The sequence below is a fragment of the Schistocerca americana genome, chromosome X (assembly GCF_021461395.2).
Source record: "Schistocerca americana isolate TAMUIC-IGC-003095 chromosome X, iqSchAmer2.1, whole genome shotgun sequence".
Classification (NCBI taxonomy): Eukaryota; Metazoa; Arthropoda; class Insecta; order Orthoptera; family Acrididae; genus Schistocerca; species Schistocerca americana.
In genome coordinates this window covers 485,955,009-486,224,720 of record NC_060130.1, presented here as the reverse complement: position 1 = coordinate 486,224,720, position 269,712 = coordinate 485,955,009, and the positions used below count along the sequence as shown (strand labels likewise).

General features: G+C 39.4%; 2 protein-coding genes across 2 annotated transcripts; one reads left to right on the top strand and one right to left on the bottom strand.

Annotated features, from left to right (window-relative positions):
• Positions 1–49,420: 49,420 nt before the first annotated feature.
• Positions 49,421–146,633, top strand: LOC124555482 (adenosine 3'-phospho 5'-phosphosulfate transporter 1). The gene is made up of 8 exons (XM_047129406.1): positions 49,421–49,661; positions 50,015–50,241; positions 50,337–50,551; positions 65,392–65,616; positions 87,012–87,159; positions 100,886–101,100; positions 137,638–137,763; positions 145,261–146,633. Exons 1-8 carry the CDS (start codon positions 49,633–49,635, stop codon positions 145,426–145,428), a joined length of 1,353 nt encoding a protein of 450 aa, XP_046985362.1. The 5' UTR covers positions 49,421–49,632; the 3' UTR covers positions 145,429–146,633.
• Positions 146,634–244,542: 97,909 nt separating this feature from the next.
• On the bottom strand, positions 244,543–246,855 carry LOC124556087. The gene is made up of 2 exons (XM_047130113.1): positions 246,460–246,855; positions 244,543–244,983 (listed from the first exon to the last, which is right to left on the bottom strand). The coding sequence occupies exons 1-2, from the start codon at positions 246,469–246,471 to the stop codon at positions 244,543–244,545; spliced, it is 453 nt and encodes a 150-aa protein (XP_046986069.1). The 5' UTR covers positions 246,472–246,855.
• Positions 246,856–269,712: the final 22,857 nt, after the last annotated feature.

Sequence of the window (269,712 nt, the reverse complement as noted above, 5' to 3'; positions counted from 1 at the left end):
ATGAATGGAGTTGAGGTGATGCAGAAACTCCATTAATTTATCTTCTCCACGAGGCCACACTATGAAAGTGTCATCCACATACCGCCAAAAAACTGTTGGCTTCAGGGCAGTTGATTCAAGCGCTCTCTCTTCAATAAATAAATAAAGAGGAGAACATGCCGGAACAATCTTTAGCTTTTCTTCCTTTCGTTGGCAACACTTCGTTTAAAATAGCAAGAATCCTCCGAAAATTTCAGGTAAAAGTGGTTTTCTACCCATCATCGAAGATTGCGGACCTTGTGGGATCAGTTAAGGACAATCTGCCGGTGGGCAGTGTGGTTCAACTATCAAGTTTTCGACGCATGCGCAGAATAGTTACAGTACGCTATATATTGCGGAACGGAGGACGTTTTCGCCAGTCAGTGACGGCTCACCTGAAGATGACTGGCAGGTGTCCAGTTGAAATATCGTGCGAAGTATTGAACGACGACCGGCTGCAAGCCCGAAATTTGTTTGAACAGTCAATTCGCCGGGAAAATTTTAAAATTCACACCTCTTCATGAAATTGTATGGTGAAGCAGCAGGATTTAACAGCTGTCAGATACCGTGAGGAGATCTTGTGATCTCATGAGCGATTGTTGCGAGAAACTTCGTTCTGATGGACGATAATGCTCGACGTCATAGAGCACGGGTGGTTGATGTTTCTTTGGAAACGGAAGATATTGCACACGTAGAGTGGCCTGCTCATCTCCCGATTTGAACCCCATAGAGCATATCTGGGATGCACTAGGGAGACGGGTTGCGTCACATCAGCATCCACCAACCACTCTCCAAGACTTGTGAGCAGCTCTGCAGAAGGAATGGGTGTTATTGACTCAACATGAGATTGATGACATCATTCACAGCACATCCCGTCGTTGTCAGAGCTTTATTGGTGCCTGAGGTGATCACACTCCGTACTGAGCACACTGACCAGTTGTCAGAATGTGTGTGGAAATCTGTTAAGTTGAAAAAAAAAGAAGAACATTTTTGTCTACCGTTATGCTTGTTGCAGCTCATTACGTTCTGTATTCTTTACATTTTTTTCTACTTTACTGTCACCTGTCTATACTGTGTTGTGGCAAAATAAACGAAACCTTGCAAATTTTCCGTTTGTTGTTTCTATTTTGGACACCAGTGTATCTGCGTCCGACACTGTACGGGTTCTGTGTACAAGGGTTTTAGGACAGTCATGGTCAGGGATGGGATTGGGACCTCGAAGAGTGTAAGTACAAATCAGTGTGAGTGGGCTTACGATAAACAGATTGCCCCAGGGAGCCGTCACTCATCCATCCAATCAAAGCATCCAGAAATGAGAGACAACCATATTTCTCTAATTCCGTAGTAAATCGAATTTTCTCATGAATAGAGTTAAAATTATGTAAAAACTCCATTAACTAGTGCACTAGGTGTAAGCGCCAGTCATACTATTGTTAAGAAGAGGATTTGTTATACGGGACGAAGATTGGACGCCGTTTCAGAAGAAATGTTCCACCTACATCAGAAGGTTGTAGCCCTTCTATCTCCCGCATCATGGGATTGGGTTGAGCGAGTGACTACAGTCAAGTTTGATTGGATATATAAGGATACAAGTTATCAGCAGATGTCAAAATTTGATCGTTTGGTGCCACAACAGCCGTCGCCACAGAGAATTACTGCACGACGTTCCGTTGTCAACTTGACAGAGAAGAATTTGGACGATGTGATGCTGTCTGTATTGGGCACTAGCTTTGATAAGTTTTATGGGTGGTGTTGAAGAAGCTTCCAAGATGCTACTCCAGTTGGGTGTAAAATGAATGTACGCAACGGAAAATACTGAATGCGAAAATAAAGATTTGGCCATGTCTGACTACCCCCTGAAGCAGATCTTAGGATCTCTTAATTGTGATATTATTTCCTCCTTCTTGCTCTTTAACATATAAACTACAACCTAAACATCAATGAATGATTAAGGAAACTACTAAATGACAAATGTTGTTTCTGCTTATACATTTATTGTAGATTAAAAAACCCTTTATACTACACAAGGTTTATATTACCTAACTAATATTACTGATCGATTGCCCAAATCTGCCCCTTTTTATGGCTACGCGATCTACACTACTGGCCATTAAAATTGCTTCATCAAGAAGAAATGCAGATGATAAACGGGTATTCATTGGACAAATGTATTATACTAGAACTGACATGTGATTACATTTTCACTTAATTTTGGTGCATAGATGCTGAAAAATCAGTACCCAGAACAACCACCTCTGGCCGTAATAACGGCCTTGATAAGCCTGGGCATTTAGTCAAACAGAGCTTGGATGGCGTGTACAGGTACAGCTGCCCATGCAGCTTCAACACGATACCACAGTTCATCAAGAGTAGTGACTGGCGTATTGTGACGAGCCAGTTGCTCGGCCACCATTGACCAGACGTATTCAATTGGAGAGAGATCTGGAGAATGTGCTGGCCAGGGCAGCAGTCGAACATTTTCTGTATCTAGAAAAGCCCGTACAGGACCTGCAACATGCGGTTGTGCTTTATCCTATTGAAATGCAGGGTTTCGCAGGGATCAAATGAAGGGTAGAGCCACGGATCGTAACACATCTGAAATGTAACGTCCACTGTTCAAAGTGCCATCAATGTGAACAAGAGGTGACCGAGACGTGTAACCAATGGCACCCTATACCATCACGCCGGGTGATACGCCAGTATGGCGACGAGGAATACACGCTTCCAATGTGCGTTTACCGCGATGTCGCCAAATACGGATGCGACCATCATGATTCTGTAAACAGAACCTGGATTCATCCGAAAAACTCACGTTTTGCCATTCGTGCACCCAGGTTCGCCGTTGAGTACTCCATCGCAGGCGCTCCTGTCTGTGATGCAGCGTTAAGGGTAACCGCAGCCATGGTCTCCGAGCTGATAATCCATGCTGCTGCAAACGTCGTCGAACTGTTCGTGCAGATGATTGTTGTCTTGCAAACGTCCCCATCTGTTGACTCAGGGATCGAGACGTGGCTGCACGATCCGTTACAGTCAAGCGGATAAGATTCCTGTCATCTCGACTGCTAGTGATACGAGACCGTTGGGATCCAGCACGGCGTTCCATATTACGCTCCTTCACCCACCGATTCCACATTCTGCTAACAGTCATTGGATCTCGACCAACGCGAGCAGCAATGTCGCGATACGATAAACCGCAATCGCGATAGGCTACAATCCGACATTTATCAAAGATCTTCCTGTCGGTTAACATACATACAGCACTGCGTCGATACCGTGACATAATAGCCCTAGCGAAGGTACGCCGCAGCCTGGGGGCGTTAGCATCACTAGATTTTAGCCAAACTTTTGATCGGGTGGATCACGTGTACCTGAAGTCCGTTCTACAACACTTGCAGTACCCACAGCAATTTATAGACATCGTGATGCGCCACCGCCGAGGGGCAATCTCCAAGGCGCTCGTCAACGTGCGTCTGCCTCGATCCCTCCCGATTTTCTGATCGGTGCGTCAACGTCGGCGACCTTACTCTACGCCCCGGCATTGGAACCACTCCTCTGCGGCTTCCGTCAACGCCTCACCGGACTGACATTACGTGGCGTCACACTTCGCTGCTCAGCATATTCAGACTACCTGGTTCTCGTGCTCCGCAGCGGTGACAATGTAGCCAGAGCACTAGAACGGACTGACACATACTTTGTGGCTTCCGGCAGATGCCTCGGTGTCACCAAATCAGTCGCCGTTAACACAGAAGACGGCTTGGCCCCAACGTGTGTCGACCCGCTATAGCTATGTGGTATTGTCAGATACCTCGGTGTAGAGTTTCACAACGACATACGGCGCACTACAGCCCTTAACTACCGCCGCTTGTTAGAGCAAATTCAATTCAAGGTCACCAACCTTCGTCTGCGGACGCTCGACATTTTTCAAAGGACACACTTAGTCAATATTTACTAAGCATCACGCATTCCATACACAGTGCATGTACTTCCAGTACCGTTACTGATGGCTTAACATATATTAGCGGCATTTGGAGACTACGTCAGTACAGGCATGCTCCTGAAAATCAGTTATGAATCGCTAAACCTTACCCCAGACAGAGGTGGTCTTGGCCTGTCCAAAACCACGACAGAGCGATGGCCCTGTTTGCCATCTCGCATATCAAGCAGTGGCTCCACCACCCTGAAAGTTTGGCAGGTTTGCTGCTGTAGTCCCTGGCTCCCCTCTCCCCTTCGCCACCACTGACGACGCAAGACATGCACCTGCCTTTTACTACTTTGGTCAATTTTCCCTCAAATATAGTTATGCCCGTATCGCACTACCAACGACGAAACAGGCGGCGGCACGAGAGATATATCGCGTCCTACAACGGAGGCGTCCACCAAACGTCGTGGAGGCCAAGAACCACACGTTAGTTTGAATGTGGTGCGGCGGACGATATTCGCAGTTACACTGGATACAGACGTCCGATCAATATCGTACATTACAGTCAACGATAAACAGGTCGTTTGATCACGCCTTCGCACGGTACACTTGACGGACTCACCTCTATGTGTGTACTGCGGTGTATCAGACACGGGCGAAACAGAAGACATATGAAGCTTGGTGTGACAAATTTTTGTGTACTTTCTACGAGTTACCCCGGAACACATCGCACGTCGGCTCCTACTTTTTCCGGATGAACTGTATCCCATGCACCAAAAAAAAAAAAAAAAAAAAATGCAGTCATGTGAGTCTGTGAGCACGCGGTGAACAATTTATTTTACGATGGACCTAAAAATGTATTGCAGTTCTGGAAGTACCTACAAGAACGTCATTGTAAGACTGTCCGGAACCTAAAGTACAGGCAATTATTTTGTAATTCCTTAGGTAATGCCCTACGTGACCCTCCATGCAGCTGGATCATCAACCGGTAGGAGGAGATACCCACTGACTGAGCTGACGGCAACACGACCGGATACCTGTGGAATAACCTACGACATGCGTGAAGACATAGATGGATTTTCAAGCGTAAGGAGAGCAGCGGCGCACTCTTCTGCATCGTTCTACGAAGCATACTTTCTGTCTCCCCATATACAGAGTGATTTTTACAAATGTGTACAAACTATAGAGATTGATCGATCAGAGGATACGGAACAAAAAAGGCCTAATGAACTTATGTCCACAAATTCATAGGTTCCATGCTAGAGACCATTTATTCAATCATACATTGTTACAGAGACTGCAGCCTAATACGCGCTGTACCATGCAGCCACAGTTACAGTATGTTCTGAAAATGGTTTCCATGCATGTACGATCCATAGCATGTTATGTCTCATACGTTCACATCGCCCTGGCTGCACCCAAACAGTGTCAAAGGCAGCATGAATCCCCTGCTCCAGTGTCTCCACATCTGGAGTGGGCTCTGCACACAAGGTACTTTTGAGATGACCCATTACCAGAAATCGCACGGGATGACATCCGATGAACGAACAGGCCATGCAACTGGATCCCCTCGTCCGATTCTTTGACCAGGGAAAAGAGAAGTGAGATGCGTCCGGACATTAGCGGCGAAATGGGCTGGAGTACCACCATGTAGCAGCCACATTACCCTTCGAATCATCAATGGCACTTCTTCCAGTAGGTGAGGCAAAGTCACCCGCAAGAAACGCCGATAGGTACGGTCTGTTAGGCGACGTGGAAGGAAGGCTGGTCCCAAAGTACGGTCGCCAATTATCCCGGTCCACATTTTCCGACTGCTCCGATGCTGACTGGTTACGAAAGTTGAAAATACCACTCCGCGTAAAGGTGGCCTCATTTGTGTATAGGATGGATGACACAAATCCCGGAATTGTGGTTACCTGGTAAAGAAACCAGTGACAACGCTGTTCCCGATATGTAAAGTATGTCGCTAGTAAACCCTGCACACCTTGTAAGTGATAAGACAAACGGAGAAACACTGTTGCAAACATTGAATGCTGTGGTTGTTGTCGGCGGGTATAGGTCTCCTGATTAAACCCTGCTGCCCGCCACCCGTTGCCTTTTGCCTTTCTGTTAAGTAAACACCATGTTCGGAAGCTCTCGATTCGAATACGGAACCATTGTACACAACACTGTATCACATCCACTACATGGTGAGTCAGCACACAACATTAACAATTACTACGGCAGGAGAGTGCGCTAAGGTATGACGTATGAGAAACAGTTCCACCCTCTAGGAGGAAATCATGCATACTGTAACTGTGGCTGCATGGTACAGCTCTTATTAGACCGCAGTCTCTGTAACAAGATTTGATTGAATAAATGGTCTCTAGCATGGAAACCATGCATTTGCAGACACACGTTCATTAGACCTTTCTTGTCCCTTATCCTGTCATCGATCAATCGGTAAAGTTGGCTGCACGGTGGAAAAAATCACCCTGTATAATGCCTCGGCCTAGGAAAATCCGGGATTATTTGTTTTGTTTACTTAGTGCAGGATGCGGTGCTAGTTCTACGTATTCTAGGTGTGGTATAAAAGAAAATAAAAATAAAAAATAAAATAAGAAAAATAAACGAAAGGTCCCACTGTCTGACCTTCTCTCAGCACTCCTAATCCCGTGACGGCGAGGGAGACACAGCGGCCAGCCGTCGGGTTACGACCCCTGCCCACTCTGCCCTCCACACCCTCCTTCCCGAGCATATATACATATTTAATTTCATCATACAGAATATCATAAGACAGTATATGTCACACAAAATTAGTCAAAAATAGTCATTTTGGTTCAAATGGCTCTGAGCACTATGGGACTTAACACCTATGGTCATCAGTCCCCTAGAACAGGGCTTCACAACATACGTGCTCGCGGAGCAAGCTGAGAGCAGCAAGGCGCGAGCATGGAACAGCGCGAGCACGCTACCCCCACTACCGGACCAGAGCGGAGAGAGTCACGGACCAGAGCGGAGAGAGTCACGTGGGGCACACAACAGCTGCCGCCAGTCAATGTAAATCCCCGGCCACCTGCAGGGATATCACTCACGAATTATTACTGTGACAAATGAAACAAATAAAGGAGAATGTACACGTGCCACATAATTTTATTAGCTTAGTGAATGCCTCTACATTCGTATTAATTTGTGAACTGTTACACAATAAAAGGTGTCACTGAAGTGTGGGATTCTCTGTTATCTTGTACTTTTTGCCCTTTACAATTGCGTCTATGTTCGGAGTAATTGTTCTTGTGCATCGTAGGCGCAGCGTGCAGTTTAAATTTCGATCAGACGATGCGTTTCTCAGGCGCGTCTTGTTACATTTCATTGCAGAGAACAGTTATTCACAAACATACATGGAACCGAACATTGATATTATTGTAGCCGCCAGTTTGTGCAAATGAGGAAATCTATCCTGACGGAAGGGTCAGTAAAATTCCAAAATGTTTTTCTTGTTCTGAAATTTGTCTCTGTATTCTCTGTCACACTGCAGGTCAATAATTTCTAGTTGCAGCTCAGGACGAATCTCTTCAATATTCGCTGAATATGGAGAGAACAGATCAGAATCACTGTCTACTGCTGTCAGATCTTGAAAGCGTTGATCAAATTCTTCCTTAAGGGAAACTAAACTATGTAAATAACGTTCACAGTCTTTGTGAACATCTTGCATGGATGATAATTCAGGAAAATGAGCTAGATTTCCTGTTTCCAGCTGACTCACCCAAAGTGTCAATTTCATTTTAAAAGCTCGTACTCGATCTATGAAATGAGTAATTAGCAGATATTTACCTTGTAGTGAAATGTTCAAAGCATTCAGATGGCTAGTTAAATCTGCTAAGAACGCGAGATCACATTTCCATGAAGGCTCTTTCAATTCAGGAACACACATGTTGTTTATTTCCATGAACATATTTATCTCATCTAATAGGCAAAAATTCGATTTAATAATTCGCCACGACTAAGCCAGCGGACCTCGCTGTAATAAGGCAGGCTACCATACTGGCTTTCTACATCCTCAAGAAAGCTTTTAAATTGTCTGTGTTGTAGCCCGTGCTTCCTTATATAATTGGTTGTACGAACAACAACACTTATAAAATTTTTTAGAGTGATACTCTTTGCACATAAGTTTTCCTGGTGGATCACACAGTGAACGCCCCTTATTTCATTCGGCACGGTCAGTTTTTGCATTTTCTCCTTCAACAGCGCAACGAAACCTAATTTTTTCCCTGTCATCGCTGGTGCACCGTCTGTAGACACTGAAACTAAAGAATTCCACGACAATCCTATATTTTCAACACTTTCTTCAACACTACTTAAAATATCACCTCCGGCTGTAGTGTTCTTCATGGCTACTACATCGAGGAGCTCCTTCCTCACCTGAAGATGTCTGTTAAATATGGAAATCTGCGCTGTTCCAGTGATATCAACACTTTCGTCCAGAGCTAGAGAATACGCCATAAAATCTTTATAGATATTTGCAAGCTGGCTCTGGACGTTGTCTGCCATGCCCTGTATGCGACGCATAATGGTCATGTCAGACAATGGCACAATCCGAAACTGTTCAACTTGAGATGGACACAAATGTTCCGCTGCAACTACCAAACATCTTTTATTAAATCGCCATCAGTCAAGGGGCGCAGGGATTTTGCTAAAAACAAAGCAATTTTGTAGCTCACTCTGAGAGCTGCCTCAGTTGATTTTTCTTCGTCATCCAGATCTTCTTCGGATAGCTCCCTTTTAAGTTTAATAACTTCCTGTGCACGATCTGGTCCATCACATTTTCCACTTCCGTAGTCTTTTGCGTGGTACGACATATAATGTCGCTGCAAATTAAATTTCCTAAAAGAATTCAGCGTTTTGTGACATACTAAACGTTTTGCAACACCATCTTTTTCTGTAAACAGATACAATTCCTCCCAATGGGGGTTGAACTGCGAAAGCATGGTTGGGGTTACACAACGGCGACTTGACATGATTCTTAACCAGCGAAGCGACTGTTAGAGCTGATCGTAGTGCTTTTAACGTTACACAGTCGGCGCGAATTCAATAGGCACGCTGCAGTCCTATTCATACGTGCGCGCGCATTTCCCCTCCCTCCCCTCCCTCCCTACTCCGCGACCTTGCACCTGCTCGCGAGCACGTGCCTGAGCAGACGCGAGTACTCGCGCTCAAAACCGGCCAGTTGTTAAGCCCTGCCCTAGAACTTAGAACTACTTAAACCTAAGGACAGCACACAGCACCCAGTCATCACGAGGCAGAGAAGAATAGTCATTTTGCCGTAGTAATTTCGTTAATAGAACAATCATTACAGCAAACTTTCTTCAACTATGTATTCCGTTCGTTACAGATTGTCTTATTCGTTTCGTTTGCAGTGCAAGAACAGAATTCTGGATGGTATTTATCGTAGGAGCAACCGAAATACGCATTCGTAGAGCACCACGCACATTTAATGAAATCTACTGCCTTGCAGGCACACCGATTTTTCAGAAGCGACCGTGGAAAACACAATTCGTTTGAAGAGAAAAAGATTGTTCTTTCTGCGATCAACTTTGATGCAAATCACGCGTATTTCGTTATTCATGAGAAATCTGGAGCACTAAACTGGTGCAGAATGAAAGAATATATCTTTCTCGAATCTTCCCTCGAAGTGATTTCTCTGTTAGTCTTTTTTAGCAACTCGGGAGCATTTTGAATTTTTTTCGTGAACATTTTAGCCAGCCTGTAAAAATAAACACCACGTGGTTGGCAAAGTGGAGTACATTTTGGTGGAATAATTTTTACAGTACAGGTGCATCCTTTCTTTCATCTACAAAGATTTGATCGTAAAGTGTCTGGTCTGTCTGCCCTCCCCACGAATCAATATTGTAAGGAAATATGTCTTGTCCCACGTGCGAAAGAATGACAGATTTAAAAACTCTTCGTACAGCACTTTTGCGAACCTCCCTGATTCCGTGGAGGTTAAAATCACATTTTTCAATTGATGAGTCAACTAGTCAACTCTTTTCTGAACAATTCGATCAAATTTCCCGAATGGTTTTTGCTCACACAAGAAAACGTAAGAGAATAGCTTTCCTGATGCAGTTATAGTATACTGCGGTGTGAAGGAATGACTAATCTTGTTAAAATCTCTTTTCCGCTCAGGAACGGTTTTCGATCCTTGTTCCCCAAGGGACCTAGTGTACGTCGATTGGTACTGGCAGCCAGTCTGATCGGTATTAATTACATAATGGAGGTCAAAACCGGGAATGAGTGCTTTCACCCGCATCTGGAAACCTTCCACAGCTGCTATTACTTCGTCCATCGTCGCGAATTCTTTGGAACTGATACATTTTGTGATTTTCCTCTGCGTGACTGTGTGACTTTTTCTTTAATCGCTCACCGCAGATCGAGATTGCCTCGAAACTGAAACTGTCCAATGAAAATGGCGAACCAGAACTCATTGCCCATTGCTGCAGAGTCCACATTGTTACCTGATCATGGAAAAAACTGATGCTATTTTCACAAGCTATCCTCTTTTTTACAGTATGTGTGAAGTACACTATATTGTTAATATTATTTACCTGCTGCAAATTCTGCCCATCTTCGACGAATCGTTCGTACGTCTTACGATCAATAGTTTTCCAGGGTTCGTCCTTGTTTAACATGATCTTTCCATTGATAGAGAACTGCTTTGTGTTTCAATCGAGAGACTCCCTATGACTGCAGACTCTTCGAGCATCATCTTGGATGAGCTGCTGTGCTAGTGTCTGCGCTTGTTTTCTTAGATAAATGTGCATAATCCGCCGGTTCTCGTGCTAATTCTTCTGCGACGAAGTTGTCATCCACCCTTTTTTAATTTATCCGGAGGAAAGAAAACTACAAAAAAGTAGAACTTAAGGCGTCATATTCTTGCAATCTGTCTTTTGCACCAAAATCCGTTAAATCATCCGTGGCTGTGACTCGTCTTTCGGCGAACTGATCTTCCATTTCGCTCGATATCGCATTTCCAATACCTATGGAGTTAGCAGAAATCATGTTGCCATTCGCCCGCTCATCACACGACTCTGTTTCCGATGGATCTTTTTCTGGCTGCCCCGTAGAAACGTTTGCTTCTTCCACTTCACTGTACCCTGTTCTGGCGACGCATTGAGAACAGCTGATGCTGGTCACAAATGCTAGCTGGCAGTTTACAGGGCAAGCGAATTCCGTAACGCGTCTGAGGGAGAGGAGGAAAACAGGAGGCAAGGTCATGTCTAGTAATCGCAGGAAGCGATCGTTGTCCAAATATTTGGAATTTTAACTACGAACCACGAACGAAATACACATTTGAAGAAAGTTTGCTGTAATGTTTGACTTATTAATGAAATTACTAAAGGAAAATTGATTATTTTTGAATAATTTTCCACGACATACAATGTGAAACTTAAAATTTTTCCGGCGAATTAAATGGTAGAACAGACTGTGGGATTGCAGCCGGTCGTGGTAAACCTCTCTACATGATATTTCGACTGGACACCTGAAAGTCATCTTCAGGTGAGCTGCCCCATCTACGTAAGGCGCTGAGAGTATTGCCGCGCATGCGTCAGTCATGTTGATGGACCACAACGCCCGGTGGCAGCGCCCTCGCTGGTGGAACTGCGAATATGTGCTGTCTTCGGCGTTGCCGCTCGCCGCAGCCACCGGAGTATCCTGGTGTCTTCGTCTTAAGCAAATCTCGGAGATGACGGGATTGCACACATTATCCAGTTGGTAACCGCTGTCACGGTTCATTACATTTCAACAGATTCTCTTATAATGAAGTCCCAAAAAGGCGTTGCTTTGTCCAAAATTAATGTTATGTCATACTTCAACTTATGTGCGTTGGAGATATAAGGTTCCACAATTGCAGACTTGTTGGGTTGTAAAAGGATAGTGAAACGTTTATGTTCTGTGCAGCGTTCTTCCACTGTGCGTATTGTTTGTTCTACATAGGTCATACCACAATGGCAAGGTATTTTCTAAATTCCCACCTTCCGCAATAACAAATTATCCTTCACTGATCCCAGCAGGTCCGAAATCTTAGATGGTGGGAGGAAAACCCCTTTCACCCGAAAATTACTAAGGATTCTTTCTACTTAGAAGGAAATATTTCCAACGAAGGAAATTAAGGTAGGGACTTTGCTGGCGCGTTCTCCTCTTTATCCACGTCCCAGTTCTTGGATTTAGCTGAGAATGCTCTGCCAATTTGCCAGGTAGAGTTCCACTGTCTCTGAACACTGTCTTTAAATGAGAAATCTATTTAGGCAAACTACACTGGTGTCCAAAATTAGACCAAAAAACTGCTATTTCCCCGTCCTGTGTCTAATTCACTCTACAACCATACAAACTGCCAACAGATGCCGTTACGGTCGTGTTCTACACGGAAGATAGCACCCTGATCAACGGACAACCACGCCATCAGTGACGTCAGGGCACCTATCAAGAGGGGTAGTATTTTGCCGGGTAGTCCCACATCAGCAATCGCCGTGTGCACGGTCAGAGGCGGTGCAGTATGGCACAGAGAAGACGCCTACAGACTCTCTGCTGTGGAGGGCCGTAATAAGAATGGAAGCAAGGGAGTCGTAAACTGATATGGCCCGATGGCTTAATGTGAATAGTTCTATTACTTCTCGGATGAGACGACAGTTTATAGAGACCGAAACTGTATCCTGGAGACCAGAACGGGTCCAATCACGTGTGACATCAGAGAGGGTGGACCGCTAAGGGCACGACGGTACAGCCTTAGTACAGCACTACAACTGGTATCTGACCTCGCAGAACCCCCTGAACGTCTTGTATCGAGACAAACGATGTATAGAAGCCTTCAGCAGAGTGGCCTTTAATGTTGGAGATGTTTACCTCCGGCGTGTCTTCACGGAAGGGAACGTCTAGAGTGGAACCGTCAACATACCACCTAGACAGTCGAACAGTGGGTCAATGTTTTTTTCACAGACGAGTCCCGATGTTGTCTGGAGAGTGATTCTCGACGGATTCGCATCTGGAGGGCACGTGGAACACGATTTCGAGTCCCAAACATTGTGAAAAGAGACCGATATCGAAGAGGATCCCTAATGGTGTGGGCAGGGATTTTGTTGACCACACGAACACCTCTTCATGATCAAACAAATTTCGGGCTTCCAGCCGGTCGTCGTTCAATACTTCGCACGATATTTCAACTGGAGACCTGCCAGTCATCTTCAGGTGAGCCGTCGCAGACTGGCGAAAACGTCCTCCGTTCCGCAATATATAGCGTACTGTAACTATTCTGCGCATACGTCGAAAACTTGATAGTTGAACCACACCGCCCGCCGGCAGCGCCCTCGCTGGTGGAATAGCGGAACTCAGTCGCCCTCTGCGTTTCTGTTTGCCACGGCCGTCGACGCACTCTGTCGTCTTCGATTTGAGCAAATCGTGGAGATGATGGGATTCCATGCACTGTCCAGCTGGTAGCCGCTGTCACGGTTTAACAGATTTTCCACCAGTCGTATTTCTACGGATTCTTTAATAATGGAGTCCCAGAAAGACGTTGCTGTGGACAAAATCATTGTTTTGTCATACTCCATTGAATGTCCAGTAGAAATACAATGTTCAGCAATAGCGGACTTGCTTGGCTGCAAAATGCGGGTGTAACGTTGATGTTCAGTGCAGCGTTCTTTCACGGTGCGTGTGGTTTGACCTATGTAAGTCATACCACACTGGCACGGTATCTTGTAAATTCCGGCCTTTCGTAGTAACAGATTGTCCTTAACTGATCCCATAAGGTCCGCAATCTTCGATGGTGGGCGGAAAACCACTTTTACCTGAAATTTTCGGAGGATTCTTGCTATTTTAAACGAAGTGTTGGCAACGAAAGGAAGAAAAGCTAAAGATTGTTCCGGCATGTTCTCCTCTTTATTCACTTCCTGCTTCTTAGTTTTAACTGTTAGTGCCCTGTTAATCTGCCGGATGGAATACCCATTTTCGCTGAATACTGTCTTTAGATGGGCGAGTTCTTGAGGTAAGCTATTTAGATCTGAGACAGTATGAGCTCTATGAACAAGTGTTTTAAGCAAACTCATGGTTTGCGATGGGTGATGGCAACTCGATGCTTGCAGGTACAAATCAGTATGAGTGGGTTTCTGGTAAACTGAATGCCCTAGAGAACCATCATTCTTCCTTCGAACCAGGACATCCAAGAAAGGCAAACAACCATCTTTCTCTATTTCCATGGTGAATAGGATGCTGCTATGAATGGAGTTGAGGTGATGCAGAAACTCCATTAATTTATCTTCTCCACGAGGCCACACTATGAAAGTGTCATCCACATACCGCCAAAAAACTGTTGGCTTCAGGGCAGTTGATTCAAGCGCTCTCTCTTCAATAAATAAATAAAGAGGAGAACATGCCGGAACAATCTTTAGCTTTTCTTCCTTTCGTTGGCAACACTTCGTTTAAAATAGCAAGAATCCTCCGAAAATTTCAGGTAAAAGTGGTTTTCTGCCCATCATCGAAGATTGCGGACCTTGTGGGATCAGTTAAGGACAATCTGCCGGTGGGCAGTGTGGTTCAACTATCAAGTTTTCGACGCATGCGCAGAATAGTTACAGTATGCTATATATTGCGGAACGGAGGACGTTTTCGCCAGTCAGTGACGGCTCACCTGAAGATGACTGGCAGGTGTCCAGTTGAAATATCGTGCGAAGTATTGAACGACGACCGGCTGCAAGCCCGAAATTTGTTTGAACAGTCAATTCGCCGGGAAAATTTTAAAATTCACACCTCTTCATGAAATTGTATGGTGAAGCAGCAGGATTTAACAGCTGTCAGATACCGTGAGGAGATCTTGTGATCTCATGAGCGATTGTTGCGAGAAACTTCGTTCTGATGGACGATAATGCTCGACGTCATAGAGCACGGGTGGTTGATGTTTCTTTGGAAACGGAAGATATTGCACACGTAGAGTGGCCTGCTCATCTTCCGATTTGAACCCCATAGAGCATATCTGGGATGCACTAGGGAGACGGGTTGCGTCACATCAGCAGCCACCAACCACTCTCCAAGACTTGTGAGCAGCTCTGCAGAAGGAATGGGTGTTATTGACTCAACATGAGATTGATGACATCATTCACAGCACATCCCGTCGTTGTCAGAGCTTTATTGGTGCCTGAGGTGATCACACTCCGTACTGAGCACACTGACCAGTTGTCAGAATGTGTGTGGAAATCTGTTAAGTTGAAAAAAAAAAGAAGAACATTTTTGTCTACCGTTATGCTTGTTGCAGCTCATTACGTTCTGTATTCTTTACATTTTTTTCTACTTTACTGCCACCTGTCTATACTGTGTTGTGGCAAAATAAACGAAACCTTGCAAATTTTCCGTTTGTTGTTTCTATTTTGGACACCAGTGTATCTGCGTCCGACACTGTACGGGTTCTGTGTACAAGGGTTTTAGGACAGTCATGGTCAGCGATGGGATTGGGACCTCGAAGAGTGTAAGTACAAATCAGTGTGAGTGGGCTTACGATAAACAGATTGCCCCAGGGAGCCGTCACTCATCCATCCAATCAAAGCATCCAGAAATGAGAGACAACCATATTTCTCTAATTCCGTAGTAAATCGAATTTTCTCATGAATAGAGTTAAAATTATGTAAAAACTCCGTTAACTAGTGCACTAGGTGTAAGCGCCAGTCATACTATTGTTAAGAAGAGGATTTGTTATACGGGACGAAGATTGGACGCCGTTTCAGAAGAAATGTTCCACCTACATCAGAAGGTTGTAGCCCTTCTATCGCCCGCATCATGGGATTGGGTTGATCGAGTGACTACAGTCAAGTTTGATTGGATATATAAGGATACAAGTTATCAGCAGATGTCAAAATTTGATCGTTTGGTGCCACAACAGCCGTCGCCACAGAGAATTACTGCACGACGTTCCGTTGTCAACTTGACAGAGAAGAATTTGGACGATGTGATGCTGTCTGTATTGGGCACTAGCTTTGATAAGTTTTATGGGTGGTGTTGAAGAAGCTTCCAAGATGCTACTCCAGTTGGGTGTAAAATGAATGTACGCAACGGAAAATACTGAATGCGAAAATAAAGATTTGGCCATGTCTGACTACCCCCTGAAGCAGATCTTAGGATCTCTTAATTGTGATATTATTTCCTCCTTCTTGCTCTTTAACATATAAATTACAACCTAAACATAAATGAATGATTAAGGAAACTACTAAATGACAAATGTTGTTTCTGCTTATACATTTATTGTAGATTAAAAACCCCTTTATACTACACAAAGTTTATATTACCTAACTAATATTACTGATCGATTGCCCAAATCTGCCCCTTTTTATGGCTACGCGATCTACACTACTGGCCATTAAAATTGCTTCACCAAGAAGAAATGCAGATGATAAACGGGTATTCATTGGACAAATGTATTATACTAGAACTGACATGTGATTACATTTTCACTTAATTTTGGTGCATAGATGCTGAAAAATCAGTACCCAGAACAACCACCTCCGGCCGTAATAACGGCCTTGATAAGCCTGGGCATTGAGTCAAACAGAGCTTGGATGGCGTGTACAGGTACAGCTGCCCATGCAGCTTCAACACGATACCACAGTTCATCAAGAGTAGTGACTGGCGTATTGTGACGAGCCAGTTGCTCGGCCACCATTGACCAGACGTATTCAATTGGAGAGAGATCTGGACAATGTGCTGGCCAGGGCAGCAGTCGAACATTTTCTGTATCTAGAAAAGCCCGTACAGGACCTGCAACATGCGGTTGTGCTTTATCCTATTGAAATGCAGGGTTTCGCAGGGATCAAATGAAGGGTAGAGCCACGGATCGTAACACATCTGAAATGTAACGTCCACTGTTCAAAGTGCCATCAATGTGAACAAGAGGTGACCGAGACGTGTAACCAATGGCACCCTATACCATCACGCCGGGTGATACGCCAGTATGGCGATGAGGAATACACGCTTCCAATGTGCGTTTACCGCGATGTCGCCAAATACGGATGCGACCATCATGATTCTGTAAACAGAACCTGGATTCATCCGAAAAACTCACGTTTTGCCATTGGTGCACCCAGGTTCGTCGTTGAGTACTCCATCGCAGGCGCTCCTGTCTGTGATGCAGCGTTAAGGGTAACCGCAGCCATGGTCTCCGAGCTGATAATCCATGCTGCTGCAAACGTCGTCGAACTGTTCGTGCAGATGATTGTTGTCTTGCAAACGTCCCCATCTGTTGACTCAGGGATCGAGACGTGGCTGCACGATCCGTTACAGCCAAGCGGATAAGATGCCTGTCATCTCGACTGCTAGTGATACGAGACCGTTGGGTCCAGCACGGCGTTCCATATTACCCTCCTTCACCCACCGATTCCACATTCTGCTAACAGTCATTGGATCTCGACCAACGCGAGCAGCAATGTCGCGATACGATAAACCGCAATCGCGATAGGCTACAATCCGACATTTATCAAAGATCTTCCTGTCGGTTAAATTTCGCGTCTGTAGCGCGTCATCTACACGGTGTAGCAATTTTAATGGCCAGTAGTGTAATATAAATAACCCGAGATGACTGACACCATCTACGTACCAAGACTCTATTCTCAAAGATGATCTACAGTGGTGTGCAACCTCAGTGGAAATAAAACTTACGTGATCACAGCTGTTTAGCCTTATAGCCCCAATAAGCCAAAGCAATTAGCAATATGACCGTATGTACTGTGTCCGATGCATCGGAGTGATGGTTCTCGTACATATCTGCGACTCTTTCAAACACTAGGCCGGCAGCAGGCGGTCCTCTGACTAGTATTATTTAATACTGTCTTCTCCTCTCTGTGTTCTACAGACAAGAAACACGAACTCCCAACCACAAGGACGGAATTCAGATAACATCTCTACGTGAGTGTAGACAGAAGAAGTGCTCTCAATCACTGAACACTGCGTACTCAATGACGACTCGCTACCCGGAGCCAAAGTCCAGAATCGTATAAGTTGGCAACAGTACAGTACCTAACCGTTCTAACTATAAAATCTCCTGAGAGCATAGACAGCAAGTCTGTCTGTACCAAAGAAAGCTGATGCTGCGTGACTGTCAAACACGGGCGCTCAAAACGGAAGACCCCTTTCTCTCCACCGCTGGCTTCCCAGTAAACCTTGGCTCCCCTCCCTCTTAACTACAGAAGACGAATCATATGCTCGAAATCACGGAATATTTTCCCTCTCTACAGATTCTTCCAAACGCCGCCCAACCATATTTTAGTCTTTTTTCGCCCAGTGCGGAAAGTTTGTGAGGAAATACCTATCCCCGTTAATTAGGAATTCATATAATGGGATGCTTCTCAGAGTCAAAAGCCTCGGAAATAACCCAGCCTGCGTGATTTCTGAAGTAACGCTTCCTAGTTTCGCTCTGCTGCGTCCAAGATTTTCAGAGTTTCCGGTTATCCTTCCAGCCTAGCTCCATACCAGCACTCTATTGTGCTTCAGCGCTCAGGTGCCGCGACCGTTCGGCTAGGGCTACTTCATCTGTTAAGCAGGACAAACACACCTGTGCGGGTTTTTCCACCCAGGGCCTGAGTTACACCTGCCGTTTCATTTCAATTGGCGTTCCAACCTCTACTAGTATAGGCATAATTCATTATGCTGTTTTGATAATAAAGACACTCCGTCACCTTTCTTGCAATAAGCGTTAACAACTATTTACAAGGTGTACGTGACAATGTCATTCTTCTTTAAATATTCATATACACGATGTACAACCTATAAAATGATACCTAATTCCTGTTGTAAATCACGGCAAAGTATGTAGATGAGTGCTTGTAAGGTGCGAAATTACAGCCACCTTACAATACCCCCACCTAATGAACTATTTTCTAGTAGGATAGGGTAATTCTTATAGTATTATCTCATGCAGTACAAAATAATATAACGTTCAATTGTCTGTACAAGTGAAGTAATAAGAAAACGAGAGCAAAGGAACAATTGAATCATGATATGTTGTTCTACATTCTGCGTTCATTCATGTGCTTACTGCCATAAATTTATGTACTACATGTTTATTATTTAATCTGTCTGCTCCTTACGTTTGGAACAATTTTTCGAGTCATGACAGTTGTAATACACAATAACACGCAAAATAACCCATGTTAACTAACATTACAGATTTTTTTACGTTCTTTCAAAAATGAGAGTTCCCATCTTTCTTTAGGCTTACAGCCTAAGACATATGTTGAGGCAAGAAATATTTATACTCTTGGCTTGCATTCACAAATCTTATATTGCAGAGCGTTCTTTGACAGACTGCATTTACATGTACTGTGCTGTGACAACAAATTTTTGTAACAATAGTGTGGGTCGACCACCAATTTTAATTAATCTTCTTGTTCACAGTGTATAAAAATGTAATACATTAAAAGGTTGAAAACCCATATTACCATTATCAAAGAAAATGACAAAATATAATTTTACAAAATAAATACACAAATATTTAGAAACTTTGAAGCATATAGCATCATTATCAAAGAGAATGACAAACAATAATTTTACATGCATAAATAGCCAAATATTTTTTTAAGACTACCCTGAAAAATAAGTACAAGATTCTCAAATAACTTCCGGGAATTCAGCCAGGTAACACTTTCAGCGACCGCCGATATTTCGGCGGGAGAACACCCCGCCATTTTCAAGGCAAACTGCAACGGACAGGCGACATACATGCAAATTTAAAACCTCGGTTCTCGGACTGAAGCAGGAAAGATAACACACACACTGGACACTAGTGCCACCAAAGATGACCAAAGTCAGAGCTATCGATAGTGAGACTATGAATTCGCAGGCGAGGTAGCATTGACTCTGTCTCTCTGTTTTTTGACAAGGAAGAGAGCCAGATTCCAAACAGAGTTTAAACAGAAACCTCCATCCCTATTAACGAGGTTGCTCGCTAATTTAATCTCAACTGCCTCCCTAGTAACACTGTCCCAATAGCTGGACGTGCATGCCAGTATCTCTGTGTTATTATATAACATGGGGTGACCAGTATCCAAGCAATGTTCGGCAATAGCATATCTACTTGGCTGCTGTAATCGTGTGTGTCGTTTATGCTCAGTACATCGGTCCTCCACGGGCCTTATAGTTTGAACAATATATGCCTTGCCGCAGCTACAAGGAATACAATATTCACACGCCTTACGCAGTCCAAGATCATCCTTAACGGAACTCAAAATTGCTCTAATGTTAGATGGAGGTCGGTAAACACATTTCACATCGTATTTCCGTAAAATACGACCGATCTTGTTGGACGTGTTTCTTACGTAAGGCAAAAAGGCAGTGGACTTGGGTGTTGACTCAGAATTATCATCAATCACCCGATGTACAGTTGGTCGATAGCACAACGCACGTTCAGTCTGTCTATCACTATAACCATTTTGACGAAATGTAACTTCAAGATGGGACAGCTCAGCTGGCGAAGTCTCAGCGTCAGGAACGACATGTGCCTTGTGTACCAAGGTACGAAGTATCCCTTCACGCTTAGCCCGATGGTGACAACTATTAGCCTGTAAGTACAAGTCGGTGTGAGTACGTTTCCTGTAGACAGCATGTCCCAATGATCCATTATCCTTCCTCCTAACCAACACGTCAAGAAAGGGAAGGCAACCATCCTCTTCCACCTCCATCGTAAAACGAATGTTCGGGTGGATCGAGTTCAGATGTTCTAGAAAGACATTCAAATTCTCCCTACCATGAGACCAAACAACGAAGGTATCGTCAACGTATCTAACGAAACAGGCGGGTTTCAAAGGCGTCGACTCCAATCCACGCTCCTCGAAGTCTTCCATAAACAAATTTGCCATCACAGGAGACAACGGACTACCCATCGCAACTCCATCTGTCTGCTCGTGATACTAGTCATTAAATTAAAAGTAAGTGGATGTCAACACATGCCAAAAGAGATTAATTAATTCAGCACCAAACCTGGCCACAATTAACCGCAACGAATCAGACAGAGGAACACGAGTGAAGAGAGAGACCACATCGAAACTCACTAAAATATCAGAGTCATTCAACCGCAGTCCCCCCAAACGACGTAAAAAATCAGCTGAGTTCCTGATATGATGTTCACACCGACCTACTCGTGGACTCAACAGAGAAGCAAGATGCTTGGCTACGCGATATGTCGGAGCACCGATGTTACTCACTGTAGGACGGAAAGGAACCCCTTCTTTGTGAACCTTCGGAAGGCCATATAACCTAGAGGGAACAGCACTATAGGTGTTAATAGTGTCCTGCGACAAACCACTTTTCTTCAGGAGGCTGTTGGTCTTTCTCTCAACACTTTTTGTGGGGTCAGCATCGATTCTGCGATACGCTGAATCAGATAGTAAACGTTGCATCTTTTGTACATAATCATGTTTATTTAAAACAACGGTGGCATTTCCCTTGTCCGCAGGTAAAATAACAATATCAGGATCAACTTTGAGAGAGCGTAAAGCAGTCCTCTCTGCTGCTGTTACATTACTCTTGGGTGGACGAGCTCTAGTCAAAACACGGCATGCCTCCCTCCTAACCTCCTCTGGAGCGTCAGGAGGTAGTTTACAAACTGCCTGTTCAATTGAACTAATAAAATCAACTACCGGCAAACTCTTCGGGCCGGCCGGTGTGGCCGAGCGGTTCTAGGCGCTTCAGTCTGGAACCGCACGACCACTACGGTCGCAGGTTCGAATCCTGCCTCGGGCATGGATGTGTGTGGTGTCCTTAGGTTAGTTAGGTTTAAGTAGTTCTAAGCTCTAGGGGACTGATGACCTCAGATGTTAAGTCCCATAGTGCTCAGAGCCATTTGAACCAACCAAACTCTTCGGAGTGGGTGCAAAATTTAAACCCTTCCCTAGCACGGATAAGGTTGCGTCGTCAAAAGATTTCTCTGTGAGATTTATCACAGAACGTTGAGATATAACATCCGACTCCGCGCGATGAAAACGTCCAAACTTTGCCAAATGCCGGGAAGTGACGGAGTTGTATTCCCAGTCAGCTTGAGTCCATGAGGCACCGTCCAACCAATCCCAAATGAGATCAGACACTTCAGATGCAACCATTAAATGAAAACGATACAACTCTTTGGAAACAGAATCCAAAGGTCGACGGGTAAACGAATCCTTTCGCGAACAAGAGCCAAGCCAGCACGTTGCTTGATGCGATTGGCGGCACGAGAATTAATATGGTGCACAACTTTGGCAAATGTTGGGACATGATTTTCATCACGACACCTCAATAAAAACGACAAAGCACATTGCAGTCTAACTCGAAAGCTACGAAGTTTATCCAACTTACGTAAACACCGATACATTTCCTCCCCGTAGAGGTAAACAATGTGAGTCCTGAGTTTCTCCTGGCGTATACAACTTTCAAATAACTTCCGGGAATTCAGCCAGGTAACACTTTCAGCGACCGCCGATATTTCGGCGGGAGAACACCCCGCCATTTTTAAGGCAAACTGCAACGGACAGGCGGTGAAGGGGTACTTCGTACCTTGGTACACAGGGCACATGTCGTTTCTGACGCTGAGACTTTGCCAGCTGATCTGTCCCATCTTGAAGTTACATTTCGTCAAAATGGTTATAGAGATAGGCAGATTGAACGTGCGTTGCGCTATCGACCAACTGTACATCGGGTGATTGATGATAATTCTGAATCAACACCTAAGTCTACTGCCTTTTTGCCTTACGTAAGAAACACGTCCAACAAGATCGGTCGTATTTTACGGAAATACGATGTGAAATGTGTTTTCCGACCTCCATTAAAATTAGAGAATTTTTGAGTTCCGTTAAGGATGATCTTGGACTGCGTAAGGCGGGTGTAATCGTATTCCTTGTAGCTGCGGCATGGCATATATTGGTCAAAATATCAGGACCGTGGAGGACCGATGTACTGAGCATAAACGGCACACACGATTACGGCAGCCAAGTAGATATGCTATTGCCGAACATTGCTTGGATACTGGTCACCCCATGTTATATAATAACACAGAGATATTGGCATGCACGTCCAGCTATTGGGACAGTGTTATTAGGGAGGCAGTTGAGATTAAATTAGCGAGCAACCTCGTTAACATGGATGGAGGTTTCCGTTTAAACTCTGTTTGGAATCCGGCTCTCTCCCTTGTCAAAAAACAGAGAGACAGAGTCAATGCTACCTCACCTGCGAATTCATAGTCTCACTATCGATAGCTCTGACTTTGGTCATCTTTGGTGGCACTAGTGTTCAGTGTGTGTGTTATCCTCCCTGCTTCAGTCCGAGAACCGAGGTTTTAAATTTGCATGTATGCCGCCTGTCCGTTGCAGTTTGCCTTGAAAATGGCGGGGTGTTCTCCCGCCGAAATATCGGCGGTCGCTGAAAGTGTTACCTGGCTGAATTCCCGGAAGTTATTTGAAAGTTGTATACGCCAGGAGAAACTCAGGTCTCACATAAGTACAAGATTTTTACAAAAATGATAAATATTTCGGAAACTGTTTGTTTGTGGGTGTAACTTTTCAGTATTCATCAAATTATACTGCTTTTTTTTATATCCGGAGCCACACACTGGTTCGAATTTCCCAACACACTTTCTTCTTCATTTGTGTACGGGGATGGAAGCTACAGTTTTTTTGTGAAGTTTAGGAAGCGAAGAATGGTTCAAAAACTGTTTGAGATCGGTCATGGTGGCTTTCCAAGTCTGTCTTTGGACCCTCAGCCCATTGTTGATCCCGTCAGGTTACAAGTCTCTCGCAGAGTTGATGATGTGGAAGATCCTCAGAATATACAGGAAGGTAAGTGGGTGTATATTTTGAAGCAGCCAAGTTTTCGTCGAATTTGCACACGGTATGAAGAAGGTACAGTCAGGTAGGATCTTTATAGGTGACCTAAAATCCTTCTGCGTCTGTTAAGAGAAGTGTAATGGTATCTAGTCTTCAGTTCTTTGTGTTTCTTCTTTTTACTATGTTTGTGTTCCTACTTTTCTGTTCTTCGCGTCGCTTCTTTCTCTTGAGATAAATTTTGTATTTTGGATAAGGATATCGGTAACTGTGTCACTTGCTCCAAAAAGTGCGCGCTTACGGTCTATCCGATGCTGTTATATAGAAAGTTTTCTAACAGACAGGTAGCAGTATGTCGTCCTGAACGGAGTGACTTCAACAGAAACAAGCGCCAGGGCAGCGTAATAGGTCTGCTGCTTTCTACGATTTACATGAACGATCTGGTTAGTGATACTGACAGCGGCATTACACTGTTTGCCGATGATGCTGTAGTCTACAGGAAAGTACACTACTGGCCATTAAAATTGCTACACCACGAAGGTGACGTGCTACAGATGCGAAATTTAACCGACAGGAAGAAGATGTTGTGATATGGAAATGATTAGCTTTTCAGAACATTCGCACAAGGTTGGCGCCGGTGGCGACACCTACAATGTGCTGACATGAGGAAAGTTTCCAACCGATTTTTCATACACAAACAGCAGTTGACCGGCGTTGTCTGGTGAAACGTTGTTGTTATGCCTCGTGTAAGGAGGAGAAATGCGTACCCTCACGTTTCCGACTCTGATAAAGGTCGGATTGTAGCCTATCGCGATTGCGGTTTATCGTATCGCGACATTGCTGCTCGCGTTGGTCGAGATCCAATGACTGTTAGCAGAATACGGAATCGGTGGGTTCAGGAGGGTAATACGGAACACCGTGCTGGATCCCAACGGCCCGTATCACTAGCAGTCGAGATGACAGGCATCTTATCCGCATGGCTGTAACGGATCGTGCAGCCACGTCTCGATCCCTGAGTCAACAGATGGGGACGTTTGGAAGACAACAACCATCTGCTCTAACTGTTCGACGACGTTTGCAGCAGCATGGACTATCAGCTCGGCGACCATGACTGCGGTTACCCTTGACGCTGCATCACAGACAGGAGCGCCTGCGATGGAGTACTCAACGACGAACCTGGGTGCACCAATGGCAAAACGTCATTTTTTCTAATGAACTCAGGTTCTGCTTACAGCATCATGATGGTCGCATCCGTGTTTGGCGACATCGCGGTGAACGCACATTGGAAGCGTGTATTCCTCATCGCCATACTGGCGTATCACCCGGCGTGATGGTATGGGGTGCCACTGGCTACACGTCTCGGTCACCTCTTGTTCACATTGATGGCACTTTGAACAGTGGACGTTACATTTCAGATGTGCTACGACCCGTGGCTCAACCCTTAATTCGATCCCTGCGAAACCCTACATTTCATCAGGATAATGCACCAGCGCATGCTGCAGGTCCTGTACGGGCTTTTCTGGATACAGAAAATGTTCGACTGCTGCCCTGGCCAGCACATTCTCCAGATCTCTCTCCAATTGAAAACGTCTGGTCAATGGTGGCCAAGCAACTGGCTCGTCACAATACGCCAGTCACTACTCTTGATGAACTGTGGTATCGTGTTGAAGCTGCATGGGCAGCTGTACCCGTACACGCCATCCAAGCTTTTTTTGACTCGATGCCCAGGCGTATCGTGGCCGTTATTACGGCCAGAGGAGGTTGTTCTGGGTACTGATTTTTCAGCATCTATGCACCAAAATTACGTGAAAATGTAATCACATGTCAGTTCTAGTATAATATATTTGTCCAATGAATACCCGTTTCTCATCTGCATTTCTTTTTGGTGTTGCAATTTTAATGGCCAGTAGCGTAATTCCCTCACCATTACCTGATTTAATTCGACAGCATTCCATTATCCTCATTTGGCTTTTGTTAATGTTCATCTGATATCCTCCTTTCAAGACACTGTCCATCCCGTGCAACTGCTCTTGCAAGTCGCTTGCTATCTCTGACAGAATTAACATGTCATCGGTAATCCTCAAAGATTTTACTTCTTCGTCCTAGATTTTAATTCCTGCTCCAAATTTTTCTTTTGTTTCCTTTACTACTTGCTCAATATACAGATTGAGTAACATCGGGGATAGGCTACAACCATGTCTCGCCCCCTTCTCAACCACTGCTTCCCTTTCGTGTCTCTCGACTCTTCAAACTGCCATCTGGTTTCTGCACAAGTTGTAAACAGCCTTTTGCTTCTAGTGTCACATAAACGTCACTACGTCAGTTTCCGCCACTTTCTACAGTTTTTGTTGTTATTAGTCGTATGGTTGTGTTTTGCGCAGTAATTGTAAAAATTTCGCGTTGTGCGCATTTAAGTGTTACGTAATACAGGATATTAAATGTAGTTGAAATATATTGTTAAGCCTTCAGGCCCAGATCAGTAAAATGCTATATACACACATCAAAAAACGTTTTGCATCACCTCGGTTCCGAGAGTTCCGGAACCTGTACAGAAAACTGAAATAGAGATCAACTTAAACATCATTTCCGCCCTTTTTATTGATCGTGAAAATCACACATTGCATGTTGTACCACCATACAGCGAGACCTTCAGAGGTGGTGGTCTAGATTGCTGTACACACCGGTACTTCTAACACCCAGTAACACGTCCTCTTGCATTGATACATGCCTGTATTCGTCGTGGCATACTATCCACAATCTCATCAAGGCGCTGTTGGTCCAGATTGTCCCACTCGTCAACGGCCATTCGGCGTAGATCCCTCAGAGTGGTTGATGGGTCACGTCGTCCATAAACAGCCCTTTTCGATCTATCCCAGGCATGTCCGATAGGGTTCACGTCTGAAGAACATGCTGGCCACTCTAGTCGAGCGATGTCGTTATTCTGAAGGAGCTCATTCACAAGATGTGCACGATGGGGGTGCGAATTGTCGTCCATGAAGACGAATGCCTCGCCAATATGCTGCCGATATGGACGCACTATCGGTCTGAGGATGGCATTCACGTATCGTATAGCCGTTACGGTGCCTACCATGACCACCAGAGGCGTACGTCGGCCCCACAGAATGCCCCCCCCCCCCCCCAAAAAAAATAGCAAGGAACCTCCACCTTGCTGTACTCCCTGGACAGTGTGTCTGAGGCGTTCAGCCCGACCAGGTTGCCTCCAAACACATCTCCGACGATTGTCTGGTTGATGGCATATGTGACACACATCGGTGAAGAGAACGTGATGCCATTCCTGAGCGGACCATTCGGCATGTTGTCTGGCCCATCTGTACCGCGCTGCATGGGGTCGTGGTTGCAAAGATGGACCTCGCCATGGACGTCGGGAGTGAAGTTGCGCGTCATGCGGCCTATTGTGCACAGTTTGAGTCGTAACACGACGTCCTGTGGCTGCACGAAAACATTATTAAACATGGTGGCGTTGCTGTCAGGGTTCCTCCGTGACATAATCCGTAGGTAGCGGTCATCCACTACAGTAGTAGCTCTTGGACAGCCTGAGCGAGACATGTCATCGACAGCTCCTGTCTCTCTGTATCTCCTCCATATCCGAACAACGTCGCTTTGGTTCACTCCGAGACGCATGGACACTTCCCTTGTTGAGAGCCCTTCTTGGCACAAAATAACAACGCGGATGCCATCAAACCGCGATATTGGCATGATTGAACTACAGACAACACGAGCCGTGTACCTCCTTCCTGGTGGAATGACTGGAACTGATCGGCTGTCGGACCCCTCCGCCTAATAGGCGCTGCTCATGCTTGGTTGTTTACATCTTTGGACGGGTTTAGTGACATCTCTGAACATTTAAAGGGTCTGTGTCTGTGATACAATATCCACAGTCAACGTCTATCTTCAGGAGTTCTGGGAACTGGGTAATGCAAAACTTTTTTTGATGTGTGTATTTTAGAGCTGTTTATGTAACATGTTGACAGTTAACACTTAACTTCGTCGGTCGTGCACCATCTTGTCCCTTGTAAACAGAAGAAGGTCATTTACAATGGAACACACATCTGTTTTTATCGTGACGTTCCTAAAATTCACACAGTGCCAATCTCGGTTAAATTCAAACACTGAAGCGAGAACACTTACCAGCCTACACAGCACCGGAATCGGATCCCCATCACCACGAAAAACTCTGCGTCTCTTATCAGTCTGCATGTTGTCAACGACGGAGCCTCTATCCACTCTTCACCAGCCTCAGTTTCTTAATTTATACCTCTGCAGCCTCCGACCTCGAATGTCTTCTCCATCAAAATCGGTTCCTGAACACTTTCTGAACTTTTCGGCTCTCTAATTCTGGAGTCTCCCCAAAATGACGACCGCCAAAACCCGCATCAGCCAACCAGGGCTCATGGTTATTTTTTGACCTATCAGAGAAGGGAAAATAATCCCATCCTCTCTTCTGATGAGTGCCAGAGAAGTCCTTCGCAATATACTAGCCATCAATCGGAGCTCTAGTCTTGTCTTTAGCCTACGAGATAAGAGGAAATGCTCGCGACTTCCAGTTCCATTCGGAATATTTTCGAAACATCTTAACTGCGTCAAGAAGAAGAGCGCGCATATTCATGGGTCAGAGGCAACCACCACCGAGGCAGACGTGGGAGGTATCCCAGCGTCAATCACAAGGCTGTCTTCTCTAGCTCATTTTATCGTGACGGACTACTGCCATCCCTGAAAAGAGTGCGCGAGCAACCGTCCGACTCAGTGTTGCCTGTATACACTATGTGAAGGGAGTCACCACTGTCTGAGGAACACACAGGCCGTTCTGCCCAGGAGACACACGTCTCCAGTGAGAATCTTATCAGGCGAAGCATTACTCCAGACGAAAATACTATTATTTTAATAAAATCTGATCTGTTTATTCCTTGCCATGTTTAGATTACCATCGAATTAGATATATAAATGGGGCTGAAAAGGGATCTAGCTACTGAAACTAGATTAAGCTCCGTCCGAAGAAACCGCGGAAGGCCACACGGTACCGACCGCCAATGTGTCATCCTCAGCCGATGGAAGTCACTGGATGCGGTTATGGAGGGGCATGTGGTCAGCACACCGCTCTCCCGGCCATTATTAGTTTTCGTGACTGGAGCCACCACTTCTGACTCAAGTGGCTCCTCAATTGATCTCATAAGGGCTGAGTGTAGCCCGCTTAACAACAGCACTCGGCAAACCCGCATAGTGACCCGTACAAGTGTTAGCCAAGCCCAACAGCGCCTAACTTCGGTAATCTGACGGGAACCGGTGTTCCGCTGCGGCATCGTTATTAGCACTTCTACTAGGCTGATTGCAGTTAATTCTACTCTACTTACACTTACGTTGAAAAAACTGGCGGAAATTACACAACTTTTCATTACAGTAGGGGTAAGTGTCACTCGGAATAGTGGGACATACTCCAGCATCTTTCTGTCCCCTAATTAATTATTTATCTTTCTTATCTGTTTTCCGAATGAATTTCCTTATTAGCTGGCTCGCGAAAGGAGTAAGGGCTCCCATCATTCTTTCTTTATCGTGAAAACCTAAAGAATACAATGACATTCTTCCTTCGAGAGCCTGATAACACTCGCAAATTAGCAGCGAAAGGCATTAGTAAATGAACAGTCAACAAAGGCAGAAACATATGAGAGGAATCTAATGTACATCAGTCAATTTCCTCAGTTGGAACGCATTTGAATTAGAATCGAATATTTGTTCCTTTTACATTACCATGTTGTACCTAAGAATCTGTTTTCACATTTGGAAAAACCTTAACTTTCCAAGACAATTTTTGTAACTTCAGAAAAGACCATAACATCTAAAAAGGGAATTCCATCATGTAAATCTGGAATAAGAAAATATATTAAAATTCTATTCGGGGCTGACTAGAGGCGAAAGTTTGAAAAGTGTACCAAGGTGCAACACTCTCTCCTAATAAGGGAACGAGTCATATGCTGTATATCATAAATCGGTATCATGGGGTTGGTAATAACGACGGGAAGTTTGATCCTAAAGGTAACGTAATCCAGTGGTATTCATACAGAAATGTAGGCGTTGGGTACTAAGTAATTATACAGAATCGGAAAAAATTCGCCTGTTTGAGCAGAGTCTTGCTGGAGGTGCTCGAGGTTGGGCAGTTAAAGCACTGGAAGGATGCGATACTTTCAAAGAGTAAGTTAAGCTGTTTAAACCTAAATACTTGTCGAAAGATCGAAAAAGAAAGCAACGAAATTCTCGCGATTCCACGAAGGAATATTGTGTTAGATTGACTAGCATTTTGGATCTCATTGACCCACCGATGTATGAGGAAGATTTAATTTGGTCCATACACCAAAGGTTACCAAGGAAAATGCAAAAACACGTTAGTGTAACATACATTGACTTTGATCCGTTTTTGAGTCGAGTAAACGGGGTAGATACGTGGTATAGTAAGGAACAAAACCGGCATTATTGGGAAGGAGCGAGAGATAGAGACTGGAGACAGGACAATGAGTTTGGAATAAGATCAGTTTAGATGACTAGAGGGTGTTGTACAGAAATGAGAGGATAAAGAAATCGAGGATATGACTGAGGTGGTAGAGAATACAATGCGGAAAACAATTCATCGGTAAGGAGCTCAACTGGGGCAGAAATCCACCAGCGGCATAATAACGTTTACAGCCAATGTGTACTGATAAAGAGAAGGAGCAGATTAAAAAATCCCAACACCAAGAAATAATTAACGTAGAGTAATGAAATTTCGGGAATACATTTGTCTACGCAACATATTTAAGCGATCTACGCTGCAAGATCACAGGTTCATGTAAGCGCGAGAAAATCCATTGCAAATGTGAAATGGTGACATATTAATAACCGGTGTAAAAGACAACATGTTGAATGCAAGAATGCAAACGTGCATGCATTATGTCATACAGGTGCCGGATGTTAGTTTGTGGGATGGCGTTCCATGCCTGTTCCACTTGGTCGGTCAGTACAGGGACGGTCAATGCTGCTTGTGGATGACCTGAGGTTCGTCGGATGATGTCCCACACGAGATTGATTGGAGAAAGATCTGCTGATCGATCAGGCCAAGGCACCATGTCGACACACTGTAGAGCATGTTGACACACAACAGCGGTATGTGGAAAGCTGTTCATGAATGGCAGCACAATGGATAGAATCACCAGATTGACGTACAAATATGCTGTCAGGGTGCGTGCGATAACAACGAGAGTGCTCCTGCTGTCATACGAAATCGCACCCCAGACCACAGCTCCAGATGTAGGCCCAATGTGTCTAGGCCGCCGACAAGTTGGTCGCGCCTGGCCTCCTTCCCACCACCACACGACCATCACTGGCACCGAGGCAGAGCTGACTTTCATTCGAAAACACAACAGACCTCCGCTCCACCCTCCAATGAACTCTCGCTTGATTCCACTGAAGTTGCAAGAGGCGGTGGTTTTCGATCAGTTGCGTCTGGCTCGGAGCTGTCCTTGAAGTAACCGTTGGTTGACACCATGAGAGGGAAAAATTGGAGGGGTTTGGAAATTATCAAACAAACAAGAGTACTGAGAGATCAAGTCGTACAAAGGAATCATGAGGAAATGTCCCTAGTGCAGAGATAAATGAAAGTAATCGATATGAGATGCTAGAAAATGGTCTACTAGAAGAGGAAATTATGGAGGAAGAGCTGAATATATGTCAACCCGTAATTAATATAAAGGTATACAGCAAAGCAGACCATGAGTTAGTCGACTCAGCTAGTGAAATATCAAATATTCAGGACCTCTCTATGAAATTTTGAAAGACCAAGCAAACTTAACAGAAATGCTGGTAATCAATATCATCGTCACGGGGGTGACAGGAAAATTGAGTAAGCCCATTATGAACAGATATTGCTGGAGTTTGGACTAGGAGAACTGAGTTTTTTGCGTGAATTTTTAGTCATCCCTCTGTTGAATATGAATGTTACGTTAGGAAAGAACTGGATGCTCAGTACAAAGCACAAACTAACTGTGAGATCGGTTGTTTACAAGTTAAAGAGAAGGAAGCAGTAGCTGGGTGGATTTTAAATAAATAATAGTAAAAACAGAAGAATGAAAAAGAGTACAGTCGCCGAAATTATTGTCCATAAATTGAGGAAATGAAGATGTTTTAGAGTCGCAAAAAAATGAAACCTCTGCTCGACCCCACGAGCAATACTAGAGTCGAAGGCTGGGGTTCATCACTTAAAGGATCTCTCATTGAAACACCCAAGTGCATTCGGGAGGACGACGGTTCAATCCCGCGTCCGGCCATCCTGATTTAGGTTTTCCGTGATTTCCCTAAATCACTCCAGGCAAATGCCGGGATGGTTCCTCTGAAAGAGCACGGCCGAATTCCTTCCCCATCCTTCCCTAATCCGATGAGACCGATGACCTCGATGTCTGGTCTCCTTCCCCGAAAACCAACCAACCAACCAACACCCAAGTCAGGGACCAGAACCAAAAAAAATGGCTCTGAGCACTATAGGACTTAACATCTGAGGTCATCAGTCCCCTAGAACTTAGAACTACGTAAACCTAACTAACCTAAGGACATCACACACATCCATGCTCGAGGCAGGATTCGAACCTGCGACCGTAGCGGTCGCGCGGTTCCAGAACGTAGCGCCTAGAACCACTCGGCCACTCCGGCCTGCGGCCAGAACCAACAATCAACTATACCAAATAAGTCATTCACCCTTTACCGTTCTGGAAAACTTGAGATCATATGTGTTTCACCACGTACTTAGAAATGCATCCCTGGTCAACTTCAAATACGCTGAAGTATAACCTCATATGGAGACCAAGAACTACATACAGCAAGTGACCCGCTTTAACCATCACCTGACGTATCAGGCATTAGCTCCACCTCAATTTAGAATTGTCTTAAGGCCTTAAACATGAAGTGCGCAACCACTGCTATGTTAAAAAGCGAAAAGCAAGCGCAACAATACTAACACTACTACATACGTCATCTATAGCTGGGTACACCAGTGACTGTCTTGCTTAACAACTTCAAAAACTAGAGATCTACAGATAAAACTAACTGGAAAGCCACTGAAGCACAAATAATTACTCCAACTTAGTGAAAAAAAAAAAAAAATATGAGCAGCTGAACCTAGTGATGTATTAGAAAAATTTGTTGAACTAAGCCCACTCAACTCTGCGTGTGCTGCAATATAACACAGTGAAATGTTACCCCATTAATGTTTACTAACATGCTATTTAAGAAAATACTTGCGACCAAAGGCAAACCCCTTCAATGGATGTACTTATACAGGAATTGAACCCGCTTTTCATGAATATTTCTAACACCAAGATGGACTCGTACATGGTAAAATGATGATGACGTATCATCAGCACACCACACTTGATATGTACCAGGATAATCGGTGCAGCACTTAAAACTATATAAATATTTAAATAACAACTATACTAATGCAAACCACAGATTAACAAATAACAAACGAATTCCTCTCAAGGAAAAATACACAAGCACAACAACATATCACCAAGAGTAACAAATTATTAGAACAACATCTAACGCCAACAGAAAAACATAAGTTCATTGAACTCACAAACTTCAATGGCTGGAAGCTAAATAAGGCAGTCAGCGATCTCTAACTACGCAGTTCTTCAAGACTATCAACCAAAAAACCAAACCACTTGTAGCAACTCTCAAAGACGACAACACGTCGATGGCCTACCACACACACCACTGCGAAGGCTCCGTCGAACTCAACTGGCTCCTCGGCAGGCCCCCGCCAGCGCTCCCCTGATTATTGCTAGAGGGTTTGAGAGGTGGCATGAGCCCCCTCTCATATTTCTATCTTACTCTGAGTAATTCGATTTTCCTCTCTAAATGCATGCGGTGAAAAGTTGCTATTCCTTCACACGCGGACTTCCCACACAGCGTCTCTCGTCACCCGGGTGGTCCGGTGACAGGCGGATTCTGCTGATCTTGAAAGGGTTAAGCCGACAGTGGTGAGGGAGTCGGGTGGATGCTTTCCAGACGCTGACATTGTCATAAGAGCGGGGGTGACATGCCCACAGAGGCCTGACGGAGTGGCTGGGCTAGAGACTCCGTTACTTCGCAGAAACTTAGTGAAAACACTTTGTGGCGGGCTACCAGCGAGGCGTTGGAATGACTTGTGTTCCCAGGCAGTCTCGGCGGGCAAATTCCCACGTTTTCTGCAAAATCATGTCTGTGATTGGCTTGCTCAGGGGATAGCTCCGTGACGTAGCAAAATCGGCGCAGAAATTGGCGCCAAGTATCTCCATTGGTGGCATAGTAGTGCGTCAGCAATAGAGTGGAATTTTCCGCCGGTTTTCGAATTGGTGATTGGAACGTTTAACCACGGCCACTGTCGTGGGGGCGGGAATGTTCTGTGTTCGGCTTGTGCGGGTGCTCTTGAAGGTGTCGGTTCTCGCCTTTCGGTCAGAGTAGGTTACAAGACAGCTCTCGCTGCTCTGGACAGCCTGCTTTCCGTTGGCTGTCTAATATACTTTCATTTAATTGTTCCTGTTTGACTGAGTTGCTGAAGTTTCGACTTCAACGTAACTTTCCGAGTACAGTTGGCAATTGAGTGTTCTGTGTACAAGCGGCCTATGTTGTCTGTCTTGAGCAGTTTTGGCTAAAGTTGACTGTATCAGAGTTACTGTGTGACTTCGCTTGTTAAAATCAATCTCTGTACCGTCAGTGATTGTGTGGCGAGCCTTCTTCGTCTCCCTCAGAGGTGCATTTGTATTGAAAGGAAGTCTTTAGTCTGGATAATTTGTTTCAGGCTATACTCGTGACATTATCATCACCACGACTGGACGTCGAAGGAACCAGCGATCGCTTCTGGTACGCCAGATCGTGTCCTTGCAGTTAAGAAGACAGCTTGGTAATGTATGTCTGCAGCACCGGCAGATTAGGGAATTTTGCTCTGTGATAATCAGAGCTCAGCAGAGCGTGCCTGTTCCCATCTTTTCTTACGTGGTTCTGTCTTGGGTGTTCATTGTCTGAGTTCTGTAACAGCAATTAATGTTGGGTTGGGTCGGTGTTTCTCTTAAGATTTGAGTTGCAAGGAATTGGCTCCACGTACCACTTGGTCATAAACGTCACAAGCTAGTTTACCGACAATTTCACCTTCACAGGATTTATTTGAGTATCCAATTTGACGTATTGTAAATGTTTCATGTGTTGTGTTTATTACTTTGAGTTTAGTCATAATAAATCAAATTGTTATGTTGGACAGAACTTCCATTCTGTAGATCGGTAGAGCAACCCTTTCATTTCTCACCACGTTAATGAAACTTATTTATCAAATTAATTTCCATCAAATTAAATTACTGCAGGTGACAAACCCTTTTCTACTCCACTTGCAGGGCCGATTACAGTCAGTTCGCGTTTCTTCTTAATCCAGGTGCAACAGCAAAAGTCGGAGTTAGAAAAGGGGGGGCTTAGAGCATCATTTCCATATGAAGATTCTAGAAGAATTTAGTGTTAAATACACTGCTAGCCCCTGCACCTCGCAGGTTTTGCCTTCTTACCTGTTACACAAGATGTTGCAGCAGTAGGAAACACGTGGTCTAGGACAGCCGGCACGGTAGCTCAGTGTGTTCAGAGGGTTAGGTACCCCCTGTAATAAAAGACTGAGTGAATGGCTCAACGAAGAACCTGAACGGATGTCATCGGAAGTCCGCCCTGAACGAATTCAACGATCAATTTAGAACAAAATGAGATGAAAAAGAGGGGTAGCGTCTTTGATTCATAATCAAAACGTCTTCGGTCCCGGGTCGAATCCCATAGGGGCTTACATTTTGATTAATAATCAGCATTGGCGGCCGAAGACTTCCGGAATAAGAAGTCACCCTCACACTCCGTCAACGGCCTTGTCAAAGAGGGCGGAGAAGCGGACAGGGGTTCAGAGCACTCTCTTGTCCTATGGGTGGGAAACTGCCCCTAATGGCGAAAGAATCAACAATGATCAACGGCATGAGGATTCAGCAGGCAATGGAAACCACTGCATTAAAGACACGTAACGTGTATCCACAGGACATGTGGCCTGCAACAGAAGAAGTGTCATGATGTTCTCTCCATTGGCAAAAGATTCCGGAGTAGTGCCCCATTCGGATCTCCGGGAGGGGACTGCCAAGGAGGAGGTTACCATGTAGAAAAATATTGAATAATCAACGGGAGCTTGAACGTGGTAGGGAAACTAGAAAATCTGAGAAGGGAAACGCAAAGACTCAACCTAGATATAGTAGGGGTCAGTGAAGTGGAAAGAAGACAAGAATTTCTCGTCAGATTAGTATAGGGTAATATCAACAGCAGCAGAAAATGGTGTAACAGGAGTAGGATTCGTTATGAATAGGAAGGTAGGTCAGAGAATGTGTTTCTGTGAACAGTTCAGCAAACCAACACTGACAACGATAGTTCAGGTATATATGCCGACGTCTTAAGCTGAAGATGAAGAGATAGAGAAAGTGTATGAGGATATTCAACTACATCGTAGTTCATTACATGGCCACGGTGGCGCGTCGAGTAGTCCCCCGTTTGAAATGCCGGAGCATTACAATGTTGCCAATTTGATTTTCAATTAGAAGTTATGAAATATTATCCGGTCCTACCCTCGGAGCATGGCAGTTGGGTCCCTCGTGCCACTGGATATTGAAGGACCATTGAGTAGCATGTCGTAAATTACTGTTGTGTACACATTTCCTCTAATTACAGCGCCATCTCTGGTGTAACGAAGAAAATGCTCCAGACAGAATCCATGTACATTTTGTCATAGAATCGTAATCTGCAATAAAAAACGGGGGTTCTCATTGAATTTAAAAGTTGCCCCCCTCCAACCACGCCCGGGGTTGGGTGGGTGGGTCGAGTGTGGTATCGTATTTTCTCCTCCGAGACAAACAAATTAAATTATAACTATTTTTGACCTGATGTGTAGTTTTCAGTGCCTTCAATTAAAATAAACACCCTGTATAAGTAGACTATTTGGTTCCAGTCTAGTAGCCTGTATGAAGATGTATGAAAGCAAGGATTAATTTCTTTACTTAAACAAGAGACAGTTTCCAATTAATAAGTGAAATCTTAAAAAATTCTATAGAATTTACCACTGAAGCAGTGACATGCGAAAACTCATAAAATAATGTCGTAATATATGGACAGCGTATGAGCTTCTATGTAACATATGGTATGATACGCTGTGTTACATGGTGCCATCAGCAAAACAGACAGTATATATGTATGTGTAGATTTACATTTATTAGTTCAAATGATGATAATTGTTCTAACAATAGTACTTATACAATTCTTCGTGTGACCAGTAGGTGATTCAACGTGTTAGAATAATATGCCAATGTGAGACGTGAATCATCCATAGTGTAACTGATAAACAGATAACAGAGCCGGCCTGGGTGGCCGAGCGGTTCTAGGCGCTACAGTCTGGAACCGCTCGACCACTACGGTCGCAGGTTCGAATCCTGCCTCGAGCATGGATGTGTGTGATGTCCGTAGGTTAGTTAGGCTTAAGTAGTTCTAAGTTCTAGGGGACTGATGACATCGGAAGTTAAGTCCCATAGTGCTCAGAGCCATTTGAACACATGACAGAGTAATACTCAGTACAGGCGTTCCTTGAGCCTGCAGCTGCATCTCTTCGTATATGTTTTGAATTTTTCATCTCATGCTTTGTTAGCGGTAGGACGTGTCATAATATATTACTGGTGAGATGAAAACAATGATGTCCTAAGTATTACTACATGCATTTTTAATGACCAGAACAGTAGTCAAATCTGTAAGTATTAGGGTAGTGTTCATAAAGATAAGACACAGGGCCATACAGATCGAAAATCAAAAATTATATTTTGTTCACAAGGAATTTTGCAAATAATGTGAATACATCTATTCACAAAAGAACCGTAGGGGCAGAAGAGACAATATTCGTTCCCATGTGAAATGAAAATGCGGGACGTGAAATAAAACGCTAAATATGTGCGATGAGAATCCAATGGTAAAGTAACAAAATGTTCAAATGTGTGTGAAATCTTAAGGGACTTAACTGCAAAGGCCATTAGTCCCTAAGCTTACACACTACTTAACCTAAATTATCCTAAGGACACACACACACACCCATGCCCGGGGGAGGGCTCGAACCTCCGCCGGGACCAGCTAAAGTAACGGTACCGCTGTTTATTGAACTGGACAGTTGAGGTCGTATCACGAACGACATTAACAAGACGTGATACGTAATCTTTGAACATAAGAAAGTAAGTCATTTACCTTACTCAAGCTTCGCTTGCAGCGTAGTCGTGTGATTCATCCAATGACAGCCTCTGCTTTGGATGAACTCGGGATACTCTATGACACGAGCATATGTACACACGAGACAGTGAACGAATTCGGCAGTTGATCCCTTTGGTGTGCGACAATACCAGCTGCATCACACTTAATTGTCGTCTCCAAAAAAACTGTATGCATGTGTTCCACAAAAATTTCAAAAAGTGTGATGAAACAATTAATGACTATCTCTTCAGAGACATGTGTAATGAGCATTTAATTTCACCGAGCGAGGTGGCGCAGTGATAAGCACACTGGCCTCGCGTTCGGGAGGACGACGGTTCAAACCCACTTCCGGCTATCCTGATTTAGGTTTTCCGTGATTTCCCTAAATCACTTCAGACAAATTCCAGGATGGTTCCTTTGAAAGGACACGGCAGTCTTCCTTCCCCATCCTTTCCTAAATCGATGGGACCGATGACCTCGCTGTTTGGTCTCTTTCCCCAAACAACCCAACCCCAACTCAAAGCAGAGCAATGGCAACTATAAACAAAGCAACAACGGTTGCCGAAGTTGTCATTTCGTCAGAAAGGAACGCAAGGAATTTTGCTGAGTGAGAAAGAAATGGCAGATTAAATATTAGCGTTCCTGTAAGATGAGTCAGTAAACTGTGTCGGATGTAACATGTCAACGTAACTGTCTTTCACTTCTGTGACATATTACCCAGTCCATTCGCACGTCTTCATCAAATTTAATGGTTGGTTGGTTTGGAGGAGGGGACCTGATTGGTCCGATTTTAAAGCTGGCGCACAATAAGAAACCCTGGCAAATGAAGTAGGAATGAAAATAAAGTCCCCCAGTCTAACAAGGATGTGTCTAATACGCATGATCAATCAGTCATTTTTAATGTATTTCATAGAAAGTTGAACATAATAACAAATATTTATTTCAGAACCAATTACATTAAGCTAAATATTATGCATCCCTGATGTTGATGGACAAATTTCTCCTGCACAATGCTGATGAGCTGCCTGACGTCACTATGAATTTTCGACAACCCTGTCCTCCACTAGCGTATGCATCGCCTAGAGCCACGCCCTTCCATCGAGGGTCCTGAGATCGATTACCATCGAGCCCTCGCCGTAGGTCCACCTCACCTCATCACACCTAACACCACATGTCAGCAGAAGCCAAAAAATTATTTCAATACATTGTTAAATATCACTCAATTTAAATAAGCTGCAAAGTATTTATTATGAAATTAAGCATTTTTATGAATTTCTTTATCCACAAAACTCTGTACATGAACATGAAAGCTTTTATAAATTGTATCAATGAACTATCAACACCAACAAAGAAATATACATTTACCATATCTATTTAAAAACATATAATACACTACTGGCCATTAAAATTGCTACACCACGAAGACGACGTGCTACAGAAGCGAAATTTAACCGACAGGAAGAAGATGCTGTGATATGCAAATGGTTAGCTTTTCAGAGCATTCGCACAAGGTTGGTGCCGGTGGCGACACCTACAACGTGCTCACATGAGGAAAGTTTCCAACCGATTTCTCATACACAAAACAGCAGTTGACCGGCGTTGCCTGGTGAAACGTTGTTGTGATGCCTCCTGTAAGGAGAGCAAATGCGCACCATCACGTTTCCGACTTTGATAAATGTCGGATTGTAGCCTATCGCGATTGCGGTTTATCGTATCACGACACTGCTGCTCGCGTTGGTCGAGATCCAATGACTGTTAGCAGAATGTGGAATCGGTGGGTTCAAGAGGGTAATACGGAACGCCGTGCTGGATCCCAACGGCCTCGTATCACTAGCAGTCGAGATAACAGGCATCTTATCCGCATGGCTGTAACGGATCGTGCAGCCACGTCTCGATCCCTGAGTCAACAGATGGGGACGTTTGCAACACAACAACCATCTGCACGAACAGTTCGACGACGTTTGCAGCAGTATGGACTATCAGCTCGGAGACTATGGCTGCAGTTACCCTTGACGCTGCATCACAGACAGGAGCGCCTGCGATGGAGTACTCAACGACGAACCTGGGTGCACGAATGGCAAAACGTCATTTTTTCGGATGAATCCAGGTTCTGTTTACAGCATCATGATGGTCGTATCCGTTGTTTGGCGACATCGCGGTGAACGCACATTGGAAGCGTGTATTCGTCATCGCCATACTGGCGTATCACCCGGCGTGATGGTATGGGGTGCCATTGGTTACATGTCTCGGACACGTCTTGTTCGCATTGACGGCACTTTGCACAGTGGACGTCACATTTCAGATGTGTTACGGCCCGTGGCTCTACCCTTCATTCGATCCCTGCGAAACCCTACATTTGAGCAGGATAATGCACGACCGCATGTTGCAGGTGCTGTACGGGCGTTTCTGGATACAGAAAATGTTCGACTGCTGCCCTGGCCAGCACATACTCCAGATCTTTCTCCAATTGAAAACGTCTGGTCAATGGCGGCCGAGCAATTGGCTCGTCAGAATACGCCAGTCACTACTCTTGATGAACTGTGGTTTCGTGTTGAAGCTGCATGGACAGCTGTACCTGTACACGCCATCCAAGCTCTGTTTGACTCAATGCCCAGGCGTATCAAGGTCGTAATTACGGCCAGAGGTGGTTGTTCTGGGTACTGATTTCTCAGGATCTATGCACCCAAATTGCGTGAAAATGTAATCGCATGTCAGTAATAGTATAATATATTTGTCCAATGAATATCCGTTTATCATCTGCATTTCTTCTTGGTGTAGGAAAGTTAAGGCCAGTAGTGTAATTAATTCGATAAACATTAATTCAAAGTTGTACAAATGTTCATCCAGTGTATATCAGTTTCGCCATAGCCAATCCCAAGCCTGGATGAGAAAGGAGGTGGTGGAGGAGTAAAACCTCGTTAAAAAACCGTGTCTCACATGGGCCAGGTGATAGTACCTCATGAGGGACCGTTGCCGGGGTAACGGTGAAGACCTCAACGGCAGTGAAGACGAGGTTGAATATCGTCGGTACGGCGGATCTGGCGGATGAGGCAACTTTGCAATCCACGGTCCACGTCATAGGGGATGGTCAGCTGGCGAACTGGGTAGGCTGGTACCGCACAGCAGCGAGCATCAGTATCGACTTGATGCACAGAGCAAATGATACTTTAGATGGATTAAGATCAAAAACTCATAGGCGAAACCAATCATAGACTGGTTCTTCGGCCGTGATACAGCGATGTGGAAAGGAAATGTAAATACTACCACATTATTATATTTCCTGAACGTCGAAAGACAGAGAATGATAATGGCAGTTCCTGGAATAAGATATTGCGGAGGTAAAGCTATGACAAATGTCCACGAGAGGTGCCGTATATCCGGTGTCCCGTAAGCGATTGCCGAGTTAGCAGACGCGCACCCAGGTGCGTACGTGAGACGCTGCTCGGTGCACCGCCACTATTATGCCGTTCGGCTTTCCACGTGGGAAATGCCACCAAAAGAGATATCTATTTTAGTATCTCCAGGTGGGGAGTACTTCAGCGGGTGTCATCAAAAGAGATGGCTATTTTAATTTTGGGATCGGGACACGGAACGTTAAGAACACTTCGAACAGCAAGAAAACTGGAAAATCTGAAGAGACAAATGGACAAATGTGAAGTGAACATAATGGGTTTAAGTGAAGTAAGGTGGGCAGATAGTTGTAAATGGTGTTCGGTAATTACGCAGTGTTTTATGTGGGATAGGAATAGCGATGGGGAATCATGTAGTTCAAAGTGTGACTTAAGTTGGGTGCCATGTTTGTGAAAATAATTGCAGAACCAGTGGACTTTGTGATAGTTCAAGTGTACAGGGCAACATCAGACCATGATGACGAAGAAGTGGAGAAAATGTACGATGAAATAGAAGACATCATCCACTCTGAAGGCAGAGGAAGATAATCGTGGGCGACTGGAACTGTGTGGTTTGACAAGGCAGTCAAGCAAACATTAGGGGTCAATATGGGTCAGGAAGAAGAAACGGCAGAGGAGGGATGATAGTGGAATTCTCTCAGCGAAGTAAATTGGTGGTAATGAACATTTGGTTCAAGAAAAGGAAGTGTAACTTGTACACATGGAAGAGTCCAGGAAAGATTAACAGATATCAGGTAGACTACATACTCGTGAAACAGAGATTTTGGGGGCAGCGTGAAAGATGCAACCTTTTGGCTGCACACATCAGTACAAGCCTGAAGAAGATCCAACATGAGAGAAGAAAGCAGGGACGGGACCTGGAAAAGCTAAGCGAGAACAATGAGGCAGTACGAGAGTCCTTGGAGCAACAATTAGGTGAACTGAGAGATGAGTGGAGTTGGGAGGGAACCAAAGAGAGCGTGGAAACCCTGGATCACCAATGAGACGCTGGAGAAGATGGGGGAAAGAAGAAAATGTAAAAATGTTAATGAAGAAGAATACAAAAGACTTAACAACGCACTCAGGCCCGCATCTCGTGGTCGTGCGGTAACGTTCTCGCTTCCCACGCCCGGGTTCCCGGGTTCGATTCCCGGCGGGGTCAGGGATTTTCTCCGCCTCGTGATGGCTGGGTGTTGTGTGATGTCCTTAGGTTAGTTAGGTTTAAGTAGTTCTAAGTTCTAGGGGACTGATGACCTTAGAAGTTAAGTCCCATAGTGCTCAGAGCCGTTCGAACCATCTGAACGCACTCAGGAGAGAAACAGACAAAGTGAAGGAAAAGTACATAGAATAAATGTGCTAAGAAATAGAGGAACTGATGAGAAGAGAGAGGTAGGACCTCATGTACCAGAAAACGAAGGAACTGGGAGGGAGCGGGAATAAAGGAGTAAGGCCCTTTGGAATAGAGGACTCTAGAGAACAAAAGGTTACTGAGCAGGCGGAGGCGCTGGAAATATGGAAATAATACGTAAAGGAGTGCTACGATAAGGAACAACGTCCGCCAGCCATCGAATTAGAGATAGAGGAGACTATGGACAAAGACGAAAAAGAGCCCAACATACTGACAATGGAAGTAGAGAAGGCGATCAAGGACGTGAAGAGGAGGAAAGCTACCGGAGACTGTGACGTGGAGTTTTGCACAATACGGAGCAGAGACGCGGACCAAGATGAAAATAGAGAAAAAATACCTGGAAAGGCAACATGTTTTCAGTCAACAGTCCAATGTCGGTGATGACGGGCCCAGGCGAGGCGTAAAGCTTTGTGTCATGCAGTCATCAAGGGTACACGAGTGGGCCTTTGGCCCCGAAAGCCCATATCGATTATGTTTCGTGGAATGTTTCGCACGCTGACACTTGTAAATGGCTCAGCACTGAAATCTGCAGCAATTTGCAGAAGGGCTGCACTTCTGTCACGTTGAACGATTTTCTTCAGTCGTTTGTTCCGTTCTTGCAGAATCTTTTTCCGGTCGCAGCGATGTCGGAGATTTGATGTTTTACCTGATTCCTGATACTCACGGTACACTCGTGAAATGGTCGTACGGGAAAATCCCCGCTTCAACGCTACCTCGGACATGCTGCGTCCCTTCGCTCGTGCGCCGACTATAACGCCACGTTCAGACTCACTTAAATTTCGATAACCCGCCATTGTAGCAGCAGTAACCGATCTAACAACTGCGCCAGACACTTGTCTTATACAGGCGTTGCCGACCGAAGCGCCGTATTCTGACTGTTTACGTATCTCTGTATTTGAATACGCATGCCTATACCAGTTTTTTTTTTTTTTTTTTTTTTTTTTTGCGCTTCAATGTAATTTGAATGATTTTAGGGGCCTTTGTAACACTTATGTTCATGGCCAAAAGAATGTTTTTGAGAATTTTAGTGATGATGTGCAATAAGGCGTCAAGGGACCAAAACTTGATGTCTTAGTTGCAGTGGTGTCGTGCACCAAGTCCGGGGGGAAAAGTCGGTCCTGGCAACAAGCAAGAGGACAGTCAGTGGTGGAAAGATAGTGACGGAGTTTTAGATAGCATGTTTCTAAAGTTACTAAGGAGTACTTATAATGCTGAACTTAATACTGACTGCCGGCCGAAGTAGCCGGGCGGTTCTAGGCGCTACAGTCTGGGACCGCGCGACCCCTACGGTCGCAGGTTCGAATCCTGCCTCGGGCATGGATGTGTTTGATGTCCTTAGGTTACTTAGGTTTAAGTAGTTCTAAGTTCTAGGAGAATGTTGACCTCAGCAGTTAAGTCCCATAGTGCTCAGAGCCATTTGATTTTAATACTGACTAAGAGGGGAAAAGTAGATACTAATCTAAAATGGTAAATATGGAGTGTAAATTATTTCATAAACAAAGCAAGCTTACATGTATTAGAAAAACGGGTGGCCAAAACAACTAACCAATGAACTGGTGGGGGAAGCCTTGGAGGAAGCGACGTACGGTCGGCGCTAGTGAGAGAATTGCTGCGGAAATTCTGGTGGAATGTTGACAGTGTTATTTTCATGTTACAAGGTGAGCGACATGGGGTAGCGATGGACACTTCAGAGGGCTGCTACCATTCATCTCGGCCTCTAACAGAATGGTCCATAACGCAGTCATCAGCCGCCACCATTGGCTAAACGTCAGCTTTCAGGTTGGGAGACTCTAGCCAGAAGCATGAGAGAAATCAGCTCAAGGTATACAACCTGAATAAGGAAGCATTTCAGCCATAAAATGGTCAGCAGTTTATTCCAGCATAACTTCTTGTTGTTGGAAAAAGGGCAGTAATTCCAGAGAATTGCTGGGACATAATCTAATAACAGCCATTAACAGTGAAATGTCTTGCTTCGGTGTTATTTTTTCAATTAATGGAGAATGTGGTGTTCAGAATTGGTATCTTGAACTACTATATTTTATTTCCTCAACACTTTCTTATGGTATTAATAACCGCTTCAGCTGTATTTAGACCTTTATTACTGGGCCACGACCGTTTTCGTGGCACTAAAAGCCACATATTCACTGCCACGAAACCGGTTGTGATCCAGTAATAAAGGATTAAATGCAGCTGAAGCGGTTATTAATACCCAAGATGAATACTCATAGCTGTGGTTGCCCCCCCTCCCCCTTCAAGGTTGTCCGTAGTTTCTCGTGGAATTTTGCTTGGGGCACAAGGCAGGAGCAGGTAGAACACAGCCTGCTTCGCTGCATTGAGAGCTTCACCCTCAAGCTGACGAAAAGTAAGCAGACACTAACCTTCCTATAACTGCAGTCAGTTTCTTTCACTTCTACAATTCTCTTTCTGATGTGGCTTGCTGCTGGAGCCGTCATTACTCTCGTTGGCCTTTTTCTCAGCACTGATAGTACTGTAAAAACCAGTATATGCTATTAGTATATTTGACTCTTAGTGCACAAGTTGGGCTTGACTTCTTCTGTAGAGTCAAGATTGGTGTTCTGGCGTTACTATTCTGCCAATAGCGTACATCATTATTGCAGAGAACAAGAAATGATGGTTTTGCATGCAAGAAATTATGTGTTGCAGGTTAGCTGGGACAGGCCGGAAATATTTTAACGCTGTAAGAAAGTGAGAGTGTTCTGGCTGACTGTCTACGGACATACAGTGGGGTAGCTGTACCATTTTACAGCTCTGAGCGGATGGGCGAGGCACACGACATGCCGGCTATTCGGAAATAGGTACTGAGAGTCGCAATGTAGGCGACAAATGCGCCATGGTAGGAAAATGAAAGAAGGTTCAAATAGATCGAAACATTAGGAGTGAAGAACCAAATCAGCCACTAATTTCGATAGAATACTTGTTGGTATGTCGACCAGGCTCCCACACAGGTCAAAAGAAGAACATACAAAGTTACTGTGGATAGACCGGTGGACCCTGGTTTGACTTTTACAGAGGAGAAATAATGAATAACTTACGTGCTCATGTAATCATAATGGAAGATTGTAATTGTATTCAGCTTTGAGATGATCAGACGTAAAACTTAAATTACTGTGAGGTAGTCCAAACGTTAACTCAAGGACTAAAACTGGTCGATACAATCCAACATATGTGCAAAACGTGACACCATACGTGCACGTAACGGTAACGACAGCAAGTAGGCTCAACAGGCTATGTGTACAAGAAGATCTCAAATTTATCGTAGGAGACCGCCAACTCTGGCCTGTCAACACTCCACCCAACAGTGATTACTACACCCTGGTTAGTCACACTTCTCACAAAATATATGGATGACGAGGATTGTGGCAGTTTAGTCGAGAGCCTCTCAAAGAGTGAGTTTAGAACATGTACTGACTCTAGAATGGAATAAGTCTTTAATGGCACAAACAAAATACATTACATGAGTACCTTGGCGGACACGCCACTACAAGCACAAACTACTGAATCGCCTAAATCAATACGTAATCAAAGGGGCGACCAAAAAGTTTAGGTTTGAAGGCCATACAGTCCAAAATCTGTATGCCAGTCGGACAAAATGGCTATGAGTATTGAGGCAATCATTCTATCAACGCAAAAGGTTGAAGATACCCGTTTGATAACACAATGTGTCTTTCTGCGTGAAGAAGTGGAATCGTCGACCCTTCAAGACCTCTTTTAAGGTACCGAAGGCGTAGTAATTTCGTGGGAGGAGATCAGGAATACACGGCGCGCGTTCGAATGTCTCTCACTTGAGTTGACATATCTTCTGCTTAATGTGTGTTATCGCAATCAACATGAAACTTGGCTCACCATTTCACAATGGTGGACTTCAAGAGACATGCTGCCCCTTAATCATTCTTCATTCTTCGATGGATGTTTACTGGTGTTTGTCCTTTGCCAGCCAATAAAAGAATAACAGCACGTTGATCCTGTCTGGACTCATTTGGTAATAACGTCGGCATAGTTCACCTTTCCACATTTCCTACACATGTGTCAGGAAGACACAAATTCTACACTGATTCCTTAGCTACATGATGATGCTTATAAACTCTATCGAAATTGCGCTGCGTTGTGCGTACAATGCAGCATTGCTACCAGAGAGAAACTTTTGGATAGCCCCTTAATATTCACATACTTGTATACTACTTCATGGCATTGTATGTTTTAAGCTGTGCTGTTACCCTTACTACAAATGTGGAAATGATGTATGGTAAAACATAATAACGATTTATTGAAGATTTATACACTTTGAGGAGATCACTAGTAACATACAACTTTACAAGGCAACATCAAAAGTGAACTGAGATAAAGCTATCACTTCACACAACACTTAGCTCTGCGCTTAGTCGCTCAGTCGATCTTGTGGTCGCTACAGTAGCTTCACTCCCTTGAGAAAGTTGTAGAGGCTGCAGCTTGTACTAACGGCACGTTGCACTTCATCTTTCTTCTGCTCTCCCCAAGGACTTTAGGGGAGGTGTCCGACACATGCCCATGGCAGGCTGCCGCAGTGGGGACATGGATGTGCACCTTTCTCGAAGAAATTGTGGGTGGAAGAAGGGAGTGGCCGATAGTGCACATGTGGGCAATTAGTGCAGTTTTATTACCAGTCAGCTGGCCAACATCATCCTTCTGCTTCCTGTCCATGCGATAGCTTGGTGTGCCTGGGACATCTGGGAACTTGCTTTTGATGTATCTGTCTATGTGTATCATTGTAGGTGTAGCAGGGCGTGGGCCAGAAGTTACGCCTCCCAGAGCGGGTGTTGCTGGCTGCAGAGCAGAGTGAGGCACGGCCACTGGTGGTTATTGTGTAGGTGCAAGCGCCAGTGAACTGTTTAACCAATCATATGTTGAATTGTTAATGAAAGCCAGTTTAAGTCGCTCAGCTGAATCAGTCTCATTGGTGCTGCCTTTTCAGGTGACGAAAGTGTTTGTTCTTTTGATATCACTCGTACTCTTGTATGACAGATTCTCACAGCTGGCTATCTGCAGTCTTCGCCCAATCTACCATTGTTGCGCTGACTATGTTTCTAGAAAGACAGTCAACCACAGTATTGTCTTTGTCTTTTATGTATCGAATATCCGTTGTAAATTGTGTCACAGATTCTGTATGTCAGTATTGATGAGGCTGATGTGTTCAGTTGGCCACTGCAAAACAGAAATAAATAGCTAACAGTCTGTAAATACTGCAAAGTATTGGCCTTCTAAAATGTGTCAGAACTGTTTAATAGCTAGTTCTCTATCTATGGCGCTTCATTTAGTTTGTACTTCGGCAAGATGCCTGGAGAAAAATGCCACAGGTTGCCAAGATCTGAGGATCTGTTGCTGTAAGACAGAGCCCACTGCTACCTGCCTGCCATCAACAAAACGCCCTGCCAGTGCGCTAGGCCTCGGATGTGTTAGTAGTGTTGCCTTAGACAGTACTGTCTTCAAATCTTCAAACGCTTGAGATGCTTCCACAGATCACTCAATTTTTCTGTTGCCAGAAGTGTTTTTTGCTGGTGACAAGCAGATCGACAGGGTGTTGCACACCTGCAGCTTGTGGTAAAAGACACAGTTAAAGTTAATCATGTCAATAAATCACCGAAGGCCTCTGTATATAGTAGGGTGCGGCACATTTTGAATAGCTGAAACCTTTTCTTACAGTTGTGCCACTACAGTGCAGGAGACCTTGCAGCCCAGAAAAGAGATCTCCGCTTTTGCAAACACAGATTTCTGTGTATTAATGAGGATGTCAAAATCTTCAAGGCATCGAAAGAGTTGGCTTACATGTTGTAAACCGCCTTGCAAGGACTCAGAGAAAATCAAAATATCGTCAAGATAGCAAATGACAGGCAGGACGTCACGTAAAATATGGCATATATATCTCTGTCACGTCTGCACTGTGTTTCTTAATCTGTACAACAAAAAATTGTAATGGTATAGTCCAAATAGTGTCTTGGTAGCTGCTTTCTTCGTGTGTCCCTTGGCGACTGGAATCTGTGCAAAACACCTTAGCACAATCGTCGACACTAAATATAGATGCATAGCTAATTGCGAAGTTAAAATCGGTGGGTATTTAACGGTCTGTAATGCTGACGGTGATGTGACGTGACAGCCGTTCCATTTCGTTGAAGTCTAATATGACTCGGTATTTACATTTGATGTGTGCGTGTGTGTTGTTCTGCAGAACACATACGCAGATATCACATACAATACCAAGTTAAATAATTAACACTTGAAAATAGAAATAAATTTGTGAAATACGTCATACTCTGCATGCAAAATCGTATCTGGTACACTGTTTTATTATTTAAATCATTAAAAACAGTTTCATTGTTTTATTATTCAAATCATTAAAACATTTTAAACTGAGTTCAAGTTTTGATAAGTTTATGGGCCTGGAAATAACTGTAAAATTTAGGAAATATTTCAAGAAAATTGCCTGACCTGGAAATATCGATTCATATATCGTCACGTAGGCGTCGATCTTTCTGACGTTTTGGATTGTGGTTCTATCTTTGATTCTAGGCTGCGCGGTGATGTTTGCTTTGTTGTGGTTTGGTTTACGTGTGTGAGATGTGTGTTGTAAGTTGTGTGGTTGACAAAGTGAGGGACGGACGGCGAACAGTTAAACTTGTATGTAGTGATGTGAGCGTACACATAGCATTTATTTGCAAAACGTTTTAATGATCCCTCGTGTCCAGAGATTTTGTTTTCTGTCATTTTAATTCAAAATATAGTGTACAGTGCAAAGAAACAATGTATCGGCCGCTAGAATTGACTATAGGGCAAGTGCCTAAGCGTATTTTTTTAAAATTGTAGACATACATCGAAGAAATGCTTGAAATGAGAAAATCTATGTGACTTCGTGTATATCTCGTCTTTTACAGACCTGTTACCAGCGATGTAGTGTTTGTAATACAGTACACAATTCTATTTTGTGACAGTTTCTGAGCGTGTTCCGTCGTTTTCTACAATATTAGAAACTTAATCACCCGGTTAAATGTTACACATTACAAATCACCCTCTTAAATATTGCACGTCACATCAGTATCTCATTTCTAGTCATTACTCTCAATGGTTATTGCTGGTTACTGAGAAAATAACCATCTGTAGCTATCGTAAAATTCTGATTTTACAGGTTGTGTTTCGCTGCAACCATTGCTGTCTCATATCTAGCTTCACAGTTCCTAAAATCATTAATAGTCATGGATCAGCAAAGATTAGAGCCGTCAGGTCTTTATTTAACTTTAAGTGACAACTGGGTTACACGACTGATGTTAAACATTCTTGGGTATGCCACAGTGGTTGTCCCTGGATTTTTTATTTTTATGTATGTAAAGAGGAGCAAACATTTAGAACTAGAGGGTATGCCTGTTTATCAGAATATGCTATTGAAATGTGTGTTACGTAGTGTATCACAGCGATAATCTTCCTTATATCCTTCTTTTTTTGAAAACCAGGTAATAGTTGTGTAACGAGATTAGTGAAAGTGTGCTTTCTTGGGGCAGAACCATTACTAGGAGTAGATAACAAACAGAGTGGTCAGTCGGCATCGCATGCACCTCAGCCACCACGTACCATACTTCAAGAAACATTATTAATTGTTTTCTGCTTCATGGGACTTCAGACTACATATCTGACATGGGGAATTCTTCAAGAGAAGGTCATGACTCAGGTAATTTTCATTTATGTTCATAGTTATTCTTTCACCTATGTGGACAGGGTAGCTGTCTTGATATTAACCAGCCATAGCTTTGTGAGTATATTCAGCATGAGAGATCTATGTTGTATGAATATTTTGAGAAGCTACCATTGTTTCTAAAGCCTTTGTAGGTGTACAGAGATCATAGAGTGGTACCATTGTGTATCAGGTGTTTGTATAGAAGTAGCAAATACATTATCCTGACTTTTCCCCATTTTGGAGGATATGGATGTGGAAAGCTATTATGTTGTCGTATGACCAGTGATGCAGAGCTAGTTGGCATATAAACTTGTACTACTGTAGTAGGCGTGGGCTTCGTATCTATCTTGGCCACAATAATGCGTTCACTATGCTGTTTGTAGTAGCTTACCCGCATTCCTATTTTCCTATTCATTATTAAACTTACTCCTGCATTACCCCTATTTGATTTTGTGTTTATAACCCTGTAGTCACCTGACCAGAAGTCTTGTTCCTCCTGCCACCGAACTTCACTAATTCCCACTATATCCAACTTCAACCGTAGGAAAAGGGAGAGAAGGAAACATAGTAGGTGAATATGGATTGGGGGACAGAAATGAAAGAGGAAGCCGCCTGGTCGAATTTTGCACAGAGCACAACATAATCATAACTAACACTTGGTTTAAGAATCATGAAAGAAGGTTGTATACATGGAAGAACCCTGGAGATACTAAAAGGTATCAGATAGATTATATAATGGTAAGACAGAGATTTAGGAACCAGGTTTTAAATTGTAAGACATTTCCAGGGGCAGATGTGGACTCTGACCACAATCTATTGGTTATGACCTGTAGATTAAAACTGAAGAAACTGCAAAAAGGTGGGAATTTAAGGAGATGGGACCTGGATAAACTAAAAGAACCAGAGGTTGTACAGAGATTCAGGGAGAGCATAAGGGAGCAATTGACAGGAATGGGGGAAATAAATACAGTAGAAGAAGAATGGGTAGCATTGAGGGATGAAGTAGTGAAGGCAGCAGAGGATCAAGTAGGTAAAAAGACGAGGGCTAGTAGAAATCCTTGGGTAACAGAAGAAATATTGAATTTAATTGATGAAAGGAGAAAATATAAAAATGCAGTAAGTGAAACAGGCAAAAAGGAATACAAACGTCTCAAAAATGAGATCGACAGGAAGTGCAAAATGGCTAAGCAGGGATGGCTAGAGGACAAATGTAAGGATGTAGAGGCCTATCTCACTAGGGGTAAGATAGATACCGCCTACAGGAAAATTAAAGAGACCTTTGGAGATAAGAGAACGACTTGTATGAATATCAAGAGCTCAGATGGAAACCCAGTTCTAAGCAGAAAGGTGGAAGGAGTATATAGAGGGTCTATACAAGGGCGCTGTACTTGAGGACACTATTATGGAAATGGAAGAGGATGTAGATGAAGATGAAATGGGAGATATGATACTGCGTGAAGAGTTTGACAGAGCACTGAAAGACCAAAGTCGAAACAAGGCCTCGGGAGTAGACAATATTCCATTGGAACTACTGACGGCCGTGGGAGAGCCAGTCCTGACAAAACTCTACCATCTGGTGAGAAAGATTTATGAAACAGGCGAAATACCCTCAGACTTCAAGAAGAATATAATAATTCCAATCCCAAAAAAAGCAGGTGTTGACAGATGTGAAAATTACCGAACTATCAGCTTAATAAGTCACAGCTGCAAAATACTAACACGAATTCTTTACAGACGAATGGAAAAACTAGTAGAAGCCAACCTCGGGGAAGATCAGCTTGGATTCCGTAGAAACACTGGAACACGTGAGGCAATACTGACCTTACGACTTATCTTAGAAGAAAGATTAAGGAAAGGCAAACCTACGTTTCTAGCATTTGTGGACTTAGAGAAAGCTTTTGACAATGTTGACTGGAATACTCTCTATAAAATTCTAAAGGTGGCGGGGGTAAAATACAGGGAGCGAAAAGCTATTTACAATTTGTACAGAAACCAGATGGCAGTTATAAGAGTCGAGGGACATGAAAGGGAAGCAGTGGTTGGGAAGGGAGTAAGACAGGGTTGTAGCCTCTCCCCGATGTTGTTCAATCTGTATATTGAGCAAGCAGTAAAGGAAACAAAAGAAAAATTCGGAGTAGGTATTAAAATTCATGGAGAAGAAATAAAAACTTTGAGGTTCGCCGATGACATTGTAATTCTGTCAGAGACAGCAAAGGACTTGGAAGAGCAGTTGAATGGAATGGACAGTGTCTTGAAAGGAGGATATAAGATGAACATCAACAAAAGCAAAACAAGGATAATGGAATGTAGTCTAATTAAGTCGGGTGATGCTGAGGGAATTAGATTAGGAAATGAGGCACTTAAAGTAGTAAAGGAGTTTTGCTATTTGGGGAGCAAAATAACTGATGATGGTCGAAGTAGAGAGGATATAAAATGTAGGCTGGCAATGGCAAGGAAAGCGTTTCTGAAGAAGAGAAATTTGTTAACATCCAGTATAGATTTAAGTGTCAGGAAGTCATTTCTGAAAGTATTCGTATGGAGTGTAGCCATGTATGGAAGTGAAACATGGACGATAAATAGTTTGGACAAGAAGAGAATAGAAGCTTTCGAAATGTGGTGCTACAGAAGAATGCTGAAGATTAGATGGGTAGATCACATAACTAATGAGGAAGTATTGAATAGGATTGGGGAGAAGAGAAGTTTGTGGCACAACTTGACCAGAAGAAGGGATAGGTTGGTAGGACATGTTCTGAGGCATCAAGGGATCACCAATTTAGTATTGGAGGGCAGCGTGGAGGGTAAAAATCGTAGAGGGAGACCAAGAGATGAATACACTAAGCAGATTCTGAAGGATGTAGGTTGCAGTAGGTACTGGGAGATGAAAAAGCTTGCACAGGATAGAGTAGCATGGAGAGCTGCATCAAACCAGTCTCAGGACTGAAGACCACAACAACAACAACAACATGACCAGTGATAAAACTAACTTGAAATAAGTGAAATACACAGCTGTAGATGAATTTATAAACTACTGGGTGGCTTCGTAAGTCTGGGTGATTACAGAAATACCATTGAAATAAGGCTTTTCCATTTTAATACACTTGTTTAGGGTAGCCTACAGAATTTTTTTGTGTGTTCTTTTCATTCAACTTTTTTCTAAATTTTGTAAGGCCTTGTCACATCAAGCTTATGTTTGACTAACATGTTTTTTATGCCTTCAGTACTGCCTTGCCAACTCTCAACCACACTGTTACCTTTCAATCTAACCTTTACCTTGGGGTAAGCTGCAGATCAGTCTGTCAACACAGCCTGCACATGCCTCATCATGTCTAATAGACATTCAAGTTTTTATATGTTTGAAGCAGTTAATAACGAGAAACTTCCGAGCTCAAAATTGTATATTCCCGTGAAAGTGTTGTTAGTTCACTGGATTTTATTTTGGTAATGTTATCGTGCTAGTGGTGCTAGCTGTTGGCCATTTGTGAAGATGCACATCTCTGCCAGTGCTTCATCAATCTGTCACCCCTGCATTGAGTTGTTAACTAATCTGAACAATACAGTGTAAGCCACCAACCACAAGAAAAGAAATACAGGCCCATAGTACAAACAAAATATAAAATCAACATTTACAACTGAAACATACAAACAGAAACAGCCCAGTCCATACTTAACGTATGTAATAGCACTTCAAACAATGTACAGTTGGCTCATGTTGTTCGCTAGACCTCAGAGGTTCTGTTCTTGTTCACAGGGATGATGTAAAGCTTCAGTAATAGTGTTCTACATGTGTTAAAGTTGATTTTGAGTCCTCCAAAGGGTAAATTGTGCAAAGTTAAGCTTGGGGTGTGACTATTGTAATATATTTGGTTGTAGTTGGGTAAGATAGTCTGTGGCCCAAGCCCGTGGCCAGCCTATTGGCCTGACTTTAGGTAGTTCCAAGGCACTGGGAAGGTGGTGGGCCCTTCATGCTGGCTAGCTTATAGCCACAAAAAAGATCCCTGGCACTCTATCAACAGCATGCTGCGAATGGGCAGTACTGAAAGAACTGGAATTTCCATGTCCCTATCCCAAATTGAACCCAGGATGTTCAGGGCCGAAGTCTAGTGTTACCCACAAGACCACCATGGCCACCGTAGTTGTGTAATTTGAATTAAATATAATGTCTCCATCATATGTACTTTTTGCAGTATAATTGCAATACTTGTGGTAGTGAATTGTAGAAATCGTGACAATTAATGTCTACTACACAACTTAGGCACTAGAGGCACTGTTGTACCTCTATAAACTCCACTGCTGGCTGCCATTACAGCGTTATTTATGATAATTTCCTGTTGTAATTGGTAAAGGATTATTTTGCTGATGGAAGTAGCCATCCTTGACAGTTGCTGCAAGCAGTGGTATCAGACAGGCTTACTGTCTGTGCTGTGAGTATTATTGTCATAGACATGACATTTTTAATGAATTCGATAAATAAAATAGTATTATTGTTCAATTGTTACAGCAGTAGATAATTTCAAGTTGCGATTCTATATAAATATACAGTATATACACAAAAAATATTAGTTCATAAAACCCTAAATTACAATAAATTTCCAATGAAGTACAATATTTAAGCTAAAACAATTTGGTTAAAGTGTCTTACATTAATGCTGTTGAACAAATTATGGTGCAGTGTCCAAATGATTACCACTGTGTTGTCACATTTTCACATTCATAAAATTCATTAACTGAGTGATAATGATTAATTGATAAACAGCTGTACAGTATGTGATTAAATCAGTTGAATGGAGCTTCTATCCATTCTAGAGGCAGTTTGTTGAACATTTTCAACCCCCCACTCCATAGTTATTCGATGATTTAGATAGACTACAGTAAGGTATGTCAGTATGCCTATTATTTCTAGTGCCATTAGAGTGCAAATCCTATCTAAGCTGGAATTCTGATGCTCTTTGTATACAAGAGAGCAGAGTAAATATACAAGTTTATTACAATGAAATGATGATTAAATCAAGACCCTATGCTGCCTACAGGCATTGACACATATCAAGGGGGACAGTTGAAAATGTGTGCCCTGAGCGGGACTCGAACCCGGGATCTCCTGCTTACATGGCAGACGCTCTATCCATATGAGCCAGCGAGGGCACAGAGGATAGTGCGATATCCCTTGCACGCTCCCCATGAGGCCTACATTCCCAACTTCATGTCCACGCACTACATTCGTACTGCCCCTGCCCATTACACCCATTACTCACGGCAGACAACCTTACAGAGTCCCATAAGAGTTCGGGCAATACGTGTGCATCCGCACAGGAGGTCAATGGCTGATTAGCCTTAACTATATGAAGATGGTATCTGTTCTTTCGGACATGTCTGATACCATCTTCATAAAGTTTATTACAGTTAATATTTTTAAGTCTGATATTTCGATAGTCCTAATAACTTTCTTTTGTAATACCAAAATATGCTGAACATGTGTGCTATTACCCCAAAATAAAAGTCCGTACAATATAATATTGTCAAAAACAGCAAAATATGTGGATCTTACATAAGCTAAAGTGATTTTTTTAAAAAAAACTTCTTAGCAAATACACCACTCTAGACAACCTGGCACTAACATATATTCAGTGTGTGGATCTCAAGACAATTCACCAAGTGAGGTGGCGCAGTGGTTAGCACACTGTACTCGCATTCGGGAGGACGACGGTTCAATCCCACGTCCAGCCATCCTCATTTAGGTTTTCTGTGATTTCCGTAAATCACTCCAGGCAAATGCCAGGATGGTTCCTTTAACAGGGCATGGCCGACTTCCTTCTACGTCCTTCCCTAATCCGATAAGACCAATGACCACGCTGTTTCGTCTCTTCCCCCAAACAACCCAACCCCAACCTGACAAATTCTTATCAGTGGCAATACTAAAATACTTAACACTGCCTAAACAGTCATTTACTGGTAGATCTCTTAAGCTAAATACAGTTTGTTGAGTTTTACTCTCACTGGGCAAAAATCCATTAGTTTGAAACCAGACTGACAGACCCTACTTGCGATTGAATGTTGTTAGTTACAAATTGAAGGGTATCAAAGTCTGATCTAACATTGAAAAAAGTGGTATCATCAGTGGAGAGACTAGCGTGAGTGTTTATATAAAGTGGCAAATAATTTATCAGTAGATTAAATAATAAAGGTCCCAAATGCGAACCTTGTGATATACCACATATATTTCAGCTATCTGAGATCTCTCCTTCTCAAGACAGTTTGCTTGCAGTTATTAATAAATGATTCAGAAAAGTCATCTACAGTATTGTTAATGATTTCATAGTAAACTATTTTTTTGATAAGTGAATCATGCTGTACACAGTTGAAGGACTTGCTAAGGTCGCAAAAAGTAGCCTGAACAAAGTTTCTCTTTTCATAAGCATGAAGCACCTTTTTAATCAAAGAGTCATTAACATAAACAATAGATTTGCACATTCTACAGCCAAAGTGTGCAGCAGAAAGAATATTATGGTCCAAATAATAACATAACTGGTAACAGACGACATATTCTAAAACTTTAGATAAAACAGTGTCAGAGATACTGGGCGATAACTGGAGGGGCAATTTCTCTCTCCCTTCTTATAAATGGGCACAGCTCTTGCTAATTTGAACCTCTGGAAATACACCTTCATTTAAACATTTATTAATACAATAACTAAGGGGAAATATGATACAACCATTTGTCTAGATAAATCATATGTATCTACACCATCAGAAGGCCTAAAATTTTTCTGGTGTTACTTCTTAGAACAAAAATTTGTCTTTCAGTGCACAGCTTACATTATGACATTTTATGATATCAAATACAGTTTCACGAGCCTATCAGTGCTTTCACAAATTTTGTTAACAGGCTGTATACAAAAGTTATTAAATTCAGTTGGTGATACAGCTACAGTCTCTTTTTGTCTGCTTTTTGCCACTGAATTCATTACACTACATGCTTCCTTGCACTTATTTTGAAATGACTCTGTATTAAACAAGTTATGTTGTTTTGTAGCCTCATTGACTGTATTTTTATAATACTTTCATGCTCTTAAAGTATCTTAGCTTAGCCATATATGTTTAGTATAGTCCACAAAAATCTAAATACGTCAACACTGTGTTTTTCATATTGGCTAATTGAAAAGCATACCCTGTGTTCCTGTGTGAATGCTTATTTGTGTTACATGTGTTGAGATTGACTTTACATTTGTACTGAGGAAAGTTGGTCTCAAAACTATTTAAGAAAGCATGAAAAAATCTATTGAACATTATTGTCAAACAGATCTTTTCAGTCATGATTATTGAGTGAAACCATAAAATTAGAAATTTTTGTCATATATTATTGATCTTATGATTGCCAGTGTAGGCACTTTGAGCTCTTTAGACTATGTATTAGGCCTGCTTATTTCTACCCAAACTGAATCACAGTCTAAGAAAGCAAAAACCACTACATCAGAGCTCATTAAACTTCTACTAACATTTGTAAGTATATTCTCAACACAAGCAGTCTCTCTTGTGGTTTACAGTCAGTAAAACCAAAATCAAATTGTCTTAACAGATTTTTAAAATCATTTACATTCATTTGTGTCGCCACCAATCACTATACTATACTATACTTTCTTCGCTGAGAACAGTGAAAAGAAATCAATAATTTCTCAAGGTGGGTTTTTTTTATCTATATATACTAGTGGTTTACCATTAGGTGACCCATAAAGTGATACAATAACAATCTTAAATGCTCAAAATATATACCTGACACTTCAACGTGCAACTCGGTACACAAGAGACCTAGATCTAATACACTACTACTGAGAACTTTATTAATATAAATTAACAAACCCAATGAGTATGCTGCTCTCTGCTGAAACTATAAACTAACTGAAATCATCTAATACAGGAAAAGAAATTTAATTTCCTTTACACCAGTTCTTGCTCAGACGTAATGAATCGAGCATATTCTCGTTTGCAAAATCATTTAAAACTACACGTTTTCCACTCATACCTTCAACACTGAGATAGTCTGTCTCAAATCAGAAAGCTGATAAGTAAGTTGTATTACAAGGGCAATCATTATGCCTGCTATATTTCTCAGAACAGATTAGACCACATCATGTGGTGAGAAACTGTGTACAAAATTCCTTATGCAAAATTGGTTCTGACCTTTAATATTTTTCCTGGCCATCTTCATGGATCTAGTGCAGATATTTATGAAATCTTGCTTATTTTGAGCTGGTTTTACATTGTGAATCTGGGGAAACCACTTAGCTCCAGCCCTTCTTTGTTGCCTTTAAAAGAACTACTTTCCTGGACATTAAGTGTAGTTGAATCTAACCTATCAGTTTATGCTAAGCCTAACTTACCAGGTAGGTTTATGATTTCCTCGCCCACTTTTTACAGGCATTTACATGCTTATAGCTGAGTTTACAAGAATGGGTCAGATGCTCAGCTGTGGCCTTATGGCAGGAACTCTGCCAGCATCTACTTGAAGTAATTTAGGAAAACCACAGAAAACCTAAATGAGGATGGTCAGATGAGGATTAGAGCCTCCGCCCTCCTGAAAACAAAGGCAGTATGTTAAAAACAGTTTAACCCCATTCAGTTTATCCTTAGTCTACACTACAATACTGCTTTTCATACAGCTTTTGTGCAGTGTCAAGCAATTCTTCAGTGCTAAGTGTTTGTGAATTGCTCCTTGCGAAATCTGCAAAGACCGAGACGGTGTGCAGCCAGGGTCGGAAGCTTCATAATGCAGGTGTTTCCAGAGGATTACACCTGCTTCAGTACCCAAATTATTGAAGCATAATTTCTCCAAAGTGTTTAAGATGTATTATAGATGTGTGTGCCTTAAAAGGACTCCAACCAAGGACATGTAACTGTTTCATTTGCATAAGTGTTTTTTTGTCATTCCATGCCTCACACATGTAATAGAATATACTGTGGATGTTACACAGATGCTGTTCGTAGTAATATTATTAGTATCGAGAAGTCATTGTTTTGTTACTATCAGTATTTAAGTTGTAAATTTGATGTAGATCTACATACCTTAATGACAGTGTTAGTATAGAAGCAGGGATTAGTGATCATGATCTTGCAAAGTGTTGATGGTTACTAAAGTTAATTAATTTCATCAAGAAGGCTAGGAGAGTATTTATGCTAGAAAAAGTGGATGAGCAATTGTTAGCATCCTACCTAGACAAGGAGTGGACATTATTTAATTGCAATATGATAGATGCAGAGGAATTGTGGGCCAAGTTTCAACTGATAGTTAATTGTGCTCTGAACACATATGTGCCAAGTAAGTGGATTAAGGATGAAAAAGACTGTCCATGGTTTAATAATCAGATGCAGAAGATGCTGAAGAGACAGAGGTTGTTACACTTTCAGTTCAAAAAAGAATGCACAAATGTTGACAGATGAAAGACGATTAGAAATTCATGCATCTGTAGGAAGATCAATTGACAAAGCAAACAACAACTTCCACCATCCTACCTTAGTGAAAGATCTTGCTGAGAACCTGAGAAAATTATGGTCATATCTAAAATCACTAAGCAGGTTGAGGGCCTGTAATCATTCGTTGACCAATTTTGTGTGGCGACAGGAGACAGAAAAAGTAAAGCTGAAGTTTTAATTTGCATGTTTAAGAAACCATTCGTGCAGGATGATTGTACAACCATTGTGTGACTATTGCACAGACTCCTGCATGGAGGACATAGAAGTAGGCATCCGTGGCATAGAGAAGCAACTGAAGGAGTTGAAAACAAATAAGTCACCAGGTCCAGATGGAATCCCAATTAGTTTTACAGAGAGTACACTGTGGCATTGGCTCCTTACTTGACTTGCATTTATCACAAATCTCTCCCCCAGGACAAAGTCCTCAGTGACTGGAAAAAACTGCAGGTGACACCTGAATATAATAAAGGTAAAAGAATGGACCTGCGTAATTATGAATCAATATTGTTAACGTGGGTTTGCTGCAGAATTCTTGAACATATTCTCTGTTAGAATATAGTAAAGTTCCTTGCAGAAAAACTTCTCTCCATAGATTGACACGGATTTAGAAAGCATCACTCATGCAAAACTTAGCTGGCTCTTTTCTCACATGGTATTCTACAAACCGTGGATGGAGGACAACAGGCAGATTCCATATTCCTAGATTTCCGGAAAGCATTCAGTGTGTTGTCCTCAATGGTGAGTGTGCATCAGAAACAAGGGTATCGTCGAGACTGCCCCAGGGAAGTGTGATAGGAGCTCTGATATTCTCTGTATACATAAATAATCTGGCGGACTGGGTGAACATCAATTTATGGCTGTTTTGCTGAGGTCACTGTGTTGTAAGAGGAAGTGTCATCCTTGAATGACTATAGGGGGATAAAGATAAGTTGGACAGAGCTTGTAGCTGGTGTGATGAATGGCAGCTTGCTATAAATGTAGAAAAATGTAAGTTAATGTGGATAAGTCGGGGGGGGGGGGGGGGGGGGGAACCCTGTAACATTTGAATATGGCATTATTAACGTAATGCTTGTCACAGTCACAACAATTAAATAGCTAGGCATAATGTTGCAAAGTGGTATGAAATGAGTGTTTTAGATTGTTAGCTGAGAAGACAAATGCTAGACTTTATTTTATTTGGAGAATTTTGGGAAAGTGTAGCTCATCTATAAAGGTGTCAGATTGTAGAACAGTGGTGTGACCCATTCTTGAATATTGCTCGAGTGTTTGAATTCCAACCAGGTCAGATTAAAGGAAGACATAAAAGCAGTTCAGAAGCGTGCTGCTAGATTTGTTACTGGTAGTTTCAGTCAGCACACAGCTGTTAAGGGAATACCTTTGGAACTCAAATGGGAATCCCTGGAGGGAAGGTGAAGCTCTTTTCACAAGGAACTATTGCAGAAATTAAGGGAACCAACATTTGAGACTGAGTGCAGATCGATTCTACTGCTGCTGACATACATTTTGTGTTAGGATCATGAAGTTGAGAGAAATTAGTGCTTGTATGGAGTCTTATAGATAGTAGTTTTTCCCTCACATTATTTGCGAGTGGAACCGCAAATGAAATGACTAGTAGTGGTATGTAGTACCCTCCGCCATGTCTCATACAGTGGCTTGCAGAGTATGTATGTAGGTGTAGATTTAGATCTATTAATAGGCACTTGAGACTTTCTCGCATTGGCAATGTTGAACAGGATACTATAAACACACAGTTGTATTGTGTAAATTGAAGATGGCGGGAGGGGGGGGGGGGGTTGGAAAGGGAAGTAATTAATAATATCAGCTGCATCAGGACTTTTTGTGGAATCAGCAGCAACTCGAACGCAGTATCTCCTGCTTACTAGGCAGTTGCATTAATTGCTGCACCACCCAGACCCAGTATTTATCGCAAATGTGCAGACTGTCTAGGCACACTCCTGGTCGAATGGTCGAATCACTTTCCCACCTAGCGCAACATATTGCAGTCCATGTCCAACTTGGTTGCCAATTTTAGTCAGATTGCCACTGGAGGTCAAATGTAAATGTGAATCTGCATTGAAGATTGTGGACTCATTGCCTAAATGAGGCAAATCAGTTATGTATGAATGTGTGTTGTCTATTCTTTCTGACATCTCCAAAACCACGAATACCATGCATTTATACACAGTTGAACAACAGTAAAACATATAAAGCAGCTATTTAAAACGACTGTGGTATAAGCAACTTTTGTCCAGAGCAGTTGCCTTCCTTCTAATACTCAGTTAAGTTTAGCAGGTTTAAGTGTGTATGGTTTTAATAATATAATGTGAGTGTATTGTTAAGTCAGTGTACTGGTTGAGTTTCTGCAGGTTGCCTTCGTTTGTTAATATATAACTTAAATAAATCCTCCTAAATCCTGTAAGACCACCTCCTTGATGGGATCTGCCAAACGCTATGGACAACTAAATTTGAGGTGGAATTCTTGTATTCTGTGTTGCTTATGTGATAGAAATTGAAACTTCATGCAAGACCAGGGCTTGAATCCAGAAATCTGATTTTTTGGGCAGGGCAATTGTACTGTCTCAGGCTGTATCACAAGCGAATAAATGGGTTAAATTTGTTATATATTTTTGTGGAGCATGGAAGATTCCTGTGGCAAGTCAAATAGGGCCAGGGTTGGGCATCATTTGAATAACTTTCTACATAGATAACTATTTGAATAAGAAGTCCGTTGAAAATAATTATTCACAAGATAGTATTCAATGCTATGAATACAAATAATTATTTGTTATTTATTATTCATAACTTCAACTAATGAGTAATGTAGTCTACCACTGAATTATCTGTGTTTACTTCTGAATTAGCACTCTCTCACGTATATCCAATGTTTGTTTCTGTGGCTTAGTGCAGCTTCTGTTTGATAAATAACTTATTACTGTTATTTATAGAAGTGTGGATCATTGGATAAGAACCAGACTAGAAATCAAAAGGACTGAAGTCCAATCTCCTATTATTCAGTGATTTTTTTCTGTCACTTATTGGTGCTTTCATTTATGGCAATGATTTGTTAAAGCCTACTTTATACTAAAGTGAATGGAAGTGAACCCAAGTGAACAAGAATTCCCAGATAAATTGCCAGTATTAATTCACCACTATTCATTGGAACAGGTGTTTACACAAGAGGAAACAGAAGAGAACACGAGATAACAAGCATAGCCTATAACTGGTGGATTATTGTTTCTTGATGCTGATAGTCCACACACAAGATGCTACACCATACAGTTAGTCATGATACAAAACTTTGATGTTCAGAGACAATTATTTTGCATGGGGAGCAAACCAGTTTTGACATTAAGTCCCATAGTGCTCAAAGCCAGCCAGTTTTGACATCATAAGCAAAATTATGTAGGAAATGAAAATTTGTGGTGTCTGAATTTGTACATAAATGTGAAATGCTTGGCGGTAGTGCTCTTAACACTAAATTGTAGCTTTGGTTTAAACCAGACTTCATGTGAAAAATGCCTACTTGCGCTTTAGTTCGTAGTCCATGCTGAACATCTGGTCCACCTGTAAATCAGTTTAAAAGTCAGAGTTATACAAAAATTTACTACATTCATTAGGGCCATGCCTAGTAAAACACTGTGGAGTTCAAACTGATTTTTGAGTTCAGCATGAGTAAACTTACTGTACAGTGTAACAGATGAGCCATAAAAATGCTTCACAAGCGATTGGCCTCAGCAGTTACACACTACCAACATGACCCGTTTCAACTGACTCTGCACTTGCAAATACTTCCTCCCCTTCCTTGCTGTGTCAACAGTTGGAAGATGTGCTAATGGTAACAGACATGGATCACATTAATATAATTATGCAGTTCCCTTGTGTTTGTAGCGAACAAGATGCATAAATGAAGTAAGGATTCGTTGAATGGTAATAGACAACCTTCAGCAACTTACATGAAGGTAGTTCACTTGAAAATGGATCACCATTGTCACAGACCTTAATTGACAGTAAATTTTTCAGTCTTAATACTGAAGGTTCAAACTGAAAATGTATTGTGGTTATGTATTTAATGAATAATATTTTTTCTTCATTTGTTATTAGTCATTCGAATCAGTTTTGCTCAACTAGGGTTGGGGCGTGCTCGGCTAGCATATGTGATAACCCACAAAAGATAATTATCTGGGTTCAAGACTTGATCCAATACTTCACTTGAACTTGATGCATAACTCATGAACAGCTTAACATGTGAATGAATTCATCTGTAAATGACAGTTCTTATATTGTAGTGATCACAGAATGCCTCTCAGCTGTTTTTAAAGTGTGAATTCTGCCAAGGTGGCCATTTGTTTGTGTTTGGTCTGTTATGTAATGCTAAAAGTACAATGAGAATCTGAAAATGACTGAGACATTTGTGGGGTCAAGTCTTACTGCAGTTGGTTGAAAAACCATTTTTATATATATTTAATGATTTGGTGGTGCATTTAAAACTATGTATGCTTTTCATAGTAGGCCATGGCATTACTTGAACTGCTATTGAATGTAACTCACAAAGTCACAGTTCACATATAAAAATTATGTGACATATAGCCTGTATGTGATATGTTTCACTATGAGCAGAACAATGGATACTTCAGGGATATTCCATCCAGTTCATGTTCTGTTGCATTTATCGGAGGGTATCCGCATTTTTTAAAATATTTTTTTCCAGGATTACTGTGAGGGTGTACATTTTCCCAAAATTGCAGCACAGTAAAATGGTGTATTTATATCTGTTGCTCATGTCATTATGTGCAGAATAACAATATTGTTTACAGTTTCCCCTTCCCCAGTAATATACAACTCACAAAGTGTAGTGACTAAACGAAATTGTTAATTTTGCGCGGGCCAGCTGCAGCATCCAAATGACTGTTGATATTTTAACGACTTACCTACTGAAGATTCAAGTATGTATTACATCAATTGAAGACACATGATGGCCTGAAACACATATTAACATAAATAAATATACATAAAAAAGTGGCTGGTCACTATATTTCTTAAAATAAAATGATATTGTTCACAACAGTGTCTGTGTTGTGAATGTTGTCTTCACCTATATGAATGTTACCTCCATCTTCATAAATATTTGTTCCTACTCTTATCATACCACCATGTCAGAGTATTTGACTGTGCATTGTTCAGTATCTTGGTGGTATTTTATGTAAGGATGGTTACAAATGGGGTTTGCTTATTGGCATTGAATATTATGAGTGTTGCGTAGCATATATTTTATCAGTCATTTTACAATATTTTATTCTGCAGAGCTAGTACCAAATTTTTTATTCTTCTTGGTGTTTTATTTTCTTGTTGTTTGTATGTTTAAAATTTTCCAGGAATATGAAGCCAGTGATGGTACCAAAGGACATTTTACTGACTCCCAGTTTCTGGTATTTGTCAACCGGATACTAGCATTCCTTTTGTCAGGCACATATATACTTACAACAAATCAAACACGCCATGCAGCTCCAATGTACAAATATGTATACTGCTCATTTTCTAATATAATGAGTTCTTGGTGCCAATATGAAGCCCTCAAATATGTCAGCTTCCCTACTCAGGTATGTACTGTTGATAAATGAAACAGACAGCTCATGCACTAGAATAGAATAATTTTTTACATGATGTGTCATATAGAATCATTTGATTGAAATACTGGTGATTTATCAGTGAATATAGTTCTGTGCCTACACAGGTATATGTAGGAAGTACATATACATGTGTTAAAGGAAAACATGATTGCCCCCCCCCCTCTCTCTCTCTCTCTCTCTCTCTCTCTCTCTCTCTCTCTCTCTCCCCCTCTCTCTCTCCCTCCCCCCCTCCCTCTCTCCCCCCTCCCTCTCTCCCCCCTCCCTCTCTCTCCCCTCCCTCTCTCTCCCTCTCTCTCCCCTCCCTCTCTCTCCCTCTCTCCCCCTCCCTCCCCCTCCCTCCCTCCCCCCCTCCCTCCCCCCCTCCCTCTCCCTCTCCCCCATGCAATATAACAATTGTCAATATCTGCTGCTTCACCTCCTTGTTTGTAAAACCTTCCGCACTGTAATTACAGCTACTTTTTAATTACTTTGCTGACTTCTCTTGTTTTTAGTTTGTAGTCCTTGTACTTGGACCATATGTTATTGCTAAGATTCGATGCCTTGTGATAGATGGGCTATTTTCAAACCAGAAAAGTCTGTGACAAGCCTATGCATAGTCTGATCTATGTTCCGAATCATAAACATGTGTAAAAGAAATTTCTTTGAAAAAGTGAGCATTTTTTATTTCAAAGAGAAGTATTTCATATATAAAAATAAAATCAACTGTCATGAAGTGAAGGCTTTTGAATAATGGTTTCAATGATTGCCTGTTGTTTGTTTCCATCACAGCTCTGATGATTTTTGTAGATTAAACATTCAAGATATTTGCATTTTCATCATCCCAATAAATTATATCATATCTGAGAGCCGATATAAAATATGAATGATAAACATTTTTTCTTAACAGCTAAGTCAGTTACATTGTTTAGAACTCTCATTTCGTAAACAAAACGGTTTCATAGCCCTCCTATGCAATCTGTGTAATCATTCCATGGCAATCCGTGTAATCATTCCATGGCAAGTTTTTGTTTATAGTAACTCCAAGAAATTTTAATAATCTCCAGTGATCAGTTCCTTGCCGTCATAATTTAGCTGTGATACATATTCAGCAATTTGTTTTGTCCTGAAATGTACAATTTGTATTTTTTATAAGGTTCAGTTTCATAGCATCATTATTTATCCAAATTTCAAGTTCTTGATGAGCTTATTGTATAGTATTCTGTGCTAGCTCAAAACTGTTTTATAGCAAACATTTGCTCTTGCGTTGTGTGTATGCAGAATTAGTTGTGAGGTTATCTTGCATGGCATATCATTTATGTGATACAGGAGCAGTAATGGGCCTAGTGTGGATCCCTGTGATATGCCTGCTTGTGTCTCCTGCCAGCTGGAACACACTGTCTCATCTTTTTGTTGTGTAACCATCCTCTGTTATCTGTTTTTTAGATAGGATGAGGACAAGCTTTGAAGACTTTTCGTGGGAACCATAAGCAGTCATTTTGTGAAGCACCTTATGGTTTACCTTATCACTCGAGATACTGGATACACACAGCTTGTTATAAAGACATTTGCTTATTTTAGTTCATTAACAGTGTGCACAGTACTTTGTCCTTTCATGAATCCATGTTGATTATTGAGAATCAGTGTTACAGATTTTGTTATATTTTTCTGATTGATGACATATTGTTCACTATCATATTTTAGAAGAAAATTCACAATATTAGTACTAGGCAGAAATTTCGTATCTCATTTTGTCTGCCCCTTTTGTGGATGGGTGGAACTTCTTCCTAATTTAACCTGTCAGGAAAGTAGCTGTTGTCAAATGATAGATTTATTATGTGACAGAGTTGGGACTAAATATGACGTGCTGTTTTTATTGTAATCTCATCCCAGTTCACAAATTTAGGACTTTTTGAGGATGATATAATGCTAGCCACTTCATGACAGCCATTCATAGGTAAATTTAAATTCTCCATATCTGTGTTTGATTTATGAGAGGAGGAGAGAAGTCATCCCTTTATATTTGAAGTTATAAAGTATCTGTTGAATTGTTCTCAGATATATCAACTTTGCAGCAGTTCCCCCATAAATTTTTAATGTAAGGTTAAAATGAGTAGTTTTCTCAACTACTCCTTCAGTCTTGGCAATCTGCCATGCAGCTTTTGATTCCTTTATGTGGTTTGACATATTGTATTGTTTGCAATTAGTTTTGGTTGTTCAACAACTTTGTCCAATATTGTTTATGGCTGTTTACATTCATGAGAAACTCGGCATCATGGTTATTTTTTGCGTCAGTGTGCAGTTTCCTCTTTCTAATGCTAAAGATGTCAATGCCTTCAGTTATCCACATGTTTCTTACTGGATTTGCCATGTACTGTTATGAAGGGGAAACCTGCATTGAATGTGCTTGTGAATTCTGATACAAAATCACTCTATTTAGTGGTTACTGAAAACTAATTTTCAGTTTAGAGACAAATATATTCACATTTTGCTGGCTGAGGTTCCTAACTCTTTTTGCTGTATAGGTTTTACCTTAATTGAACAATGAGGCAAAAAGGGCTGATTAGTTGGACCTCCTTAAATCTAAAATGACACCATAATTCATACTGCTTACAATATTGTCTGTACATGTTACAGTCTCTCCTGTTACTTCAGTATATTTTCTGAAATTTAGTAGTAGGCCATTGGTAGATACCAAGTCCTTCAGACAAGTGGCAATGTCATCAGCTCTCATATCTATGTTGAAGTCAGCTCAAATAATGACTTTTTGATAAAACTTTTTTGTGCAACATATTCAACAAATTTTCAAATATGTTGAGCAATGCAATACCAGGGATATGGTGTATGTATGCTAACACAGGATGTATATGCCCCGGGAAATCTGGGAAGAACTCAGGAATTTTCTCATCCAGGAGAAAACCGGGAAAAACACAGGAAGTTATTAGAATTCCAGCATTTTTTTGTTGTTTTAGTTTTCAGTTAAAGTTTTGTGATTTTGACTGATAAGAACTGATAATCTAATAAAGAATTTTGCTTTGGCTCACTACAGCAAAATAATATGTAGCAATAAAACAAATGAGAGAAAAACACAGAAATAAAACTTAAGTTGCAAAGAAAATGCTCCATTTATGACAACAAAATACAGTGCGCTCATAAACGTCTGCTGACAGCAAAACATGCCAAAGGCTTTAGGACAAAGACTATGCAACACTTTGTAACAACAAGTTGCTTTCAAGTAGCATGATGTCACAACTGTCTACATTTCTAATAAGTCACAGGAAAATATTGTGAATGGTGATTTGAGAAGCGTTACTTTCAAAGTAAATTTCCTTTTGCGCAAGTTGAATTACGTTAAATGTGAGAATGTGTGATGACTTCCTTAAACCGTGGAGCATTTACTCTCATTCAAAACTTAACACTTTGAAGAACAGCCACTTAGCAAAATTTCAGACCCAGAAGACCAGACATTTATGTCATTATTTAAAATTTTACTGGCACATTTGTGTTTGATATATCTTAAAGGATAACACATGCAAAAAAAGATTTATATTATATGTGAAAACTTAGCTGTTTTTTGTAGCTAGGCTCTATGTACATAAACTTATAAAGAAACAGTGATGTTGCTATATGCTGACATCATCATATGTCCTATGCTCTGAATATCAGCTGTCTTGGCTGGTGAGATCACGTGACGTGAGCTGTGATTGGATGACAAAAATGCATTGACATCTCGATTTCATTGCTTTGGAAACTAATGTGCTTTGCTGGGTGGACTTTATATTTATACTTTGGTAATATCAAAAATGCAGTGTACATGTTTTTGTGCATCAAAGATCTTCCCAAAACATGTCCTTTTTGTGGTGGGTTCCATTTCCTAAAGTGCTGGGATGTGCTGCACCAGTGTATAAAACAGTTACTATTCAAAGGATTGAGAAATTTCCTAGTTCTGAGGGAAAGTATGCTGTCAGTTGAAATGGAAAAAGTGTGTTTCACCTGGGAAAAAGTGTCGTCTTAACTAGAATATCCATAAAAAACCGTGGAACTTTTTTTTCCTTGTCCACGTGTACATCCTGTAATATACCATCATCATCATCATCATCATCATCTTTTTCTGCCTTTCAAGGATTAGGCTGTTGCCTGTTCCAAACTGTCAAACAAAATCATTCCCTTCTTTTTCTAGGTCTTCCAATATCTCTTTTTCCCATTCGGCTTGTAGTTCAGGATCTTCAAAGGAATTCTGTAACCTGGCATTCACATTAGGTGTTGTTTCCAATCTTCGCAATATTTTTGCATTTGTTCATTCATGCTGTAAATATTCAATTCTGTTCTAATATCTTCATTTATAATCATATCTTTTCTTGTGCATCTTTCTTAGGAACCTCGTCTCTGCTGTCTGAATTTTATTTTCTTGTTATTTTAAAAAATGGTAACCCAGCTTTCATTTCTGTAGGCTAACACTGGAACTGCCTTTACTTTATAGAACTTCATGATGGTTTCTTTTTATACATTATGGTACAATGTTCTGCTAATGGTACCACAGACAGCTTGGAATTTGTATATTTCATTTTCAGTGTCAGGGTCCAAATCAAAACTTACAGCACAACCTAAATAAGAGATTTGACACACTTGTTGTAAAACTGAATTATCCTAAACAATTTTTGATCGACTGGATATTTTCCTCTGAATGCTATTATTTTTATTTTGTTACTAGAAATTTTGAAGTTGTGCTTCTCGCAAATTTTGTTTAGTTGGTATACTGATCTTTGCAGGTCTTCTTTATTCGTTTGAATAATAGCAATGGCACCAGTAAACAAAAGTACATTCAGATATTCCTCATTCATTATCTTAATTCCTTTGTTTACTTTACATTTCCATATGCAAAGAATGAAATCAGTGTAAATATTAAAAAGGGTAGCTTATAGTCCACATCCTTGTCTAATGCCTAGGTTAATAATTATTTCTTCTAACTGATTCCTACCTGTGTTTCGCAGAGACTTTTCACTACCTCTTTTAGGTGATAGGAATATCCACATTCAGATATAATCTTCCATAGACTATCACAGCTCACACAGTTAAACGCCTTCTTAAAGTCTATAAAGGCCATATGGGTTTCTATATTAAATTCTCTGTGTTTTTCTATGATGTTTTTAACTTCAAATGCATTGTCTGCGCATGAACAACCTGATCTAAACCCATTATGTTCCTCAGAAATAATAGCTTCTGTAATATTCTTCATGCAGTTATAGATGATCTTTGAGTATAGTTTGTAGCCATTGTTTAGAAAACTTGTACCATGATAGTTTTTACAGTCATTATGTTTCCCTTTTTTGAAAAGAGAGAGTACTTCTGGTGTATACTAAGGGTCTGGGATCTTGCAGTTAGACCAACATTTATTTATTAATTGTAAAAGTCTTTTATCTATTGGTAACCTTCTATATTTAATTAGCTCTGTGTTTATTCCATCTGTTCCACTAGCTTTTCTGCTTTTCATGCTTTGAAAGCCCGCTGTAGTTTGTCCATAGTGATTGGATCAACTGTGTCATTGTATGTACTTTCTCTAGTATCATCTTCGGCCTTCTGTGTATACCACAAATCTGTATAATGATTTATGTATTGTTCATTGGGTATAAGACAGTGTCTGTCTTCCTTGTTGAGAGCTTTCATGACCTTGTGTGCACATTGCTGTCTACCATGTACGTCGTGTTCTAAGACGCTTGTGAATGAGTCCCTCAACTCATGGTGTGCAGCTGATGCTCATTACAACATTCAAGAAAACACAGCATTCGGCATTTACATGTGTGGCCAGTACTGTAGCAAAATGGAGACTTAATGGCTACTAGGTTCTGATATGTTGCTTGAGGCAAAAACCACTAGGTGCCAGTAGCACCTGGCTATATAACTTATATAAAGTCTACATGTTCTAATAAGGTTTTAAGGAACAAGATGTGAAGGTATTTAAAGTTAGATCATTGAAATCTACATCTACATGGATACTCTGCAAATCAGATTTAAGTGCCTGGCAGAGGGTTCATTGAACCACCTTCACAATTCTCTATTATTCCAATCTCGTGTAACGCGCAGAAAGAATGAACACCTGTATCTTTCCGTATGAGCTCTGATTTCCCCTTATTTTATCGTGGTGATCGTTCCCCCCTGCGCAGGTCGGTGTCAACAAAATATTTTCGCATTCGGAGGAGAAAGTTGGTGGTCAGAATTTCATGAGAAGATTCCATCGCAACGAAAAACGCCTTGCTTTTAATGATGTCCAGCCCAGATCCTGTACCATTTCTGTGACACTTGCTCCCATATTTTGCGATAATACAAAACGTGCTGCCTTTCTTTGAACTTTTTCGATGTACTCCGTCAGTCCTATCTGGTAAGGATCCCACACCACGCAATAGTATTCTAAAAGAGGACGGACAAGAGTAGTGTAGGCAGTCTCTTTAGAAGGTCTGTTGCATCTTTAAGTGTTCTGCCAATAAAACCCAATCTTTGGTTAGCCTTCCCCACAACATTTTCTATGTGTTCCTTCCAATTAAGTTGTTCGTAATTGTAATACCTAGGTATTTAGTTGACTTCACGGCTTTTAGATTAGACTGATTTATCATGTAACCGAAGTTTAACGAGTTTCTTTTAGCACTCATGTGGATGACCTCACACTTTTCGTTATTCAGGGTCAACTGCGACTTTCTCCAAATTGTTTATGTAGATAAGGAACAGCAAAGGGCCTATAACACAACCTTGGGGAACACCAGAAATCACTTCTGTTTTACGCAATGACTTTCTGTCAGTTACTATGAACTGTGACCTCTCTGACAGGGAATCACAAATCCAGTCACATAACTGAGATGATATTCCATAAGCATGCAATTTCAATACGAGCTGCTTGTGTGCTAAAGTGTCTAAAGCCTTCCGGAAATCCAGAAATACGGAATCGATCTGAAATCCCTTGTCAATAGCACTCAGCACTTCATGTGAATAAAGAGCTAGTTGTGTTTCACAGGAACAATGTTTTCTATACCCATGTTGACTGTGTGTCAATAGACAGTTTCCTACGAGGTAATTCATAATGTTCAAACACAATATATGTTCTAAAATTCTGCTACATATCGACATTAACAATATGGGCCAGTAATTTAGTGGATTACTCCTACTACCTTTCTTAAATATTGGTGTGACCTGTGCAACTTTCCAGTCTTTGGGTACGGATCTTTTGTCGAGCGAACGGTTGTATATGATTTTTTAATATGGAGCTAATGCATCAGCATACTCCGAAAGGAACCTAATTGGTATACAGTCTAGACCAGAAGACTTGCTTTTATTAAGTAATTTAAGTTGCTTCACTACTTCGAGGATATTTACTTTTACATTACTCATGTTGGCAGCTGTTCTTGATTCGAATTCTGGAATATTTATTTTGTCTTCTTTTGTGAAGGCATTTCGGAAGACTGTGTTTAGTAACTCTGCTTTGGCAGCACTGTCTTCGATAGTATCTCCATTGCTATCGCACAGAGATGGCATTGATTGTTTCTTGCTGCTAACAGACTTCACATACAACCAGAATCTCTTTGGATTTTCTGCCATGTTTCAACACAACGTTTCCTTGTGGAAACTTTTGTAGGCATCTCGCATTGAAGTCCATGCTAAATTTCGAGCTTCTGTAGAACAACGCCAATCTTGGGGATTTTGCTTCTGTTTAAATTTGGCATGTTTGTTTCGTTCTTTCTGCAACAGTGTTCTAACCCGTTTTGTGTACCAAGGAGGATCAGCTCTGTCGTTTGTTAATTTATTTGTTATAAATCTCTCAATTACTGCCAATACTATTTCTTTGAATTTAAGCCACATCTGGTCTACACTTGTATTATTAATTTGGAATGAATGGAGATTGTCTCTCGGGAAGGCGTCAATTGAATTTTTATCTGCTGTTTTGAATAGGTATATTTTTTGCTTATTTTTCGGGGATTTGGGGATTACAATATTCGATCTCACTACAACAACCCTGTGTTCACTAATTCCTGAATCGGTTTTGATGCTCATTATTAACTCAGGATTGTTTATTGCTAAGAGATGAAGTGTGTTTTGACAACCGTTTACTATTCGCGTGGGCTCATGAACTAACTGCTCGAAATAATTTTCAGAGAATGCATTTAGCACAATTTCGGAGGATATTTTATGCATACCTCCGGAATTAAACATGTATTTCTGCCAACGTATCGAGGGTAAATTAAAGTCACCACCAACTATTATCGTATGAGTCGGGTACGTGTTTGAAATCAAACTCAAGTTTTCTTTGAACCTTTCAGCAACTGTGTCATCCGAATTGGGAGGTTGGTAAAAGGATCCAATTATTATTTTATTCTGGTTGCCAACAATGACCTTTGTCCATACTAACTCACAGGGAGTATCTACTTCAATTTCGCGACAAGTTAAACTACTTCTGACAGCAACAAACACGCCACCACCAACCGTGTTTAGCCTAACCTTTTGGAACACCATTAGGTTCTTTGCAAAAATTTCAGCTGAGCTTATGTCTGGCTTTATCCAGCTTTCAGTGCCTATAACGATTTGAGCGTCAGTGCTTTCTATTAACGCTTGGAGCTCTGGTACTTTCCCAACACAGCTACGACAATTTACAACTGTTATACCAATGGTTCCTTTATCCACATTCTTCCTGTGTTCAGCCTGCTCCCTTTGTGACTGAAGCCCTTCTTGTGTTTTCCCGAGACCCTCTAACCTAAAAAACTGCCCAGTCCAAACCACACAGCCCCTGCTAACCGTGTAGCCGCCTCCTGCGTATAGTGGACACCTGACCTATTCAGCGGAACCCGAAACCCAACCACCATTTGGCACAAGTCAAGGAATCTACAGCCTACATGGTCACAGAAGTGTTTGAGCCTCTGATTCAGACCCTCCACTTGGCTCTGTACAAGAGGTCCGCAGTCGGTCCTGTCGACTATGCTGCAAATGGTCAGCCCTGCTTACATCTTGCAAGCAAGATTGACAGCCTTTACCACTTCTTTTAGCCGCTCGAAACCAGAGAATATCTCTTCTGATCCAAAGTGACACACATCATTGGTACCGACGTGAGCAATCACCTGCAGTTGGCTGCACCTTGTGCTCTTCATGGCATCCAGGAGGACCCTTTCCACATCTGGAATAATTCAACCCGGTATGCACACGGAGTGCACATTGGTTTTGTTATCCTTCTTGTCAGCCAAGTCTCTAAGGGGCCCCATAACGCACCCAACGTTGGAGCTCCCAACTACCAATAATCCCACCCTCTGCGATTGCCCAGATCTTGCAGGCTGAGTGGTTTCCTCTGAAACAGGACAAGCGACAGCATCTGGCTCAGTGACATTGTCAGCCATAGACAGCACCTGGAACCTGTTTGTCAGACAAACCGGGGAGGCCTTATGTGCGGCCGCCTGGGAAGTCTTTTGTCACCTGCTTTGCCCCAGGGCGACCTCCCACTCGACCATAGGTGAGTGGTCAACCTCAGTGCGAGCAGTAACTGGGCTGGCCACTGGTGAGGACTGATCGGAGGACTCTGACACACTGGACATCCGTTGGATCCCCATGGCCAGCCCACAACAGTGGTGCCCATCCACTGCAGCCTCAAGCTGTGTAACTGAAGCCATCACAGCCTGAAGCTGAGAACAAAGTGTTACCAACTCAGCTCACATCTGCACACAACAATAGCAGCCCCTGTCCATAATAAAGACCGTGGAAAACTAAACTACGCAGATAAACAGACTATCGACTATCGGCACGTGCTGCGCAACTCTACTGTAGACCCTGACAAAAATGCACGAACTGTGTCTAGTAATATGCAGATACTCAAAAACCTAACTACCGAAGCACTCAGGTGAAACTAAATAGTTTGCCCCTGATAAGGAACTTGTAATATGTCACAAAATTGATTTACTTTTTGACGCAAACGAAAACGCGCGAACTGTGGCTATTAGATTTTAAATTTAAATGCAGAAACTCAAGAAACTAAACTATTGAAGCACACAGATATAATAAAATTCACTCCTGGTTAGGAAGTCATAAATGTCACAAAAGCGTTTACTTATCTGTTGCTGCGTCTGTCGCGGTCGGCTACTGCTGCCTGACACTATACAGCTCATCTTATATTTAAACCAACATGACTTTAATAGTAATAATGAGCAGGATTGAAGTCTGCTGGCACTATATGAACCAAACGATATTATTTGATGTAATAGTTTATCATGTTGATACATTTACAGTGGATTACCAGCCTTAGCCACTGTCTCAGTATATAAGGAATGTTGCCAACATACAATAATATGGACAAACCACAGTTAGGGTCAGACTAATGGCAGACAGTTTTTCCATCATTGTGACAGTAATAGGAAATAACAACAGATTATACAATTATTAACCTAAAAAGAGTATAAAATGTACGACATTGTACATGAGAAAACAACAACATTTTTTAATGTAGGACATGTAACATCACTTGGTTTATATAATACCAGAGACTTCTATAATGCTAGTTATTATCGTTAAAGCCTTGTTGGTTTAACTATAAGATGAGCTGCATTGATATCAACTATTTAGTTTTGAATATAGTTACATATTGTTCCTTAAAATCTTATTAGAACATATAGATTTTGTATACATCTTATAGCCAGCTGCTAAAAACTCCTAGCTGTTTCTGCCATTGTCGATTTGACCCCTTGTACTTATGTGAGTATTGTCTTGGTGAGTCATTTTGGTGATAGCCTGATGATGTGCCCATAGAACTTCAACCTCCTTTTTCTGACGTCTGCTGCCATGTTTGACATCTTCTCTGTAGTTTTCCTAGAGTGGAATCTGTATCCCTCTTCTGTCAGCTCTGGGCCGAGGATTTTCCTCGTGATTTTCTTTTCGTACTTCAGTAGACTTTCCATGTTACTTTTTGTATGGAGTGTTATCATCTCACTTGTACACAGTATTTAAGGCTTGATTACTGTGTTGTAGTGTCTGACTTTAGTGTAAATGGACATTCATTTTTTATTATATACATGCTGTGTCTTGCCACCGAACGCTCTCTTCATTTTTTGTAGTCTAATGTTCTGTACGATCCTGTAGGTTCAAGGATTTCACCTAGATAATTGAAGTGTGCATCTATGTTTATTTTGCCGTATTTTGTGTCTAATTTTGTTATGTTTAATTTTGGGCAGAAAAAAAACAGACTTCCGAAAGAGATTTGCAGCCTAAATTTTCTGTGCATTCTTTTAGTGCCTCTATTTGTTTGGTTGCTGTTGCTTTGTTGTCTGATAATATGACCAGGTTAAAGCTAGGTTTTGATATTTCTCTTTTGTCCCAGCATATTCCTTGTCATGTTGGTTTCCAGAGTCCTTGAGTTTTGAGTTCTTTTTCCCATTCTCTCATTACTTTGTCCAGGACCTGGTTGAATAATAGTAGGGATAATCTGTCATCTTGGCACACTCCAGTTTTGATCACGAATGGATCAGAGATTTCACCCATGAATTGTACCCCATATTCTCACATTATGATGGTTCACCTTTCCATTTAAATGGAATGTTGCCTTGTCACTAAACACTAAGTGTGGAAGAAAACTGTCATCCTCCATCTGGCCAAGAATGAAATTACAGAACTCCACATGTTGTTGCTTGTGTCACGTTCACGAAGAGTTTGCAGTAGTTGAATTTTGTATGGTTTCATGTGTAAACATCAATGCACCCGCCAGATGTACATCGGGCACATGTTGAGCTGTCGAGCTTCACGGCGAATGGATTTCTGTGGACTCCTTGTGAAACTATGGCGGATACCATCAACATCTGTTTCTTGGGATTGTTCATGTCAGTGTCTAATGTTCTGTGCTGTGGAAGGATCCACACCATACCTAGTACAAAAGTCACACTGAACAGTTATTACTGACCCACACTGAGTAAAACGTGGAACACAAAACACTTTCTCTTGTTCCTAAACCATTTTTAATAGAACTGAAGTGGGCGCACACTGTTGCTGTCTAGCGGGAACCATGTAAAACTCTAGAGTTTGCTCTTTTCAACAGTACATTGTTCACACGCATATTTCGAATAATATAATAGTTATGATTTTTTAAATTCAGATGATTCTTTTCATATTCTGTAATTAATTCATGCATATACTCTTGAACCCTGCTACAATGTTATGTTGCTAACATGAGAAAGACTCTGTTTTATATCTTAGATCTTAAAATGGCTAGATTGTTAACCAAAACTAGTAATCCATCCAAATAAAGATGATTTCATGTACTATTTTATCTTAATTGGTTTTCAAACCCCAATGTAAGTAAATAAAAATATGAACATTGATATTGATCAGTTTTAAGCTAGTGTTTATTTAAGCACATAACTTTTAAAGAATTTGTGTTACACGGGAATACTTCCAGTTCATGAGCCCTGTTGATAGGCCGTCTATGCTTGGATGCATTATGAAGCTATTTTTTACAAACTAAATTAATCAAATAACCTTACATTGCCAAAAATTTCTGTTACCTGTGCAAGTCTGTATTTCTATGTTACATTCCCACACTGTAAGCTTTTAAACAAAATGCAATGAGAATTGGTGTACTGCATTAATTTTTCTGTATAGGAGCACTGAGTGCAATAACATTTATTTCTGCTTTCATTAATGAGAGATATCTCCTCAAGAGTCCTTATCTCAAAAGCTAGCACTCTTTTGCCACATTTGTTGAGTAGCACACCATACAATGGGAAACAGTTCCTTTCGTAACTGCTAATGTTTAACAACTTAACATGTATAAATTTTGCGCAGAGGCTTTTCAGTTTCAAATTAGTCTATTTCTTTGTTTATGCATGACTAGTAGGTCATACCATAGAGGCAAAGTTGTTGCAATTACGTTGGTGAAATGCAGAAACTGAAACATGAGGAAGAATTTTTTTAATGAAGGAACTGTCTTCATTTCTGTAGATGTTATTAGCATCTTCTAAGAGAACAACACAAACATTTTGTGTGGGATCAGAGTATTCTTCGTTAACACTCATGGTGACACTGCCAAAATTTGCTACATGTTTTACAATGCTAGAAATATGAAACAATGTGATTAACATGGCTTGTCAATAATTCTGATATGTTGCGTGCATGACTGCCACAAAAAAATTCGACTTTCTTTTATAGCCATTTGTGGACTGCTGAAAAGCTGCTCATCGTGCATTTATCATATGCCTTTGAAAATCTAATATGACATACCTCTTGAAGACATGGATATAACTACGTGAAGTTGAGATGTCGTTCAAAGATTCCTGGTGATTAAAACTATTGTCTTTTTGACAAGATACATTTTGTAGAGTGAATCATCATGTCCATTTTGTTTGCACCACATTTTTGATTATGATCTTCTTTTGATAAAGACACATGTATTTTCTTTCCAAAAAATGTGACCTTATACCTCAGAGCAGTAATATATTTTATTTATAATTTTTTATGCTTACTTTGGAACATTTATCATGGGACCAACGTTAACAGTTGCTACACCAAATACCTTTTATCATTTTTGTGTCACATATCGTGCAGTTGTATGCACTTTTGGATTCATTTTTACTGGTGCAGTTTTCACTTAACACTTTCCCTTGCAATGATATCTTTTCTTAGTGGTATATTTCACTGTGCCATTTCTGAAAGTAATTGATTTAGTATATCAAATTAAACTATTCTGCAATTACTTGTATCATTCAGAATGTAAGACATGCAAGTTGTGGACTAATTAATCAAAATGCTAACTCTACATCAGCAACATGCAAATGAATATCCAATGCATTATAGTGTGTCCTCAGTTATTGAGCTAGTACTTTGTTGTCTTTGTATTGTTCACTGCAGAGTCTGTTGCTGTTATCACCTTTAATCTGAATAGTGATTTCATGCAGCTCTCCATGCTGCTGTACCCTGTGCATCTCTCATAATCTCCAAAAAAACTACCGCAGTCTACATCCGTTTGAACTTGCCTACTGCATTCATATTTTAGTCTCCCTCCACAATTTTTACCCCCAACGCTTCCCTCCTATACTAAATTTGTGATTCCTTAACGTCTCAAAATGTATTGTATCAATTGATCCCTTTTTTTTTTTTTTAGTGAAGTTGTGCTGCAAATTTCTTTTCTTCCCAGTTCTATTCAGTACATCCTCATTAGTTAAATGATCTACCCATCTCTAATCTTCAGCATTCATCTGTAGCACCACATTTCAAAAGCGTCCCTTCTCTTCTTCTCTGAACTACTTCTCATCCACATTTCACTTCCATACAAGGTCATACGCCAGACAGATACCTTTAGAAAAGACTTCCTAATACTCAAATTTATATTTGATGTCAATAAATTTCACTTCTATTCAGAAACGGCTTTTTGGCCATTGCCAGTCTACATTTTGTATCCTCTCTACTTCTGCAATCAGTTATTTTACTGCCCAAATAGCAAATCTTGTCTGTCACTTTTAATGCCTTATTGCCTAATGTAATTCCCTCAGTATTGCCTGATTTAATTCTGTTACATTCTATTACTATTGTTGTGCTTCTGTTGATAATCATCTTATATCCTTCTTTCAAGACACTGTCCATTCCGTTCAACTACTCTTCCAAGTCCGTTGCACTTCTGACGTGATTACGAGGTCTTGGGTAAAGCACAAAGTTTTTATTTCTTCCCCCTGAATTTTAATTCCTTCTCCAATTTTTTCTTTAGTTTCCTTTAATGCTTGCTTAGTGTACAGATTGAATGACATTGGGGATAGAATGCACCCTGGATTCTCTCTATTCTCAACTGCTGCTTCCCATCCATGCCCTTCAATTCATAACCACCATCTGATTCCTGTCTAGTTCTAAATAACCTTTTGCTACTTGTATTTTACCCTTGCTATGATCAGAATTTCAAAGAGTGTATTCCAGTCAACATTGTCAAAAGCTTTCTCTAAGTCTACAAATGCTATGACCATAGGTTTGTCATTCTTATAAGTCTTAGAATCAGCATTGCCTTGCGTGTTCCTACAGTCAACTGGAAATCAGACTGAGCTTCCCAGAGTTAGGCTCTACCAATTTTTCCATTCTTCTGTAAGTAATGTGAGTCAATATTTTTAAGCTGGTAGTTCGGTAATATTCACACCTGTCAGCAACTTCTTTCTTTAGAACTGGAATTATTACATTCTTCTTAAAGTCTGAGGGCCTTCCCAGTCTCATATCTTTCAAACCAAGTGGAATATTTTTGTCTTGCATGGCTCTCTGAAGGAAAGCAGCACTCCTGAGGGAATGTTGTCTACTGCAGGGCTCTTGTTTTGACTTAGGTCTTTCAGTGCATAATATTACTTTCATGTTCATTTTCCTTGTGTAGCCCCTCTATATACTCATGTCAGCTGTCTCTTCTTTGCTACATCCTGCTTTTTCAACTGAGCATTTGATATTCATACAGCTGCTACTCGTTTCTACAGAGGCCTCATTTATAGCTGATACAGCTTTCATCTGGTTATATATACTTCTGTAGTATTGCATTTGTCCTGTAGCCCAGGGGTGGGCAATTGTTTTGACTCAGGGGCCACACTGTGGAAGTGGAGTTTAGCAGAGGGCCACTCTTTCTAAAATGATTGCATTCATTAGTTAACATTTAATTTCAGGAAAAGTATAAATTTTACCGTAATTCAACAAATATAAATAAAATAGTGGCTGTTTTAACCCTTTCACTCTGGTGCTGTGATTGTTGCATCATGCACTGTGGACGAGCGCCAGGCCGTGCCTGCTGTACGCCACGTTTTTCGCACTGCCCGCGGCACTAGTCTGTCCTGCTTTCACACTCGCAGTGTTATCACAATTATTGGACTTTGTACTATATATTTATTTGCAAAAGTATTTATACAAATCACACGTTTTTGATATTGTGTGTTGTGTCAGTGCACAAATCCAAGTCGGGGGATGTCAATGGAACAGCTGGGGTAGCACGTGTACCTGATGAAGAAGCAGCTGCAATAGGTGTTTCATGTTCATAGTCAGATTTGATGATGATTTGCTTTCATCTTCAAAGTCACTACCCAGTATGAGAGAAAAAGCTTCCTCCACAGTATATCGCTTATCTGCCATGTCACTTCTAGTGGAAACTAACTGAGGTTAACAAAATGTCATTTCAGATTAGAAACAGGGCGGGAAATGAGCATTGCAACTCATGTGAAACCAACACTTTGAAACTGACTGCAACTGCCATCTAGTGACTCTGTTCTTAACTACAAACTTTGAACAAAGCTGCTAGGTCGTGCATAGGTCAAATTTCCACACAAGTCGAGCCTAGTGAAGTGGAGAAACATTATGTGAGGCGGAGCAGTCCACCAACTGGGCAGCATGGGCTGCACGTGATGTTTGCAGTAGTCCACAGGCTGAGCAGCACATTTGCTCCTGACCTTCTATAGAAGTTCACCGTAGTGAAAGGGTTAATTACTTTATTTATCATGCTAATGTAATATCATCTATAGCTGCAAGCAGATTTAATCTTAGAAACAATTTAATGAGGCAAATGTATCCTATTACTGTTTTCTACATTTTATTTTATTTTATTTTTAAATCATCAGTGAGATTGCTTGTTGAGATCCCCATCACAGCTTGCGAGTTACTGTCTGTCAAAGACCACCTGGGAGCCTACATTCACTCTTCTTCTTGTTGTTCTTTAAGCAAGAAAAACTTGCTTCACAAGTATATGCGAATCTAGATGTAGGAAACATCTTTCCAGCAAATTTCTTCATACATAGAATTCTTTAGCATAATACTAAAAGCCGCATAATGCCACAGCATTAAATATGTCTTTCACAGTGTGATCTGACTGCATGCCAATAATTAAATGGAAAATGCCTTTATAACAACTCACATAAGCTACTATGCCAAGTGTTGACTTTGTTTGTGTGATTAGTTTCTACAGTGCACATGTGTATTGACATGGCCGTCCAAGTGGAAGTCCTTGGTTGCACATGAGAAGGAAATCTGGTTCAAGGGTGATCTTGCTGATTGTCTTGGCAGGTCACACAGAAACCCTTAGTGGGCTGCACGTGGCCACCAGTTGCCCTCCCCTGCTCTAGTCATTTCTGCTTACCCATTTGAACTTTGTCAGCCCTATTTTTTAGACGTTTGTATTACTTTTCACCTGCTTCATTAGCTGCATTTTTATATTAATCCTTTCATCAATAAAATTAAATATCTCCTATGATATTCAAGGATTTCTACTTCACCTTGACTTTTTACCTGTTGCATCCTCTGTTGCCTTCACTATTGCATCTCTTAATCATCTTCCATTGAATTCCTTTCCCCTATTCCGGTCAATTGTTGCCTAGTGGTCTCTTTGAAACTCTCAACAACCTCTGGTTCTTGTTGCTTATCCAGATTCCATCTACTTAATTTTCTACCTTTTTGTAATTTAATCAGTTTTAATCTACAGTTCATAACCAATAAACTATGGCCAGAGTCCTCATATGCCTCTGTGAATGTCATACATTTTAAAATCTGGTTCTGGAATTGCTTTAAACACTTATCTTCCCTCCTTTCTTTTAAATCTCTGTCTTACCATTATATAATTGATCTGAAACCTTCCAGTGTCTCCAGAGTCTGCAGTGTCTATTCAGTTAATAATGTGCACTCTAGAGAGGATACAGTGTTTGGTTGAAGTATATATTTTCACAGCTTGTGTGTAATATGGACATAGTGGTTCAATAATATTGAGATTATTATTGTGCTAGAAAGAGGTGGTGAAGAATTTTATCATGTTCTTCAAACCACAATTGAAAAGCATGCAAGTGTTACATGCAAATGCACCATCTTCGTTCAAGAACAGTTTTTGTACAATTTTATATAAATTTTCCTTTATATATTTCCTCATAACTGCCAATAATTAATTGCTTAAAAGTAAAGTGTAGATTAACAGAATACTGTAATATTTTGGCCACATTGTTAGCAACCAGCATCCATGCATTTTAGTGGCAGTTAAGTAGTCCAATTCATAAGTATCAAGATTTATTTCCCTGTGCACAGTAATTTATTCTTAGATCATTGGATTTTAGTAAAATATTTAAAAAAGTTTTTGAGGCAATATTCTCAAGTGTGTAAGGGAAAAAAATCCTTCAGTCTGGCTACTGTACGCAGCCTGTATATCAGATAACATTTCAGAAGCTCCTGGTAACACTTGTCGACAGTCTGGTTTCAGTGTGACATTGTTCCCCGTTTTACATAAGGTACTTAAAACCACTTGCATACCAGTGATTTAAATAAACTGTGTATGATACAACACTGTATATAAAACCAGCATGATATAAAAATACTGTTGCAGTGAATGGTCATTCAAAACTACCAACTTGATGATAAACCTTTCCAGTAATAAACAGTCTTTATTATTTAATCAGTTCCCCATAGCTGATACTGCAAGGGAATAAAAATAGAATTTATCATCTCATTGACAATGAGGCCTTAAGAGACAGAGCACAAGCTAAGTTGGAGGAGGATTGAGGTGGATAGACATTGTCCATGGCCTGCTTAAGGTATCTTGACATTTGCCTGAAGTGATTTAGTGAAACAACGGAGAATCCAAATCATGATGGCTGGACAGGTATTTCAATCATTCTCCTGTCAGATAAAATGCCAATGTTCCTCTGTGATCATTAATAACAATAATAATAATAAATAATAATAAAGAAGAAGAAGAAGACAACTTCATCTTTGTTAGTGCAAGGCCATTGCCTTCCACCTGCAGTTTTGATTGCTGTATCATTTATTACATAAACTGGTGAACCCACACGTCATCCACAGTAATGAAATGGCTCACAAAAATACTCTGATTCTTTCTAAATATCCCATTTTATTCTCATGTATACTTTTGGCCAGCTTTCAACAAAGGCCTCATAGTGAATTCTTCTTATAAAATGTTCCATATGGTTTCTCCTGATATGCTTATTGTATCAGCTGTCATACAGCAAGGTTGGCCAGACTGTGCCCTCACACAAGTGCCGTAGTGCTCAGCCTGGCTGCTTCTTTCCTCCACCGCCATGGTTGGCACAGACTGTCAGCATATGGACAGACGCAGGCAATTTCACAGATTTTTGCACTCATCTTGCCACAGAATCATGACTTATTTAGTTTCAGAGTCATAAAAAGCCTCTCACACACACATGTGGCTGAAATATTTTATCATGATGCAATCTCTTTCAGGAGACATGGAAACTCTTCCCAAGGAAAACAATATAGAACTCCTGGACAGTTTTAATGTAAAAGAATTTGTCTTTTAAACAGTGATTACCTTGCAGATCAGTCAGTTCCATCTGCACATGTACAGGGATACTTTCTACTGAAATGGCAAATGGTTTCAAGAAAAGATGAAACATTGGCAGTGGCATCAAAATGTTTACAAAATTATTGTCGTAATTATTTCAAGGCCACACTCATTTCTTCAAACCTCGTGTTATCATTGACGCCAGTGAACTTGCAGAAATGTGTGGTATTTTCTGACAGAATTAGGCCCTTCCACATTGTGAGTTTCTTTTTAACTGCATCCTCATCAAACCAGAAGTAAATGGTTTCTCATCTTGTGCTCATTACTGTGGACAGTGTTCAGCCAAGTCCTCTTAAAATATGAGGTCTGTAATAAATACCGGCCATTCTAATTTCATTCCTGCTCTCTTTTTTCCTTCGTAAATTCAATAGTAGTGGATTTTAAATCAAATAATCATTCCAGGCATGTCTCTTGCATTAACCAATGTTCTTTGCAGTCATATTTAAAATCTCCGTACTCTTTATTTAATTCCATCAAAAGCTGTTGCAATTGACAGTGGAGTAATGTATGCAACTTCAGAAAATTTACTATTCATACCACCAATTGCATCACTTGCTCCATGGCTTGCAAATTTAGCACAAAGTGTTGATCGATGTACAAAATAATGTATCTCATCTGTCACTCATTGTAATTTTTTACTCTGTCATCATCTTTGTATTGCATAATAGATGTTGAGTGAGCATTCATATCTTTTCTCGTGTCATTACCATTTATTTTAAAGGCTTGTGATGATAGATTGCTAGACTCCCTCTTTTTGTGCTAACAGCTACTGGACCTGTGAACTTCTTTTATACAAATAGAGAAGGGTAAACAGTGCTAACACCGTGGTTATGCCAAACTACAGAAAGTTGTGCTGACCTAAAAATGGCCCATCGCAATGCTAAACGAAAAGTTGTGCTGTACCAAGTACTTCCAAGAGGTATGGAGCAAAGCTGAGACAAGCTGAGATGTGGACCGCACATTGTGCTCACCCCGTTTGGCACGCTGTGGCTAATTGTGTCACATAACTTTAATCACTGACTGTCCAATTCCAGTGTGTGCACTTTCTCAAGAGTTTTCGTCATAGTTGTGGTTTTAGAATTTCCTCCATAGATCATCTTCAAGGGAAGTATGGGCAAGTTGAATTTAGTTGTCAATTTCTTAATCATTGAAGATGATTGACCTGGATCCTAACAAATCCTCACCAACTTCGTGGTGACACTTGAGTTATTGTGCAACATATACCAGCATAAGAAAAACCAAATTCAATGATTTCAGATGTGGTGCATGGTTTGAACACTGGACCTGTGTTCTGGAGGAGCCGAGTTTAAATCCTCATCCAGGTATCCAGATTGTTTTCAAAAAATGGTTCAAATGGCTCTGAGCACTATGGGACTCAACATCTGAGGTCATCAGTGCCCTAGAACTTAGAATTACTTAAACCTAACGACAGCACACAACACCCAGCCATCACGAGGCAGAGAAAATCCCTGACCCCGCCGGGAATCGAACTCGGGAACCCGGGCGTGGGAAGCGAGAACGCTACCGCATGACCACGAGCTGCGGGCCGATTGTTTTCATCAGTACTCTTAATTGATTAAGGCAAATGCTGGGATGGTACGTTTGGAAAGGCTGCAGCTGGTTACTTCCCTGTCCTTGCCTATTTGATCTTATTCTTGGTGTCTAATATTGATAGTGTCATCAATGTGATGTTAAACACTAACGTTCCTCCCTTTCATTGATTTCAACACCATCTTCATGCGAGGCTAATAACATTTTCATTTCACTGTCATATCTTCACAAAGACAAATTAAGATCAAAGTTTGTGATTTAATTCTTCACAGAATTACTCAGATCCCAGTGTGTGTGTGTGTGTGTGTGTGTGTCAGGGCGATCCAACCAGTCTCACTTCCCAAGTTCCGACTGTGACTGAAATGGGAGAAGAACTTAACATATGGTACAATAATAATCACTGTCTGCCATTCACTTTGATTTGCAGATTGTACATGTAATGTAGAAATGTTCTGTTATGATTACTCCATTTTGACTGTTAAGATATCTTTTATGGTTCTATAAAAAGTTATTTTCATATTTCTTATAGGTACTGGCCAAAGCTTCCAAAATCATTCCAGTTATGATAATGGGAAAGATTGTTTCCCGTGCAAAATATGAATATTATGAGTATGTCACAGCATTCTTGATATCACTAGGCATGACTTTCTTCCTATTAGGAAGTTCAGACGATAAAGGTATATGTTTCATCATTCTTAGTTTATATTTAACATGCTGATTTTTAGAAATACAGTTAAAAGTTAGTTATTTTGGATGATTTTTTATTTTTGATGATTGGTGGTAGTTTTCCTGAATTTGCAGTTTGTAGCACTGAATTTGCACTTTGTAGCACCAGCTTTTGTGTATATTTTTTTGTCTTAAAAATTGCATGGACTGGGATGAACAGGTTTTGTGATAATTCCCTTCAGATATTTGGCTGACGTAAATGAAAGAAAAGACTCTTAGTGCTCCCATTTTACTTCCAGTTTTTATTCGACATGTAGCTAACCAGTTTTTGTTAGAACTCCAAGTTTAACACATATATTTCGGAACGACACAACAACACATATACGTCACAGAGTAAGTTGACAAGTAAGACATGTGTACACGTTAGCATTCGAATGAGCACTGAGTCCCAGTCTAGCGGCCGCTGCTCAGCTGGCCGCTTAGGTGGCGCAGCTGCTGCATGGCTGGCAGGCAGCGCCGCACGTAGAGGACGCGCGTAATTGCGCGGCGGCACTTTGAATGACCGGCGAGTCACAACACTTTTCCCCCCTTTGAAATTGTTGCACTGGTCTTGATGGAGGTGTCCTGGAGATGGTTAACGTCCATAGGTGTTGTTTGACTCACCGTAAAGTCTCGAGGAGGAGGCTTCCCGTACGGGCGGAAGTGTCCCCGATGATAACGGGTCGAGATGACAGGAGATGTAGGGGTCAAATCTGCTGGGGCCCCATGCACCAATCTGCCCGCTGTGGCAAGTCCAGTTGATATGACAGGAGACATGGGCGATGTGTCGGCGTCCGTTGGAGGAGGAGGCAAGTAGATTTGCTCTGACAGAGGATGGTCCTCCGGTTCCTGCATGGGCACGTCTCTTGGTGGCGTCCGTTCTGGTGCTGGCATCGCGATGACGGTGAGAGGGCTGCGTTGTGAGTATTGAGAGATGCCAAGATCTCGAGCGTCAGGTAGAGCCAAAGGTGGTGTGGCGGCATTCAGAACAGGCGTTGCTGGCACCCGAGGCCGAAGCTGGTCCGAATGACGCACTGCAACACCCGTGTCCGCCTGGATTTCATACAGGCGTCTGCCACGGTGTCTTAAGATGTGGCCCGGGCTCCATTTTGGCCGCCTGCCATATCCCCGTACCCAGACGAGGTCGTCGGTGGTGAACCGGCCAAGTGAAGGCACCCGCGGCCGTGAGGTGGGAGGCCGCAGAAGATGAAGTAGCGTGCGGGGCTGCAGGCCATGTAAGAGCTCAGCCGGGCTGTGGTCGCCCATGGAGGTGAAACGGTAAGACGCCAGAAATTGGAGAAGCGCATCATCAGCAGCAGAAGAAGTCAGAAGTTTCCGCATCTGAGCCTTAAATGTGCGGACCAGTCGTTCAGCCTCACCGTTGGATTGTGGATGGAACGGCGGGGCCGTGACATGCGTAACGCCGTGACGAGCACAAAAATCCGCAAATTCGGAAGAGGCAAATTGCGGACCATTATCAGTAACAAGAGTAGAGGGGAGGACTTCCAAAGAAAAAATGCAGGCGAGAGCACTGGTGGTTGCCGCGGTGGTAGGCGACGTGCAACAGACAATGAAAGGAAAGTTAGTGTAGGCGTCAATTACGAGGAGCCAATAAGTACCTAAAAAGGGTCCCGCAAAGTCACCATGAATGCGCTCCCAGGGCTTCCCAGGCGAAGGCCACAGTGACAAAGATGACTTCGGGGCAGCGGCCTGTGACGCACAAGGGCCACAGGCAGCGACCATGTGTGCTATTTCAGAGTCGATGCCAGGCCAGTACACATGACGGCGCGCCAGAGATTTTGTGAGAGACACACCCCAGTGCCCTTGGCGAAGGAGGCGCAAGACTGAAGCACGCAAAGACGCAGGTACCACAACACGTGGCGAAGCATTGTCAGTGGAGAGGAGGATAACACCATCCCTAGCCGTGAGGCGGTAGCGCAAAGTGTAGTAGTTCCGCAACGGATCAGAAGTCTTAGCGGACGGGCGATCTGGCCAACCCTTCTGAATACAGCGTAAAACCCGGGAGAGGGTAGGGTCAGAACCCGTAGCAGCCGCCAGCCTGTCCCCAGTGATGGGGAACCCGTCCACAACCCGCTGCTCGGCAACATCCAGGTGGAAACACAAAAGTTTGTCCCTATCAAATGCCTGATCAGGACCCATGGGAAGGCGAGACAGAGCATCAGCATTCGCATGTTGAGCCGTTGGCCGGAAATGAATCTCATAATTGAAACGGGACAAGTAAAGAGCCCAACGCTGGAGGCGGTGTGCAGCCTTGTCGGGAAGTGACGTTGATGGATGAAACAAGGAAACAAGTGGTTTGTGATCCGTAACAAGATGAAATTTTGAGCCATAGAGAAAAACACCGTACTTATGAAGAGCATAAATGATGGCCAAAGCTTCTTTCTCAATTTGAGAATACTTTTGTTCGGCATCCGTGAGCGTTTTGGAGGCATAAGCAATGGGTTGTTCCGAACCGTCCGAAAAATGGTGCACAAGGATTGCACCGACCCCGTATTGAGAGGTGTCTGTGGCAAGAACAAGGTGTTGGCCAGGTCGATAAGTAGCCAGGCACGGGGCCGGTTTCAGCATAGTCTTCAACTTCTGGAAAGCTGCTTCACATGACGCAGACCAGTGAAAAGGCACGTTTTTATGCAACAGGCGATGCAACGGCTGAGCCACCGAAGCCGCAGACGGTAAAAACTTGTGATAGTATGCTATTTTCCCCAAGAAGGCCTGCAGTTCCTTAACAGATGTAGGGCGAGGAAGGGCATCGATCACAGCGACAGTTTGTTGAAGCGGACGAATACCATCCCGAGAGAGTTGAAACCCCAAGTACGTGATAGATGCCTGAAAAAATTGTGATTTCTGAAGATTACACTTAAGACCGGCAGTCTGTGAGACATGAAAAAGTGTGCGGAGATTTTGAAGATGTTCTTCAGTGGTGGAGCCAGTGACAACAATGTCGTCCATGTAATTGATACACCCAGGGACAGGGAGCAATAATTGTTCCAAGAATCGCTGAAAGAGAGCAGGGGCGCTAGCAACCCCGAATGGCAATCGTTGGTATTGATAGAGGCCGAAAGCCGTGTTAAGGACCAGAAACTGCCGGGAAGCAGTGTCGAGAGGAAGCTTCTGACAGGTCAATTTTAGAAAAATACTGGCCTCCAGCAAGTTTAGTGAACAGTTCTTCAGGACGGGGCATAGGGTAAGTGTCGATGAGGCATTGAGCATTTACAGTGGCTTTGAAATTGCCACAGAGACGAATATCACCATTTGGCTTAGCAACGACGACGACAAGAGAGGACCACTCACTGGAAGGTACAGGAAGCAAGACCCCTGAAGTAGTGAGACGATCCAACTCCCGTTTTATCTGATCACGAAGGGCCACAGGAATGGGCCGAGCCCGAAAAAACTTAGGCCGAGCAGTGGGTTTGAGCGTGATATGAGCTTCAAAGTCGTTTGCACGGCCTAACCCAGGAGAAAAAAGGGACGAAAATGTCGTCGACAAGGAATCCAGTTGAGCATAAGGAATAGCATCAGAGACAATATTGACAGAGTCATCTATGGAGAACCCAAAAATGCGAAAGGCATCGAAACCAAAAAGATTTTCTGCGTTGCTCTGGTCGACCACAAATATGGGAACAGTGCGAATGACGGATTTGTAAGATACCTCAGCATTAAACTGTCCCAAGAGAGAAATCTTCTGTTTATTGTACGTCCGTAATTGCCGAGTGACAGGGGACAAGAGTGGAGAACCCAGCAGAATATACGTCTGAGAATTAATTATAGTGGCAGCAGAACCGGTATCCACTTGCATGCGAACATCTCGACCAAGGATTTGGACAGTGAGGAATAACTTCCCTGAAAGGGAAGAAGTGCAATTGACAGACAACACAGAATCAGAATCAGCGTCATGTTCATGAACATCATGTATGCGGTCGGATTTGCAAACGGAAGACACATGACCTTTCTTCTTGCAGTTGTGACACACAGCCCAACGTTGGGGACAATCCTCGCGTGAATGTTTCATAAAACACCGCAGACATGAAGGAAGTTGCCAGGGATTTCGCTGCAGTTTCTTAGCGGGTTGTTTACGGCTAGGCCGAGGCTGCGCGTGGGAGCGCACTGCGGCCACGTCGGCCGGCGGGGACGTGCCGCACGCATCGTCAACAGTGCACAAAGGTTGTATTTCCCCGACATCACGCCACGCCTCTATTTGCGCCCCAGCGGCACGAGAAATTTCAAAAGACTGCGCAATGGAGAGAACTTAATCTAGAGTCGGATTCCCCAACTGAAGGGCACATTGCCGAACTTCTTTGTCGGGCGCTGACCGGATAATAGCATCCCGTACCATGGAATCGGCATAGGATTCTTTGTGAAGGTCAGTAACAAATTGACGCTTTTGACTGAGGCCATGAAGTTCAGCAGCCCAAGCGCGATAGGATTGATTTGGTTGTTTTTGACAACGATAAAAGGCAACACATGCGTTTGCTTTTGAAAATAGACAGACAGAAGTGAGCACTTTTCAGCAAAGGACAAAGACGCAGGATCCTTCAAAGGAGCCAATTGCGACAACAACCGATACATATGAGGTGAAATCCAGGAAAGGAACAGAGACTTACATGGTTGTTCGTCCGTGACATGAAATGCCAAGAAGTGCTGTCGAAGACGTTTTTCATAATCGGACCAGTCTTCCGCCGTCTCGTCGTAAGGAGGAAAAGGAGGTACAGTGTGTAAACTTTTAGATGGCAGACCTCTCCCTAGTCCTAAATCGGTAGAAGTCGGTAAACGTCGGGAGGCTTCGGTAGGCACGCAGTTTAGACTGCTGCCAAAATTACGTAGCTGACTGTGTTGTACAAGGTAGCCATTGTCGTCTGCTTCGTTATTGTTTTGCGCTGTACTGTTCTGCGTGTTTTTATTGTGCAGTTCTGCTAAACATTATCAAAATGAGTGAAGAGGCAGTTGCTGGCCCATCTCGGGAGTCGCCAACAACCCCTACCGGTAGGCCTACGGTTAGAAGAAGCCTTTCGTCTGTTTTCGTGTAAGCATGACGCGCAAATTATAGTGCCAGCACTGGAACTGGTAGGTGTGCCTTGTCCCCCCCCCCCCCCCCCCCCCCCCCCACCCCAAAAGGGTCCACTCCCCTCCCCTTGCCATCCAATGCTTGCTTCCTCCTCTGCCCGCACTCCCCTCACTACTCTGCCGTCTTACAGCTAACACACTGTATAGCCAACGACGAGATACGCCCCGCATTTGACGCCGCGCCGAAATCGCGAATCGCCGCTGTTAGAAGCGTTTGCTGTTCAAGGAGATTTTGCAATAGTTGCTCAACAGTAGCCATGGAACCCTGTGAGTCAACGGTGAAAAGGAAAAATCCACTACCTCGTCGCCAATTGTTAGAACTTCAAATTTAACACATATATTTCGGAACGACACAACAACACATAAGTCACAGAGTAAGTTGACAAGTAAGACATGTGTACATGTTAGCATTCGAATGAGCACCGAGTCCCAGTCTAGCGGCCGCTGCTCGGCTGGCCACTTAGGTGGCGCAGCTGCTGCATGGCTGGCAGACAGCGCCGTACGTAGAGGACGCGCGTAATTGCGCGGCGGCACTTTGAATGATCGGCGAGTCACAACAGTTTTCATTCCTGTGAATTCACTGTCCTACTCCCTCTCCAACTGCTCATCACATTTTTTACCCATTCTTTTCTAGAGAGAGTTGGGGCAGGGTGGGTAGAAGTTATTTGCAAAGACTTTATTATGGGAACTCCAAAAATTGTTTATCACCTCAACTTTGAGTGTTAAATTTGTTTGATGACTGTACCATATAACACTACAATATACTGAAAGCAGCAAAGCAAACAAAATTATGGTGTTATGATAAGCACCTGTGAGCAATAGTCCCTTGCGCTTTTATCCCATGACTACAATATCATTGAGTCACAATTGGAATCAGTCAACTCATTCAAATGCTTGTGTGTAAAAATTTGTAGGGATACAAAATGGAACAATCACATAGCTTCAGATATAGGTAAAGCAGCATGCAAACTGTGGTTCAGTGGTAGGATACTGGGGAAAAGTACAAAGGAAATTTCTTACAGCACACTTGTGTGACACATTCTAGAATATTGCTCAAGTATATGGGACCCATACCAAATAGAGCTAACGGGGGATACTGAATGTATACAAAGGAGTGTAAATGGTCACAGGTTTGCTTGACATTCAGGAGAGTGTCACTGAAATGCTGAAAAACCTGAACTGGCATATGCTTGAGGAAGATAGATGCCAACTATCACACAAAAGCCAGCCTACATATTTTGAAGAACTAGCTTTAAGTGATGAATCTATGAAAATACTATTTCCCCCTACATATCAATCCCATAAGGACAGCAAACACAAGAGTGGACTAATTATAGTGTACACAGAGACATTTAAGCAATAATTCTACCTGCGCTCCATATGCTAGTGGAACAGAAAGGAAAGAGCCCTAATAAGTAGTATAATGGGAAGTATCTTCTGCCACGCACTTCACATTTGTTTTGCATAATGTAGACATAGATGTAGATGATTATTGCTGATTATGTGTGGGACATGTGGCCACTCCTGATTGGGAGCACATCATTCAGCAAAGGGGTGGGTGAGTATAACTTTCCTGAAATACGTATTCATAATGAATCTGAAGCCTGTGTTATAGGATTCACATTTAGGGGCTTGTCTTCCACAACATTTAAGAAATGATCTGATCTTGTAATATCTCATCCGCCAACTGATTTCTGTGGAGATACAAATGCAAAGAATTATCATTGGAATTAGCATACATCCAAATGAAAGGTTACTAAAATCTTCTTTGAGTAATTGCCACTGTTTGAATGTGAGTCCACAGTCATGAAATTACACTTGATTGTATTTTCCACTTGACTTACTGTCTTACTAATAACTGACTGTGTCATATAATACCTTTTTTCCTCTTACTGCAGTAATAATGAATGGTTATCTGTACTCCAAGCTGACAGACATGGTATTACTCTCGGTATGTTAGACATGGTATTAGCCTCGGTATGTGCCAGGATATCTCAACTGGTCTCCCAGTTGGTTTGGCCGGCTGGTGCTGATTCAGCCTGTGTTATATAGCTCAGTCTTAACAGTTTTACCCGTATACCCTGAAAGTTTGTCATTGTGTGTGAGAGAATTTTAAAATTTACCATATTTACCCGAGTATAAGACAACCCCCTTTTTTCCAAGAAGCTTCTTGAAAAAAAATTATTTTTAACATATTCTGACTAATCAGAATTACAAACTGTTTTATTGACATAAACTATCTGCCTAAGAAGTTGGCATAATACCTATCCTAAATTTAAGCCATTTATTGATTTCTACATTTTGACAACACAAGGAGAAATAAAATAAATGAAAAGGGATGGTGTACATTAATTTGCAGACCATTTTCTTTTCCCTATTTTTTGCTTACTGACCCTGTCATCTGTAGTATCACTATCTTTCACCATCATCATCATCATCATCATCATCATCATCCTTACAGCAGAGCTGGGAAGTTTGTTTCTTCATTGTCACAAGTATTGGCTATTTCTTCTGAATGTGTTGTGATTTCTGAGGTCTTGCTTACCATGGGACTTGAGAACACAGCTGGTTTCATCTGAGTACATATTGGATTTCATTTCTATACTGGTGTGAGAAAGTTACAGTGTCTCTTGTTTGCAAATATATCATCTGTTCGCCACTCTGTCATAAAACCAGCAGCTAACTCCCCACCACTCTGGTTGTATCTTATGTCACAATTGGCATTGACAGCACTGCAGATTAAAACATATAAGTATGCTACTGGCCCCCATGGAGACTTTCAACACCTCTTGCTGAAAGAAATACTCTTGTTGAGCATTTGTCCAGTTCTAAAGCCAATTCCACTCTGACTACAAATGGATTCAGGAAAACTGCGGTGTAAAGATAACAGATGTTCCTAAGAAGCCAAAGATGCAATATAGATTCTCATGGTTGGCCAACAAGACGTAGTTTGCTGCCCACTCTTTACTCCGCTTCCTGCACTCAAGTTCTCAGCCAAGTTGGTCTCACTGTTGTCCCTCCAAGCCTTTCATAGTGCTGCACTTGAGCAACTGTGAAACATAAACTGCAATATCTTCCAGGGTGCAAGTCATATATAACACTGCAACTAATATATAAATAAAAGATCACAATCACACTCACTCCAGTTCACAAAACTTGCGCTCATCCCACCATTTACTGATGTCTATTGGTACCATCTCCAATACAGGTCTTGCCACTGTCATTTATTTGTGTGACAACAATTACAGTCAGTTTAATAAGATTAATTTTTTTTTTGTTAGACATGTCATTCTTGATAAATTTTCGCTCTTGTTTAAACTGAATGTCAGCATCATGTTCTAAAGCTGGTAACATTTTTACCTGGTATTCTAATTTGTGAACAGTGACCAAATTTCTCATTTGCAACCCTTGTAATAAATCATTACAATCTCTCATAACCAAATAAAATATTGATCTAGGCTCAGAATCATATAATGTTTTTTGAAGGTCAACATTTTCTCTTTTAAATGTTACCTTTACTCCAAAAGCAGCATAATGTTTGTACATGTATGAGAACTTTTATTGCAAACTTGTTCAAATACAGCAGGAATTTGTAAGATGATATAATGTGGTGCTATTTCCTCCCATCTTTCATAAAATTGTCAAATATTAAGCTGAGCCATTGATTACTGTAGTGGCTTGTTCATAGTTTCTCGCATATCCCTTGCACTAGCACCACATGAGTCAGATTTCACGTGATTGTTTGAGCAATGTCAATAATGTGTCAAGTGCTTCAGGGCATTGGGAAATATTGAGGTTGTTTGAAGGTGAGTATCATTTGCGCAGCCCTGCCCTTCCAAATAAATCTTCATGTGACCTCAGTAGCCTAAGCTTCATCTGCAAATGTAAGACGACCCCTATATGCATTTTTAAACAATGTAAAAATGTTAACCTCAGCAGCAATAGTTTAATCTGCAAACATAGGATGACCCTGTCTCTTTCAAGTGACAAACTGAGGGGATAAAATCTAGTCTTATAATCACGTAAATATGGTACATGTATCTTTCCATCAACCAGAGAAATGCCAAATCACTAAATGAACAAACATACCAAATTTCACACAGGTGGAAACACAAAAAGAACATTTTTATCATCATCATCATCAGCAGCAGCAGCAGCAGCAGCAGCAGTATCATTATTGTTCTTATAATGGAATGTTTGTAATCTCCAACTTAGTTTTGCTTTGCTCTTATCTTGTGTGTATATTTTCTTCTCTTATGTAACATTGTATTTTAGTGGAAACACATTTTTGCAGATGTCTCCACATTTTATTACATTTTTTCACCAGATCTTTTCACTTTGTCTCTAGTTTCTGTTTTGTTTATAGTAAACCTTTCACATGCTTGAGCTTATTCAGCAGTGTATTTCAAAAGCTATTCTCACAAGAGTAATTCAGTCCCTCACTCTTCAATCTTTTACATTCACTGCTTACAAGAATAGCAATGTACTAACTCCACATCGAACTTCTATGAACTTCTCTTCCATATTACATTAGATCCCCATGTGGCACTCAGTTCAGTAGGAAGTTTCATGTCAGTGCATGCCCCACTGCAGAGTGAAAATTCATTCTGGAAATGATGCCCCAGGGTGTAGCTATGCCATGTGTCCACAATATTATTTTTTCCCTGAATGTTAGTCCTGCAAGCTACCCAGGAGAACTTCTGTGAAGTTTTGAAGGTAGGAGATGAGGTACTGGCGGAAGTAAAATCATGAGGATGAGTTGTGAGTGATGCTCAGGTTGCTTAGTCAATAGAGCACTTGCCTGTGATAGGCAAAGGTCTCAGGTTTGAGTCGTGGTCCAGCACACCGTTTTAATCTGCCAGCAAGTTTCATATCAGTGCACACACTACTGCAGAGGGAAAATTCATTCTGGAAACATGAGATCAGTTACAGATAATTTTTTCTGTTTTCAGAAAATTTACACCTGTCCTGTAAATCATCAGACAAGGTGGCAGAGTAGTTAAGAATTGTATTCAGGAAGTGCACTGTTCAAATCCCCTTCTAGCCACCCCAAGATAGATTTTTCTGTTGTCACTTCAACCAAATAGGGCTGTTGTTGAAACAAGCCAATTTGAGCTAGTGCTCAATCTCTGATGAATTCAACAGTACATTGAATTTTCTCTGATTCTCATAACTGTCTTGAGAATAATGCGAATGTCCATTTTCTTCGCCCACGTACAAGTTATCATCTTCTTGAACTGCCTCTGCTCTCTGCATTTTTTATGCAGACCATTACCCTTACTCCCACTTCTCTAATCATACTTCTGTTAAAATATGGAATTTCAATGTAACATTGTCCTTTAAAATTACCCAGGCAATTTTAATATGTTTGTTAAAAATTCATGTAACAGCAATCTTGAAGTATTGTATCTGTTTTTCTCTTTATATGGCTGACTGCAGCCAACACACAGAGAGATTATTGCAACTGATTACAAAAAGTCAAAAATGTATTCAAATCATTGAGTAAGTTAGTGGTGCCATTGAATCTCCATTTATTTAGGTCACAGTGTTATCAAGTGATGCACAAAAATTTTCACTTAGCAAATTCACATGAAACATGTGAACAGTAATTACCATCTTCAATACCCATTCTTTGTTGAAAATGTCAAACTCTTGCCAATCTATTCATGTGCAAAATTCTACAGATGGAAGGTTATTCAGAAGTAATCTTCATTCAGAAAAGAAGGTGTAAAGTTGTGTTGATGTGGGCTTGATTTTTTATTATGTAATATTTTTTGAGTTGCCATTTATTCTCTGTTGAGTAAATCTTGTCCTATTTGATGAGAACTAATCTGCTATATCTATCTAAACATATATAAATTCATGTCCCTGCTGTGGTTCTGTCTGCATGTTCAAGCTAATTTCAGGAACTACTGTAAGGATTTTGATACAGTGTTCATTAATAGATAAACTGATTCTGCAGCTACTGGGTGGTGCAGTAGCTTGCAGCTGCCATCATTTTGCATGAGAGACCACTCCAAATGCCAATTAAATATGGAACAGATAACATTCATACCTTCTGAGAACTTTCCTTGCATGCATGGATTAAATTGTTTAATTTATATTAAAGTGATGATATTTTGTTGTCTAACATTGTTCTCTGAATTCTGATCATAACTTGTGCAGTGGCCCATAAATAAAATTACCACCACGTCAGACAAGTCATCCAGCTGTAGGTACTTAATGCCACCCCAGTGAAGCTGGAGTGGCTTGATAAAGCCTCTCCAGTATAATTTGACCCGTCTTCGTGGCCCATTCTTAGCAGTCTCTTACTCGAAACTTTCATAAGTCTATATAAGCTTTCTTATCTGTCAAATGCTCCTCCACATGATCCATTGTTGGTACTATAGTACTTTTGATTGTTGGCCTTTCTCATGTCCTTTGTGCTGACTTTTCTCATATTGGCACTATCTGTCTCTCCCATTCTCTTTGTTTATTCTACTTTCATACATATTTTGTCATAGAGGTGGACCACGTGAAATAAATATCTTGACACAATGGTACTGAATACATTTCTCCTTGTTCTATATCATTTCACTCAGCTCTTCTTTTCTCATAATCAGTAGATTTCATCTAGCAGTAAATAAATGTCTAAAATACCTATGTTGAACCATAAACAATTCCTCTATTCAAACAAAGAAGGAAGGAAGGAAGATAGATTATGATTTAGTGTCAAGGTCATTAGACATACCACATTCTCAGAGTGGGGGAAAATGGGGAGGAATTTGGCCTTACCCTTTTCAGTGGAACCATGCCAGCATTCATCTTTATCATTTTAGAGGAACCACAGTAAACCTATATCTGGACTGCGGGATGGATTTGTACTCCCATCCTCTCAAAAATGAGGCCAGGACCTTAACCATTGTGCTATTTTGTTTGACTCTTCTTTTCTGACTGGTAAAGGCAACTGTAAAATCAACATTTCAGTTAATTCTTCATTTGTTACCAGGTCCTACAAATAGGAATTTTTTCCTTAATTTCATTTTTTATATTCCATTAATAAGCAGTTGATAGGTTAATGTGGTACTGAATTTAATGTAGTTTACTTCGCTACCCATTGTTTTGTTGACAACCAGTACTGCTGTTGGAAAAATGTGTCTACTTTTTGATAATTTTTACAGTATTATTATGCAGCCTTGATGCCCAAGAATTTGCTTTTTTCTGCAGGTATCCACCAACCAAGCCACTTTTCATTTTTTTGGTCCATAAACTCAAGAATGCACTGCAAAACTGTTTTATGAATGCTACAGGGTGATATTACACAGTTGCTTGAACTACTGAAGCTTTTGTACACTAAGATAACTTGTAGCTGCATTCTCGATTGACAAAATAGTGTGTCCCTGTTTGTATTCATCAATAATGACTTGCATTTCTTTAAATAAACCCTTCCACACATCTTACATTCTGTGGATGCTTCTCTACCATTACTCTTACTGCAGATATCTTTCCTGTTAATGTGTCTCCTACAGCCTTGCACTTCTTTTTCATGGCATCTTCAAAAGACTCTCACGTATATTTATTCTGTTTAATTTCCTGTTCTCGCTTTGTGGTTCTGAGAGTTCTCCATAAAAGTGTATTACTTCTGAGATGAGAGTCGTATGCCACCTTCTGGAGACATTGGTTTTGTTCCTCCAATTGTTAAGTTAAGGTTACAATGCCCTCATCAGTCTTCCCTGAAGTCCTTGCTAATTCAGTCTGGACAGACTTTATTTTGAACCTCTTCCTGTTGATACTGCAATTATTTCAGCTCATTACTTATACCTTTTTTCAGTTTTATGGCTTCCTTTCTTCTTGATTCAGTGTTCAGTGCTGAATCTGAAAACCTTGAGTTGCCAGTACAAAATTCTTTCCCTGAAAAAGTGAGGTAGTAGGCACTCTTCCAACCAGATAGATGTTTATACACAGATGTGGTAGACATATATCAGCATGTAGTTTATGAAACATTCAACCTTATCATGAAATGACTCTATTAGGTACTCCTAGAGACTGTAAAGGAACGTTATTGTAACTCAACTTTGAGTGAGGCATAACCCCCAAAATCTGTAACTTCCTAATTTGATAATTAGATCCCTCATGTGTAGTGCTTGTGGCATTGTATTTTAACCAGAAGTGTCAGATATACAGGGAAGAGAACAACTCTTTGATTTCCCAGTCATTTTAAATGATGGTAAGGTAAGTGTTTGATTTCTCCTTATATTATCAAAAGAGAAAAAGAAAAAAGGGGGGGGGGGGGACTTAGTACTACATCCCTTTTCATTTATTGATAACATATGAAGCTCTGTTGGAGTTTCATTGTACAGTCATTGGTGCTTGTACTTTTTTTCTTCTTTCTGTATTTTATGTATAAACTGCTATTAAATATTTAATTTGTGTAGTATATTACACACTCTCTCCTAAGAGTGATACTGCATTTAGTGTAAAGAGCACATAATGATGGGAAGGGCAGAAAAGTTAGAGGATATAGTAATAATAATAATAATAGTAACAATAACAATTCCATAACTTTTTGTCACTGACATTTTGTGTAAGTTATTTCTTTTGTATACTACCAACAATGTGTTGTTCTTTTCTGCGCAGGTACAACAGTTACTACATTTTCTGGAATTATACTGTTAGCTTCATATATGATCTTTGATAGCTTTACGTCAAACTGGCAAGGCTCTTTATTTGCTCAATATAATATGAGTTCAGTACAGATGATGTGTGGTGTAAATCTCTTCTCCTGCATCTTCACTGGTGTATCACTTTTTCAGCAGGGTGGATTTATCAAATCTGTCAATTTTATGGCACAGGTGAGGAACATTTAATGTATGATATTCTGTTTAATAATTAACATGTACGCTGCTAGCCACTGAACTTTCAACATCCTAAAAGCAGCATGCAGTAATTGTCAAATTGGCATAAAGTGCACTAACACATTTGGATGTGCAAATGATTATCATTTCAATGAAACTGGACAAAGTAGATAAGAGTAAACGCATCTATATTCTGCATATAAGAAAAAGACTTCACAAAATGTTTCTCATGCTGAAATTGTCCGCAACTCATGGTCTAGTGGCTAACATTGCTGCCTCTGGATCACGGGGTCCCGGGTTCGATTCCTGGCTGGGTTGGGGATTTTCTCTGCCCAGAGACTGGGTGTTTGTGTTTTCCTGATCATTTCATTGTCATCATCATTCATGACAGTGACTAGATTGGACTGTGTGTGTGTGTGTGTGTGTGTGTGTGTGTGTGTGTGTGTGTGTGTGAAAAAAAAAAAAACACTTTGTAAAAAATTGGGACTGATGACCGTGCAGCTGAGCATCCCACGAAACCAATCATCATCATCATCATCATGCTGAAGTTGCAGTTAAATGTTGAGGAAGATGGTGCTATGCCTCACGTAAGGAGGAGACACAGTTACTAGTTCATATCGCAATTTGACAACAACACACTCGTGACCTATCAAGACAATAGTTTATGACTATACAATATTGCTGCTTGTGTGTTTTGGTATCCCGTGGTCATAAGGTGAATATGGATCACTGTTTTGAGGAGGATTATACTTGGTGCCATTCAGGATCTCAATGTCACCAGATGACTAGCATCTGTGAGGACACACATGTTGTATGATTGGCTGTGCAGGATCATACAGGTACGTCATGTACCTTGAGTCAGGAAATGGTTTTGGTTGTAGAAAGACAAGCTCTCACACAGATAGTGTAACAATGTCTGGAACACCATGGACTGTCAGCAAGGTGACCATTGTTGCAGCTTCCCTTGACATGACAGCAGTGTGAGGTGTGCCAACATTGGTGCATCCCATGACAACATTGGACACTGGAGTGGTGCCATGCTGTCTCTTCATACAAGTCTCAGTTCTGTGTACACCATCACGATGGAAATACGTGTGTGAATGCTTTGAGGAGAATGAACATTGCCAGATTGCATCTTCTACATGATGGGCCTAGCACCTGCCATGGTGATAGGGGATACCATTTTGTACACAACATGGCGACTTTTACTTCAAATAGCTGTTTATTTGGGCAGCACCCAGTTCATATCTGACTTGTTAAGGCTGATGCTGCCCCCTACCTTCAAAGTATCGGTGAAGTTTATCTTTCAACAAGACTTCATGTTGCCTCTTTCTTTTGCTGTCCTGATTTACTTCAATGCAGAGGGTGTTTGATTGTTGCCATATCCAGCATATTCTCTAGTTCTCTCACCCACTAAAAACAACATGGGCATGGGTTGCCATAAGATTGGTGTGCCACGTCTCAACAGATACTATGATTGATGAATTCTAGCATAGAGTTGAAGGAGCAGGAAATACACACCTGTATCTGTCATCCAAGCTGAATTTGACTCTATAATTAGCCAGGTTATGGACATTGTTGCTATCAGAGGTGGAAGCTCTGCATACAAAATTTTGCACCATGTATACTCCCAAACCACCTACAAATTGAGTCATGTATTCTTCCTACTACGCTGTATCCACACAATATGAAATATTTTGTTCTTTGATGTCCTTCCTGGTATTGAAATTTTAAAGGCCAGTAGTGTGTATTGTGTTGGAATGACTCTGGGCCCTTTTTCTCTTGATCATTGTGAAAATTTAGTGTTCCTCTATCATTTTAGTTTATTTTTCTTAATGACTGGGCATATGATTCTGTATGTACTTTAATGCTTGTCCACTGAATCTAGAGTTTGGTACATACTGTTTTTATCTAAAAAGATAATGTTAATTTTATTGAATACAACATAACTTTGGACGAAGGTGTCCACTTCATTTGTATTTTGTTATAAAACATTATTTTGTGAGTGAATAGTTTACCATCCTTCATTCACAATTGTTCATGTCTTTTGATGAAATTTTCAAATCGTTTGAGTTGTTGTTTACGGAATGTGCCAAGAGAAGAATGAAATATTTATCTGTGAGTAATATTAAAGTTATTTTACATACTTTACTGTGTTACAGTTACAAAAAGCTCACTGTAGTTTTCAGTCTACAAAGAAATAAAAACAAAGTAAAATTCTCTTGTTCAAACTGTGAAATTATCATCCATCAGTTCATCAGCAGAATAACAATTTTCCACTAGAAGAGTAAAGAGAAATTTCCAGTAAAGCAAGTTCCATGTTGAATGTACTCTTGCCTTTATTTGATTGTCAATTTTTAACCCTGTATGCTCAGTTGTCTGAGCACAGAGTTTTAAACAGTGTGCAGAAAATCTGACATCTCTCTGTGGTGAGTGCTGTAATTGTTCTGAAAACTCAGTGTGTTTTTATATAAGAAAATAAAGATATCATAAATGTACATGGAAGGAATGGGTACTATTTTTAAGTTTTTTTTACAATTGAAGGATGATTTGTTTGATAATAAGCAAGTCCTTAATTGTTTTCTTCCCCCCTGCGGGTCCAGGGGTTAGAATAGGCCCGAGGTATTCCTGCCTGTTGTAAGAGGCGACTAAAAGGAGTATCATATGTTTTGGCCTTTATGTGATGGTCCCCTGTTGGGTTTGACCCCCATTCAAAATTTTCCCGAAGAGCGAGCCAATTGGGGAAGGGCACCTTACATGGTGCATCGTGTCCATCGTGCATTAAGATCTTTAGCCCACTTTCTCATCACATTACAGTCTCACCCATTCTCCATCTCTTGGGCGAGGACACCTTCCTGGTTGCATTTCCCACCATGCACTATGCAGTGTCCCTTTCTGCGTCAGTGATGACCATGGACTTCTTTGCACCTGATATCCAGCACGGTAGCCAGCCCGTTGTGGTGGGGCCGCCATGTACCCTGTTGGTTGTAGCCCCATGACCACACAGGGATCACTCTGCTGATGCCTGTGCTGTTAACTACCCATGTATTCCAAGGTGCCCATCCTGCTGGGGCATCGGAACTCTTGGCAATGGCCATCCTACCTATGGGGAGGGCCCTCGGTCGGAGTGGGTGGCATCAGGGCAGATGACATGCAATGAAGCATAGCCAATCATCTCTTGCTGGTGGTGAAACACCAGCAGTCTCTAAGCAGTCATGAGCTCAATTCAACACACGGAAGTATGACCGCCAATCATTCCCCTCCCTGGCCACACCATGGGAGGAACATCAGGCTAAGGAAGGCAGCGGATCTTATTTGTGCCGGTAGCTTGTATGTTTGAGAGATGATGAAGAATCTTTCATGACAATGAAGCCTCAGTTTTTTGTTGAGCATTTAGAGGACAAGTTTGGGGAGGTGGGGGGCTTGTCCAAAATGAGATCTGGTTCAGTCTTTATCAAAACAGCATCCTATTCCCAGTCACGGGAGTTACTCACTTGTGACAAGCTGGGGGATGTTTCTGTAACCATGACGCCCCAAAAGAGCTTAAATATGGTCCAGGGTATCATATTTCAAGGGACCTTCTTTTGCAGTCCGACGACGAGCTGCGTGCCAATTTAGAGCGGCGAGGTGTACATTTCGTCCGGCTTGTCCACCAGGGTCCGAGGGATAATCAGGTTGCCACCAGTGCCTTCATCTTGGCCTTTGAGGGTGATACATTGCCCGAGAAGATCAAGGTGGTCTACCACTGTAAAGCCCTATATCCCTCCCCTGATGTGGTGCTTTAAGTGCTGGAAGTTCAGCCATAGGTCTTCCCGCTGTAGTTGCAGCATCACATGCCGAGATTGTGGACGCCCATCACATCCCAATACTCCATCTGCCCCGCCTCCTATCTGTGTCAACTCCGGAGGGCACCATTCGCCTTGCTCACCAGACTGCAGGATTCTCCAGAGAGAAAGGAAACTCATGGAGTACAAGACCCTGGACCAACTGACCTACACTGAGGCTAAGAGAAAATTTGAGTAGCTGCATCCTGTGCGTATGACATTGTCTTACACCGCCGCTACAACAGTTTTGGCACCATCAGCTCTGCCAACCCAAGTCACCTCTTAGAGCTGGAAGACTATACCTGCCCCCTTGATGGTGGGGGACATTTCCCTCCCTGTTACTCCTGCACCACCTACTTCAGCAGGAACATTCCCCCAACCATCAGGGACATCCGTCCCCACTTCTCAGCCAGAGAAGTGTAAGTCTTCTTCGGTTTCTCTCACTAGGAAGGGCTCCCTTGGGTCACTCCCTTCCCAGGTTTCTGCTAGTGGGAAAGACGACACCCGCCAGCGGCTGAAGAGCCCAAAATCAGCTGGTCGTAGGGCTTCACGCTCATCCTCAGTCCCGGAGATTAAGCCAGTGAAGTTCTCCCAGCCAGGGAAACTTGAGGAGCAGTGAGAGAAATCCAAAAAGAAAACCCCTAAGAGCAAGGAAATTACTGTGTCACCCACACCACCGCTACCTACAAGCTCTGCGTCTGAGGATGGGGTGGAGATTTTGGCGTCCACTGAGGACCTAGATCTCACTGGATCCTCAGACACAATGGATATAGACAGCTCAGGCATTAAGTCAGTGGCAGCAGGTGACTCTGAGGCGTAAACTGCCTCATTGTATGTTCCATGCCTTCCCAGTCTCCCGATGTCATCCTCCAGTGCAATTGCGGCAGTTTTTTCGACCACCTGGCTGAGCTACGGCAACTGTTAAGCTTTACACCTGCAGTACCCCTGAATGGATTAGCTGCACTGATTGATCAACTCCCTAAACCTTTCCTACTTGTGGGAGATTTTAATGCCCATAACCCCTTGTGGGGTGGTACCATGCTTACTGGCTGAGGCTGAGATGTTGAAACTTTACTATCACAGTTCGACCTCTGCCTCTTGAACACTGGGGCCGCCACACATTTCAGTGTGGCTCATGGTAGTTACTCGGCCATTGATTTATCAATTTGCAGCCCAGGACTTCTCTCATCTATCCACTGGAGAACACATGACTACCTGTGTTGTAGTGACCACTTCCCCATCTTCCTTTCACTGGCCCAGCGTCAGGCCCATGGATGCCTGCCCAAATGGGCTTTAAATGAGGCCGACTGGGCAATTTTCACCTCTGCTGTCACTGTTGAATCTCCCCCACACGGTAACATCGATGTGATGATTGAGCATGTGACTACAACAATTGTTTCTGTGGCAGAAAATGCGATCCCTCACTCTTTAGGGTGCCCAAGGTGTAAGGCAGGCCCTTGGTGGTCACCGGAAGTCGCTGAAGCAATTAAAGAGTGTCGGCAAACTCTGCAGCGGCATAAGTGGCACCCTTCCTACCTTATCAAACAACGGAAGCAGGGGCATTGGGAAAGATATGTCTCAATCATTAGGTGCCATATGTCACCTTCCCAAGTCTGGGCGAAGATCAAACATCTTTTTGGGTACCAGGCCCCAACAGGTGTCCCTGGTGTTACCATAAATGGTGTGTTATCTAAAGTAGCAAATATGGTAGCTGAGCAGTTTGCTCGATCCTCTGAGTCGGAGAATTACCCCCAGCCTTTCGCACACTCAAACAGCGACTGGAAGGGAATGTCCTCTCATTCACTACACTCCGCAGTGAATCCTATTATGCCCCATTTACAGAGTGGGAGCTCCTCAGTGCCCTTGCACATTGCCCCGTCATAGGTCCTGGGCCTGATTGGATCCACAGCCAGATGATTAAACATCTCTCATCTGACTACAAGCGACATCTCCTCATCATTTTCAACCGGATCTGGTGCAGTGGCGTCTTTCCATCGCAATGGTGGGAGAGCACCATCATTCCGGTGCTCAAACCCAGTAAAAAGCCCCTCGATGTGGAAAGCTATCGGTCCATCAGCCTCACCAACGTTCTTTGTAAGCTGCTGGAGCATATGATATGTCGGCGGTTGGGTTGTGTCGAGTCCTGGAGTCACGTGGCCTGCTGGCTCCATGTCAGGGTGGCTTCCGCCAGGGTCGCTCTACCACTGATAATCTTGTGTCCATCGAGTCTGCCATCCGAACAGCTTTTTCCAGCTGGCAACACCTGGTTACTGTCTTTTTTGACTTACGTAAAGCATACGACACGGCCTGGCGTCATCATATCCTTGCCACATTGTATGAGTGGGGTCTCCGGGGCCTGCTCCCGATTTTTATCCAAAACTTCCTGTCACTCCATACTTTCTGTGTCCAAGTTGGTGCCTCCCATAGTTCCATCCATAACCAGGAGAATGGAGTCCTGCAGGGCTCTGTATTAAGTGTCTCTCTATTTTTAGTGGCCATTAACGGTCTAGCAGCAGCTGTATGCAGACGACTTCCGCATTTTGTACTACTGCTCTAGTACTCGTGTTGCTGAACGATGCCTACAGGAAGCCATCCACAAGACACAGTCATGGGCTCTAGCCCACGGCTTCCAGTTTTCAACAGCGAAGTCGTGTGTCGTGCACTTCAGTTGGCGTCGTACCCTTCATCCAGAACCAGCACTTTACCTTAATGGCGATCCACTCACTGTAGTGGAGACATATCGATTCCTAGGACTGCTTTTTGTCGCTCGATTAACTTGCCTCCCTCACCTTCGTCAGCTTAAGCAGAAGTGCTGGCAGCACCTCAGTGCCCTCTGTTGCCTGACCAACACTAATTAGGGTGCAGATCACTCTATGCTGCTGCAGCTCTACAGAGCCCTTGTCCAATCCTGAATTGACTATGGGAGTGTGGTTTATGGTTCGGCAGCACCTTCAGCGTTGCATTTACTCGACCCTGTTCACCACTGTGGCGTTCAACTAGTGACGGGAGCTTTTAGGACGAGTCCGGTGACCAGCGTGCTGGTGGTGGTTGGTGTCCCCCTATTGCATCAGACGTGCGCAACTGCTCGCCAGTTACGCAGCACACATTCATAGTTCCCCTGAGCATCCGAATTACCATCTCCTTTTCTCGCCCGCGGCAGTCCATCTCCTGCATCGACGGCCCAGGTCAGGGATAACGAGTGCAGTTCACGTGTGGTCCCTTCTCTTCGAACTGGAGACCTTCCCTTTACCACCTCTACTTGCGGTCCGTTCACATATGCCTCCATGGTGTACGCCTTGGCCGCAGCTTCTTCTGGACCTTTCACGTGGCCCTAAGGACTCCATTAACCCTGTGGCTCTCCGCTGTCACTTCTTCTCGATTCTTGACATGCTCCGGGGCCCTGAAGTGGATTACACCCATGGATCGATGGCTGATGGTCACATTGGCTTTGCCTACGTGCACGGCAGCCATATTGAACAGCATTCCTTACCCGATGGCTGCAGTGTATTCACTGCAGTGCTGGTGGCCATTTTTCGTGCACTTCAGTATCTCCGTTCTTACTGACTCCTCGAGCAGCCTGAAAACTATCGACCAGTGCTACCCTTGTCATCCTTTGGTAGTGTCCATCCAGGAGTCCATCTATACCCTGGAATGGTCCAGTTGTTCAGTGGCGTTCATCTGAACCCCTGATCACATCGGAATCCCAGGAAATTAACTTGCTGACAGGCTGGCCAAACAGGCTACACAGAAACCGCTTCTTTAGATGGGCATTGCCACAAGTGAGCTACTTTCATTATTACGCCGCAAGGTTTTTCAGCTTTGGTAGACAGAATGGCAAAATCTCAGTACGCACAACAAACTGTGAGCCATGAAGGGGACCACGAATGTGTGGAAGTCCTCGATGAGGGCGTCTCGCAGGGACTCTGTGGTTCTCTGCAGGCTCCGCATTGACCATGCATGGGTGACCCACAGCTACCTCCTGCACCATGAAGACCCACCTCAGTGTCGGTGCAGCACCCGGTTGACAGTGGCCCATATTCTTCTACTATGTCCTCCTTTGGCTGCCCTGCGACTTCATCTTCGGTTGTCGGACTTGTTATTGATTTAGCAGACAATGCCTCATCGGCTGATTTAGTTTTGTGTTTCAACCGTGAGGGTGGGTTTTATCATTTGATCTGAGTTTTAGCGCATGTCCTTTGTCCCTCAGTGTCCTCCACCCTAGTGCTTTTAGGGTGAAGGTTTTAATGTGTTGCAGGGTGGCTGTCTCTTCCTTTTAATTTTCGTTGTCGACCAGCCACTGTAATCTGCTTCCTTGTTTTACTCTCTTCTAACTGTTTCTTGCATCTCTTTGTTGTTCTCTTGTCCTCTTTCGTTCCTTTTAGTGTTCATCGCCTCTCCTTCATTCTTGTGGTCTTTCCTTTCTTTCAGTTTTGTGTTATATGTCTCATTTATTTTATTCTCACACTTGTGGCATTGTTTTATTAGGAACAAGGGACTGATGACCTCAGAGTTTGGTCCCTTTCCCCCTCTTTTAAACCAACCAACCAACCAATTGTTTTCTTTTGCAATACTCGTATCCTTGTGACATTTGTTAAATTCCCCTGTAAGATTATATCGTAATTAATAACTGTCTCAATGTGACAGTTACAGATTATCTTTCTGGTTTCTATGCTTGTGACAACTGACAAAATACACAATGCAGACGCTAAACTATAAAATTTATTTGCTAAATGGTCTATGTAGTCATTTCGGTTAAATATTTTGTCAAGATTTAGGCCTAAAAATTCACATGGTTTGCTTTTGCTATCTCCTGGGTGTTATAATTTGTTTTTATATGTGGTGTTTTTATTGATTCATTTGCAAATTGCATCATCTGGGTTTTAGTGATATTTAATTTTAGTCCTTTTTGCTGTAACCAGTATTCAAGTTTCTTGACACATTCTGAAATTTTTTCTGGTATCTCATTTTCAATTAGAACTAGTGTATCATCTGCAAATAAAAGTAAATGAACATCAGCAGCAATTGTTAGGTCATTTACATAGAACACACACAAAAAAGGGGCCCAATATCGAAAACTGTGAGACTACCAGGAAATTATTTTTCATCACAGGAATTTGATGTTACAATTACTCTTTATTTTCTGTCTGTTTAAGTATGAGCTTAACCACTGTAAAATATTGTCTCTGAGCCCATGCATCTGTAATTTGTGGAGAAGTAAGGAGTAAATCACTGAATTGAATGCTTTTGTCAGATCACAGTCTATTCCTATGACACTTTTTACCCTTACCTGATGTGGAGCATATATTTTAAGTAAGGCACTGATGACGCTGTAGTGCTTCTTCCTTGCTGGATGCCAAACTAGTGTTTAAAAATTGTGTCACTGTAACACATTTTTCAGTTTGTTTGGCTGCAGTGTCTGCAGCCACTGTAGAGAAAACTATCAAGAGAGATGTAATTCTCAATATCATCTGTTGATACATTTGAATAATGGTTTCATCTCAAGGAATAAAGCTAACAACTCACTGAATAGTAGAGGGAGGCATTGAATTGTTGACAGGTACACAAACAAAACTGAAAACTTGGCTGGCTTTCAGATGAATCCTTTTTCACAAAAAAAAAAAAAAAAAAAAAACCCTGAGAGGGGGGGGGGGGCATAATGAGTGAAGTTATGGTCCTCTGACAAGGTAGAGTTGGATGTGGGGGAGTAGACTAGTGGAGATTGAGGCCAGATAGATTACAGGAATGGAGCACATGGGGATAACTCCCATCATCATAGTTCAGAAAACCAGGTGCTGGGGAGGGCAGGAAAGGGGGGGGGGGGGGGGGGAGATGCAGACAGCATGGGTTGTAAAGCAGCTATGGAAATCAAACATGATGTGATTAGAATGTGTTCTGCCACTGAGTGGTCAGTACTGCTTATGGCCACAGCTTGCAGTGGCCATTCATTCGGGTGACGGTCGGTTGGGGACATGTCTACTTAAAATACTGTGCAAAAATTGCAGTATCAATGGGGTCTTCATTGACCACACACAGCGAACCATATGCCACTCGCTTCTCCGCAGGAAATGATACATTCAAACATATTGCCAGTGTGCCTCTGTGAGCTCTGCTCTCTTCAGCGTCCATCATCTGTTATGGGTGGCGCCATAGATGCTACCACAGGATGTCTTCACATCACTCACTGCATTCAACTGTTCCATCAGCAAGTTGTCTTATGACAACACACACTGAACTCCTTCCACAGATCTTGGTACACCTGCAGTGAGAATACGTAAATATAAATCTTAACAGCTAGCCAATGATTGTATCTTATAAACGCTATCAAGTGTACCAGTTTGGATAAAAAACCGTTCAGAAAATGATGTTTCACAGCAACACTGAAGGACTCATGGTGTACCTAAGTTATGTGTATCACATATTTCAACTTGTACATATTGTAAAGAAACGTGTTAATATTTTATTCATTTTGTAGATGTCTGATGTGTGCTACCTCATCGACTTAGGACCCAGTGGAAATTGCAGCAGTTCTGGTATATGACGTGACTGCTTTCACTGGTTGCCCTACTCCTGATGGGATAGAAAAAGCCAGTTATAGGCCTTGAGTAACATGTGCTGGTTGCATGGGTCGGACAGGTCTTGCATCTGGTTCTAAGACACAACCCATGTGGTGATTGGTTGGGAGCGGGTGTGGCATGGGGTATGGACCAGGATATTGCATAGATTGGGTGGGCCGCAGAATATTGTTCTTCATTTCTGGGCACAATGATAAATACTTGAAGTCAGGCAGAGGCTGTGATTGAATTTTTCCAGTCAGGGATGATTCTGTATGATGAGGTTGCTCCATTGCAGCTGGTTCTTAGGGGGGGGGGGTGATAGAGTAAGGGATGTGTGGGGATATGGCCCAGTGAATCTGTCTGGGAACTAGGTTTGGGCAATATGTGTATAAGGAATTAGGTGGTGGGTTTCGAGTCAGAAGTACATTGGGAAAGGTAGTGTTAGATAGCAGCACGGCTGTGGGCATGGAGGATGTTCGTGTGTAAGGAGGGGCCATCAGTAGTGATTAGGGATCCAAGTGATAATGAAGTGAAGTGCCAAGTGATAATGAAATAAGGTGGGGTTGGTTCAGACACAGTGAAGGAAGTGGTTTGTATCTTTAATGTGACAGGCTAGGTTGCAGGAAATTGGTTGGAGGTGTTGGTTGGCAAGAGCAGAGATCCTCTACATCTACATCTACGTTTATACTCTGCAAGCCACCCAACGTTGTGTGGCGGAGGGCACTTTACGTGCCACTGTCATTACCTCCCTTTCCTGTTCCAGTCGCGTATGGTTCGCGGGAAGAACGACTGTCTGAAAGCCTCCGTGCACGCTCTAATTTTACATTCGTGATCTCCTCGGGAGGTATAAGTAGGGGGAAGCAATATATTCGATACCTCATCCAGAAACGCACCCTCTCGAAACCTGGCGAGCAAGCTACTCCGCAATGCAGAGCGCCTCTCTTGCAGAGTCTGCCACTTGAGTTTGTTAAACATCTCCGTAACGCTATCACGGTTGCCAAATAACCCTGTGAAGAAACGCGCCGCTCTTCTTTGGATCTTCTCTATCTCCTCCATCAACCCGATCTGGTACGGATCCCACACTGATGAGCAATACTCAAGTATAGTTTGAACGAGTGTTTTGTAAGCCACCTCCTTTGTTGATGGACTACATTTTCTAAGGACTCTCCCAATGAATCTCAACCTGGTACCCGCCTTACCAACAATTAATTTTATATGATCATTCCACTTCAAATCGTTCCGCACGCATACTCCCAGATATTTTACAGAAGTAACTGCTACCAGTGTTTGTTCCGCTATCATATAATCATACAATAAAGGATCCTTCTTTCTGTGTATTCGCAATACATTACATTTGTCTATGTTAAGGGTCAGTTGCCACTCCCTGCACCAAGTGCCTATCCGCTGCAGATCTTCCTGCATTTCGCAACAATTTTCTAATGCTGCAACTTCTCTGTATACTACAGCATCATCCGCAAAAAGCCGCATGGAACTTCCGACACTATCTACTAGGTCATTTATATATATTGTGAAAAGCAATGGTCCCATAACACTCCCCTGTGGCACGCCAGAGGTTACTTTAACGTCTGTAGACGTCTCTCCATTGATAACAACATGCTGTGTTCTGCTCTCAGTTGGTGCACAGTAACTAGCTACAATTGGACAGTCAAGATTTTTGGGTTTATTGATTTTGGGAATCGTGTGGAATGCTGGTGCTTGGAGGGGGTTGAGATAGGTTTAAGGAGGGAGAAGAAATTGGATAGTTGGTATGTGCCTTCTGTCTGGTAATCATGACAGTAGTGGAGCATTTGTCTGTTGGGATGATGATTAAATCAGGGTTTTTCTTGAGGCTGTGGATTGCTGTCCTTTCTTCCTCTGGGAGTTTTCTGTTCTTGGGAAGGACCTGGAGAAGGATGGTGAGATCAGGTTAGAGGTAAGGTGGTATATCCATGAGTAGCCAGGTATCAGCATACATGTCAGATTGAAGGAGAGAAATAGGTGAAGTTGCAAGGCAGAAGGACCACCTTCGGAAGAGAACACAGTATGAAGTGGTAGTCGAGCTAAACATGCCAGACCGACAGTGGAAAAGACACAGACAAAGCCAAGCCCAAAGCAACCTGTGCCACAATAAGGTGCAAAGTGAAAGCTTTGGTTACAATGTCAGCAGGCCATGAACAAGGAGAGAGACACTCTAAAACATGACCAGATAGTAAACTGTAGTAATAAATGAGACCAGTCCAAGAACCACAAATATGGCTTTATTCATGAACCATGGAACAGTAATGGAAAATAGACACTAGTGGTTCCCCACATAACAAGACACAGTACACTACTGCGAATGGCACACTGGCAGGACATGAAAGAGGGTCAATTGGCGCTGCTCCACGCGTATATATGTACAAGTCACTGCCAGACGGCACAGCAGAGACAGCACCACGTGGACACCTTCCACAGGTGGCTGCCAGCCACTGGCCTGTGGTGATACAGTTGGCAGCTGATTCAAACATGTATGTGTGGTGACACCATTCTCGACTTGGCAAAGTTTTTTTTTAATTTTTGGAGGTTCTGGGTTTTGTGGGGCATTGGGAGGAGTTTTGGGGATGTGGTAGATGAAAAAGGTCGGCAAGGCAGGGACTGGGTGCTATTCGTGCCTCAAAGCACCACCACCGACGACACATACCTACCCCCAGTGAACCACCCCTCATCACAAGGGGGTTCACCAGTGGAACCCATACACTGATGTCCTGACTTTTTCCATGTGTCACAGTCCTCAAAATTCCTTTCCCAACATCACACAAAACCCAGAACCTAAACAAATCCAAAACACTATTGACAACCTATCCAATAAATACCTCAATATCACAGAAGTTTCAGTCCTATCCAAGAAAACGAGGAACGTCCTACCTACAATCCTTGCCACCCCTCCCTCCCCAGAGTAGTGCTCTGCTGCCCACCCAGTCTACACAATATTCTGTTCCATCCCTATGCCACACCCACTCCCACATGGGTTGTAACCCGTACCCAGGTGCAAGACTCATCTGATTCACCCACCCAGCACATACTACCACAGGCCTGTCACAGGGTTATCCCGTCCATCAGAGACAGGACCACCCATGAAAGCAGTCACATAATAAACCAGCTCTGCTGAAATTGCTGCATGACCCCCAAACCAACTGCCTACCCAAATGAATAACCCCTGCCAAACCGTAGCCAAGAGCAGTACAGACCAAGCAGTGACAGAACATGCTTCTGAGCACAACATGCTCAATTTTAATGGTTACTTCACAACCTGTGCCATGTGGATCCATCACTTCAGCATCATCTTTTCTGAACTATGCAGATGGGAGTTATTTTTGCAACACTCTCTTTGTTCCCTTAATTCACCTGGCTTCAATCTCTGCTAGCCCCCTGCCGCTCAAAGCCATTTCAACCATGCCACAGGACCCTAATTGCAATCATCTTGCATCCATACTCTCTTCTCCCTCCTCCCCTCCCCTGCTCATCTGCCCTTCACACTGTTCTGTCACACCATTCCAGTGTACTGCTCGCACATCATTGTTATCATGTGCTGCACAAACTCACCAGTGACAGTGCCCCTGCTACCTTCCTCCAAGATGTTAGCCAACCTTCCCCAACCTACACTCCCACACCTGGCCTCCTCCTTCCCTTCATATGGTCCGCCCGACATGGCCTCGCACACCCCAATCTGCCTGCAGATCACAGTTCTGCCATTGTGTATTCAGCCAGCACATTGTAGCTGTACAGGTGTGTGTGTGTGTGTGGGGGGGGGGGGGAGAGAGAGAGAGAGAGAGAGAGAGAGAGAGAGAGAGAGAGAGAGAGAGAGAGTCCTGCTTAAAGGGCTGCTTTCTAATAATGGACAGTGATAGTGGTGATATCATATGCATCCTTTACTACATACATGTGTGTTACATCTCATCCAAATGAATTTTTATTTTGAAGGGTGGTATTGTATTCTCCTCATCTCTTTGTATGACTTTTCAACCTTTTGTTCTTGTTTTTTCTTTACAAGATGTGTTCAGGTTGTCGTCCAAGCTTACGAAAATTACCTTGTGTGATAGAATGGAATTCGTTGAAACAATTTGACGTCTAAACAGGAATAAGTATAATATCATTTTGAAATGTAATTTTCAAAATCACTTGATTTTTGATTTTTATCTATTATTTGCTAGTTTCTTAGCTAGCAATACTACTTTGATGATGCTAGCCATCGCTGCAAGCTCAACTTTCTCCAGTCCTCCCAGTTCCCTGTAATTCTTTTTGTAGCTGCATATAATGCATTTATCCTGGTGTTGTCAGTTAACTTGCATCTTCTTCTACCTCTGGTCCTCTTTGTAGACACTGTTGATTCAAGTGCATGCTTCTTATCCAGTGTCATAACCAATTTCACTACCTCCTCTGAACTCTTCCATCATTAGTCTTTTCTCATTCACTCCTTGTAACAAAAGCTCATGTCTTATTTGATATGTCCATTTCACACCTTTCATTCTTCTGTAGATTGGCATCTCAAAAGTCACTAAGCATTTCTCCTCTCTCTCTCTCTCTCTCTCTCTCTCTCTCTCTCTCTCTCTCTCTCTCTTTCTCTTTCTTTCCACTGCAGTTTCTGTGTATTGGCGCCCTACAATACAGGGTAATGCTCTGTATGAAACACTTCACTAATCTTTTACTGGACCACTTAAAATACCCCTACAGTAAAACTTCATGATTACAGCTTTGTAGTGTTTAGCATACATATAAAATCAGGGTTTTTGTTAGATTTCAGCCCATTGTGGAACTCTGTTTCTAGCACTGGAGATTTTTATTACTGTTGTAATCCATTTATGTTTACTGTTTGCTTTCTCCTGCCTAGTTCGGTGGGGGGGGGGGGGGGGGGGGTGTCAGTTGAATACATGTAAGTCGTCATCCCCCACCCCCCAGGTATTGGGTACTGTTGTGAGTTGACTGATTCCAATTGTGACATTTTGGTACTATAGTCATAGGATACTATTTTTTTCATTTTATGAAGTTCATAGTGTTTCATTTTTAAGGGTTTAAAACAAATTTCTAATCTTTGCACCACTTTCGAATCTTATCAAGATCCAACTGAATATTTTTGTAGCTTTTTTCAGGCAGCACTTCATTGTAGATAACTGCATTATCTGCGAAAAGACTGAAGTTACAGCTATGTTGTCTGCAAGGTTGTGAATATAAAACGTGAACGGCAAGGGCCTAATACCCCTTCCTGAGGCACACCCGAAATTACTTCTACTTCTGTTAATGACTTTCCATCCTAGACAACTTCCTGTGTCCTCCCTACCAAAGAATCCTCAGTCCAGTCACAAATTTTTGCTTGATATCCTTTATGATCATACTTTGGATAATAAGCATTGGTGTGGTACAGAGTGGAATACATTTTGGAGAGGGGAAAACTCTGCATCTACCTGACTGCCTTCATCTGTGGCTTTCAGGGTGTCATGTGAGAAAAGTGAGAGTTGCGTTTTACATGACTGATATTTTCAAACTCCATGCTTGTTCACATGAGAAGGTCATTAATTCCAGATACCTCTTTATGTATGGCCTAAGAAGATTTTCTGAGATTCTACAATAAATGAATGTCAAGGATATTGTGAATCACTTTTGCTGCCCTTCCTGTAGATAGGTGTGACATGTGCTTCCGTCCAACTGCTGGGCACAGTTTTTACTTTGAGGGATCTGGGGTAGATTATGGTTAAAAGGGAGTAATTCAGTTGCAAATTCTGTATCAAATCTGATAAATATTCCATTGAAGGTTGGAGCTTTGTTCAGTTTTAGCAATTTCAGATGCTTCTTAATACCAATGACATTAATATCTAGATCACTCATCTTTGCAGTGATATGATAAGTAAATTGGGGCAGTACCCTTAGATTTTCATTTGTAAAGGAACATTTGAAAAGTGAGTTCATTGTTTCTGCTTTTGCTTGGTCCCCTCAGTTTCAGTCCGTCTCATCCATGAGTGTCTGGACACAACTTCTGTGCCACTAACAGCCTTTGGATATGACCAGAATGTCTTTGGGTTTGTGAGAGATTCTTTGATAATATTTTGCTACAGTAGTTGTTGAAGTCTACATGCTTTGTTCTCTAGCCAGCCAAACATTTCATTCATCATTGCTCTATCTATATTTCTATGCTTTTTTACATTTGTTATGCACTAGTCTCTGTTTCTTTAGAAGCTATTATTTTTTTACAGTGACTGTATGCCACAGAGATGCCCATCCAATTATGAACTGTTGTACTATGTACATATCTATCAAGTGCATGATCAATTATTCTTCTAAAACTGAGCCATCATTCTTCTATATGTTCCTCTTCAGTGCTAAATGTTTAGGTTTTCTAATTGAGATACAATACTGCTGCCTTTTTTTATCTATCCTGCTGAACATGTAAATCCTTCTACTTTCTGTAGTTGCCCTCTGTACTTCAGTAATCATTGTTGTTAAAACTGCTTCATGTGCACTGATGCCAGTTTCTATGTGTACATCCTCTAAGAGATCAAGTCTGTCTGTCGCTGTTAGATGTACATTCTTCAAGACTTTAGTTCATGCGCTTCCAGCAACTCAGTCTATATAGATTTTAGTGGTCAGAAACATTCAGGACTAAGCGTTAGTTACTTGTATTATCAAATTGATAGTTTCTAATCATATTATCAGTGCAGGTCACTGATCTCCTGTTTCCTCTAGTACCTTAATGAAACTTGACAAGAAACCTTATTTCTGAATTAAGTCATGAAATTTTATGGGTTCACTGCCCTCACTATCTCATTTGGGTTGAAGTCTGCTCTGTCGTTTTATTTACTGTTTGAAGTTTTTCTAGTAGACATTTGACTTCAGCTAAGAACAGGTTTGTTATAGCGTTCCTGAGAAGTCCATATATTGCTATAATTAATGTATTCAAATCACCTAATAGTACAGAGGAACTCTCAGCCACACTTTCTTCATTTGAATAATTTAAATCCTTTCATACTTTATAACTTTTTGTGGCATAAACAAGAGTTTGGGGGTTTCCATGAGATTTATTTCTCCTACAAAACCTGGTAGCTGCCTTAAAATCATTAATATCACTAACAATCTTTATACAATGCTCTATTAACAGGCGTTCATTTAAGCAGATTATTTTGATGTTTGCACACTCAGAAAGCATCAATTTTAGAATATATAAGGTTTGGAAGTTCTGCTGCTTAGATGTTAATATTGCAGTGCATCAATATAGAATTTTTGTTCTTGACTATGATTTAAAGTGCACCTTTCCTTTGATATATATGCTTTTCATTTTCAACTTGTATTTTATCTCCCCCAGTAAAATGCATCAGTTTCACTTGCTTTGTATGATTTTAGGCATGTCTACATTTTACTTAACCGTTCGGGTATAAGCCATCTTTTCTCAGACATTTGTCATTTAAAAATTTGTTCGACCCTGTGAATATTGCTTCAAGCCTTTTCCGCAGTACCCTAATGATACAATCTCCATCATCATCAATTTGTTTAAATCTGTTTTAAGAAAAACTGTTTTTGACCAAGTGACCTAGAACAAAAGTAATATTGCTTCAGTTAACTTGAACATTCATTGTGGAAACATGAACATAATTCTCTCAAAATTTATCCAGTTGAAATGTTTATGGTTGTTAGAATTTCAAATGAAACTGCTGGGTACTATAATAAACTGAGAAAGTAGCAGGTTATCGAGGTGATTCACTTGGCCTCTGCTTTTCGTACTGTTTATTATCTGTGCTCATTCAATTTTAGGTCGCTCCATATGGTTTCTCCTAGATTTTTTACGAATCATTGTTTTCAGTGAGTTGTTGCCAATAGTACAGTTGAACAGCAGTGAAGTCGTTTGTCTATTTATGCACAATGTTACACTTAAGCCGGCCGGAGTGGCCGAGCGGTTAAAGGCGCTACAGTCTGGAACCGCACGACCGCTACGGTCGCAGGTTCGAATCCTGCCTCGGGCATGGATGTGTGTGATGTCCTTAGGTTAGTTAGGTTTAAGTAGTTCTAAGTTCTAGGGGACTTATGACCACAGCAGTTGAGTCCCATAGTGCTCAGAGCCATTTGAACCATTTTTTTGTTACATTTAGCTACATTCTAGGTCAAAAGCTAGAACCTGTGCCACATGTCAATCCTCTGCAAGTCTTCCTGAATTTTGATGCTGTCTTCTGATGTTGCAACATTTCTATAGACAATAGCATCATTCCCTAATAGCCTTATGTAGCCTCCAACATTATTCACTAGGTCATTTTATCTGCCCGATAACACTCCCTTTACATACTCCCAAAATTACTGATGCCTTTGTTGAGTTTGTTCCATTAAAAATTACATATCTGCAGGGAAGTCCTGTATCCAATCACAAATCTGGTCCGATGCTTGATAAGCTCTTATTTTGTTCACTATATGGCAGAATGGCAGTGTACTGAGTGCCTTCTGGAAATTGAGAAACATGACATCAACCTGAATGCCTTTGTCTGTAGCACTGTGGATTTTGTGCCCAAGAGAGCAAACTGTAGATCTTATAATTAATTTTCCCCAAGACATTTAAATCTCATTTTTATCTATGGTAATGATGGAAGCTGAAGAAATGAATTAAAATTTGTGACATGGCTGGGACTAAAACCTGGGTCTCCTTGCTTGCTAGGCAGAAATGCTGACCGTTACACCACCACAGCACTATGGTTACCATTGCTGCACAGACTACCCAACTCCAGTGTCCTCTTCAATGCAAACTTCAGTTCATATCTTCAGGTTATTTTCCCCCTAAATCGTCACTATTGCCAGGGCTCTCCGGCATTGGAATAGCACCCCAGCATTGGACATAATGGGGAGGTCCTGTACCCCAGGTGATCGTATAGATATTATAATTGATTTTCCCCAAGACATTTAAATCTCATTTTTATCTATGGTAATGACGGAAGCTGAAGAAATGAATTAAAATTTGTGCCACAGTCGGGACTCAAACCCGGGTCTCCTTACCGGTAAAAAAGGAGTCCCGGGTTCGAGTCTCAGCTGTGGCACAAATTTTAATTCATTTCTTCAGCTTCCATCGTTATCGTGGAGCAAGCTATTTTTCGCTAGGTCTCTTGTTCGCAGAATCAATGTTGATCATTGTAGAAGAGATTTTCCTTCTCCAAGAATGTCATAATGTGTGAACATGTAACTTCTTCTGTAATTCTACAACAGATTTACATCTGAAATGTAGGCCTGTAATTATGCATGTCTGACAGCTTTTCTTGAAAGTGGGAATGACCTGCACTTTTTCCTAGTTGATAAGTACTCTTCATTGTTGCAGTGACCAGTGATGAACTGCTACTAGAAGGGGAGCAAATTCTTTCAAGTAATCTCTGTAGAACCTCACAGGTATCTGATCTGGTCCGGTGGCATTCCCGCTGTTGAGCAGTTTTAGTTTATTTTCTGTTCCAGTCACTTATCTCAATATCTGCCTTTTCAGCCATTGATTTAAAGAGGAACTGCATTAAGTTCTTCTGCAATGAAACAATTTCATAAGACTAAATTAAATATTATGCCTTTCCTCTGCCTATTTTGGTGCCAGTGTGGGCACTACACGTGTGAATAGACGATTCCGATCCACTTACTGACTTAAATAAGACCAAAACTCATTAGGATTTTTAGTTAGTCCATTTGGCAAAATTTTACTTCAAAATTTATTGAATGCTTCTTGTACTGCTGTCTTGGTTCTCATTTTGTTTTAATTCAGCATTTGTTTGCCTACCATGCTTTGACTTGTCATAAACTGGTGATCCTCTCTTTGCATTCACAGCAACTTTTTAACCCACTGTCCAGGTTCCACTTCCATACAAGGTTACATGCCATACAAATGCCTTCAGGAAAGACTTCCAAACGTTTAAGTTTATATTTGATATTAACAAATTTCTCTTCTTCAGACGAGACTTGCTACTGCCATCTGATTTTGTATACTTTCTCCTTTGGCCATTATCAGTTATTTTGTTGCCCAAATAGCAAAACTCATCTACTACTTTTAAGGTGTCATTGCCTAATATTATTCTGTCAGCAACAACTGATTTAATTCGACTATCTTCATTTTAATTTTGTTGATGTTCATTTTATAATCTCATTTGAAGAAATTACTAGTTCTATTAAACTGATCTTCTGCATCCATTGCTGCCTTGTACAGAGTTTCGATGTCATTGTCAAATCTCAGTTTTAAATACTCGTAATTGAATTTCAATTCCCTTTCCAAATTTCTACTTGGTTTCCTTTACTGTTAGCTCAGTGAACAGATTAAATAACATTAGGAAGAGGCTGCAACCGTGTTTTGGTCACTTCTCAGTTAATTATCCCCTTTCATATACTGTGACTCTTGTAACAGCAGTCTGGTTTCTGTACAAGTTTCAGATAACTTTTCAATCTCGGTATTTTCTTTCTATCTTCACAATTTCAGAGTGTGTACTCCAGTCACAACTGTCAAAAATCTTTCTATAAATCTAACTGATCTTCCCTAAGGTTGACTTCTACCAGTTTTCTATTCTTCTGTACATAATTTGTTTCAGTATTTTGCAACTATGATTTATTAAACTGATGGTTAGGTGATATCACACCTGTCACCACATTCCTTCTTTGAAATTGGGATTATCACATTGTTCTTGATGTCCGAGGGTATTTTTGCCATCTCATATACTTTGCGCACCATGTTGAGTAGTTTGATCATGGTTAGCTCTCCCAAATATCTGAATAGTTCTGAAGGAATGCCACCTACTCCATGTGCCTTTTTTGACTTGTTCTTTCAGTGCTATGTCAGTCTTCTTGCAGTATCATATTTCCTGTCTTATCTTCATCTGCTTCCCTTTCTCTTCTTTCTCTTTACATTTCCCTTGTATAGATCTTCTATATATTCCTTGCACCTTATTTACTTAATACAGGCTTGCTACCCAAACTCACAATATTCATACAGATGCTTTTCTTTTCTGCAAGGGCCCTTTTTAATTTTCCTAGAAGTGTAATCTGTACTTCCCCTGGTCATGCATGCTTCTACAGCCTTGCATTTCCTGTCTAGCCATTTCTGCTTTGCCATTTTGCACTTCCTGTCTGTTTCATGTTCTACATGTCTGGATGTCCTTTTTCCTGCTTCATTTGCTGCATTTTTATATTTTCTCCTACTATCAGTTAGATTCAATATATCATCCATTACCTGAAGATTTCTACCGAGCCTTGTCTTTTTCCACCAATTGCGACATGGTCGCGTATACAAACAGTGATCCAATACTGTCAATTGTTTTTTATTCCAGTCTTTGATCACAATATCAATTCTTTAGATGATGACCGGTTTCAGTCCATAATGACCATCCTCAGATCTATAATATACAAATATATGCACCTAGTGAGCAGTGTGTCTTTCAACATAATACAGCAATACGTATCACAATATACTATCGTACAACCAGGGAAATGTACAGATAAAATATGGTAAAATGTACCTTTTTTACACCATGTCGTAAAGTGATAAGGCCATAATGGCATCGTCAAAACATATAAATATAATCAGCACAGCATCATCACATAGATCTAAAATAAGGTGTAGAATAGGCATCATCATCCATGCAGTCATTATTGCAACTGGCTACTGAAGTACAGTAGCTGCCAGAAATCTGTTTGCCTACATCCTCCCTAGATGTCGCTACTGTGGGCTTAGATGTAGTCATCATTTACGCAAAAAACATAATCTGATAAAAACACATTATCTAAAATACATGTAGCAGACCTTTAAAATTGATAACTATCATGGAAACTAATTGTGATACATTAAATGACGAATACAGTTACCCATATAAAATTATTAAAAGGAAATATATGAACAGAATAGGACTGATACTTTTTATGGTGAATTTATGGTCAACAATTAATATACGTAATACATTGCCTGTAGCAACCTATAAATTGCCTATGAAAGATAAAATGTCAATATAACAGCTGAAAAAGGACAGATCAATGATCAGCACCCTCTGTTGGGATGGCCGCCAGGATGTTATTTAGGCACGCACCAATCTTAAGAACTTAACCACTAGAGGGCCTTACATAAAACGTAATATGTCTCCGACAGAAAACTTTTAAACAGCATATTAACAATCAATAAATAAAATTATATAGTCTGGTTATACATTCAGTTAGTAGGTGTGACATAATCAGTTAATGTTTGGAAGTAAGGCAAATGCCTACTGTTCTCGACATAAATCACCAAGTAAGGCTAGGTATAAATACGCGAGGCATTATTTGGTTATCGTAGTATGTTATCAAACATAGCAAAGTAGGCGTTGGGCACAAAATTGCTTTGTCCATTGAGTACCTTAGTGGGCTCATGCTTTTTCTCTTTGTAAATCTCTAACTCCTCCAACAAGTGAAGAGCGAGACCCTTCTCTGCCCTGTGTAGAATATGCATACAACTCTCGATATTGCCTATAGTGTGGCCAGTTTCTGCCAAATGCATTCCCAATGCAGTTTTGTTATGTGCCTGCAAATGCTCCCTGAATCTAATTTTAAAAGAACGGCCAATTTGACCGATGTAAAATTTGTCACAACTACTACAAACGATCTTGTAAACCCCAGACCCATCAAATTTATCAGAATCTTTACTCAAACTATGTTTTACACGGAGTTTCAGAGTGTTGTTAACTTGAAAACCACATCTAACCTTAGATTTATTCAAACACTTTTCTGTTTGTATGGACGTTTTTCCGTAAAATTTCATTGGAATAGTTTTCAGGTTTTCTTTATACTTTCTTTTTTCTAGATGACTGTGGATCTGCCTACTATTTGCTTTCTGTTTTTTTTTTATCCTATTGTATGGGCGCATAACATCTTTAGCTGAGAAATCGTTGGCTACTGCAATTTGCCTTAATATACCAAGTTCTTGGCGTATTTCATTGTCGGTCAATGGTAATTTAAAAGTCGGTGGATCATAGAGGTGAAAAAGGTCCTTTTATATTTTGGCGGATGGCATGGACTGGCTCCGATAATAGTATCTGTACATGTAGGCTTTCTGAAATCGAAAATTTGTGTCTGTTATCAACCTTCTTAATGATAAGGTCTAAATAGTTAATGGAGCCCGCTTCTTCTATTTCTGTAGTAAACACTATTTTTTGGTGCATGCTGCCTATGGCTTGAGCAAATGCAGTAACCTCATTCTTGTCCCCCTCTAACAGTAACAAGATGTCATCGACATAACATTTATAATATATAGTCTTGTCTTTCAGTCATGGAAACATAGCAAAGAACTTACATTCTAAGTGACATGAATTCATGGTGAACTACTACTTCAAAGTCAAAGAAAACTATGAGCTTGGCCTTGACATTTGATCTCATCTGACAAGCTTTTTTGGTCTTGGAGAACCTTTCAGACCCGTTGTGAAGGTTGAACCTTGGTCTGAACATCATAACCATAGACCCATATCTCATCATCAATTATGATTGTCTTAAGGAACATCTTGTTCTCATTTGTGTGATCCAGAACCTCTTCACAGATTGCGAGATGATGGTCTTCCAGGTCTAGATTCGTGAGTTATGTGATGAACTTGGCGGCAACACAATGCATTTCAAGATGCTGTGTCAGAATTTCGTGACATGATCCAACTGAAATGTTACATTCTTCTGCAATCTCTTGGACAGTCAGTCTTCGATTGGCATGCACAATTTCATTGACATTCCTGACATGAGCGTTGTCGGTAGACATCAAAGGCCATCCTCAATGAGGGTCATCTTTAACTCTGTCTGGCCATTTTTAAAGTGTATGAACCATTTGTAACACTGAGTTTGGCTTAAGCAATCATCACTGTTGACTTTTGCATCATTGAATGTGTGTCTGTAATGGGTTTCTTGAGTTTCACAAAAAATTTAATGCAGATGCATTGCTCCTCCAACTGTGCCACCTCAAAATTCGCAAACTGTGTGACGCAGCATTCTACTCAGTTTAGCACTGAACAATAACTAACAGATTTACAACAATGAAACTTCCAGCAGTAAGTGTATTTTCAGTCCATAGTGTCGTGCTGCATTGACAACCTCACCTTGAGATATGTATGCGATTGTGGTTTAAATGTGAATTTGTTGAGTGGGTACTTGAAAACATCTACATCACCATGGCTGCAATTAGGCAACATCAAAGCTGTCACGTACACAGACAGGAACCAGAATACAAGCAGTACATCATTCATAAGAATTGTATATTCAGGAGACAGATGGACTCCAAAACAGCAGTACAAGCCATCTACACATCAGGCATCCAGAGGTGTTTTTCCAGAGACACGGGCCAACCTTATGAAATGGCTGAAGGGATTTGACCAAATCACCAGATACAATAGTTGGGATGATGTGATGTGTTTGGCAAATGTGTTCTTATACTTCAATGGCACAGCTCAGCAGTGGTTCAGAACAGTGAAGAGAAGCTCAATATTGGGGTCAAATTCGGGGCCTAACTTGAGAAAATGTTCAGCGACAACAAGTAGCAAGTCCACTTATGCTACATCACAAATCCAAATATGGCAGAAGTGAAAAAATCTCACATCTGATGAAAGGAATGACAAAATACATGTACCAAGCTCTTCTGGTAAAGGATGTCATGACAACAGAGGAATTCATCAAGTGGATCCAGATAATTGAGGAAACAACAGAAAAAGAGTCAGACAAAAGAGATATGACAGACAGCCAAATGGTGTCACTGTGTTAGTTGCAGAAGACCACCATGAGCTTGCCTGTCTCATTTATCAGAGAATAAGGGAAGAGATTAAGCAGTGTGTGACATACAGAAATGTCTGACTGAGTACACAAGAGATAGCAGTCATGAATATCAACCCCATATGTCAAGAGATAATAGAGAATGTCAAAAAAGAGGTGTATCAATCTTTGGCACTAATCTCTGCCATTAGTTGAATGCTCTGTGAAGTCATTTTAACAGAATGCGGGCATAATGTTTTTCTCATGTGAGGTTCTTACAGGCATCACAAGCAGTCTGAGACTGTGGGAGCTCCAGATTGAGGAAGCATTTTGATGAGCACATATAATAAAGACTGCTCAGGAAGTTGTTTGTCATTGATGATGACATCTCACCATTATCAATGAGGTGAGTTCCGTAGAGACTCTCAATTAAACTTTCAAGCTTTTATTGATTGCAAAAAGCTACTCAGGCTCACAGAAGAAATCTACATACCATTGGCAGTCATAATCATTGTAGGTGGCCAAAGAGAACTTTGGACCACTAATTGTCATGGGGAGCTACAACTCATCTCTAAATGTGTGTTTAGGGATGACGGAACCAATCCAGGAAGGGTAGCTTAGTGTCACTGATGAAGAATCATGCTCTTCTACCACAGTAGCCAATGCAGGGGAGGGAGCTACTACCAACGGTGTATTGGATCTGGGCTGACTAAGGAACAGTATCAGCGAGTGGGAGCCATTCTGCATCGATTTTTGAATGTTGGCATTCATGTTGAGTGTCACAGGTAAATAATGAATAATATGGGAGGAAGTGGGGAAGACATGGCAACATGATGTTAGTGAACCGTCTGAGTGGCCTTGTTACTTTCCTGTGGTCCTTGTGAAGGAGAAGGATGGCACAGGGCATTTCTGCATCAACTACCGATAGCTGAGTAAAATCACGAAGAATGAAGTCTGTCCATTTCCACACATTGATGATACCATAGACTGTTTAAAAGGAGCAAAGTATTTTCCAACTATGGACATGCCATGGAGCAAATTATTTCCCAACTATGGACATGCCAGAAGCCTACTGGCAAATGGAGGTTGAAGAGGCTAACTGGGAAAAGACTGTTGTCGTAACTCCTGATGGCCTCTGTCAGTTTAAAGTAATGCGGTTTGGACTGTGTAATGCTCCAGCCACCTATGAACATATGATGGACGGCCTGCTTCAACACCTTAAATGGGCACTGTGTCTTCGCTATCTGGATGACATTATCATCTTTCCAAAGATATTTGAAGAATATCTAAGCTGTCTGACAACAGCATTGAAGTGTGTTCAGACTGCAGGTCTCCGCCTGAATGTGAGAAAGTGCTTCTTCGTTGCCCAAGAAATAAAAATCTTGGGGCACCTAGTGAATGGCAATGGAGTGTATGAGAATTTTTCATGGAATAGGCTCATACCACCAGCAGTTCATAAAGTACCCCTGTACGAAGGAGCATCTCTTTCAAGAACTACTGCAGGGAGACACCAAATTTTCCTGGAATGAAATACAAGAAGAATGTTTCCTCATCCGTAAGGAGGCATTACAACTAATCCCATTCTAGTGACGCATGGTGAGAATGCCATGATAAAACTTCATACTGATGCTAGTGGTTTTTGAATGAAGAAGTTTTTGTTCAACTTCAAGGTGGTGGTGCAAAGGTGATAGCTTATACTTACAGAGTACACTCCAAATACAAAATGAACTACTCTACAAACTAAAAAGAGTATCTTGCAGTTGTTTGGGCCATCAACAAGTTCTGCTCATATTTATTAGGCGAACTATTCACCATTGTGACAGACCACCATTCGCTCGACTGGCTGACTAGCCTGAAGGATCTGCTGGGTCAACTGGTGAGATGGGCACTGAGGCTTCAGGAGTACGTCGTCACAGTGGTATACAAAAGTGGATGCAAACGTAAGGACACCTACCGTCTCCCAAGAAATTTTTTGGCATAACAAAGCAGCATGGACAAAAATCTCAATCATCACTGCATTAAGACATTGCTGCTGAACAGAGGGAATATCCAGCACTGCTGAAAATTATATATGTCTTGAAAGAGGAGGAATCGCCCAAAGAAGAATTCCAATTAATTAACAAAGCATTTTATTAAAGGAACTATGATCCAGTAGGGCATAGGTGGTTGCTCATTACCTCAGCTCATCTGTGGCAAGCTCTCCTGAAGTTTTCCATGATGCTGCGATGTCTGATCACTTGGAATTCATGAGGACTTGAGACAGAATTAGAGGTATCTGTCACTGGCCAGGTCTCTACAGGTTTGTTAGACACTATATATGCCACTGTAAGGAATGCCATCAATAGAAGCACACGACGCAGTTACATCTGGGGCATGTGGTACGAATCATGCCTGCAGCAGCACCATTCCGTTGAACTGGAATAGGCCTCTTGGGGAGGTTTCCGATGTTGGCAAACAGGAATCGGTGAATAACAGTCTGCACTTACTACCTTGCCCAGTATGCTGTCGCAAAAGCTGTGCTGTCTATCAAAGCTCTAGAAATTGCAGAGATCCTTGTAGAAGACATCATTTTCAATCACAGAGCTCCCTGTGTTGATCTCTGATTGTGAAAAAGTTTTCTGGCTGAGACAAGTATCAGAGATAATTTCATGTTGTGACATAATCTACTGTGTGACAACTTTTTACCATCCTCACACAAATGGCATTACAGAACTCTTTAATAACCATCTGGCAAATATGTTTTTGATATATTTTGATGTCACACAAAGAGATTAGGATCCAGTACTGCCCATCATGACACTCCCATACAACACAGTGATGCAAGGCACTATAGGCTTCTATTGTTCTTTCCGTTCCATGGTTGCAAGGCTGAAATGTCAGTGGACACATTGTTCTGATTTCAAGTGGAGCAGGACAGCTGGCTCATACACACACACTGGATAAGGACTGAGAGCACTACTGTACCAAGCACTGACCCATGAGACACATCCCAAGAGATTTTGTTTGGCTTTTCACACCTGTGGAGAAAGTAGGATTATCAGAAAAATTTAGAAGTGCGACTATGGGCCATATCCTATCCTTTATCGTTTGACAAACAGCACACATCAAGTTAATGAATGTGACCCATCATCAAGAAGACAAAAGTGCAGAGACGTTGTCCATGTCCTTTGTATGAAGCGCTACTAGAGTCCAGATGCACAGATTGACAATGGGAGGTTCAAGAAAACTGAAGACCTGCGTGACGATCATGAAGCTTTGATGGGAGGGGCTACCTGCGATGCTCATCATAGTGAAGAGGATGTAATAGCACAACCAGAATGCAAGAATCTGCCAACGCCACCATACAGACGACTATTGGCACAACCTAGATCCATAGTATTGTAGTTGGCTCCTATGAGGACTTCCAGAACATTGGGTTGCCGCTTCTCCAGGAAAGGGAGCGTTGCTGTGAGCTCTGGTGAAAGCAGTGTGTTTTAGTGGTTAGAGCCACTGTCTGGTGTGCTGCAGTCACCAGTTCAAACCTGACTGCCAGCAAGTACTTGTTATTTAGTAATCATTTCTGGAATGTTCATGAAATATATTATATTTTTAATGTTTGTATATAATTGCACTCTCCATCAAGGAGGTCAGTTCTGTTCCGGTTGTATGTTAGTGTCAGTAATAAACATGCTTACAGTTCTAAATGTTGTATTTCATTGATGACCCTGCTTTCGGATTTGGACTTAATTGTGGTTTCAACATGATCTGAAAATTCAGTAGCAGAGCAATTATTTGAAGTAATTGTAATGCTGTATAAGAAATTCTCGTAGATTCCTCCTCGTGAAGTCATGTTATTGCAGATTAGTGATAAGGGGAAATCTCTCTATCTTCTACACCATTTGTGCTGCTATTGTATCAAGTTCAAAATGGTTGTGGATGTGCTGGTGATGGTTCTCTTGTTAAAAGTGTAAAAGGGGCAGTCTGCATATTTACCTTGAAGTGTATGTTAGCAATATGTAGCACGAGAAATAATGGGAATTAAGATAGCCGAATAAAAGCTCATTTTCAATAGGCTGTTTATTAATGAGACAATTTTCACTGTGCAAAGAATAACTGTTAGTTACTAAAATAATGACAACCTCAAAATAGCTGCCATCAACTTGTAAGCAAATCATGTATCAGATAAAAGTACAGTTTCTTCCAATGGAAATAGATATATACATATAGGAAATTAGTTAATACTGTTTGTATGCCCTCTAGTAATCCTTAGCTTTTGCAGTTCTAATATTCAGTTTATGCCTGTTCACACTGCTTCCCTCATTTCCGACAAATAAAACTATTCACCCCCCCCCCCCCCCCCCCCGACCCAACATAGAATTTGGGCTGTGCTACAGATCAGTCTGCAGCACAATAAGGATACTGTATTTCTGAGAAAACCATTCATAATGATTTCAAAGTAATACATGCAGAATTACGATGTATGTTTATAACAAAAATTTCACTTGGAGAAAATTGCGGAAAGTGAAGGAATGACCATCTGCACACAGTGAGGAATGCAAATTTGTTGTTTTGTAGATGTCATGTGGTTAAGAAAAAATTCAGCAGTAGAAAGTCCAGGATGGAATGTTTGACAATATTATGAAAAGGATAGCACAAATGCTGAGTCGCAGATAAGAACAACAAAAAGAAAGACTGTCAGAAAATGAACTTTCTTTTTGTTGTGGCCATCTGTGACTCAGAATCTCCTCTATATGATGAGTAGCAACTATCCTTTCCATAGTATTGTTGTCATGTGGTTAAGAGCTTGTCATTTACTAACCATTACCATCCTCCCATTGCCTGCCTCCAAAGTGACATAGTGACATATTACCAACAGCTGCTTTATATCAAATTAATGACCCTTATTAAAATTTTGGGATTGACTTCTTCCAGTATATCTTCTTACGTATACCAGATCAAAATATGTCATCTCCACTGCCCCCTCCCACCTCCCCACCCCGCCTCCCATAGTTAGTGTAGAAAAGTCCATCCTTCCTTTCTCGTTTGAGTGATGAATTTTCTATTTTTCTGAATGATAACTGGCATAACCACCAGATATGGTTCCTGGCTTGATTTTGGTCAAGTCATCTCTCATTCTGACAAATAATGGCCTGAAAATTATTTTGTGTCCTGATTTTGTTTATTTCTCGTAGAAAATTTGCCCTACTCGCTACTATGTGTAATCTTTGCATCTTAATACATCTTCCTTTTTTGTATTTTTTTGAGTCTGTTTTCATAATCTTGCATCCCATGGCATGATCCCCCTGTGAAGTAAGTCTTGTTATTTAAGACCTCTGGCCCCCATTTTGATGTACTGGAGGTTCACAAGAATAACAGAATTCTAAAATAAAGTGTGATCAGTGAGAACCTTCTGGAAATTGGCCAAATATTGGCAGTCTTCCATTAATGTTTTTTTTGTGACTGGACTTCTGCTCTTCATCAGTGGTTTCCATAACTTGTTCTGCTGCAAGTTTTGTTTAATGAATCACAACATGCCTTTGTGATTGCACCATGTGGTGCTAACAGGATTTCATTTCAAATATTCTTTTAAGTCTTGAAGAAATTTGGAAACCTTGCTATGGCTGTCTATGTTTAGCCCTGTATGTCTTGGATTTGAATAACAACTCACAACCAGGAAAAGGAATGTGTGTGATCACAATAAAAGTTCCCTCAGTAAACAAAGACAGCTTGGATACAGAAAGTGCATAACGAGAAGATTATTTACAGTAGAGTCATAAAACTGTGCTGGTGGCAGCTGTGTGAATCTACTGCAAGATCAGTGTCAGGAATAGGTGTTCCTTTGAAAATTTTCTCATTATTGTGTTACTTGGATGGCACCTACAATAGATACAGCACTCACAGTAGTGTGCATTTAAAGGCATGGGCTGAGTTATATGCTGGTCATTGGCAGTTACAGGACGGAACATGTGAAGGGTGGGGAAAGTGACCTTTCTCTCTCTGCTCCATTTTCACTGCTCCCTATTATAGTGAACATGTGACCTCCTGAGAGTTGCCTGGAAATCTAGTGTAAACATTTTTGTTGGTTGCTGAATTTCTCAGGAATGATACAATGCACAGATTGTCACCTGTTGCAGATTTTTGCAGCTAACCACGCTGTTACTCTTCATATAAATGTCCCCTGTCATTATTAAGTACTGTATATTAAACCTACACCTTTCTTCATGGTACAGGAATAATACTGTACATGTCTAGGTGTCAACACATTAAAATTCCCCAGAAAAATCTCCCAGTTCCATATCAAGTCATCAATTTATTAAAACTCATAAATTTAGCCACCTTGTGCACAGTTACATGTGACAGTATTCCTGTGAATGGGACCGTCTCAGAGATGATTTTAGTTGTGTGCTAACACTGTGGCTATGTTCTGAGCTCCTAGCAGTTAATTCAGACAGCCAAAGAAATCTTTCAGCCATGAGAGCTTGTGTTACCTTACTTTTGGATTGACATACACACACAAAAAAACTTGAACAAATAGAAGACACTGATATTTCAAGGTTACTATTATTAAGGCCCATAAGTTTACTAAAGTGAACAATTCAATACAAATGAACAAATAGCCTGTGCTGTGAAACATATTATAAACTTATGTAATGCTTGCCTACTCCCTAGTCATTGAAAATTTTTCAAGTAGGGGCATGGCACGGTTGTGGTACGCGTTCTGCCATCAGGTGTCGCTGATTTATCTGCAGGTAACTTAAAAGGGAACAGGCCAATCCAACATTTCAAAACCTACCCTGAAATTTTTCATGCAGGAAGAATACACTAAATGCACTATCAAAATTTTAACTGCTAAGATGCACTGCAAGTTTTTTTAAGTCAATCTTGAAGTTATTCATTTTTGCCACATGAAGAACAGCATATAACTGCAGTCTGTAAAGTCCTTCCTGCCTAGCATGTGATCCAGCAAATAAGCAGAAACAGCCATGACAAGAGAATGTAGCACCACATAGTGTGAAGTCTAAAGTGCACACACATGAATTTTAATCGCTTAAACCATACCAAGAATGTCTCAAATCATTATTTTTTGAATAACTTGCATTTCATATTGACAGCTAAACTGTTGCAGATGTAATTGTTACACAAGTGACTAGCAGACTGGGTATGATGCAACATTACAGATGACTTCCATTAATCAGGACTTTTATTTGTTGACATCAAATATTTTATAACAATTCCTGTAACACAATTCTTATGATAATATTTGAATAATGTATATTTTACTGGCAATTAAACAGTTACTGACATCATCACAAAAATACCGCGTGTGTATTGAGTGACGAAAACAAATATTTTCCTAACACCAGGAACACCTGATAAAAGAAAAATTATTGCATTCAGGCACTTCACGTTAATCACTAGTTTGTTCACGGAGCACTGGAATGGAGAAAGAAATTGTCATGGTTATTTTTCTGCGTATTATGCTGTGTAACAGGCAAACTCGAACAAATTTGTAAAATGTGGTGATGCAAATTTATAGCACAGAAATAACTAAAGTTTAACAATGCTGTTCCACTGGTAAACCTGAAATGACAGAAAGCTATTAGAAATTACACTCTAAGCAGAAGAAGAAGATGCAGATGCAGACCATTAAGGAGTTACGCAGATTGGTCACAAATTGTTGTTTATACAGGTATCAACTGAAAATGCAAAATTGTAAACTTTGATGGCTGATCAATGAACGTGTGGCACTGCAATGTAGTTTCACTGCACAGCTGGCAGTGATAGTAAAGAGGGGACATGTCAAAACCAGGGCATAAAGTCTTTGTAAATTTAATTTCGTGTACTCTGTTGGACAGTGCCTGTGCCTCACAGAAAGGCCAGTGAACAACATACGCATATGCCAGCATTTGAGAGAGGATGTGTAGTTGGACTCGAAGAAGCCACTTGGAGTAATTAACAAAATGCTTGACATTCGAATAGGAGCGATGCCACTATTCAACGATGTTGGCAGGAATGGGTGAACTGTGGCTGAACACCGCATCAAGAAGGAAGTGTTTGACTTAGAGAGACAATAGAACATGAGGACTGAGCAATTGTTGGTAAGGCACTCAGAGCCCTGATCAGATATGCAACTTGTGCTTCAGTGACCACAGGGGCCATTAATAGTTGGCTCACCGAAAGGTGGCTGTGCTGGTGGCACCACTTGCACCAACTACCATTGACCTACGTACACCAATGAGCCTATTTGCTGTGGTGTTGGGCATATCCAGGTTGGAATCTCATTGACTGAAACAGAACTGTCGTCAATCATGAGTCTTGCTCTGAATTGAGCCCCGATGACCAGAAAAGCCGTGTCTGGAGGTGCCGCAGACAGTGGTAGGATACAAATTTAACTGTCGCCTTCCATACGGCCCAACAGCTGGAAGTAATGGTCTGGGATGCCATTTCTTTTCATAGTACGACCATTTTGGTTGTCATCTGCGGCACCCTTACAACACAGCGGTATGTCGATGATATTCTATGCATCGCTTTGTTGTCCTCCATGACAAGCCATCCTGGGCATACATTTCAGCAAGATAATGCCCACACATTCATGGTGAGAGTTTCTACTGTTTGTATTCATGTGTGGCCAGCAAGGTTGCTGGATCTCTCCGCAGCTGGGAATATTTAGGGCATAATGGGAAGGGCCTTCCAGTCAGCTTGAGATTTTCACAATCCAACACTTCAGTTGCACAGAATTTTTCACATTATTCCACAGGAGGACGTCCAACAATTTTATCAATCAGTGCCAAGCTGAATAGCTTTTTGCATAAGACCCTTAGCTGAACCAATGTGTTAATGATGTGTTCACTTTGTGAAGCTCTTTCTCTTGAACAAATCATACAATTTTTTCTGAAATTCTAGCTGTTTGTTTGTACATATAAATCACATCTACAGATTTCTGTCCCATTCAGATATCATCTTCATAGTGTTTCAACAGTTTTCTGGAAAATGCTTTAGACTGTTGAAAAATGTTTTTATTAAGAAGCTGAATCATGCTATTAGTCCTGAATGGAATCCGAATTGATAGCAAATTCTACCTACCTTTTAATACAGCAAAAATAACCTATGATTCTGAGAATCAGAGGTGCCATACATATTCTGTGTTATTTTGGGAAGATATGCATTGCTGAAATCTTGTTCATAGTTGCACAAAAATGGGCAACGTGTAATTCTTGTGTCATGTTGTGAGAAGCCAAGACTGTAAACCACAGTGTTAAGGCAGACGTTTATTTCATGTGGCTCTACTGTAAAAGTCTGAAAGTCCACTTAAATAACAACTCATTTAGCATGAACAGTTGATTTCAGTTCATCAAAATATTGAAGCCCAACCCAGAAATACAAAGATTACTTAATGTGCACAGATAATCTGAAAATTACGCTACATTACTGAGCAACTGAATTACAGATTTCTTCCTAGTAGCATGTAGAATCCTCTTGCCCTGCTTACAATAGTGACACATAGTAACAAGGACTACAAGTCACTGAACATATTCGTGACCACTGATGTACCACACAGGATTTACAGAAATTGTTTGAATATGGACCCAGGCATGTCAGATGTGATCAGTAGGAATGGAATCAGATGATTTTGGGTACACAGAGTACCCTCACATCCATGGTGTAATTCAGGCTGGGAACACCACTTCACCTTTTCCCTGTGTGCCATGTACATCCCTCCATCATTCGGGGTCACCAGGGCAGACTTCCTCCAGCTTATTGGGCAATTTCATCACCCATTTTTGCTGCTCAGTGACTTTAATGTTCACAATCCCCTTTGAGGCTCTTCCAGAACCTGTCCAAGAGGTGCTCTCTTGGCTGGCCTTCTCAGTCAACTCAACCTCATCTGCCTTAACACTTGAGTATCCATGTTCCTTTCAGGCTCCACACACAACTATTCCCATTTGGACTTCTCACACTGCACTGACCACTTTTCCCGTTGTCTCAAGTGGTCTGCTCTCTCTGACACGTACTCGAGCAACCATAGTGGACCCTATTGTTATCTACAACACCTTGGGCCACTATTTTGCGGAGATTTTGAGCTCCACCCGCTATAACCCTGCCTTCTTCCATCAAAAATGATTGGAGGAGGCTCAGGTGATACCCTTCTCTTCTCAGAATTGTGAGTGCTACAATGCTGCTTTTACTATGAGTGAGATAGATCATGCTCTCAGTTCATCCTGATCCCCTGCCCCAGGGCTGCATGATGTTCAGATTCAGATGTTGAACCTTTATGGTGTGGGCAAGCACTTTGTCCTTCATACAAACAGTTGCATCTGGACAGAGGGCACATTTCCCAGATGCTGGCATGGAGCCACTGTTATAGCCGTACCTAAGCCCGCTAAGGACAAACACCTTCCTTCTGTCTACCGCCCTATTTCTCTCACCAACTGTGTTAGCAAGGTGATAGAATGTTTGAGTCATGCCCGGCTGGTATGGTGGCTTGAGTCTCACAAGTTACTAACCACTGCACAGTGTGGATTTTGAGCACACTGTTGTACAGTTGACCATCTTGTCACTTTGTCAACCTATATCATTAATGGTCCTCTGCAGAAATACCAGACTGTGGCCATGTTTTTCGATATGGGGGAAGCCTACGACATCTGCTGGAGGATTGGTATCCTCCGTACTATGTACACATGGGGCTTCTGAGGCCACATGCCCCCTTTCCTTCAGGAATTTTTAAAAGACCAAGTTTTCAGGATATGTGAGGGTTATGCCTTGTAGGACACCTTTATCCAGGAAAACAGTGTGCCACGGGGTTCCATCCTGAGTGTCATCCTCTTTGCTATCACCATTAACCGTATTATGGCCTGTTCACTGCCGGGCAGCTCCGGCTCCCTTTTCATTGACAACTTTCGTCTTCGGTGGTTCTGACATGGGCGCATATGACCTTTGTTGTTTTTGTGCTCTAAAACAAAACAAAACAAACAAGATTGAGAAAAAATTTCATAACAGTTTGAAAATGCGTGTAAAATTTGTTGGAAGACATACACACAGTTACTAAATTTAATACTTGTCTTACTGGATTAAACCTTTAACTTAAGATTGTACCTCTTAATGAGTAGAGTATGACAGTATTTTAAGTTTCCAAAATTGGTCAGTAATTATATGGACTATTGAAAATAAAATTTTTGTTGGCCCCTAGAAGCTGTTCCGTAGGCAACCTGCAACAGAGACAGGATGTGCATGTCGTTCAGTAATATGGAGTGTATGAAGTAGTGCCACTGTTTTCTTATTGTAAAAATTGTAGAGGCATTATATGTTACATTTATCAATAAAAATAAAGCTACGTTTCTGTACTGATTTGTTCTATTACTAAAATAAAAAAAAGATCTCTCTTCTTCCAAAGGTTAAATCCTGCTTTATGAATTTTCTATTTTAGGTCAAAGTGATTTATTTACATTGTATGTTTCTCATTTTTGCAGTTTCCAAAATTCATATTTGATTGCCTGATTCTATCCGTTTGTTCAGCCGCTGGACAGCTTTTCATTTTCTTCACAATCTCTACATTTGGACCTGTGATATTTGCAATAATTATGACTATTAGACAGGTAAGGGAATTTGCTTTTATTTTATGTTTTACGTATTGCTAGTTTTATTGTGCCATACTTACAATAATGGTTATTATTGCCAGTACATAAAATGCATATTGCATCTCTCTCTGTCCTTGCAGTGTGGTAGTGGAGTAATTGTGGTTACAGTGCAATAAGTATGATGATTACGTAGTGCTCTCTCTCTCTCTCTCTCTCTCTCTCTCTCTCTCTCTCTCTCTCTCTCTCTCTCTCTCTGAGGGGGGGGGGGGGGGGTGGAGAGTGTTGCACTTGTGTGTGTGTGTGTGTGTGTGTGTGTGTGTGTGCGCGCGCGCATATATATTTTTCCTTCCTTGCCACATAAGTACTATATAGGGCAATTTTAGTAAATGGGGATGAACTGCAGGAAATGATCCATGAATGGATAAGGTGCAAAAAATGTAATGGTCAAATGGCCAGAAATGTGCTTCAAGGGAGGTCCAACCTCTAGAAGGTGAAGATCCTAAATCTGTGATAGTGTAGGTTTCAGTGATAGACAGCAACACGAGAACCCACAAGGCAAGTGGGAACATTCTGTCTGTTCTTGTGTTTTATCTCCGCATTCAAGAGGCAGCTCTGAATAATCCCTGCCCACACATTTAGGCTGAATTGGTGTTATTGTTCACTGCAACCATAGCATGAAGATTTTTCCATAGCTTACAGGCAGGTTTTGTGAAGGTTGACAGTGCTGCCTCTCGTAAAAGTAGCCTCATCTGTGAATCAAGTGGATGTCAGAAATCATAGCAACGTGGTGGTGTGTGTGATGAACCAGTGACAAAACCGTCACTATAGAGGCAAGTCTGTCAGTTATAAGGCCTGTATGCTGTGTGAAATTGATACTGGCTGTTGTGGAGAATGTGCCACATAGTCATTTGCTTACCTCGTGCTGATACTAGGGTCATATTCTACAGTGTTCAACATATTTTATCTCTACCTTCAAGTAGCTGTACACCTCGGCATGCATTTCTGGGCATATGTCTGTAATGATTGTGAAAAAAAAATGTAATTTAATTATTGTAGATGATTTCTGAATCAGTGGGTACTTGGTTACTATGTTTGGTTCTCCCCTACTGTATGCTGCCAATTCTTACAGAGAATCTACTTAGCACACAGACAGAAGTAATGAAGAGGGCAAGTAATACATACTGTGATTACTGAGATAACATAATTAACAGTGACAAATTTGTAATGATTAAAATATGGAAACAGAAGGCAGAAGTGAGAGTAAGAGAAAAGATAAAAGGGTGGAAATTTTAACAGTGAGAACACTGTAGATTTCTAGACTTGATTACTAATGATGTAGAATCTGGTTTACTAATAGTTTTTACATTTACCACAATACACATCCACAATTTTACAATGGTGTCACTTCACTTAATAATATTTACTTGCTGACATGCCTCCAAGTTTTCTTACCATAATAGATTTCAATATAGTTACTTCTGTGAAAGTTGCAACACCAAGAAGGACTCGTGTGACTGAATGAAATTTGCTGCATAGATTAAGTATGTGCAAATACACAAATGATTAAGGCTACAGAACTGCACATGATCTCAAGCTTTGGCAATGCAGCATCATGTGAAGCCCCCATATACTGCAGCCAAAGACTCTAAATTGTATAGCATTGAATCAAAGGAGGCCTGAAGATGTTTCTGGGGTGTCTCCTCCCATGTGATATGTATGAGAGTTCAAAATCCATCACAGTCGTTGGAGCCAGCTGGGGTGGCCGTGCGGTTCTAGGCGCTACAATCTGGAACCGAGCGACCACTACGGTCGCAGGTTCGAATCCTGCCTCGGGCATGGATGTGTGTGATGTCCTTAGGTTAGTTAGTTTTAATTAGTTCTAAGTTCTAGGCAACTGATGACCTCAGAAGTTAAGTCACATAGTGCTCAGAGCCATTTGAACCATTTGAACAGTGGTTGGAGGAGGACTGTGATGAACATGTTGCCAACCAAATTTGCAGACATGGGCAGAGGGTGACATATCAAGCAAATGTGCAAGCCAGAGAAGCACTGGTACATTTTTTTTTCTTTTAAGAAGACCTGCACAGTCCTTGTCTGTGTGGCCAGACACTGTCCTGCTATAATGGAACATGAGGAGTTTTCTGAAAGAGAGGCAGTACTTTGGGCTATAAAATCTCTGTGATCCCTTAATACATAACAGTCAAGAACGCACATTGTATCGAGTAATATCCCAAACTGCCACACTTTATATTGCTGTTATGCTGCTTGACAATGCAGGCTGCCAGAATGCAGTCACCACAGAAGTGTCTAAGCTGTATGTTTTCACTACTGGAGGACAGGTTGAAGCAGCGGTCATCCAAAACCACTTAAGGGAGGTCATGGTTCTGCTGTGGCTGTCCTTATTTGAATACAATGTTTTATTTATCACTATTGGCCTGTTCAGTGTAATGAGGTCATTTAGGAACATGGCTGCCAAGAAGAAAATCCAGTGTGCACTCTGTGTGCTTACTAAGGGAAGTCACACAAGATGTGAAATGAGTTCTTCCAGATGCTATGAAGAACACAGGGTGAACCAGCTGCAGGTGGCTTATGTCAGTAATAGTGACGTGTGCTGCTTTAGATCGAAAGAGATTCCATCTGGTTTCAGGTGGTAAGCTGAATTGGTAAAGACTGCCAGTCTTGCTTGTGAGGTGAAGGCAGAACTCACCCTCTGTAGCGTTGTCGACAGGACTGTCTGCACATCTTCATACAGAGCTGAGTGGAGGTCTGAATCAGAGGCTTAGGTGGTTCTGTGAAAACCATGACTTGGGCCAGAGAGCGATGGGTAATCGGTTCGCTCTTAATAGCTCAGTGGTCCACTACATCCTGGAGGTGGCTACATGGGTAGTGGGAGCTGTGAGCTGTGTGGAGTGAATTTGGGGGGGGGGGGGGGTTAGGTTAGAAGGTCACAGGAAAGAACCAAAAGGGTTTCTGTCTCAAAGGATGCAGGTCAAATACAGTACAGGGGTGATATAGAAACTGTAGGTTTTATTAGTAGTAAATTGTACCTGTGTTGGGAAAGAACCAGAGCTCCAGGTGCTAATAGAAAGCACTGAAGCACAAATGATTACAGGTACTGAAAGCTGGCTAAAGCTGGAGATCAATTCACCCAAAATGTTAACAAAGAATGTAACAGTGTTCAGAAAGGATATATTAAATACAACGTTATGGAAAATATAGATTACTACTCGCCATAACCGTATAACAGAGATGTTGAGTAGCAGATAGGCACAACAAAAATATTGTCAAACAAGTAAGTTATCGACCAAAAAGGCGACCAGATTACACACACACACACACACACACACACACACACACACACACACACACACACCATGATCATTGTGTCGGGTGAGGTCTTGCCTTGGCAGTCAGAGACAGTGTTCTTGTGTGTGAGTACCGTTTGTGTGTGTGTGTGTGTGTGTGTGTGTGTGTGTGTGTGTGTGTGTTGTCTGATTCAGATGGAGGGCTTGTTGGCCAAAAGCTTACTTATTTGACAGTCTTTTTGTGGTGCCTATCTGCAACTCAACACCTCTGCCATACAGCAAGTAGCAGTCTGTCCTTTTCATAATATTGTCATTATTCCATCCTGGATTTTCCATTGTTACACAGATTAAATACAGTTGGCAGTCATGCGTTAGTTGCTGTTAGAAGTAGTCTATCTTGTAGCGAAATTTATCTGGTAGTTCTTGTGAGTTGTTATTGTAAGAGGCTATACTAGACAAGTGGAATAAATTAATATTTGGTTCCTTTTTCTGATCTCCCAACTTAGATGATACAATTAGTGAACATTTTAAAGAAGACTTGAGTGTCATTTCAAATAGGTACCCTGCTCACAATTGTACTTGGTGGTCGCTTCAATCTACCCTCAATATGTTGGCAAAAATAGGTGTTTAAAGTCGGTGGTAGGCATAAAAGATCATCCAAAATTGTACTAAAAGCTTTCTCCAAAATTGTTTTGAACAATTAGTTCAGGGGCCCACTCAAAGTGTAAATGGTTGTGAAAACATACTCGACCTCATAACAACAAATAATCCCGAGCAAATAGGGAGCATTATAATGGGTACAGGGATTAGTGACCACAAGGTCATTTTAGGGTGACTGAATACCACAACACCCAAAACCACTAAAAATAAGTACAAAATATATCAATTTAAAAAATCAGATATAAATTCTCCTGATACCTTCCTAAGAGACAGCCTCCATTCCTCCCAAAGTAACTATAAAAGTGTAAACAAGACGTGGCTTGGATTCAAAGAAATAGTATTGACAGCAGTGGAGAGATTTATGCCAAATAAATTACTAACACATGGAACAGAGCCCCAGGGAACAAAAAACAGATCATAACGCTGTTGCAGAACCAATGAAAAAAGCAAGTCAAATTTAAAAGAACGCAAAACCCCCAAGATTGCCAAAGTTTTACAGAAGGTCAAAATTTAGTCCGAACATCAGTGTGAGATGCTTTTAATAACTCTTGCCTCGAAATCTGGCTGAAAACCCTGAGAGATTGTGGTCGTACGTAAAGTACACCAGCGCTAAGACACAAATGGCTCTGAGCACTATGGGACTCAACTGCTGAGGTCATTAGTCGCTAAGACACAATCACTGCCTTCACTGCATGATAACAATGGTGATGTTATTGATGACAATGCCACTAAAGCTAATTTACTAAATGTAGTTTCCTGTAATTCCTTCACCAAAGAAGATGAGTTAAATATTCCAGAATTCACAACAAGAACAACTGCAGACATGAGTAACTTAAATGTAGACATTTTGGTGTAGCGAAGCAGCTTAGATCACTTAATAAAGGCAATGCCTCCAGTACAGATTGTATACCAGCTATATTCCTTTCAGAGTATGTTGCTACAATAACTCCATATTAGTGATTGTACACAGCCACTCACTTTATGAAATATTGATACCTAAAGACCGGAAAGTTGCACAAGTCTCACCACTAACCAAGAAAGAAAATAGGAGTAATCCTCTGAATTACAGACCCTTATCACTAACACTGATTTGCAGTAGGATTTTGGAACATATACTGTGCCCAAACATTAAGAATTACCTAGAGGAAAATAATTTATTAACAAACAAACAACATTGATTCATGGATTCAGGAATATTATTCTTGTGAAATAAAACTACCTCTTTATTGTCATGAGCTAATGAGTGCTATCGACAGGGGATGTCAAATTGATTCCATATTTTTAGATTTCCAGAAGGCTTTTGGCAGCATCCCTCACAAGCGACTTCTAATCAAGTTGTGTGCCTGTGGAGCATCATCTCAGTTGTATGACTGGATTCATGATTTCCTCTCAGAAAGGTTGCAGTTTGTAGTAATTGACAGAAAATTATCGAGTAAAACAGAAGTAATATCTGGCATTCCCCAAGGATGTAATACAGGTCCTCTGCTGTTCCTGATCTATATAAACAATTTAGGAGACAATGTGAGCAGCCCCCTTAGATTGTTTGCAGAGGATGCTGTGATTTACTGTGTCATGTAAAGGATTTAGCACTCATGTGGATAACTTCCCACTTTTCATTATTTAGTGTCAAATGAGGGTTGTAAATTCAACTAAATACTTACAGATTACATTTATGAATAACTTAAACGGGAACAATCGTGTAGAAAAGTATTTGGGGGAGATGGAACAAAGATTGGGTTTTATTGGCAGAACACTTAAAGATGAACAAATCTTCTAAAGAGACTGCTTACAATACACTTGTGTGTCCTCTGTTAGATTATTGCTGTGCAGTATGGGAACCTTACCAGATAGGATTGACGGAGGACATCAGAAAAGTTCAAAGAAAGGCAGCTTGTTTTGTACTATCGCAAAATAGAGGAGACAATGTCATGGATATGATGTGTGACGTTTTTCATTGCAATGGGATCTTTTCATGAAATTTCAATTTCCAACGTTCTTCTCATCGAGCAAGGTGGCGCAGTAGTTAGTACACTGGACTCGCATATGGGAGAACGATGTTTCAAACCCACGTCCTGCCATCCTGATTTAGGTTTTCAATAATTTCTCTAAATTGCTTCAAGCAAATGGCAGGCTGATTCCTTTCAAAGGGCATGGCAGACTTCCTTTCCCATGCTTACCTAATCCAATGGACCATTGACCTCACTATTTGGTCCCCTCTCCTGAATCAACCAGCATTCTCCTTAGAGTATGAAAATATTTTGTTGACATCCAATGACATGGGGAGAAATCTTCATTGTAATAAAATAAGATAAATCAGAGCTCACAGATAAATATTTAAGTGTTTGATTTTCACCACACACTCTTAGAGAGTGGAATGGTAGAGAAATAGTGTGAAAGTAGTTTGATGAGCCCTCTGCCAGACACTTTAGTGTGAATTTCAGAGTAATCATGTAACTGCAGGTGTAGGTGTAGATGTACAGATTTCAACCACACTGATGATAAACATGTTGTTGAAGTTGGCCAACAGTGGCGAATAAAACTTATACTTTTCTGTCCTCTCCCTCTCTCCAGATAATAACAGCCAAAGTGAAACCATAATCTTTTAATCAATATTTGATGGTTGTGGACCCAAGGATAAGAAAAGCAATTCATCTTAAAGAACTTCATTTTGTCATTCAGCATGCCAGCAATGACATTCATTTGGGAGGACGACGGTTCAATCCCGTCTCCAACCATCCTGATTTAGGTTTTCCGTGATTTTCCTAAATCGTTTCAGGCAAATGCCGGGATGGTTCCTTTGAAAGGGCACGGCCGATTTCCTTCCCAATCCTTCCCTAACCCGATCTTGCGCTCCGCCTCTAATGACCTCGTTGTCGACGGGATGTTAAACACTAACCACCACCACCACCAGCGACATTCCTGCAGCAGGCTGAGACACTCAAAAGTTTTTGGGCAGTGGAAGCAATTGCAATTCTTGTTGTGCCACCAGTTGAGTGAGCAACAACGGCACCTGGTCAGTGACACAGACAAGTCTGCAACTGTTGAAATGCTCCTTCAGCTAAGCAATGTTCTTCTCATCGAGCAAGGTGGCGCAGTGGTTAGTACACTGGACTCGCATATGGGAGAACGATGTTTCAAACCCACGTCCTGGCGTCCTGTCTGTTGTGAGCGCGCGCGCGCGCATGTGCGACATACATACAAGCAAAATTTTTAATTGTATGACAGACCCATTTCCTCAATGCACATCATTCTGCTCCATTTTATTTCATTCATGTGCTGATTTTTGTGCCTTTTGTACCAGAAAGATATATTGGCACTTTCTTTCTCATGTGCAAACTTCATTTTTTCAGAAATCTTAATTTCTTATTGCTAGTACATCTTTGTGCACTTTCTGAGTTGGAATTCATTAAGGCAAATATTGTCTCTGAGAGTTATTATGAAGACTAGTCTGCATAAGTTGACACTCAGTAAACTTCTTTTCATGCTCGCAATATAATTATTCTTGTAACACTTTGATGTTTAATAATTTGTATAACCTTTTTTATTGCAGGGCCTCGCCATCTTGCTATCGTGCATAATTTATCAACATCATATTACTGCTCTTGGCATTATTGGAGTATTTGTAGTTTTTATATCAATTTTTTTGCGAGTGTACTGCAATCAGAGGTTACGTTCAATTAGAAAGAAGACTCAAGTGGCTGCTGGGATCAAGGTGTAGAAATGGCCATTAACTCATTTTTCCATTGCATCCCAACTTCACTGAGGTTTATTTTATTTGTAAAATTAGTCATTGAAATTATGTAGCAACCATTACTGATGATGTTCTGTATTATTTTGTAAGCCACATTTTAGAAATATTCTTGGGTGGCAGAATGATAGTTAGGCTCAGTTTGTGTAACAAAGTAGCACAGATTAAGCTAACTAATGGAAATAGTAATGATGGATTGAATCACTCTTTTTGATAAGTGGAGCAAAGATGGTGACATTGCTGTGATTAAGAGAGAGGAAAAAGATGTTGAGTTTATCACTACCTTTTCTTCTCTTCCATTTGTAATTAGTTGTTGTCGACGAGACATTAAACCCTAACAGAAAAGACAAATTAATAACAGCCTTCTTTTAAACAAAAAGGCTATTGATATTTGAGGCCAATAATTATTTTGTATCTGATGTAAAATAATGATAGTAATTTAAATGACCAGTCAGTAAGTGCTGGAATGCAGAGTTTTATCTGAATTACTCTTGTGTTGTAACAAAAATCAGTATACATGTTTTTGGATATGCCAAGAATAAACTTATACTGAATTTTAGCTATGCAAAAATCATCTACAATATATCTTCCCACTTTCTATGTGTTTTTGAGTTTATGGATATTTACAATCAGAAAACGTTTATTTTGTCCTCATTCGCCACTGTTTTGTCCATGTGGTTTATATATGTCAATGACACTAACTAAAATGCTGCAGATCTCTAATAACCTAACAATTTCATCAGCATGTTTGTGTTAAAGTTAAAATGATCTACAAACTACTATGCTGCATTAAAGTCAGTGTTTGAGACAGAGCATACTGTTTCCTACAACAGTAAATATGCTAACATTCCACTGAGTCTGAGTGGAAATGCTCTTATTTCCATCTGTCGAAATAGTTGTGTGAAGCTTTCACCTAGCAGATTCACTACCACAGACTGTACAGTGTCATAATTACATTGGCTACTGATTCAGGAAATGATTCTTGAACATACTCACATTGAATGGTATAAACCCAGAAGTAGATAATTCACATACCTGTAAGTTGCTTGAATGAATGTCCATGTAGTCTTAGTGAATAGTTCCTGAATATACTTGAGTTTTAAAATGGCAGCATAATATTTTGGAAATAGACAATGGATTTCATTTTTTTTTTTTTTTTTGGGGGGGGGGGGGGGGGGGGGAGGGCATAAATCAAAATGCCACATGTAATTAATGCATGTCAATGGAGTGTTCCCTCTCTGAGCCATTCTCATTGAAATTAATGTAAACCCATAAATCATCCATCCATTAATTAAAAACTTTTCTGAACTGCAAATTGAGTCATTGTGACTCATAATAACAATATAAAGTTACATTTTGGTGAACCGTGCACAGAGGTGTACAGTCCATTCATATACTGACACTTACATATTACACATTATAATTCAGAAATAAATGAATACTTTCAACACTAATTGTATTTCACCTTTTATTTTGTTTTTAATGCAGTCAGAAATTCTGAAAATTAAGAAAACTAACTCATTATTCAATAAATTTTCCAAGTTACTTTGTGTATTGATGAACTCTTTTACATGAATGAGACAATGTACATAATTTTAAATACCATTAGCATTCTAAGCTCTGGTGCTGCATTATGAAGCTGTTGCCTAGCAAACCCTTCATTGTAAATGTACGTGTGGAATGCGATTAGCTTCAGTTCGCTTGCTGCATGCCATCCATTGGAATTGCAACAAATGGGCACCATTCCACAGAGCTTGCCAGTACTTTTACTACATGATGCCAAACCCATAAAGCTTAGCTTGAAATCAGTTAAGAAAAATAAAATGTGAATGATAATGTGTAGAGGAAAATTGGAGATGGTACAATATCATGTCACAAACAGGTGACAGAGCAGTTACATTTCCAGAGAGACTTTATGCATTGAATTGCATTGTAGTTACTTCCAAGCAGGATGTCTAAGGCTTACTAGTGTATACTTGTGGCTTCTGGCTTGAAGGTTCATTAGGTCAGTATTTTGTCAAAGAAATCTAAAATAAATAAAGAAAATTCAATTATTATGTTATTGACTCTCTACAGAAACCAAACTGTGCCACTAGCCATATTTTATTAAGAACTATTAAGATATTGTATAAAAATGACACAGAAGGATATTTTAATTGTATTCAGATAATTTTTACATGATTATTGTTTCCTTTCTCATAAGCCTTCTGGTTGACTTTAATGTTTGCGGTCTTAGTCAGTCCCTCCCCCCACCCCCACCCGCACACCCTATTGTCATTAACTGAATGATGATAGTTCACAAACTTTCTTTTTGTATGACTAATATTGGCAACCTGTTGATTGGATCAGTCTTCAGAGTGATGAGCTGATTGGTCAGTGACATCTTTTAGATTTACAACGGCAATGTTCCTTAACCATACCAGCTGCTGTTTAGCTTTATATTCTGTTTGTGGAATTGCTTTACACAAATGTTAGATGGCCTTCCATTTGCTTGTCATCAACACTGCTAAAATTTTAAAGATGAGAATAACAGTTTTACACGTTCAAATTTAGATATTTGCTTACTCATTAACATGTTTGTAATAGAGTAATGTGTTAGAAAACAGATCTCAAAGGCATTTATAATTTCAGTTTTTGGTGATTAAATGTATAAATAAATTTTGAACAGTAGTGAGCATGTGTTAAAAATAAATTGCTGGTTTTCTGCATAACTTTGGACTGTCTTCTATATCTGATGAATTTTTTAAGACTCCATGGGAGTAATAAATTACTGAATAATTTTAGATGCTCCCAAAGCAAAGGAATTAAAAATAGCCTTATCTCATAAGCTTTACAAAACTGCAGTATTATTTGTATGATGTTGTTTGATAATACATGACCTGTGCCATTACCAATTCCTCACTTTCCATTAATATGCACTGTATTTATCTTTTGTTGTAAATGTTGATACTTGGATTTATATGGTCATACATTTGTAAGATACTTAATGAAGAAAGTGTGCTATGCTGTTTTGTGTATTGTTTAATTCACCAATTCTCCTGGAATATATGTGGGAGTGGGAGTTCTAGAAATGTGAATTTAGTGTGTTCCGTATGTATTTAATGTACACATGCCAAACTATTATTCTATCAACAGTCATAATTTTTTTAAATAGTGTGACAGACTTAGTAACTCCTTTGCCACTGAGTGGTATTAACAAGAGGCTCTGTGTACAGAACTAAAAGTATTTTATTGGAAATGATGGAGACCATGTTGTAAGACTTCAACTAAAATGTGTGTTTTTGTATGAAATAACTGCATACATTACTGGATTTCCCCTATTACTGTCTTGTAGACATTCCACCATGGTGGTTTCCAAATCCAGAGTTTACAAAATATTGCAGTGTGTGCTTTCCAGTGCCCTTTTATATATGTTCACAAGGTTTCAGTGCACCAAAAACCACAAACACTGTAACAAATTTGAAACCTTGCAGTGGGAAAGTTAGTTGGAACATGAACATTTGGATATTGGAATGGGTATTTAGAAAATTAAAGAGAGTATTATAAATTATTCAAGGTTAAGAATCACATTAGAAATTATCCAGTTCCATAATTCCTGTGTGACACTATTGTAGCTTAGTTCATGTAGAAAACAAAGCATGAAGAAATGATGAATAACAATATATTAAGTGCTGGAACATATGCAATGTTTCTCTAATCTGGAATACGGAGACCACTGTGAAGAAATATTTATAACCATGTTATATTAATGTGTTACAAACTTTTTATTATATGTTTGAAAAACACACAGTTCTGCCCCAATTTTTATTGTATATTTTCTGATTTTGTAAAATGAAATTTTGATTTAAACCTCTCTTGTATTTTATTTATCATTAGCATGAAAATTCAAAAATATTTATTAACCAAATGCTGTGAGTTACATCAAATAAAAAGATAACACTCACCAAAAATGACGACGACGTCTGTGTCCAAAATTATCTTATGCTAGATATGGAACTGTCAGGTTTCGTGAATCGTCCAACAAGAACAAGAAAAGCTATAGGTAACAAAGAGTAACAGTGGTATAGAAAATTATTCAGCAATCCTGAGTCAATACACACGCGTTCTAATGCATACTCTTCCTTTAAATCACTATATTTAGTCATAGTTAGTTCTTTCCATAATTTTCCGTGTCTATCTTTCTTTCCTTCACTTCCCTGTATTATATTTCTGTCATATTATCATAGTATTTTTATGTTATACCCATTTTGCATGTGCTACAACTTCATTCACCGTGTAGTGGCTCTAAAATGTATTTTATAACGACTGCTATCCAGAAGCAAACTGCCTTCTCTCCCATTGCTCTTCAGTATCTGTAGAAATCTTCTCTGTAGCTGAGCCCGTTTTATATATTGTGTTTCTCTCCTTTTTGTTGTGTATGCCTCTTGATTCAAAATGGTCAAGATTATGTCTTTCTTCCTGCAACTTTTTTTCATATCTAACATTTAAAAGCGTAATATACATTACAAACTTTAAGACTTAATTTTTTCCAGCCAGTTTTTTCTTTACGCTAGTAAGATTAAGATCAAAAGGCACTCTTTCGTGTTACTAGGCGTTCTTAATATTTTACATTACATTTAATATGAAATCTAACACACACAAATAGTAAAAAGGAGTACTAACTGCAATAAAATGTCTGTGAAGATAGAATAATAAAGCTAATTTACAGGCAAGCTGGGGGAAGAGTGAGTGGTGGTGACAGGCCATGGGGCCAGGGGCAAACATTGTGAATAGTTAGAACTTTCATTGATTTCAATATATGATGTAGTGAGGCAGGCATGCCTCCCCCATTGTCCCTGGCTGGTGCTGGTGAACAGGCGGCAGCTTTCACCCATAGCGCCTCAGCTGGTGCCCTGCATTGTTGAGACCGGCAGCCTTTGGAGACCACGGCTGTTGATGTCAGTGGCACTATGTGTTGTGTTGGGACGGTGTTCTGCTTGGGGATTGGTCCCTCGGGCCCACATGCAGCCACAATGGCAGCATGTGGTGTCTGCTGTGCATGGGACTTAACCTGCTGCCCTCAGACTGGAGTTGAACGGCGGCTGGCACTACAGCATCAAGTCCCATTAGGAACTCAATGTGAGCGGCTGCAGGTTGGCAGGGCTGTGGACCAAGTCCCGTGAAAGGCTTAGTGCTGGCAGCAGGTGCAGCCCAATCTGGAACCCGTGGCTGCTGCCAGCAGTGCCCAGTTCTCTCTCTGACGTTGTGGCGGTGCTGCTGGCTTCCAGCAAAAAATGATGCCTGCCTCAAAATCCATACTTATTTATGTGCCTCCGATGCCCATTTGCTTCACTAAAACCACGAGGGACTGATGACCTCGTAGTTTGGTCCCTTCTCCTGCCTTTAAACCAACCAACCAACTAAAACCATGTGCCTAGTCACATTGGCATAACAAGAGACTCATCCTCGTGGAGTGACATCGCCCCACTTGCTGCACAGCTACTGCTGTCCAGTACTGTATACTGCTGAGGTCGACTCTCCTCGCTTTGCAATCCACTGACATGTTTGTTATTGTGACCCACCTGTCGCCACACTGCAGCTGCTGACCTGCGGTTGTTAACACAGTGCTCTACAGCACTTCCATGCTACTTCTCCTAAAATGTGTCAAGGACTAATAGTTTTCTGCCCAAAGATTGAGTTGCAGCACTGCACTTGATTGACTGAAAAATGAGAAAAGTAGGAAGCGTAGCTGCTCAGAGAAGTGGACATCAGCTTCCCTTTTTCTGTGAGAGACATGGCTCTACATAACAATTTGAGTGAAAAGTGATGGTTCCCTGTCATATTTGTGTGTGGCTACAGCCTGAACATTGACGTGCTCAAACAGGCAAATGTTGCAGACACAACTCTCACAAGCATTCATAATTAGTCTTAACCATCTATAGTTCTCACTATTGATACCATATTGGATTACATCACACTAGAGGACGTTTGAATGAAAAACTGACTGCATACGTTTTCATTTCACAATTTGTGGAAACATCTGTGGTGGTGGTGTTGGTGGTGGTCGTCGTCGTTGTCTTTCATCCCAATGACTGGTTTCATAGTTCTCAGGAAATATAATGGCTGAAACTTCCCCTGCCTTACTTTATTATAAATCATCATCAATAACTGGATTCATTTCGGGAATTTGAACAGCTGCTGCTTTAATTATTCTTGATCATTGTCATCAGTAGTAGTAGTAGTAGTAGTAGTAATAATAATAATAATAATAATAATAATAATGGTTGTAACTACACACCTATGAGATGTGATTAAACAAGATCGTGAATGATTTTTTTTTTTTTTTTTTAGTAGCATCTGCTTACAATACAACCATTTGATGTAATTTGTCCAATTACCTGAACTGTCGAAAAAGACAACATCAAGTTGGAACACGCTCTGACTTTTCGATTAGATGCTAGAGTTAGGTTGTTTTTACTGTCTCTATCATGCATCATGGATTTTGAATGATGCATCAACATTAAGTTCTATTTCAAGTTGCAAAAAACTGCCAATGAAACTTGTGAAATATTGAAATTCCTGTATGTTGATAACACTGTATCTCTGAAGACTGTTTACAAGATGTATGAGTGATTTATAAGCGAAATGGGACGGCAGAAGATGAGCGACATTCAGCACATCCATTGACCTCAAAAACAGAAGAAAATGTGCAAAAAGCGGCAAAAATTGTTGGTTCAAACAGGCGAACAACTTTTTGAGCACTTACCAAAGAACTTAGCATCTTGTACGGTTCTGTCCAAAACATTTTAAGTGATAATTTGCAAATGAAACAAGTGGGTTCAAAATTGTTCCCAGACTTTTGAGTAATGAACACAAGGAAAATTGTGTGTCATTTTACACAGAGTTCAAGGATCATCTTCGTTAAGAAGCACATCCATTGACCTCAAAAACAGAAGAAAATGTGCAAAAAGCAGCAAAAATTGTTGGTTCAAACAGGCGAACAACTTTTTGAGCACTTACCAAAGAACTTAGCATCTTGTACGGTTCTGTCCAAAACATTTTAAGTGATAATTTGCAAATGAAACAAGTGGGTTCAAAATTGTTCCCAGACTTTTGAGTAATGAACACAAGGAAAATTGTGTGTCATTTTACACAGAGTTCAAGGATCATCTTCGTTAAGATTTGGACTTCGTGTCAAATTTGTAACTGGAGATGGAACTTGCTTCGATCTGTATGACCCTGAGACAAAAATTCAGAGTTCCCAATGTAAATCAAGTAAATCTCCGCACCCTAAAAAGGCACATCAGTCAAAATTGAATATCAGAGTCACACTTATTGCTTTGTTTGATATTAAGGGAGTAGTGCGATCAGAGTTTGTTCCAAAGGGAACAACTATAAACAATGAGTTTTACAAAGTCATACTGCAACGTTTTTAAAACAGTGTACAAAGAAATAGACCAGAAAAATGGGTCAGTGGCTTGCTTCTGCATCAGGACAATGTTCTGTGATGCACTTCACTTTTTGATTCATGAGTTTTTGGACAGAAAACGAATTCCTGCGTATTCACATCTGTTTTACTCATCAGATTTAGCACCATGAGACTTCTGGCTCTTACCAAAAATTAAAACCGTACATAAACAAAAATGTTTGAACATCATTCCTGATATTGAGAGGTCCAAGACAGAGCAACTGAACACCCTTTCAAAAAGGCTTACAATCATGGATTCAGTCTTGGGATAAGTGCATCGCTAGCTAGGGACAGTACATTAAAGGACATTAAATCAAATTCCATGTAAGCTTATTAGTTTGTTCCTAATAAAATTATTCGCCATGGTTTTTGATTACACCTCATATAGCAGATTGATGAGTACAGTACAGCAACAGAAAACAGCATTCACATTAGCTTTTGAGTGCTAGCTCTTTTTCCCAGCAATAGTACACACATTCACACACACAGACACCCAAATGCACACTCCCGTGGCCATGCTAAGACTAAATATTGATACTTGATTATTGAAAGCAATTGCCTGAGCTGATGGTGTTGGGGAAGGGGCTAGGGAACGAAGCAAGGAGGGGGTAGCAGGAAACGGGCATTTCTTTGGACTGGTGACTTCGTTGCTGTACAACGAGATGAAAATAGTATGGATGGTACAACAAAAAGAGATGTAGGAAGATGAAGGGGGGAAGGAGAGAAAGGTGAAGATGAGGGAGAAATCGAGGGGGGAGAGAAGGGAGAGGGGTTGAAGGGGGTAGGGGGAGAGACCACATGGGGGTGGGGGAGGGGAGGGGAGGGGAGGGTTAGAAATAGTGCAAGAAAACAGTATGTGTTCTCGGTGCTGAAATTGTGATATGAACAGAAGAGAGAAGGGACAAGGGAAGGTGAGGCAGTGGGAGCAGGTTGGCGGAAGTTTAGCCCTGGGGAATCACGAGACCACAGGATATGCTGGAGAGAGAACTACTATCCCATCTCTCCTCCCCCTCTCTCTCCCTCCCCCTCCCTCCCCCTCGCCCTCTCTCTTCCTCCCCCTCGCCCTCTCTCTTCCTCCCCCTCTCTCTCCCTCGCCCTCTCTCTTCCTCCCCCTCTCTCTCCCTCGCCCTCCCCCTCTCTCTTCCTCCCCCTCTCTCTCCCTCGCCCTGCCCCTCTCTCTCTCCCTCGCCCTCCCCCTCTCTCTTCCTCCCCCTCTCTCTCCCTCACCGTCCCCCTCTCTCCCCCTCTCCCCCTCCCCCTCTCTCCCTCCCCCTCCCCCTCCCCCTTTCCCTCCCCCTCTCTCCTTCTCCCCCTCTCCCCCTCCCCCTCTCCCTCCCCCTCTCTCCCTCCCCCTCTCTCCCCATCTCTCCTTACTTCCTCTCTCCCTCCCCATCTCTCCTCCCTCCCTCCCCCTCTCTCTCTCTCTCCTTCCCCCTCTCCCTCCCCCTCACCCCTCTACCTCTCCGTCTCTCCCCCTTCCCTTTCCTCTTCCCCCCTCCCAATTTCTCCCTCCCTCCCCCACCTCCTCATCCACTCCCTCTCTCCCCCCCCCTCCCTCCCCCCCTCCCTCCCCCCTCCCTCCCCCCTCCCTCCCCCCTCCCTCCCCCCTCCCTCCCCCCACCCTCCTCCCCTCTCGTCGACACCATACACACCTGCATACCATACTGTTACTCGGCTTGCACTGGCATGGCTGTTTCATAACCAGCAATGAGCAATAAAGCCCTATAGGATTCACACACAGGATTTTTAGAGATGGATGTGGCTGGTCTTAATGTTTTATGTCAAGGTTGGAGCAGATTTCCACTTTGGCTCCTCCAGAGACCTAGCCTCTTTTTAGACTTGACTAATCTTAAGAAAGATAGTATGCCTTTTACATTCCAATCTCTGTTTTTTATCATTTTGGCTATGCATCACAGTTTCATAGTAGTTTACACTGATGGCTCCATACAAGGGAATCCCTTGGCTACTCTGTAGTGTTCCCTGGGCATGTCACAAGGATTCACATTCCTGAAGAGTATACCATTTTTGCAGTGGAGCTTCATGCGATCCCCAAGGCCCTGGAGCAGATGCATCGTATTCAGGGCAATTGTGGGATGAGGAATGGCTGGCAGGAATAAGCTGCGGTTGGTGAAATCAACAACCCGGCCGTAACATTCCTTCTGGCAGTTGCTCAGGCAGGGTGAAGTGACCCTCAAATGGATTGCGTTCACATTTCCATCCGCCATATTTTAACAGAGTGCATTTAAACCCCGATGGGAATCTGCCCTCTATTTTAGCTGATGATGAGACGAGTGTGACAAAGGTAAAAATTTTGAAATGTGTCTGGACTCTGGCCTAAACATCCCCCTCTTCCCTTCTCTCTTCACCCCTCCCCCTAAATGGTAATTAATTCCATGCATGAACTTTGGCCCTCCTTTCAACCTCTGATTGATTTCAACTGGGCTATCCTCTGTAGCAAGAGTGTTCAGGATGTGGCTAGTTGAGCAAGAGCAGAATGGGGCAGTCAGATGTCATTCCATAGTTCAGGGGAAGTGTGCAACATGCAATGCCTTCAGAGGAATCACTACAGGTTCAGCATAGCCTTAGACACTAGCATATATATTTACAGCACTATGTTTGAAGTGGAAAGTAGCTCTTTTTAAATGAATTAAAAGTAGTATGATGGCTGGGTTGTGAAATTGAAAGTGAAGTTCAGACGCAGCAGTATCAATTTACAATACACCACTGCAGGATACTATTATATTTATGGTATCTAACAGCGTTTTGAGATCCTTAGTGTGCTTCAAAGCACTGAACAAAATGAAAAAATTCAGTTTACAGCAGCATTACAGTATCTTCCATGCAATGGATTATGGGCATTTGGAAGGTGAAGAGTGAGAAGCAGAGGTGTAAAAAGTGGTGTATTTGAAGTAAGTATTCATCTTTTGGGAGCAGAGAAATAAACATCTGAATAATTTTCCCCAACATTTTCACTATGAAAATATATTTTTGTTTTTGGAAGGAACAGTCGACAAACAAATAATCAATGCAAGTAAGTTACCACATTAATTTTCAGATTAACAAAGCACTGCAGTTTCACTGATAATGTCTCAGATAAGTCTGTGGTCCTTGCAAAAACTTTTGTTGCATTTCATCTGGTGTTGGATGATTGCACTGACATTTCTGACACTGCTCAATTGGGAATTTAAATTGCCAGAGCGGATGGTTATCTTCTCGTCACAGAAGATCCACTGCACTTGGTGCCAGTGCAAGACACTACAATGGGCAGATATTCTTGCCTGTCTTCAATTGTGTGTTGACAACATGTGCCTGGAATGGAAAAATTTCACTTTTGTGCTTACACGAAGCATAGTGGCAATGATTAGCTGAAACATTAGTTTTGTGGCACCTTTACGAGAGATGCTAAAATTGTTACCAATTCCACATCAGATTTTTGCTTTCTTTGCATTCTCCACCAAGAGAATGTATGTGCTAAGAGTGTGAACATGACAGAAGTGATAAGTGTGGTGAGTCGTACAACAATTTCATTTGCAGTCGTGCAGATTTGACATTCCTCTGAGACATTATGCACTATATGAATATTTTGAATTGAGCATTGCATGATAAAAACATGTTAATTTCTGAGATGGATGACTGCACTCAGAGCTTTAAGATGAAACACTTACTGGAATAGACAGCTAGGAAATGGGATCACTGCATATTTCTCTGAGTTGTCTTTAACAGTGCTAGGAGAGCAGACTTTCGAATAGTATCAAAATATACTTGGTCATCTCCACAAATATGAGATTCCCTTTTAGGATTTTGAAAAGTTTAATGTCTTTTTCACTTCCCTTTTCAGTTGATGTTAACAATATGAAAACTGGATTGCAAATAGAATTTACAGTTCTACAGTGTGACAGGCAGTTGGGTGATAAGCACCCTAACAAAATTAGTCTCTCAGACTTTTATAAGAATTTTCCTTTGTGTAAATTTGTATGATGTTACAAGTCTGCAACTACAATTGCGTTGATGTCTAGATCCACATACACTGATGGGAAAAAAAATCACAATACCAAGGAGGCATTGTATGAGATGTGGTGGTCACAAGAATGTATGGTCGCAAGAAGACCAGGCTCTATACAGTCGCATGGCACTACTGAGAGGGAAGGCTTGTCAGTAATGTGGCCACTGTACATGGTTGCTCCTATGGTGATCACGAGAATGTAGGGTCGCAAGAAGACCAGGCTCCATAAGGCCACATGTGTCTACCGAGAAGGAAGAGCGTCGTGTTTGTCATATGGCTCTGGCGCATCATACTGCATCTGCAGCAGTTTGAGCAACAGTTGGCACCACAGTGACAGATCAAACTGTTTCAAGTTGGTTACTTCAAGGACAACTTCAAGTTGGAAGCCCTGTAGTTTGTATTCCACTGACCCCAAATCACTGCCAGTGGTGTCAAGCAAGGGCTCATATTAGGGGAATTAGAGATCTGTTGTGCTTTCTGTCTCGGTGCCAGTGCTGGTCGTGTGTTGGTTAGGAGGAGACCAGTTGAGGACCTGCAGCCAACCTGTCTGTACACTGGACCTACACCTGGAGTTACGGTCTTGGGTGCAACTTTGTATGACAGCAGGAGCACTCTCATGGTTGTTTGATGCACCCTGATTGCAAATTTGTATCTCAGTCTGATGATTTGATCTCTTGTGCTGCCATTCATGGACAGCATTCCAGGGGTGTTTTCCAACAGGATAACGCATGCCCACATACTGCTATTGTAACCCAACATGCTGTTCAGAGTGTCGACAGGTTGCTTTGGCCTGTTCTATCACCAGACCTGTCTCCAATTGAGCACATATAGGACATCATCAGATGACAACTCCAGTGTTATCCATAAACAGCATTAACCGTTTGTGTATCGAGTGACCAAGTATAACAAGCATGGAACCCCATCACACAAACTGACGTCCGGCACCTGTCTGTCCAACACAATACATGCACGTTTGCATACTTGCATTCAACATTTTGGTGGTTATACCAGTTATTAATGTATCAGCATTTCACATTTCCAGTGGCTATTCTCATGCTTATGTTAACCAGTGAACTTGCCATGATAATCACATAAATATTTTACACAAACAAATGTACTCCCAAAATTTGATTAGTCTGGGTTAATTATCTTTTGGTTTTGTAATTTTTTTCCGTCGGTGTATTTATGCAAGCAACTTTTTTCTGCAATGAAGAGAATGAATTCTGCCCAGAGAAGCTCACTGACAGACTTCAACTTAAAAGTTTGTCTTCAGATTAGCAGTGCCCGAAAAGTGGTACCAGACATTGATGCTTTGGTGGTAAGCAAAATAAATAGTATTCATGAACATCCTGTGTTTTTACAGTGAGGTGACAAAAGTCATGGGATACCTCCTAATATCGTTTTGGACCTCCTTTTGCCTGGCATGGACTCAACAAGTCATTGGAAGTCCCCTGCAGAAATATTGAGCTATGCTGCCTCTATAGCCATCCATAACTGGGAAAGTGTTGTTGGTACAGGATTTTGTGGATGAACTGACCTCTCAATTATATCCCATGAATGGTTGATGGGATTCGTGTTTGGTGATGAGGGTGGCCAAATCATTTGCTCAAATTGTCCAGAATGTTCTTAAAACCAATTGTGAAAAGTTGTGGCCCGGTGACATGGCACGATTTGGGAGCATGAAGTCCACAAATGGCTGCAAATTATCTTCAAGTAGCCAAACACAACCATTTCCAGTCAATGATCTATTCCGTTGGACCAGAGGACCAAGTCCATTCCATGTAAACACAGCCCACACCATTATGGAGCCACCACCAGCTTGCACAGTGTCTGGTTGACAACTTCGGTCCATGGCTTCATGGGGTCTGCACCACACTCGAACCCTACTATCAGCTCTTATCAACTGAAATTAGAACTCACCTGACCAAGCCATAGTTTTCCAGTCATCTATGGTCCAACCGATATGGTCACAAGCCCAGGAGAGGTGTTGCAGGCTATGCTGTGCTGTTGGCAAAGCTACTCACATTGCTCAGCTGCTGTCATGGCCCATTAACACCAAATTTTGCAGTATTGTCCTAATGAGTAAGTTCGTCGTATGTCCCACATTGATTTTTGTGATTATTTCAAGCAGTGCTGCTTGTCTCTTAACACTGGCAACTCTACACGAATGACACTGCTATTGATCGGTAAGTGTAGGCCTTGGGACACTGTGATGTCTGTGGTGAAAGGCAATGCCTGAAATTTGGTATTCTCAGCACTCTCATGACACTGTGGCGTCCCATGTCTCTAGCTCCAATTATCATTCCAAATCAAAGAATGTTAATTCCCACCACGTGGCCATAATCACCTCAGAAACCTTTTCACATAAATCAACTGAGTGCAAATGACCCACCAATGCACCGACCCTTTATACCTTGTGTACATGATATTACTGCCATTTGTATATGTACATATCGCTATCCCATGATGTTTGTCACCTCATTCTGTGTTTCACATTTAAATAAAGTACTGACTAAATGTACATTTGTAAATCTGAAGTCTGTCCTGAAACAGCATTCATTATATAAGTCTGCATCAGTCATGAGAAATACCATGTTTCATACTTAGCTACCCCATGTTCTTGGCTTCACCAAACATTAAGAGAGATGTGTCATATGACTGTCATTTCTCATTAATACAAGTCTTAGAAAATAAATTTGCTATGTAATGCATTAAGGAGCTACGATGAAGCAGTCCATCTCTATGTAACATGACATTACCAGCCCTAGAATTAAAACTTCTTGTGGAGCTATCTTGTTCCAGTCCTCCCTACCCTTCAGCACTCATCTAGGTGAATACTGGGCTGATACCTACATCCAGCCTCAGTTACACAATCTGCAAACATTTCAAACACATTCTCTCAGTTTCATGTGGAATAACGCTAGACACAGACAGATGGGGGTACACAAATTCCGTCTGGGAAGGAATTGGGAGAGGACAAAAGATAGAAAGAGGGCATCTGGTCACCTTCTACCACTAACGTTGCCAAATCCAGACTGACATGCTGACTCCATGAAGGTATAAGATAAGGCCAGGAAAAAAAAGGAAGCATACTGGAGAAGAAGTCCTTGGGCAACAGACAAGATATTAAAGTTTATTGATGGAATGAGAAAATGTAAAAATGCAGCAACTGAAGCAGCCAACAAAGAAAATGGGCACTTAAGAAATGAGCTTGACAGAGTGCTGTGTGGTAAAGCAGGAGCAACTAGAGGAGAAACGCGAAGTTATAGAGGGATTTAAGACTATAAGAAAGACAAATGCCACTTACAAGCAAATAAAGAAACCTTTGGAGAAAAGAGAAGCTAGTGTATGAACATCAAGAACTTTGATGGAAAGCCAGTGCTAAACAGAGAAGAGAAGACTAAAATATGTAAGGAATTTATAGAAGTTTTATGCAAGGAAAGTAAACATGAAGGAAAGTATTATGGAAAGGGAGAAGAGAGTGGATGTTCATGGGTTTGGTGATGCAATAAATGTGTGAAAAATTTGATGGAGTACTGAAAAATTTAAGTTGAAACAAAACACATAGAACAGACATTCTCTCAGAGTTACTAAGATTGTTGGGAGACCAACCATGGCAACGTTTTGCACCAGGTATGCAGAATATGTGAAACAAGTGAAATACCCTCAGAGTTGAAGGAGATGGGTACTGACAAATGTGAGTATTGCCAAATCATAAGTTTAATAAGTCATGGTTGCAAAACATTAACATGAATTATCTATACAAGATTCAGACCACTGGATGGATATGATGTAAGGGAATATCAATTTGGATTCCAAAGAAAAACAATAACATATGAAGCAACTGCAATATCACATCTTATCTTAGAAGAAAGGCACACCAACATTTATAACATCTGTAGATTTAGAAAGAAAATGTTTGATGAGTTAAATGGGATATAGTCCTTGGAATTCTGAAGTTATAGAGGATCAGAGAGTAAACATTTATTTACATTTTTTACAGCAACCAGGCTGCACTTATGAGTTGCACTTATGAGTTGAGTGCCATGAAAAGGAGGCAACAATTGAGACAGGATTGTAACTTATTTCCTATGCTGTTAAATGCATATATAGAGCAAGTAATAAAGTTAAATTAAGAAAAAAAGTTGGAAGGAGCGTTAAAAGCTCTGTTGGAAGAAGGTGCTGTGTTATCCTGACAGAAAGCAAAGAACTTGGAAGATCAGTTGAACAGAATAAGTATTGTCTTGAAAAGGTGTAAAATGAAGACAAAAAAAGTAGTACATGGTATTGGGGTTTGGTGATGCTGGAGGAATTGGGAAATTAGATGCTAGAAACAGTAGACAAGTTTTGCTATCTGGGCAGTAAAACGACTGCTAATGGCACACTACAGAGGCATGCTGAATATAAAATTCAGACTGCAATAGTAATAAAATCTTCACTGAAAAGGAGAAACAGATTAGTATTCAAAATTAATTTATGTACCATAAATTGCAGAAATTAAAGGTAAAAGAAATTACAGAATGGCTGGTCATCCAGTAGTACTGATAGACTCATTTAAAAGAGGACTAAACTATTCAGAACTGTAAGTTCCTTCTTTAGGGAGGCAAAGGAGACAGGTTTGGGAAAAAGGGGCAGGTCACTCAGACTCCAGGTTCAGATTTTTTGACTTCAGGTTCTGCAATTTGTGGTGTCCAAATAAAAAGTAGTAGAAGCAATGCATTTTCTGAAATCTGTGAAATTGTATAAAGCTAGGTTTCAGGTAGAAAGGAGAAGACACTGAAGTAGGTGGATGTGCCCTATGGTCTACAGTCGTTGCTTGAGCTTGCTCAGTTGACTATTCCTAATGAACTTTTGGCCAGAGCACTGAAGTCACAGAAACCAGCATGTGATGGTAGTGTTCGCCCCCACCCCCCTTCACCCCCACCCCTGCCCCCACCATTCCCTACCCTGTAGGAATCTGTGTACCTGTTCTGCCTGCATCTAGTGTATATTGTATGGTCAAATGTGACATTGTTTTTCAAGGCATTTGCACAACATATAACAGAGGCATAAACTGGGAATCAGCCCAAATTTACCAAAGTGGGTAATGGCCGGCACACCAGCCCCCTTCATTAATCTGCGAGGTGGATTCAGTCCAGGCCCGGTGTGCCTCCCCATGTCGTGGGAGTGGGTGCTATAATGTGCTCAGCTGTCCGGATGGGTGGACATGTTAATTTTGAGAATTTAATTAAGAATATAGAGGTACACCAAATTGATTTATTTATTTGTTGAAAAGTTTATATCTTTTTATTTTAATAGTCTTCACATATACATACCTAAAGCAGACAGAATATGTATCAGCATAAGAAATGGTAAATTAATTATTGTTATATTAGGTAAGTTAATTAAAATTACGTTCAAAATTATAGTGTTGTGAGTAAAATTTGTGTGCCATTTGACATAAATTGGTTTTCATAAATTCAGCAACTGGATAAAAAAATGTTGGAGCCGTATACTGCTGACATTCTTTGTGAAAGGGTTTTTATTTTTTACAAAGCAAGAGAATAAATTGTAAAATATGCTGTCCATATTTCTCATTTCTATCATGGTATGTACTCAGTCTCTTGAATGTCAGATTGACGGGATTTAACCAGAAGGACAAAAAACTGCAGTCTTAATGCTCTGTTGCCTGCACTGAAACTATGTTTATTGTGCAGTGTCTCTCCCAGTCATTTTAGTAAAGCCAGTCAGCACCCTTGATGAGTAGAAGACCCTTTAATAAGTCTTTGTTAGACACAGTCTCTTCAGGAATGAATGACCCAAATATTTTGTGTCTTTTGGCCTCCAGTGCTTCGCATTGGAAGATTAAATGAGGTGCAGTTTCATCCCCCACACCACATAGTCTGTCCTTAGGAGCTTCTTTCTCTATACCCATCATGTGCAGGTATTTCCTGGAGTTCCTATAGCCTGTCACTAGACCTACCATGAGTTTAATGTGCCTCTTGTTGTAACCTAAGATTGCAGAACTTTCAGCATCATTAGCTGGTCATGTTTTTGTCTTCAGACCTTAGCCCAATAATTATGTGTGCTACCTCCTGATCCAGCTTTCACAATTTAGCTTTCACAAACTATGGATAAAGGACAACAGGCAAATTCCACATTTCTTGATTTCTGAAAAGCATTTGACATGCTACCCCACTGCAGACTGTTGATGAATGTACAAGCATATGGAATAGATTCCCAGATATTTGAGTGGCTCAAAGACTTAAGTAATAGAACCAGTATGATGTCCTCAGCTGTGAGTGTTCATCAGAGACAAGGGTATCATCAGGAGTGGCCCAGGGAAGTGTGATAGGACCGCTGTTATTTTCTATACACACAAATGATCTGGCTGCCAGGGTGGGCAGCAATCTATAGATGTTTGCTGATGATGCTGTGATGTACAGAATGGTGTCAATTATGAGTGACTGTAGGATGATACAAGATGATTTATACAAGATTTCTATTTGATGTGATGAATGGCAAACAGCTCCGAATGTATAAAAATGTAAGTTAATGCTGATGAGTAGCAAAACTAAACCCCTAATATTTGAATACAGCATTAATATTATCTTGCTTGGCAAGTCACATTGTTTAAATATCTTGATGTAATGTTGCAAACCAATATGAAATGGACCGAGGATGTGAGGAGTGTGGTAGAGAAGGCAAATGGTCGACTTTGGTTTATTGCAAGAATTTTCAAAAAGTATCATTATCTGTAATGGAGATGGGTTATACAATGCTAGTGCAATCTGTTCTTGAGTACTGCTTGAGTGTTTAGGATCTGCACCAGGACAGATTAAAAGAAGACATTGAAACACTACAGAGGCATGCTGCTAAATTTGTTACCAGTACATCTGAACAACAGGTAAGTGTTACAGAGATGTTTTGGGAATTTAAATGGGAATCCATGGAGGGAAGGTGACATTCTTTTTGAGGAACACTAACGAGAAAGTTTAGAGAACTGGCCAAACTATTATACTGCCACCAACATACATTATACATGAGGACCACAGAGATAAGATATAAGAAATTAAGGCTAATAAAGAGGCATATAGACAGTTATTTTTCCCTCCCTCTATTTGTGACTGGGACAGGAAAGAAAATTCCTAGTAGTGGTACAGGTACCATCCACCAAGCACCATATGGTGGCTTGTGCAGTATGTATGTAGATGTAGACAAGACAAGGAGCTTTATACATACTTTGGAACATCAGTCTGTCTGCCTTCCTGCCAAAATTGTGAAGCCATTCTAGAATTTGTGGCTCTTCATCCACTATGGCCTGCTTACAAATTGTTATAACACTGAGCTATGATATACAGTTGCATCTTTGTAGGAATTACTACTTTGTTATACAAGGGAATCTTGTGGTACAGACTTCCATCCTCTGGAAGGAAATCTGGATGGGAAGTGTACTATTGAATTCTGCATCTGTCTCTTGTGCTTCTCTCAGTTCTTCTAATGTAACATCATCCATCTGAACCACTCTAACCTTTTGACTTGATGCATCAGCTTGAATCCATCTGAACTGATAATATGTCCCGGGTATTGAACTAGAAACTGTGCAAAAGAAAACTTCTCTATCTTTTAACTTAAATGTGCATCTAAATAATACTTTCTACAGTTTCTTCACATGTTTCTCTATAGTCCTCAAAAATATTTGACATTGCTTAAATACATTAAACACATGGTAGGCTTCAGTCATCTCAACAACAGGTCAGTGAAACTTTGGAAAGTAGCAGGAGCATTTCTAAGGCCAAAAGGAATGTGTAAAATCTCATACAACCCTGACAGATGCCACAAATGTGGTTTCTTGGTTAGTCTTGTGGCACAACTATAATTTGGGGGTAACCACAACACATAGACAATAGACATAGACATATAGACAATAGGTTTTTTCCCCCATTGATTGACTTTTTGGGTATCACAATGGTAGGTAATGGCCAAGGACTTGCAGATGGTTGAGTTATCCCTGGAGCCAACTGTTTTTGTACAGTATCTTCAACAATGGATTTTAGGTTGAATTGGAGTCTGTGTGTTTTTTCGCAATTGGTCCAGTGTCTCCCTTTGTAATTTCATGTTGTACAAGGTCAGTTGCTGGCAAATACTGCTGTTATTCGAATAACCAAGCATATTTCTCTAATATTGGGTAAAAAAGATTTTGGTCTGACTCAGAAACATGTGCTGACTGCTCATATAATTGATTTATAACCAAGCATGCAGCTGCCCAAACTTTGCTTACTTGCAGTTGCTTCTCTTACATTTAAACTGTTTTTCACACTGAAATCCTTTCTCCACAGCATCCTGACCACTAGCAAGTATTTTTCCACATGGAATCTCAATATCTTTTTGCCCACAATTATCAATACATACTGGAACACAAAACTTCTTTCCCACTATCTCCATTTTATTAACATTTCTTTTCATGTGAATTTGCAACCTGTCAAGAACATTGCAAATCAGTCAGAAGTCCAGTCTTGGCAGCATTAGATTTTGACATCTGTCCAGAAACTTATCCTACCCCACCACTGATCGTAACATGGGTGTGTTGCTTTTAATGCCCATGTGTATGAATCCATTGGAGGTTGTGGAAGAGGCCTCACTACCTGTCCATTGAGTAGCTCATTTAGTTCAGGCATGAGGAACACCATACTGGTAGTGTGGTTGCTGTGGAAGTTGGGGAAACTTCACCAATTTGGGGAGCTGATGTCCGGGCAGCCACCATCCTCTGAGGGACTTTGGCTGCCTACAATCTGACTCAGGCAGGTGTGCCTTTGTGGCCTCCTAGCCACCTAAATTTCATTGGCTACCATTCTGGTCTACCATAGGGAATGACCAAGGCACTGCTGCTTGGCATCAGGACATCTATGTCAGCTGTCACACTCCAGCCCAAAACATGGGGACAACGAGTATGTGGGTGGGTAACAGCTGGTAAAACTACAAAGGACCTGTGTGCACTGTGCTCATTCTTTGCCCTCTGGTGTCCCACCACACAGCACTTTGGCAGCTGCCAGTTGCAGTCTAGAGCAACAGATGTCACAGGCAACATTGGGGCACTTGCATTCCACCATTAACATACAACTGCATGTACACAGTGTGTCCCTTAGACAGGCTGGAATGCTGTATAAGGATGCCTGAGAAAACACGTATTAATACTACCACTGTTTAACTGTATGCCCCAGTGTGAATCTTCCCTCTCCCTCACCATTCCTCTCACCAATTCTGACATGTGCCAGCCTGGAATAGGCCATGTCATTACCGCTAGAGTCAATAAGTGGTTGTTACTCTTCCTGACACAACGCATTATGTCTCAAGAAGTGTTGGAAAAACTAATTTATAAAGTTTTTTTTAGTACTGAGTTCATTAGTTATTTATTTGTGCTTCTGGTATTGATTACAGTATGAGGTAAAGTACACCAAATTGTAGAAACACATGCTAACTACTACAGAGTCTGTTGCTGCTCTAACAGAGCAGGTTCATGTATTAATGAATGAAAATTCTTGGCAGAAGCAGGAGCATGAGGAACTCATTCATAGATCTGAGGCTTTGAAAGTTATTCAAGTTCAGCCACTCATTCACTCATCCTAGCCAGAGAGAGGTCATAGGTCACCATCACCAATGACCATTCACAGTTGTGACAGACGACAATTTTCAGTGCTGACTGGCTTGCTTTGAAGGATTTGTCAGTTTCACTGTTTACAGGGGCACTGAGGGTTCAGAAGTGAAATGTCACAGTGATATACAAATACAGAGTCAAACTCAAGGACGTTGACTACTTTTTAAGGACTTTTTTGTTGGAACACAGCAGTGTGGATGAAATCTCGGTTACTGCAGTGTTAAATGACTTTACTTCTGAACAGAGGGAAGAGCCAGCTCTACTGAAAAGCACAAAGCTTTGAAGGAGGAAGAACTGACCACAAATGAATTCCAATCAGTAAACAGAATATTGTATAAGAGAAATTATGATACAATGGGAAGAAATGATTGCTCATCATCCCAGCTTACCTATGACCAGTTGTCCTGAAGTAGTACCAAAATGCTCCAATACTTGATCATCTGAGATCCATGAACACACTGTACAAAATCAGTTGTAGGTATCACTGGCCAGGTATGTACTGCTTCATTAGACACTATGTGAGCCACTGTAAGGAATGGCAGTGATAGCTAGTAGCGGAGGAAATTTCATATTGTGATATCACAGCAGAATGGCCTCACAGAATGCTTTAATAAGAACCTTGTAGATATACTCTTGATGCACAGTGATGTCACACAGAGAGACTGGAATGCAATATTGCTTCTCATGACACTTCCATACAACATAGCAAAACCAAACACTACAGACTTCACACCATACTTTCTGCTCCATGGTCACAGGGCCAAAATGACAGTGGGCACTGTTCCCTTTTAAACTGTACAATATTCAGAATGACTGCATGAAACACCTAATCACTGGAACTGAGGAAGAAAGGCAGCCAGCAGGCATATGGACTCCAGATGCTCAGGTGAACAAGTGAGAGCACTATAATGCCAAGCGCTGGCCAGTGATGCAAAGCGGAGGAGAGGAGAGGAGTGGAGAGGAGAGGAGAGGAGAGGAGAGGAGAGGAGAGGAGAGTAGTGTTTAAAGCCCTGTTGAAAAGGAGGTCATTTGAGATGGAGCACAAGCTTGGATTAGGGAGGGATAGGGAAGGAAACTGTCCATTCCATTTCAGAGGAACCATCCCAGCATTTTCCTGAAGTGATTTAGGGAAATCACAGAAAAGCTAGATCAGGATGGCCAGATGCAAGTTTGAACTGGCAATTTTTGTATAAATAGCAGCACCCTCTGTCCAGGAGGCTGTTCTGTTCTGCCTGTATTCTAGTGTCCATAATAAATGTGCTTTCAGTGCTAAGTGCTGTATTTCTTTGATGATCATTTTTCTGATTTGGATTTGATTGTGTTTGAGACATGACCGTAGTTCATCTTCCATGTTTCAATGCAGTTACATTATATTACATTAGTCATATTGATTGGTATGGATTTTTTATGCCTGTGCAGAAAGTGGAACTATCAGAAAAATTACTAAAATGCTACTTTGGGTTATATCAAATCCTTCATCGCTTGTCAGATCTCATATATGAAGTCGAGGATTATGATGCTTTAGCAAGAAGGCAGACGTGCAGAGATGTCATCTAAATCCTCTGTATGAAGAACAACTACAGTCATAAGGCACAGATCTACACTGGGGGCTTCTTGTTCCAGCAAAGTGAAGGTCTGCTTGCTGATCGTGAAGCTTCGATGAAGGATCTACCTTCAGCTCTCAACATAATAATGAAAATGTGACAACATGACACACATGTGAGGATCTTCCAGAGATGCCATAGAGGGAGCACTGACAAGGTCTAGTTCTAGGATGCTATAGTTGTCTCCAAGAAGAACTTCTTAAGCATTGGGTTGCTGTTGTTCAAGGAGAGGGAGCAATGCTGCAACCTATGTTATATTCAATGTGCAGTAATAGTTACTGTCACTGGCTGGTATGCTGCAGGTCACTAGTTCATATCCTAGAAGTTTCTCAAATTTTTTCTGTTTGTAATGCTTGCATATTCGGGAACATTTGATGTTTGTGGAGGAGGGAGGAGATTAGTGTTTAAAGCCCCGTTGAAAAGCAGGTCATTTGAGATAGAGCACAAGGTTGGATTAGGGAGGGATAGGGAAGGAAACTGTCCATTCCATTTCAGAGGAACCATCCCAGCATTTTCCTGAAGTGATTTAGGGAAATCACAGAAAAGCTAGATCAGGATGGCCAGATGCAAGTTTGAAATGGCAATTTTTTTATAAATAGCAGCACCCTCTGTCCAGGAGGCTGTTCTGTTCTGCCTGTATTCTAGTGTCCATAATAAATGTGCTTTCAGTGCTAAGTGCTGTATTTCTTTGATGATCATTTTTCTGATTTGGATTTGATTGTGTTTGAGACATGACCGTAGTTCATCTTCCATGTTTCAATGCAGTTACATTATATTACATTAGTCATATTGCTTGGATCCTCCTGAGAGCAGTCTTTATGATGTGAAAATATGTCAAAGATGTACAGTATTTTAATTTGACTTAGAGTGCAATACAGTTGCATGACTCTACATTACTAAAGACTGTCACATTACAGTGCCAATTTTAATTATGAAATAAACTAAAACAATAATTTTAAGAATTTATGTTAAGATGCTCTTCAATGGAATAGGAGGAATTGCCCAGCATGAGGTCCTTTGATTCAGTCTTAAACTTTATCACATTATCTACCTGACATTTAATGTGCTCTGGCAGTTTGTTAACTACATGTGTATGCATTCATTTGACTTGTTTCTGTACTGATGTTAACTTCTTGAAATCTTTGTAGGTGTTTTTGGCACTAGTGCCGTATTCATTCTAGTTTTTGAGGAAAGAAATATATGGTAATTTAATGATGTTATAGAAGTAACACCAAATAAATTCTGTCAATACACTTCTGTATTCTGAAAATACAAACCTTGTAAGTTGATTTTCTCCAGAAAATGATTCCATAACTTGTTGTTGTTGTTGATGTAGTCTTCAGTCCAGAGACTGGTTTGATGCAGCTCTCCATGCTATGCTATCCTGTGCAAGGTTCTTCATCTCCCAATACCTACTGCAACCTACATCCTTCTGAATCTGTTTAGTGTATTCATCTCTTGGTCTCCCTCTACAATTTTTACCCTCCAGGCTGCCCTCCAATACTAAATTGGTGATCCCTTGATGCCTCACAACATGTCCTACCAACCGGTCCCTTCTTCTTGTCAAGTTGTGCCACAAACTCCTCTTCTCCCCAATTCTGTTCAACACCTCCTCATTAGTTATGTGATCTACCCATCTAATCTTCAGCATTCTTCTGTAGCACCACATTTCGAAAGCTTCTATTCTCTTCTTGTCCAAACTATTTATCGTCCATGTTTCACTTCCATACATGGCTACACTCCATACAAATACTTTCAGAAAGGACTTCCTGACACTTAAATCTATACTCGATGGTAACAAATTTCTCTTCTTCAGAAACGCTTTCCTTGCCATTGCCAGTCTACATTTTATATCCTCTCTACTTCGACCATCATCAGTTATTTTGCTCCCCAAATAGCAAAACAACTTTACTACTTTAAGTGTCTCATTTCCTAATCTAATTCCCTCAGCATCACCTGACTTAATTCGACTACATTCCATTATCCTCATTTTGCTTTTGTTGATGTTCATCTTATATCCTCCTTTCAAGACACTGTCCATTCCGTTCAACAGCTCTTCCAAGTCCTTTGCTGTCTCTGACAGAATTACAATGTCATCGGTAAACCTCAAGGTTTTAATTTCTTCTCCATGGATTTTAATTCCAACTGCGAATTTTTCTTTTGTTCCCTTTACTGCTTGCTCAATGTACAGATTGAATAACATCGGGGTTAGGCTATAACCCTGTCTCACTCCCTTCCCAACCACTGCTTCCCTTTCATGCCCCTCGACTCTTATAACTGCCATCTGGTTTCTGTACAAATTGTAAATAGCCTTTCGCTCCCTGTATTTTACACCTGCCACCTTCAGAATTTGAAAGAGATTATTCCAGTCAACATTGTCAAAAGCTTTCTCTAAGTCTACAAATGCTAGAAATGCAGGTTTGCCTTTCCTTAATCTATTTTCTAAGATAAGTCGTAGGGTCAGTATTGCCTCACGTGTTCCAACATTTCTACGGAATCCAAACTGATCTTCCTTGAGGTCAGCTTCTACCAGTTTTTTCATTCGTCTGTAAAGAATTCGTGTTAGTATTTTGCAGCCATGGCTTATTAAACTGATAGTTCGGTAGTTTTCACATCTGTCAACACCTGCTTTCTTTGGGATTGGAATTACTATAGTCCTCTTGAAGTCTGAGGGCATTTTGCCTGTCTCATACATCTTGCTCACTAGATGGTAGAGTTTTGTTAGGCCTGGCTCTCCCAAGGCTGTCAGTAGTTCTAATGGAATATTGTCTACTCCTGGGGCCTTGTTTCGACTTAGGTCTTTTAGTGCTCTGTCAAACTCTTCACGCAGTATCATATCTCCTATTTCATCTTCATCTACATTCTCTTCCAATTCTATAATATTCTCCTCAAGAACATCGCCCTTGTATAGACCCTTTATAACTCCTTCCACCTTTCTGCTTTCCCTTCTTTGCTTAGAACTGGTTTTCCATCTGAGCTCTTGATATTCATACAACTGGATCTCTATTCTCCAAAGGTCTCTTTAATTTTCCTGTAGGCAGTATCTATCTTACCCCTAGTGATATGTGCCTCTAGATCCTTATATTTGCCCTCTAGCCATCCATGCTTAGCCATTTTGCACTTCCTGTCGATCTCATTTTTGAGACGTTAGTATTTCTTTTTGCCTGCTTCATTTACTGCATTTTTATATTTTCTCCTTTCATCAATTAAATTCAATATCTCTTCTGTTACCCAAGGATTTCTATTAGCCCTCGTCTTTTTACCTACTTGATCCTCTGCTGCCTTCGCTACTTCATCCCTCAAAGCTACCCATTCTTCTTCTACTGTATTTCTTTCCCCCATTCTTGTCAATCATTCCATAATGCTCTCCCTGAAGCTCTCTACAACCTCTGGTTCTTTCAGTTTATCTAGGTCCCATCTTCTTAAATTCCCACCTTTTTGCAGTTTCTTCAGTTTTAATCTACAGTTCATAACCTATAGCTTGTGGTCAGAGTCCACATCTGCCCCTCGAAATGTCTTACAATTTAAAACCTGGTTCCTGAATCTCTATCTTACCATTATATAATCTGTCTGATACCTTCTAGTATCTCCAGATTTCCTCCATGTATACAACCTTCTTTCATGATTCTTGAACCAAGTGTTAGCTATGATTAAGTTATGTTCTGTGCAAAATTCTACCAAGCGGCTTCCTCTTTCATTCCTTACTCCCATACCATATTCACCTACTACGTTTCCTTCTCTCCCTTTTACTACTATTGAATTCCAGTCACCCATGACTACCAAATTTTTGCCTCCCTTCACTATCTGAATAATTTCTTTTATCTCATCATACATTTCATCAATCTCTTCGTCATCTGCAGAGCTATTTGGCATATAAACTTGTACTACTGTGGTAGGTGTGGGCTTCGTATCTATCTTGGCCACAATAATGCGTTCACTATGTTGTTTGTAGTAGCTTACCCACATTCCTATTTTCCTATTCATTATTAAACCTACTCCTGCATTACCCCTATTTGATTTTGTATTTATAACCCCGTATTCACCTGACCAGAAGTCTTGTTCCTCCTGCCACTGAACTTTACTAATTCCCCCTATATCTAACTTTAACCTATCCATTTCCCTTTTTGAATTTTCTAACCTACCTACCCAATTAAGGGATCTGACATTCCAAGCTTCGATCTGTAGAACACCAGTTCTCTTTCTTCTGATAACAGCGTCCTCCTGAGTAGTCCCCGCCCAGAGATCCAAGTGGGGGACTATTTTACCTCTGGAATATTTTACCCAAGTGGATGCCATCATCATTTAACCATACAGTAAAGCTGCATGCCCACGGGAAAAATTACGTCTGTAGTTTCCCCTTGCTTTCAGCCGTTCGCAGTACCAGCTCAGCAATGCTGTTTTGGTTAGTGTTACAAGGCCAGATCAGTCAATCATCCAGACTGTTGCCCCTGCAACTACTGAAAAGGCTACTGCCCCTCTTGAGGAACCACACGTTTGTCTGGCCTCTCAACAGATACCCCTCCGTTGTGGTTGCACCTATTGTACGGCTATCTGTATCATTGAGGCATGCAAGCCTCCCCGCAAATGACAAGGTTTATGATTAATAGGGGGCCATAACTCGTTAGTGAATGGAAATATGGAGAATAAACTTGTATATTCACTTTTAAATCACCTATAGCAGTACCTATGTGTACTGCACATGTGGCTGAACTAAAGTGCTTCGTTAATTCTAGGAAATCAGTTTTCTGATTAAGGTTATCTTCTATCTGTAGTTCAAAAAATTTAACACTAGCTGCTTCTTGTAATTCATTATTTGAAGAACCCAATTATTAGCTAATTGAGTTCTATGAGAAGTAGTGAACCATATACACTGAGTCTTGTCAAAATACAGTGATAACTTATTAGATTTAAGCCATATGTTGGTGTTTTCATATCTACCGGGTGATCAAAAAGTCAGTATAAATTTGAAAACTTAATAAACCACTGAACAATGTATATAGATAGGTAAAAAATGACACACATGCTTGGAATGACATGGGGTTTTATTAGAACCAAGGAAAAAACAAAGTATTGCTAGATGCGTGAAAGATCTCTTGTGTGCGTCATTTGGTGATGATCGTGTGCTCAGCCGCCACCTTCATCATGCTTGGCCTCCCAGGTCCCCAGACCTCAGTCCATGCGATTATTGTGTTTGGGGTTACCTGAAGAAGCAAGTGTATCGTAATCGACTGACATCTCTAGGGATGCTGAAAGACAACAGCCGACGCCAATGCCTCACCATAACTCTGGACATGCTTTACAGTGCTGTTCACAACATTATTCCTCGACTACAGCTATTGTTGAGGAATGATAGTGGACATATTGAACATTTCCTGTAAAGAACATCATCTTTGCTTTGTCTTACTTTGTTATGCTAATTATTGATGTTCTGATCAGATGAAGTGCCATCTGTCAGACATTTTTTGAACATTTGTATTTTTTTGGTTCTAATAAAACCCCAAGTCATTCCAAGCATGTGTGTCAATTTGTACCTCTATATCTACATTATTCCGTGATTTATTCAGTTTTCAAATTTATACTGACTTTTTGATCACCCGGTATATCAATAGCCATCTTTTCATTAAGGAGAGTGATATTACTTCTTATTTATTTTCTTGTATCATCTGTAAAAAGGATACTGGTGCTTCAAATTCTAAGTCCCTACTTATAAGTAATTGGCCTGGAACTAGTACACATTGCTTCCTGTCATTCAGGTACAATAAAGCCCACATGAGTCTTCTGTGTCTGTGACTCTACAATGTTTAACTCTAGCATTAAAATATCAGGGTTCACACAATCAAATGCATTAGCTAAGTAAAGAAATATTTCCAGTGGTAGTATTTTCTGATCTATTGATTCCATTATCTCATCTGTCAACATACATATAGCCTGTTGAAGTTATCAGTCCTTTTTTAAATCCAAACTGTTTGTTACTGAGTGTGTTTTCCTGTAATAAGTGTTTATAAAGTCTACTGTACATGATATTCTTGACAAATTTTGTAAATGAAATGGGTTGGTAATTCTTTACGAATGTTTTATTTCCTTTTTTGTGAAGTGGGTTGACAACAGCATTTTAGGGCTCCGTTGTAAAGTACCACTTTGAATTGCTACATTACGTACCAGTAACTAATTCAATTATCAATAAGTTTGGCTATTTGAATTTCACCATAACAACTTGCACAGTTGTTTCTAGAATAGTTGATAATATTGAATACCTCTTTTGGAGTTGTAATTCAATTTGATCAAACTTGTTTTGGAAGGCTTTCTTAGGAACTGCCTATCTTCTCAAACACAGACACAAATTCTCTTTGGCTACAGTGGAGGATGAATCTTCAATAAAGCTAGCCACTAGTGCTGGCACAACATCAGAAAAATTATTAAACAAATATCAGCCAAAGGTCCAGAGATGAAAGTCAATGGGCAATATGTTAACAAGTGGTCATGAGATGCTCAACAAAATTTTATTCTCTGAGTAGTTCTAACCTAAATTATCTGGAACTGACAGGAAATAAGTAAAAATTTCTACAGTTTTGGAGCTATGTTTGATCAGTTCATTATTCACTCTTCAAGAATTTTTTTCATTTTCAGTATTCACTTTTTCTATCTCCTTTTTTTTTTTTTTTTTTTTTTTTTTTTTTTTTTTTTTTAACCATATAGTTCTTGTCTCATAGCCAGAGGAGCTTACTTTTCCTTGGAAATATGTGCATTTCAATGTTTTGAGAATTTTGCTTAGAACTTTACAGTACAGTCGGTAATGTGATATAGCCCCACCAACATCTGTGTCCCTTACTGCTAAGTAGAGGCTTCTCTTATTTTGAGTGATATTCTGATCCCACTTGTAACCCAAGGTTTGGTTGCATTTAATTTCTCCCCACCTGTTAATTACTCAGGAAATTACATTTTTATTAATGCCAGTTGCGTTGTGCACATTTTTGATTTCTGTATTTCTGCAAAGTATGCATTCTTTAATCTCCAACCCATTCAGATAACCCAAAAGGATCATTTTCTCATACCAAATGTTGCAGTGTTATATTTTCAGCTTCCACCTCTAAGCACAGCATAGATCAGACTTTCCTAACCAGTGTGACATGGCGTTTAACTGTGTGGGACATTCCCAAGGAGTGTGTCATGAAATTTTGTTCTATCTTATAAAGCTTAGACCTAAGCTTTATAAGTTCATGATGTGACACATTTTACTTTTTAATGTGAGTTACAATGATTTATAATCATCTTTAAGACAATCTGTACAGCCAGTGTCTCCAACAGTGAACAGCTGCCAGTACTGCTTTCCAGTAATTTGATTGAATGTAAAAACCTGGAACAGTGGTTACCTCATTCTTCCCACTCAGTAAAAATAAGAAAAAAAATACATCCTGTTCACTTGAGTCAGTTTCAATGTATTTGTGGCATTAGTAGGTAGGACTTTAAAAATTTTATTCCAATTTTGTGATGGTGAGACTTATTATTTGCAAAAGGTAGGATAAATAAACTTTACAGATTTGTGTTACTGCAACTCTAAGTAATGTGAATGAAAATTGTGGTTCTCTTCAGAACTTATCAGAAAAAGCAGTATGTCAGAGACAGCCAAGAATTCTCTACATGTGCAGTGATCTTGCATGTGTGTGGAGCTCTGTCACCAAGTTGCACATTTCTTCCACTACCATGCCACATTGTCTAGCAAAATTTCAGTCTAAATGAAATAGTTTTGGTGCACAGAAGACATAATAAAATTTTTATCTAGCACAAATGGTTCAGCATACTGACAGATGCAAGATGATTTCACAGATTTTCATCACTCAGGTTGTCATGTAATCATGATTCATTTTGTTTCATTACTGAAAAAAGCCTTTACACATTTGTGTTAATCAAAATATTATATCTCATTTGCAACCTTGTTATAGAGACATGGAAACTCTCCCTGAGGAAGACAATGTATAGCTACTGGACAGTTTTAATGTAAAACAGTTTGTCTTTCAAATGGGAATTACATTGTAGACAGATCAGTTCCATCTGCACATGCACAGGGGCACTTTGAACTGCATTGGCAGGACTCAAAAATTGATCAAAAACAGATATAAATTTGGCAGTGCCCTCAATGCATTTAGATAATTATCCTTGTAGTTCTTTCATTGCCACAACAAATTCTTCAAAATTCACATTTTCTGTAATGCCAGTGAGCTAGGGAATGGATGGTGTTTTTTGTCAGAATTTGCCCTTTTAGCAATGTAGCTGTCTTTTTAAATGCATCCCCATCAAATCAGAAATAAGTTGAAACTTCCTGACTAATTAAAACTATGTGCCACACTGTGACTCAAACTTGGGATCTTCGCCTTTCACAGGCAAGTCCTGCCTCATGACCTATCCTCACAGCTCTGATTCTCTCAGTACCTTGTCCCCTACCATCCAAACTTCACAGAAGCTCTCCTGTGAAACTTGCAGAACTAGCCTTCCTGGACAAAAGGATTTTGTGGAGACATGGCTTAGCCACAGCCCGGGGGTTGTTTCCAGAACTAAATTTTCATTCTGCAGCAAAGTGTGCACTGTCATGAAACTTTCTGGCAGATTAAAACTGCATGCTGAACCAAGACTTGAACTTGATACCTTTGCCTTCCATGAGCAAATGTTATACCAACTGAGCTACCCAAGCACAACTCACAACCTCTCCTCGCAGCTTTAGTTCCACCAGTATCACATATCCTACCTTCCGAACTTCACAGAAGCTTTCCTGTGAAACTTGCTGAACTAGTACTTCTGGAAGAAAGGATATTGTAGAGAAATGGCTTAGCCACAGCTTGGGGGATGTTTCCAGAATGAAATTTTCAGTCTACAGTGGAGTGTGCTTCCAGGAGTGCTAGTTCTGAAAGTTTTGCAGGACAGCTTCTGTGAATTTTGTAAGGTAGGAGCCGATGTACTGGTGGTAGTAAAGCTCTGAGGATGGGCACTGAGTCGTGCTTGGATAGCTCAGCTGGTAGGACTTTGCCCATGAAGGAAGGGTTCTGCGTTCAGTTCTTAGTCCTGCACACAGTTTTATTCTGCCAGGAAGTTTCATGTCAGTGCACACTCTGCTGCAGAATGAAAATTTTGCCCTGGAGAAATAGGTTGTTTCTCACCTTGCAACATCTTGTGGGCACTGTGCACTCAAATCCACTTAAAATGCAGGTTGTGTAGATGTTCTAATTTTCATTCCTGCTTTCCTTTTCCCTTCAGAAATTCAGTAACACTGGTTTTATTTAACTTAAACAACATACTTTGCAGTCTCCATACTCTTCATTCACTTACATCTACAACTGTTGCAACTCATAGTGTAATAATGCATGAGACTTCAGAAAATTTACTGTTTGTATGATCCATTTCATTGTTTACTCCATATCTGCAAATTTACCAAAAAGCACTTTTTGTTGTACAGAAGAGTGAATCTTGTAAAAACTGTCTGTTGATCACTGTAACTTTTTGCTCTTACATTATCAAATAAACCTTTTAAATTCCTTCTCCATGGTGTGCAAACAGCCCCATGACCTGTGAACTTACTTTATTTCAGGAATAAATAGTAAAGGATAAACAGTGCTGACACCATGGTTCTGCTTGACTGAAGATAGTCCTGCCAACCAAACAAATGCTGCTCCTTACTGTTACTAAGTGAAATGTCATGATTTACCAAGAACTTGTTAGAAGGACCGAGTTAAGCCAAGAGGTAATGAGTAGTGTTGAGACAGGCCGAGCCTCAGACCACACTCATGCAGCATATCAAACTCACATGCAATTTTGTGTGCCATGTGCATTCTTGATCTATGTCAAAAATAAACTTCTGAATATTTGCAATATTTTCAAAGTGACCAAAAATTTTCAGGCATTATATTCAAAATAGGATCTCTCAGTGTTCAGAAGTGGCTATATTTACAAATTAATATCTTGTCATGTGATTCTTGAAATTTTCCTGGCATAAAGAGTATTCTATGAAGTTTCAGCATTGCAGCCAGATAAATCAACTTTTTACTATGATATTTTGGGTGACAACCATTCAGCCATCTTCAGGTGAGTGCAAAACACTCCACCTGAAGATTGTTGAATAGCCGTTGCTGAAATATCATGAGAAGAAGTTGCTGTATCGAGCTGAAACCCTGAAACTTCATTGAATAGTATCTTGTCAGATTGACAGAAGTTCCCAATGCCACACATGTGTGCCTAAAACTTTTTCTCTTAATGTATGTCCAGTGTTAAACAACTGCTTTCTTCAATTTGAATAGTACAGTTTGCAGTGATGTCATTAGGCTCTGCTCTCCTGTCGACTGTTCCCTCCTAAGCTGTTGCAGAATGTCTGCCCATATGTTCAGAGGAATTGGAGGGAAGGAAATGTGATAGAGTCTGAATTTGAGTCAGTTTCGGAAGCAATTTCAGATGGTCCACTTGATGAAGACAACCCTCATGAAAAGGATGAGTTCAGATCCCATATCCAGCACGAACTTTCAATGGTCATATTGTAATTATCCTGGTGCGTGTTCAGCAAAAATAAACGAATTCTTTTAATTTGAATAATAAGGTATTTGCAATATGGTTCTATATGTCACGGAGACAACAAAAGTAGAAGTCTCTGTGCTTTATACATGCAGCTGTTTTACTGAATTAGTCATTGGGGTAAAAATAACCTTACACTGTTTTGAAAATAATCATTCTTATGTAGCACTGAAACCTAGAGAATATTTTTAATAAAACAGTCATTTGAAATTACAAAATAAATCATTTCATGCATTATTAAAATACTTTGGAATTTCTCACACACTGCTGCACACTTTATATGCATCACAATGTCATATATTTTCAAAGCTCTGTAAAACACACCAGACACAAAGATCACAGTAACTGCAGTGGTGAGAATTTTTCATTCCTTATTTTATTTCACAACTTTTTTTTTTTTTCCAAAATAGCAGAAACCTTTTATTTAAAATTCAGTATGGGCAAGTCAGTATGATTGGTACCTATCCTTTGTTTGTGATGCAATTTGACATGCCATTTGTCTTCAGAAGACAGCTTCCACCTGTATTAACATCAACCCATTTACACTTTTGATACATGATATCTAGATACTGTATAAAACTTATAGTCCTACACTTTAAATATTGTGGCTTCAGTGATAATAATAATAATAATAATAATTATTATTATTATTATTATTAAAATATAATCAAGTGTGTCATAAGTAAAAAACTGATGGTAACAACTGATGTACATGTACATATCTGGATTTTATAGTTGCAGTTCAAAAGAGTTCAGATGGCAAATTTTTCCACTCCTAAGTTGTATAGTTGACAGTCTTTACTGCCATTTTACACTGTGTTTATCAGTTTTTTTTTAATTCTGTGGGGTGATTAGGAAAAATAAACACAGATACCTTGCTGTGGATTTCAAGGCAGCATCCAAAGATAATTTTGTAGCTGGTATGAGTGATTTTACTAAGGTTAAATTTGTTAAAAGGCAATCAGTAGCAGAGTTCAGATTTGGGCTGATCAGCATGCTGAGCACTTCATTCATTACAAAATTCCTGACGTTATGTTTTTAAATAAATACTGGGGGAAAGCTAAACAACTCAGATTGCAGACTGATTTTTTAAATGGGCCAAGTTACAAAAGTGGGAATGAAAGTGTGAAAGAATTTTGTGTCAGGGAATTAAATAAACTGATTCATTTAGGTAGACTACTGTGTATGTTGTCAAAAATTTTGTACCTTAAAAAGAAGATGTCTGGAGCCATTGCATTGGGAACTCATCCAGTAACTACTGATTCTATGGAGGATTTCTTGAATTGTATTGAAAAAATGGAAATTAGTATGTGTTTCTGCCCAATGTTGGCAGACCATAGGGAAAATATTAGTTTCTCTATGTTTGGAGGGTGCACTGATTCTGCAGTTATTAATGTAATTAATGAAAAGTACTCCAGTTCTCAGCAGCAACTGCATCAGTTTTCATTCATTAATAGTGTAAATAATAACAGAAATCATGTCATGCATAACAATAACAATAATTTGTATCGTAATGCTGGCAAGAGATGGAGAGAGGATACAAATGGGAGCAGTAGTCAGGATATGAAGTGGAGAAATAGACAGCAAGAAGAGTACAGAATTATGAAGGAGAAAGAGAGAGATTTTAGCAGAGAAGAAAAGCTGACAGGGAAGGCCAGTACAGGTGGGTCCACAAGGTGCAATCTTTCAGGGCAGGCAGTCAAGAAACTAGCTGGTGCATCACATAAAATTTGCAGGCTGCTGGCAAAGGGAAAGGCGGGGAGGGGGATGTAAGAACTGCACATGGAACAGGACAAGACAGTGTCATAATAATAGAGGGAGACTGTATTAAGTCCAACAGCTGTGATAGAAGGAATGAATGCAAAGAATATTATAGAAATAATGGTAATGAATATTCTAATTATGATCATTCCAATTATTGAGTTCATTGTTTAAACAAAATAATATGATCGAACTAGAGGATAATGACAATAATGTGGATTTGGCATCTATTACAATCGATCAGATGTCTGAAACACAGGCACTGGTGTTCCCTGATGTAGAAGCATGTGTTGATATGGAACTGAGGAGCAGTGTGATTAGTAGCAACTATAGCTGACCTGGGGGTGGATGGGTGGCTATAATGTCAGTATAACAGACAGTGGAGGGTTGGGGCCAAGTAGTAGGCCAGTGAAAGCCCAAAGAGAAACAGCAGTCCAAATTAATGTTTTATTATTTTTTTTTTTTTTACAGTGTTACATGAGCTCTGTGTCAATGTGGGGGGGGGGGGGGGGGAGGGGGGGGGAGGCAACCACACCCCAATTTGACGGGAAGAAGGCAGATGGCCAGCAGGAAAACAGCAAGTGACCAGCCTGCTGGCTACAACAGGTGGACATCCAGCTTTCCATTTTAATTATGTTTTAATTTGATGGAGGCTCTAGGATCTGTTGAAAATTGTCAGGACAGTCTTGGTAGTTTTTTTCAAGTTTCAGGTACCAAAAAATCACAAATAACGAAATTCACAATTAAAAGACTTCAGATTAAAAACATAGCCAGCATTGATGACAATATAGATCATAAATGAAACAAAATGACAAATAAGGAAAGTGACAAACTAAATAATTGGAAATAATCATGTGAGACATCATCATCTGAAACACTGAAAAGGTAAGTAGTTTGAAAATTATTTCTCTTTTTTTTATTGTAATGAAAGTCAGTGTTGGAGACCATGTAAAAAACTTTATTTTTAGGACTGTGAAGTATTTTGACAATAATTTAACATGATAAATGAGACTAAAGTAATCAACAATGACTTAGTAGCAAATGAAAATTAAGAACTTAGTGTCATCCACAGTGAGGCAGAAGTTACTTTGGAGAGTAATAATGAACTAGATCAGAGTCATAATGAGAGAGAAGTTTACATGAATACAAGCAGTGTTTGCAGTCCATTCCAAGGTTTTGATGCCAGAGAAAAACTCAGAGGGAACTATACTTTGAACAATTCGCTAAATGCCTAGAAACTGGAGAAACAAGCAAAGGACCAAATGACAGTTTGGAAATTTTGGGAGGTAGAATACAGCAAACAAATAATAAAATCAAAGCTTCAAAAAACAAACTTGATAACTATTTGGGCTGTAAAATTTGTTGCTACAAGTGCCAAATTAAAAGAATAAAGGAACAAACTTTTAAACACTAATTTTAAAGTTACTAAAATAAGAAATAACCTCAATAAATATAAACTGGTGTGGTGTCAGAACACAAATGAATCAATTCACAGATAGGTGCTTCAGAAGGCAAAGTATCTACTGTTAAAATGAATTAAATAGAAACAGTTCAGAAAATTAACAAAAGTTTTGAAATATTTCATGAGATAATAAAAGAAGAAAGCCATGTATTAACAACACAAATAGGACCAAATGATGAAAACTTTGAGTTTAAAAATCAATCAGTAATTTAGAAAGTAAAACAGAAAATCATTTATTCATGATTACACAATAAAGTAGTTGAGACAGAAAACACTGTAACTAACAATGTGGATGCATGTAAAAATAACATATGACATGTTTGCAAAAACCTAGCTGAACTGGAAGACAGTTTTTCTATTAAAATTTCAGTAGTAACTGCAATGGAATGTGGGCCAATGCACCTATTAAACAGTCCCCAGGGAATAATATACTTCAGTTCATTGTCTATAAAACTGCCATGGTAATTTCATTAGTGGTATGAATGATCTGCTTAAAATTAAGTTTGTAAAAAAAATTGAATGAGGGAGCACTCTCTCGGGCTAATCAGTTCGCTAATGAAAATATGACTTGTAGTGATTTTGAGGAAAGATTTTGAATGAATTTTAGTCAGAAAAAGAACAGCCTAGAATTAAAAGCAATTTCTTGAATGGAGCACATTATAGAGAAGGAGTTGACAATACGCAAGATTTCTGTAAAAAGTAACTAAGAAATTAATACATTTAGACAAACTGTTCAATGACCTTATGCAAATAGACACATGGAGGAGATTGCCAGGAAAACTGCAGTGTGGTTTAGTATATAGGTTCCATATATCAATTCTTAAAATACGTAGTTAAAGTAGACGGGGCACTAGAAAGAAATGAGAGATATAACTTTAATCTATTAAAAATGATTCCTACTGGAGCTGGGAACTGGGAGAAGCATAACAGCCATCACATTAAATTGTACATAAAATTAAAAGGCAGTGATATGTCTCATATTGGGATGGTGCCATGCAGTGCCTGACAAATTTGTCACAGTTTATGAAGTAGGAAATATTGGTAGGTGGCATACCTGGATGAAAACATACATGCAAAGCTAGCAGATAAATTGTAGGCTGTCAATCACAATGCTGTATCGGAAAGGGACTGAGAAAATATTTTGGTAGAAAAATTGGGGAAGATGGGAGCTCTTTATCATCTAAGTACTTGTTAAACACACACTCAATAGGACTGGTAACATGTTAAATGATCAGCTGCAACTTGCAACTGAACAGTTTCTTGAAGGTTTTAAGCCTGTACTTCAAACTGGTTAATGTTGTTAAAGTTCATTGGTAGCTTCAAATGTTCAAATGTGTGTGAATTACTATAGGTCCAAACTGCTGAGGTCATCGGACCCTAGACTTACACATTACTTAAACTAACTTATGACAAGAACAACACACACACCCATGCCCAAGGGAGGACTCAAACCTCCAATGGGAAGGGCCACGCAGTCTGTGACATAGCATCTCAAACCATGTGGCCACTCGGCACAGCTGGTAGTTTCCACTTGTCATTCATTCACATCAAATTTCTATTTTTTTCTTGTTTAATAGTTTATCTCTTTTTATTTATCCTCCTTTTTCCTCTATAATTTATTTTAAAGTTCCCCTCCTCCTCCCTGCCTCCCAATTACCCCTATTTTTCTACTAAAATCTTTTCTCAGCCTCTTTTTGATGCAATGTGGTGATTGATAGCTTACACTTCATCTGTTTGCAATGTGTATATGTTTCCACATAGGTACACCACTTACCAGTGTTTCCTGTTTCATACAATGTGACAACTTTGTCAGTTGCCACATGTCACTAGCCATGTATGAGACATTCCACTGCCTTTTAATTCTATGTACAATTTAATGTGATGACTTCTACACTTAGCCTCTTTCCAATGGGAATATTTGTAATGGATTTTACTCATTCTGCTGACAGGCACATATTACTTGACATGAACTTCTTTGTTCTGAAATTTCTAGTTGCCAATGTGTGATTTTAAATGTAAGTAATTTTTGTTTATGGTATTTATAATAACCCACACAGTCTTAGTATGCAAACAGGATGGAAGGTTGAAGGTTGAACTAGATTTCAGACACTTAAATGAATAGTAAGAGAAGCTGACCATTCTGTAATCAAATATGAACTACTGCATAAATTTAAAGATGTAACATACATGACTAGCAATGACATAACCTCTAGTTTTCACCAGATACCATTGGAACCCGATTCTAGAAAGTACACTACTTTTCTGTCTGGAGGTTGATCTTATCAATACTGTGTTGTACCATTTGGATTAAATGTTTCTGGAGCAGAACTTATACAAAGTTTGGATTTTGTTCTGGGAAAAGAATTACTTGCTAGGTTGATAATATATGTAGATGATATTTTAGTAACTGGTTAGTGTTGGGAATAAAACTTGGGGTTGTTATAAGAAGCAGGGAGAAATTTAAGGGAAGGATGCATATTATTGTAGTTGGAAAAGTGTAAATTTCCTTCCCCTAATTCAAATAAACAGTTAAAATAATTTCTAGGGTTAGCTGGTTTTTATAGAAAATGTATAAGGAATCAGGCTTTGAATACACCTTGTTTGAAAAATCTTTTGGGGGAAAACTTAATAAGGGAATGGAGTAAATAATGCCAACAAATTTTCGATAAAATAAATAGACATTACGTGGTGGGAAAAATGTGACAGCAAAAAGTCTATGCAGGCAAGATTTGACATTTCATATTGTCTAATAACTGACAGTACTGTGAGTGGAGTGGGAGCTCTCCTATTTCCAGAGAAAGTAGTAAATGGGAAGACAGAATTTGCAAAAACATTAAAAGAAGTACACTGTATCTGAAAATGAGTTGCTAGCAGTACACTGGGCTTTCACCAAGTTTAGAAAATATTTACTGGGACATAAAACTATAGTATACTCTGATCAGAAGGGCCAAAGTTATCTGCAGGGATGCAAGTCGTATCACAGACAACTCACGATACGGGCACTCTTTTTTGGAACAATTTGGTTATTCAATAAAATACATACAAGGAAAGGAAAATGGAATTGCAGATGCACTGTCTAGATTATGTGCATTTGTACAGAGTATGAAACAAGAGGAAAGGGACTTTAGGAATATGTACATTAAGGCAATTAAGTCTGAAAGGGAGAATAGAAAGATCTGTAATGAGATAAGGAGAAACCAAAACCACGATGAAAATTGGAAACTTGTAAAGAATCTTATAGGAAAGAAAGATAATGATGGAATGGAACAATATTACAAAGTTTGTAAGGGTGTGCTATTTAGGACAAGTAGTCCAGACAGTGATAGATGGGAGTTGTATTGGCCCAAACAGTAGATAGGTAGTCTTACTTAATGTGTACATAAAGGTTATGGACACTATGGAATTTTGAAGTGTGCATTTTGAAGTGTATCCAAAATATCCAAGAAAATTTATATTTTTATAACTTAGCCAGAAGTATCAGAAGTATTTTAACCAGTTGTGACAAATGTCAACATGTGTAAGTCAGCAACCAAACTAGCAGAGGATACTTGCAGAACATTATTCAAAACAATCAGAAGGAACTGGTTGCTGTTGATTTATCTGGGCATTTACCAACAGGAAGAGGGTGTACAGTCACACTGTAATGAATCTAGCTTCATAAAAACTTCTGCTCAAATAATCAACTGTACAATACCACTTTGTTCAGCCAGACTTGAGAGGATTTTCTTATGTAAATTATATAGTTCTTATCTGTGAATGCTCATAGGATTTTTAATTATCAAATGCAGTTTTTCTGTAAACGTATTTTGCTACCTATATTTTGGTACATTATCAGGTATCAGCCTTACACCACAAAAATTAGTAGTCACAGTTTTGAAATATGTGATCTGAAATTAAGTCTACATTAGATACAGTAATTTGTATTCTTCAGTGTTATCTCCAAACAAATGTCTGTCTCCATTAACACTTTTATTAATTTTATCATCAATAATAAAGATAATAATGTCGTGTGATGAGGGCCTCCCTTCGCGTAGACCGCTCACCTGGTGCAAGTTTTTCGATTTGACACCACGTCGGCGACTTGTGTGTCGATGGGGATGAAATGATAATGATTAGGAAAACACAACACTCAGCCGGGAATTGAACTAGGGCCCTTAGGATTGACAGTCTGTTGCGCTGACCACTCAGCTACCAGGGGTGGACTATTATCAATAAGGAAATCAGTTTTATAAAATACAGCAAGCTTCATACTTCAAAATTTTCAACTTTTGCTGTTAATCATTAAGCCTATAAATCTTCACTTAAATAACTATTTTGAGAAAAAATATATAAACTAAAACTGATAAACAATTTCAATAACAAAAGCTACCTTAATACTAATTTGGGCAACTACCTGTTCTCAAAGGTTGTGGAACATGGGTTCGTAACATAAATACGTTAATTTTTTGTTACCAAATGTGTCAGAGTGAGATTAGTACTTTTAGAGTTTGGTCAGAAAATTTTCAATGAGAGTCTTTGGATTGTATGAAAAAGAAAAATTTTATGTGTTATGCATTTGAAAAAGTGTATGCAGTATTTGGGAAATTATGTTTACTCAGATGTGAAGATTAAGATAAACAGCTGTTATGAACTGAAATTACTAATTCTTCAGATACAGTTAGCATTCAACACTAAGGACTTCATTTTACATAATATTATGGAGCAGGAGAAGAGACTCAGACACTGAAGCCTTCTTGAAATGGTAAGTACCAGTTCTTACTGCAATGCAATGAAACCTACCTCTAACATACGAAATAATTTCTATAAAATGGGAGATATTATATAGGGATGTTGTTATGAAGAAATAATTCAACAAATTAATGTTGACATTTAAGGGTGGGTTCCTTACATTATCTCTCTTATGGTAAATCTGTTTTCAAAATGTTCCGTAAAGAAAGCAACCATTAAAAGTATTATATAAAAAATTAAGTAAGATTACTTTGAAAAGGTGGGGATCCAAAAAGCTATTCTAACTGATAATAGGCTATATAAAATGCAGGAATGAGTATAAAAAAGCCACTGTGGAAGCCAAAAATGCACATAATTTCAATACCATTAATAATTACACAAATAAGTGCAAAACTGCATGGAAATTAATAAATGGTGTTGCTAAAGATGTAAGAAACAAAAAAATTAATAAAGGTCCCCAAAATTTCAATGATTTCTTTACTAAACCTGATACCGAATCATCAGAGTTATTTTCTAAAAATGTTTGCAGAACACAAACAGACACAGGCACGTTTATGTTCTCTGAGGTCTCACCTAGTCTTGTCCTAAGCATTATAAAGTGGTTGAAATCTTCAGACAGTGTATATATAACATATCCTGTAATATACTAAAGAAAGTAATAGATTATATTGTGGACCCCTTAACATTCTGTATAAATAAAAGTATATCTGATGGGTATTTTCCCGAAGAACTCAAAGTGGCTATGGTAGTTCCAATATATAAAAAGGGAGATATAGACTCACCTTCCAGTTACAGACCAATCTCCATAGTCCCAGCTTTTTCTAAAATACTGGAATGTGTTATTTACCAACAGCTATCTGTTTATTTTGAAAAATTAGGAATAGTTAGTGAATCCCAATATGGTTTTAGGAAAAAGTAGTCTACTGTGAATGCTATAGGGTTTGTAGTCAAATACTTACATCAGGTGTTTGAGGATAAGGGCTATGCTCAACTCACATTTTGTGATCCAAGCAAAACTTTTGACTGGAATTCTATGGCATCAGACATTACAGCCTTAAATTAATAAAATCGTATCTTCAGAATTGTAAGCAAGTTGTTTGTGTAGGGAAAGAAATGTCGAGTATAGAACAGGTCAAGGTAGGTGTTCTGCAGGGATCTGTACTGGGACCCTTTTTGTTCCTAATAATGATAAATGACCTGCCATCATTTATCAAGTCCACCACTGTATTGTATTCAGATGATACAACATTTCTTCATGCTAGTGATGATTTCAATAGCCTTAAAACTTGTGCAGCAAAGACAATTGACCAATCATCCTATTGGTTCAAGGCAAATGGGTTCCTCCTGAATGAAATCAAAACACAGCAGATGATTTGTAGTCTTAGAGATAAGCTTCTGTCATATGATCCAAGTTATGTCAAATTTTTGGTGGTATACATAGATGATAAATTATCTTGGGGTCAACATGTACAATATATTAGTGGTAAGTTGTCAAGAGTTATTATCTGTTAAGGCGACTTATGGATTGTGTTCCTGAAAAATATGTTAGAAGATCCTATTTTTCATTCTTTCAAAGTATAATAACATATGGAATTATTTTGCGGGGGAACTCTAGCTGTGTACATGACATATAAATACTGCAAAAAAAGCTATTAGTGTGCATATAAGGCACACTGTAAACCATTATTCTGTGAACAAAAAATCATGACTGTTATAAACTTGTACATATACTATGTTATAATTTATACTAAGAAGAAATTACCAGAAACAAAAACCAGAGAAAATGTACATAGCCACAATACAAGAAGGAATAGGTGCAAATTATTTAATAATCTTCCTCAATCTGTTCAAGAATTACCTGAACAATTATTCAAACGAACAATTCATGACTGGCTAGTCCTCCACCCATTCTATGATATAAGAGAATTTATCAACTGTAATTTAATACTATAATGTTAACAAAAACCTTTTGTTTCTTTCAAACTATTAACTGTATTTTAGTATGTATATGACATTGCCTATTGCTGTAATGGCCGAATGACAATAAAATTATTATTATTATTGAATAGAGCTCTGTTCACTTCTAAATCATGGAAAAGTTTCACAGAGGAAGAAAATATACGACTTTTATTAATATTAGTATAAAATCCATCAAGTAACACCAGTGAAACATATATGATGAAAACTGGTAGACTATGCAGGCCCTATTGCAGAAAAGAACACACTAGTTGGATTTAACATATAAGTAGTTTTGAGGATATACTAAATATTTTATAATATTCAGCCACTGGATTTTCACCATGTCAGATAAGTTATGACAAGAAACCTGCTAATTCAATACATGAAATAATAGAATTCCTTGTATGCAGAATTCTATGATAGGAGACCTGGTTCTTGTGAAAAATCATTGAAAAATCAAGAGCAGTTAGTGGAAAAATTAAGAAATTCTTTAACATTTATATTACACCATTTGAGATATTTGAGATTCCTCGTCCAACTGCTTATAGGCTAATTTATCCTGCCTCAAGAAAGTTATTTGAGTTAAGATATGTTTTTCAGTTGAGGCCATACAAATGTGGCACTAAAACTGGTAATCCAAGTGTGTCATTACAAAAGAATGATTACTTGATGCAAATGAGTATAAGGAATTTTGTATGTTCTTGCAAAAGTTAATGCAAACCCTAAGGGGCTGCATCTTCTTTATGCATGAAGTGTATGACATGCATTAGGCCCCTAGCCATTTGATTATTACTTCATAATTTCTATATTTCCAGAATCACATTATTCTTTATTCTGTCCTGTATTCTATCCAATAAAAAAACCCACACTTTCCATTATGTCAGTTGCTTAATTCACTGAAATATCCATACAATTAATGTAACACTCAGGTAAAGACAATCACATATGTCAGAAATGAGAAGAACTGTATTGGAACCCAGCTATTAACGTAATGAAATATGGAAATATATTATCATTACATCTGAACAAATACTCACTTGCCTGTGAGAAACATGAATGATACAGCAAGAACTATATATGCCACATGTAACCTCACTCACTTACTCACTCACTCACTGTTTCTTAACCAAAGTTATATACAATGAATTTAGACCACTTTGAAACATGCCTACGTACAGAGCAATTACAACCTATAATGTTACCAATACTTCGATCTGCTGTGATATGCTACACAACACTTTTCATGATTATCAGTATACACATTTGTATGAAATATTATTTCACTGTAATGTTATGATGGATGAGACTAGGTTACTTATGTAACTCAAAGAACCAAATGCCTACATTTCAAACTATATACTCAGATTAATTTTAGTCAAACCTAGATCATATATAACTGTTTATGATGTTGAATTGGTACAGTTTGAAAAGTTCATTGACACACATATGGGTTGCTTTCATATATAATGAAATATATTGTACACTATGCTGATACACTGTGCACACAAAAAGACCCCAAGATATAAACTGGACACTTATTCAACTAATATTTGTATTACTTGTAAACACATTTTGTAAGAAATACTTAGTACTGTTAACACTTTGATGATTATGATTGTACACCTACACAAATTACACATGAATTGAACCCAGATTTATGTGCTTCCATGAAATCAAGAAACATACTACCAGGTGGCTATAATTAAACTTTCCCTATTTAACATAGTATAACATGGAAACTAATTACAGAACGAGTACCAAACTTGGCAGCATTAATGTCAAGGACATGGGGAAGAGAAATGGAGTAGAGTAAATTCAATTGAATCACTTTTAATGTGCTGCTACGCTACATCAAACCATTACATACCAATACAGCTCCAAAAGGGGCTCAAAATGGCGCCCACCAGCGTCTAGAAAATGTAAAAACACAGGACTGCTTCCCGCACAGCAGAACGAAGTATGTCTGGTAGGTATGATGGCTACCTTTCTTGATATGTTGCACTTCAGATTAGCATATGTGTGAATGTTCTGCTGCTAAACCCTGTGATTCACGTAGCCCCACAATCAGAAATCACTGCAAGTGATATCAGGTGATCATGTGGGCCAAGCTTTTGGAAACAAATGGCTGATAATTTTATCATTTCCAAGTGTGTTTCAGAGAAGTAGGAGAACTTCATGAGAGATGTGCAGTGGGCCCCATCTTGCATGAAAACTGTTGAGTTCAATGCATCTCTCTACTGTAGGGTGGGTACGGCATGCTGGTGAAGCAAACCTCAGTATCACTGGCCAGTCACACTGCGCATCTTTGGTCCTTGAGCACCAACATGTTCAAAAAAGAATGTGCCAATGATGAACATAACCATGAAGCCACACTATATGGTGAGATGTGCACCATACAGAGATGCACAGAGACTGGAAGTGAAGATCCCCACACTCGGAAATACTGTGTGTTCACCCCACCCGTCAGAGGAAAGTAAGCTTCATCTGTCCATAGAATGGTCCAGGGTCAGCCCTCATGAACTTCAGCCCTTGCAAGAGAGTGGAGAGAAAAGTCCAAATGTCACTGTGCATCATGTGGTGCAAGCTGCTGTATGATATGGATCTTGTAAGGATTCCATTTGAGAATGGTTCAAAGCACCTTCTGTACAGTGGACCATAGGATAGTCAGCTGTGACGACACAGCATGTGCACTGCCTGATGATCAGGAATTGCATGTAGCATTGTCTGCTATAGTAACAGTGATTTCATAAACTATATGTGGTCCAACCAGTCATCGACTGCTTCCCGGAATGATGCCCAGTTCTCCAGTTAATTCATACTTCTCCATCATGCTCCACACAGCAGGTGGAGATAGAGTACCCTTCTATAATCCTTTCAGTCAGCAATATTCTCAAAGTGCAGCTGCAACATTACTGTTGTTTTGATAATAGAGGTTCACCAATAATGACCTGCTCCTTTTGTCCAAGCTCATGTTGACATGTCAACAAGTGCACTGCTGCGTCAGGTGTGTGAGACAATGAATCATGATGGCTGATCACGCCACCTGGTGGCCATAGTTTAAATTGATGGCTTCACTGTGATGCATGGAAATCATGCACCCCATATTCCACACATTAATGCTACCAAATGTGGTACTCATACAGTAATTACTTTCCATGTTATTATGTGTTGAATAGGGAAAGTTTAATTATAACCACTTGTTACTTGCCAAACCCTTTTCAACTGTGGTCATTCACACTCACACACAGAAGTGATGATGTCACCCTCTTGGTGACTGACTAACTGTGTCAAAATCTGTGTGTCTAGCAGTTGGCTGATGTTGATACTTCCATGTGCTTGAGCAATGCCATTCTGCTCAGACTTAGAAAATTTCACTTTCCTTTTCCCTCACTGATTCATAACACTATGCACAGTAGAGCAAGAGTCACTACCGCACTAGGTATCATGATGCTCAAGGTCAAAGTTACTCATTGTTGTCCTTCACGATATTATTTAACCTGCTCCATAAACTACTCTGCTGAAATTTGCTCCTCTTGTGCAGCTATTAATTGGTTCATGGAATGGATCTGGAACAATTTCAACGTATTATTCAGGCAGGTTAGATTCTGATTTGAGAGTACATCTAGTGTTCATCTGGTCAGTACAGCTGTGGCTGTGTTACATTCAATCAAGTAATTCCTGTAACCATAGCTGGTAGATGGAATGTTGACCCTGTTATGTCACGTATGTAACCAGTAACCCACTCCCTCTCAATTCTAATTGTCTTACTTCTGTGAGACTCCCATGTTCACAGCAACTCGCCATCACTGCCATGCTGTCATAGAAGGAATAGATCCAGTGTAGCCTTGCTTGCTGGAAATAAGGTCTAGGTTCCACTGTATCCCTCAGACCATTGTGTCCTCCTGTTCTGCCCACAACTAGCTGTGCCATGCACACATTTGCACCAGTTTGAATCACCTGGGCTGGACACATCATAATTTTCTCCCTCCAACAATGTTGCTATTCCTCTTTGGTCATCACTAAATGTGTGTTTCCTCTTCAGAGATCAACAATACATTGCTTGTCCTCACCTGCACAAACTTCCCTATGGAGGGGTGACTGGTGCAACATTTAAGTTGTGCATGCTTTCCTGATACTGGGATCCTAACCAGTATGTGCAACCATGCCTGGTCATTTATTCCCTCTACCAACGCCATATGATAGTAAAAAAGTTAACCTGTGCCTAATAGGCTCTGCTATCAACCTCAGCTCTGATGGTAGTTCCCCCTGCACTTTCAGCAACCCCGACAAGTACTGCTCTGATGACAGTAGGGTGGGACACAACTGCCCTTGCAGTGTGTTATGGGTAGCTTCCAGTAAGTTCGCCTTTACCACTCTTGCATCCCATATGCTGTGTGCTAGCATTTGAAATAGCCTTGTCATAGTGATTCTTGCATCCTTCTCGTCCTTACCTTCAGTGCACAGCAACCTGAGGACACAGGCTATCTTCTTCCTCCCTCTCCTCTCAGAAGGCCCCTGCTACTGGTCAGCCGTCATAAATGGAAGAAAACCCCTATTCTAACACAAGACTAATTTCCACACTTGTCATTCCTGGAATTTATTCCGGTACACCTCTCAATGGTCACAGCCATCTAATGTACAATGTTTTCGAACTCATCAACAACTTTAGCCTATCCTTGACTGGAAATGTAGTTTTGATCACTGGGCAGGGTCCTTGGTACTTCACGAGGAATTTCTTAGTCTTACCCTTCAGTGTGTATGGGTTGGATGACATCACCCATTGTCTTACTCTCTAACATGGTAAGCTCACCAAGCATTTCACAGTTCCCTCCTGTCTCTCTAGGGTCTTCATGTTTAGTTTCTGCACCCACTTTCACACTTCTCTTACTGTTTTTTTTTTTTTAACAATTAACCGACATTTTATTTTTGCCTCTTTTTGCCTTAATCATATTAAATGGTGACATCATTTTTCTGCCTTACGCTACATCATACAGACAGAAGTCTGAGTAGATGTACTTCATATGTTTGAGACCAATTTCCAAGAAAATGAAAAAAATAAGAAATTTGAAGCAAATATCATGAAAATTGATTGAAATTATGACGAAAACATAATTTCCATTTTTCTCAAAATTTAAGAAAACCAAAACAAAGAAATGGTCAACAGTGCTTATCGAATAAGATTACCCATTTTTTCACCCATTTTCATCACATTTCCATCATTTTTCTCGAATACTTTCATCATTTTTTCGAATATTTTCTCACGTTTCTTTACCAGTTTCTACAAAACTGTTTTTAATGGCCTATTATTTCTCTATTACTTCGTCAACTTTTCAATCAATTTCTATGATACTTTCCTGAATTTTCAGTTGTTTCATTCTCTTGGAAACTGTGCAAGAACATGAAAATTACATCTACTCGAAATAATGAATTTAAACAAAAAATTATCGAAAATGTTTCAAGCATAAAATCAGATATAAAAGTTTCAAATCATCTCCTCATAATTACCCATTTTGTTCTTGTATATACAAATAGGAAAATGGAAAAGCTCAGTAAAAACAAGTAATAACTTTTTCATTCTCTAACTCATTCATTTCCTAAAAATTTTATCATAGTATTTTCCCAGTATAAATGGGTCTCTTCAATGTTTTGGAAGAGTTAGAAAATTTTAACGTTATATACATTATAAAAGAAATGTAAAACGTGTTTTCTGATAAATCCATGAAAATGTTAAATATCACATACATATACTGTAGGGTGGTTCATAAAAAGAGTACAAACTGAATGGCACATCAGTCATACAAGGATCAGTTGTCACATAGGAACTGGGAGTCGCAAATGCCATGAGAGGATGCTACGTTCATGAGACTGAAGCTTGATACAGAGTGTTCTCATCATCGATGAGGCTGCATTCTCAATTGAGGGTGTGATGAATGTTCACAACCAGCATACATGGGTGGAGGGGAACCCACATACTACATGTACACACGCCTCACAATCCAATTTCACCCTTAATAAGTGGGCTGGCATCATTGGAGACTGTTTAACTGGGCAATAGATTCTGCTGACCAACTTGATGGTCACACGTGTCTCATATTCCTGTTCTGTTCTGCTGGACATGCTGAATAATGTTCCCATACCTATTTGTTGGTGCATCCATTTCAGCATGATTGAACCCCTGAGCATTTCAGCAGACAGGTGAGGGCTCATCTGCAGGCAACCTTTCCAAGCTGCTGGATTGTTGCTGTTGGGCAGTCACATAGTCCCCACATGCACCCAATCTGTCCCCAATACATTTTTTCCTGTATTGGTATCTGTAGGGCCTTGTATAAGAAACCACTGTAATGTTGCTGGAAGACCTAGTGGGCAGGATTGCTGCAACAGCAGTATGTGTTCGAAATACACCAAGGAACTTTGAGAAGGTGCACCATTTAACGCACTGTTGACATTAGGTATATCGTGATGAATCTGAACAAAACTTTGAACATGTCCTGTAGTGGAAATACATTTGCAGCGTCTGACTAAATAACGTCAACTCTATATTATAGCCCTGGATGGTCTTTGCAATCCCTGGTTCCAATGTGGTTACTGATCCCTGTGGTATTACCAATTTGCCATGTTAGTTTATAAACATTTATTTGAATTACCCTTTATTATGAGAATTATGATAAGAGAATCTTTTTCAAATTTTATTAATGTTAGCAGTTTAAAAGATGATTATGATGGCTGGGAATGTATCTTAGGGACCAAAGAACATATAAATGAACTATTTTTCAATGGAAAACATAAATATATTAAATGTCAAGTTTATAAAAATTAGAAAAATATTTTGTCAAATAATTATTTTATGATCTACAGACAGTAATGTATCTATTTTATTCTCCAAAACATATCATTTATCATGAGGACTTCAAGTTTTTCTATTACCCCCAACAGAATAAATTACATATTTATAACTTTGCATTAAATTCATAGTTCTGTATTGTTCAATATTATTAAATAAACAATCTTCATAGTCTTACAAAGTAATTCTACCTTTTACACCATATTTCATAACTCCTTTTGATTTTTTCTACATCATCACCAACTTTATAAGCGTACATTTTTTATCTTAAACCACAAAATTATTCCATAATTTTTCCATGACATTGATATTCCATTATGCCTGATACCTTTTTATTTACATGAGGAATGTTGTGAGTATTATCTTTTGAATAATTACTTGTATCAGATTTACCAAGCATTTTCTTCATGTATTTATAAAAACGTTCTCTTTCTACGTTATAAATGACACTGTCTATATTTTGATAACAAAGTTAAAATTTTTCTCCATATTTCGATTTCATAACTCTATAGTCAAAATTATACATCAGTTCTTTAGCTGAATGGAGTATGTTGATTACAATGTAAGTTGGTTTGTTCAATGTGAGTTTAAATTTGTTCATATGAATTGCAGTAAAATTTTCATTAAATATTGTTTTTCCAAATAAATTAGGTTTTACTATAAGTTTTTCACACTTATTTTATATTCACTCTGTTTTTAATATTTTCCATCCCTTTTCCAATACTTAATTATACATTAACGACTAGAAATATTCTTCAGAATAAAATTATGTTTTAGCCTTTATGCCTGTTTTAAATCTATGTATTTTTCAAACAAACAGAATGTATAAACTTTTTGTATGTTTTTGTTATCTTCCCTCATAGAGATAAATATTGTTTAAGGTTTTTATAGCAAATTCTATAATTATGTTTGTCATTCAAAGTAGTCAGGAACTATTGTTCTTTAGTGGGCACATTCTTATTTTCAGGAGCTAATGGTAAATCTTTATATAAATCATGTAATCCTTTGGGATATTTTAATTCAGCGTCAAATATGAATCCAAACTGGGAAAATCTCAAATTTCATTTATTCTTTTATGATCAAAACTATTATTATTGCCTAATTCAAAACCTGCATATGGCAAATACAGACTCATAGCCCAGCTATATATATTGAACTCCTCCATATATTTTGACTAATTCGAATTCTTATTTGAATAATACACTTTCAAATATGTACTATCAGCTTTGACATAGCAATTACTCAGTTGAGATATACTGCCACTAATACTTCTTTCAGTCATTAATATCATGTCATACTCATGTAATGATTGTAATTTAACTTCAGTCCTTATTAACATCCCAGCTTAAACTTGGCACTGTAAAATACCAAGATGCTTTAGTCATAAACTTTAATATCAAGTTTTCTAAAGTTTTCAGAGGCATTGAATAACAACAACGAATCAGTTGTGACAAATAAATCATAATATTCACCAACATTTTTTATTTAGTATTTTTCCAGAACTAATATTCATGTTCACAATCTTTATCAATAATATCAAATTCATTAGCTTTGTTATAGAATGTTTTTTTAATGGAAGATCGGTTTCTTCAAATTTTTTTCCCTCTATCATTATAATCATAACGATGAACACGTTTTTTAATAGCTAAATTTACTAGATTTTCAGGAATAAATTTCTAATATACGAGGGCAGTTCAATAAGTAATGCAACACATTTTTTTTCTGAAACAGGGGTTGTTTTATTCAGCATTGAAATACACCAGGTTATTCCCCAATCTTTTAGCTACACAACACTATTTTTCAGCGTAATCTCCATTCAATGCTACGGCCTTACGCCACCTTGAAATGAGGGCCTGTATGCCTGCACGGTACCATTCCACTGGTCGATGTCGGAGCCAACGTCGTACTGCATCAATAACTTCTTCATCATCTGCGTAGTGCCTCCCACGGATTGCGTCCTTCATTGGGCCAAACATATGGAAATCCGACAGTGCGAGATCGGGGCTGTAGGGTGCATGAGGAAGAACAGTCCACTGAAGTTTTGTGAGCTCCTCTCGGGTGCGAAGACTTGTGTGAGGTCTTGCGTTGTCATGAAGAAGGAGAAGTTCGTTCAGATTTTTGTGCCTACGAACACGCTGAAGTCGTTTCTTGAATTTCTGAAGAGTAGCACAATACACTTCAGAGTTGATCGTTTGACCATGGGGAAGGACATCGAACAGAATAACCCCTTCAGTGTCCCAGAAGACTGTAACCATGACTTTACCGGCTGAGGGTATGGCTTTAAACTTTTTCTTGGTAGGGGAGTGGGTGTGGCGCCTCTCCATTGATTGCCGTTTTGTTTCAGGTTTCGAAGTGATGAACCCATGTTTCATCGCCTGTAACAATCTCAGCCACATGACGAGCAAGCAATTCCACACAGATGGTTCTCCTTTGCTCTTTATGGTGTTCGGTTAGACAACGAGGGACCCAGCGGGAACAAACCTTTGAATATCCCAACTGGTGAACAATTGTGACAGCACTACCAACATAGATGTCAAGTTGAGCACTGAGTTGTTTGATGGTGATCCGTCGATCATCTCGAACGAGTGTGTTCGCACGCTCCGCACATTACAGGAGTGACAGCTGTGCACGGCCGGCCCGCACGCGGGAGATCAGACAGTCTTGCTTGACCGTGCGGCGATGATGACACACACTTTGCCCAACGACTCACCGTGCTTTTGTCTACTGCCAGATCACCGTAGACATTCTGCAAGCGCCTATGAATATCTGAGATGCCCTGGTTTTCCGCCAAAAGAAACTCGATCACTGCCCATTGTTTGCAACGCACATCAGTTACAGACGCCATTTTAACAGCTCTGTACAGCGCTGCCACCTGTCGGAAGTCAATGAAACTATACGAGACGAAGCGGGAATGTTTGAAAATATTCCACAAGAAAATTCCGGTTTTTTCAACTAAAATTGGCCGAGAAAAAAAATGTGTTGCGTTACTTATTGAACTGCCCTCGTACATCTTTTGATTCTTTATTAAATTTGATGATATTTTATGAAATGAAGAAGCTATAAATTTAAATGAAACAGAAAATCCCATTTTCAAATTTTCTTTCTTTTTACCAAACTCTCCATTGTTATGTACCAAACATATTTCTTTTCCATGATAACTAAGGTCTTTTATGAACAAATCGCTAATATATCCTGAGAGGTAAAATAAATAAATAGGTAAAAACATTGTATTTTTAGTTTTAAATTATAGTTATGACATAATGGACTTATATATATTCTGGTTAAATGATCATGATGAGAAACTTTTCTGTTTCTTTGTGAATCTACATCTACATAATAAACATGTTTTTCATTTATTATGTCTTGATTGTCCTTCATACCTTAGTGGATTAATTTCTATCATTTCAGAATATAAAGTGCCAATGTCTTCAACCTTCTTTTCATTCATTCATCAAAATTTTCTTTATCTGTTTGGTCCTCTATATACAACTGGATTTTCGTAAAGTGCATTCCTATTTTTAAGTAATAACAAAAATTTCTTGGTTCATAAAGTATTAAATTTGTTTTTAACTCATTAAGTAATGTAAATTTATGTTCACTATTTCCATACTTTTGGATTTTGATGATATCAAAAAAATTTTGGATAAAGCAAGTTCATATTGTTCTCTAAATTTATAGTATGTACTATACTTCTTAATGCTTCATTAAATATTTATAGATTATCTGTTTTTAAATTCTTTTGTTTCCCCAATATTTTGGTAGAAAATGGAATTTCTTGCAGTTGCTTAGTTTGATCTCTTTAAAAAATATTATCTACATTTTCAGTTTGAAAATAAGGCAATTCTTTCTAAATATTTATCTTCATATTATGATGTTTAGTTTCAATATTAATTAAGGTATCTTTTCTTAATTTACCATAATCAGTAAATTTATTTATCTTTCAGTAATCATGCATGTTACTGATTGTGAACTGTTTCAGCATCGTCAGTAGTTATAAGCAAAATTTAAAAAAGAAATTAAGAATAGTTTGGGAAAATAGTTATCCAGGTTGGTTATTAACTGTTGTTCAAAATGTCTTATCAAGATGTATAAAATTCCGTCCACAGATGGTAAATGATCAGTGTTATTGATTTTACACAATGAATGAACTGACTGAAGTGGTGTAAATGTGATATCTGGTGTTGTTTTTGGTATATATGATTGTGAAATTGGTAATTCAAATAGATTTATTTGATTTTTGGTTAATTTATATCAGACGCCAAGTACCATATCTCATCTTGAACCATTGTCTTTCTAGTGATTTATTATTTATATCTGGAAAAATTCATGAGCTAACACATTACTTTTTCCATGTAATTTTCTTGGAAACTAGACATTTATACCAGTTTCTTATTGATGCACAAGTCTTCTATTTGTAATCAAAATATCAACATTGCTGGAATCATGATCGAAATGAATATCAATGTATTTTACCCTAAATCAAATGATGTTTCTGCAACATGTAATACATTTTTATCAGTTGTTTATAATACCACTTTTTAAATTTTTATTCCATTTGTGCACACTTGGACCATAACTATCAAATGAATCTCAAATATCTAATCAAGACATAATCATTAAAATTAAAGTATCTTCACTTAATTCAACATTTATTTGAAGATTAAACAATAACTGAAACATATTGATGCTTCTCTGAGTACATTATTCACATGAGTGTCTAAATCACCTGATATATTTAAGAAATGAAAATATTTTGGTATTTCTTTTTTCTTAATAACAGAAAACCATTCAATCGCAGAGTTATAAAAATTGTAAGGTCGAGAAATTAATTGATAATTTTACATCACATAAATATCCTAAAATGGTTATAGAACAACGTGCAGATCTTGTTTATATGAATGTCAATAAATATATATATAAAATATCAATCAGATTCTTAGTGTATGCAGACAACATGTTCCTAAATATTGTTATTAAGAATATTTAACACAAATTACAAGTGAAGAACATTCAAAAATCTTATTAGCACTGAAACATAATCAATGAATAGTCTTCCTTAGTCGACGTAAATTTAAAAAAGTTTAAATTGTAAAGGAAGTAAATATTTAACTTCTTTTAATAATCTGACAACTAAAGAAACCTATTCAAATTAACAGAATGTGAAATCTAACATTTAATACAAAATTAATTCTAAATAAAAGTTTCTTTATAACATTTAGAAGTGTTAGAAAATTGTAACATCAAATATATCTTAAAAGATATTTCAAAAAATTTACTTGATAAATCTATGAAAATGTTATTTATCACACACTGCTCACACATTGCGAATCATGACAAAGTTTTTCGAATATATATTGATGTTATTTGTTTAAAAGAAATTATTAAGGTCAGGCATATAGATTTGGAATCAAACATTAAATAGTAGAAAAATTAGAATTATTTAATTTGATAATGACCATATATAATGTATCTTTTTTGTTTTCTATAACATATCGCTTATTAGTGTGAGAAATTAATGGTTTTTTAATGTCAACAAATAATTTTTGCATTTAAAGCTTTGTATTGTCTTCATAGTCCTATATTTTCTCTATAATCAATTAAAAATTTGTATAACCTTGTAAACAATATTTTAATTTTAATAGCACATTTTTTACTCCTATTTATATCATCTTTATCAACTATTTTATAAGTATGCATTTTCGCTCTTAAACCACAATACTTTTCACTACTCTTCATTAAACTCTTTTTTAATTTTTCCTGATACTTTTTCGTTCTCTACTGGAATATTATAAATACCATTTGTGCGTAATCATTTGCATCCAAATAAAGTAGCTTTGATTACATATCTTCATAAAAATACTCACTTTTTATATTATTGAAATAGCTGTTAGTCTCTTGAGAATAAAGTTCAATATTTTCTCCACATTTTAGTTTCAAACTATTGTAGTTTAAATAAACACTATTTCTTTTGATACTTGAAGTATAGCACTTTCAATATAAGCAGATATACAAAATATAAGGTTTTATTGTAGGGATAGCTAAACTTTTAATTCATACTATTGTATTTTTAAAATTTAGTTTATCTGTTAACTTATTACTTTTTTCAGCACTTGAGGCTAATATTTTTCTACTCTGTCTCTTAAATTTTCCATCATTTTCCGAATCCTGCGTTATTCATCCACTAATAGATATCTTTTTAAAATCATTTATGAAATACATTCTCATTTTTGTATTTATATCTAAATCCTAGACACAGATAATGACTAAGATTTCTACAATTCACAGCAGAGTTATATTTATTATCTAAAGTGGTTAATAAAATTTTCATTTGTTAGGCACACACTTTTACAGTTATAGCTAAAGGTCAATCCTTTTGTAAATCATATAAATTTTTTGTATATCCCAAATCAACCTCAAAATCATAACTATTTTAAGAAGAGTTGGATATTTCACTTATATTTTTAAAATCGAATCTTTTTCATTCATACTATTCAAATGTTCCATACGATAAATATTGATTCATAGCATGACCACATACATTACTGTCACCAAAATATCCTAAATAATTCGAAATCACATTTTATAAAAATTTTTCCCATTCTTATATTATTTGTTTTGACATATCTGTTACAATACTATTCTACACCGCCACTTATTCCTTTTTCTAACATTAAAATCATATCATCAAAATTAAATAATTGAATCAGTCATCTAGTTGCTTTTAACACAGCATCAGAAGATAAACCAGCTGCCATATATCACCAAGATGGACCTAATTGTATGTTTGTTTCAAGTTTCTCTAAAATTTTCAAAATCATCAATTAAGAATAGAACAACAAATTCTGAATATAAAAGCTGATATTCTCAAAATTTTCTGTACGAATTTTTTCCAATCAGTTTGATGTGTTTATAATATTTGTCACAAATATAGGTTAATTTGTTGTAATATTTTCTTTTGCTGGGAGTACTGTTTCGTAAAGTTTTTCCCAATTAACCATCGACATATCAGACCCTACACATTGAATTAATAAACATATTCATTGTTGTGGAAAAAATTTTCTAACAATGTTCAGTTCAATCTTTATTAGATTTGAAGAAAGTTTATCAAGGCTAAAAGCCAAAATTTTTTGTATCAATAATTCCTCTTTTCAAATTTCTTGTTAATTTCCTAAAACCAATTAATTTCTTTTCATTATTTGGTATTTAATCTGCTTCTTTTTCACCATAAACACTTCTTTAAAAAAATAAATGAGATTCATATTCTAATAAATTATACAAATATCTTGGTACAAAACTGTAATTTCACAGTTTTTGTTTTAATTATTGATTGGTGGACTCATATAACTTACTGTTACATGAAAATGATGAAGTAGTTAATTTAGGAAAATGTTTATCACATAAGGAACAATTTGTAGATGTATTATGGCTAGGTTCTTATTCGATACATAGTGGTCCAATTTAATCAATTTTGAATTAAACTTCACCAATTTTTCCAACATCTTTTTTGATAAACTCAATGAATATTTTATTTTAATTTGCTCTTCTATATGTAATTGTTTCTGTGTAGCGTCCATTTCTATATTTTACACAACATTAAACACTACTCATATCATGTTCTTGTATTTGATAGTATAAGATTCGTAATTTATTTTAATGCTATTGTTTTTATGTATTAATGGTAAGTTTATATCTTTTGTAAACACTTCTTCACATAACCTACTATGGATATCATTCTCTATTCATATTGTATATTTTTGAAATAAATTAAATATTTATACCATTCTCTGATATTAATTACAATTACTAATTTGTAATAATATACGATCGAAAATGGCATAGTGTTTAGTTCTGTATATTGCACTATACGAAAACTTCTACATTTACTAAAATATCAATTAAACAATTACCACCACAAGATATAAAAATTAATATGTTCAATATTTTCTTTAGTAATTTTCGTTTATTTTATGAATTTTCTTAATATTTTTTATCAAAAGATGAAATATTAACATAAACATTAATTTTCCTCTCAATTTTCCTGATGTCATTAATTTTAATTTGAAATTCCGAACGTTTTTCTCATTAATGTGAATTACATTTTTATAATTAATAACTTTTTGTTATTAATGTTCAGCTAACTCTGGTTAATCACAAACCAGAATGACGAACTTGGAAATTGGTCAACTTTGTTAAAATTTCTTCTTTTAAATTCTAAAATTTTTTAATTACTAGTTTTTCTGTATTTATCCTGTAATTGGATGGATAATAACCGTATTTCTTAACATTATTCTTCTTCTGTATATTGTATTCAATGGATAAATTATAATTTAATTTTAAAACTTTAAATTATTTTAAATTTATAACTACTTTCATAACTTTTGTTTTTGCTACATTTGTGTAATGATTAGCTTCAGTCGATTTTATTTTCTGTTTGAAAAGTGCAGTTTGTAACATCTTTTTTCAGTACATTTACAACTTAAATTATAATTAATTCTTTGGTCTTTCTGATTCTTATTACGTCTTTAATTATAAATACTATTAAAACATGTTTATTTAATTTATAATAACTCTTTAACTTTTATAATTTAAGAGTATCATAAAGTTAGTCCAGAGTGATGTTACTTTTTTTTGGATATCCAGTCTTAATTGGCCTGTTAGTGAATTCTAGATTCGAAAACTAATATTTCCTTCATATTTGAGATTAGCAATATCTTCTTCATGAAACTAAAACAGATATTCATCAGTTCATTTATGAGGTAATTTTTCTAAATTACTTTGTATTTATTATTGAGTTCCAAAAAATTGTTTTACCATATTTAGTATTTATATATTCACAGTTAGTTTAGCTCACTATGTTTTAAGAGGTATTAGAATCGTTTTTTATTTCAGTGCCCATTTATAAGGGAAAAGTTTATTATTTTTTATAAATAAATGTTTTTTCAATTTAAAAACGAGATTTGCAAGAACTATCATGTAAGATAAAAAATTTATTAAATTTTCAAAAAAACAATTATTTATTTTGTTGCTCATTACTTTTATATTTTTCATTCCTTTATATTTTACTTTAATATTTCTATTTTCTATGTAATTAAAATCATATTTATTAATTACTTCATTATATCTACCTGGCAAAATAATTTTGAATCCTATCTAAGCAAATTTTTAACCTGATCTAGTATTTAAATATTCACAGACAGTAAAACTGATAGCAAAAAATAATTAAAGCGAACTAATTTTTTAAACAGATTAGACTTTTTTACTTGTTTAGTTTCTACATAAAAGAGTGAAAAATTATGTCACTTATTGTAATATAATTAATTCATTTCTGAATTAACTGTGGCAAGAGCACCTTTCAAAGTCATCAAATTATTATCTTCATCAGTAATATTTATTTCTAAAATATGGATTCAGTTCACATAAATCGGGACAAATAAAGGTAATAGATTAATAAATTATAGGAAAAACCTAAATCTAAATTAGTTTTAAAGGAAAAATAATGTTAGAGCCATAGTGACAATATTTATCTGTTTCTACAAACTTTCCATCAGTGAAACAAAAATTTAAATTTATTAATTCAAATGGCATAACTTTTGGAAAACTATTAGCAACAGTTCTATGATAAGCTACAATAATTTGATCAACCAAGTGTAAAATTTTTCCAGTTCTAGCTTTTATATCTGTACATAATTTATTATCACTCTCAGTATAAACTTTAAAGAAGATTTGAACTTCTTTAATTTGAATATCCGGTTTTATGAATAAATTTTTCATAACTTAATAAACTAATTGAACACTAGGAACTGTTATAGTGTTCCATCAAAATATAATGATTTTTTGAAGTAATATTTGTAATTAAGAAAGTTTATAAAAATCAACTACTGAGATATCGTTACAGGTGTCTCCTCTAGGTACATATAATATTATTTTGAGAACCCTGTCACAGAAACAACGAAAAATGCATGGCAAATTTGAACAAACACGAAATTTCCAAGATTGGCAATCTTTTACATCAGCTCATAATTTAGCACAGACCTCAATGCAAGATGTTTATAAATGTATGTACAACAGAACATTTTCTCGAAGGCTGGGGCAAAATCCAAAGATATTCTGGTTGTATGTAAAGTATGCTAGTAGCACAACACAGACAATAGCTTCTCTGTATGACTGCAATTTAAATACTAATGACGAGAGTGCTGCAAAAGTGGAGTTAGTAAACACAGCCTTTCAGAATTCCTTCACCAAAGAAGATGAAGTACATATTCCAGAATTCTAATCAGGATCAGCTAACGAAATGAAGACCTTAGAAAAAGACATCCTCACAGTTGTGAAGAAACTCAAATCATTTAGTAAAACCAAGTCGTCTCGTCCATGTTGTATACCAATTACGTTCCTTTCAGAATATTCTGGTGCAATAGCTCCATGCTTAACAGTCATATACAACCACTCACACGACGAAAAATTCGTACCCTAACACTGGAAAGTTCCACAGGTGACCCTAGATTTCCAAAATGTTGTTAACACTGTACCACACAAGTGGCTTGTAAATAAATGGCGCGCTTATGGAATATCGTCTGACTTATGTGACTGCATCCTAATTTCCTATCAGAGATGTTACCATTCATAGTGCCGGCCGAAGTGGCCGTGCGGTTAAAGGCGCTGCAGTCTGGAACCGCAAGACCGCTACGGTCGCAGGTTCGAATCCTGCCTCGGGCATGGATGTTTGTGATGTCCTTAGGTTAGTTAGGTTTAACTAGTTCTAAGTTCTAGGGGACTAATGACCTCAGCAGTTGAGTCCCATAGTGCTCAGAACCATTTGAACCATTTTTTGAACCATTCATAGTAACTGATGGAGAGTCATCGAGTAAAACAAAAGTGATTTCTGGAGTTCTGCAAGGTAGTGTTGTAGACCCTCTGGTCTACCTTATCTATATAAGGACAATTTAGGAGAAAATGTGAACAGTGGTCTGAGGTTGTCTGCGCATGAAGCTGTTGTTTATCGATTCATAAACTCATCAGAAGATCAAAACAAATCGAAAACGATTTAGAAAATATAGTCAAATGATGCAAAAATTGGCAATTGACCCTAAATCATGAAAAGTGTGAGTTAATCCACATGTGTGCTAAAAGGAATCCATTAAATTTCAGTTACACGAAAAATCAGCCTAATCTAAAAGCAGTAAGTTCAAATAAAATCTCCAGGACTAACAACTGCAAACAATTTCAATTGGAAAGAATCCATTGAAAATGCTGTGGGGAAGGTAAACCAATGGATCCGATTGTTGAACACTGAGGAACTGTAACAGATCTACTAAAGAGACTGCCTACACTTCACTTGTCCATCCTCTTTTCTAATACTACTACATGGTCTGGTATCCTTAGTAGACAGAGTACATGAAAAAGTTCAACAAAGAGAAGCAGGCTTGGTATTATCATGAAATATGGAGAGAGGGGCATGGACATAATACCAGATTTGGGAGAGATACCATTAAAACAGAGGCATTTCTTTCAGCGGTGGAATCTTCATAAGAAATTTGAATCACCAGCTTTCTCCTCCCAATGCGAAAATATTTTGTTGATACCGACCTACATAGAGAGGAACGATGACCTTAACAGTAAAATAAAGGAAATCAGAGCTTGCATAGAACACACATGTGTTTTTTCAGCACACTGTTCAAGAAAGAAATAGTAGACAAGTGTTGTAAAGGTGGTTCAATGAACCCTCAGCCAGGAATTTAAGTGTGATTTGCTGCGTATCGTCCTAGATGTAGATGTTGATGAAGAACTGATGAATTACATTTTAACATAAATAGGCGATTCATTTTATTTTAAAAAAATTTATTTTATTTAAATGTAAATCTATTGGTAATAAAAAAAGAGAACTCCAAAAAAAATAAGAAATAAACATGCTAAACTTTTACAGCATCCTATTCGATGCACCATAACTGGACCATGTAGCTCTGCAAAAACGATATTAATCATCAACAGTCAATGAAAGAGTTGATGCTTTTTCGAAATTTATGATGAAATTATTCCATTTGCCTAATGAGAAAATAAGCCAGTTGTTTTATGTGATGATTTTATTCTGAAAAATCAAAATATAGCTTAAGAATATTTTACAAGAGGAAAACACAACAGAATAGAATGGTTTTATTTAGCTCAAAAATATTAAAAAACAGTAAAACAATTATCAAAAATAATTTAAATTTTGTAAATATTTTAGACAAGAGTACACAAATTCAGCCATATTCACGACGAGTTCGTCGCTGGAGTTATAAAAGTTGATAAATTAGGAGAATTACATTTTAAATGTTGAAATAAAGATAAATTTGGATTTATTACAATAGATATTAGTAAAAAACAAAATTGAGGGAAATACGGACATTTAATAAAAGATTTTTGAACAACATCAAAGTCTAAGATTTTTTTAAACTTCAATTATCTAACATCATTAACAAAACAAAAAACTTTTCTGATTTTTAACAACAACCAATTACATCAACTGTTTGAAATAAATTATTAATGTTTTACTATCGTTACTAAATATTTAAAAAGTATGATCCACAGATTGTTAAAAAAGCTAAAAAATTTTGATTAATTTATTTATGGTCATTCATGTCTATTTGTGTTATAACTATTATCAGATGATTATAAATTTCAAGATAAAAGGACGTTTTTGGAAATAAATGAAAATAATATATGAAGCATTAGAAAAGTCTTAGAATGGAAATTAATAAGGCAATAAATCGATAGTTGGAATCAAAAATTTAACAAAATTACTACCTAAGATTTAGAATAATAAACAAGAGATTTAAAATTAGAAAAGTTCATAAAACAGAAAATACAAATGGAATAAAAAATTAATACAAAAATTATTAAACTTGAATTACATAAAATGAAAGAAAAATTAAATTTAAAAATCTAAAATTTAATCAATTTCATATTGAGTTAACGAATATTTTTTATTTGTGTTAGATTTACATTATATGAAAAAATTACAGATTAGTAGAACTGAGTGATGCGATTAGCGGTTGTGATGCTGTTGCCAGACATTATTTAGAATAACAATTAAAAAATCTTGCTACAAAAGTCAAGTCAGAAAGCATTAACTATGTTATCCATTAATATGTATAAAAAGAATTAAAAATAGATTAACAGAATTTAATTAAAGAAATAAAATTTACGATGGTGCTATAGAAGATTAACATAAAAAGAATTAATAAAATCACTTCAACACTTAATTAAGCATTAGAGGAATTTAATGCATTAAAAATAATATCTATGATATACAAATATTTTAACTTTCATTTGTAACTGGGAATGAACAAGAAACACACATTTTTTGTATGTACTTACCCTTGGTAAAGTTGTTATTGATGAACATGTTAAAAAATTTCATCATTTAATGATTTTGACTTTTCATTCAGTGTGTTTGGTATACTTTATGAAGTAGCTAATGAAAACCAAGGAATAGAAATATGTATAAATCAAATTTTCTAACAGTAAAATTAAAAGATAAAGTTATAACCGTTCCAGTGGTTGTGAAAGTAACTTTAAATGTTGGTATTTTGCCTTATATAACTTAATTAGCTTTATCACATTTTTAACAACCATATTTGATGTCTAAAATGGTAAAATTTACTGAAACACATCATCCAAATACTTCAACAACAAAGTTGGAATACAAAGAAGTGAAGGAATTTGTTCAACTTGTAATACTATAAAACAGTAGATTATTTTTAAAAAAAATTGAAGGCAGTGGTTTGGAACATAATATTCAGAAGAATTATTAATGAATTACATAAATGAATTAGAAAAAAATTTTAAAAGGAGAAATGTTATTTCTTTTAGTTTAGACGATTTATGTCAAGTGCACTTAGTTCAAATAGTTCCAGTAAATTATAAACTAATTCCAAAAGCTAATAAATGATATAAATGTTTATTATCTATAATAGATGTTGTTTTCAAAATATGAATGGGCTATTCAAATTAAAGGTCAACACAGTAAAAATAATTCAAAAACTTTTGAAACAGTTTTAAAGCAAAGTCCACCAAGAAATTTCTTCTTCCACTGGCACTACATCCCAGGATGTGACTTGGCCTCCTTGATAATTTTCAGCCATTCCTCTATGGACTTCGCTGTAGCCCTTCAGTTATGGCAACCATCTCTGACAGCGTCTTCTCCAACCTCATCACTCCATCTGAGCCTCAGTCTTCCTCCAGGTTTACTGCAGCATGGTTTCCCTGCTGGATCTGTCACATCTAGTCATAATACATGTACAGTACATATCAGTCTACACAACTTTGCTCTGTAATCGTCCATGTTTCTGAACCATATGTAAGTAACGTGTGGATCAGCGTTTTATAGAGTTGGGACTTAGTCTCTCATGATATGAGCTTGGATTTAAAATGTTGCAGCATTGTAAAATAACCTTAATTAGAAGTTCTTATGCAGGCCACAATTTCAGTCAAAGAGGTGCCATTTGCTTCTGTCTTAGAGCCCGAATAAATGAAACATTCCACTTGCTCAGATGTCATCCCATCAAGGGTTACTGTGGGCTGTAAAGGTCAATTTGTACCTTCATACATTCGCTTGGTCTTCCCATCATTAATTTTCAGACCCATGTTCTCTGCCCACAGTTTTAGGGATGAGAAGGCACTTTGTAGATCTCTGAACGCTCTACTCATTACATCCAAATCATCTGCATATCCCAACAGTTGTACATACTTAGAGTTGATAGTACCTCCTGTCTGTACACCCAATTCACAGACCACTTTTTCGAGTACCAAATTGAAGAGTAGATCGAAAATCCCATACTCTTGTCTTAGCACAGTTCATGTGGGGAACAGGGGAGATAGCCTAAACTACATTCGCACAGTATACTGGTGCACTGGGGGTGCCTTAGGATAACCTCTGTCAAACGCACCAACTTCTCAGGCACCCAAAATTCCATCATTGCCTCATAAAATTTAGCCTGATTTATTGTGTCATACACAGATTTGAAACCAGTGAAAAGATGGTGCACACCAACATTAAATTCGTTGGTCTTTTCTTTTATTTGCTGGCGAGTAAATATCTGGTTCACAATTTACTTTCCCAGTCCGTATCCACACTGACAGCTTCCAATAACGTTTTCTGCTATGCACGAAAGTTTACTAAAAAGATATTTGACAATACTTTATTGCAACATTTAGGAATGTTATGCCTCTGTAGTTGGCACATTTAAATATATCGCTTTTCATGTGTATCACACACACTATCCCTACATTCCATTCGTCTGGCAACCTGTATACCCTGCAATTTAACTCAACTCCTCCAGCTTGCAATTGTTCTGATATTATATTATCAGTCCCTCATACTTTATTGTTTATCGGGTGGGCTATTGCTTTGTGTACTTCTACTTGAGAGATGGGAGGGGCTATGGCCTCATCATCTTCTTCTGGGTGGATTGGGATCTCCTGAATATGAGGCTCTGGAGCATGCAAGAGTTCGCTAAAATAGTTTACCTAACGTTCTAATATCTCTTGGTTATCAGTTGATAATTAGCCATTTTTATTTGTATATATATTGATACATGGCTTAAATGTTCTTCTTTCACTGTCGATTTTCTGATAGAATTTCCTGACATCATTTCTTTTTCCATTTTTCTCCAATTCTAAAATCTGCTTTCTTTCCCATTTCCTTTTCTTCTTCCAATGCAGTTTCTTCTCTTCCTTCCTTTTATCTTGGTCATTTCTTACCACTAAATGCGTAAATGATTTCTGAAGCATTTTCCTACAAGCCAACTTTTTCTCATGACTCATCCTCTTACAGTCTGCATCACACCAGGAATTCCTTGGTTGTTTTCATTGTTCTCCTGGCACCCCATCTGCTGTCTTAATGTCTGTGTCATTGCTAGAACTCCATTCCTGATCCAGAGTATTACTTACACTAGGAGTGTATACTGCATGATTCTCAGTAACCACCTCAGAGTATGTTTTAGCGATCTCTTCAGTTTTTAGCTTTGATACCACATACTTTTCTTTGAGATGTTCCTTTAACTTTCCTTGTGTTAGATATTCGGGCTCTTAGTTTCACAATTACAAGGTAGTGATCTGAATCCTCATTAACTCCCACAGGCGCTGACTCCATGGGGCCTGAACTTCATCAACAATTCTTTTCAGGGTGGTGGAGCTGCCCCCCTCCCAATAACTTAAGAAAATTAATAGTTATATCACGCTTCGTAAAATCACAAAATTATGTTGGAATTTTTTATTTTCCTTGTTTGATGATAGTTAACTTTTAAAATACATTCAATAATGAGTTACAACAAATAATTATTTCAGTAGTAAGCAGGTTAACTGTCAAAGAGTGGTGTGAATCATAATAGTTTTACGGTGCTGCGAGCACACGTAGAATTTGTGCCGGTGCGCAAACTTTTGGGTAAAGGTTGGCGCCGGCAGGCCAGTACTGCAGCTGCGTCGACATCAAAAGGACTGGAGTAGAAGTGCCTGGAACCCTCCACCTCACATCACCTTGATGCTTCGAGACATTATGACACTGCAGCTATATAAAAACCACCCTGCTGTTGCAGTCATTCAGTATGGATAGTTTCATTCAGTGCATGCTGCAGACATGTTTAGTGTTCCAACTTCAGTGTCTAGTGGACTATTTTGTATGATTATATTTTATTCATTTACTTTACTCTCTTAGTGTATTGTGAATTAAGTTTGCAATGGATAAATTTGCTACCAAAAAGACGCTTGGAAGTTGATAGTAGTGCAAGTCAGCCTCCAACAATTATTGTGTCATCAACTGCTTCTTCAGGCGAGAACCGTTCACAGCCGAAACCTGGACAATCCGGTAATGCAAGATCATTTCAGAAGTCTTGGTTGCTCAAATATACATGGCCAGAATATGAAGCATTTACCTAAAAAGTTTTTTTATAAAACCTGCAAAGAGTCAGATGCTAAAAGTCTATTACAATTTTCTTCATAAAAAAAATAAGTTGCATTTACTTCTGTAGGGTTTTCTAACTGGAAAAAGGCTTTGGAAAAATTCCGTCTTCATGAAGATATGTTTATGCATAAAGAAGGCGTTCTGAAACTAAAGTCTATCACTAACCGAAGTGTGGCCTCCCAATTGAATGAACAGTTAGATAGTGATATGAAGAAAGGCCATTTAGCTCCCGAGATAATTTTTACTACCATGCAATTTCTGTGGCGACAAGGACTAACAATTACAGGGCACTAAGAAGTAAACTCAAATATTTTTCAGTTGTTGCAATTCCGAAAGAATAGCGTGCCTGAGTTTAACGATTGGTTAGGGCGTTCAGGGTATAAATGGACATTCCACGATATTCAAAACGAGATCATTGATCTACTAGGAAAGTCTGTGTTCAGAAAGGTATTGTCTTCAGTCAAGAAGACTGAATATTTTCCTATTCAGTGTGCGATTTGTAGGGGGGATGGGAGGGATTCTCCCCTCCCTCCCTCTGCATCAGACCATCCCCTCCTCTGGTTTTAGTTTATGCATCCCAACCTGGGATGTTTATTTCCCATGCACTGGAGTAAAACTTTACATATAATTTAAATTTGTGGAGCCGAACACTGAAAGTTTTTAATACGGTCTTACTATTAATACTATTAATATGTTTTCTTATTAATTTTGAAAAAGTGTTATGTAGTAGTTAAGCATTTCAAAACAATTAGAACCAAATCATCATTCTCATGTTGTCATTGTTGCTTTCGTCTAAGGTGCGTCATCCGTTTAGTTGCGAGCTTGCGAGGGAAGTAGTGTGGCAGTCATACCGCAGCAGTCGTACCTTAGAGTCGGGTGAGCTGGGGGCTAAGATTCCCACCCTTGGCCCGGTACCTGTGCGAACATTTACCATTAGGCCACCTTTTGGCAACGGTATGGCGCAGACTAACGCGCCTGGGACGAAAGCACAAAGTAGTGTGTAGTGAGCAGCGGTACCTACCAGACGGGATCGGAGAGCCTGACTTCGCTAGCTGTGAACTACGTGACTGGAGCTTAACACAGGCTCCCAAGCATCGCATACTCCTAATTAATTGATGCTGTTCGTTCGTTGCCTCGTGTCCGCCAAACACACGGTGATCGTCACATGTTCCCGCTTCAGTAGCTTCATTAGTGAGTTGAGTGTGTCTGGGCCTGTAAGAACTACGGAATTTCAGGATGTCATTCAAACAAATCAAAATTTCTGATTTTCTTAAGAGCAGTGCATTACCTGATACGTGTACAAATTCTGACAGTCAGGATACTAACAGTGGTGCTAAAAGAGTTAAAATAGGCAGTGAAAGAAAAAAAGAGAACGGTAACGATGGTGCTAATACAGGCGAAGAGACTGAATCTCTGGTGACTGAAAACTGTGACACGTCTCAAGGTAGGAATGGGAGTAACAGTACTCTTGAGATTATAGTAGGGAATTGTGTTGCCTTAACACGTTTTCAAAACTGGCAAAAGACTAAGCCGTGGCTGTCCATAAATGACAAAAACTTAGTAAAATGCACAGTGTGTTCACAAGTTCGTGAACTTAAGGTGGAAAGCAGTGAACGTGTGCGTATCGATAACGTGTTTATAGCTGGTGTTTCTGCTAATAACGCCAAAAAACTAAATGATAAAATCGGGGATCATGCAAAGTGCAAATCACATATGAAGTGCGTAGAAATCATGAGTACAAAATAAAATAAATGTTTAGAAAAATGCGTGAGTGAAAGTGGAAAGTTGTGGGGAAAGCAGCCTCAAGAACAAGTAGTCACAACTGCTTCGTTGTTCAGATCTGCATATGTAATAGCTGAACAGAAATTATCATTCAAATCGTATCCTGCAGTAATCGAACTACAAAAGCTTAATGGTTTATCAGTCGGTAATATGCTTCATTCTGACCATCATTATGTTTGTAGGATAAGAAATGGAAAAGAATCTTGCTTGCTTCCTTGTAGAATTGGATAAAACTTTACTATCATTATGGACGAAAGTACAACGGTTTCCAATAAAACTTGTTTAATAATATATTTGCGTTTGTCCTTTGAGGGAGTTGCTTGCAATTACTTTTTTGATATTGTTGAATTAGAATGTGGGACAGGAGAATGCGTTTTCAGCACACTGCCAGCAGCTCTTGAAAAGTATGGCATTACAAATGATGTACTAAAAGACCACCTTGTAGGTATCACAACAGATGGTGCCTCAACAATGCTTGCGCCTTACAAAGGCTTAGACGCTCTACTGCATACTCATTGACATAGGGATTTAACTGTTGTTCATTACATGAACCACGAAATGGAATTAGCTGTCCACGATGTTATGAATGATGTAGCAGATGTATACCATATATAGATTTTTTTAAGATTCCCTATATTCTGTGTTTTCTCGAAGTCCCAAAAATCAGAGACTACTACAAAGTGTTTCGCAAGAATTATCCTCGCAGCTATTAAAACTAGGCTGTATTTTTCGGGTACGTTGGGTTGCTTCCTCATTTAATGCTGTTCGAGCTCTTCTTGAAAGTCACACTTCTCTTGTCCATCTTTTTGAAAAACTGGGACATGATGGTTACCAATCAACTCAGGAGAGATCTAAAGTTGAAAGTTTACTAAAACATCTCACAAAGTGGTTGCTTGTAATGGAATTAGTTATGCTTTATGAGGCCCTAGAAGTTCTTCAAGTATTACCATTCATTATGCAGAACAGAAATTCTTTAGTCATTAAAGCAAAACAGGAAACTGACGTGGCTATAAGAACTCTTGAAACACCAAAAACAAATGACTCACTACGAATTAGGGTGATAGTACAAGAGTTGGAGGAAAAGCGTACATTCAAAGGGCTATTAATTTAAGAACCATCTTGTGATGAATGTAACAGATTTCAGACATATCGGAAGAAATTTTTTCGGTCTTTGGTAGACAATATAAAAAACCGCTTTGAGGACCTGGATTTCTTTTCGGATGTAGCCGTATTAAATTCAGATACATGGCCTTCAGATGATTATGAACATGTGATTTATGGTGACATGTCAATTTCTCGCTTGTGTAATAAGGTGGATTTTAAATTACGTGAAAGCACATGTGCGTCACTAGTTAAAGATTTTCGAATCTATAAAGAAAATCCTCAACACATGCCCAGTTCTGTGAAGGAACTTGTGAAAGCAGTCGAAGTTATAACTATATCTACAGCTGAATGTGAACGCGGATTTAGTGCCATGAATTTAACACTGACTGATCAGAGAAATCACTTACAAATTCCGACACTTTCAAATCTACTTTTCATTTCAATAAATGGACCTCCACTGCATTGCTTCGATGCAGAAAAATTTGCAGCAAGGTGGATCAAGTCTCAGCACCATAGCGAACTTGACAAATCAACAGGCAAACCCTCGAATCTTCAGGTGCAGTCTCATTCATCTCGTATCTTCAACTAAACTCTGTAAGTTAAAATGACAGTTATATACTGTAGTACTAGCTGAACCGGCCACACTTTGCTGTGGCTTTGTCATAATATGATGATTTAACAAATTAACATTCACTTATAATTTGAGAGTGTTAAAATTAAGCGCAAAACAACACAAAAATTTTAATTTATATTTTATTCATCTCATATTTTAGTACAGTTTGAGTATCGTATATTACATGAATCATTTACAAAGTTGTTAATCAACAACATATGAAGATTTATTAATTTTATAAATGAGGTAAATAAACTCAGCATTGCCCGGATGTCTCCACCTTCCCCTTATGCCCATCTCCTTTTTCCACTCCCTATCTTCTCCTGACATTCTTTCTGTCCATCTGCTTCTCTCCTCTATCACCTCCTACCCCCTCCGGCACTCTCCCCTTCACTAAGGTCAATTTCTCTCCCCCTCTAAGTCAATCTCCTCCTCCCCTCTCTTTCTGTCCCTGTGACATCCAACATGTATATATTGAAAACAGTAATTTGCGTCTACAATTGCCATAAGGACAATGATGAATGTTTTTTGTAGTTGATGTATTCACTTCCAGTATTCGGAGGACACATAATTTGCACGTGTTTGCCATATATGGCTCCTATGCAGTGAGAGAAATTCCACTTCACTTCGAAATTTCTTGCTACCTTCTGCCATTCTTCAGTATCCTTTGGAATCTGAAAACTAAAACATACTCATTACTTCCCCTATTTTTTCAGACTGATGACACAGAGGACACAGTATCAAAAGATGACAGCGATGTAGCTCTTGAAGAACATGTACCTCCCACATATGTCAAGCACATATTTCCAAATGTTCTTTTTAAAGCGGCCTTGGGTTAGGATCAACAGCAAACTCCGAGCATCGAAACATTGCTTGCAAAACCTAGCTGTGAAATTGTATATGTGGACAATAATAATTGTGACGAATTTGTTCAAACAGAAACAGAAGAGCTCGAATTAATTCGATTTTAGAAATAAGTATTTTTAACAGTTCTTTAATATCCATTTTAATTTGCTTAAAAATGCCAATAAAACATTACTTAAATGAAATCAGTATTGAATGTTGCGTGCTTACCTTTATGTAATTCTTCAACACCAATGAAATAGCTTCACATACTTCTGGCACTATGAGGGAAATAGCAGAATATGATATTTTAAATAAGTACATTAGTGACTCGCCAGTGGCTAAAAATCGTAATGGGATGGCCCATCGAATTCTTGGTGAAATATTGTCTTGGTAGTTGTTTTCTCTCTTTACAATAAGAGGTGTAGTTAGATGCAGTAAGTAATGAAAGTCTTCAGTCGACGTTCTGTTAAAATTGCTAAATAACGCACGATCGTCTGCTTCTAGTTCCTACGATACTATTTCGTGGACCTTCTTTAAATACTCTTCTCTTCCACCATCGTTTTCTTTTCCTTTGGTTTTCATTTCCGTTGTTAGCTGCATGTGCAAGTACCAAGTAGGCCGCCGCTGCTATCACTTTATCATCCATTATACTGCAAGACCGACACACGTGTGGCACAAATTCTGTTGGTCTGGTATAAATTAACCTGCCGCATGCAACATACGCCGCAAGATATTGCCTGTTGTAGCATGCTACAAGACGACGCACGCCACATTTCCGTAGCATACCACAATGTTGCAAGACGTCGCCCCAGCGTAAATGAGGCTTTAGACCCAGGTCTGTATTGTATGGTGGATGTGATGTGTTGTGTACGAAACTAAAACCTGCAATTAGATCCAAACGTCGTGGAAAACTGTGAAGGGGTGTCATCCTGCAGCGTGATAACGCTCGCCCACATCCTTCCAAATGGACAGCTGACGCCATTAAGGAATTGAAATTCGAGGTTCTGGAACATCCACCGTACAGTCCAGACCTGGCTCCAAGCGATTTTCACATGTTTGGACCCTTAGAGGAAACACTACAGGGAAGAAGATTTTAAAGTGATGAGGATGTCATTGCTGCGGTGCAAAATTGGTTACAGATGCAACCGAAAAACGTATTTTCTGATGAAATAAAAAAAAACTCGTAAAACGTCGGAAAACTGCATTGAAGTCCAGGGAGGTTACGTAGAAAAATAACGCATGTTTCAGTTTTCTATCATCAGAATCAGTACAGCTTTTCACAAATGTGTCTTTACTTTTTGAATTCCCCTCGTATACCTTTATGTGGACGATTTTGTAAATAAGCCTTAACTATAATGTACTTTTAAAGATATAACAATGGATGGCTTTTCTGATAGTGCAGTCGCGTGAATAGTAAGTTTCGACATTAATAAACACCGCAAAGGAATCCAACAAAAGGATGGGACTTTTCAAAAGCATACGCTATGACAGCGCCAATGATAAAGCTGGTCTACGACCCCTTTCCCCGACTCTACGGACTATGCCAGCTTCTAGTATCTTGAGAATATTGGAAATTTTGAAGAACTTCTAGAGTTTTTTTAAACATATTTCTGCATAAGACAAAACAGAGGCAGGTTACAAATTTGCAGGCTACCTTGCGTCAATGTTACAATTCAAGACTTACTTCAAGACTTATTTCTTTTTACATTTTTATTGCCATGCAATGAACCCAGTAGAGGATGTCAATGAAAAAATTCAATGCCCTCATGTAAGTGTTGCTGATCTGGAAAAATATATGAGGGCTTGATTTGTATATTGAATGGAAGGTGTGATAGTTTTGAACACTTTTGGGAAAACCTTCACACGTTGATGATCCTTCGCTTCCTCAGAATCGTATACCAAAGAAGTATGAAAACAAGGAAGCCAGCTCACCAGACACTTTCAAAACACTTAAGGAATACTACAAAGCTATTTACATTGAAGTTTGTGAACTGATGCAGTCTTGGATTACTGAGCGGTTTGCTTCAACCGAACTCACACAGGTCATTGCAGTTGAACTCGAGTGCTTGCTTTTAGTAAATAGTGGTGAAGCAAATTTAGGAAAATCAACTGAGTTTTTCAAAAATCACCTGGTTATTGAGAGACACTTAATATGTTAGCCAATATCGCTAGTAAAAAAACAAGTGGTCTTAAAAAACATGCGTGATGTAAGAAAGTACGTTACACAAGCGCCTGCAATTGGAGAAATGTTACATGAAGTAGTGAAGTGCATTAACCTTCCCCAAGTAGTTCCAATCACGATAGCAACAGCAGAATGGTCATTCAGCGCCTTTAGATGTCTGAAGTCATATCTCTGATAAACAATGGGACAGAAGCGATTGAACAACTCGGCTGTTCTTCATACCCACTAAGATGTTTTGGATCAATTGGATAGCTGACCAGTCATCTAAGACTTCGTATTCAGTAATCCAGTCAAATGGTCGACATTTGCACCTTTCTAGAGACACGCTAATAATGGCATTTAGAGCAACATTAAAAATCTATATAAAATAGAGAATTAAATACACAAACAATGTTAAGTTTTCAGGTTAGAAATATTACTACTAGTTTAGTACTGTATAACTATATTACTATAGTACTGTATTCGTTATTTTCAAATACTTAAATATTTTTAGGGTGTAAGACCCAATTAAAACTTCCTATTTAGATACTTTTGACTGAAAGTATTAGATATACTCTATTAACTTTATTAACTGTATTAAATCATTAACTTTGAGATATTGTTTTTATTTAATGAATCTGAGCCTTATTCAAAATAAGCTTAAATTACCTATTTCACTTATTAATCAAAGTGCTATTACTGTGCAACAACAATATTTTATGTTTTAACGATAGTTTAGGATTTATTTAAATATAATTTCAATCTTTTCAGAGCTATATATTCACTGCTCTGTAATAGTCTATAAGCGTGATTAACACTCTAAATTAAATTTTTACGAAAATACATGTGTGTTTATGTTTTGCTTCTTTTTTCAAAGTCAAAAAATGTGTCAGGCTTGTCGAGTTTCCCGGAGTGTCAAGTTATAGAGAGTCCAGTTTTTGGGGCTCTAATGTTGATCATATGCCTCTAAAATGCTTAAAAAACTTTAAAACTCACTATTTTTCATCTAAAATTTAGAAAATTTTCTGTAGCAAGACATGCAGTATGAGCCACACCAATATTTTTTTATAAGCTGGCGCCCCTGTTAACTCCTTTGTGTGTACATACATCTACAAGAAATTTACCACAGATAATGGTAAAGAATGTTATAATATCGATTTTCAAGAACTAATGAAAAATATATAATTAATCATTATCGACCTTTTACAAAATTAAAGGCGTCTGTTGTTGAAAGATTTAATAGAACATTAAAAGAAAAATGTGGAAAAAATGTAACTTACAGGGAATTTATAAATGGATTTATTTAGTTTCTAAATTAATTAAAGAGTATGATAATACAACACATCCAGCAATAAAAATAGTGGCAAAAGATGTAAACAAAGGAAATAAAATAACTGATTGCAAACTGTTTATACAACAAATTTTGAAGATACTTATCCTAAGTATAATATAGGAAACAAAGTGACAATAAATAAATCGAAAGAAATATTCGAAGAAGGCTATACAACTAATTAGCCAACAGAAGTTTTCAACAGAGTTGTTTATTCTAATCCAGTCACATTCAAATTGAGAAATTTTGATGTAAAAGAAGTTAGAGGAAATTTTTATGAAAAATAACGACAAAAAATTAAATATCCAGAGGTATATCTTGTCAAAAAAGTTATAAAAAAGATTGATAACAAAGCTTTTGTTAAATGGCCTGTTTTGGTAATGCCCATAATAGTTGCCTATCTAAAAATAATCTCATTATGTAAGTATTTAATACATCTTGAACTTAATAAATGAACAAAATTGAAAACAATCAGTTTTATTCTTATCCAGTGAAAGAGAAAGGTAAAAGTAATTTAAATATTCTTATAAAGATGTAGAAATTAATATAAATATTGGCAATGGTTGGGTTCCCCCCAACTATGCTCAATTATATATGAATTTTCAAATCGTTCAGTCTGATATATCAGATTCTTTACATGATGGAAAATCTAAAAAGAAAACTAATAGGTAATTATTTTGCAAAATTATTTGGTTTTAAACTGTAAAATACGGAAATTACATTTGAGATTGATTAGAACATCCCCTTACTTCTTTATCAGTTTTAATAAATTTAATTTCATCCTTTTCTAATAAAATTAATATGGACATATACTTAACAATTGTAAAATAAAAAGTAAAGAAAATGAAGTACTTAATCTATAAGAAATATTTGTTGTTTTCTTAAGGCTTTAAAGAAGTAATGTGAAAAGGAGATTTAACTATTAGTTTTAATTTTAGTTCTAGCTGAAATGTTGTTCTTAGATGTGACAAAAATGAAGCTGGTGTCAAAACAAAAGATACATTACAAAAAAAAGAAAAATCGTTGTTGAGAATATTTAAATTAGAGTGCCTTTTGTTAAATACGATTCCAATTGCGAACTTGAATTAGAACAAGAAAGATTAAAATATCATAAATTACCATTATCTTTTTTTGAATTACAAGCTATTGAAAACAGTGGATTGAATGATAAAAATAATTAAAATATAGATGTAACGAATCTTTATAATGCAATGCAGATTGATGTTTGTTGTTTTCCAAACAAAAAGAAAAACTTATCATTTAGTTGATTGTTCGTTATTTGATAATGGTAAATTACAGAAGATTTACTTAAAAACCTATAACATGAAATTTTTCCTTAATAAATGTGTAATTTAAATCCACAAAATAATTTTGAAACCTCACAAATCATTTCATGATTTTGAATGAATAATGTAACTAAAAGGAGATACTGATATAAATCCATATATTTCATTACAAGTTATCCTATTTGTGAACTTCCTGGCAGGTTAAAACTGTGTGCCCGACCGAGACTCGAACTTGGGACCTTTGCCTTTTGCGGGAAAGTGCTCTACCAACTGAGCTACCAAAGCACGACTCACGCCCGGTCCTCACAGCTTTACTTCTGCCAGTATCTCGTCTCCTACCTTCCAAACTTTACAGAAGCTCTCCTGCGAACCTTGGAGAAGTAGCACTCCTGAATGAAAGGATACTGCAGAGACATGGCTTAGCCATAGAAATGGCGATGTTTCCAGAATGAGATTTTCACTCTGCAGTGGAGTGTGTGCTGATATCCTATTTGTGTTTTATGCATGACTCAAATAAAAAATGGCTCTGAGCACTATGCAATTTAACTTCTGAGGTGATCAGTCGCCTAGAACTTAGAACTAATTAAACCTAACTAACCTAAGGACATCATACACATCCATGCCCAAGGCAGGATTCGAACCTGCGACCGTAGCGGTCGCCCGGCTCCAGACTGTAGCTCCCAGAACCGCACAGCCACTTCAGCCGGCCTCAAATGAAAAATATTATAGATGTACAAAATACAGTTATGAAATTATGTCTTACTTCCAGTAATAAAATTCTTAATGATACTTTATCTTACATAATTTTTATGGCAACAAGAGTTTAACCTACGATGTTCATAATGGAATATTAATTGAAAAATTTTAAAAATTGAACTAAACAATTAAAAATGAAAAACACATCTATAATGTTAAAATACATAAAATTTATTTTCAAAAAATACAAAGGAAAAACAGAAAAATAATAAATACAAAATTAAAAAAGGTATAATAAAAATTTATTAGAAAAAATGCAAATGAAAACCCCGTTAACGTTTGTTCTCAAAAAAAAAATTTTTTCCTTGTGCAGGGTTTTAGATTCCGTTAAAAACTTACGATTAATGTAGCGTTAATTATTTTCATATTCTGTTAATATTTATGATTTTTCTGATATTTATACATTATTATATTTGGTTAAAAGAAATTTTTTATTGATGTTTTATTTACTTTTGTTTATAAAATCGTGTTTTTACTTTATTTGTGTCGAAATAAATATGTTGTGCTTGAAATTGATTTGGAATTCCAATGAATATGGCTTTCAAATGCGGATGCACAAAAAATGAGTGTTGGTAGCTCCATTTTATGTCTACTGATGTTGTAGCTCCAGTTTTTTCGAAATGAAGCACCTTCAACGTATAGTTTCATAATTTTTTGAAATTGTTTGTCTGTTTCATGACTAGATTCTAAATGTTTAAGATCTCTGAATGATATATAATGTTTCTTACATACTTTATCTAACTAATTTCGTTTCAGGATCGTAATACTTATAGCATGGCAGACGCATTTGTAATGGTAATTTTGCTATCTATCCCTGTTCCATATTCTCATTTTTTCAATATTTTTATGGCAATTTCTTCAAAAATATCGTTAAATAAGGTATACCTTTTGGATTATTAATGACAAAGTCACTGAAGATACCAGTTAATATTTGGACATACCCTGTACAATTACTGATCATTTCCTTTCCTGTTCCACTCACAAACAGAGCAAGGGAAGAATTACTGCCTATATGCTGCAGTATACGCCCTAATTTCTTGTATCTTATCTTTGTGGTCCTTACACAGACTGTATGTAGGTGGCAGCAGAATCAGTCAGCTTCAAATGCTGGTTCTCTAATTTTTCTCAACAGAGATTCCCATTTGAATACCCAAAGCGTCTCCATAAGACATGTTGTTTGAATTACTAGTAACAAATATACCAGCCCACCTCTGAATTCTTTGATGTCTCACTTCAATCTGGCCTGGTACAGGTCCCAAACCCTCCAGCAGTAATGAAGAATAGGTCGCACCTGCATCCTATAAGTGGTTTCCATTACAGGTGAACCACTCTTTCCTAAAATTCTCCCTACTGAAGTCGACCACTTCCCTTCCCTACCACAGTTATCACACACTCATTTTACTTCGCTTTTCTATGTTATGCCCTGATATTTAAACGGCATGATTGTGTCAAGCAGGCCTCTAGTAATACTGTATCTGAACATTACAGGTTTGATCTCCCTAATCATCCACATTAAGTTTCATTTTTCCACATTTAGGGCTTCTGACGATACCCTTGTCTCTGATGAACACTTGACGTCAAGGGCACATATTGGGTTCTATTATTTAAGAAATCTACAAGCCACTCACATGTCTGTAAACTTATTCCATAAGCTCGTACCTTTGTTAACAGCCTGCAATGGGGCACCATGTCAAATGCTTTCCAGAAAGCTAGAAATATGGGGTCTGTATGTTGCCATTCATCCATAGTTCTCAGTATATCATGTTAGAGAAGGGCAAGCTGAGGTTTGTACAAGCGATGCTTTCTAAAACTATGCTGATTCGTGCACATGAGCTTCTCAGTCTAAAGAAAGTCTTTTATATTCGAACTGAGAATATGTTCAACGATTCTTCAGCAAACCTTTTAATATTTATAGTAAATTATTTATCACAAATTACTATGATACTCATATTTTTTCAACTCACAAAGAAGAGAGAATTTGACTTTTCAATTTCTTCCCAAATATCTATATTGTCATTATAACTAAAACAATTAAAATTTATATACACCATCTCCATAAGTACCTTTAACATAATCAAAATAATTTTATATTTTACACTTCTGAGATGTTCTGTAATTGAAGCGGGTTTAAAACAATATTTGTAAATAGGCCTATTATAATGAATTTGTTTCCCTTTTATTATTTATCTCGATAAAAATGTAATTAATTTAGATTTATCCCATACGTTAGCCATAGTCGATTTTATTTGATGTCTTAGAAAAGTCATCACATTTTATTTGTTCTAACTTAGTAGAACAGTATTTTAATAATAAAAAATTACTTTCTTACATTATTAAATATTTTTTCCATGATTCGATAATGAATAAATTTAAAATTTGTTAATCAATAATTTTTCTCTATGAATGAAGTTTCTACTTCTCAACAACGTAAACAATGTAAAATTGCTTAAGAAAATTAATCAAGTAGAAGTAGATCTTTTATGTAAAACTACTGGATGTTGTTACCTGATTACAAAATATGGAGAGAAATTTGTATGGAGCTCAATAATGAATTTAAAATTATTTAGCCAGACAAATAGTTGAAACTATTAAGTGGATGGGTTTTATAATTTTTGAAGATGAAAATCTTTAACTCAGATGCAAAGGAAGAAAAAACAAGATGATGATAATGAAGATCATGATATTGAGTTTGTAGTTTGAAAATTATTTTTATTGAGATGTTTTCAACTTTTTTAAAATTATGTATTTTCGAGGAGATGTAGTTTGTATGTTATTGTATGTTATGGCAAAATTCCCAATAAAATGAAAAAATCAGAAATGTTTGTAATCTTACCCTCCCACATATCACCATAAAATTTTTGTACCATCTTCATTAGTTTCAAAAGCTTCAGGAGGCATAAACTTTTTACTTATTTACATTATCACAGAGTTGTTGGCTCCAATTCTTCCGTCTAGGGGTGCATTCTTGAGGTCGCAATTTTGATTTATGACGTTATGGGCTCCCGAAGACTAAACAACTGACGAAGAATTATCTCTTGATATGTGTTTCTTTTATTTTACTTACTATTCTGTTTCACACTGACTTCACAATTGCCATTTCCATATAACCATCAATTACATTGTTGTAGACAAAATTAAAAAACACATTCACTTCCATCAGAGGCGTACCCACTACTACTTACATTCTGTGGTACTCACAATATTCCGAAGAGTTTGCAAGGCGAAGAGTTTACAAAGCAAAAGAGTTTACATACTTTCTTAACAAAAGAAGAATCTTTGCTAAACTAAATCATTATTTTATAAATGAATCCAGAAATAATTATAATAATTGGTGTTAAATTGTGCAATTAATAATACGAATTTAAAATATTCCCGAAATTTCGTAATTTCAAATATTTCTAGGAGTAATTGTAACTGCATGTAGAGACGACTAACAAATTAATTTCTTTTTACACATTGTAGCCTGCAATATAATATATCATACACAAAATCATATGAAATTGTTTCAGTGAAACAGCTGAGATTGTTCACCTATACCAGATTCGAGATTAATCCTGGTAACGGCTACTTCTATATAAAAAAAAAAGATAATGCTAGAAAAAGTGCCCCATTACAAGTTTAAGTATTTATTTATTGGAAATTTGACGAAATGATAGGTAAATGATTGGTCATTCAAACACAATTCCAAAAAAGTGGCGGAAAAACTTAAAAATTGTGGAAATATTTAAAAAAGAATGAAAATATTTAGAAAACTCATAAAAACATGGTGAACATAGGTGAAAATACGATTCACTTGATTTTATGTCTTATATTGACCTTTTTTGTTGTGATTTTCTGATTTTTGTGGAAAAACGAGTTTTTCATCATAATTTCAATCAATTCCTATAATATTTCATTCAAATTTCGTAATTTTTTCATGTTCTTGAAAAATTGTGCCAGAATATAAAAACTGCATTTGCTACACTGTATTGCTGTGGACCTTTGAATTGTATGCTGCCATGAAAAACGAGATTTACGTGTCCCATTATGGTATCAGTTCACACAGTGCCTTAACACCCTTCCAATTTTATGGTGCTCACGATTTGGTACTTGTGGTTGGAGTAGACTATATCTTAGTTTCTTCATCCATAACAAGCAAAATAATTCCTTTATCAAGACCAACATAAAATTCGTCCCCTGATCTATAATCATTGTCTACAGCACCCCAGACTAAAGTATCCAACTGCTGACTATTACTTCTTGAACTGCAAAAATTCCTTGCTGTTTCATCATAGAAATCATCTCTGCACAATGAGAAAATCAATTTATTATTGCCACCACGAAATGGCTCCCTGCTGAAGTCTATTTAAATGGTCCTATTACATCCACTCCAATCATCTTTCAAATGGCTTTGACACTTCTATTCTAGCAGTCTCTGTGATGGTACGCACTTATGACTCAAGTCCACACAATGCATGCAGTGCTAACAGTTTCTCATACACTGGTCCACATCTCCCTTCCTTCACATCCACCAATATATCTCAGGCACCCTTCAGTTCATTGTTTTTCATTCTCCATTACTTGACAACATGTGATCACCATTACTTGACGTCATGTGCCTCTCTTAGCACTTCTTCCTTCAACTTAGCCAGCACTGCCACTCATGGCCCTAATCTAGTTAGCTTCCGTAATAGACCTCATATATGCTGAACTGCAGTCGCATCTTGTATAACTTACAGTTTGCCAGCATTCTGATCTGCTTGCCATTCAACAAGGCCATGACCCAGTACTTGGGTTATTTCTACCTTCCCACTCAAAGCAGCTGCATTTTCATGTTTCTTTCTTGGTTTGTTTATGACTTCATTGTCAAACTCACTGAGTCTTAATAGCCATGTTGTTAGTCTGCTGGACACGTCTTTCAAGCCTAATAACCATATCAGAGCAGGATTGTCAGTCACATTTCTTCAGGTAAAGGTAACACTGAAAATATGTGACTGCATATATAAAGCTAAGCATTCCTTTCTCTGTGGTTGAATAGTCTTTTCTGCTGTATTAAGTTGCGTCAAGGCAAAAGCCACAGAATACTCATCACCATTGGCCTCTGGATTTAGGACACATGTTACAGCATGGTCAGATGTGTTACAGAATAATATAAACTCCTTTTGAAAATCCAGAAAAGTCAAAACAAGACTCAACATTAACACTTTCTTCAGTTCTTCAAATGCACCCTGAAATTCCTCCATCCACAGGAATTTCACACATTTTTTCAAAGGTGTGTTATATCAGCAAACTTCCTCACAGATCTCCTATAATAGTTCAGAGTCCCTGGAATGACTGAAGTTTTTATTCGATTTCAGAGCAGGGAAATCTTATACTTCACTCACCAGTCTCAGATCTGTTCTCCCTCCAACTTTGCTGATCACATGTCCTAAGTAACCTACTTCCTCCAATACAAATTACATTTTCCCATACTTAAGTCAGATATCCAGCTCACAACCTCTAAAATATTTCTCTCGACTGTTTCCTATGTTCCTCCATGTATTTTGAGAACATAATTACATCATCCAGGCAGACTAGACACTGGCAAGCCTTCAACCTACATCCAACAATTGCTGAAACATTGCTGGACATTCTTTAGCCCAGATGGCATCCTCCAATACTGATAGTGGCTCCAGGGTAACGAGAAAACTGTCTCTGGTCACTCCTTTGGGACCACCTCCAACTGATGATATCGACTTCTCAAATCCATGGTACAGAAACACCAGCATTGCCCCATGTTGTTGATTGTCTCTGTGATGTTAGATGTAGGGTTTTCATCTCTTATTGTCTTACTATTAAGACAATGGTTATCACAGCAGATTCTGTACTTCTCCGAACTGTCGGTAGAGTTCTTAGGCACAATTGCAACTCCTGTCCCATGTGGACTATTGCTCTCTTCTTTCACCCTATCAGCCAATTTTTCCTTGATAAACTCCTCCATAATTGGTTGTAAATATCATGGTACCTGATACAGTTCCTGATACATGAGTAATTCATTTTCTGTTGGAATTCAGTGCTGTTTATTGGCTTTTGCTGGTAACAGGCCATACGGAAAAAACAAATCTTCAAACTCTAACAACAACACCTCCGTCCACATTCTCTGTACTCCCTTTAGATGCTCCACCTATTGAGATGAGGCAGTAACAGTAGTGGCCTGTGGGTGCTCATGATCTAAAGCCTCCGTACACCAGTCCTACTCATGCAGAACTTCCAAATTCGCTACAAACATCCCTTTCACCAATTTCACTTCTTTGGCACCCAAATTATCAAAATTCTAGGGTACTACCTTTCTGCCGTCCTTCTCTCTTATGTGTTAAATACTCCTATTAATGAAACAACACGATGAAGACAACACATTGTCCCCTTCCAGTGACTCTGCTATGTACAACATATCCAGAGGTAGGTCCTTAGGGCGCTTATGCACACTCTTCTTGACACATCCGCTGGTAAGCCTCTTAGGAAAGCCCTGAATATTCTTTGCTCGGCTTCCTGCAGAAAAAATTTATTTGCTTCATTGTTCTGTTCCAACTCATATGTACATACAGTCACCTTCCTTATTCTATCATCAAAACCCTCTATGGTTTCCCCATGTCTCTCTCTAATAGCTCTCAGTCGCTCCCAAAAAAACTTTGCACTGTTCTGCTTCTTGTACTTATGCAGAAACCCCTGCTATAAGTGCTTGAACATCTCCACATTTCTCAATGCCTCTGTATGTCTCACAAAAGATTCCATCTCTCACACTAGAAGTAATTTTGCCATCTGCAACAACTGACTATCAGACCAACCACCAATACCCGACAACATTGTCAGGTGTCACGTCCTCGATGAACAACACCACATCCTCAGATGACCTTCCAGAAAACATAATGATCAGGCAAGTGGCAGCTGGATCCATCACATGGTCTGATGCATGAAGCAAAGCTATTTTCTCATCCTTAACTGCAATTTGCACCCATAGCTCCATGTTATCTGGAGACAACTGTGCTAGCTTTCCTGTCAACAAACACACTGCTTCTGGCTCAAAAATGCCCTGCGTCTCTGACTGTGCCATTGCAATACATTTACGACTCATTCACACCCAATATACACAATATATATACACAGCTATTCAGATCAACAAATTACACTTTATGCCTTACCATTAACTATCTAGACTCCCTACACTGCATCGCAAATAAGCACGATGGTGGCACATAAAACGAATTACAGATACTGATGCAATATATGGTGCTAAAGCACATTACCCTGTGATCTAACAGGCTCCAAGTATTGCTCCTTGCCATTTCCCAGAAACTCAGACCCATTAGCCAGTTTCTCTGACCTACATGAAATAACCCTTAAGTTACAGCAATGCTCCCCAATAGGTCCCAAGTCACACACATCAAAAATAAGCATTAATTCTCTCACCCATCCCACTGTGTTGACAGTGCAGGCTGTAGTGCATATGTTTAACTATGCAGACAACACTCCATCTGCTACCCACTGGAGATGGTGCCACAACTTCTAATGCGAACTGTAGCCGACCTATGGGTGGAGGGGTGGCTGTGATGACAGAATGGCAGGCAGGGAGAGTTGAGGCAGGATAGCAGGCCAGTGAAAACCCATAGAGATGTAGCTGTTAAAATTATGTTATATTTTTACCTATTACAATAGCACTGTGACAATGTGGGGAGGCAAACAGCGCCCACTCCATGGGAAGAGAGCAGGTGGCCAGCAGCATGACAGCAAATGAACAACCAGCTGGCTGCAACACACTTACACCCAGCTTTGCTGACGCCAGCACTCAGTGCCTGGCATGAGCAACAGTGCTAGGCATCAGCAGTTCACGAAGGTGAATAGGGATCTCACAGAGGCAGCCAACTCTGCAACAAGCAACTGTGCCCAGGCAGCCACTGCATGCAGTGTGGAGGCACATCTGCTATGGTGGTGAGAGATGGCTGCTGTTCAAGAGTTGCGATCTGCTGGCACTAATGCAGGAATTTAGCTGGTGCTCGAGTGAGCCAGGAAGGCCTGCTGTTCTGTGGCAGTAAGTTTGGAGGGCAGACTCCATGCAGGAAGCTGGTACTGAAACAGAGACCTGAACTTGAGACAGCTGCTGGTTGCTCCATGTGTCCTCCTTGTCTGGCGTAGCCCCGGATCCTAGTGGAACTGCTGGGTCACATATAAATTTACCACAAAACTGACAACTATTTATACAAGGTAACAGCACCTTTATTATGCCGATTTGCCATTTCTACTCACCTACTTGGCAACACAACTGAAACCTGCTGGTGGAGTAATCCCACTGCCTCCATTGCAAGAACCATGCATTACTATTATGCCTGCACGTTTCACTGAGCAGGTCTCGCCTGTCTCACAATAGTGCAACAACTTGGTTATTATGTCAAAAATAACACCCTATACTTGCCAGATACCAGTGGCTGCTGCAGTACTCCACTACACCCCTAAAATCATAGTATCACTGCACAAAGAAATTGTTGGTGATGAATTAATGTGTAGCCATGGAAAGATGAATAATAGTGTAAAGAGTGAAACTAAAGTATATGTTGTTTATTCTTTAAATATTAATGTGTGTAAGCCCACTCAAAGTGGAGTATGTGCTAATAATAATGATGCAGTGGATATTTAGGTGAATATCAATGATGTATGATGTGCCTGTACTGTTGACTGCATATGATGATAATAATTATGTAAGTGATGGTTTAGTTAGTGAAGTTGGAGCTGACCATGGTAATGGGAGCATTATTGTTAACATTTACTCTGAGGAAGAAGTGGAAGAACAGGTTGTTGTGGTGGTGGAAGTCATATAGTCCTGGATAAGGCTTCCAGTAGTGTTTTTGTGGAGAAAGAGGAAGCACATTATAATCTGAAGATTATAATAAGATGAAGAAATTGAGCATGTGAGTGTTTATAAAAATTTATGTGTTATGGAAAGGAAAAGTAGGAAAGAAAATGGGGAAGTGAAAAATACTGCGCTTTTAGATTAAGGTTTCCATGAAAGTCAAATACGGATGTAAATTTTGGAGCTGCTAAAGTTGTTCATTTTTATAGCTCATAAATGGAACTATTCTCTTATAGATCTGTTTTAATGCATCTGGGTTAGATGTATCCATTAGTTTTAAGTCTGAGTGTGTATATATGTTTCCTGCTTATTACTCATGCTGATTCATTTGCCACAAAATGAAATGTATCACACTAGTTTCATCACAAGTAGGGATGTATACTACAATGTTTATATGCAAACTGAAGTTATGAATGAAAACTTGTACCTAGGATGGGGTTTGAGCCTATATCTTCAGCTCACTGTGCAGCTGCACTAACCACTGTGCCACCCTGGCACAGTGATTTTGGACAACTGCATGGACTACCCTAGCACACCTCCCTCCTCGTTACAAATGCCCATTCATGCCTCAGACCACTTGGAACTCCACCTAAACTCGAACAGCATTGTAGAGGATCTCCAGCTGGAATAGTACCTCAGTACTGAAAGAAACAAGCACTCCTGTCTGAAACCCAGACATAGGTGCTTTGTACATAGTTAATTAGAACAGTGAAATTGGGTGCTACTTCATATTGCAATTATCCAGGGAACAGCAATTTAAAGGAGGGGTGTGTGACACTAAGAGATGGCAGCTTACATGGTGAGAGGCAGTAGTGAGCTTGCATTGGCTTGCTGGGTGGGTGAGACATGCAAGAAATGCAGGTAATGCAGATGTCTGAGTGACTGGATGCAGGTTTACCTAAGGCCATAGCATGAGCATTTACCTGAAAGATGGAGATGACACAATGGCAGTTACAGTGGTCAAAATGAAACTTATGTTAAAGACCCTCCAAACATGATACAGAAAAACCAAGTGGATCACAAAAATTGAGATAATGATGCAGTGGATATTTAGATGAATATCAATGATGTATGATACACCTGTACTGTTGACTGCATATGGTGATAATAATTATGTAAGTGATGTCTATTGTACATAATTAATTAGAACAGTGAAACTGGGTGCTATTTCATATTGTGATTACCCAGGGAACAGGAATTTGAAGGAGGGGTGTGTGACGCTAAGAGATGTACTTGGGATGGGATACTTTCAACTTCAAGCACAATTCTGGGATTAACACTATGAAATTCACTATTGTTTTTGATTATGATAGATTATAAAATTAATAACAACTAAACCACTGGATCAGTCTGACCATATAATGTATCATATGAAAGCTGATGATGTCAGTAAACGAATTCAGTAGTGTGTGATGTCACAGAAGGTATTTAAGGATGAGCAACAGGGTGTATGTGACCTTTTGATGGTTGGCAGGATTTTTCAGTGCTTTTCATATCCAGTCAGTGTTAATGTGTGTACTTTTGTTGAGTGGCTGAGGTGGCCATGCAGCTGCACAAGGTATATATTTTAACATGTAATGAGCTTTGAATAATTTTGTTAGTGCAAGTTGCACACTCTACCTTTCCACTGAGCTTATATTAGTTGATTTTCATGATTGATTTTGCACAGCTATATGAACTTTAACTTTATTTATCAGAAGTGAGGCATTATGAGCTATAATTATTTTATACAGTTGATACGTAATATTTGTGGGTAATAGACTTGTTGCATGTTTCTTGCAGTGATTTTTGAGGATTATACACTTAATTGTACGCCATGACTGGTAGAGGAAAACTTCATGTCCAATCTCTGAATGTTTGCTGTTGCTTTTCGCAAATTAATGTGGAGTTAAATGAACTTCGCTTGCATGCTTTTCTTTATTCAATGATGCAGGGATACTACATACATTAATTCTTGTTTTATTGTTTTTTATACTAGGAATCTGCAATTCATGTGAGCCCATCATTCAAATACATGTGAACAGTAGTTAAAACACATTTATATAGTTTAGACCACATAACTAATCTGGTTTCATCAATTAATGGTATGAGATTGATCCATTAATTTTACATATTTTATATATTCCTAACTTGTCTACTTACTAAAAAGGGTTTGAGCATTTCTGTATTAAACATATGGGCTGTAAAGCAATGGTGCCTAACCAACCCCTACAATATCATGAGTCTAGCCAAGAAAATAGATCGTGCAGTGCCCATACCAACAGCAGCCAAAAAACTCATAACAGCACTGATTATCCAGAGACTTAATGTTCAGATAATTCAGTCACATATGATATTGCAGAATGTAACATAAATAGCAGTCTAAATTGTTTTTCACGTGAAAAACAGTAACAGTTCTTCATCTAGTGCACAAGAATGGTCTTGATAATTAGATGAAGTAGTATTGGATTAGAAAAGGTAGTCATAGCTGACAAAATGTAACTGTGAATTCACTTCCTCTAAAATTCAGTACAAAAAAGAACATAAAATGAGGCACTGTCTGGAGTCCTATTTCACTATGACTTACAAATGTAAATTAGAAAGGCATTGGCTCTGCTATTCACAAAGTAAATGAAATCTGTTTTGTTTTCCTTGCAAGGTTGAGGGTAATGAGTACCTATCTGTCTTTGTCAAATTTTGAATGACTGGAAGAATGGTAATACTCGTCTAACTTGACATGCAGAGAGCACAGTTCATGAGAAAAATATTGTGTCATTATCTCCAAACAAGAAGAGTGAGGACATCCATTCTACACTTGCTGAACAGGTGGATAGATGAAAACAATGGTTTCAAAAATTACTACAGTGGAAAGCAGAAGTTATTAATTTTTTATGTATTCCATCATTTTTTTGGTATGCATCTGGGATAGTATTATTTCTTCTTGTGATATTTTGGCTCTTAGCCTTACACCCTTCTTCAAGGTGAGTGGCTGGTAGCATCAAAACTACTTGATGCAGTACAATGGAGTAAATGAGGGTGTGTGATGGAGATAATAGAAAAAGCTCAACAAACATACAAAAGTTTTGTCAGTATCTGGACTTGGCTTTACTTGCAAGGGATGGAAATTTTGGTTCCCCAAAAAATGGTAACTACATTGGGTCTCTATGAACTACTTCCCAAATTTTGCTACCCATTCTTATCATTGCATACAAGGTCTTACAGAAAAAAGGAAAACGTCATCCTTCATATTTTCCCATAGATCTGTGTAAAAAATTAATAACTCTTATTGGGGTCAATATTAGCAATTAAATAATTGATGAAATAAAAAAATAGAAACATTTTTCCCTTTGGACAACTTTAATTGTGCCACCAACAACAAAAATTCATATGGTTATGAACAAATTCGAATTACATTTGGACATTCTGTAAAACATTGTTTACATTCTCACCAGGCTTTACTGCCAGTAAACTATCCACCATAGTAGACTTTTGTTTAAATTCTGCCATATCATAACTGCAAATAGTCAGTTTTACATAGCAATATTTTAGCTGATCTTCCTCTATGTTAAATTTCACATTCCCTTCGCATACGTAGACCTCTAGATGAAGATGATCTGACTATATATCACACTAATAGATATCAGCAGATAAAGCTTAAAACTGCAATAAGAACCCCATTTATTGATTTATTCAACATCTCTATGAATAAAAACAATACAACAAGAATCTTGATTCACTCTATTTGTTCTTCTTTCTACAGTGTGAAATCTTTTTAGTGCATATACCCAATAAATAGTACCCTAAAACAGCAAAACAGAAAACAAGATATTTGCAAAAGTTTAATCTACTGTTATGATGTATCTCAGTGCTGGTCTAATTGTCACATGGAAATAATGGTCTAAATTACATACACATTAAGATACCTAACACCATACATATGAAGTGCACATCTAGAAAAAAATACACATTCAACATAACTCACACCAACTATACTCAAACAAAAATATAATCTACTAAGTAAAGATACCTCTAAACTTAGGTGCAACGCTGAGTAAGAGGCAAAATTTAAGTCTACTCCATGAACATCTACATGTTAAGGGAGGAAGTATCAAACAAACAACAACACTAATGAGACATAAACCCATGGCCTGTTATTGGAAAAAGTTCATAGTTTTTCAGCACTTACAGTAGCAATGGTGAAACATAACTCTGTGTGGCTCGGTACATAGACAGTGTTGGGCATCAGTGGTATGAGACACATGGGGGGGGGGGTTGTGGGCATTTGCTCACGTTATCCATGTGGCAGTGTCACAGGCAGTGAGAAAGGTTGGCTACATCAGGGGTTGGGGGGGGGGGGGGGCTGCCCAGTGTCGATGTCAGGACACTTATGGAGGCTGCACCACTGTCCTGCAGCATTATAACACAGGGCAGGATGACTACAACTATGATGGGATGCAGAGGGACTACCAGCATCAAATGTAGAACCCCCAGGTTGGGCAGCCACAGGTGCTACAGTCAGCTGCACTAATACGTGTTGCAGCAGAGTTGTCAGGTGCAGCAGGAGCAGCAGTCTGATGGCAATGTGTGAGTTGCAGCATGCTCAGCATCACACAGTGTGGTTTACAATGATGACAACTCAGCCATCCAGCAGGCCACCAGGTAGCAGCAGGGACAGTGGTGTTGAGCAGACCCAGCCATGTAGCAGATGGGGTGGCACCAGCAGGTGACGCATTCTCTCAGCACGGCCAGGTGCCAGTGAGGCTACAGTGGCTGCAAGTTTCTCCACAACTGGGCCACACTCATACAGATCAGCCAATCAGGCCACGTAGTGGCACAAGTTGAGGACATGCCCAAGCAGCTGGACTTTGCTCCATGCTAGTCAGGATGGCAGGTCGGAAAGTAATGGCTCTGCAGCGCCACCTCAGCATAGCGAACCCACTAGCATGATTTGTCTCTGACCCATAACAATGTGTTTTTGGTGGCATCCCACTGCAAAAAACATAAAAGTTTAAAGACCAAATAGTGGGAACAATCCGATTTCTTACACCAATTGCCAACGTTTTGGGGGGTCAGGACTCGCCAGATGGGCATCCAAGTTGATTTTAAATGAGAACAGGAAGTTTTGCCAAATAAGCATATAATTCAGTATATGTGGTACATAGGGCATGACTAGGGAAGGTGACCAGCTTTTGGTTTGGATGGGCCATATACTTTGATTACAGAGGAGAGAGGAGATGGTGCAAGTTGATGGGTCGAAGGCAGCGAACAGAGAGCCGATTCTAAATTCCACATTTTGCTCGAAACCTCAAGTGCCACACGTGACATGCTCCACGTTTCATATTGTTGACTACATCAGGCAATACATGCTGATATGCCTCACCATCAGTCTTCAGCTGTGGGTTCTCTGCTGAGCCCAGCAATGCAGGCTTGTCTGGAGTGCAAGCTGGAGGAGCAGTCTTCCAACAAGTAACTCACAACAAGAGAAGAAAATCCTCCCATCCAAAAATTTGAAATAAATTTTTCTGATATCCTCCAAATGAGTGGCCACTTTTACAATGATATTGAAATAAAAGATTACAGATGCCAAAGTTACAATAATGCCATTGAATCAAAGGTAAATATAATGAAACCTGAGTGATAAATACACTGGTTTGCAAAACTTAAGGATGAAAGAAACTCCCGCATGATGTGTTGCTGCCAACTAACATAGTTTAATGAAACTTGGACCATACGTAGAAAGAACTGCTGTGGTATAGTACAGAAGTTAACTGAAAAACTATGCAATAAAACAAACTGAAATGACACTTTTATTCAAAGACAATAGTCACACTGAAGTCACAATGGGATCCTAGACATTACGGAAGGTGAGATGTGGTTCTTACTAGTGTGTGTGAGCACCATGGATGGCAATGCATGCTCTGGAATGTGCTTGCATGGTGGCCACAAGGTTGGTGAGGGTTTTTGTAGCAGTACACTTCATTCGCCCACCAGTGCAGTTGACAACTGCTGAATGGTCATTAGTGCATGTGGACTTGCTTCAATATGCCTCCCAAATGCATCCCACATGTGCTTGATGGGATTTACGAGGTTCATTTTTAAAGTAAGAACTGATTTGTAATGGGGTAAGAGAAACTTTATTTATGAAAATAAATTGTATCACAAACTATAATATACACAGTTTTTCACTTTTCAATATAGCCACAATGAACATTTAAACAATTGTCAAGTTATGGCACCAGCTTTTGGATGCTAGCATCAAAGAAGTCTGTGACCTGACTGTTAAACCAGTTAGTAACAGTTTCTTTCAACATTTCATCATTTTTCAACCACTTTCCACCAAAAAATTCCTTCAGTTTTGGAAACAGATGAAAGTCTGATGGTGCTAAGTCAGGGCTGTATGGTGGATGATACAGTAATTCCTAATAAAACTTATCCATTTGCATCTTTGTGCTTGAGACGTCAGGCCCAGCATTGTGAAGCAGTATGGCACCGCTAGACAGCAATCCCCACTTGTGATTTTGAATAGTGCGCCTAAGCTTTAATAATGTTTCGCAGAACCTTTCATCCTATATTGTCATTCCTCTTGGCAAAAAGTTTAATAGAAGAATGCCTTTCCGATCCAAAAAAACAGTGGCCACGATTTTCTGTGTTGAAGATTCTTGTTTGAACTTTGGTGGCTTCTTCAGGGAGTCTGAATGATGCCACTCACTGGATTGATGTTTATTCTCTGGAGTGTAGTACACAATCCACATTTCACCACCGGTCACAGTGTGACTCAAGAACTCATCACCAACCCTGTGAAAGTGCTCAACAATGGACAAAGAAGGTGCCAAATTTTTGCATTCTTCTGTCAAGGTTTTTGACACCCATCTCGCTCAAATTTTTTTGTCGTGAAGTTTGTCAGTAGCAGTGTGAAAAACTACTGATATTGAAACTTGTGGAAATTTCTGCTGCAACTTGTCAATAGTGAAGCTCCTGTTTTGGCAAACTGCCTCATCAACTTTTTGTGTCAAGCCTTCATTCATGTCAGTAGGCTGTCCAGATTGTTTGAAACCATGAAGATTTGTCCTTCCTTCATTAAACAGCATACACCATTGACACACATTTTCACCATTCATTACACCTGCACCGTAAACTTCAACAAGCTCCCAATGAACTTCATCAGGACAAACTTGCTTTGCATTTAAGAACAGAGTAACTGAGCACACTTCACAATCCGCGGGATTACTGATTGATATGGTGACAAATGAAGCAGTACAACGATACAATATACACCGGTAGAGACCTGAAATGTAATGGCGGCTCAGTGAGAGACTGGTGAAGAGTGGCCAACTGTGAACAGACGTCATGTGACAGGATACACAGACACAATATGCTGTTGGTTCTTACTTTAAAAATTACCCTCATAAGTTAGGGGTATGGGCAGGCCAATCCTACCGCTGAATATCCACCGATTCCAAGGGCTTGTCAGCTTGCTGCGTGATGGCATCATGCATTTTCATCCATAAAAATGAAATCAAGGCTGAATACATACCTGAAAAGATGCACATTGGGAAGGAGTACAGTGTCACAATACTGTTGACCAGTGAATGTACCATATGTTCAAAGATCTGGAGACCAGTATGTCCATACAACCTTATGCCTCCCCACACCATAACACATGAACAACAAAAACAATGTTATTGGGTGTGTTATGTGTTCCTGTCTCTTGCTATATAAAGGTATATCCAGAACAGTGGTGGCTATTCCTTGAGGAATTCAAGGCGGCATCCTTCCAGTAACATCTATCACTTGAAAACTTGTGGTATGTATGAAACGAGAATAAAAAATTGACTCATTTAATTTTCTTATACCAGCAGCCTGGGTGTGTGAATATTAATGTTTTTAGAATGGGTAGACTACCAGTCCCTGTACGCAAATGATCAATGTTTTTGGAATGGGCTGGCTGTCAGACTCACAGCGAACCATCCCAGCAATTTAAAGGCAGGCAATGGATATGTGTGAAATGGCGGGGGTACTGGGGGTTGGGTGGGGCCAGTGGATTGTGAAAGTATTTGGAGAGCATTCCCCTGAACCAGGCAAAGTAAACAAGTAGTGCCACACCTGTGGAAGTAGTTTTGTTGGTTCATTGTGAATCAGATTGTTTGAAAGTGAGACCTAGTGACTAACTCATGCACTAGTTTCCTGTTTAAAATGAGTGGTGTAAATAGTGTAAAATGTTTTAACTATTGGTTGTCAAAATCTTACTTTTGAGAGAACATTGGTACTGAAAATGTTAGGACTGCCAAGACTAGATTTAAACATTATACAGACTCAAAAAACGTGCAAAAGCAAAAGTAGTTCTACCAGAAAATGTACTCCTGTTTTATACAAAGATGTGGATTGGCTGTGTGGATGTGAAATAAGAAATGTTTTATTCTGTTACGTGTGTCTGGTAATGAATGTTGCAGAACATGCTAGGCCCACAGAGGGGATAACAGACATTAAACACTTGGTTGACAAAGTTGAAAAACATAAACTGAGTGAACTACGCATAAACAATAGCATCGGGTTTATTATGCTTGGCAAAGTCAATATAAGATTTCAGCTAGATACAGCTTACATAATGAGGATGAAGATGTTTCTTAGCAATTTGACAATATTAATTAAAAGCGGAAGTATATGAAAGATTCATAAATTTCACATACCCAAAGATCATACAGCTGTGGGAATAAGAAGTGAAGTGTTCAACAAACAGATTAAAGATTGTCAACTCTCCAGAAAAACTAATAGCTCCGAATTAAGATGGAGTTTCAGTTATGACTATAGGCACAATGGGGTACAGTCAAGAGTAAAAGCAGTGTACGAAAGAACCAATTTTGTACACTGTTATGCCCGCCAACTTAATCTCTTTGTAGAGCGCTGTGCAACAAAACACAAAGAACTTTGAATATTTTTTAGCAATTTACAGGGATTCTCTACTTTCTTCTCAAAGTCAGAGAAGAGGACTGTCATACTGGATAATGTTGTGAAGAAATGTATTTGAAGCAATGCTGAGACAAGATGGAATTTTAAAACACTATGTGTAAACACCATATTTAACTATAAAAAAAATAGCGGAAGCCTTGGGATCACTGAGGATGATGACAGCAAGGATTATGCAACAACCAGGAAAGCTCTTGGACTTTTTGACATCCGAGCAACTACAAAGTGTTTCTCTTTTGGCTTCAGTTTTTCAGTAAGGTCCTGTCTCACTGCAACATTTTATTTAAAGGGACGTAGACCCCACAGCTTTGCAATGAAAAATTGTATGTTTTATAAGGTATCTTTTCTCAGAATTCATAAAAGCTAGAGAGTTAATTTTTTACAGTTTATGCTCATTTATATCCTGTCAATCTCACTGCAACATTTTGTTTAAAGGGACGTGGACCCCACAGCTTTGCAATAAAAAATTGTATGTTATATAAGGTATCTTTTCTCAGAATTCATAAAAGCTAGAGAGTTAATTTTTTACAGCTTATGCTCATTTGTATTCTGTCAATGTTGGAACAACGATGTTTGAACCTTGTTTGAAGACACAATTATTAATTTTTTTTCTCTACGAGCTACACTTTAAAAAAAATGGATATAATACTGTTTCAGTACATACACACTAGTTATCTAATCACTCACAGAAAATTTGATAGTTCCATTTACAGTAAAATCTGACAAAATATACATTAAATGTGGAAAAATGAAACTTTCAGGAAACTGACTTTAAAGTTAAAACAGCCCTGCTCCATAGTTACAGTCTTCATTTTCATCTTCCAGTGCATTCTCAAGTCTTTTCACAGTGCCTCTTTTCATCTTCCGTGCTTTCTTTAGTAAACTTTGGAGAGAGTTGTGTGCATCTCGATCCTACCCTGACCTAAGGTCACCTGGCATTTTGTGATGTTACCTTGGTTAAATGATGCCATAGCATCATATACACCAAAATAAAGTGTGCTAATACCCACAACACTTGTTTTTGGAAACAATTTCATATTACACTGTCCACACTTTCATTTGGGTTCTCTGTTCTCCCACGAATACATTTCTTCAGGAGGTGTACATCAGGCCGATCCCTGAAGGCTGGTTTAATTTCCTCTATTACAGCTGCTTGTAACTGTGGTGATGACTGTAATTCTCTCCTGATGTTTTTCTCCTATTATATTTATACCAACCATTCTGATCATCAGGATATAATCCATGACTAGGGTGCTTATTTGTAGAGGCAATGTGGAAGAACAGTGTCTATACAGGTTTCCTCATAGCTTAGCCATAATTTGTATTTTGTTTGATTGCTGATCCATAACAATTCTGAATATAGTCTATTGCAGCATAAGTCAGCCTCCCTTTTCCATCTGATTTTTTCCCATCGTTAAGCATTTTTCTTTTCATTCATTGTTGTCTTCAGATGTCTAAGTCTTGCTCCCATTCTTTCCTGAATGTGCACCACACACTCGAGCTTCTGTATCTCAACATTATTTCCATATGATTTGCTTTCCATAACACGTTTGAAGGTTTTTGGATTACTATCTACCAAATAATGTACATTATACCACTGGAGCATGAAAAAACCTCTTAAAACGTATTTAATAACTTAAAGAGGCCACATCTTGTATAGACTGAATTAGCTGAACAATAAATAAATAAATACCACTGGAAGAGTGGTCAAACATCGTCTTTACTCTAGCAACCTCCATTCCACCACTGCAGCCTGAGTAATTTGCCGTACATTTATCACTATGTTCTTTATTCCGTTTATTACCACAACGACTGTATTTTTACATAATAGCCATGTCAATCACCTTTCCAGTGTCAACACTTGTAGCTGTAAAAATGCCACCATTGGAGGTATGACACTGTTTCTCCCATGTACCATCGAAAGCTACTGTGAGGTCACGGTAAGTTTCATTTTGTTTGACTACTTCTTCTACAGCTTCACGCGTAGTTTTGTGGGCTGCATCCTCAGCTGCAGAGCCTAATGCATAGTTGTAAATGTCCAAATTTGAAGTTGGTGGAGGAAGATGTATTAAGGCCCGTCCACACGCAACGATCTGTCTGCGCAGACATCTGCGCAGATGTCTGTACATGCAAAAGATCGCTGCAAATGTGGTGTGTTCACACGACACAAACCCCAATCTACTACTCGCCCGCCATCTGTCGGTGTAGAAAAGAAATATCAGTGGCAAGCGACTACGCTCCCTGTAAACGTCAAAAAACTAATTCAGTTATTTTGAAATATAGATATGGAAGAAGTTCTGTTGTGGTCTGTGTTCGCAACTTGTGTTGCAAAAAACATTCAGACCAACCGCAGGAAACAGAGTAAGCGGTCAAAATGGTGTAGACAGTGGCTGCTAAAGCGAAAGCAGTTTTCTCATGTAAATTTGCTGCGAGAGTTGCAGGGCGAACCTAACGACTGGCGAAATTATTTGCGGATGGATGTCGACACATATAATCATCTCTTAAAGCTTGTAACACCTCATATTATGAGAAAAAGTACTTGTATGAGAAGGGCAATTTCTCCTCATGAACGGCTGGCGGTAACACTAAGATTCCTAGCAACAGGAAGGAGCTACAAGGACTTGGAATTTTCAACTGCAATATCAAAACAAGCGTTGAGTGAAATAATACCCAACACATGTGAAGCTATTTACGCTGTCCTGAAGGATGAGTTCATGAAGGCAAGTCAAGTAAACTAAGTCTGTCAAGTTACAGATAATATTTCTCGTGTTGTAGACGTGTTTGAAACACAGTAGGCCTATATTATTAGAGATTATATACCTACATGGCCAATGAGCTGCAGTTTACTTTGTTTCTGAGTAGGCATTTTCAGTTCGCTACAGTGTAGAAGTAACCTGTTACAAACTTTCGTTCCAGGATACAAAACTCCACTATGAATTCTAGACAGAGATTCGTTATCTGCCTGAAAAGTTTTATTTGTAGTACTGTGGTGGTGAATACTTTAGTTAATCTCTAAGTTACTATTGTTATGAACCACATGTTAGGTAGTAAAACAAGTCTAACAATCCTTCTGTCCAGAACACACAGTTGCAAGACCTTCCAATATTAGCTTAACACAATCTTCTGACTGCACTTTCTTCAGAACAGATAGGGCATGCTTTTTCATATTGCTACAATGTCACATAAGATTACGGCATAGGACAGTATACCAAAAGAAGAGTGCAAATTCAGTGTGTAAATTTCTGCAGGGATAACTTATTGGGTGATTTTATTGCAACAATTTCAACTGAATGACTACATCATTTATGAAAACAGTACACAGCAGTATAAATTGCTGTAAAATCTTAGTTTTTGCTCATTGAGTTCACTCCAGTACTTTTAATTCACACTTGCTACATACACTTTTAGGACACAAAACAATGGAACATTTCAAACACAACAGTGCTCAACATCTTGTCTTTCTCCTCTTTGACTTTGTCGTAGAAGCTTATGTCATTAATAACAGTATTGGGTTGTTTAGAGTACCCATCATATCTTCCTCATTCATTTTTCATAAGTACGTTAGCATTAATCCAAAATATTTAATATGATACTGGGAAAAAAAACCTTTCACTTAAGGGACACCTGGCCCCTTGGGACCCTAACAACTTAACAAAAGTCAGACTAGCAAAGGCATACCTGCAACAAGGTTGAGGTGGTAGCCAACTGACTGCTGGGGAAGTTCCAGGGGGGGGGGGGGGGGGAGGAGATTGTGGCATTACAAAAATAAAGATTAATAAAGGAGTTTCCCTCAGGTCAATAGGACCTAGGTGTACCAGTTGTGGATTAATATCTGCAGCAAACTCACCCAGTTAAGACTTGTATGTTTTCTATCTTGTAGAGAAGAGAATAGTAGCAAAAGTCAAGTAATAGTGTTATCTACAAGAGAAATCTTAAACTGTTTCTTATGATCCATCTTCAGTGGAATCACTCCTGGAACTTCTGTGGTGGTACAAATAAGACATCACATTGATTATTGATAATGCACTGCCTATGATGAATGAATTATTTGTTACCAGAACTTAAAAGATCCGAGGATTTCTTCAGATCATTTCCTGAATAACTAATTATTATATCACCTTCATTATAGCATATCTTTCTATTAATTTCCCAAATACTCTAAGGAACAACAATAAAACTTTATGTCCCTATAAGGGACACAGTCAGGTTTCAATGATACAATAAAAGAAATGAAATTAGTCTCTCCGCAGGTACTTCATATATAAGGCAACAGCTGTACACTGCAATTTACACAAGACACTACCATAATTGGGTATTCTAGAAAATATATGGTACAATAATAACAGGCAAGGCACAAAAGATTTGAGGCAACAAAACATGTTTTGAAATAGAACTTTATTGGCTATCAACTGTTCACAGTATGCATCACTTGCACTTATAATGTGACATTAAAAACAACATATGGAAACATTTTGCATTATTGAAAACCTTTAAAAAACTGTGTCAGGTTTTGGCTTTCCATGTTTGAAAGTGTCTCAACCTCAACAACCTTAAAGTTTCTGTTTAAAGACTCCATGTCACCTTCAAATAGCACATCATTGATTAATTTTTGTGCAATGATATTCTGTTGAGGGGTGAGTGCACGTAGCTTGTTCGCCACATGCTGGCCGAATGTGTCGAATGGATCTGGTGGCTGCATTGTGTTCAATTTTTTGCCCACCAGTGACAATATTTCGCCTGTTTTATCCTCCATTGAACGTTTCCGCTTCCCACGAGGAGCGTTACTCAAGCTGTTATTAGAGTTTGATGATCTCGGAGTAACTGGTGTCATTGGAGTTGACTCTCCAGTTACTGGTGTCACTGGATTCGAGTCAGTATCTTCAATGGCTACATTTTCTATGTCATTCTCTCCTTCACACTGAAAAAATAAGAAAGATTGTATGTTTGTGATTTTTGCTTTGGATTTTGTTTCTTATATCTTTATTGAGCTTATGAATAATTTTTGTAAAAAAGTATGCATATTGGAATGTACAAAACTGAAACATTGTGATAAGAGCCAAGCTGTAAATATTGTGGTGGTATATGATTTGACATGGTGTAATGAAAAACTTAACAAATATGTCTAGCTAACAAAAACCGAGAAATTGTTAATAAAAGGTCTTATAGAGTTCCATAATCTCACATCTTAAAACGAAAACAGGAATGCTTACGAAACACACACTGCACTGAGCAACTAACTCTTTATCCACATAAAATTCTGAGACAGTGTAGAATGGATACTGAACAAAAACACTTTCAGACAAAGAACAACTCGATGGAGTTTCATTTTTCTGTTATTGTTGTGATCATGTACATTAACAATTAGCTGAATGTTACTGTTAACAGAAACTTTACACAAATTTATTTTAATTCTTTTTTTCATTGCAGTTCCCAAAATGTGAAGAAGACTGGCTGAGAATTGCAAGTGATTTTGAAAGCAAATGGCAGTTCCCTCACTGTTTAGGAGCTATTGATGGGAAACACATCAGAATTGTACCTCCTAAAGAAAGTGGATCGTTTTTCTTCAATTATAAGAAAACAAATAGTGTCGTCTTAATGGCTGTAGCTAATGCAAATTATGAATTTGTGTACTGTGATGTGGGAACAAATGGGAGAGTATCCGATGGAGGGGTTCTGCAGAACACTAAATTTTATGAACTTCTTGTTAATAATAGTTTAAAAATTCCTCAACCTCAACGAATTGCAAATTCGCAGGAAATAGGCCTAATGGAGTATGTTTTTGTTGGTGATGATGCCTTCGCAATTCGCAAAGATTTAATGAAGCCATATCGTCAAGAAAAATTATCAAAGGAAGAAAGACTCTTTAATTACCGCCTCTCTAGGGCACGCAGAGTTGTTGAAAATACGTTTGGAATATTGGCATCAAGGTTCCGTATTTTCCATACAACCATAAACTTGAAGCTGGAGAATATTGACACTGTGGTATTAACTTGCTGTGTTTTACACAACTTTTTGCGCAGAAGAAACCCGCAATTTTACACACCATATGAGTCACTGGATCGCGAAAATATCAACGAATGTTCTCTTGAACTGGGCGAAAGATGTGACGAAGAAATTATGCACGCCCTGCAACGTGGAAGAAGTGGACAAATTTTTGAAAGCGCAAAAACTGTTAGAAATAAATATAAACATTATTTCAGTACTACTGGAGCTGTTCCATGGCAGGATGGATTTGTATCGTAATAAACTTTGTGTTGTAAAACATGGACAAGTAGTCAAGTATATTCATGTTTCTTTTTATAACAGCAGTTAATTTTCTATATGTTTGCACACAAATATATTCTTTTGAATAAACTTTTGATAAATGTATGTGAAATATATTGTTTTACATTACCTCGTGTTCCATTTCCTCGCTCGTTAACACTCCAATTTCATCTTCAATTGTACTTCTGCTTGGTCTTGGCGTTTCTTGATCACTAAGAAAGCCAAGCAGATCAAAATACCACAGCGTTGGCTGGTACACCTGATCCACTCCTACACCAGATCTTCGAGATTTCTGCACCTTCGACAACTCTTTCCGGTAAACAGTTCGCAACGAATTTATTTTTTTTATCACTGTTTCTCGGTTTGCCGAGGCGTCAACTGCCCGCAATTTTACAATTAGAGAATTGTAGGCTGCTGCCTTTTTATCTCTGTCACTATATTCCTTACTTTTTATCTTCCACAAACATGTGTGGTGTCTATATAATTCAATGAACTCACTGATAAATTCGCGCGAACACTGACGAGTATCAGCCATTTTGATGCCCTGTGCGCACAAATACAAACACTAGACTGAGCAAACAGCTGTTTCGCGCCAGATTTGCGGCGATCTCCTGTCCACACACTCCAACTTGTCTGCGCAGATGTGGTTTGAACCCACAGATTTGAGAGGTTTCGCTCAAACCTCCAACTCCAACTTCCAGGTTTGCACACACCTCAGGTTGGTGCAAATCTTCTGTCCACACGCAACGATCTGTCTGCGCAGATGTGATGTGCGCAGACATTTGCGCAGACAGATCGTTGCGTGTGGACGGGCCTTTACACTACACAGCGTAGCTCCTGCTGCTCTTTCTCTACCGATAGTTTGCAGCCCATATACTAATCTAATATGCCCATTATAAACTTCAATGTCAGTGATTTTCACTGAATCAGAACTGGAAAACGTGCAGCTATCATTAAATTCACTGCAGATTAGCAGAAATTTAGCAGCCAGATTGATATGGCATTAAACATGTAGAGAAACATTTCCCTTATAACACATAACGCAACACAGGGGAAGTTGCACAATTTTCGCTGGGCTTCTGTGGATCAGCTGCATTGATAGATCTTCGTCCTTCCACCATTGAAGGCGCTGAAACAATGTTTCCTATTGAGTGTAACATGTTCTTCACTTTCTTCTGCCAATGCACACATTGTTTGAACACTTTTGCACTAACCCTTCCCATCTTCACACAAAAATACAAAAAATACGCGACAATTTCCTTTGTGTCTTCATTACACGTAAATAAACACGAAGTCAAAGATATAAGCAGAAAACAAGGGCGCATCTTTCCCAAGCTGGCAAACAGTAAAGCTGTCACACAACACAAATTAATCACTGGATACTAGAAGTCTTGAAATCACGATGAAAGACTGACAGATACCCGGTCGGCCATGACAGGGAGAAAAAGTGAGCGTCCCACTTCGGAAAACTGGTAAGTTAATATGGTTAGGACTGGAGTGCAACAATGTGCAATACATCATTTTAAAAAGGATGTGCCGTAGAATATTTTAAGGAAAAAAATCGCTATTTTCGTCGAAAATACGATTCCATGTCCCACTAATCAGCTGCAATGTAGATAATGTGATAGTGTGAAAGTTCTGAAGAATGTCCCTGATTTCAAGTCAGCGATAGAACTGACGAGAAGTACTCTTGATCTCGATCATCAGTGGGGTCAAGGTAGCTAGACATATGGGGTAAAGGGAATGAAAACGTAGAGATAGACGGCCTAAAACGTTACTGTTTAGTAGACGCACGTAGAACTCTTAAAAAGGAGGTCTGTGACCTTGTTGTGGCTAACACTGACGAGCATTTCGCATTTAACAATCACTTGTCAGCAGCTGTATTAACTATTCCAACCCAGTTTGTTTCCAAAACACAAGCTGTTACTCCCTGACAAAGAATTTCAGATAACAGTTAAATTATTTGGCTTGAACGAAAATGAACGGCGACAGGAATCGACACTCAGATACAGTAGAAATGATTTCCAGACTGCCAATGGAGCTTTGACACTTCTGAATCGTATCTACGAGAGTAATTTAGAAGCCGTTTTTCGGAGTCAGTGAAATTATACGAATTATTTGTACAATACCAATGAAAACAGCGGTAAGCGAGAGAAGTTTCTCCACACTGAAAAGAATAAAGTTTTTCACTAGAAATACAATGAAAGAAGAGAGACTGAGTCCATTAGCACTGTGCTCTATAGATAAAACACTTTTGAATGTTCATACTTTTAATGAACTTGTAATTGACACTTTGCTACAGGAAAGGAGAGGAGAATGGATTTCGTCAACAAACCTGTTTATTAAGGTAAGAACGTCGTTTTAATTTTGTTCCCTAAATTACTGTCTTGCCAGCAGAAAATACACTCCTGGAAATGGAAAAAAGAACACATTGACACCGGTGTGTCAGACCCACCATACTTGCTCCGGACACTGCGAGAGGGCTGTACGAGCAATGATCACACGCACGGCACAGCGGACACACCAGGAACCGCGGTGTTGGCTGTCGAATGGCGCTAGCTGCGCAGCATTTGTGCACCGCCGCCGTCAGTGTCAGCCAGTTTGCCGTGGCATACGGAGCTCCATCGCAGTCTTTAACACTGGTAGCATGCCGCGACAGCGTGGACGTGAACCGTATGTGCAGTTGACGGACTTTGAGCGAGGGCGTATAGTGGGCATGCGGGAGGCCGGGTGGACGTACCGCCGAATTGCTCAACACGTGGGGCGTGAGGTCTCCACAGTACATCGATGTTGTCGCCAGTGGTCGGCGGAAGGTGCACGTGCCCGTCGACCTGGGACCGGACCGCAGCGACGCACGGATGCACGCCAAGACCGTAGGATCCTACGCAGTGCCGTAGGCGACCCCACCGCCACTTCCCAGCAAATTAGGGACACTGTTGCTCCTGGGGTATCGGCGAGGACCATTCGCAACCGTCTCCATGACGCTGGGCTACGGTCCCGCACACCGTTAGGCCGTCTTCCGCTCACGCCCCAACATCGTGCAGCCCGCCTCCAGTGGTGTCGCGACAGGCGTGAATGGAGGGAAGAATGGAGACGTGTCGTCTTCAGCGATGACAGTCGCTTCTGCCTTGGTGCCAATGATGGTCGTATGCGTGTTTGGCGCCGTGCAGGTGAGCGCCTCAATCAAGACTGCATACGACCGAGGCACACACGGCCAACACCCGGCATCATGGTGTGGGGAGCGATCTCCTACACTGGCCTTACACCACTGGTGATCGTCGAGGGGACACTGAATAGTGCACGGTACATCCAAACCGTCATCGAACCCATCGTTCTACCATTCCTAGACCGGCAAGGGAACTTGCTGTTCCAACAGGACAATGCACGTCCGCGTGTATCCCGTGCCACCCAACGTGCTCTAGAAGGTGTAAGTCAACTACCCTGGCCAGCAAGATCTCCGGATCTGTCCCCCATTGAGCATGTTTGGGACTGGATGAAGCGTCGTCTCACGCGTTCTGCACGTCCAGCATGAACGCTGGTCCAACTGAGGCGCCAGGTGGAAATGGCATGGCAAGCCGTTCCACAGGACTACATCCAGCATCTCTACGATCGTCTCCATGGGAGAATAGCAGCCTGCATTGCTGCGAAAGGTGGATATACACTGTACTAGTGCCGACATTGTGCATGCTCTGTTGCCTGTGCCTATGTGCCTGTGGTTCTGACAGTGTGATCATGTGATGTATCTGACCCCAGGAATGTGTCAATAAAGTTTCCCCTTCCTGGTACAATGAATTCACGGTGTTCTTATTTCAATTTCCAGGAGTGTATTAAAAACTATATATTTGTGTGTAAACTTTTATATATTGTTATCACAGTAAAAAATTGTGTTAGAGGAAGGTTTAAATCGCGTCACTTGCTAGTACACCAAATACTGTATTTGCCCATACAAGAAGCGTCTTAAAAGAGAAAAAAATGTTGCATGCAATTGTTTGGTCATACGTGTCGCCCTCTTAATCTAAAGCCCACTAGCCGCCACTGGTCCAGAATCACTATGCAGACTGCATCCGCTCTCATCCAAGAAGAGCATGTGACCCCAATCAAATTTGGTACGGCCCCTATGCGCTTGGCACCATTGCAAATCTTGAATGAAAATTTCAAGAGGAAGCGATCTATTTCACTGAAGTTTTAAAAAATGACTTATCTGAAAGTATTTGTGAATGGAATGGACTACTGGAACAAACCAATCTTACGGAAGATGAATTTTGGTTCTGGAGAAATGTCAGAACACGAGGGAATATTGACCATGCAACTTGTGTTATAAGGTACACTCAACAAACGTAAACTTAAATCTATAGCATTAGTAGATTTGTAGAAAGCTTTTGATAATGTTGACAGAATACACTCTTTCAAATTCCAATAGTTGCAGGAATAAAATACAGAAAGTGAAATGTTGTTCAAAACTTATATAGAACCCAGACTGCAGTTATAAGAGTCAAAGGACATGAAAGGGTATCAGTACTTGAGAAGAAAGTGAGATGGGTCGTAGCCTATCCATGATGTTATTCAATCTGTACACAGAGCAGAGAAAATCAGAGAGAAACAGAGTGTGTAGCTTACCATGGGGTCATTCCACATCAAGGGGACCAGGGGTCCCCCTCGACCATCTCCAAATCTAATGAAATTTGAAGTGGAGGTTCCATATGGTCTTTGGTGGCCACATACCAAATGTCAGTTCAGTATCTTCAATGGTTGAATTCATAGGGGATTTTAAAGAGAGGCTACTCACCTCCGCATCATGTACGAAGATGCAAATGAGCCAAATTTACTAGGCTTTTTTAAAATTTTTAGCGAACATTCGGTCATTTGCTTTAATATACACTTACCACTTTTCATGCTGAATCCCACAATGGCAAAAATTAGGAATTTAGCCTTACTTAAATATAGATACAAGACTCTTAAAGTGGCTAAAAAAATTCCTCACGCTATTCGGAGAGCCATGGTTTGACCGACCATTGCTACTTTTCATATGAACCAATCACACCAAAGCTTCAGAGGGTTATTGATATCTACGATGTCTATATATCCAAGAAATTTAGTTATTATTGGATGTCCAGATGAAAAGATATGCATCTCCAAAGTTGGCCAAAATTTTCTAATTGCAAATTTTAGGGTATTTTTAGAGTGCAATATCTCAACTGTTCCTTCTTCAATCCTCTTTTTCGTGTTACAGCTGGAAAAAGCGTGCTTTAAGCTTTCAAAGAAATATTGTTTAATTTCCGGATCTTTCTGTTTGACGAGTAAGAATACGTTTCAAAAGTTATTCTTTAGCACTTCAAGAAGATTGAAAAATCAAATATTTTAACCATTAAGTCCCATAATTAATTATTTTTATTCAAGTGTATAAGTCAGTTTCAAACATTAATTTAACAAATGACATAAAAACGAGTATAGTACACAACACAACCAATTTGCAAAACAAAAATACCAAAGAGTCAGTTCCAGTTTTGATTGTGCACTTCTATAATTTTGTCAATGACAGATTGTGGATTACTGTATTGTCTTCTTGGTGGTGATGTTGATGTGGCTTCTAGTCATAAAGGTATGTTGCTCAGGAATGCAGCAGGTATCTTTAGCAGTCGGCCAGTAGAAGGAATGAGCATGACTGTGTAGGTGCATAAAGCTGACGAGGGCATCTTGTTCATGTGAAACTTCACATGTATCCAACCCACCAAAAATTGCCAAACACACAAGTAACATACTGTCCTGGTTGTAAACTTGGAATTGAGACTGCTGGAATTTCTTCGTCTGCTTTGAAGGCATTAACTGTGAGTGCTGTAGCATCATTGGAAGCTGCTTACTCTGAGCTGATTACAATTAATTGATTTTCTCTTGTTACAGATACTGTATGTCCCATGGTAAACCTTGTTTGTTGATCTAAGTGGATTTTTTCAATTTCTTCATTTGGTACTATCATCACAGAATTTGAATAAATCATATGGAGTCAATATTTGGTTATCTAAGGCCCTCTGCAGACTAGCACAGGTTGCAAGTACTTTTTCTGTTCCCCCAATGCCATCACAAGGCAATTTACTATGGTTTGTTCCAAAAAAATTCCATTTGGCAATGATGCCGAAATCCTTTTTGTGCAGGCATAAATTGATGAAATTTTTGAAATTCTTATATTGAGCAGCTGAATCACCTATTAAAGCAATAAATATTCATAATGTTTTCATTATAATTCTTTAAACAAGCTATCAGTGTCATTTGAAAGGCGTGGACAGCAATGGTATTATGACAGAACAGTCGCTGACCATACTAATGCTAATACTCTGACATTCTTTGCCATCAAAATAGATATCAGATGGATGAAATGTGGCCTGACTATTCTCCCAATGGAATCCTTGCACAGTATCCTGAACAACAAATGAATAATTCTCAGCAAAATCTATCAACATAATTAATTCATTTTCTGCAAGATTACATTTTAGCTGCTTAAGATATAAACTTTGGTGTTCTGATAGAAAGTGATGGCTTCTCAAACCGGTAATTTTCAAAATCAATGCCTCCATGAAGTCATCAGTTCTCTGGCAAGTTTCCAATGTGTGTCTGCCAGCATGGACCCAGTGCTTGTATTCTATTGTTTCTTCAGGGTCATAGTCTTTAAAAGAGTCTTGAAGAAAAGCCTCTAGTCATATTTTTCTTGGACATTCCTCACAATGTTGGAGCATACAGTTTTTTGAATCCAAACTGCATACAGTTTTTTTCATCAAATCCTTGTAGTCAGTTTGAATGGATATTTCTGAAGCCAACATTAATTTGACATGATGAATTGCACATACACATACTGAATGTCATCCAGAAGCAACAGCTGTACTACACCATTTTGGCCTGAGCTCACAAAATTTTGAGAAGCTTAGTTCATTTCCATGTTGCTTACAATAAGCAATGAACATTTCTTTAAGGTAAGGGCATCTTCAGTAAAACCAAGCCCAGACCTACACTGAAGGAGCTCCTTGTCAGTTGGCAACTTTTCCTTAACTGATGAAATAAATCTCGGGTGAACAGCCTGGTGTGAGTGTACAAAGGACAGAATATTTTGGCAATCGACCTTGTTGCCATCATCAGGTGTGCTGAATCACATTTCCTTAACTGATTGTATTTCCTCTGTGCCCTAATAGAATGATGATGACTTCAGACAATATTCAGTGTTGTTTTTATATAAAATATACGAATTAGGCTATCAAAACATATTGTTTTAGTGCTTACTGTCAGCTACAGTAATGATTACTGATTATTTAAACACTCAGTACTCAACACTAAGATTGCACAGTGTCAACATCAAAGATTACACCGCACAAAGGACTGACACATCGAAAATTACCAATAATGAAAGCAGCAATTGAAAGTGGTGATTCAGCAATGTATATCACTGCTGTAAGGGTAGAGCCTTAAAAACTATCGTTGCTTTAAAATACGAATGGAAATCAAGTGACAATGCATTGTAGGGTTAAAAACTTCTAAAGCAACATAGCATTCCATTATGATCTAGATTTTATATTCTTCAGAGCACTTTCTGAGGTTTTATTATATTTATATTCTACACTGTAAAATAATGTAAAAACACTTCTTATTAGCATAGTTACTTTTCCTAAACCACAGGAAAATCTTATGCTTTTAAAAGATACTACAGTTACACATTTTTTTAATTTACAACTTCAAATTGTATTCTTCTTCTTCTTCTTCTTCTTTATCGTTGCCTTGTCCCACGTCACGTAGGGTCGGCCTTGCTCTTATGGATCCTTCTCCTCCATAGTTCTCTATCCATTGCCTCTTCCTTCTTCCATCCTTTCTCCCTTAGGTCCCTGGATATCTTATCCTTCCACCTCATCTTCGGTCTTCCTCTCCTTTTTGCTCCTTCAATCTTTATATCTTTAACTCTGTTTCCGATATACTCTTCCCCTTTTCTCTGTAAGTGTCTGTACCACCTTGGTCTGCTCTTTTGTATCTTTTCCCCCATGGGTCCCACTTTCACAGCTCCTCTAACAAATTCATTTCTAAATCTGTCCTTCCTTGTTACCCCACACATCCACCTCAGCATCCTCATTTCCTCCTCTTTGTATTCATTTTTTTGTTTATCAGCAATCTATTTTCTCTACTTTTGATAGGTATTCTTACTCATCAATATGCAAAATCCAGAAATTAAACATTACAGCTTTGAAAGCTTGAAGGCTGCTCTATCCAGCTGTGGCAAGAAAAAAAGGATTGAAGAAGACACAACTGAGTTATTGCCCCCCATAAATACCCTAAAATATGCAATTAGAAAATTTTGGCCAACTTTGCAGACGCATATCTTTTCATCTGGACATTCAGTGCTAATTAAGTTTGATTGATACATAGACATGATAGGTAGGAATAGCCATCTGAAGTTGTGACGTGACTGACTCATACAAAAAGTAGCAGTGGTCCGTCAAACCATGGCTCTCAGAATAGTGTGACAAATTTTTTAGCCACTTTAGAGTCTTGTATCTATATTTAGGTATGACTAAATCCCTAATTTTTGCCCTGGTGTGATTCAGCGTAAAAGGTTGTCAATGTATATTAAAGCAAATGACCAAATGTTTGCTAGAACTTTTAAAAGAAGCCTAGCAAAGTTGTCACATTTGCACCTTTGTACATGATGTGGAGGTCAGTAGCCTTTCTTTAAAACTCCCTAAGAATTCAACCACTGAAGATACTGGTCCAGAATTTGGTATATAACAATCAAAGGCCTTGTACAACCTTCACATCAAATTTCATTAGATTTGTAGATGGCCGAGTGGTGACACTTTTTAATATTGGTCCCTTTGATGTGGAATGATGCCATGCTATGGTGCCAAGACTACAGGCTACACAATTTCCTTCTGCATCTCCAGTAAGACTATTTCACATTTAATTGCATCAGATACCACAGTCATCTAATATTATCATTTACACTGATATATCTTGTGCTGGGTCTGGTGGTAAAGCTTGTGCCTGGAAACTGAAAGGTCACAGGACTGAATCCCTGGCAGACCATAAATACTTCATTCTGTCTTCTGCCTTCACCTCTCAATGATGTGGAGATTCACCAGGAATGACACATGGTTTGGATTCCATAGTAAACTGTAGGTCCCCTTTCACTAAAAGAATTGCTGGATAGGTTAGCAACACACAAGTTACCATAGTTGTTTCCAATCAAGAAACTAGCACCAGGCTATTGATCTACATGAAATTATATTATTTTGTGATTATCTGAGCTAGTGTAAAAGTTTTTACCAGTGTAATGTTGGAAACCAAAGAGAAATTTGGAAAGGGAATTAAAGTTCGGGGAGAAGAATTTAAAACTTTGAGATTTGCTAATGACAACATAGTTCTGTGAGATGGCAAAGAAATTGGAGGAAAAAAATCTTGGATAATGTCTTGAAATGTGGCTACATGATAAAATACAACAAAAGTAAAAAACTGAAGTAATTACGGTACCTTTTATTGATAAACATGTAGTAACTAATGACGAAACTTGGAAGCTGCCTATACGAGTTCTGAAAAATAGGAGATATTGGGACGAAGGTGTTAATCTTAGTAAAAGTAAGCTAATGAATTCTGTAGGGAGGAGGTTGTTCTGTAACCTCTACACAGTGTAGCAGCTGTGCAGTCCCAGCTGTGTGAGATCTTCTTTCCTTTTCAGGTCTCACTCATTCTTCATCTTTCCTATCCACCAAAATTTCGGCTCTTACTCTCAAATACTAAAATCTTCTGGTATGACTATCAAGGCAGCATTAAGCTAATGAATTCTGTAGGGAGGAGGTTGTTCTGTAACCTCTGCACAGTGTGGCAGCTGTGCAGTCCCAGCTGGGTGAGATCATCTTTCCCATTTCAGGTCTCACTCTATCTTCATCTTTCCTATCCACCAAAGTTTCGACTCCTTCTTTGCAATCCAAAAATTTTCCGTCATGGCTATCAAGCTATGAGTTCTGTAACCATTCTATCCACCGATTAGTGAAGAAAATACCTAATGTGACAAACCTAACAGTGACATAAACAACAGAGAAGTATGATGTAATTAAGATACAAAGGTATTTGAGTAACAAGTATGTATAGAACCCTGGTAATATTATAAGTACAAAGCTGTTGTTTTATTGGAAATAGTCCACCAACAGTAATTTAAAAAGATATACAAATTCATGTGCAAGCAGGATCTGAAGTGGCAGTGAAACCTATTGTATGCTGTAGAGCTAACTAATTAATAGTAAAAGAGATTGCTTAGTGTTATGAAAAATATTGAGATAAGTTGTAAGAATGAACTCACCTTGTGTAGCAAGGAATGGCAGTGTAATAGAACTGAACAGTGTTTGTGGTTGAGACGTGAAGGACACGTCCTTGAAATATTTATAAAGTTGGAGCTGGCCGTTATTTGGTGTAGTGTGTGACAGGACACACCTACACGTATTGATGTTATGAGATGGAGGCGTGAATGCGACCATAGGTACCCTTATGTTACATGAAACAGAGCAGCTCATGGTGTCCTATAGGTTTAAGGAATTTAGCATTACGCTTGGCCATAATTACCTAATGCACTTTAGTGGTAGGTCGAGAGAGGCTACCTGTGGTTTCAGCATCCAATCAAGTGGAAATGGATTGCAACGTGAGCAAACTGATCAGCTGCAATACACTATAGATATGAAATAGATGTGCTATCCTATGCTTTAAATTTCAATGGAGTGAGTATTACTTAAGTTCATACACTAGCAAAGTAAGTAAGTACATAATTGCAGATGTGGAACTGACACAGCAGCAGAAGACCAATAAGTGGATTTAGTAGTCAACTAAACATAGTGTGTTTTGAACACTCAGAACTGTACTATTACCACAAGTTACTCACATGCACAAAGAGGCTGAGAAGACAACTGCTAATCAAATATACTCATACGATCTCTAAGAATAAGGTAATCGAAGATGAGTCAGTTAAGTAAATAAAATACAGATTTGTCAGGAATGTGCCGACCATCGGTTCAGTGTTCTGGGCCAGAAATAATAAATTGAGATTAAATAGGATTCATCATTGTATGCCTTGAGCATAAATTTTCTCTAGTACATGACTAACGGCATTTTGAGCCATTTGTTTACCGATTTTATGACAGTTAAGTAACTGCGAGAGCCACAGGGTGATCCTCATTACCAACAAACACTGTCTGCCTGTGTCCATTCATGCGAATGGACAGTCACACGTGGCTCTGCCTTTGATCGTGATTTACCAACTGACCTACCTACACTGTGAAGCTTTCTATGTGGAAATGACCAGCAACAAACTGTCCATTCGCATGAATGGACACAGGCAGATAGCGTTTGTTGGTAATGAAGATCACCCTGTGGCTAAACATGCCTTGGTGCATGGCCAGCACATCTTGGCACAGTGTTACACCGTCCGGGTTATCTGGATACTTCCCACTGACACCAACCTGTCAGAACTCCGGAGATGGGAACTTGCCCTTCAGTATATCCTCTCTTCTCGTTACCCACCAGGCCTCAACCTCTGCTAATTTCAAGTTGCCGCCGCTCATACCTCACCTGTCATTCAACAACATGTTTGCCTCTGTACTTCCACCTCGACTGACATCTCTGTCCAAACTCTTTGCCTTTACAAATGTCTGCTTGTGTCTGTGTATGTGCAGATGGATGTGTGTGTGTGTGTGTGTGTGTGTGTGTGTGTGTGTGTGTGTGTGCGTGTGCGTGTGTGTGTGCGCGTGAGTGTGTGCCTGTCCTTTTTTCCCCCTGAGGTGGGTCTTTCCGCTCCCGGGATTGGAATGACTCCTTGCCCTCTCCCTTAAGGCCTGCATCCTTTCGTCTTTCCTTCTCCTTCCCTCTTTCCGGATGAGGTGGCCGTTGGTTGTGAAAGATGGAATTTTGTGTATATGTTTGTGTGTCTATCAACATGCCAGCACTTTAGTTTGGTAAGTCACATCATCTCTGTTTTTAGATATATTTTATATATTTTTCCCACATGGAATGTTTCCCTATATATATATAAAAATTCAAGCTTTCGCAACCAACGGTGGCTTCATCGGGAGGAAGGGATGGAGAGGGAGGGACGAGGGGATGTGGGTTTTGGGGGGGAGGGTGGGGAGTCGTTCCAGTCCTGGGAGCGGGGGGACTTACCTTTGGGGGAAAGAAGGACGGGTGTGCACTCGCGCGCGCACACGTGTCCATCCGCACATATACGGACACGGGCGGACATTTGTAAAGGCCAAACTCTTTGCCTTTACTAATGTCTGCTTGTGTCTGTATATGTGCGGATGGATATGCGTATGTGTGCACGAGTGTATACCTGTCCTTTTTTTCCCCCCTAAGGTAAGTCTTTCCGCTCCCAGGATTGGAATGACTCCTTACCCTCTCCCTTAAAACCCACATCCTTTCGTCTTTCCCTCTCCTTCTCTCTTTCCTGATGAAGCAACCGTTGGTTGCGAAAGCTTGAATTTTGTGTGTATGTTTGTGTGTCTATCAACATGCCAGCGCTTTCGTTTGGTAAGTCACATCATCTCTGTTTATATATATATATATATATATATATATATATATATATATATATCTGTGTGTGTGTGTGTGTGTGTGTGTGTGTGTGTGTTGCAGGACTTCATATTAAAAATAATATGACAGAACTTGTTTTCAGGGGGAACTTCATGACCACAATATTAGGGCTAAGTCAAAGTTAGACATACCTAGGCACAGGTTAGCAATGACTGGAACTTCACACAAAGTAAACCCACTCAGAATTTTCAGTAAGTTACCAGTCTTTGCTCGGACCATGGATATAATTAGTTTTAAACATAAGTGGTATAATTAGTTAACAGATCGCCCTTATTATAACAATAAAGAATACTTTGATTTATCAGGTCATTATATTAACTTTTAAACACTGTTACTTTTAATTGTACTATTATGTACTGCATAAACTTTGTAGAACTAATATTTAATGCTAAACATTGTACTACTGTGCATTGTATATACTTTATCTTGTATCATATTGATGAAACCTATATCATTGTGAAATGATTTATGGTGAATAAAGATTCTTGATTCTTGTATATACGCAATGAGAATATAGTGAATATATTTGTTACTGATGAAGACATGAGAGATTTCCCTGTATCCCACATCATATAACAGTCTAACAGCTCTTATATAGCACCAGTATTCTCTTCAAGTACACATCAGCGACTAAGTCCCACAGCCCTAACCAATAACTTATAAATGGGAAAATGTCCCATCAGTTGGTTCAGCAAGTACAATGCACTACTTGTTTTCCTGCATACAAAGCTAACAAGGTTTTCCCATTGAAAATTGCCATCCAAGTGCAGATCTTTATGGCCTCAATGGTATATGAAATTCCACAAATATTTCCTACACGTCTGTGCCATGAGTTTCCTTCTTTGAACTCAAATAACTGTGATTTAGTGGTATATACTTTTAGGCTTTGGTTACTAAAATATTCAGTCACTTCTGATATCTCATCCGTTGAAAAATATGTTACACCCTCCTCATTGTCACTATGAAAGAGCAGAGAGGCATCATCAGCATAAGTAATTAAACAGAAATTCAAAGGGTGTATAAATTACACAAGGAAAAGAAACTGTCTCAATATAGACCCCTGTGGCACTCCGAGCATTACTGTTTCAGTCATAGACTGAATACTACTTTTCCTCATCCCTTTTCAATAATTTATATTTTTGCATTGTTTATGGATTTTTTAGGCAAGTTAAGAGATGAGTGCAGGCCCTCAGTTTTTGCAAGAGAAGTATATGGTTTACCAGTTTGAAAGCATTTATGAGATACAACAATACGTTCACAGTATTCTTTCCTTCATCTACATAGCTATGTTTTCTTTGGTGCTACAATTGATTAGATATTTAACCAGTTCAAGTATGGCATTTATGCATTTTTTTTAAAAAAATTACAATTCTGGAAAGACCATCCCAACCACTTGAGTGTTTGTTTTTTAGCTGCAGAATTATTTTGCACACCTCTTGTTCTTCTGCTTTCTAATTCAAAGTCCTTATATGTTGTTTAGCAGTGTAGTAGTTACAGTACCACCAGGAAACCTTAAAGTTTTATTTCTTCATCTTGAACTTTAAGATGCTTTCCAGATTTATCGTTAGTTCCCTTGCTCATTGTACAGACTGAGTAACATGGAGGCGGGGATCTGCAACCCTGTCACACACCCTTATTGATTACTGCCTCTATTTCATGTTCTTAAACTCTTGAAACTGCAGTCTGTTTTCTGTGCAACTTATAGATTATGCTTTGCTTAATGTATTTTATCCCTGATAATTTAACAATTCCAAAGAGTGTATTACACTGTCCAAACCTTTTTCTAAACTGACATGTGATACAAATTTTGGTTTGTTTTCCTGCAGTCTGTCTTTTGAGATAAGCACCATGGGATCCTGTGTGCTTGTTCTCTGGTGGGTCAGGGTGAGACAGAAGCCACTCAAAGACTGCAGAATCCTTCATTACTTCCCAGCAGTTGGTATTTCAAGCTCAAGGCTGAATCTGGCATTACTGGAAGTTCGGCCTCACCTCATGGACCCCAGTGGCGAAGCATTACTTTGAAGACACTGACAGCTACAATGCTCACCACAGCCCATGTTTGGCATGACCTTGCATGGTAAGCAATGCTAACCAGTGGCTGAGCCAAGTCAGGAGCTGATGCAGCAGGCTGGCATGGGCAGCTGAGTTTGGGATGGCTGGCAACCAGCTGTGGCTGTGACAGGACATGGATGTCCTGGGTGTGAACCTCAGCCTGGTGGCTGGCTGGTGGTTACTAGTGGGCACCCCAATGACTTGGTGGCTAGGAGGGTCTCAGTTAAGCTCTCAGTTCATCCAGTTGCAGACACCTGTGGCCTGTAGTCCTGTGAGGATGATGTTAGAGTAATAGCAACCTCACAGCAGAGGCTGACACTTTGATAACCGCCTACTCAATGACTCACAAATTTGATGACCAGCCTGCCTGAATGGCTAGTAGTTATATGTGCCAAAGCAGTTTTGTTGTGGTGTTGATGATGTAAATGTAATGTAAGTTGGGTACTGAAGTGTCCCTGATTTCAATACTAACCAAGCACTGACCTGCAGGTGGGCAGCAGTGTCCAGCAGGTGCTATGGCTTGTTGCTGAAAGTGTGCTTTTTTATAGCATTGAGCCCTCTTGCTTAGGATTGCACAGTTACACCAAATTTCTCTGGACTCCACAAACTGATCTTACCTCAGGTTGGCTTTTACCAGTTGCTCCTTTATACAGCCCTTCTATCTATTCCTTTCACTTTTCACTCTCATCTCCTTTACCTATTATTGGCTAACCATCTGAGTTCTTGTTGTTCATATATCTGCTTCTATTTTATCACAAGGTTTCTTTAATTTTCCTATATGTCACTTCTATCTTTCCTATAATCAAGCATGCTACTGTGTATCTCTGCATATCTCCTTGAATCATGCCTGCTTTGCCATTTTTCACTTCCTGTCCATGTCATTTTTTAGGCATCTGTTTTCCACTTTGTTTGTTTCTTTTGCTGCATTTTTATATTTTCTCATTTCATCAGTGAAGTTAAATGTTCTGTGTTATCCAAAGATTTCAGCTGGGCCCTATCTTTTTGACTAGTTGTTTGTTTGCTGCCTTTACTAGCTTATCTTTCAAACCTAATTATTCCTCTTTCATTGTAATTTTCTCCTGTTTCAGTTAGTCATTGCCTATTGCCATCTTCGGAACTCTCAACAATTTTTGATTGTTTCCTCTTACCCAAATTCCATCTTCAGCCTTACTGTGAATTTTGTAACCAATAAATCACAGTCAGAGTCCACATCTTCTCCTGGAAATGTTTTGTCACTTCAAAGTGAAGTATTAATTTCTGTCATCCCATTATATAATCTATATGAAATATGATGTCCTCCACATCCCTTCCATGCATAAACCCTCCTTCATGATTAAAAAACCGAGTGTTTGAAATGATTAAATTGTGCTCTATACAAAATTTTACCAGGTGGCTTTCCCTTACATTCTTTCCTCTCAATTCTTGTTCCCTTACTATTTTTCCATTCATTCATTTCCTCCCATTCACATTTCAGTCCCACAACACAGTTAAATTTTCATCTCCCTGAATGAATAGTATAATGTCTTTAATCTCATTGCAGATTTTTTTCCAATTTGTTTATCTGCAGAGCTATTAAGCATATATACATGTGCTAATTTGGTATGTTGTGGCTTGGTTTCTATCTTAGCTACAATAATCTGTTCACTGTACTGTTTGTAATAGTTCACTCACATTTCTATTTTCTAGTTCGTTGTTTGACCAACTGTTGCATTTATCATACTTGTTTTCATGTTGATAACACTATGCTTATGCGACCATAAATCCCATTTTGGGTGCCACTGAACTTCATAAATTTTTACTATTTCTAACTTTGACTTATCCATTTCTCTTTAAGTTCTTTAAAATATCTACACAAGTAACAGAGTCACATTTCACTTCTTTAGGCCATATTCGCTAATGTTGCAAGGACAGGCCAGACAATATTTCAGGCTGATGATCCTGCAACTACCAAAAAAGTCTGTTACCTCTGTTCAGGAAGCAGTAGGTTAACCTGACTTCTCTGCACACACCATTTTGACATGGTTACACTTATGGTTTGGCTATTGGTATCACTGACACATTTGAGGTACCCATCATGTCAAGGTCTATGGTTCATAAGGGGAGAGAACTAATATGCAGAGGAGGGTGCAATTTGTGTGCATCTGTTTGTGTCTTAATGTCAAAAGCATAAAGTTCAAGTACTACTGTTTGTGTTATGTTAGAGAAAGTACTAATGTTTGTGTTATGTTAGAGACAACAGTCACCTCTGCTGATGAAAAAACAGGTGCTCTTGCACAGAGCAACAAGTTTTGCAGGAGCAAAGAGTACAAAAATATGTTCCATCTTACTCTTTCGATTATGTACTGACCCACCCTGATACATTGAAGATATTATGGGAAATAGCTAATAATGATGATAGTGTGCAAAATTGCAGCTTTTACAGAAATGTTCAGGTTGGGGAAGTGAAGCCACTCTCTGTTCATAGACCAGTACACACGAGGAGCAGTGACCTACAGACAGCCAATAGTTGGCACTACAAATATTTTCTTCATTATTTAGCATGCTAAAGGCTATTGTGTGCATAAACGGAATATTATGATGATCAATTCATGTTTGTTTAGTGATACAATGATTAAACAATGAGTGCAACAAGACCAGCTCAGTACGGTTGGGGTTTGTCTCCAAATACCTAATGTTGAGTGAAATATATATATATTTCTGAAAACAGAACACTGTTTTGTAGCATGGTTAACAGAGGGAAAACTGATTGGCTGGCTGGTGATTTCAACGGATAATGAGATAAGTTTTTTTGTACTGTTTTTCTGAGAAATAGGTAACAGTCTGTGATTTGAGTCACTTCCATAATTTTCTATTTAATAGCAATTTTCATAAGAAATCAACATATGGTTTCAAGATTTTAAGCATTAATTTCAAGAAGGGATTTGGAAGAGAGGTGGCAGAGTGTGACATTGCATAGAAGCAGGGTCTAATTTCTTGGTTTATACAACATCTGTCCAGTGAGCTCTGAGATTGATTTTATTCCTGTCATATAAGCAATGTCTACATCTACATGTACATCTATATTTTACAAGCTACCTAATGGTGTGTGGCACAGGCTATTTTGCATACCATTGGCACTTCCCTCTTTTCCTGTTCCAGTCATGAATGGATCATGGGAAGAGCAATTGCTAGTAAGCCTCTGTGTGGGCTAGAATCTCTCTAATTTTAACTTCATAGTCTTTTTGTGAGATATACACAGAATGGAAGCAATATATTGTTTCATTCTTTTAAGAATGTATGCTCTCAGAACTTTAACTGGACGCCATACTGTAATGTAGAATGCCTCTTTTGCAGCATCTTCCACTGCAGTTGGCTGAGCATCTCCATGGTGCTTTTCCACTTACTGAATGAACCTGTAACAAAATGTGCTGCAATGTTTGGATCTTCTTTATTTTCTCTATCAGTCCTATGTGGTATAGATCCCTGACTGATGAGCAATATTGAAGCATTGGCTGAATGAATTTTTGAAAGTTGCGTCGTTTGTTGAAGAACTACGTTTTCTAAAGATTCTTCCAATGAATCTGTCAGGTATCTATCTTACCCATGATTAATTTTATGTGGCCATTCCACTTCAGATCTCTCCACAAGCATATTCCTAGATATTTTATGGAAGTAACTGCTTCTAATGACTGTTCTGCAATCATGAAATCATTCAAATAGGGCCATTCTGCCTATGTATTCGCAAAATGCTACATTTGGTTATGTTGAGGGTCAATTTCCACTCCCTGCACAATCCGTCACTCCTTTCCAGGTCTTCTTGTATTTTGCTACAATGTTCTATCATTTAAAATTTTCTGCATACAACACCATCATCCGCAAAAAGCCCCATGGAACTTCCGACATTATCTACTATGTCATTTATATGTACTGTGAAAAGTTATGGTCCTTCCTTGGGGCACACTGGAAGTTAATGTTCTGTCTGAAGACTTCTCTCCATTATTAATGACACTCTGAGTTCTGTTTGATAGGGACTCTTCAGTCCAACCACACAGTTGGTTTGTTATTCCATATGTTTGTATTTTGTTCATTAGGTGGCAGTGCAGAACTGTACTGAATGCCTTCCAGAAGTTAAGGAATATGGCATCTACTGCTTTCTATGTCTTGTGGAGAAACTGAGCAAGCTGAGTTTCACAAATTGTTCTTGGAGACCATGTTGATTCCTACAGAGGAAATTTTTGGTCTCCAGCAATATTATAATATCTGAGCATAAAACATCTTCCAAAATTATACAACTGACTGATGTCAGAGATATAGACCTTCCTGAAATGGGAATGACCTGTGCTTTACTCCAATTGTTAGGAATGGTTTACTCCTCCTGGGGGGAAAGAGGCAAAAGTTCTTTCACCTACTCTGTGTAGAAATGAACTGGTATTCTGTCAGACCCAGTGGCTTTTCATCTGTTGAGTGATTTCAGTTGCTTTTGTATCCCTTAGACACTTATTTTGATATCTGTCATTTTGCAGTTCTCGCAATAATTTATCGGAGGAATTACAGTGTAATCTTCCTCTGTGAAAATTTTTTGGTAAAATATGATTAGTATTTCAGCCTGTCCTGTATCATCCTCCATTTCAGTGCTATTGTGGTCACAGAGTATCTTTGATTCATTTAATGGTTTAACATAAGATCAAAACTTCAATGGTTTTTCTGTCAAGTCAAGAGATAGAATTTTACTTTTGAATTCATTGAATGCTTTGCACATGACCCTCTGTATGGTAAGTTTGGTTTACTTCAATTTTTGTTTTGCTGGTGTTTAAATTTGCAATGTAGCTCTCTTTTCTTTCATAACAGCTGTCTAACATGGTTGTTGAATCATGGTAGATCTTTTCTTTTCTTAAATAGTCCAGAGATAAAATGGTCCCATACTTGGGAGATAAAATGGTCCCATACTTGGATTTCTGAGTGGAGGATGTTGTCAGTCAAGAAACCTGATGTTTACATTAAGCTCTGATGCTGAACTTCATATGTGTGTGGCTGGTGTACACCTTGAGCCCAGTGTATTGGAAGGGAAGACAAACTGCTGGGAGCTTTAATGACAAGATGAATGATAAATGTGTTGAACTAGGATGGTGCACAGGTGCAGTATGAGGACTGTGGTGTCTGGCAAGAGGACTGCCATGGGAAGTAACAAAAAATGAAAGCAACTTATTCTGATTTTTTTAACTTTGTTTCTTTATTTTTTACTTATGAACTTATTTGTGGTCTTTATTCTATGAGATCTTATAATGGTATGTGCCTCATTTTACTTTTTTATTTTAAGTATGGAAGCTTGGTCTCCTAAAATATGTCATTTTAATGTCACAGTATTTCAAACTGATATACATTATAAATGAGGGTTAAGCAAAATATTCTCATAAATTGTTAAATTACAACTCTGACCTCAATTTCATTTGGCTCTCTGGATAAAATTGTAGTTCAGTCTCATTTACCCCTTACTGGTCCTTTCTCAGAAAGAAAGACCTCCAATACAATTTAGCATTAGGAAAGCAATAACCAAAAGTATGATAAATTATGAAATGATATCACCTCAATTCATAAATGCCATAGGGGCCTAATGATATTCACAAATGTTGTTGTTGTCTTCAGTCTGAAGACTGGTTTGATACAATTCTCCAAGCTAATCTATCCTATACAAGCCTCTTCACCTCTGTATAACTATAACAATCTACATCCATTTGAACCTACTTACTGCAATCAAGCCTTGGCTTTCCCCTACAATTTTTATCCCTCACACTTCCCTATATTACCAAATTGATGCTTCTCTGATGCTTCAGATTGTGTCCCATCAAGATACCTTCTTTTAGTCAAGTTGTACCTTAAATTTCTTTTCCCTCCAGTTCAGTTCACAACACCCCCCCCCCCCCCCCCCTTACTTATTTGCTTTAACAGTCTAATTTTCAGCATTCTTCTGTAATATCACATTTCAAAAGCTTCTATTCTTTTCTTGTCTGAACTATTTATATTCTACATTTCAGTTCTTTACAATGCTACACTCCAGACAAACATCTACAGAAAAGATTTCCTACCACTTAAATTTAATTTGGTTATCATCAGTTATTTTGCGCCCAAAATAGCAAAATTAATTAACTACTTTTAGTGTCTTATTTCCTAATCTAAATCCCTCAGCATCACATGATTTGATTTTACAATGTTCCATTATCCTTTTTTACTTTTGTTGTATTTTATCATGTAGCCACATTTCAAGACATTATCCAAGATTTTTTTCCTCCAATTTCTTTGCCATCTCACAGAACTATGTTGTCATTAGCAAATCTCAAAGTTTTAAATTCTTCTCCCCGAACTTTAATTCCCTTTCCAAATTTCTCTTTGGTTTCCAACATTACACTGGTAAAAACTTTTACACTAGCTCAGATAATCACAAAATAATATAATTTCATGTAGATCAATAGCCTGGTGCTAGTTTCTTGACCGCTAATGTTTTACACTTCAACATAACATCAGCTGACCAACGCATGGCGTCACCCGCTAAATGGCTTCTAACCAAGTTGGTGGATTCACATCTTCAAAATCGCTCCAGAAATCTAGCGGGTGGATATTTTTATCTGGATCGAACCGCAAGAACTGCTGACACCCGATAAAAGCGGCGTTTGCAGCTACAACTTGTTGCATACTACCATTACCAGAAGTTACTGAAGCTACTTTACTCTCAATGTTAGCAATGTTAGTACTAATTTTTTCTACTCTCATTTCAACATTATCTACTCTTTGCACAATATGAGTAGTATCAGTTTTTATTGCGTCTACTTCTGCTTGACATATGTTTACTTTTATATTAACATCTTTAAACCTATCTGAGCACAGTTCAAATTCCGCCTTGATCTTTTGTGTTAACTTGTGCTCCAGCTTCGCATCTTCCATTTGGAAGTCTTTGTGAACCTCAGCAACTTCGGATTTTACTGTTTTATACATCTCAGATAACTGTTGAGCAACCTTTTTCTTAATATCCTCATGGTTGTAATCAATTTTATAATTTAAACTGTCCAGATCCTCTTTCAACTTATTGCAGCCAGTCTTAAAGGAAGTTTCTAATTCAGCTTTATTGGATTCTAATTTATTGTCCATTGCCTCAAACCGTTTATTAAAATTGGTTTGGCTGCCCACAATCCTGTTATTTACCTCAATTATATCAGATTTTAAATCAGCTGTCATTCTAGCATTGCTGGCAAGCTATTGCTTGTAATATTACATTTAAATCAATAGTCCTAGTATCTTTCGGTTGCTCACTAGCTGGCTTTTTATCACACTCAGGTGATGAAAAACTAGCTCCAACACCAGAATCATCAAAACTAAATGAAACTTCTGATTGATCAGTCCTATCTAACTTCTCCTTTTTAAACTCTACCATCTCTGATGACTGTTTCATTTTTAATTCATCAGAGAAACTATCATCCAATAACTTAACACTTTCTGATTTCTGCTTTACTACAGGGGTCTCTACTATTGAATTGTTGCCCTTTTCACACTACTGTCAGGAAACACTAGTTCGGATTTCACTTTAACATTACTATTTTCATGCATATTTACACTTTAACCGTTTACTGGATTTACAGTTCCTTCAACAGACATAGGTCCTGATTTAGGTTTAACTTCTGTTTCTTTTTGTGGTTCCATCGCTGACAGTCTTTTAGTGCAGGTTAGTAAAAGTTTTAACAGCTTTTCTCTTAACTTAGTTCCTTCTGCATGACGTATGGCGTTGCTGGCGCAGTGTACCAGGATTACTGATGTGATGCGGCGCGTTGAACTGCAGACGCCACTTTGACGGCTGCTGTGTGTTTGCGTGGCCCGCAACTGCAGGCGCAGCTCCGGTTGCTCCAGCGGACGACTGCAGTGAGGCGAAACTGGCTTCTCGTGATGCCGGCAGCGCGGCTAGATTCAGTGCCAGCTCTGTCAATCCAGATGCATTGTTAATCCAATTGAGTCGTCCACATGCACACGTAATAGTCTATCACTGTTCCATTGCTCAGTTGCATGTTGCATTTCACTTCTGAATCCGAATATTTAAAAATGACTTTCACTTTTCTGTCAGTTCATTTCCCGGCTGATTAGCAACGTATGTGGGGCGGCGGGTGGAATAATAGAATAAATGTTTTGTATTTATGCTGTTTTCCGTTCTCAACACTGGCTCTCTATCTACAATATTGGCAACCAGAAAGTGATTAGCAAAACGTGAAGCCTGTAATTAGAATTCCTAGTGCCCACTTCATCTGCGAAATACATTTATAGCTACAGCTTATAGCTCTGAGGAATTAGGAGATTGTCTGGGGTTCATAATCAAAAACCATTCTCTCTAAAATGTTCACTATATTCTGAAAGTCACAGACCAAAAAGAATCCACACAATCCAACTACCAGAGCAGTTCAGAGTCTAATGCGCTCATGCAATTATAACTGTTCAAATTAAATGTTTAAGTGAATGCTTGCCATAATTTGATGATAAGGTTCATCAAACGCCATGCTAATAATGGTGGAATGTCTGTCCTGTGGCGGCACGTGAAAATACGACATACGCCAACTAAAGATAGATCATTAACGTCATCCCAAAATTAACACTTCACTCGAAAACAATTTCATGGTTACGCATATCCCGAGTAACTTATTACTGCATCCGAGGCTGTTTATATCAATGATACCGACGCGACGCGACTCCCGGCACAGGTGGTGCGCTAATCAGTGTC

Coding starts and splice junctions, on each gene's coding strand:
- LOC124555482 (XM_047129406.1), top strand. CDS start 49,633: ATGTATCGGCCGCTAGAATTGACTATAGG. Junction 50,552..65,391: donor AAGAGAAGGTCATGACTCAG/GTAATTTTCATT, acceptor AAAATTTTCCAG/GAATATGAAGCCAGTGATGG. Junction 65,617..87,011: donor ATGTCAGCTTCCCTACTCAG/GTATGTACTGTT, acceptor TATTTCTTATAG/GTACTGGCCAAAGCTTCCAA.